General features: G+C 40.8%; 3 protein-coding genes and 2 long non-coding RNA genes across 15 annotated transcripts; 3 read left to right on the top strand and 2 right to left on the bottom strand.

Annotated features, from left to right (window-relative positions):
• Positions 1–62060: 62060 nt before the first annotated feature.
• On the top strand, positions 62061–115183 carry mvb12bb (multivesicular body subunit 12Bb). Of its 7 annotated transcripts, none has more exons than XM_086313682.1 (10): positions 62061–62175; positions 81062–81163; positions 89645–89740; positions 91539–91629; positions 92682–92811; positions 92941–93051; positions 99186–99235; positions 110277–110335; positions 110750–110809; positions 114367–115183. In XM_086313682.1, exons 2-10 carry the CDS (start codon positions 81071–81073, stop codon positions 114406–114408), a joined length of 732 nt encoding a protein of 243 aa, XP_086169808.1. In that variant the 5' UTR covers positions 62061–62175; positions 81062–81070; the 3' UTR covers positions 114409–115183. The 7 variants fall into 7 exon arrangements, with proteins under 7 accessions (XP_086169808.1, XP_086169807.1, XP_086169811.1 ...); XM_086313681.1 differs by lacking the exon at positions 62061–62175 and adding an exon at positions 79565–79627; XM_086313680.1 differs by lacking the exon at positions 62061–62175 and adding an exon at positions 79579–79890.
• Positions 115184–122084: 6901 nt separating this feature from the next.
• On the top strand, positions 122085–175709 carry lmx1bb (LIM homeobox transcription factor 1, beta b). 4 transcript variants are annotated; one of them, XM_086313679.1, is made up of 11 exons: positions 122085–122236; positions 125273–125336; positions 126072–126877; positions 127181–127303; positions 127790–127976; positions 166416–166648; positions 169188–169363; positions 169876–169953; positions 170332–170398; positions 171095–171256; positions 172416–175709. In XM_086313679.1, the coding sequence occupies exons 4-11, from the start codon at positions 127234–127236 to the stop codon at positions 172571–172573; spliced, it is 1131 nt and encodes a 376-aa protein (XP_086169805.1). In that variant the 5' UTR covers positions 122085–122236; positions 125273–125336; positions 126072–126877; positions 127181–127233; the 3' UTR covers positions 172574–175709. The 4 variants fall into 4 exon arrangements, with proteins under 4 accessions (XP_086169805.1, XP_086169803.1, XP_086169804.1 ...); XM_086313677.1 differs by having other exon boundaries at positions 125193–125336; XM_086313678.1 differs by lacking the exon at positions 122085–122236 and adding an exon at positions 124218–125032 and having other exon boundaries at positions 125193–125336.
• Positions 125997–152512, bottom strand: LOC147317065 (uncharacterized). The gene is made up of 3 exons (XR_015131804.1): positions 152456–152512; positions 150497–150626; positions 125997–126173 (listed from the first exon to the last, which is right to left on the bottom strand). It is a non-coding gene; the product is annotated as an uncharacterized LOC147317065 (long non-coding RNA).
• A 17639-nt stretch (positions 175710–193348) lies between the features above and the next one.
• On the bottom strand, positions 193349–203276 carry LOC147317063 (uncharacterized). The gene is made up of 2 exons (XR_015131803.1): positions 203141–203276; positions 193349–194023 (listed from the first exon to the last, which is right to left on the bottom strand). It is a non-coding gene; the product is annotated as an uncharacterized LOC147317063 (long non-coding RNA).
• zbtb34 (zinc finger and BTB domain containing 34) lies at positions 202346–216749 on the top strand. 2 transcript variants are annotated; one of them, XM_086313674.1, is made up of 3 exons: positions 202346–202646; positions 209003–209061; positions 210134–216749. In XM_086313674.1, exons 2-3 carry the CDS (start codon positions 209059–209061, stop codon positions 211694–211696), a joined length of 1566 nt encoding a protein of 521 aa, XP_086169800.1. In that variant the 5' UTR covers positions 202346–202646; positions 209003–209058; the 3' UTR covers positions 211697–216749. The 2 variants fall into 2 exon arrangements, with proteins under 2 accessions (XP_086169800.1, XP_086169799.1); XM_086313673.1 differs by lacking the exon at positions 209003–209061.
• Positions 216750–227624: the final 10875 nt, after the last annotated feature.

Raw genomic sequence — 227624 nt, 5'->3', positions numbered from 1 at the left:
ACAGCACTGACAGACATGTTTGTCATCCAGTCAGTTTTGAAGATACCAAGCAAGGGGTATTACTTCTTTGACAAGCCCCTCCACTCAATCTGTCTGTGAGTGTGTGTGTGTGTGTGGATGGGTGGGTGGGTGTGTGTGTCTGTGCCATACCTGTCTTTTTCTACTCTGTCTGCTCTTATTATCCTGCTTCTTTTCTTTCACGTGTTTTGTTGCTCAGAGTTGCTTTTTAGTCAAATTAGATCTAATCTCATGAAGTAATGAAGAAGCAACTCAATTGTTTTTAACTGTGCTGGCAGGTACAGTGCATCTTTTATTACAGTAGTAACCTAACTAGTGTACTCTAATGTCATTAGTAAGTGCTGAATGATGTTTAAGGTGTTGGAAAATATGAATTTGTGCCACTGTAACTAACTAAATATTAAATTAATTAATTCAAATGAATGTCCATAATACATTAATTGTTGTTACCTTAACCCCAATCTAACACAAGCAGCTTTTGCAAACCACTGATGTGCTTTCATCTGTCCATTTAGTGTGGAAGTATTGCATGAACAGTGACACCTTCTGGCTTTCTGAAAAGGCCAAGTATGGCTGGGTTCACATTTTCAGTCACTGCCTGCTTCACCTCAAAAGAGTTCAGCATTAGCGTAACGCTGGTATTGGCACTTCTAATATTTCTCATTTCTAATTAATTAATGATTGTCATTAAGTCACTGATATAGGTAGTTTGTATCTTGATGTAAATGTAGTTCTTCACTTTCATATAAGGAAATGCCATCGGCACTGAAAACATTACAAGGCAGTTAATTTAACAAATACATGTTAACTAAAAGTGACCTTTTTCTTAAAGTAAGAACATAAAAGTGAGTCTGGCAGTGCAGTCATCCTGCTGAATTGGAACTACACCTTTGTTTTGAAAGTCTGACATGCACGACAGTGGAACCACAGCTACTTATTTTTAGCAGTAAACTTTTCAATCTTTCAATCTGAGACATTAAACAAATGCACATCCGTGTCAGTAAAGAGTGAAACAGTAACTGTACGCACTCCTGAGAATTCAAAAGCTATTTGCCGGGCTTTAAAAAGTCATTAGTCATCTTTGTGTGAGTGTGTGTACGTGTGTGTGTGTGTCTATTTGTGCCACAATTATAAGATTAACACTGCACTGAGCCCAATTTAGTGCTGCACATACTTGTTTGGTGCTGGCTCAACAGGAATTAATTACAATTACGCAAATCAGGTTAGGGAAGTTAAGAATTACACACACTTTTAGGACATACATTAAATGGATAGCTGATGTAATTGGGAATTTGTGTTTTCACAGGAATATCAACACATGGATATAAAATTTAAAATTACAAAGAAGGCCACAACCAGCAGTGGAACCACAGAGCAGAGACTGCCAAGTGGGTAATAAAGGATTCAGCTATAATTGAATCGCGATCACATCTTAAATCAATCTTTTGTCCGTACAAAACGGATGAAAGATGCTGTAACAAAAGCCATCTCACAACAGTAAATCACTTGATCAACTCATTTACTAGATGCGCACCATTTATTAAAGACTAAAAAACTGAGCGCTTAATTAAATACTCTGGAAAATATCTTTGATAAGTACGCAAACTCACAATGGATTTCTTTTTTTGGGGGGGAAGTTTTAGCATTAAATCCCTGACCTACTTGTTTGATTTACGCAGAAGACACCAAATTCAGTTTCTTTTCCTCCATCACCAAGCAACCATCTACAGAGCCTTGCCTCACCCATCCACTCCAATGAATATTTTATAAAGATGCAAAGATTTCCTCCTTCTCGGTGTGTAATCAAATGCACACTGTGCTGCAGGGATTTAAAGAAGAGATATAAAGTCACATCTTAAGGAAAAAAAATCCATTTTTCTCTAGCCTTGCATTCATTTAGGAATCAATGTGCCTCTTAAGAGACTGGCTATTTGAATCACACACAGTTGCACACACTTGAAAACCTTTGTTATTTTTCTGATCTTTTGAGCTTTAAATGGTTTTAGACAGCAACCATTAATGGACTGCAGGTACTTAGTTTTTACTGTAGTAATGCTGCTTCACTGAACACATGAGACATGTTAATTAGGAGAACACGCAAGGTCAGAACTGTGAGTAAGACGCAGGATTTTAACCTAAAAATGTGTGTGCTTTATAAAGAAGGTCTTTCATAGTAACTGTAAACAAGTTTTTATATCCAACATTTGATACATTTTTCCCATAACTTCATGGCTTTAAGTGAATAATGTTAATAACTTTTCTCATTCTTGCTCAAAGCTGATCTTTGTGAGTGAATTTTATAATTAGTTTTCATTTTACACATGCGGTTAGTGAGGGCAACCCGAGATAAAGGGTAAATAGTTAGAAGTGATTCATTTAAAGCACATATATTTTGTGTAATTATATTTTTTCTCCTTAGCTCTGTTTCCATTAGAGTGAATTCAATGCCCTTTGAATTTCTGAGACAGTCCTTTTTTTTTTCCTTGGAACTACTGGCACAGTGTGCAATCCATTTGGGTCCTCTTGTTATTTTTATTGTCATGTTTTGAAATGCTGTAATGCTGAACTGTTTTAATTAGTACTCTGCACTTCATGGAGATCATTGTTCACGCTTGCCTAATTATGTTTAGATGGCCCAAATCTCCATCAAAGGAAACCATTATCTTACATTGATGGTGAAGCGACGGGATTCCATCTTCACCCCCTAGACAAGGCTATTACTGCTCTGCCTTGGCTTGGACACGCTAAATAAACACATCAATTTCATAGGTCTGGAAAGTTAGAGATTGAGGGTAGATTGTAGTTATCAGCTGCATATGGTTGATGATACACACACCGTAGTGAGGATCACAAGGAGTTTTGCACAAGCTGCGCTGACGTCTTAAACCTCTGTCTAACTTCAAACTGACCTTTGCTGGGAAAACTAGAAAAAAATGAAATGCTATACCATTACTTACATATTCCTTTATAGTGCCTTCCTAATGGTGGTATTTAAGATGTGTGGGGGAGGGGGGATGATTGGTGATGTATATTTTTGTTTTTTGTTTTTTTCTTGCATGCATCTCTGCCTGAGAGCATAGTGAATGTGATGGTTTCAGATTTGATTAGGCAGCCCAGGGGCCTCAGCAGTCCAGCCCTGCAATGGGCCGGCAGGGGCCTAGTACAGGCGTCTCATTGCTCACCATGCCTCAGTGGTGATGTACACATCGAGTGTGACCGCCCGCTTGATTTAAACAGCAGTCCAGCCTCGATGTGGGAGTGCGCTCACTCAGTGCAATATTGTGGGCCATTCATCCAGTAACCACTGGACATTGCTCTCTGCCAAATACATCGAGCTTGCCACCACATTTGTGTTTGGAGTGAGTGAACTGATGCTGTATGAGTGCCATGAGACTTTGTGATTGTGTGCCATGTTTCCTTAACACTGCCCAGAACAAGGTTCTGCACAAATCTTGACAAGAACAGATTCTGCTCACTGCTGTCACAGTGTTAACTCTAATGAAGGAAACTTTATTTTAATATAAGCCTTCACTCTAACAGTATGCTGAATTGTCTAAAGTCTTTCTATCAGAACTATATAGCGCTAATAAAAAGCCCTGGTGTGTGACAAAGGAGTAACTCAATCTCTGTCTGTGTTACGAGTATAAAGTTAAAGTCATTAACAATGTAGCACTTTTACCTAAGTACCTGTCTTTTTCTGGCTATTTCTTTTTCTGACAGCTCAACAATATCAGTCCTTCTGCAACATATATCTAAATTGAGCTAAGGCCTCAGTCACAATGCCCTAGAGATTGCTCAGCAGCCCACTGGCAACTTCTGGTTGCCAGTGGGCTGCTGTGCATTCCTGCAGTGTTTGGAGTGTGGTCATTGGAGGTTGCTGTCTGTTGCTGACAATAAAATGAATGCAACAGCCAGGAGTTGCTGACTGGTCTTTAGACTTGTGTGATGGAGGCATTAGCTAAGTTTACATATATGTTGCAGAAGGACTGACATAATTGAGCTCTCAGGAAATCCTACTGAAATTGGTTTGGTCAGGAAAATATTCTGCCAAACTGGTCATTTCCAAACTGTTTTGTTATGTGTTAGTTTATAATGAATATTAGAAACATTAAGTACATAATGATTTACAAAATGAATGCGCTGACCATTTAAACTAATAACTTTACGAAGTAATAGCTACTTGCCCGAGAATGTGTCGTCATTTCCCCTTTAGCTCTTCTAAAAGTGCAGTACTTTAGACGACAGAATGAGGGAAAAGCCAGTAGTAAAGTGTTTTGTTTGTCTCGTACCGGATGATGTAGACTATGAAACTTTCAGTTTCTAAAGATATGATTGATATCACCCATGTGGGGGTGATATCAATCATGCTTCCAGCACAGGTTCCAACACAGAAAATCTTTTACACATAACTCACGAGGAAATACACACTGAAGTTTTTTTTTTACATTTGATTTCAAACTCTGTGCAATTCTACAGAACACAGTGGTTCCATTAGCAATTTAGGGGCCTTGTAAACTAGCCTATCATGCCATTTCTTTATGTTAAATCACAGCGGCTTATAAGCACTTAAATTATATTTAGAGATTAAATTCTTTACTCAGACCTTCAGCCTGCAGGCCTTCGCTTTGCACGATATGTGCAGCTATTTTCATTTCCTAATGGTCACCACAGCCAAGCAGTAATGAGCAGAGCTAAGGAGAATTGTTTTTTCTTAAGGAACAAATTACAAAAAAAGAAGGAAGAAAATTCCTGAGTAGCTCCATCATTACAAAAGGAAGCCTAGAGGAGAGTTTGCAGTTCATTAGTCTACACGCTTGGTCCCTTTATTCCTACAGGGTGAGGGAATATAGGTGATAAATTGTGCATCCATTCACTTCCACGGTGCAAGTTGTCATTAAAGGCCCAACGTGGAATTGGAATATAGTGCCACCTTTGAGATCCACCTGCTGCTCTAGCTGTGTTTGTATTTATTTTGTAGGGCTAGAGACTTTTATAACTCCCAGAGAGAAAGACTGAGTTTCTGAAATAAAGACTACTGGGTATGTAATACCCTCTAAATGTATTTTGAAGCCAGACTGATTTAGCGTTATTAAGTTTTTAAACACAAGAACAAACTGACCTGGATTTTTGAGCAAAGCTGTTATTTATAGTAGGACCAGACAGACTCGTTCGCACATGGAGAAACGCCATGTTTTTATGTGCTGCAGAACATGTGGACCACGTGAATACACTATGCTGATGTTGATTCAGTGCATTATTACTCACTAAAACTGCGCACTAAGTGGAGCTAAAGCATCCAGGTACGTGATGTAGTTTTCACAGTTTTCGACTCTTCATTGTGCTGCTGTGATGAAGGTTGACATGTGAAGTATGACATCATGCCAATGGGCAGCTTTTTTTGAGCTCTGCACCAGTGAGGTCACTGGTCTCCTAATGACTTCCTCAGGGTTCATAGTCTGCCCCTTTCTCTGCAGCCCATAGAACCACCCCCACTCACAGACACAAACACACACACACACATTTACACACGCCCACCCCCTCCACCCAACACATGGCTCACCCAACATGGACAGCTCAACGCTTGGCTAGCCTCTCTCATTGTTCCTAATCAAGAAATGTGAGGCATAAAGATGCAGCAAGTCAGTTCATGCATGCCCAGTGGCGTCCTCTTTGTCAGACAGTCAGATGAAGCCGAGTGGAAAAAAGCGGTCTCTAATACTGTACGCACACACATTCATACGCAGAGAAATTCTGAAGGGAGCGGTGGCTACCTTTGGCTGGTTTGTGAGATATGAGATGATCACATATTCAGCTTCCATGAACATAAGCTCTTGGATGTGATCTAGCATTGGGCACAACTGTTGTACATTGTGGCATTAACTGCACATCCTCAGATCATCAAAGCAATGCATTTTTAGCACACTATATATTTATTCTGCATGCAATTAATGGACCACAGGCCTAGAGTGATTTTTCTCACTACTTTTGCATCTAAAGGCAGGATGAGAGGCATGTAAATCAGACAGCCCATGTACTTCTTTAATATTTAACATAGGTTATTAGACAGGGCAAAGATTTGACCCCCGAGCGCTTCTGCACATCACATGAATAACTAATGTTGGCTGATTATGTTAATCAGTAGTACTAGGCAGTGATGACCAGGAACGCAGCACCACTGCTGCAGGAGAGAGAGCTATAATCTAAGATGCATCACAAAAACACAGCCCGAGCCCATCATTAGCTCTGAAACACAGCCACTGCACACTGTGTGCAGCACTGGGCAATTTACACTTCATATGCTCAGCTTGAATTTTCCTTTAATATGTATTCTGGAGATAAACATGCTGCATTTGCGAAGCTACTAGCTGTGATCTCCCTTAACAGATAATCAAATATTTGCATAATGATAAGAACACTGTGGCTACACCAGTCAGCGCTGCATGTTGGCAGCTTCAAATGGCAGCGAGGGAAACTGAAACAAACTTCAATAGCTAGAAATCATCCAGTGTTACTGCTTACATTACCCCCTACGCTTGATGCCAAATTATACCAAAGACACAACAAAAAAATTCAAGCTCTGTCATTTGTGGAAAAAAGTATATATTTCATTCAGTTGTGTATTTACAGGTTTCAGTTTACATTTGCCAGTTTATGTGGGCATATATGTGCATATAGCGGCACATATGTGCTATAATGTTCCCAGCAGTTTAATTGAGCCAATTCTTTGTTACATCCAGTCAGTGTTTATTTGTACTATTGATAGCTGTTTTTTTATGGAAAAGTTTGTGTGCTTTCAACAGTCGTGCCAGTTTTGACATTTTTATCATATGAGTGAGTGAACTTTAGGCACACTCAAAGAAGACGTCTTTTTTTTCCCCAGAGTTGATAGCGCTGATTTTTAAAGCTTATTGCTGCATCATAAAGCAAGTGCCTGTCTTCTCTCCTGTTTGTTTTGAGCCAAAGATAAAAACATACTCTTGGAAAGCCATTTAGAAGTAGAAGCGGTTTGAGTGTGGCTATATTCCATCCCCATCACAGGAGTTCTTTGGCCTCCACCATAAAGAATTCCAACGAGACAATTTTGCGCAGTGTGGGGTGAGCTGACAGGGAGTGTTATTAAAGCGCAGGGTGCTGACCGCTCTCAAAGTTATTAAAGTGCTGTGAGATTGTGTCTGTGATAGCCCTGCCGGTCGGGATGTCCTTCACACACATACAGGTACATTACTGTGGGGATGCGGTCATTGCAGGGAGGGGGGTATGGCAGAGGTGTGTGTTTCAGGGATGGCAACTATAGATTGATCAGTGACTCCCTGTGAACTAACTAGCATCATAGATTGTAAAGATATGAAAATATTACCAAATCTAATTCTTGTGAGGAAAGAAATGAATGAAACCTGAAATATTTCCAAAGATATTTCTTTAGTTTGAGTTCTGGTTTGTTTTTTTCTGTGACCATTTCTTCAGTAGCCTACCTAGCATTGCTAGTAGTGCCGTTCAGCAGTCTTCATTGCATTATTGTAATTCGATTACTTTTTTGATTTTCAGTGATGGGAAGTGAAAACCGCTGCAGTTTTTGAAAACATGTGTGTTTCAGTTGCTGATTATAATTGCTGTGATCTGCGGGGTTACAGGAATACTTGCCCATTGTACTCAAGTCTCAAGCTAGAAGCTAGCTAGCTAATGGGATGCTAAGGCTAGAATTTTAGCTAATGTTAAACAAGATACAGCATCACAACCGTACACAAAAGCACAAAAATAGAATAACAGGCACGTACAGGATGACTTCAATGACTTCCACTTTGGCTAAACAACAGAAACTGAGTATCAGCAGAAAACACACCTTAGAGATGCTAAGTAGACAAAATGAGAGCAAGCCCATCACTGCCAGGTTAGATACACTTCAGTGTTTGTAGTTTGGCTGATTCTTGACTTTTCCTTATTGTTCCAGAAAATAGAATTAGTAGCTAGCTTAAGTAATCCTAAAGAAAGATAATGCAAAAGAAAAATAGAAAATAATGAATAACATATCTAATTTTGGCACAAGGTAATATAACCTTTGAGGGAGCTAAAAATGGGCCATTAAACTATGTTAGTAGAAATTCTGCAAATAATATTTTTTTCTCCTTTTTGATTTAAAAGCACAAAATAAATCTAACGATAGGCAGTGGATAACAGCTTTTCCTAATTGGACAGGTTGATCCACTGTCTGCTGTAGTCGAAGGCTGCTTGATAATACAGTACAACAGAAAATATATAAAAAAAGATTGTAAAATGCAATAAATAAAAAAATATACAAATGAAGAGTGATTTGTATTTCTTTGATTAAGTCCCTAGGTGAGTTTCACATTTAAATGTGGAGGTAGCTGCCTGTGTAAAATGATAGGCAAATGGGAGGAGGGCTAATGGGCTGATTCTGTGGATTTTAGAGGAGATGGAAGAAGCCTGGAACATCAATCTGCTGTCTGTTCCCTCTCAATCTGTTTCAGCTCCACTCTGACATGACAGCATGGGGGACTACAGCCCTCGATTCATCACCAGGTCTGGAAATAACAGGACACCTCCAGTTTGTCATACTAGATTAGTCTGTGGCCCGTAACCACTGTCCTTAATAGAGTCTCCAGCGTTTCATCTGAGGTGTCCACGAGACCACCACTGTAGACCTCAGGGGAAACACAGAGGGTGTGGAGACATCCCTGCTGACTTACATGTAGTATATTCCAGTTCTACTGTAAAACTGCAAAGAAGTCAAATGCAAATATAAATGCAAATTATATTATCGTGTCTAACATTTTTAACAAATGCTGTGGATTATCATGCAAAACCCACAAAGTAACTCTAGTGCTTCCTCTACAAGTCTCTACGGGCCATACATCTGATTTCTGCACATAAAACCAATTGAATGTAATCCATAATGTTTCTTATTTGGTGATTAGCAGAATCTTGGTGTATCACAGGTCCTGGCAGTAGAATTAGCCTCAGTCTTTAATAAGACAGCCGGGAAATGTAATGGACAGTGCAGGGTTAGGGCAGGACTCTGATAGCTCCTCTCTACTTCCCCTCCTGACCTTGACTGGCGGTATGGCTCTTTGAAAGTCTAAGTGCCCATCTTACCGTATGCCTGAAGCAATTTAGAAGTCCATACACATTCATATAAGTCCCACTTATTGATTCTTTTGCTGCTGTTCACACACAGTCTAGCAATGCAGAGTTTCAATCATCTCTATGTGACCTGCCATTGTCTGGGAAAAATGTGATCTATAGCCAAGGAACTTGTAAGTTTGCAGGAAAACATCTTCGATGGCATCCATATTTATGTAGAGATATTTTTGACCTCGCTGACATAATTTGAGGAAAAACGTGAAACTTCTATGAATACACATAAATAATGCCTAGGCTCCTTCGGAGTGTTAACCAAAGCAAAGCTACAAGTAAAAATAAACCTAAAACTGACAAAAGACCAATTCACAAATAAATGACAACATTGATTTTATTGACTACTGCCAGTTTTGTCTGTAAGCACATATAAGCAGCAGAGTCAGGGCTCCTGATGGAACTGCTGGGGTGGGGGCGGTTGCTTATTTAGTCTAGGATGATGTGCGCTGTCTCTGGCTCCAGAGGTTGCCCCTCTTCCTGTTTACCTGGGAGTCCTTTGGGGTGAGGTTGAGCTGAAAAGCCCAGTCCGAGCCAGTCAAAGGGAGCGTGGCACAGTCTTGACCCTGGCGCTCCACTCATTGTGTAGTGCAGCGGTGTAATGAGGCCCTGTGTGGATATTGATATGACAGAACAAAAGGCCAAGGTGCAGTAAGGACAGCAATCCACACGTTTCACACCATTTGTTTTTCACACCGTATCCATCACATTAATGGGTCACCTTTCTGTGACAGCTCATGATTACCTGCTTACCCATGGAGAGAAAAGGGGGTGAGAGAGAGAGAGAGAGAGAGAGAGAGAGAGAGAGAGAGAGAGAGAGAGAGAGAAAGCTAGGTAGACGCAGAGACAGCGAGATAGGCAGGAAGATAGGGAGCGAGGTTCTCCAGTAGTGAGGGTAAAGGGTGAGTTGGGGTTGGAAGGGGGCTCAGGGAGTGGGGGGAAGGGAACCTTGTGCCATTTTTTTATTCTTTCATGAAGATTGGCTCCGGCCCTGTCATCATCCCTACAGAGTGAATTTATGACAGGTCAGCTCTCCATGTAGTCACCTGATGGATGAAGAACATCCAAGTTTATTTGGGGCATAGTGGAAATGGCTGAACAATTCCCTAAAGCACTGATAGATTTTTTTTCCCCCCTTTTTTGTGTGTAATAATGGGGTGAATGTACCCCTTTATTGCAAAGGGGTACATTCGCCAGTAGTTACCATTAAAATTACTGTCGATTGAAAAAATAAACAGATTTTGTTTTCCACACGCCACCCCTTTTTCACTGATTTTACCTCCCTAAAGTACCTTTTTAATTGTCTTGTTTATGAGGAATTCCAAAAGCATAATATATCTGTTACCCTCTGTAAGTGAATAATTATTGGCAATAAAAAAAAACAGCAGATGTTTTTTCTCCCACTGACCGCATATCTTGATATGAAGTTGTATATTTGCCATGTTCTTTCTCCATCTCTTTGTTGATTATTGCCCATGCATGGCTCATTTGCTGTAATGTCCAGCAATTTCAATTGCTGAAACTCTTGACCTGGATATATTTTACTGCTGCAGCAATGAGTCTGCTGCTGATACTTTGAAAAGATGAGTTACAGAGAACATTATTTTTTTTTCCTATGAAGGCTGTTCTGACATTCACACCGGCCTCACTTGGACCTTACAGACGAGTGCAGAGGTATACTTCTAAGTTTTATTTCCAGAAGTTCAAGCAGTTGGCTTGAGCAGCATTAACTTCTCACAAAACAGCTTTTGTTCTCAACCATGCACAGCATTTTAAATGTTGTTTTGCCTTGATCTGGCAAATATTTAACCTTCTGCTTAGCTCAACGGCTATTCATGCCCATTCCCTGAGCACTACTGCACGTGATATCATATGTGAAACCTTAAGTTAGTTCCCGTCATTGTAAGCTAATGACAAGATCCTATTCGAGGACAGAACCAGACAAAATCTTAGCTCAGCATATCGCGGGAGAGGCAAGGGAGGATGAAAGTGGAAAGAGACAGAGCTCGCCGTGTCCCAAATAAAGATCAGAGTGTCATCTTTCAGTCTAATTGCTTGGAGCCACTACTTGGTACTGCAAAAAATACTGTCTGCATATGCATTTATTTTGCAGTCTATTGATGTTCTTTACTCAGGGGACAGTCTACTGGGACCAAACGGCGGCAATGCAAACTCTTTTTGTGTGAATGGATGAAAGATTGCAGCCTGTATTACATACAGACAGTTTGCCATACAGTATGTCATAGCAGCCAGCACATATTAGGTGATGGTGTCAATATATCTTGCGTCTGCCCAGTGGAGGCTTACTCTGCATTACGCTAAAACATGAATTATATGAGTGGAACAATGCTGTGTTGGGCTGTGATGTAAATCAGAAGGGAGAGAAATTGCTGACAAGTTTTGCTATTAAAAGATAATTGTAATCAAGGTGCAAGACGAGCAATGAAGTGGCGATAGCAGATAGATAGACAGCTGCAAAAGATGGATTGTTTTAATTTGCACCAATTAAATTGAAGTTCACTGGATCATCTTCCTCAATCTTCATGAATACTTGATTTTCTGGCCGCTACAAAGCTATTAAAAAGAGTGATTGGACTGTAACACTTGGTATACCATATTTTAAACTTTCATTAACCCTTTACAATAATACTTAGTTTTAGAAGAGGAACTAAAATTCATAGTAAGCACAAGATTATTATGCACAGATTCTGTTTATTGTCTTTAAACGTGTCAACCCATGATAACAACTGATGCCTGATTGGTTGGAAAATGGTCACTGTTGGACCCTTGAGATGTTTTATATATACTTTTCTAAAAAATGCACATATATTCCCATCGTGTCTTTAAAGACGTTGTAAGAAGTTATCACCACGTGTCCATTATTATGGTGAGATTGCTCAGAATTGATCTTGCTGTCAAGAATTTTCTTAAATCAAGTTAAACCAACAGTGCATGAATACGTCTATCATGCATTACCCAGTTTGGAATACTCTAAAAAACCAGAATATGTACGACACACAATATAACTTTTATTTAAATTTTCATGACTGTTGCAGCTTGTAGGTAACATCACTCAGACAGGTTAACATGGCACATTTGGAACTATAGGGACTGTTTTTTTATTTGTTTTGGGGGGTTTTTATGCACATTTGACACTTTACTGACTTTGGTGACTCAGAGCACACTGCATTTCCCCAAGTGATGTATTGATTGATATTATTTTAACAACAAAATTATATGGCACATTGGAATAAAAAACAAGATAAGATGCTGTATTTAAATAGGATAATGTATAATTACCATTGGGCATTTTAGGTATTTAAGCAAATACGTGACAATTTTACAATTGTTGGAAACTGTATGTTGGTGAACTTACATGTTTACTTTTACTCTGGATGTTGGAAAATGTCTCCTTTTTGATAATATTTAAAGTTGTGCAAACACGTGCACGCCTATGACAAAAGTTTGAACGTATGTTTTTCAGTAAAATTTTCTTACTAATCAGCTACATTTTTATTAAACCATTCTAACAAACAGTAAGCTGGGTAAGGTGTTTTTTTTCCTTCACAAATGACAGTCCTCCTACTCTGGATGAGCACATTTCCAGGGATTTCATGGTCAATTTAAGAGGAGTCTAAACAAAGACACAGCTGTGTGCATATATCCCAATCTGAAATGTTTCTGTGTTAATTGGTGCTGATTCTCTCTTGATGGCAGCGTTGCGATTTCCAAAGGTCAGTGATCTTCATGTTTGTTTTAGTGTGATATATAAGCTTATAGTGTTCTGAATAACCTCAGAGGGCGAACACAAACCCTTTGAAGCACAAACTTTATGTATTTAAGTAAAAGTTACTTGGTATTGGCAGATGTAAATTGATGTTGTAAATCACAGTTTCATACATAGGAAAAGCAGGGAGTGTGGCTGTGAGTGTAGTGAGGCATTTCAGGGGGCTGGGAGCAATGTTCCACAGTGTTTGCTTCTGAGCCAGACTCGCTCCAAGGCAGGGTGATTAGTGCTTGTCGGTAATTTGGCAACCTTGACCATGTAACCTTGCTAAAGCTGGATTAACATTTTACCCTGGAAAAGCCAGAGATGCCTTAAAACATGTTCCATTTTTCTGTTGCTTATTATGAAACAACAGCCTGCAGAGGCTATTGAAATAAGTGCCCATGGTGTGCTGCATGAGCACTCAAGGAGAAACTCTTATTAGATTTAAGCATGCTAAGTGTCAAAGAAATGTTGACATATCCATCTGATTGCTCCTGAAAACATCCCATGTTGTGCAAAAGTATCGAGACACCTCTCATTTCTTTGTATTTAATTAGGAAAATGGGAGATAGTCACAGTGACTTATTGAAACATGTACAGCATATAAGGCAAAAACTGAAAAAGTCAATATTTGGTATGACCACATTTGTTCTTCAACACAGCCTGAACTCTCTTAGGCAAACTTTCTTAAATAGTCTTCAGGGAAGACCCATTTTTGGGTCTTCTTTGGATGTTGGCTGCCTTTTGTTTCATTCTCTGTCAACATGATGCTGCACTGTTTCAATAATGTTCAGGTCTGGGCTCTGGGGACCATGACTGAGTGTTTGGGGTCATTGTCATACTGAAAAATGAAGACACTGCCAGTCAGACACTGAATATAATATAATCTAATTGCTTTTATTGTAGTGCAAGGTTGATCAAAATCTGCAAAGTGTGTTCTTAAGGAATTTTAGGAAACTGGATAAGTAGAGGACAAAATAAAAAGCGGTGAGCCTAAAGAAAAAAACTATCTAGAGGATGTGAACCGTATCTGAAAGTCATGTCCCTGAGAAATGGGAAAATAAATCTAGCAAAGACCTGGCACAGGACCTAAAAGATGTCCTGTGCCTGGTCTTTCAGCTGAGCCATATACTGCTCATCAAAGCCTCATCAGAAATGGTCTCATTAGAAGTGTGGCTGTCAAAAAGCCATTCTTAAGGAAACGGCTCGGCTGCTTTTTCACTAATGTACCCAACCGTCATCAGAGGAAGTTTGTTTGTGTGTTATGCACTTATCAAACTTTCATTACTCATAGCATTTAAAGGTAGCTCAGTCAAGGGATGAGTCATTGTTGTGTCCGCACATAGCAGACAACTCAGCAAAGAACTAATTTTAAATTGAAATAATGTGTTCCCTTTAATCGAGTTAAATATACAAACAGAGCCAAAGATAACAGAGTTTGACAGACATGAAATAATATTTTTGCACCAACAAGCCGATTTGCCAAAAAACTTGACATATATATATTTGAAGCGTGTCAGTTCCCGAGGGTTAACAACCAGGGTTAATGCTCAGCTGTAATATTATTCAATAAATAGAGTTAATATTTTCTTTCATAAACTCGTACTGTAGACCTTTTCACTTTACCTTACCCCTTTTTTAAATTTTGTTCTGTAGGACCGCGCATGGTTTTATTTAGCTGTAATTTCTTCTTGTTTGCTGGATCTTCGAGGAGTAAACTAAAAGTTCCCACATTTAAATTATGATATGCTAATGATATGAAATGTTCTAACAAAACTATTCAAACAGTTCATCTTGTCAAACTGACATATTTTCCTTTGTTGACAAATGCAACTTTACATCGGCACTGCTAATTGTTAAGATGTAGGATGAAGTGAAGATGGATGCTGCTGGTTAGTGACAAATAATGCCTTCTCTGGATAACATTCACTCATTAACGAGCCTCTCCCTCTGCCCCAAAACGTAGCCTACCTTCCCTTAATAATTTTTATACAGTCCCCAAAGAGGCCAGTTTCACATTGGCCTTTAGTATTAATTGTTCTCTGTTTTGCTTAAAGCCCTCTTTTTCATTCGAATACAAGCTTGTTTGGTAATATTTAAGTGCAGCCCCCGTGTTTTTGTGAGATTGGTGCATCTGAGGTAGGTGGTACATTGCCCTCCCACAAAAAGCTCAGGCTTATTATTGAGCCTCTTTATCTTTACTGTAGCTAAGTTGTTAATTAGCTAGACCTTGAATTAGATTATTTGCATGTCTGAACAAGGGCTAAGGTATTAATGCTCCCTTAGGACAAACTGTAATAACCTCTTCGGTGGCTCCAAGATCCCTGTGGAGGGGGCTGCGTGGACGCTAGCCCCTGGAAGGAGGGAAAGAGCCAGCCATTTCATCCAATTAGCTGTGGATTATACTGCTCCTCTCCCTTTGAATCCTATTTGCTGTGATAAGGTGTTCTCCTACAGGGACAGAGCTGAGTTTTGCTATCAGGAAAAATGATTAATTCACAACCCAATATTAAAATGCAGTGCCTTCCATTTCACACTGTCTGACATAGGAGGAAGAAACAGCTCAGAAATCAATACAGGCACTAAACAACCACACAGGAGAAGGAGAGGTTGGCCAAGTAAGAAAATACCCCGAAGAATCTCAGAAGCAAGCTGCATTTCATTCTACACATCACACTTATACAGCTCTCCATGGTATGGTATGTCCTTGAATTATTCAGAAACTGTTAAACCGTGGGAATGGCTTTAAGACTAATGTGGCACAATATCATGGTCGCTATTGTTATTGCATTGTACTGTGGAATTTTCACAAATATTTATCTCTTTCTTCCTATCTTCCCAAGGGCATGTATTTTAATTTTACAATTCCATGGTCTTTGTACCTCTTTGAATAACCAGGGTAGTCACACGTACGACGGAGCCAAAGGAACATTCCTTACAGGTGTTCATGTCTTTCCTGGCCTGCGACTGGAATAGGCGTGGAGAATCCAGAGTCCAGATTTTTATTTTCCAAGCCCTCTGACGCTGCACAAATGATGTTTAAACACCCAGCACCTAGGGTTTAATTAAGTCCCTCTAATCGTGTTCCAATCAGAAGCTTGGACTGATGGGCTGGAATTCCTGATGTGCATTTCTGTCAGTCTTAATTGGATAATTGATTGCCAATTTGAACCTGGCCACACACTGCATACACAATAAAGCGCCTGGCCATGTTCCTTGAGGATTCATTTTCCATCCGAATAAAGATGCTGCTTCGATAGGCAGAACTCCAACTATTGGTCTTGCTGAAAAATAAGCCCTGGCTGCTGGTGTAGACTGAAAGTCCACTTATGAATGCCTTTTGAATTTTTAGTGCATGCAAACAGGCTTTGATGCATTTATATTGTCTTTTGCTCTCTGCAGAGCAAATGAATGCAGCATTTCCTTTTGTTTGCGAACAGTGAGTTTTGGATAAAACATTTTATTTGTTCATATGATTATTCTATAGCTATATCTAAAAATCAAACAACCCTCAAAATTAAAATTGTTAGCTTCCTGTGTTAAATTTCAATAGCAGCCAATGGAAAACAACAGTATAAATCAACAGAGCATGCACACACTCACACACACATATATTTCATGAAATAAAATTTTAAAGTTAAGGGAGTTAAGATCACTCTTGACCTGTGCTGACCTCAGAAGGCACAGGTGCACCACATCCTGCTGTTCAAAGGAAGAAGAGATGTTCTCAGAAACAGCCTTCATTGTAAAGTGTAGCCGGAGACTGCACAATAGACGTGGCTAGCAATTAAAATATTGAGAAATTCATTGCAGAACTAGTACATTGCATGGCGTTGCATCATACAGGTGTTTCTGATTTCCTGCTCGGTGCACTTTGTTAACGCAGCCATAGCTTGAAAACAATCAAAAGGTGATATGAGGAGGCTTAAAGGGGTATAAAAGACAAGTAGGATATAAATATTTATTAGATAAATTATTTGTGATGACAATGAGGTGGTTCAAATTCAAGGAGGCTATTCCTGAGGCTCTACTTGATCTAAATTTGCTTGGGTCTATTAAACTGGAGGATATCTATATTAAATCTGTCACATTCACATTCACCTTATTTATATAATGGCCAGTCATGATTATATGTTAAAAAAAAGATAAGCGTGAATATGACATATTATTGTTACTATTGTTATCTATGCTGTCTGCAGCAAATATTTGTCCCAGTAAAAGGCTGGAAAACCTGTTTTATATTTTCCAAATCCAAACATCTATATTGCACTGATAGTTGGGCTAAACATTTAGCACTGCAGACTTTCATTTTGGCAGAGACATAGATCTGTGAGGATAAACAATGTGAAATAACATATGAATAGCGTCAGAGGATGATAACCGGCTATGATAATGGTGAACAGATTTCTAAATATCTTCATGCAGTTATACAAATTTGCCTTGTCAGGCAAAATTCCTCTGGAGAATGTGAACCACAATGGTTTGATGGGAAACAGATTCGGAGAGTCAACACAGCGCCGACTGATCTCCTCTGATCTTACTCATCAGTGACCAGTTTGCTCTCTTCTGGGACAACTGTGCATTTGGTTCCATTTAACCTCCTCTGCCGAAATGAGGTCTGATGGTGTTCTTAGCTATCAAAATGTCACCAAGCTCACCCCAATGTGCTCATTTATAAGAATAACATTTTCTCAGCTTATTGCCAAGGAGGAAAATTACACAAGTTGAAGGTGTTTTTTTATGCTATGGCAAAAAAAAAAAAAAAACCTGTAGATCATTGTGTAGACATCCATAACTGCTGTAAAGTCTGCACTAAATCCAACATCTTCTGCAGTTTTCTCACAAGAAGTTGCTTCTTCTTTTTTTACCCTCTAAATAAGAATTTTCTACTAGTGAAACGGTAAAGAGAGAATTCCCCTATTATAAATGGCCTTTCTCAGCACTGTAACCTCACTACAAGTTTTAGCTCTAAAGTGCAACCCTTGGTGGGATTAGATATTTTGGCCACCATTTGTACAGAGTGAAGTTTCTTTGGAGTCTCCTTGAGACAAGTGACCAGTGCAGGGCAAAGTGAAGGCCTTATCAGTCACCCCACAATGGTGCCACCCCATGAATTATATTAGGGACGGATGTGGCTCTCCAAGCCACTGCATTGTGGACCATCTGGGTGACAATAAACATGTCGCCACATGGTTTCTTCCATCATTCAAGTCTAGATAGCAGATCTGGACCTTAACTATAGCTCACTATCTCCTGGATCTCGGCGTGACCTGTTAGAGAGATGGAGGTGAGGCTCAAGGATATCTCTCAGAGAGTCTGCTCCAGCACCAGGAGGTTATTATAGCCATGCTGGGGGGAGGCAGTCAGTATATCTAGTGTGCTGCTCTCACCGTCTCTCTGTATGTGTCTCTGTGTTACACAGACAAGGAGGAGCGACTGAGAGAAAAATGTTCAAGTTAAGTAGACAAGGAACGTTTTTGATTAAATTCAAGGGTTTGCAGGGTCTTTGCTATGTTAGCCCTCTGTTAGATAAAATTTCATAAATATCAGTTATTAAATTGTTTCACACAATCAGATTTGGCACTATAACTAGGCATAACAACTAATTTTAAGGCGGGCATTAACATTTTTATTTGGTCAAAATATTATCACATAACTTCCAATATGGTGTGGTTAGCCCTTGGCTCCAGCAGCAATAGCATTAAATAGTGCCTGTGGCAATCAGGTGAATGTTAATGATGTCTTTGCTGTGATTTTGTCTTCTGCTTACTCAAAAGCAACATTTTAGCTGGAGAGGGTTTTTAAAATAGTTTTGCTGAAGCTGCTATAGGAAAAGTAGCATGCTATGAAAGACTATGAAAGAATAGTGCATATTAATGCACTGTTATTTATTAATTCAGCTGAATATTGTAAATACTGATGACTTTAAGGGTAAAAAAAAATGCCAGAAGCCTTCTGTACATTTGTACAATATAATATAGACTCGCAAGAATGGTTTCCAGTTTTTATTTAGCTAAGTTAATGTTTATTTAGTTTATTTAAGTTGTTAAAGCTTATCTAGAAATAGGCTATAATGACTACAATGTCCTGTAATGATCCTGGGTAGCTTTTTTTTCTAGCTGTTGAAATGCAGAATACAGGCGTATCACCCAGAGCTTATAGTTCATAGAGTACGGGAAATTTAAAGAAAGAAATGTTGTATCATGGTTTAAAAGAGACAAGAAATTGAATGAAGAGTTTGTGGTGAGGACCATAGACTGTATATGAAAGATGGACCTAGCTACAGTGGTGTTGCCCACTGGTTTTAAGATCTCTTGAGGCCTCAGTGTTAGCATTTTAACACCATGTTAGACCATATGTGGAAAAGCATGTTATCAGCCAAGGCTAGCAATCTTGGTTAGCAACATCTTTGAACTGTAGAGGTGCAAGTCACAAACACAGATACCACATGCCTGTAGTACGAAGCAAGATTTCATCATACCGCAAGGTTAACCCTGGGTTTTCTATACTGCAAAGTTGGTTCATGTCTTACCAGAGTTGACTGCCTTCGTAATTTATGGTGCAGCTAATCTGGTGCAGAGGAGGTTCTCTTGAAAATAGCATTACAATTCCTGTAAGATCCTGTGAACATTAGTGTGTTGATAGCAAGTTTTTTTTTTTTTAAACCGTCTGATCTTAATGATGTATTTGCATTAACTGTTTGTCAACTCACACAGCTGGCATGTTTTCTTTGATTCCTGGCTTCAAATAGGCCAGGGGTAACAAGCATAAGGCCCAGGGGCCAAAATCGGCCTGACTAACAATACAATCCGGTCCTTTGGACAGCTTTGGAAAACAGTGAGGGCAGAAATCTTTAAAAGTTTCACAGCGCCTCCTGGTCATAAAGAGCCCCCCTACACAAACAGGAAAATTCTTGTTACTTTACATGCAGGAATTACTATTGAAATTTCAGTTACAATGTTACAATACAGTAAAAAACAATTGAAAAGAACTGTAAATTAACAGACATAAGAAATACTGTTGGAAAGACGTCTTTTTCTTATTTTATTACCTTTCGGTCAAACTTCTTCACACTGATGGGAAGGTGAGTTTCACAGGTTTGACCCACTCAGATTAAAGTGGGCTGTGTGTAACCCACCATGAAAATTTATTCGACTTCCCTGAAATAGCCTAACTTTATTAATATAGTAGCTATTTTCTGGTGTTACTGACCAAAAACTTTAACGCACACATATTCATATAGGCTTTTAACACTAAAGTGCTTTCCTCACACACACACACACACACACACACTGCTTTGTCTGCAGCAGCTGGGTTGCTTTCAGTCTGTATTGTGTTTAACCTCTTCATATTTTTCTCATAGTATAGTTTTACATTGCTTTGTAAAAATCGGCCACTCTGCTGCCAGTACACTCTATGTTTGTGATCGTCACTCACTTTGTAGTACAGTATATTTTGCCTATAGTACAAACACCTGATACTAACATACCATAAAACTGCACAATCCCATAGTTATTTTTTTTTAAATACAGTAAGGAATTGTTGTAGACTACACTTAGTTACAGAAGATCGTTATTCCCTGTTGTTGTTACTGATAGAGAACCACACACACGGAAAACTACCCAAAGTCAAAAGGAAAACGATTCCATGGTTTAACAAAATGTGAGGTTCCACATATCTGACAAAAAAAGGTAATTTGACTTAGCATGCAACGCTTTAGTGATGAAACCTAAAGTGAGACTCAAATGAAGTGTGCTAAAGGCAGGCAACAAGAAAACAGAGGAAGACCAATGAGCAAGTGAAAAGTGAGGCATAAACAATGGCATTTAATACAATTTCATAAAACCACTTATACCACATGACAGGAGCTCACATGTAATCACTGTAAGTAGAGACGAGGATGGGGGCTGCAGTGTCGTCGCCTCGATGCCAGAACACTCCTCCATGACACATCCCCTGCTTCTTCTCATTAATCCCCTAAGCTACATTCATTAACGGTCACTCCCTCCATTCAGCAAGCCTGCACACCCGAGTGAAGTCACACTAGCCATCACAAAAATAACCTGCTGCTGAAATGCAATAAGATAATCTGTTATAGCTTTCCGGTCTTAATACTTGCAATGTTATTAATTATCGAACACGGCTATTTTATTCACCGTGTAAGATTTAAATGGAAAGGATATGTTGCATGGATCAGATTCAAGTCCAATCAGTAAAAAAAAAAAGTTTACGTTTAAAAGAGGCTGCCAAAGACAGCCGTGTTTCATCATCACGCAGTGAAATCCAGCTAATAGCAGACGCTGAAGGACAGTTGTGTAAGTATGGCAGTCAGCAATGAGAGGTACAAGAGGAGACGATAAATACGAGAGATTTACAGGTCCTGGTAGTGTCAGATGCACTGTGGAAATAGTGCTAGGTGTGCTGTTATCTAGATGGGCCAGTTAGTGGCTTTTGGAGGAACCCCTGTTCTGAATAGGGTTGTAGCTTCAGAGGGCAGCCTTTATGGCTCACCAGTGCACTGACCACAGCCCATTAACTCAAAGAGCCTCCACAGGAGCACTGGAGCAGGGAAAGGGGCCGTGACCTACCCACGACCATCTTATTACTTTAACACATTATGTCTCCCTCTGCGATCTTTTTATTTAAGTGACTTCAGCAGAACGCATCATCTCGGGCCAAGTCGGGGACAGACAGGGGTTTCTAGACAAGAGGCGAGAGGAGGGGTCCAATGATTTATTGGAAACGTCTGTGATCGGGTGTTACGGAAAGGGAGTACAAGGATGGACTTTGAGCAAAAGAGTCGGGGGGAAACAGTTAGTGATGAACCTCACTGCGACAGGAGCTGTTTATGATGTGGAGAGGCCGAGCTGACCCCAGAACAGCTCCTGGGAGGATTCTCAAGTTCTCACTGATGAGCTTTTGCTGCTCTCTGATGGCCACATGGCCCAGACAGTAAGGGAGGGGCGTAAGGAATAGCAGGGTCCGGGGGGCTGGGCGAATGATTTATTTTACTACTATGTCAGTCTTTATTGGCCACACTACGAGAGATGGCCTCAAATGTTACTGTCCTCAGGAGGAAGCTCAGCACACTTTGCCTAAGTGTTACAACAGCTTAGAGAGACTTATATGCCTTTTGCGCGCTTTCATGGCTTCTGTCTGCATGTTTACATTGGCCAGAGTCAAAGGTCAAACGTTACATTGCCACAGTGCATCTAAATCTATAGATCTTTAATTTTTGTCCTAATATTTATCCAAGATAAAATTTATTTAACCTGCGTGTTTTCTACCTTGTCACTAAGCTCTAGTGGTCGTCTAATCTCCAGAACTAAAGCAGTTATGTGCTGCTTTATTTGTTTACTGTACGAGTGATCTCAATGTGGAAGCCAAAGCTCCCATTCTTCTCAAGAGATGATTTTGGTTGCAGTAACTATTAACTTTTCCTGACCACGTTTTGTAGTTGTTACCATAAGCTAAATCTGTAGACTCAATCCCCAGTACTTTGTCGTATATTTCAGTGACACAACTGGAAGTGCTGGCCATTGAAAACAAGGGTAACTATTGGAAATTACTGCCAAATAATATTCCAGGGATCAGCTAATTCACTAATCATCCAAGCTCTACCACACTATACAGATATAAACCCAAAATACATGCAGTACACAGCCCACAAGTGCAGGAAATATTTCCCTTTTCTTGTTCAGAATCTTACAAGGACCCTTTGCTTCATGGCATGGGTTATGGACATTCCAGGATGGCTGATTTATTTCAACCCATTAGGATTACAGAGACAAATCTGAAATCGTCCCCATTTTCCGAGGCCGTCCCCTCTTTTTCACCCAGCCACAGCTGACAACCCACACATCAAAACTATCATTACGTTCTTGTTAGTTCACACTGTCGATTAGAGAAGGGCAACATAGATTCATGCCAAGGGCTAAATGTGTTTGTACTAATTCCTCCCCCCTCTCTACTTTGTCAGAGACAGACATCCACAAACACAGAACATCTGAACGACTCCAGCAGCTCACATCAGAAGGACTCAATCCTTCAGGAAGTGGAAGTAACCGATTAGATTATGTCATTGCCACAATCTGTTACGAAAAATAAACACTGGGCCTTTTCATTAACCTAATGAAGACGAAGCACGCTGATGAGCTCTTAAGTCAATTAACGATATTTAAAAACAGGCGGTGCAGCCCCAAGGTAAATTAGCATGCAGAGAGTGAGGAGGACCCAGGTTCAAACAAATTGTGCGTGGAACCCTCTGGTTCAAGCCGCTTGACTCTCTCTCCCCTAATGTACACCCTCCTCTTCTGCTCAAACAAGCTTTCATTAGCCATAATTAACTGCATGCTTTCCGTCTTTGCAGTGCCAAGAGAGTTCAAGTTAAAGATGTGGCTGAGGATGTGGAGAAGAAATGTAAATATGTGCGCTTAGCTACTTTTATATTGACCTATTGAAGCCTTTAGCTTTTGTACGGTTTGATGCGAGGATGATGTAATTTATCCGATTACGAAGAGAGCACAATATGGCTGAAATAATGCACTCGGAGCATCTGGAAGTCTGCTTGGTTTGTTTTCACGGTGTTCTCCTCTCCCCTGTCTCGTTTTTCTGTGTCTGTAAACTTATTTGAAATCCTCCTGGGTTTTAAAGCTCTCTCTCTCTTTCTTTCTTGCTTTCTTCCTCGCACACTCACTTGGTCTCTTGGCTGCAACAAGGTCTGAAAAGATTGCAGTTCATTTCGACCCGCAGTGGATGGAGGCCTCATTTAGTGGCTGCTGGCAACTCAATCAGCCTGCCTCACACTGATGAGTGAGTGACTACTTTCAGAGCACCAGTCAATATGTGTCTGCTGTGATAGAAAGTCAGCACCCATGCCCTGTGTTCTCCTGACCCAATGTTATGGCTTTTTTATTTTGTCTAATCAATGATATATGAAACAACACAGACACATTTCAACAATAGATCTCTTTTTTTTTACCCCCCTCCACACATACCCCACAATGCTTGGTATGATCTCTGTTCATGCAGCTGCTGTGATGTTTAGGATTAAATAAGTAGGCGATTATTTATTTTTTTATTTTTTCCCCGGCTGTCTGGAAGCAGGGAGAATTCAATATAGATGGAAAACAAGCAATAAACAGTGTACCTGGAGTGATCCAAACACATGAAACCTTTCCCTACTTTCAGTGGACTTCCTTCAGGATTATTGGCTCTGAAACCAGTGCCTTCCCCTGCACGTTCTTAGCTAAGTTTGAAAAAATGAACACCGCAGTAATATAATGATAAGTATTTTCTCGATGCTTCAGTGTCAGTGCTGTGTTGTCAGTGTGTAGGTACCTTTTCCCCCTCGTGTTTGTTTATTCTGTTCCTTCTGCTGCGAGTAAAGAACAGCCTATATTTTGAAGCTGCTCAGATGAGCCGATCTCACTGTCCCTTGTGTCCTTTATTTCACACAGCCCACTGCACATGCTCTGCAGTCTGCCGACCTCTTGACCCGCCTGTCACTGTGATGGCCTCTGTTATCTGGAAGTAGTTATTTCATATAGATGGTCTCCTGCACTGCTGGTCTTTTATTGAAAATAATCATTAGAAAAATTACCTTAGAAGGAGTTGGAGCAATAAACCTCAGAGCAATATTTTACCCAAGACCTGGTGTTTTATATTTACCATGCACCCTTATTTTATAGTCTACGAAGCAGATTGAAATCCCTAACCATTGCCAATGACTCATTAAAAAATTAGCTTTTATTTGCGTATTTATACCAGACTGAGCACTTTCCAGCTATTTCAAATTCAACTAATGTAATGAGCTCATGTGCAAATTCGCTATAGAAGGTTCTTACTAACTTAGTGTGCAGGGTTTTTATATTACTAATACTAATACTTGAGATTCAATTCAATTCAATTCAATTCAATTTTATTTATATAGCGCCAAATCACAACAAAAGTTGCCTCAAGGCGCTTCATAGATACAGAGAAAAACCCAACAATCATATGACCCCCTATGAGCAAGCACTTTGGCGACAGTGGGAAGGAAAAACTCCCTTTTAACAGGAAGAAACCTCCGGCAGAACCAGGCTCAGGGAGGGGCGGCCATCTGCTGCGACCGGTTGGGGTGAGAGAAGGAAGACAGGATAAAGACATGCTGTGGAAGAGAGACAGAGGTTAATAACAGATATGATTCAATGCAGAGAGGTCTATTAATACATAGTGAGTGAGAAAGGTGACTGGAAAGGAAAAACTCAATGCATCATGGGAATCCCCCGGCAGCCTACATCTATTGCAGCATAACAAAGGGAGGATTCAGGGTCACCTGGTCCAGCCCTAACTATATGCTTTAGAAAAAAGGAAAGTTTTAAGCCTAATCTTAAAAGTAGAGATAGTGTCTGTCTCCCGAATCCAAACTGGAAGCTGGTTCCACAGAAGAGGGGCCTGAAAACTGAAGGCTCTCCCTCCCATTCTACTTTTAAATACTCTAGGAACAACAAGTAGGCCTGCAGAGCGAGAGCGGAGCGCTCTAATAGGGTGATATGGTACTACAAGGTCATTAAGATAAGATGGGGCCTGATTATTTAAGACCTTGTATGTGAGGAGCAGGATTTTGAATTCAATTCTGGATTTAACAGGAAGCCAATGAAGGGAAGCCAAAACAGGAGAAATATGCTCTCTCTTTCTAGTCCCTGTCAGGACTCTTGCTGCAGCATTTTGGATTAGCTGAAGGCTTTTCAGTGAGTTTTTTGGACATCCTGATAATAATGAATTACAGTAATCCAGCCTGGAAGTAATAAATGCATGAACTAGTTTTTCAGCGTCACTCTGAGACAGGATATTTCTAATTTTAGAGATGTTGCACAAATGGAAGAAAGCAGTCTTACATATTTGTTTAATATGTGCGTTGAAGGACATGTCCTGGTCAAAAATGACTCCAGGGTTCCTCACCGCGTTACTGGAGGCCAAGGTAATGCCATCCAGAGTAAGAATCTGATTAGATACCATATTTCTAAGATTTTCAGGGCCGAGTACAATAACCTCAGTTTTATCTGAATTAAGAAGCAGAAAGTTAGCGGCCATCCAGGTCTTTATGTCTTTAAGAGATGTACCCTGTTTATTGACATGCATTTTTGCATCTACCAAAGTAATTAAAAAAGAACTAAAAATATTTGATTGTGCAACATTTTAGATTTCAGGCTTTTTGCCTGCCTCAATATCAGGATGCCAGTGCATTTGTTTAATCAAAGCTACTTTCAGCTACTCCCTTGCCAAAAGAGGTGCTCCAACAGGTTTGATATGGCAGAGGTTTATACTGAATGCCCTTCCTGGTGCAACTCCAAAGGGGATTTGTGTCTCTAGGGGCGGGGGCGGCTCATTTTGCCTTAAGAACCAACTTAATCCTTCACAGCAGGGATTCAACAAGTTGTTGGAAACATTTTGATCCATATTGACAAGACAGCCTCGCACAGTTGGTGCAGATTTATTGGCTGCACATCCATAATGCAAGTTTCACATTGGACTGAGATGCTCTGTTGGACTGAGATCTGGTGACTGTTTAAGTACAGCGAACTCATCTTGAAACTAAAATGTTTTAGAAACCAGTTTGACATGACTTCAGGTTTGTGACATTGTGTGTTGTGGCATGGTGCGGTCATAGTCTTAGTCAGAGGTCTTATGGTATGATCAGAGCCACAGCATCTTGTAATTGCACATCAAATCTTTTGTGAACTAAGATTTAAAGTTTGATTATCCTGTATAGCTTCAGTGTGGTGCAACATAAAATAGTCATAAAACCTGTATTGTAGTCATGTTTGCAACATTTTAGGAAATACAGACATTTCTTCTAGTCGTAGGTTTTAAATTGTAGCAAATATTACTGTGAAATGTAGTACAGACATGTAAGTTTACATTTAATCGTGGTTATTGCACATAAACTACCGCACATGTCTCCATGTAATCGTCACCCTTCTTGGATTTTGATTTAATAGGTTATTAATATGAAGGTACATAGCAAACAGTAGTTTTGCATTTTGTAACCATACACTCACCCGACAGAATATTTATACTGTTACCTTCAAACAAAGACCAATGGTGTGTCCAGCATTATAATAAGGCAGAAGTTAATTATAATATGTTAAAACATCAACTAGCATTACTTTATTATTATGAGGTCACTACCATAAGTCAACGTATAGAAATTCAAATGCCCAGATGTTAGCATTTTTATTTTGGGGCGACCGTGGCTCAGGGGGTTGGGAAGCGTATCTGTAACCGGAAGGTCGCCGGTTCAATCCCTGGGCTCTCTGTCCTGGTCGTTGTGTCCTTGGGCAAGACACTTTACCCTACCGCCTACTGGTGTTGGCCAGAGGGGCCGATGGCGCGATATGGAAGCCTCGCTTCTGTCTGGCTACAACCGTAGCTTGCCTCCACCAGTGTGTGAATGAATAGTGGCATTGTAAAGCTCTTTGGGTGCCTTGAAAAGCGCTATATAAATCCAATCCATTATTATTGCTAGCATGTTATCACATTTTTACAAAAATATGACTTTGTTGGTACTAATGTGTTTTGGCTCACAATTACTCACAATTTCTGACCCTTTACTACACAGTTACATAAACTCAAGTGTAGGGATGGGTACCGGTGTCCGGTGCCATGATGGCACCGGTTCTGACATAAACGGTAGTAACCAGACCGAAAAGCAGCGCACATTTCGGTGCTTTATTTCGGTGCTTTTTTTCCCTGAGCTGTGATACACTTCTAGCCAATCATTTTACGTTTCCGAGGATAGTAGGCGGGGCCAGGTACGTACGTTCTTTTAGAGCAGAGCTACAGATTAAAAATGTCCAAGGCAAAGCGGTCAAAAGCCTGGCTGTACTTCACAGCAAAATATGCAAACTCAGCAGCCTGCAACAAGTGCTTTAAGCTGATACTGTGATACTGTCAAAGGAGGTAACACCTCAAATCCGATGAAACACCTGGCGACGCATAGCGTTTGTTTTTTTTAAAGCTGAGAAATGCACGGTATTTGATAGCTTGCTGTGAGACCTCACACCGAGCGCATCTACTGCGGGTGGGTTGCCTGTTATCGGACCCGGAGTTAGCAACATCCCCCAAAAACACGAAGAGGAGAGTCCTGGCCCCTAGCCCTGCCAGTGTAGCAGAAATGATGACGGATGATGATGCAGCAGCAGCCGTTCTTCTCTGCGTGAGTAGCTTAATGTTGTTCGTGTGTAATTTACGTTGAGTAGGCTAACCACGTTATTACATTAATGCGTGTAATAGGTGAATGTAAGGTGAACTAGCAAACATCATCATAGCTACATGCGGCTGTCTTCTTGTTTGATGGCAGATACTCCCTTCACCCTGGCCAAAAAGGCTAAAATGACCAAAGAAAAAGTGGAAAACAGTTAAACATGAGAGGTTTTTGGACAAAGTTTATGTTTTTTTCCATTGTTTAAGCACTGCTTCCAGCCAAGAGTGATACCATATATGCCCCATAGCTGCAGAAAAGGCTAACATTGTTATCTTTTTACAAAAAACCAGCTGAACATGAGAGGTTTTTGGACAAAGTTTGTGTTCTCCATTCTTTAAGCACCGGTTTGAGCACCGGCACCGTTTCAAAAGTACCGATTTGGCACCGGTATCGGATAAAACCTAAACGATACCCATCCCTACTCAAGTGTAATATTAGCTATAACAATGGGTGATGCAAAAATATTTGTTTGGATTTAACTTTGGTAATTAAGTGAAAATAACTTGGTATTGCCATGTTATTATCTTCTCTATGCTACAAGAAGACAAAATGTTTCAGGGAGCTCCTGGTATAGCTATATTTCATTTTTACTTAGTTGCAAAAGGCTGTCAGTCAAATTAGACAATTCATATATTATATTGCTATTGCCATTTTTATCAGTAAAAAATTGCTGTGATATTTTTTCCCCAGTTTTAATAATGTCAGAACAAATACACCAGTATAATACACATTTTCATGGTAGTGTGTATTTTTAATGTAAGCTTGTTTTTTATTTATTGGCCAGTGCACTTTGATATCTCAGCTGTTAACGAAATCCAGATTTTGCTGTGGGATACTGTGGCCACCTAAGGCTGGTTCCAAAAGTCAAACATAACTAAATGAAAATTAAATGAAAGGTTTGGTCTTTAGCTAATTTACCCCTTTTTAACAATCAACACATCTGCTAAATGCCAACTCATCTTTTGAAGCATTTTTAATGTGGTAATAAAATAACTCACAGCACGGGTACTTGTACTAAGTTTTGGTGAGTGAAATACTAATATTTTAGTACGTTTTCTTACCACAAATTAGTAGATATCTGTATTTGTTTTGTATGGTGGGCCTGACTGTGAAACTACTAATCAATATTTTCATCATCAAAAATATATCCATCCAACCATCCGTCCATTCATTTTCTTCCACTTAGAAAATTAGGCACAAATTAAACTGCTACAGTCCTAAAATGAGAAATAAAGGAAACATATTGAAATCCCCAGAGGATAAGGGAAAATCTGATCTCTGTCAAAATGATCAGGTTACGACTACATGCATGGAAAATGTACTGTTGATACTTGACGTCTTTCCCGAATTGAATTTTTACGTTACTGTAAAATGGTAAAATGTCATGTAAAGCAAATATACAGTAATTGTGTGCATGTGTGTTTGCATGCTGGTTATTAAAATCTTCTGTGGGGAGGGGCAGGGCGGGGTGGGGGCACTAATACTAAGTAAATCAATCAACTTCCAAAGTCTTCCAAGGCTTTTTAATGGCTGTCCCTCTTTGCCTGTCTCCTTCAGTGTGTCTATCGCAGATGCATTCAGCAGAGATTTTCAATTTATTTCTAATCAAGCTTTATCTAATATTCTCCCGACAGGCAATTAAAAATTCAAACTACCCTGAAAAGCCATTGCTCACTTTTCATTCTCTCCCTCTGTTCATTTAAGGATGTTATTTCATTAAAAGCTCTTGTTGATGAGTTTGAGGTAATTTGCAAGCACATTTGATTACCATGCTCTGCATTGCCATAGCCTTGTTCTATATGTAATGGTGATTTTTGTGTATGTCTGGACGTGCATGGATGTAAGAAAATGTTTTGTATCATCTTACTAAACACTTGCAGCACATAGGAGCTTAAATAATCTGTGCAGCACTTCGAAATATGTACAGTGTGAAAACATTAAAGACTTCCTACATAAGACCTTTTATTTGTCAGCAGTATTGCTCTGAGAAGGTATCACTACCCTGCCTTGTGCACTACCTGACTAGGTTTATGGCCAACCATGCAAAAACCGAATCCTCTTCCCACAAGATAGAGCTTTGAAATGGCAGCAAATAATTGCAAAGGGTGAATTTGTCATTACGAATCATAATGAGATTCTCCTGGTGAGAGGCTTTGTTTGGTCGGCTGAAAAGCCGCTCTGTTTTAAAGCCTCATAAACAAAATGCCACATTGTGCTTTTCTCCTCCTAAAGGATCAGCTGCACACTCTTTTATTCTATACATCATTCCCAGTTGTTTATTTAGAAAAATAATTGTGTCCTTGTTTAGTGTCTAAAATTATGTGACTGCAATTAAATTAGCAGTCATTCCGGTTTGGTTGGTTTGGATTTGTCTGAAGTAATAATTTGATGCTAGACTCAGTTAAACCTTAATCTCTGCTTTGTTTTGTTGTCCCTTGATTTAAGATAGATAGATAGATAGATAGATAGATAGATAGATAGATAGATAGATAGATAGATAGATAGATAGATAGATAGATAGATAGATATCGGTTTCAATACGACTGAGAATAACTGAGAGATGACTCTTGGCACAAGTAGTGTGATGTCTGTGATAAATTCTCCGTGGGTGACAGTGAGGGGAGGAGGACATTGAATATTTGGGTGATGTTCCCATCAATTCAGGGTGTATCAGTTCATATAAGAATAATGTATTAATATTTGTTTATAAAAGATAGATGACTTTGATTTTCATGCACTGCTCCATTCAGCTGTGATGTTGATGGGTACCAGGGACATGAAGTGCCTACAGCTAATGTGAGATAAATGCCTAGAAGGGCCTTGATCAGTATGTGCTGGAGGTGCTTGAAAGAAGAAGGGGGGGAAAAAAGAACACATGGAAAACAAACCACCCTTGAGTGTTGCACGCTCTTCGCCTATTTAGGGCAGCCATGTCCAGCAGTAGATTTGAATATGCATGACTATCCCAGCTACCCTTGCAGCACAAGTCCGTGTCTAGGCACCAGCCTCTTTTCAGAGACAGAATACGCATGCATCTCATTTAAATATGTTACAGGCCCTGTCATACACAATAAATACAATATTTATTGGGTAAACAATGGAGAAATAACCCAAAAGTACAACACATGACAAGATGCTACTCTAAGCACAGTTGAGGATGACTGCCATTAATAATAATTAGCTAAATAACGATTAAATAAGTACTCTGACATTTCAGTGGAAAGTTTATATGTAAGAATAATAGTGGTCTTATGTTGCAATAGTATTTATGAAGCTACAAAACTCAACAGGTTATCTCATGTGAAGCTATAGCTTGCCATTCTTTCAACATACAATAAAAAACATCACAATAACTTTAATATAAAATGACTTTGCTCAAATGTGTCATACCAATAAAGGTTTTGCCAGCCGTGCCAGTTTTGTGCTGCGATCATTTCTGGTTTATTAAGGTCATGCCTTGATGAGTATGTCAGCATAGCAATTGACCCAACTCCCACTTGAGCGCTAAGCGATGATGCCTCTGCATGCAAGCGATGAGCTGATTTGAACGAAGCCAAGCCTGCACCTCGGAGCTGCAGTGCTTCTGCAGAGAGTCTGACTCCATTCCAAGCAACAAGTACTCGTGTAATATACTTCTTGTAAGCTGGGGAGCAGGAGACCTCCAGTTTACATCTTGGAGACTTGGTGCCACCATAGTGGATGTGAAGCTATCTCGCTTGCTCCCTGTGCTAGACTGGCTAATTAAATACTAAGGAAGGAATAAAATCTTAATGAGAAACACAAGCTTGCTGTGGTGTTTGGCACTGACCAGCTCCCTCTTATTAGGTGTACTTGCCCATATGTGCTTGGGTGAAGTGCCCATTAGAGCCTTCCCTAATGGATCTTCATCCGTGGCACTGAGATGCTAGTGGAATGTACATTTCGGCAATTTCCAAACTTGGCATACGAGCAGGTCTCGTTATGAAATTTCTTAGCCACAATAAATATTTTATGCAAATTAAAATTAAATTCTTTGCTTAGTTTAGGCAATTTCTCTTGTAAGTAGTGTATCTGTGAAGGAGATTACAACATTTGCTGGTTTGTTTATAATTTAATTTTTTATGTTGTGGCTGGCGGTGGGGAAAGACAGAACACCTGTGAGTGTTTATAATGTCCCATCTCCCTCACAGCTGCTCCTTTTCAAAACACCTCACTGGTGCAATAATTTCATAAAATTTCATGATTTACCATCTGGTAGACTGAGCTATAAGCACATGCAATAAGCATTTGTATGGCGCCAGTCCCAGAAAGGTACAATAACTGTATATTTTAACTTAATGGCTTTTCGGGGCATGCAAATTTCCACGGAGCAGATTGCAGAGATGCTACAATGTAAGTCTGGTCCCGTCTGTCTGCTTCTGTCTCTCCCTCCCGCTCTCTTCCACAATCCCTCCTATACAGTAGGCTACACGATCCCCCTATCAAGTGCTATAAAACATCCACACGCAGCAACCCTCTATTGCCTCTGCCTTTGACTGTGAAGCAGCCCATGTCAAAATCTAGATATCAAACTCGGGAGAATGAGAGACACAGTAGGAGGTACAAGCAGATTATTTTCCTTTTAGCATCTAATGTCTGTGCATTTGGGTAATTAAAATGATTACTACAACAATTACACCAAGTAATTAGAAACTAATTACACTGGCATTTTTTGTGATTACAGGAGCAGATGAAAATAGTGTTCAAAATTAAATTCATTGCATATTCATGGAAATGAAATTAAATAGTGTTGGGTGGATGAGATAATAGAAGCCCGGAGAATGGTTTTCTAAGGGCTTTGGAGAACTCTCTGTGCCTAATGCTCTGAACAGGCAGTTTAAATCAGTGATAATCTTTTAATGGCCTTAAAAGAAGTTCATATTTAGAGTACTGTCAAACGCACCGAGGGATGTGATGTTTTTACTTCTTTACTTTTTTCTCTCCCCTCTTTCTCTTTGGCTCTGGGAATGATTAAACCTTTCAGATGTACAGCACAATAGAAAACATTTAATCATGATCTTCTCAAATGAAGGAAGAAGCAAGACCCTTTATGGCTCCTTTATGTTGCTTCATGCACAATGATTAAATTAAATATCCACTCCTGAATTCATTTTTTCTCTCTCTTTGCACCATCTTCTTTCGCTGCGAGCCCTTCTTTTCTCTCTCTCTCACTCCCCCTCCTACCTCCCATCTATCGACAATAGTCAGGGCTTTAGCTGCTGCCATGATCATGTAATGAGATTCTTCAGATTAAATAGATTTCCTGTTAAACTTGGGGCTTGGTAGATAGGGTGTCAGGAATGAATGGTTATTAACATTTAAATATATCACAGAATAAGAGAGAGCAGGATAGGAGTGAGTGAGAGGAGGGTGGAGGGAGAGAAAGAGAGACAGAGAGGGATGTGGGGGGGATAAAAACAACAATATGAATTTTTCATTGTTATCGAGTATGGATTTTCCTCCGCACCAGATTTCTGTAGGACCTGATGAAACCAAAGTAATTAGAGAGACACAAGCAGGGCACCTAACAGCCATTACAGGAACGAGACCTCATTGTTTATGGAGTAAAGCCAATACAGCTTCACTGGTTAGAAAAGTGGAAAAAAAAGCCCATTCTTGTTTTTCCTGATCTCCTGTGTCAGTGCTGTAGAGTATTGCACAATATTACCAAGTGAAATGTCTCTGACTGGCCTTCCTGTGAAGGGACCTGTGATGAAATTGATGGTCTTGTGATTTATCTTGTCGTGCCACTTTTTTTTTTTTGTTTCCTATTTCAATATTCCTCAAAGACGGGATGAACCTGTAAAAGTTAACCATTGTGCTTGAGTTTCAAAGGGCGACAATGATGGACAATGACAGCATTTGTCTTTTTTAATACCTTAGCAGATCGCTAGTAGATGTTATTACAGCTATACGGAGCATGGGTAAAATTGAGCGGCGCCGCAGAGGTCGCAGGTCATTATGCGTTAATCACAAGTACTGTGGTGGCTGACTAAGTGAGAGAATGCTGAAGATTGAGTAGTGCTGGCAATATGTTTCTTGACAACAGTTAAAAAAAGGAAAAAAGAAAAGCATACTCCTTTATATTCACTTGACTTACCAAGAGATGAAAAATGATGAGAAGCGGATTGAGGATCAGAATGTATTTTTTTGTGTTTGGATGGTTGTTTATTATCCTTTTCCCAGTGTAGCTGTGTCTTTTTGATTAGTTGTAAGTATTTAGTGCTTAGATTAATTATCGCCACAGCGTTTTAAGACTCATGCCTCCCATTTCGGTGAAATTAAAGCACTTTTATTCAAAAATTAAATGGTAACACTTAATAGAAATTTTTAATTCTGCTCATTGATAAGGTTTAAAGGACCACACTGATGCTATCTACAGTGCTGTGTCTTTGTATTTTTGTTTTTCAAATGAAATATCGGCTTTAGCCCATTTCCCAATCTGTCATCTTCACACAGCCCCTTGTGAAATATTCTCACAGATGGTACAAAATGCTATGCTTATACAATATTTCTATCCTAAAGGACAGATTTTTCCATAAGCTGGGCACATCAACGACAGGACAGGTGTGCTATTTACATAACACTGTGACTTGTCACCAAGCAGCCTCTGTAAGTAAATGTCACATATCCACTTTCACTTGAAGTCGAGTCCCAACTGACATCCATCAAAATTTAGTTTGGTCCAGGGTGTGCCTGCTACCACTGACACTTCATGCTTAGTAATTAGCAGGTTCAGTCTTTGATCCAGGGTGGTCGAAATTAAATGTTTTCTCTCATCTGTCATCGCCTGGATCTCTTGAATCCATTTTAGCTATGCAGCGAGAGAGGGAGACAGAATACAGTGCAGAGCCAAAGCCCTGCTGAATGTGTGAAATTAACAATAACAGTTGGAAAATCAGGCCATTCGTCTGAACCAGTGTGTTGTAAAAATACAGAACTGGTAACCCTTCCCTGGTAACATCCAGATAAGACAATACATAATTGTTCTTCCTAGCAAACAAAGACATATGGTGAGGCTTATATAAAATAAGAAATAGATATGTTATGTCAGTGACAGCATGTAAATATTACCTGCTTTGTTTTGGGACTTAACTTACTGGTAGGTGAATACTAACTGGGGATGTGTGAGTTTCATCAACATCATTTCTTTGTTGCAAAGCATAGAAATCCTAGTTACAGTAGGATGTCTATTAAAGGTAATGCATTGTTTTCTGTAACAGATATTTGATTTTCTGGGTTGTATTTGCAGTTCCTGTGTATTTCCTCCTTTGTGTTCTTTAGTGTTAGGTTTTTGCCAGTGTCCACTTTGCTTCTTCACTGTTTCTCGATTGTTTTGCGTTTTATATCTGCGATTCCTCTTTTGGGTTACTTGCTGTTTTATTCTAAACTTACTAATCTTGTGTGTCTTTGTGTCCTCCCTTTTTGCTTGTCCCTCGCTGGTTTCCCACCAATGTCCTGTTTTCCAGCTAGTTTTCTGTGTATTTATAGTTTTGTCTCTCCTGCTTTAGTTATTAGTTTATCTTTGTTCCCAGCCTCTATTCACCCGACTGTAGTTTTTCCTCTTACCCTGCTTATCTCTTTTCATTTCTATGCAGTTCTCTAACTTTTGGTTATGCTCTTTTTTTTTAAATTCACTTATTGTATTTTCCTTAATGGGATTATTTACTGGTGGGTTTCATTGAAACTCACTTTTACTTCTTACCAGCATGTGGGTTTAAATCTTTTAATAAATACACATAACAGAGATCACTTTAAAATTAATGTTTTGTTATTGTTATTATTATTTTTAGATATTTTTATAGTATAATATTGTTAATGGATGGAGGATTACTCCCCTTTGAAATATTTGTACTGAATCCTGAGGTAAAAAAATCGGATATTTAGACAAAACTAACATGAGCAATGGCACTAAATTTAAACTACATATTAATTATTTTGTAGGCATCAATATTTCTTGTTTAAGTTTTCTGATGGGAGTCATAACGACAAAGCTGCAGAATTAAGCCGTTTTTGCTGTTCTAAGCTATGGACTGTTGTCAGAAACTCTCGAATTATCAAACAAACAAGACAAGAGGGCTGGCTTGCTTTCCCTGGAGTTCACCGGACTACAAGTCATCCTTCATGCTGGACCAGCCTGACTCTGTGAATGTGGAAGCAGGTGTGGTGGCAGGACAGTGGAAATCCCCTCTCTGGCTTTGCCTTCACCGTTGCCCACTTGTTAATGACTGGGCTGTGGGAAGCTAGTCCTTTGTGTATGCTGTTATAAAGCACTCAAAGCCTCCAGGATGGCAGCAAGCTCACTCCTTGGCCCCGAGGCACTCTGTGGAGAATAAGACACACCTCATGCTTTGTTTTCCTGCTCAATGGGATCCCACACCAGAGGAAAGCCAGACTATAAAAGGAGCAGTGTCTCAGTTCCTTTCCACAAATGTGTACCTCTGTTTACATCTTAAAGGTAAAGAAACTTATTTCTCTATGCACTCACATGAAATAAATATAGGACAAAAAAGTTACTTAAAACTTTAAAATTAATTCTTTCTTCCTTCTTTCTGTATCTTTAGAATGGTCCTAACAAGAAACAATATTACAATAGATCTGCAGGTGTTAAGGTTTTTCACAGAAATCCAAGAAAGGCAGGGGCTATGGACTGCAGTCTCATCATGCACACAATATACATTTATTTTAAGATCTGTCCATCAATCTGTATATCTGTTTGTGCTGCTTATCCAGGTCCAGGTCACAGGCTATGCATACCAGACCTCCCTCTCCCAGCAACCTCCTAGCTATTCTGGTGCGACAGGCAGTCCCAACCAGCCAAAAATTATAATCTCTCCAGCGTATTCTGGGTCTCTCCCAGGGTCTCCACCCAGCAGCAGTAACCCAAAACATCTTACTTACAAATGCCACGATACCAACACGTTAACAGTCAGTATCAATACCAACAGGATTACATGATTCTGGATACCCAATTTGATACCAACTTGATAAGAAAAAAAAGATGAACCCATGTACTTTAAACATAAATTATTTATTAAATAAATTACTGTCTTGTGAACATTTATTTAAAAATATTAGCATTATATTCTGTTGACAGGATGTTAGAAGGTTGCTGATTATCTTACAGATTTACTATGAGGTATAACATTAGTTATAGCACATTAGCTTAAGCATTTATTTATTATTAGCCATTGCAAATATTTTAGCCTATGAAACATGCCAACAGCAATGCCAGCTAACGTGACGTGTTTCAGGATAGCAATCCAAAGTAATCTCTTACTGCCTTTTTGGAAGTAATAAAAAATAAAATTAAAAAATAAATACGTTTTCTGAATTTTGGTTTTAAAAAAACATCGTAAGTATTGGTTTGGTTGGAATTCATACCTACAGTAGAATCAGTGGGAGGCATTTTTAAGCTGGTGGAACTCCTCATCCTACTCCAAGGTAAGATTTTTTTTTCTAGCTAAATGGCGTCAAGTTGCTTATCCAGCATCATTTAACTCTACTGTTATTGGTACAGACTACTAAATTCCTGGTATGTTGAGATTCCCGCTCCTAGGTAAGATGGGTACTCTTGGCATCCGTACTTAGGAGAGGCGGAGGAGGCATCTTAAATGCTCAAGCCACCTCAACCATTGAACTCCCCACCCATATCTCAGGGAGAACCCAGACGGCCTCTGGAGAAAGCACATTTATGCTACTTGATGGCTCATGGCCATAGGATGACAGATCGATCACTAAATCAGCAGCTAAGTTCTATTTTTATCTTTGGGAAATATCTGCATCAAATAATGATGTAAAAACTTAATATGAAGCTACTACCACCAATCATCTATGCTAGCGTAGCACAGAAACGAGAAACAGTTAGCTTGTCCCAAATCCAACTATCAGCACAGTTAAAGAAAATAAAGTTCTATTTTGTGCGATTACACACAAAAAAGTGGGCAAAACAATCTGTTTAAGGGGCACTATGCTGCTGTTTGCCTCTCTACATTAAACTGTAGTTTATACATTAAACTACATTATTGTAATTGTAGGTGACCACTGGACAGAAAGCAGATGCTGAAGACATAAAGCATCTTAGTTTTGCATACAAACTGAAAATAAGAAACGCCAGTTAAGTGTTACACTTTTTTCTGGTTTGTGCCTCATATACTCAAAAAGTTTTTGCCTGTCTAAAGGGAAGCTTATTACTTGCTTATTAGCACTGTTTGCTCACTGGGGGGGATGTGAGCAAGTTATTATATTTGGAAAACTTATCTTTAGATATCATCACTCGCCAATACAAAATAAGTCAAATTAGAGCTAGGCTTGGAACCCAATAACAAAAATGTACAATATAATGCTCACTGATGTTTACATTGTTTGGCACAGATTCATATAAAGTGTGATATCATAGGATTTTCAATCAGTGTGTCCCTTTCGAGCGTTCTCATTTTTTGCAGATCAATAGCAGCTTCTGTTCAACTTCAGCTCTGCCTTGCTTTGAAACCCTCCTGTTTTTCCATCATATGCAATCATTCCAGAGTTTATTCAATTTATATTTAGGTTCTCAGAATTACAGCCATACATTCATTTGACATTGTTATCAATATTTATCACATTTAGTGTGCAAACGTACAGGATTTCACTGGTCAGTTACAGAGACAATAAGACTGCAGACCTAGAACTCATAATATTTTGGTTCCAATTACTATTGATTTTACAATTGGTTTGCAGCAGGATGTTGTTTTATTACTAATATATTTAATGTGCAAATCAATATGAACACTTGCTCCGCTCATTCTTAGGAAGGATATACAATCAAAGATACGGACTTCAAACAGCTGCGGACACTTTCTGATCCTTCCAGTAAACGACTGCAGCAGACAGTTAGATGCTGTTGCATTGAGTAAAAATACAAGCGTTTAACCGTTGCCTTATATATTAAAGAAAAAAAAACACTTCAGCAAACCATTAACCTCACACTATACACAAAGAAGGTAAAAGGTCGGTAAGTTGTCACATTTTTAAAAGCATTGTGACTCTATTGGCTCGGAGCAGGGGCTAACAGAGAGCCAGCGGTGGGGTTTATCTCAACAAAAGACCGTCAAATGTAAGTGCAATTACTGCCAGAAGCAATAAAACAGGCTCTGCATTCCAGAACCACAGCGAGAGGGCACCTACGATCCTGAGAGCTCCCCCCAGCCTTCCCGTGTGGGCCTCAGATTGAGTGATGATAGCACAACATGATAGAGTAAGGCATAGAGAACCAGACCGTGTGGAGTACATTTATAATTTGTAATTGATAATGTAATAAAGGCTGCAAATAGGCTCAGAGTGTAGTTTCGCCGTTTGCAGCGACTGGCAACATGGGTTCATTCTGCCAAAATTACTAGCATTTCTCTCTCTATTTCACTGCTTTCTGTCAGTTCGCTCTTTATCACAGACCACGTCTACCTCTTTTTTCGCTCCGCGGACTGTGTGACATGGAATTGACATGTAGGTTCGCAGGCAACATGATGCTATTGAGCTGTGATGTAAAGGTAGCTACCAGGCTTCCTAAATACATCCATGCTAGAGTGGGCATGGAGCAGGGGGAGCAGGCAGGCAGGCCTCACCGCTGGGTTTAGCTCAGCTGTAGGCCTGTTAGATCAAATGAACCGCTCCATGCTTCTACACCAGCAAGGTCAGGCTGGGGATCTGTAGTGGATGAGGTCATGTGACCGTGTGGGATTTGAGGCTGCTGAGATGGAAGTCAACATTTATGAAAGCTGACAATGATTAACCACGTAGGGATGTTTTCACATAAAACTGAAAATATGGACTTTCAAAGGGTCCACGGGAGTGACACAACGCAGGGCGCTGTTATGTAATTGGAGGCGTTCGGATAAGATGCCTGGGACATATAAATGATCGTCAGAAAAAGAGCAGCTGGGTGAGTGAGTGGCATACATGCCTGTGGACTCTACAGAGGCTGCTTGCTACTTGACAGTGTGTCTCACTAAACTGTTGAGGGTGGGGGTGCTGTTTGCAGGGCTCTAAAGTGAGACGGAGGTGCACACTGGTCAAAATGAAGGTAAAGTGGTAGCTTTGGCTGCACTCCTTCCCTAATGCCCTACGGCACCTCCACCATTAGCATTCCCCTCTGCGACTTGAGTTCATAAGACTAATGGAGTTGCTACCTGGGGACATTAATTGTGCGTGACACCACTTGGGGGCTTTTGTGCACTCACACTAATATCACCGCGCCTGCCTGACAAAGCGCCCGAAAAGATTACAAACAAACCCCAAATAACTGCCAGTGTTTTGTTGCCGTTTGACAGGAGAGTATGTGTGATTTTGGTACGTGTGTGTACGTGCGGCGGGTCTGGGGGGTCGAGGAGGCTCGGGTTCACCTGCAGGATTGCCGTACGACCTGAAGAGTCAAGCGATACGTGTCTCACCCCGGTGTATGGATGACTTCATCACTGCAGGACGACTCCCAGCGACAGTGTTTCGCCTCACGTCAAATTTTTGACACATGCATGACATCATCCAATAAAAATGCAGTCCCGGTCCCCAAGAGTATCCTCAATCCACAGGGAACAACAGGCTGGGCTGTAATGGAGGAGATGTGAGAGGATGTACTTCTCTGCCTGTAAAAGTTAAAGCATATAAATGTACACTGAGCTATCACTTCATTAATGCGATCCATTATAGCAATGCTGTAATAAATCCTACTGCACCGCTCCAAAGCGACAAAGGTAAAGGTAATAGCCATGCTTAATTTTGGTTGACGCAGCATAAAGACATGTTTTGCTTTTGGCATTAGTTGGGTGTTTTTTCTGTAGTTTTAGACGGCATTGAAAGGTCACAACTTTGTCCATCTCTGTTTACACCGAGAACAAAGCATTTAAAAAACCCAGCTGCTGCAATGATCACATTAGATTACGGAGTTCTATTGTCATTGAGTGTCTACATGTAAAACTGAAATGTTGCAGATTTGCAGTATTCAGGACAGATTTTTTTTTATTTTCGTTAAAACACAGGGCACAACAGGCTGTGTGTTAGCCCTGCGACAGACTGGAGACCTGTCCAGGGTGTACCTGGCCTCTTGCCCTAAGACAGCTGGGATCGGCTGCGTGACCCTGAAAAATGAGAGGGAGAGAATGGATGGATGGATGGCTTTAAAAACACTGGATATGAACAAGGTGTAAATTCTATATATGCAGAAAGACTGACAGGCATTGCAAACACTCAAATAGATAAAAGTTGGCTACATTAGCTCTTTTTCCTCCAAGAATGCAATTCTTTATTTAACATTGCAATTTATGTGTTTTTAACATCTAAAACTATTGAACTCTCAGTGTTGTATACAGTTGTTGAGTTTATGACACTTTGTCGTACTGTAAATCTAACTTCTGATAAACTCAAGTGTTGCCACGTCGCAGTTTTGTGTTTTTCTGTAGTTGGTTTGGGACTAAAAGGCAAACTAAAGGCAGCTGAAACTGAACAAACTCACGGCGCATAAAAAGAGTAGCAGGATAATTCACAGTAGTATTTACATGTAAGGCATTATTGGAAATGACTGTAACGCTGTTTATTAATTCTTCTTTACATATAGAAAAGCGTGAATGCAGCTGTCTGTAATCATCTGTTATCAAAGCTAAAACATAGAAGAGTGAGTTTATTTTTTTATCTTTACCTGACTTACTTGCAGTTTTTTGAAACAAACATGAAGCAAGAGATCTGAAGACTCCAAGTTATTAAGATATTCTTTCTAAGAAGTGTGACACATTCGTCGAATTGATTGTGAAGAAAGGGGTAAAGGGTGGTGGCCTCTCTCCAGAGAGTCAAACCAATTTACACTTCTATAATTACATTTGTATTTACACTAAGACAGTGAAAGTTTGATTTGTCGTTTCAGATCTATTTTCCTCACTGTCCGTTGTCTTCATAGAAAGCTGGAAAATCATTATCCGCTTTTGTCATAGCATGTACTAGCCAGCTACGATAAAGGAAGAGTCGTGTAATGAATGTCAAAGCTATTTCCATCAGATATTGTGAAATATGGGTTCAGAAGAGCCATTCAAAGAGATAATATGATAATTTGATTTCTCAGATAGGCTGAACGGAAATGCCGTGTCTGGACATTTTGAAAAGCAGAATCCATTACTTGTTCTTAATTCACCCTGGCATAAATTAAAGGATTTCTGCAGGCCATTAACTCATCCATTAATACCCGGGGTCAAGATTATTGAAGCCCAGGTTAAGGCAATATGAAGGGCTATTTCTTGGAGATGTGTCACACAATGATTACAGTAGGGTTTTGAATTGTCTGCCATTAATTGTAAAATTATTCCCTCCTTTTGCTCCAGATAAACAGCAGGGAAAAAGATAATAGTCACACGGGTAGATAATCCTGTTGCAAAAAATTAATTTCCATTTCATTTGTTTTGTTATGTTTCAGGCAATTTCAGGGCAGCGGTTGATTGTTTCGGAGGATATGAAGTGTAAGAACAGGGGAAACTACTGAAAGGAGGTGTAAAATGAGGTTTGTGTCAGCACAAAATTGAAACCCGCTGAGCTATTTTTAATTTGGAGTGTTGGAGTGTATGATGAAGGTGGCCACAAACGCAGGGGAGTATGAACAGACAAAACCGGGGTGCGTGTGCGCAAATTGCCGTCCCGCATGTCACCACAGACATAATATATACCCGTCCTAATTTGTTTCACGTGTCCCTGCAGTGAAATGCAATAGTGACACAGTGTGCCTCTTACTCCAGTTTACCAAGAGTGTTTTTTTTTTCTTCTTCTGTTCATTCTAGTCCGTATAGCGAGCAGAGCTCTGTAGGAATAAGCTCTGTGCTCAGGTGTTCAGCAGCTCTCTACCAGTTTGGGACCTGTGTAAAAGAAGATGAAATTAAGGCAAATAAAAATCATATTAAAGAATATTACAGCCTAACAGCCATTAGTCTACAGCTTCCTGTCAGCTTTTGATGGATTCCTCACTTAGTTCAATGAGTGGTCTAATGACATTGATAAAATCACTTGCAAACAAAAAGAAAGCCAGAGCGTTCATCTAATGCACATATGACGCCGCAAACAAATTCACTAAGACGTTTGCAGTTGTTTATGCTTTTTGAGTTTTTTTAATGCATTATTTACATGTGGAGAGATTATATTGCAAACAACCCCCACAGAAGTAGAAATCTTGCGCATTAAAGCAGCTTATATTTCCCCACTAACTCCCAGGGTCCTGAGCCACACTCTGACATACTAAGGGGAATTAATTTTACAAGCAGGGAGTTCCTCCTTATTGCTTCCTGCTAGCGCTAAGGCGTCTGGCTTCAAAAGTGATCCTGACATACACATGCACAATAGATGAGCTGTACGGATGCTCACAGCCCAGGAATAGAAAGGCGGACCGGCAGCCAGTAGAGTCGAGTGGACTGGAAATACTTCAGTATTCACTGACCTCTTTGCTATTTCATCCTCTCTAAACTATTTTTCTAGTTTGGGGAAAACACTTTCTATCACTGTCAGGTTGGGCGAGGATAAAAACTCTCTACTAGCGGATTAGCTGTCTGCTTGCTCTTGCCGCCGTACCGCAGCAATAAAACACAGGCTTGCACAGCTCCCTTACCTTTAGTTTGAAAGCTGAAATGGGAATTGGATTTATTTTGTTTCATAATTTTAGCAGACAGTGACTCCCACTGTGATAGAATATCAAATTGTGACCATATGGATTTACAGTGGTAGTTTAACAAAAAAATGATTGTCCAAAAGTAGGGAAAAGATCGTAACCTCGCCTCCCTTTTCCAGTAGACACATTCATGTGACGTGAACCTTGTTTGTCTTAAATAGTTGAAACGCGCAAACACGATGGCATATTTCACCGCACCCTGCACTGTGACAGTGTAAAAAGATATGAAACCATTCAATCTATTTAATTAAGACAGCTTAGTAGTGGCACCCAGTTGCAGGGTGTTTAAGCTAATTACAGTATTAATTACAACATTAATTAAATGACATAATTGCCTTTCAAAACAATGACTCCTGTATCCCCGGTAAGGTAAAGGGTTAATTTACTGTGGAAGCAGGCATGCATTATTTACATGCTTGGTTGAATAATACATTTAAGAAGTGGGCTTATAAATTTACTAGCACAAAGAAAAGCAAAGCTTAGCAGCTAAGCAAGGCTGATTTAAATATCTGTCTTAAATGAATATTTCTTTGAGTTATGGTCACACCACAGAGGGGTAAATCTCTTCAGCTGGTATCTGTGGAGACTCACGGGAATAAACTTCACTGTGTAAAGAAATCAAATGTGTAATTTCATTATTCGCAGCACTGTATGCAGATGTTGGATGATAAATTTAAATATTTGCAAATGTAAACACAGATATAACTTCTGTCAGTTTTCTCAGTGCATTCAGATCCATATCTGGATTCTCTGTCAAGAATTTCCACCCAGCAAATCGCAGCAATGGTGTTTAATAGACTTTAACATGAAAGCTATTTATGCATTTTATATTTGGGATTTTACGTATAATGGAGAGTGGGTGTTTTTTTTTTACATATATGTCATTGAAAAAAGAAAGCAGGAGCAAGCTTTACAAAGAAGAAATAAACACATAGACAAAAAAACAGACTAAGGAGTAAAAGGTAGAGCTGTGAAGGTACCATGCTGAGCCAGACATATGAAGAAAAAAAATTACATCTCAGTCTGACGAGTGACTAATCAAGGCAAGCGAAATGGTGCTGCAATAAATTACTCCACTGTGAAATAAACCACACAAACAGACTGATGATAATAAATGTAAATTATTTCTGGGGAGAAATTTTCCTGGTACATGAGTAATATGAACCATCAGGAAGGAGTCTTCCTTAACATTAATTACAGAAAATGACAAGTGAGCTGACAAGTAGGAAGGCTCATTATCTGAAAACATATTCACAACTTCGCAATTTGCACAAGATGGACTCCAGCTAAATTAATCTCCTTTCTTTGCATGAGCCCCTTCTAATTTTCATGTTATTAACAGGTTTGCAGTATCACTCAGTGCTTGTCACCCTAATCAGGTTTTTCGGCGTGTTCGGGAAACCGTGGTGTCATTTGAAAAGGATCAGGCCTCATAATGTGCTCTCCATCACGCGTCTGAATCTACAAGGTTGCTTTTAATAAGGTTCCTTAATCATTTCTCCTTTTTTGCTCAACTTTTGGCCTGGTTGGCTTCTATTATCACTCTTTTCGTGGAGAGGCGCCATTAAAAGAAGAGCTGGCTTATCTGAGAACAAGAAGCACGGAAAAGAAATTCGTCGGGTCGTTACGTGATAGACATTTCACGTGACCTTTCAAAACCAACACGTAGGATTGCACAGTGGTTTCTTTTTTTTTTTTTTATTGTAATGACGCTAAGCTAATTTAAATAGTAAAGGTGCAACTTTAAAAGATGCAACAGAGACTGGGATAATTATTTGAAATGAGAAGCAGCAAACCAAAGACATGTTTTTAGATTTGCAAATATGGTTCTCACAATACAAAAAAAAAAAAAAAAAAAAAAATTAGACCAAAATCATGAGCAGTTTGTTTCTACTGAATATTCCTTTGCAGTACTTAGCTGTTTAAAAAAAGATCTATTGAAAGCAACAATATTATCAAGGAAAACAACACGTCCAGCTGCCATTGGGAAATCCTGATTAGAAATGATGTTTGTACATTACTGATTTCCTAAAACAACTGCATGTGTTTGTTTTTCTATCTCCTTACTTAACGTGTGTGACTATATGATGTGTAGCTTGATTACATACTGGCTTACTCTCGAGTGCCAAAACCTAACCATAAAATCACTGAAGTTTGTTCAAACTATCACTGCCAGTAACTACATTTTCCAGGAATCAGTGTTTCCATCACGCATGAGAGCTAAAAATGTCACTCAGTTTCTAGTCTGCTAGTCTTGTATACATACTGATGAGTGGTAGATAAAAAGGGAAAAAGACTTTGAATATCAAAAACAGGGAACAGTTGCTTAAACCTGTCCATACATACATACATACATGGATGTACTGTCAGTGATTATTTTTTAAAGATGAAACATAGCTAGAAAAACTAATTAATAGGCTATATGTTGTTAAAATTAACACTAACAAGCATAGGAAGTCAGTCTATAGATATTCTGCTAATTGGCACGTGACCTCATGTGACCCAGCGTTTAGTGTGTGCAGCCCTTCTTCGTCGATTGGTATTTTCTCTCTTCCTATATTGAAGTTGTCTGGATGTTGAAAAACTGTGTAGAGAGAAGTGATTTATGTATTTATGCAAAGCTGTTACAATAAGTGAAATCCACTAGTAATACAGCTGCTGTTCAGCACTAAGTAGAAACATGCAAATGGCATTAATGATGATGCTGCAGGTGAGCTTTACTAAATATATTGCATACTGATCGTGCTGCCTCCTCGAACAAGATGCAGTGTCAGTGAATTCGCTCTTAGGATTTGTATTATGAAGTGAAATCTACGTTAAAATTGTTTCTGCTATTGATATGTTCCAATCATCCATTGTTCCAAAATCAATCCTATTAATAAATCAATCAATCCAATTCTAACACTGCTTATCCATCTAATTTCATTACACACGACACACCAGCAACTGTAACGGTAAGGCATTTAAGTAATGGTGCGACTCTTGTCTTGTTTGAATGAATAAATCAAAGCAAATGTAAGGTGTTTGCGTGATCTGAAAAGTCGCTGTGTTACACACCCGGTTTAATTCACAGGTAACCTCATGATAGCTGAAGCAGAAATGCAACATGTCATGCAAAATTAGTTCAGAGAGAATAAGTTTCAGAGGGAAGCAAAATGTTATGAGGGAGTCCATAATGGCAGAGGCAGCTTTATCTGTGCTGCTCTCTCTCACACACACACACTCTAATTACATTTCACAGATTGTACAACAATAGCTGCTGGTAACCTTTAGTGGATGGGCTTTTCAATAATGCAAAGTACACATTTTCATATCTATTTTTCCCACTGTGCTTCCCATTTATTAATTTGCTGAACACAATAAAACAAAGGCTCAACGTAATGTGCTCCTTTGCTCGAAAGGCACCCAACAAGATAAAAACACAAAGCCATCTCTCCATAATGAAGAATGGGCTTGCATGCAAACCAGCAGGGTAATGTCTTATGTTTCCAATTTAGAAGGCCATTTGGCTAGTAACCACAAAATAGGACCTTTTGTTTCTCAAACTTTTTTTGGTGTGTGCGCGTTTAACCATTCAAAATAATTTATAGCCATGTCACGATTTAAATTGTAACCCCAAAATAAAACACTGTATTATTCGCAGATAACACTGGAGCAGAAATCTGAAAACAAATACCGGCTCTTGCAAATGTACAGTAACATGCATTGCTAATTATTTGCTGACATGTTCCTGGAGAGTTGAAGAGATAACTGTGTTTAACCAAACATTTACCGAAGGCAGAGTTCCCCTGGATACAACGTTTTACCTTATGAATGAATAGAAAATAAATTATTTCCATGAAGGTACAAGTGAAAATGTTACATGCTGGTAGACACAACTTTTATTGTTGTTCTAGGAAGCTAAGAGTCAGGTTGGAATAGGCAAATATATAAGGCAAAGCCCCTACAATATTTGGAGGAAGTCCCAACAATCAGACGATCCTATATGAGGAAGTACTGGGCAAGAGTGGGAAGGGAAAACTCCCTTTTAAAAGGAAAAAAAAAAACCTCTGGAAGAAAAAGGCTCATAGAAGGGTGGCCATGTTATAAAACAAACTACTCTAACTGAGCACTCAAAAGGCTTCATCCACCCCAAACACATTCACACAAGCCCTTTGTTGAACATGTACACACTCACACGTCACCAACGGCTGCATCAGGGGCCAAATCACTGAAGAAGCATCCTTCTCCCAGCCTTGGAAAACCAACCAGCTCTACCTCCAGAGCCACAGTCAGGTCATTTGCTACAAGCAACTATGGAAGGGGAAAAAAGAAAAAGGCAAGGATAAGGATAGAGGACAGAACACACACTATGGGAGAAAAGTGTGTGTGTTGACTCCCGTCAAAAAGCTAATACATTCAGATGAACGGTGTGGTAATAAAAACACAAAATCCAAAAAAAAGTTTTCTATAATTGAAAGATCTTCTGCCTCCAGACCCACTCTTCTTCTCCTCCACCAAGATATTTTATTTCAGAAACTGTCATTTACTTGCGTCAGATATAAGACGATCAGTTATCATAGTTCACGTAGGAAAAAAATAATAAATAGCTGTACCTAAGGATTAATGCAAACAGTCATTCAGCTGGCGTGCGGTTACATTTATAAATCTCGGTGAAGAAAAACTGTTTTGTGGCCCTTGTTCTACCAGTTTGCCTCATAACACAAATAACATGTTCTTTTGATCCAAATCAACTATGGCAGCTGCTACAAGGGATTTTTAATTGAATGATTATTGTATTAAATAGTTGCTTTTAATGGAGCGTGCACCTCTGCAATTATTTCCGCTTTAAGAAGCTGAACCCTGGGCAGGTCTTTACTGCCACGGGCGCTTGGTTTGCTTCCAAATGAGTGGTCACTGTTGGTGTGGAGTCAGCCTTTCACCTGCAAAAGAAACATACAGAAGACCAGACTAATAAGCCTGAGAAATGTAACCCTCTACGACAAACCATATTTTGGTGATTACACTGTACCTTAATTAGATTTTTTCATTTATTTACTTATTTTGTAACCCAAAACACCTCAGTGTTCAGTTAAATAATGAGCAGCAGAGGGTTTGACCTTTGACCTGGGGGTGGTGCAATCCTATCTGGTGCCAAATCTGCATAAGACGCAGTGCTAGCTACAGCTAATACTAATATTATATTTGTGCCCATTTAAATTGAAAAAAGAATATTTAAAAAAATATGTGCATGTTCAAGAAAATCTGAAGAATTATTTATTTAATTTGTTTGTTTAAAGAAAAATTCAGATTGAATTTGTTTACTAAAACAGCCCTTCTTGGTTTGTTGCCTCAGCGCAACATTGTGCAGTTAGATCGTGGTGCTACGTGTTAAGCAGTGGTTCTAAATTCTGGTCCTTGGGACTGCATGTTTTAAGATTTTAGATGCTTTCCCACTCCAAAACACCTGATTCAAATGATCGATCTGTTATCAGCCAGTTGCCGCACACAATACTGAGTTGGTCATTTGAGTCAGGTGTGCTGGAGCAGGGATTGGGATCACTTTTTGAGAGCACTGAGTGATGGAATTGTAAGCAATCAAATCATTCACTAAAATTAGCATTTTATGGGAGGAAAGGATTTGATTGGCCAGTTAGAGTCATAAGGTAGTAAAGGCAGTGAACTGGATGAGAGTGACAGGAAGTAAGAGAGGATCCCAGAATCTGCTCTGAGGAACAGTTAGAAGATCAGGGCTCAGTTAAGGGCTGTAGATATGTGATGTGTGTGGATAAGCAATAGTGTGCGCATTCAAATGATAATGATGATGATGATGATGATGATGTGTGTGCGTGTGTGTGTGCGTGTATGGGGGGTTGGGGGCAGGGAGCTTTATGGAGAGAAGACTTTATGAGGAGAGATGTAAGGTACCAGGATATAATTGTATTCAAAAAGTCATAAAGTTCCACACAGAGTAGTTAGACACATTCAGACACATACAAACATAACCCGTGCATCAGCACAGACACAGACACACAAAAAGCACTTAGTTATTTGTCACAAAGCAGGTAATTAATACATTTCATATAAATCATCTACTGATTGAAAGGTTGGTGGTTCGATCCCTAGCTGCTCCAGGCTGTATCCCAAAGTACCCTTGGGCAAGATACTGAACCCTAGTTGCTCCCAATGCATTCATCAGAGTGTGAATGCCTGTGTGAATGTCAGAAAGGAAGCACTTACATATAGAAAAGGTGCTTGTATGAATGTGTGTGTGTGGGGGTGAGGCATGGATGAGACATGTTGTGGAAAAACTTTGAGTGCTCAAGTAGAAAAGCGCTATAGAAAAGGCAGTGCATTTACCAGTTATGTAGCAGCATGAAACACGTACATGAAAATCACTTTGATGTTTGTTAAAATAAAAATGAAAATTTTGAATGAATTTGTTGTTTTTCTCATAAATTTACAAAATGAGTATATACAAAAAACTGTGACATTGTAGTACCCTTATTGTATATTGCTCCATTGAGGTAAGGAGGGGCACTAATTTATTGATTCATATATTAAGAAGAAGCCCCCACCCCCCATGAAGTAGGGTGAAACATTTCTTTCTCTGAAAAACTAAAATTCATGCCATAGAGGGTTAACTAAATATTTAAAAATACACGTACTGTGTAAACACAGCACAAATCCTTGGCTGTGACTTGAAACTGGCAGCAAGAGATTCACAGCACAGAAGGCCCTTTGAAGTTATGTGACTGCTTTGCAAGTATAAAAAAAGAAGTCTAATAACTACTAATAGAACAAATCTGAACAATTTCCTTAATCCTGTGATATTTTTCTCTGATAGGATCAATATTTGCCAGAACAATTCCCTTATCTACACAGTGTGATGAAATATTGAATGTATGAAAGAGGTGATAATGTTAGTCATAGTCTTCTTCTAAAGCCAAGCACGATCCCAGATTATGGGATCATTTATGAAAGATTCTGCTGTTGTCTGCGAAGATATTTTCCCTGACATCAGAAAGATGGAGAGCCCACATGATCAAACATAGGAAAAATACACTACTGCAAATGCATTAAAGGAGGATTCGGTGCTAAATTCTCTTCATTTTGACTGCTAGACTGAGAAATATAAAAACCCGTGCAAATGTTTCAATTCCTCAATATGAGAAAAACAACAATTGCGGCAACATCTCAATCAAAGAAAGGAGCCTTTGAATGAAATTATCAAGTAAGAAAGCTTTTGTATATTATATGCACAATAAATCAGACTGTATAAAAGCCATTCATGTTATGTTGTCACGTTTTTTGGGTTAAAGTTCTTTATCTTGTGCTCTAATCCAACAGCTGATACATTTCTCTGTCAAAATGTCCTGGCAATTTTCTTGGCATTTTGCTGCTGCCAAATCATGTGAGTGCTAAAGACATGTAAGCAGTGTTGGGAAGGTTACTTTTAAAATGTATTCCATTACAGATTGCAGAATACATGCCCCAAAATGCATTCCGTAACGCATTCCGTTACGTTACTCGATGAGAGTAACATATTCTCAATACTTGGATTACTTAATATATTATCATGCTGTTTACAACTACGTGAACTACATATATGTATATATATATATATATATATATATATATATACATACATACATACATACATACATATAATGTTTTTCCTCTACACCCCCCAATTTTTTTGCACATGTCGAGGAGCGTGTCAGGCTACATTTCACTGTGTGTTGTACTTGTATAACTATGCATGTGACAAATAAAGAACCTTGACCTTGACCTTGAATGTACTATTGCTGTGATTTATTACTGTTACTGACGGTCCGTGGCTCCGAACCGTAGTAAAGGGACCTCTGGCTAATACGGTGGGTTCCGTGTCGGCTCGTAGCCGAAAACTAGCTTTACTTTGTTGTCTGGGTCAACTTTGTTTGCCAGAGACAGAGAGAGGCGTTGAAAGACTGTTCCAACGGACCTTATTGTTTCGGAGGAAAACACGAACAGAGCGTACAGTCGAGTCTTAATAGCTTACTTACAACTGGGCTCGTCAGGCACTCTTCTTGGCTACAGTGGTTATTATCATATTTACATGCTTCCAGCTCCCGTTTTTGCTCGATGACAACTTGTACTTTTCCTTTTTCTCCCTCCCTCGCTCACAGACACATAACGGGTATGGCAGTCCATTCTCCCTGCAGCATGGACTACACTGCCTATGAGGCTACATTCTTTAGAGCAGCGGTCCCCAACCCCCGGGCCTCGGACCGGTACCGCTCCGTGAGTCGTTTGGTACCGGGCCGCGAGAGTTGAGGCTCAGGTGTGAAATGTATGGTTTTCAGGGTTTTTATCGGTTTTCAGCGTTATTTTGTTATCATTTTGATCGTTAACTCGGTTTTCCTGGGTCTTTTCACGTGTGTTATGAATAAATCTTCTTTTTTTCAGTACCGGTACTAGTTTTATTTTGTTGTATTTATCCGCGACACCTTAAAGGCTGGTCCGTGAAAATATTGTCGGACATAAACCGGTCCGTGGCGCAAAAAAGGTTGGGGACCACTGCTTTAGAGCTATACCTGTAGCATTCTGCCTATTAGCTTAGCACAACAACAAAAAGGCGCTCTCTCACCCAGGAAACACGCAGAGAGAGAGAGAGCGTCACCGTGTAACCATTGCAACCGTAACGCTGCCGCCTGGAACAACAGAACATAGCTGTCAAACAAAACCTAAACAGTCCTGACCCGCCACAATATGAAACAGGAAAATACCGCTGTGTAATCTATTTATTTCAACAAAGTAACTGTATTCTAAATACCACCTTTTTAAACGGTAACTGTAACAGAATACAGTTACTCATATTTTGTATTTTAAATACGTAACGGCGATACATGTATTCCGTTACTGCCCAACACTGCATGTAAGTAACACATTGCAGAGAAGTAACAACTACCGTGGACAATGCATTCACGACTAGATGTGCGTCTAGAGCTTGAAAAGATAATGTCTTAAGAACATAACGCATACCCCACTCATGATAGGTGGTTTTTGTATTTGTTTGCAGTTTGCATTCAATAACTAATGTGTTTCCACTTAGTTTTCACAACTGCTTAAAAAGGAAAATATCTGAGCATACACCAAATATTCCAACTTATAGTTTGAAAATTTTAATATACAGTTTTATTAAATTAATGAATGCAAAAATGTTGTTCTTTTGGAAATTCTCCTTTTTGTTGTTTTTACTTCCACCACACTGAAGTCGTTAAAACCACAGCCGCAAGTTAAACAAAAGGGACTTGTGCAAATCAAGGAGTTTTGGGTTGACTCCATTACCCATTCTTTATACTGAGTTAAGCTAGAATTAACTGTATGACAAGGATTTTTCTAAAAACAACCTACCCTGCTGTATTGGTATGTTATGGAAGCCCGTTTCCGCCACTGAAAAAAAAAAATCCATAACTAAAAATTTCGAGTTATTTTCTCAAAATTTAGACTTATTAACTAAAAATTTTGAGAAAAGTAACTGCAATCAGTAATCTAGGTGAATGACGTCATTTCCTTGTTACCCGGAAGCTGAAGCCCTCAGCTACAAATACTACAGCTAAGCTACGAGTATTCCAGCCCGTCATGAATGCACAAATTGCTGAGTATTTTCAGCGTGGCTTCACAAATGATGAAATCCTTGTGTTATTAGCTGAATCACATGACGTTACTATCAGCAAACATACTCTCGAAAGCCCCAATTTGTTGCGATCCTGTTTTGAGTCACAATCCTCTGCGCCATATCCTGTCATTCACATAGATTACTGATTGGCAGAGCTAACTCGAAATTTCAACTTATTAACTCAAAATTTCGAGTTAATAAGTTGAAATTTCGAGAAAGATAACTCGAATTTTCGAGTTATGGATACTTTTTTTTTAGTGGCGGAAATGGGCTTCCATAGTATGTAGCTCCATAACAGCCATCATACCCTCCAAATGCAGCTATGTAAACTCTTTCATAGTAGGAATTTTTTCAGTATGATTTGTTAGCTTAGCAGAGTCAGACTTGTATATGAACACATAAATGGAAATCTGACAGTGGTGGAGAAGAAATCATTTGGAAACTACATGGATTCATGTGAACACAAAAGTGTACAAACCACATAAATGCTAAAAAAATACTCTAATGTTTACATTTTCACAATTATGGTCCTAGTATTTAAATCTCGTGTTCAAAGTGGCTGCTGGCTGTGTCTGTGGCCAGTGAAGTAGGAGCAACATTAAGTACAGACAATATTATTTCCTACCAAGTATCTTTAGGTCACACAGGACCCATTTCACATTTCACTGTCTTTGATTTAATAATGCACCCATACTCTGGAAAATGAGGAACACGAGTGATCGCTTTCTTACTTTTCTCTGAAGTTAGCTTGTCATCGCTCTCTCCTCTCTTTAACAGCCATACCCAAACTTAAGTCCACCCTATTCCCACAGTCACTCTAAAATCCATCACCACACATCTCTGTCAACTCCGGAGAGACACGGAGTCGGGTGCACTGAGTTGTCCGTGCTCACCCAAGCACCAATGGACCTCCGATGGGGAAATGCTTGGCTGCAGAGGAACCTGCACGAAATTAAATTCTTCACTTGGCTGACTGGGGTGACTCGTCCTGGTCTGCCGGCCTGTTCCTTCATTATTCCTGGGCTGATAACTGACTGAACGGGATGTCTTGTCTGTTTAATGCCAGCTCAGCTGCTTCATGGGAGGAACGGGCTTGTCACTCTCCGCTATAACACACTGTATTACCATCTCCACTTCATTTATTTGGCTCAGATTTTGTACGGCCGTCAAGCCACCCAAGCACCCACCCCCGCCCCCCTCTACCCCAAAAGACACTTGCAATTCTCCACTGCTCAAGCTTCTGCATCTTTTAGGAAACTATTCAAAATAACCTGTCTAAAATTTTCATTAAAGTGTCATTTAGATGTCAGCCCGATGACTTGGATTTGAAACAATAAAGGTGACTTTAATTGTAGTTCGTCATACCCCCATCTACTTCTCAATGAGCAGCGCTGGTCGGCAGATTCTTCTTACTACGTGCCTTTTATTAGTGGTTAAAAACACTATCTTTTAAGGATTAAAGCACAAAAACAAAGTAATAAGATTTACCCACTGACCGCAGCAAATACTCTATAAGCACACAGTTTGCTGACGCAGGGCCAGACAGGAAGCTTTGCTCTCCTGCATTTATGAGCATTGAGTTAAAGGTTTCTGTATGAGGGTACCGCATGATTGAATGTTGCGATATGGAAACACGGGCAGGCAGCCGCTGTCAAAGACACGGCTCGCACTTGACCCACCAACACTCAGCGCCTGGCCCCCACCACTTTAGAGTCTCTAGAAATGGCTTTTCTCGGCTAGCTTTGTGGCATTTGCAGAATTAAAATGAATATATCCTTTCCTAATGCACTGGTATGCAGTATACTAATCATAATTCATCGCCTTAATGTAGGCTTTTAAGTGCACATGCTAGTGTTGAGCCTTTAGTGCTCATAAAGGCAAATCAATGGCAAATACTATTGTCTTATTGGCACACAGTTGCTCAACATAGAGAATCAAACATAAGCTTGCTTCTGAGCAAAAGCATCTCAGAGAGGAGAGTAATGAGAGTTGGAAAAAAAGGAGAAACCACTATTTGGAAGTCATTAAACATCCACCGCCCACTCTTTTTGTGTAACCTCAAAGCCAATAGCATTGTGGGACAAAATGCTTTCAAATGTGACAATTGATTGCTTTTTGGGTTAGTTGTTGGTTGATTTCATAATTGGTATAATTTTTCACAAGTACATGAGTGTCATGTCATGATAGGCTTTACAATCCTGGTAATGCAATGGCCTGTAGTTCAACCTTAAGATCAATAATGTATTAAAAACCAAGAGCTTATTGAAATAATAGAAGGGTTTTCGCCAGGGAAGAAAGGCAAGGAAAGAAAAATGCACCAAAGAGAAGTGTTTGATTGTGAGCCAGGCCTTCATTGTGAAGTGCATTGTTTTTATGCCAATGATTTTACTCCAAGAAATAAAGGGACAGAGAAAGTCTTAGTGATGTGAAAACTCTGGGCTCGGTGGTATTGATGCAGAGGACAATGTGCATAAAGAAGCACTTGATATTTCAGAGCCCAGAAGAACTGTAAAAGCAAAACTGTGAACACAAACTGTTCATTTTTTCTTATTTGGATAGCAGTCGGTGTGTTGATGAAGTAAACGATCCCAGACCGTTTTGCCTACACAGGTCATTATTTGCAGTACCTCATCAGTGTATAACATTTGGCAATCTGTGGTTCCCTGCTGCTATCTCTCTCTGTTGGATCTCCCTGTTTTGACAGTGTTTGAGAGAAGAACACTCTGTGAGGTGTCAGGTGAAGACTATATGTGACAGATTTGGAGGGGAAATCAAGAGAAGACAAACAGGCAGCTAAATGCCTGGGAAATATCTCAGCGCTCAGACAGAAGGCGATAAGTGCTGCTGACGTGGACATGACAAGCTAGCAACAGTAAACCTCAGGACACGCAGTCCCACCGGAGGCCTGGGAGTGGACACAGATCTCCATGACTGAATGCTGAATGCGCTTAACGGAAGAAAATTAACAAGAAGTGGGAAGCCCCCATAACCACACACACATATACAAACACATCCAACGTCAAGCGCCTCTACCTTTCTACTGTAAGCTCTTTGATATTTCCCTGTTTCTCACTGACAGTCAGCTTTGGTTTTGATCAAAGTTTGATTTCTTGGGACATATCTGATACATACTATGAAAGCAACACAAGCACACATAGAGGTACAATGTATCTAAACTTAACTGTTGCACAGCGGTATGCTGAACAGGGCAATGACAGGAATACATCGCTTTCCCACACTAGCAACAAATAAAAAGGTAAAACCATGCATTAGAAATCATACAGTGTGTAAAGTTTCTTCATACTGGTGTTGATTTCTTTTCAAACTGGTTGTGGCGGGTCGGTGTCAGTGTGTGAGACTGACAGAGGAAAGGGAATACTGCGCTTTCATTTCGACTGCATCAGAAAACCTTGCTTTTCTGTCCTAAACACTGAGCAGCTCAGTACAGAATCTGTATCATGTAAAGGAAATTAAAATAAATCTATTTAGCAGACCAAATAAATATAAAAGAGACAAAAAAAATTCTAATTTTGCAGTTTGTTGTTATTTGTTGTGGTGAAAAGCAACCAATTTACTTAAATTGTGTACAGGTGTTATTAGTATTTATACATATTTTGTCTTCTCATTGGATTTTATTTTGTACTTCTACTTATTATACAAATTTTTGCTACATGGAGCTGAAATACAAAATTCGAATGCTCTGCACATTTAAAAATGTAAGTGTGTTTCCTGTGAACATCGCTAAATTAGAATAGAATAGAATAGAATAGAATAGAATAGAATAGCTCTTTACTGTCATTGTTACAAAAACAATGAAGGGCAGTTTGGCATCTCTCCATGTGTGTGAAGTACACAATAGCATAAGTATTTACACAATAACACAGACAAATTTACATTTACATTACATGCAATTAATTGCATGTCTTTTTGTGTGTTTTGTTTTGTTTTTCAAATTACTTTAATCCTAAATTGAAGAAACCTCTGCATTGAGGTTTTACACCCCTGAAAGCAAAAATGGTTCAGCAGTACTCTGTGTCATCTTAAAGGACTGGTGTTGTTATAAAAGCTCTGAAAATAGTCTGAGAATTCAAAGTGAAGCAGCCATAATGCTTACATCATTTTATCCACAACCCAGAGCACTTATCTGGGCTTACTTATTATCAAAGTAAAAGAGCAGATTCCTTTCTGTGAGTTTAACCTATCACAAAGTATTGAAAAAATACTCCATGCATGTACTTATTGTATGGCAGGTGATGTCTTCTGCAATTGTTGAACTTCAAGGATGGATATTCTAAATTATTTTAGGATATATATTTGTGTAGCATTGAATTGCTTCATATTTAATACTTGTTTATGGCAATAACTGTGTATTATTTTTACACCAAATCAATAGAAATCTGTGAAGCTGAAAGTATGTTCACAAAGTTCATCACTAAAGTACAGGAAACATATGCAACAGTTTCAAAGTAGATGAAATGAAAAGCAAAAACAGTCTTTTCTCGATGACACTTTATGAACAGTTGGAGCAGAGGCCTGGTATCCAAATGAATTAAAAAATACCCACAAAAACCAACACTGATGTGACTACTTTAATTAGTGCTGTTATTTAAGTTGCAGTCAATTATTATGGTTTATTTTTAGCACAGCTTGATAGCAAGCGAGCTAGCTAGCCAGCGAGATAGATGGAATCAAAACACTTAGCTAAACATGCTAAGCCTCTGTGCTAAGAGAAGGCTGCTCCTTTAACAATAGTAAAAAGGAAACATTCCTTATAATGATTAAAGTCAGGGGTACCTGGGATACTTTTCTCCTTTTGCTCCATCTTCAGTCATCCCGCTGTCTAAGATAAAGGAACTGCTGTATGGGTAAGGTTAGACCTAGCCTGCTTATTTTGTCAGCATTCTAGTGCCTTTTCAATAACACCGACATCACACAGCATCCACCTGAGATGACACTAGTCCAACCAAATGTATAATGCCTAAAAACTGATGCATGTCCTGGTTTGAAACGTCTGGCCAGAATTGCATCGTGAATCAAAATTGGGGTAAAACACTTGAATTACAGAGCACAACTGTGATGTTTTCCCTCCTGGACTGCCAGATCATGAATATATATTGCATTATGAAGATGTGATGACATTTAGAGCAATCACATTTAACCCTCTTCTCTTGTGCCTCTGTTTCTCCTCTCTCCACTAATGCATTTTGCAGCAAGGAATGCATCTTAAAAGATTCAGGGAGAAATGTCAGCCAAAGCAGACACTGCTTGAGAGCTAGGGTAATTTCAGACTGGTTTTCTGAATTCTGGAGAGCACACACACACACGCGCACACACAGATACACACACAAGGGTGCTCTATCCTTCACTATCTCGCCATCCTCACCCACCCTTTCGGGGTTTTTTTCCTGTTTCACTCTGCCTCAGCCCCCTTCTCCTCTAAATATTTCTGTTGGTTTACCCTTGCCCGTGTGGCTGTGTTGGAGGTAGCAGAAACGCACTACCACGAGAGAGAGGCTTGACCAGTTGGGCGCTGTCTCCCACCTCATTACCAGATGCAAATGAAACGGGTACACATGTTTAATATTTAGTGGCAGCAGAAATGTCAGGCTGGCACAAGATGGAATTAAACAGCACTGTCAGCGCAAGTGAACTCAAGGCTTTCTCAGCTATTTCACTTCATATTGAGTTACTGTCACAATTTATTTCACAGCGGTGGGACGACTAGTGTGAAAATGTTCTGTGATGCCTTTAAGGATGGAAGGGGAATCAAGGAAGAAGTGTGAAGGGTATTGTTCTGATGAGGCTTTGTATTTATTTCTAAGCTCTGTGACAAAGCTTTTTTGTCTTAACAAAGCACTACTATTCTTCAAGATTTTATTTCTCCCCCTTCCTTTCTTTTAGATTATCATGGTTGCATTTCCGTTTCATTGGATAATATTTAGATTCAACGCAAAAGTAAGAGCCGGCAAACTCACAGTGTTGTTAAGAAAAGTATGCACACTGGACTGCTGAGCTGCAGACCTCCCAAGAGGGGAGAGTGCGGTTTAACAAATCCTGATGATCTATAATCATATCAAATATGTCATCCGGGCTACGCCATTAATTTGTGGAGGATTTAAAGCAATCTGGCTTTGACTTTTAACACGGAAGTCGCATATAGAGAAAAATATCATATGTTCAAGAACAGTGGTCGAATGTGCTGTCTACGACATGACGTCCGACTGGATTTTGCGCTCCTGTCACCACACGCAGTTGCATATTATCAGACTCGGGGCTAAAGCAAGTTAATGTTCATTCTAATCAGCATGGCAGATAACACAGGGACCCATAGGGACCTAATTAAAGATACTGTACATGAGACGTTTATCTTTGCAGCACTGGCAAAAGTGCACGCATCAATTTATTCTGCAAAAAAGAGGCACAAGCCAGATTGCAGTATATGTTTAGTTGTTACTGAATGTATAGCAAGAAATTTGGAATCTGAATTTTGTCTCATTAACAGGCCTTTGCGGGAGATGAGCAGGATGATGGCAAGTTTAGATTAAAGAGAAAGAGGGACCTTGGAAAAAGAGCAAAAAGTTGTATTTTTAATTAATTAAAGCATTACCGAGCTATATTGTATGACTGAATGGGAAATGAGAAAGTTTTGCTGTGGACAGGCAGTCAATGAACTCCCACTGCCTTCTAAAAAAAAGAAAAAAAGAAAAAATAGAAGCGTTTCATTATTCCAAGGTGAAGGCTTTAAAACAGCATTTTAAATGTTACCCCGCTGTTCAAGATCATGAAAACCTTTAATTTCATGCAAATGAACAGCAAGGAGCATGGAGCTTAATGTAAACGAATGCTTCTTTTGTACTGTTGTAGAAGTGAGCTGGAGAGAGAGAGAGGCCAGGAAGAAAATTCCCAAGGATTCTTTAATTGCTATCTGAAATTATGTAAATCCCTCTGCTAGGCTGAGTGCAATTATCCAGCGCCTCTCGCTGCCAGCTTTACTAATGTCTAACAAAATATCGGTGGCTGACATTTAGACGTGGTAATGCAAATGAGATTTAATTTTTCTTCCAAGACAAAGGGCAGTGGAAAGATCACACCATTTTATACAATAAAGGCTGGGAAAAAAAGTAGGGTTTGCAAGATGACAAAAAATGTTGATCAAGAAATGAGCCAAGCATTGAAGACCATTTTATATTTCGTAGCGCCAAATAAGATTATTCTTTATATTCTGGACTATTAATCTATTTCTGTTGCCACGGCGAGGTATGCTGCGAGCAGCAGACATTTATTTAGGCGCGGAATTAATTGCAGCGTGTGCCTCATTTTTAGTAATGATATGGGAAACCCTCCCAACTCCCAATTGTTAGAACACGTTCCTGCCATGGCTGTGATGTTGGACTGTTTGGGTCACGTTTTTCCATTTATCTCCCCAGGTACAAAGATGGATGTAGGCCAGGCACTGCAGCCTGGTGAGACTCCCCTGTGTGCAGCTCAGAACACCTGTCCCGCTGTGTCTTGGCACCTCCAGTCTTTACCAGGCCAAGGAGAAGCACCATGTCTTCCCCCAAGCCACCGTCTCCCGGGACCCAAAAGGAGCAAGTCGAGGTGGAACTTAGGGACCAGTGTTTACTGGGAGATCTGCCACCCAAAACTGCATTTCTTAACCAGAAATCAAATTACAAGCTGCTGACATGGAAGAAAACTGGCTATTAATATTTTAGTATGGATACTGTGTGCAAGATACCCCCAGCTGTGAGCACTCTCAGATGAAGGGGGGGAAAATACAACATTGTGATACACCAACAAGTACCTGTCTAGTGTGCTTCTACTGCACCAGCATATGACAACAAAGCTACTACTGAATGTTGTGGCAAAAAAATAAGCAGATTAATGATGCACACTTGTAGTTTGTGCAGGTAGTGTCTTGTGATGCTGCTATGGGAGAAGCCTCAGTTGTAATAAAACATGATAATATGAAGGTTTGTTCCTTTATGGGTTAAAAAACACTCATTCCTCAAGCCAAATAAGGAAGATAGAGTAAAGATTAGCTGCTTTTCTTAGCTTGCGAAAAGTTTTAGAGATACATGGATCTCACAGGATAGCAATTTAAGCTCCTAACTAACATGGTAAGAGCATTTTTTTTCTCAAAATCATTTCAATTCAATACAAAATTTTTGTTTTTGCATCTTTTAATGCCAAGAATCCGCTTCATAGAGTACTGAAAAATGTGTCAAACTTTGACATACAGATATTCTGATTTGCTAAATTGCTTTTAAATCGGCTGTTATCATCGGTCTGCGCCATATAGGGAACAAATCATCGCAGGTCACAAGAAATAGGCTTTGAAAATTCACCACACGGGACCTTTATTTTGTTTTGGAGATGGCCTGTCCCACAGAAAGCTTCATCGCGCATGCTAATGTCCTCTCTGGATCTGCAACTACTGCTAATGTGCTGCATTTGTAGGTATTTACTATTGTATCTAACCCCCACTGCACCTCTATCACCCTCCTTCTCCTGCTCATCTCTAGGTTTCTAACCTCCATCTTCCCTGCCCCTCCACCACCCGTACATCCATCAGAGCGCTGTCATGGTAGAGGGGCTTCGATGCTCCTTCCTGATGCGGCCATCAAGGCCCTCCATCTAACACAAGCCGACACATCATAATAACAGTAAGAGGCCTTTCCTGTCCAGTGTCATGCTTGGAGAGATTAGTTCCCCTCCACAAAACCCAGGTAATTTGCTTTTGCTGAAACACATTTGTAGATCGTATTCTTTCAGGTTAACTAGTTCATGAGAAGAGATGAGACACTTGCTGCACAGTATTTGCTCCTTTATGCCATTACTCCTCTCTCACAGTCGCTTTAAGTACAAACCAAACAGCTTTTTGCTTTATAGTTTGAGTAGTTGAGTGCATGGATTCAGTCCTTCAGCAGTTAAAGGATTTTTTCTCTTTATTTTGGATACACACATATTATACTCGTGTGTTTAACTACATAGAAATGCAATCAATTTTATTAGACAAGATTTCAATTTTACTGTAGAGAAGGAGACCACACAGGCACAAATTTACAAAGTTTTTTTGTGTTCTTTTTTACAAATGTCTTTATTTTCTTCTGACACAGACAAGTTAGAATATGTCACCGGCTTCATATAAATCCTTCTGAGGCTCTGATGTAAAGGCTGTCAAATAACAATTTTAGTCTGAGCTTTTAATATATATATATATATATATATATACTTTTAACAGAAGTTTACTTTGAATATATTCTGTGACTAGGTCTTTTGAGCAAGACTTAATTTCCTCGGTTCTAATGTCTCTTTCATTCTTTATTAATCACTTGCACTAAATCCTCGCTGTGTATGAATGGGCTGTGCTCTGTGTCTTCTCACATTTGCTGCATGATCATATTTCATAAACACTGCATTTGAATTTTTATGTACAGAGTATGCAATATCCATGATAAACTGAATATGTAAATAGGTAACCTTTATTTATGAGTCCCTGCCAGAGTCTTACTCTTAAGTATTACTTTGGATGATAAGATGGATAGGCAAAAATGTTAGTTAGGGGAATTCTTGTGTGGCCGTGGAATGATTGATAATTAACAGGTTAATCTATACAGGCTGGAGGTTATATTTCAACCTGCTTTCATATATATATATTTTTTTAATGTAGAATAAAATAGATGATGTGGGGTTTTAAAAAAAATTCAAATCACTGGCAAAAATACAACTTTTAATAATTCCTTTAAAAAGAGACAAAAAAGATGTGTTTTTATGCTGCTTACTTACTTCTATTAGGATGTATAACACTGCTGTACTGAGCCGAGAATATCTACTAATTTACTTGAATGAATTACCCGGGGAAGTACCTAAAACTAGTCTGGTCTGTATCTTTTAGTCACACATTTAATCCCAATGCTACATTCCATTACATTTCCAGGCTGTAAGTGCCTTGGAATTACCCATCACATCCTGAAGGATTCCTTTTTGTTATTGTTTAGAGAGTGGTTAGCATGCCGAGGATGCTCCAAATGCGATTTTACATCCACTTATGGAAATCCATTGTTCCTTGAACATTTCCACATACAAACCAATATATGCTTTTCTGAGAGGTCTAAGACCTCAATTACATCAAAGGCAGTTTGTCCTGCTGCTGGGCTGCCTGTTAAAGGGCTTAAACAACTGTGTCAATGCTACCCCCTTGTGACCGCACTGCAGCAGAAGAATTTCTTCGCAGCAGCCTTTCAGTGCAAGAAATATGGTTGAATTCAACAAAACAGGAATGCAATGAAAAAGCAATAGTTTTACTCTGTATCAAATATCTTGAAGGACTTTGGCTCTAAAATGCAAATAGTTTCTGCAACACTGCAACATTTTTGCCCATTGTCGTGCACAGATAATTCTATCTAACACACCTATGTTAAAATAGAGCCTGTGTGTATGCCTTGTTTTGAAGGGCAATTGTCTGACATCTTCATCGCTGTTTGAACTGTGAAGCAGTGAATAATAAAGATTAAAAGAAAGTGTGAGAGGTGTTATTTGCACAATAGGAATTGAAATGTGTCATCGCGTCACCCGTTGCATTTGTAGCTCCTAGATCTCTTTCATTAAAACCAAAGACGTCTAGAAAGTTGCTATGATGACGTGCAGACAGATGTGCATGTCAGAGCCATGAGAGGGAATATTTTGGAGGGCACTCCTCCCGCTATCCGAGCCCCGAGAAGAGAAAAGCACGCAGTCTTTTATTGTATGGACTTGAAAAGAAATAATTAGACACAGAGATATATAATTCTGCAAAGCTGCATGGCTCACTTGTCACATGTGGCAGAGAGAAAAAGGGGCTGAATTCTCTGAAGTGCAGTTTGCCATAGGCCGCCACTTTTATTTTCTCAAGTTTGCTCTACCTTCAAAGACACTGCGTGGGATGAGGAAGTTAGAGCGCCTGGGCTTTTTTATTCTTTGTTATCGTAAGAGAGTATTGAGAAATAGGAAAGAGGAAGGATTTTTACAAATATTAGTATTTCATCTAAAAAATGAAGCACATTACAAAGCAACATTTAATTAAAACATATTGTTCAACAAATATATTACAGAACTTTGTGCTATAACAGATGTATAGTGTTTAATAGTTTGAATAATTACTAAGCAATGCCACGCCAGCATGTTTTAAATTTATATTATTCTCTCTCTGTATAATTATGGCGGATGGTTTAAATTACAAAACAAGATTCTGATTGAAACACTGTAAAGGAAACAGAGATGACATTTTTCATCAACTTCACAGAAAAGTCAGAGGAAGTCGATCATCAGTCAGAGTGGATGTGCCAATACTAATAAGCATAGCGTACTGAGAGAGCGGTGATTTCAACACAGGCCAGGGAACAAGACAAATAAGACATACAATTGGATTTTTTTTGTTATATTTTCACACTTTCACATTATTATGTAAAGAACAATTCACATTTTATTTTTTAATCTACTCAATTTAAATGAAAGCTTATAATGTTGCTACAAAACTACAAAGCAAAAGAGATGCTTTGCCTATAATTCACTGTGAAACATGAGGCCATATTAGAGGGGGCTGCACTATGCTGACATCTCACACAGCCCTGAGGTTAGGCCGTGTCAATCACAGGACATGTGATTGCAGGAGTCCCCGCCTGCCCTCTCATCGACACCTCCCATCGACTTTCCTTCATGCAGATCAGTGAGCCTAAACCATTTCATTCAGGGTGACCCACCGTCTCCCTCCACACTGGACAGGTTGATTTGTGCCTTGCTGGCAGGCTTCAGCAGAGCTATGACTTTTATCCACTTAAGTATGTATATTTTACCTGACTGTATGGTTCCATCTCTCATTAATAGTCAGTGCACACCAGGAAGCATGGCTCCCAGCAACGTGTACAGTATGCATGCAACCAAACAATGTTCACTTTCAAAGAAGAGAAATAGTGTTTGATTTTTTTTCTCTCCCCCTGACCTTAGGTCTGTGTGTGTAAACATGTGACCTAATATCATGCTACCGCGCTGTTATTTATGTCATATAATCATTTCAACTCCCTCAGGATGCAGTCGGCACACAAACATGACCAAAATACATATTTAGATTTATTTGTCTGCAACTGTCCAATAAAACATATCCTTTGCATTTCCATCTCTGGGCTTTAGTCCCAGTGGGAGTTGCTGGCTGAGAAATGTTGTGCTTTCAAGCTTCAGGGAACAGCAATGTGAGCAATGTTCAGGGCGGGGGAATAAAAAAAAAGTGGTACGCTGCCTAAGTGTTGTACGAGAGAAGAAGTAGGTTTTCACATTCCAAAAGCCTCCAAGGGTTTTAGCTCTGCAGTGGAATGTGGGTGCAATCATCATACTCATCTCAGGAGAGACCAGACTATAGCAGGCTCCCAACCACTCACTCAGTCTCTTTGTCTCATTTTCCTTTTATTTCCAAGTCTCCGTCCTTTTACTTTGACCGTCTCTTAATGCTCACTAAAACCGTCCATGTTTTCTGTCAAGGCGAAGTATTTTGAAATACCCAAACGAGCCTCGGTTATGTCGCTGTCGTTCACGGAAATAAAATGTACAACTGCGTAATGAAACAAGTCGATTATAAAAGCGGAATGAAATATTTTATGATGTGCTTATGAAGAAGAAAGGAATGTCTTGATGAAAGCTGTGCCCTTCGGTGCGCTGCGGATTTCATCCTCATGCCATCCACACATGTTTTAGGGTGTTTGTGGGAGGAGAGGCATCCCCTCTGTGACCAGAGTCATAAATGAATTACTATAAAAAGGGTTACTCAAGGGCTAGATGGCTTTTACGTAATTGTGCTGTGGTGAAACGGGGTAAGGGTCTTTCCATAAAATTTCAATAAATTGTACATTTTCTCAATGACTTGTTGCCCCAGCGAGCGGCACATTGAGAACACTAGACTTGAAGAAGTGGACTGCAAATGCCAGCACAGGCAGTGTTATATTGAAATGTGAACTGTTAAAAGGGTAGCAATATGCTTCCCCCCCCCCCTGTAACGAACGTATTTAGGCTTATTTAAATTGTCATTGGAGGTCATGTGTGACATCTGTGTAAAAATTGACTGCTAAGTGCACCTCATATTCACAGAACATTATAGGGCTAAATGAAATTCATGATCAAGGCTGCCATTCTCCCTTGAGTAAATCTAAACCCCTTCTCATTGGATATGCCTTTAAATGCAACGCCAAGTTAACTATGTTACAATATAATACACTTGTAGCTTACATGTTCTCATTTACCTCAGGAAACTAAACCAAAGCAGTTGGCTTTAATCATTCTGGTGCTAACACGTGTAACACACTGTTCTTGTATATAACAGTACATGTTTTGGGACTAAAGCAACAACCAAAGATAAAATAGAAAAACAGTAAATTAACAGGCTGGACTTTGTGGGTGTGGCTTAATCAGATGTGCCTGACATCATCCTTATCAGTTCATGGGACCCCAGAAATATTAAGGATGCTGGGTAAGGAAATAGGTCTGCAGGCACTTTGAAGTTGTACGTGTGTCACGTTAAATAACAATTGCGGTCATTTTCAAACTAACTGTTATTAAAACGTTCAGTCCTACCTCTTGGCTGACAGCCGCTCTCTGAGTATCTGCAATATTGGTTTCTCACACTTTCCGTAATTAGCAATGATCAAGAGGAATTATAAACAGCAGTTAACATCATTGTACTCCTCAATGACCTTGATAGATGGTCAATTATAGTGATCAGGTCACGGCGTTTATTGGATTTAAAGTGGCAGTGATGGGCCCTTTTGGCCTAGCGTGGGTAATTATCACATTTACGCATGATTTAAGACGACAGTGTATAACAAGAAAGGCTTGACTTAAATTTAATCATTTTCGTATTTATGCATTTATGCAAAAGTTGACAATGGGCAGCCATGAGTGCGAAAATTAGTGGGAGACCCACACAAAATATAGACACCATATATATATATATATATATATATATATATACATACATACATACATACATACATATGAATGTGATGTAATTCACTTTAATACATCAAAACTTTATTTTCAAATTGCACCTAAACTTGCTTGCTTTGCATTTTATTGGTACTTCCACAGGCAGCTGTATTTCTGAAAAAACAAACCCAAAATAAAACAAACTGCTCAGAGTAAAACATCTCATGGTCAATAGTCTTTAGCTGTGCTGGCAGTGGGAATCTGCCAATAGAGGGAGGATGCTATATACCGATCACAGCTGTCAATAAATGTTTTCTTCTTCCCCATCATCCATTATTCTGTTCCTGTTGCACTCAAAAAAAGGCATCTCGCCACTCTTGCTTAGGCAGCGGCAGACAGCTTTTTGTATCTAGACACCTGAATATGATCAACGGAAAATCTGCTGCTCAGCTCCTCTGGTAACGCAGGGAATACATCAGTGCCTTGTTTATTTACTTTTCCACATGCCAGAAAAGGTCAGAGTCAGAGTATTATACTGCACGGCCAAAGCAGAACTCAACAAAAGCCCAGCAATGAAAACAATATCATCCATATTTTAAACAGCTGGCACCAAACAGAGGGAGTCTTACACTAGGGTGCCAATTATTCTAGTTCTCAGGGTTTTGCAGCAAAGCACAGTAGCCCAGGTGTACTTCTCAAATAAAACCATCATTCTTTTATACTTTTTGAAAAATTGCCGATATGTAACTGAACGTGAGCGCTCGGTATCATTTACATTTTAATCATATGGTGCTAACTAATACTTTACACTAAGGAGAGAATTTTCTGGAGTTTAAATGCAGATGCTTTTCAGACAGCAAGCGCGGTTGTTTTTTGTAGTCTGGGTTTGTTTTCTCTCTGTGGACTTATTAAAGTCAGTGCAGCACAGTCTGTGTTCTATAATCCTGATGTATTATTAATCATTTCTTCCTGTGCAACTCCAAAAACTTCCCTTTTTGATTTTTCCACGTGAAAGTGCACTGAATTTGAAACGGAGCCAAGTCCAGGGTGATAGAATGCTTTATTTTCTTTCTGTTACAGAATGTATAAGTAAGTAAATACAATGGCAGCATTGTTCTGGAAATAGTGTTTTGGCACAGGATGGCTTGTCCATGTCCATGCGCATGGAGCACGATGCTTTGAGCAGCTGCTTTTCAAAGTTCACCACTATTGTCATGCAAAAGAGCAGTGTGTGACGGCGGAGAAAGAATTTCAGAGCTTATCCCACTCATATCGGGATTTTCCAGCACTATATTAGACTGCCATGTAAACAGCAATTTGCATCCTGTTTTTACTTATCGTTGATTTAGTGCATGAATGAAATTCCTACAGTTCAAGAAAAAAATTTGGAAAGTGAGTTTATTCAGTTTCCTCAAAACAAATTAAAAACTGAAATTTTACTTGATATTAATGATGTTCTTGATCTTCTTCTACCATATGTGGTGATCAGTAGTCCCAACATACGTAAGTCTGCAACAACAAGACACATATACCCCCTCGCCATCATCGCAGGTGCTTGTGGCATTTTTTTCTACCTTTTTTGCCTCGCTTGGGTAAGATGATAATCCAAGCCTAGTCCACTGACAGACTGCAACATGATTCACTTGGACAGTGACTGACTGCACATCCAATTTGTTTCAACTCCAGAGCAGCAGCTTATTATCTGAAATGCATGAGATGTCTGTGCATGAGAGGCGTGATCAGCTGGGGCATGCGCCGGGGCTGCTGGGAAAGTAATCAATAAGGGATTGTCTCTTGTAGTTTAGGCCGACACATTATGACAGAGCTGAAAATTAAACAGGCAGATATTAATAATAATGGAAATCAGAAGCTCATGGGTGAGAATGGGGGGAGGGGTGAAACTCAAAATACTGTATGGATCGTGTTTGGTAGAGGGTGCTTGGGCTTAGAGCTCCGAGTTGCTTTTTTTTTCTGAAAATATGTGAAATGTAAGAGAGAAGGCAACAGTGATGGCATGGTGCATGCATCTCAAAAGTCATCTTACATAAGCAGTGCTACTGACACTTTTAATCTTAACGCTTCTTTTAACCTATTAGAAACATTTCAATTACCACAGTTATCTTAACAGTTAATATCTGTGCTTATTTTATGGTGTTTTAAGTGAACCTGACGTAATTGTTTAAAGCTTATGTAAGTTTGGCATATACAGTGCTGTGCAAAAGTCTTGAGCCACTTTTTATTTTACTCAGAAAATTGGAAACCGGTGCAACATGGACAAACATACATTTAAATACAGAATACAAGGCAAAAAATTCTTTTGTTGTTTTTTTTTTTCAGCAATTCTAATGTGTTTAAGATCATTGTCATGCTAAAAACAGAAGCCATTGCCAGTCAGATGACCTGGTATAAGCTAGTACTAGAGGCTGAGAGTACTAGCTACATTCATAATTCCATGAATTTTGATAAGATCCCCAACACCATTGCTTAAAGTGAGCCGCCCTACTGTTTAACAGGTGGCAGTGTTTAACACTCTTTCACATCTTTCCTGAACTCCATACTTATGATGATTTAGCAAAAGCTTACAATTTGATCTGTTGCCACTGATTTTGAGTCCAGTTCATGTGTAATTTGGGATACCACCCTCCCCTGTCACTCTTTCTTCAGAATGGCTTCTTGACAGCTACACATCAATCAACAGCATTTTTAATAAACAGTAGATGACTCAGCTAAAAGGCCTTTGCTGGATTTTTCTCAGGGACATGATCTTCTCATATTGTTCATCTGCAGTAGATATATTTTGTCCCGCCACTTCTTCTTTTGTCATCCACTTGTCCAGATTCCTCAAACTTTTTAAGGACGCACTGCATACCATTCTGAGACATGCCAAGTTTTCAACTAATGTATCTTTGGGAATCACCTTGTTGGTGCAAAAACACTATTTTACGCCTGTCAAACTGTGTTATCTTTGGCATTTTTCATAGATCCACTTAACGAAATGGGAGCAAATTATGTGTTTTGTGACAGGCTGCTACTAACAAAGTGCCTAAAGAGACAATTTAAACATTTCTTCTTTATTAAGTTGTATATTATCTGTAGACACAACACCGGCTCGTCTTGAGTTGAATTTTTTAAAGTGTTTTATGGCTGAACAAACAAAACAAAAACATTTCTCTGAAAATTGCACAGTACTATAATTGATCCATAGAACTAAGTTGAGATTGATGCTCACAGCAAGCAACAGCTAACATAACTCAAGAGAATACACTGAATGACAGAGTCTGAATCCCCTTCATGCACAAGGTCTTATTTCATATAAATCTTGCCTACTCCATGAACAGTTCTACTGAAGGAAAAATGGATATGACACAGATAATGACCATGCAGATGTGATTAAAAACTTTGATTATTGAAACGACAAAACAAAGAAGTACCTCACTGCATGATGTAAAAGGGGTCATGGGCAATAAACACAGAAATAAACTGAGGCGTATAAAGAGAGATTCCCCTGCCTTGTCAATTAGGCATAGCAATCTATTTCTATTGTTTAAGCAACAAACGTGCCATCCTGAATGGGGGAGGGGTTTTGGGGGGGGGGGGGGGGGTAACAAACAGCATTACTGGCCATTACAGATGCAGTGTCATTGATTATTTATACCCTTATAAAATGCCTGGCTCCCTAGTGGACCAGACTTGCTTGGCTAGCTTTGATAAAATGTTCCCTCTAAATCACCACACCAGGGCAAACAACACATTCAAATACATAAGAGAGTTGAGCGACAAAGTCCTGCGTGTGTAATAGATATGAAGATCACTGTATAGAGAACAGGAAATATTGTGAGAGCTAAAGCCTACTACATCTTATTAAACTAATAACTCTTTGTGGGTTTTGTTCTCCAGCTCTTGTCTGTTATATGTGTGATTTGTTTAATTTTAGGTCGCATAACCTCTCTCTTGTTGGAAAAAAAAAAACACACAAAGGACAGTAGATCACATTCCTTCTGGAGATTTGGTGACACTGGATGTTTTGCATTAATTAGCAGTGGAACAGATGGCTGCTGCTAGCTGAGCTCACGAGGAAGTCAGCACTTTTTTGAACTTTCATATTGTAGGTGTCTGCATTGGAGCAGGACCTTCTTCAACCAGTCACCTCGCCATGGGAATAGTCCCTCTAAGATATTAATGGTCGCCCTTGCAGAGACGACCACCTCAGCACAAAGCCCACCGGGATGCAGCATCGCAAATGGCACACCTTGCAAAGCCACGCTCCTTAATGACACCAGTCTGACATTGTGGAGCCTTCAGAAACTAACTGGATAACATATATCAACCTCTTACTCGACTAAATCACCTGTGTAGCAATTTGACACAATGTCCTCTAAGTAGTTGCTGTTAGTGGCCGTATTCAGACACTCATGAATATCCTTTATTCGTAAAGGTTAAAGGTCAAAATGCCAGATGTCCTACAGCACGGCGCATAGGAAAACATGCAAGAAATACACAACAGTCTCATAGTGACAAACATGTGCCAAATGAATTGCAAACAGGTGAAGTAAGTCCATATTGGACACACTTCCCAGAGCATGGAAAGTATGAAAGAGAGGACAACATCTTGTATCATCTATCTTCCTTAAATGCTGAAGCCGTGACAAAGTGGATAGAGAAATTATGATAAATGATAAGACACATTTAGTCAATATCTGTAATTCTCTTTCTTCACTCTGCTTTGTTTTTATCCTCACATAGTGTCGTTAGAAAGACACCTCTTCATTCAAATTGCACTTTGAAGGCCAGATTGTGATCAAATTGAAATGGACACACGTGTTAATATCAATATCGCCATCTAGGAGATAGATTGTTGAGGGCTCTGTTTTGTAAATTTATATCTTATTTACACTGCGAGGGAGATGCAAACTGTAATGTAGGGGTCTGTCGTCAAGAGCAAAGCAGAAAATCTCTGCTGTTCAATTCAAGTACAGGAAACTACGCCGCACCCATTAGCCATTTCTAACACAATCACTGGAGCTCTAATCAACCATGGAAAATCTTGGTCAAATAAAATCATACCTACTCTTTAACCAGTCATTAACTAAATCTACCATATAATATGTGGTGCACTGTACATGAGTGCAGCATATTCATGCAAACCTAAATGGACATAGACATTTAGACATATGACAAAAGGTTTGATGCATATTGCATGATTTTATGTGGTTATGTGATAAGGAAATGGTAACGACACAGCTGACCTGCATCAACCTGTTTATATTTGTATGATTTCTAAAAGTAGAACTACTTTATATCACATATAACACAAGGACTGATATAATGGCCTGTGAACCTCTGAGCATCCAACTTGGTCTCAGTGTAGCTGCTACTAGTTATGCAGTATGTATGGATTCTCCTCTTGCGTTGAGAGATGAGCATCAGCAGTTTCTGTGGCGTGTGGTGGCTGTGCTGTGTTTGCACTGGGTCAGTGCCTTGTCATGTGTGATGCTAGGCTCCACTTTGGCTTGCATGATGCAGATTGCACATAACTTACATATACGGTCATAACTTGACACAGGTTGTAAGGCACTGGCCTTTTGGCTTGCACATTTCTGCTGCACATCCTCAACCCTCCTCTTTTCAAATATCTAGTTTATTTTGCGACAACAAAGGTTTTTGTCACCAACTAGGTCAGTTTTGAGTCGGTGTGTGTCAGGCGGTGGTTTCTATCTTGCATTATTTTATCAGGGGTGGGCATCCAGAACACTTTGTAACACAGCTGAGTTGGCCTAAGATCAACGTGTTTGGTATCTGGGTGTCATCCGTTCTAACCACATGTCCATCTCAGCAAAAGTGGGCTTTCATAGTCATCCCCTCAGCGCCAGTGATCCCACATCTTGCAAGCACGTCAATGTTTGGAATCTTATCCTGCCATTTGATCTTACACAATCATCTCAGGGAGCACAGATGAAAGGCTTCTGGCTGTTTTATGTGTCTTTGATAAAGGGTCCAAGTCTCACAGACATAAAGGAGAGATGGCAGAACTATTGCTTCATATATATTGCAATATGCCAATTCTGATGTATTGACAATCAAAGCCTCAAGTGTTGAATCCAAAAACGGTTGTAGCCCCCAGTGCATATAGGAAAAATCAGTCATTGTGCAGTTATTTACAGAGGCTTACATATTCTTAAACAGTCATGTTGCTAAGATCAACATTTTTTTATGGTTATAAACAAAAAGGTTAGATGTGCTGATAAGTCCCTAGAAGAGTTTTCAGCTCTCTCATGGAGGGGACTGGTAGCCAGAGAAGTTTATGAAGGATGGGAGTATTATCGTGATGGTGCCACACTGTCATTATCCAAATGACAGTGTGGCACTGCTCTGAATATAACGGAATTTCTAAACTCTTGGCAGGAGGCGCAAAACCAAGTATTGCAGCAGTAAAGCCATGGCCATTTACCTCAGAAAAAACGTCAACCTGTGGTGGACCACTAGAGGGCTCCACTCACACCCAGTGTAGAGGAAGTGTGTTCCTGTGTTTTGTGGCGCGATATGCGCAGTTGATGTTGGAGACGAATAAAGAAGGAGTGAGAACTGAGAGCTGTGTCGTTGATGCTTACCTCCACAAACCGTTATATTTGCATTTTTTAAACAGTATTTGGATCAGAAGACTAAATACAGTATGTGGTTTTAAAGTTTGTACTGGAGATACAGATACAGCGAAAGCTTTAACATGTCATACTAGAAAAAAAACACAGATCTATCAATAACAACACTAGTAATGTTTTAATGAAATGTTACATTGCACTTATTAGCTTGCCAGTAAAAATGGTTTTGAGTACCTGTAATTTCACAGCTTAGTGACCACTCTGCTGGTTGTCCTGTGTAGCCTATGGCCAAGAGAGCTTAATGCTGGCAATAAACTGAGTGAGATATGCATCAGTGTGAACAGCTAAGAGCATGACAGGAAGATGAGTGAAAAGTACAACACAACGTGACATTCCCTCTGAGGTGAAAGACGTGACAGTAGCTCATAATGTATGATGTCTTGTTAAGCTACACACAAGCTACACACACATACACCTAACGCAACTAGTCAAAAATTCATAAATAATTTCAATTTCTACACAAGATACCTGAGGAACATCTAATTATGTAACTGAGAAATGAATGAAGGGTGTCGTAATGGGGTGGACTGCGATGCACTGAAACACCTTGTTGCAAACTTGATGGTTTCCTGCATTATATCCGTCAAACTGCTGCAGGGATGCACAAAAGCACCAGGTACCAGACTGTCTAAGGTGCCTAGCCTCGCTGCGTGCTTTCACAAAGTGAGAGAATCAGAAGGAAAAGGACAACGGCGGGGCTGAGAGCAAAGGACGACGGGATCGTACTGCCCAAAAAATATTTGCAGACTGGATACTGAACACCGTTGTTGAGGTTACTATTTATCTCATGCCAGCCAAGTTGGCACGCACATCTGGCGCTGGGTACTTAGTGCAATTATTTATGATTTCCTCCAAGATTTAAAAGCTCTTCGCCCGGCCTTGTAATGCAGTAACTGATTGCACTGCTAATGTAATTAAGGGGAGATTATGATGTCCACGTGGCACACCAGATGGTGGCATTCACAGCGATGGGGGAAGGCACAACTGGCACACCACTGCACAAGGGCAGTGAGGCGCAGTCAGTCGGAGCAGTCCAGACTCCCCACCAGACGGAGGAAAGTGTATGTGTGTGCGCGCGTGTGTGTGTGTGCGTTTGTGTGTACGTATGTGTGCATGCATTAGTGGTCTGCATGCACAGATGCATGTGCGTGTATGGGTGCATTTAATGATAAGTTGAGCAATAAAGTGTAAGCTGATAGAGATAAGCAAATGTAATATACTACAGAAGCAATTACTTACAGTAGGACGGTCACATAAGATCCATGCACAAGTATAAATACACAAATGAAACTTAGAGGCCATATATAAAAACCACCGGTTGATTTTGGAAGTTGTGTACAACGCCATCTCCAAAAAAGTTGGAAACTGTTTAAGATGTAAATTACAGAATCTAACGATGTGTGAATTATTTAAACTCTGAAGCACGTGTTATTGAAAAAAAAAAGTGTTTCCGTCTTGAAATATATATACTGCATGCTCATTTAAAACCTGATCCCAGTAGCACGATTTGAAAAAGGAAACGTGGTATGTTAAGCTATTCTACCTTTCTATGATCAGAGTTTGCCAAATGCTGCAGATTGGCCTGTTTGACTCTTTTATAGATGTATTTGGTTGTAACACCTGCAGAATGTAGGTGTTACAAGAAGACCTTATCTAAATCATAAAATATGTATATATTGTTCAGCATTAATGATGCCTACACATTTGTGTGCACTAATGCACAGCTATGCTGTCATAAATGCTGGATTTTAACGGTATAACAATCATTTCCTGAAATAATTTCTAGTTTTATTCAGCCAGACAAGACAGCGTGCTACTGTATTTTGCTTAATTCCAACTTAAATGAGTTCCTGATGCAGATTTAACTTGCATTTATAGCTTAAGCGACAAACTCTGCTCACTCTGGTCTGTCGAGCTGGTGCATTGATTTCCACAACAGAACTGTATCAGGTGGAGCTGGAGGTGGCAGAGTTGAAGATGTTGAAATTTTCATTGGATGTAACCAGGAAGGACAGGGTTAGAAATTATTACAGTGAGAGAGTTCAGCTTGGGCGGTTTGGAGACAAAGTTAGAGGGGCAAAGCTGGGATGGTTTGGACATTTAAGACAAGCAGTCCAACTCTTAGACAAAGGACATTAGAGATGGAGCTTTCAGGCAGGAGGAAAAGAGAAGGTCTATGGCTTTAGTGAGAGAAGACATGCAGAAGGTGTGTCTGACATGAGGAGGACACAAGGAGATAGGGTGAGATGAAGACAGCAGATCCCTAAAGAGGAAGATGAAGGAGACTGAATAAGAGCCTGAGGATCATTGCAATTTAACATTTGTTTTTAGCTTTGCCCCTGAAGTACAAGGATATCTCTGGATTCTCGGATTCTTATAATGATATTAGATTCTTAATATCATTAACATTATAATAATGTTAGCTGTAATCTTTTTCAATTTTCCTTGGACTAATGCTATTCCTAAATTGTTGGAATACTTGAAACAGTTGTTAAAAGAGTGGCGAACCCCTCCCTGTCTTTACTTGTGGAAGACTCAGCCTCTCTGTTTATACCCAGTCACGTTACAGACCTGCAGTTAACCTAATTTGCAGTGAAATGTTCACCAGATGTTTGTTTTTGGATTAGATCACTTTTATGTGCTGTTAAAAAACAAAACATGTGGCAGATATTGATTTCAAACTCAAACAGTTTTGATATTAAACTTATTAAATATGCTTTCTTTGTATTTTTCGAGTTAAGATTTGAAAGGATTTCCAAATGAATGCGTTCTGTTTTTACTGAGATACAGCAAGCTTTGTCGGAAATAGTGCCGCGTTATCTAGAAGCATTTTAAGAAGTCTCCTCTTTTTATGGATGATTTGTTTTAAACTGCAAACATGAAGAATTAGTGAGTGAATCTGACAGTTCATACATCTTCAACTTGTGCAATTCAGTGCTTTGGCCAAGAAAACAGATGGCATAAATGGAAAATTAAATCACATTTGGAGAAGCCATCATGTTTCGGGAGTTTTTTTCCAGCCAGGGCAGCAATGAGACTCGACCAAACTGACCTTTAATTAGAGAGAAGCATGATATCATGGAGCCATGCGAGGCTGTATTCTATGGGGACGCTCAGGGTAGGCTTCCTAAAGCTTGTTATTATAAGCTATTCAGGAGACACGTTTTTTTTTTTTTTTAATGTGTAGAAAAGCAAGGAGGAGGGGGTTGAGGGTTATATATAAAATGAGACCTGCAGATTTCTACATAGCCCATAATGGGCTCATGCGGGTGACGGGGACGTTGGGGCGCAGTAGATTTCCCAAGTTGAGATAGGATATTATTACTCTCGGGGTGGCAACACAGAAATCTCCATCTCTGTTCCCTAGTCTAGTGTCAGCAAATTACTGAACACAGTGAATGACCTTTACACGTGGAAAAGAAAACCTTTGCTGGTTTTTTTTTTCCTTTAATCATTCAGGTGCAAAGTTATTCACCAAGGTATAATTTTAGTCCAGGGGCTCTTCTTTCATCCACTGATTACCACTCACGACTACAAGATTGTTACTAGAATGTGTGTGTGTGTGCATGATATTTTGCTCATGATAAGATGATCCAGTATTTATGGGGTCAACTTTAAAGCGAGATGTGTCATAAAGTATACATGAAACAAAGCGTGAACAGAGAAATCACAGTTTTAATGAACCTTTTCAAAATGCCAGCTGTAATGCTATGTGTCCTACACTGGCTGCTCCCCCACAGAAATCTGCCACAGCCATCATTCATCTTACCCCACAACCCTCAGCATGCAATGTGCCACACATTAAAACACTGTAAAAGCTGATGGTTTTCACAGTTAGCATGTGTTGCTGCTATCTCCAGACTCTCAATGAGTGTTTCATCACCTATTCCATAATTAGAGCATTACTTTAGCAGGTGCACCTCTTCGCAGCTGGAGCATGTGTTGTTGTTTTGGGGTTTTTTCCCCCTCCGTCTACTCTTTTCTCCCTACCAACACCTGAGATTTTATTTTATCAACTTCAGCACCACTGCAAATCTCTGCCCAAAACGAGCGCGTTTCAGTAGGTTGTCAACACCTTGATGTGATAGCATGTGCTGGTGCGTGTGAGGTTGGTGGTGGTGATGATACGGGGTGTTACAGGGGCTTACTAAGTAGGAAAATCTTCTTCCACTGTGTAAACTTCCTCACCGGAATTAATTGCAGCTCCAACTGACATACAGTTAGCCACAGTTATCAGTGCTGTGTTGTATGACGTGAAGAACACTGTTTGCAACATGCCAGGATCTTTACACTTGTTTTATTCTGTCAGCCACAGGCTATGCAAGACAAACTATTCTCCCCATTACAAACTCAAATGATGACTTAAAGGAGTAAAATCTGATAATCAGATATATTTGGAGGATCATGAAAGATGTTATGCGAATTATTCGAATTGTCATCACACTGCATCGACAGTAAGATTTGAAACAAAATGTAAAAGGCAAACATTTTATTTTCTCTAGGTCTTTTATGTTCATTAAATGTTAATATACTGGATAGTGAGACAATCAACATCAGAAAAGATTTTTTAAAGGAAGGGTTATAAAGGCAAGCGGTAATATTTTTGTCTGCATCCTTGGTAAAATCAACCACATGAATGGAAGTGTTAAAATGTTTTTTTGTTACATGGGGTGTCACTTTCCTCTGAAAGTCACCCCCTCTTCATAAATTTCAGAAGGAAAACCGATCGCCAATAAATACATCTCACTGCGTGTGACATTCGGCCAGCATATGGCACCATGTCATAGAGCAGAGCAACAAGTCTTTGATTTGAATACAGTACATTAGGATAATAGTCGCAGAATGAAATAATTTATTTGATTGGTATGGTGGGGGCAGAAATAATAAACTCGATGATGGGAAAGCATCTGCCGCCTGCTGGTGTTTTGGACAGTCTACAAAGAGGCTTTCAAGTTTTGCACTCAGAGAGACATGAACATCCTAATGTTACAGCTAAGTCAATACACTGGGCTTGGTCTTACTTTCATCTGATTACAGAAACGACATGTGACTATTAGAGAGACAACCAACTGCCAGGAGGCGTGACCTGTAGATATAGCCATGTAATGATAGCCATTTAGTGAAGCACAACCTAATTTAGTTACAACAGCTAAATTGGATCACGTAGGTTATTGCTAAAAAATACACCCTGGCATTGCAGGCCTTGAAATTCTTTGCATGCTTTGTTCTTAATTTAAGTTTTTTTTTTTTGTTTTGTTTGTTTTAAGCAACTGATATCTAAGCCGTTTGCTGAATAAAATGTCCCATTTTGTTTTTTTTATCGTTTAATTTATTTATTTATTAATAAAACAATAAATCACAGGAAAAAAAATATTCTTGGAAGACCAAATATTGGACTGTAGTTAATAATTTCTTCCCTTGAACACCAGGAAGTATTTCCTTGCTACATGTTGGCATGTAAAGGCCAAAGTTCACAAAGTGGTAGTGATAACGGGGGGAGACGTTTTAGCAGGTAAAAACACAAAGGACTCTGGGTTTAGCTTCTGTGTCAGCTCACCGTTGAGTTTGTGGTGGGTTTCAAGTCTCCAGGTAATTTGTAAGACTGCTATATGACGGGCGTTAGCGTTTTATAACACAAGATGCATGTTGGACGTTAACTAGAGCTGTGTTTGCGTCACACCCCTCTCGGTAAAGCAGTTGTAACTGGGCACTTGTAAATAAGCACTTTCCAGATGGATACAGGATAAAGCTAAAACTATTTAAACCCTAAAACCAGTAAGTATGCTAGCTAAACAGAAAGTTGGTTTTTTTTAGCCAAAGAACTGCTCTTAGCTTGTAAATATGACTGTCAGATACAGCATAAACCGCATTAGCGTCTTAATTTTATGAGCATAGTTTCTAATAATGGTTCTTAACATAAGAATTATTGAAGTTTGTCACCTGTGACCTGACAGGTTAGCAATATGCAAAATGTTCGCAGGTACATGTTTAAATAATTTGTAAGATTATTATTATAATATTATAATATTATAATTCTCCATATAACTTACAACCACAAACTGGCTCTTCAGTACTATTTAAGACTGTATACTATCTTGGATTTCATGGTGATTTTTGTCTTTGGAAATGCAATATGCTTGCAATGGTTTCTCTTTTTTTAGTTAATCTGCCTGGATAAGTTCTCCAGGCCTTGTTTTTGTGCTGGAAAAACAAAGCTCATTTTAAACAAATGAATGTTGCAAAGAGATTCTTCAATCTATTAGCTAATTTGCTATCCTGTTTCATTTGAATAAGTACAGCTATCTAGCATTTGTTAAAGAGACAGCTGTTTTCTGGAGTAAAACCCCTAATTTGATCAGCTTAATTGCAATAGATTTTCTAAATATCAAGATTGAATGCAGCAACTTTGTCAGTTAGTACAAGAATGTTTTAAACCTAATCTAATAAAATTGCGCAAGGGAACCTTTTGTAAAGCCACTTACCCTGTAAGAGGCTTGCATACCCATTAGAAAAAAATTCCCTTAGACAGGAAGAGATAGCAATTGATTGGGACTTCCTTGAAAATATGTGATCACTCCCCCTAATTTGTGATTTGGTGAAGTCATTGGGTAGTCTCCAAATGCTGTTTTGTCACTGGTCTCACTTGTCATTTGATCCTGGATTAGGCGGACACTTTTTCTTCTAGATCCTAATAAGCCTCATCAAGAAGTCAATATTGTGGCCATTTTAGCCAAGAAAGTCTGTGTGCATCCTCTGTGTAATGACTGCCAGAGGTGAAACACACACGCGCGCGTGCACACACACACACACACACACACACACACGCATATATATATGTGTGTGTGTGTGTGTGTGTGTGTGTGTATGTGTGTGTTTCACCTCTGCAGAAAGAACCGTTGATACCAATTGTACCAATTGTAATGGTACTCTTCTGCTTTTCTAACAGAGCTTCGACATGTCTGAAGTCAGCAGCAAGTTTCCCATAGACCCCATCACTGCAGTTGGAGTAGTGTCTTCACCCAGCAAGGCCCCTGATGGCTACTATGTTGTGAGTACAAACATCCCGAGTATAGGTTTTATATATAAAAGACTGACGTACACCATGAAATCACCAATTGCATTCTGAAGGTTCAGTAAATGGCCTGCATTTGTATAGCGCTTTTCTAGTCCATAGGACCCCAAAGCGCTTTACACTACATTCAGTCATTCACCCATTCACACACACATTCACACACTGGCGATGGCAAGCTACATTGTAGCCACAGCTGCCCTGGGGCGCACAGTGTTAGCATTTTGCCTGCCACCATGATGTAAACCATACATGGATGAAAGGGTGGATTGTTATCACCTTATGCTGGCAAGCCTGGTTATTAAGCTGTATCCATAGTTTTCAGATGTCCAGATATTCACTAATTAGTTCCAAGTAAAGAAGTCATTCACCAAAAATGGACTATTTTTATGGCTGTTCATATAATATAACCACTAGCACTTTATATAGCCTCTGTAGAAACTATCTACACCCTCACTTATCTTAACTGCACTACTGTATAGCTCTGTGTAAATAATCATTCTGTACATTCGATAATCTTTAATCCTACAACTGTTTACAACTTGCATAGTTCCCATTTCTGTATAGCTGTATATCCCAGATTCTGTAAAGTTATTTATTTCATATTCTGTATAGTTTTTCATATTTATATCCTGTTCATATCCTGTACATAGCTTGTACTCACTACAGCCTGTACATACTTATAGTTATAGAATATTCACAACATACTTCATACCGTGTACATTATAACATACCATAATAGACCCATTTCTGTAATATACTCACATATCTATATTATTGCTAATATATATTGTAATATATCTATATCACTAAAGCACTTCTGGATGGATGCAAACTGCATTTCGTTGCCCTGTACCTGTGCATGTGCAATGACAATAAAGTTGAATTCTATTCTATTCTATTCTATTCTATAATTAACATACACAAAACCAGTTAATTAAAATTATCCAAAAGGCGCCAACGATGAAAATACAGTAGATAGATCCAGTTCTGAGTCAAATTAGCAGAGGTGACACCTAGCCACTTTTGTCAGTGGTAACCCCATATAGTTATTATGATGGGTATAATTACTTACAGTAACTGTAACTGTTTTTTGTACCACACCTGTTAAGGTTCTGATGATTTTTACCCCATGAAAGGCTGATGGGGTATCGTCATTATCATGCTGGGTAGGTGGGTGGGTGGCCAGGTGAAGTGGACACCTAAATTTGTGAACATAATAACTCGAGAGCAAGGTGACTCATATTTCATATTTCATTACATCGACTCCAAGGTCAAAATATCCCATTTGTAATTTTTTTGAACTATAGGCACCTGCATGTGTGTTTGCTAAAACAGGCTGAGAGCAAGTCTGCACTTTATTTCATTTCTTTTAAAAATCACAGGTTCAGTAAAAAAGCACTTTTTTGTCCTGATGATGCATTTAACATTTTAAAGTGTTTTTGTGATAGGACCAGAATCCAAATTGTTAATCAGTGATTGTTGTCATAATTGGAGATCTAATAAGATTTATTTTGCTTTCTGTACTGAGTTGCACATGTAACAGTTGAAAATGATTGTGTAGCATAATGCACACCCAGGCTGTTGGCACCCTTTCAAGGTGTTTTTGTAAGATCTGCTAGATGACTTATTCATAAAGTTTACTTTGATGATTAGACGGATTGCCATCGTTGGTTGCCACCAGTGTTGTAGACACACCAGAGGCAAAGGTTTAATGATGTTAGGTTTATCCCCATATAATTTAACTTTGTCCTCATGTTTTCTTTATGTTCAAGTCTCACAGCATCTTCACCATTAACAGAAATGTGAAGTAGTGCAGGGTAGGCTGCTTAATTAGATTTTTTTTTGTAACTTAGTTTAAAGGGTAAAAAAAGAGAAGACAGTGCGCAAGTTTATCAAAGCACGAAACAAGCTCAAGGGCAGATCTCTCTTCCTCTTCCCTTCTTCCTATTCAAGCTTCTTTTGTTTTCATTAGGCCCCCAAAGCCTCCCTCTTCCCCCTGTTTTTATCTCTTCCTGCTCCACCCAACACACTCAGCTTGTTCCTATCGAGCAGATGACGGTGGGTTGGCATCAGAAAGGAGCCATCGGCACGGAAACTGCGTACACGCAACACAGTAACAAACACAGGGAAATCAGATTTCATTCTCTACCAGTCCACTGCACCTTACGCTGTGTGTGCAAACACTGTGTATGTTCCAGAGGGTGGTAGACGAGAAGTGCAAAATTAAAAACGAATTTTTAAAATAAATATAAATCTGATTTCACTCTGTTTTTGCAGGAAATACTGTTACTGCATGAAAACATGCTAGTAGAACTAATTGACCAAACTTAGTAGGTTACTACTTTAGTTTCAAATGGTAATGTTAGCATCTGAGCTACTTTGGGCTGCTCCCTTGTCACAAAGGGTCACCATAGTGTGTAATTCTGCATGTTGGATTTGGCAGGCTTTTATACCAGATGCCTTTCGCTTACCAAGCAAATGTGTGAGTCGCTACACTTGGAGCCATAGCTTAATGCTATTGATCTGTTGCAAGGGTATCATAATAAATAAATCTTAATCACAATGTGTATGCTCCAATCAGCCTCAGCTGCACTTTGCGTTGAAATGGTCAGCTGCCAGAATGAACTAAGATGGTGTTTAGCAACATGGCAGTTGCTAAATATGAGAAATTTGATATTGTTAATCTTAAATGCACTGTTGTAAGCTTGTTAGCATGCTGTAATTAGGATGTAGTTTATGTAAAGTATTGTGCCTATGTACAGCCTTCCCAATGTGCCAGAGGTTGGCTGTCGACTCCTAGTTGTGTCAAGTTATCAGTGCTTAGCTGCAGGGATGTTGCTAGTAGATTATTTTAAACTACCTCATAGCTGCGCTTTGTGACCTGCGTTGGTCACTAAACTGGCTGTGGTTGGTTTTAAGCGTTAGTGTGTTGTTAGTGGATCACCCACAAACTTTGGCTGCCTAATAAATCTGATGACTTTCTCTATTTGAGATGGTAGCTTCTGATAGAGTAAGATACTCGTTTGTAGAAAAGAAGGACTGCAGTACAACCTTTAAGAGGGTTTTATTGTCAAATTTTTAAGTCAATTTTAAAAAGTTATGATTCAAGATTAGAGCATAAAGAATAAAAAGTTAAGTGCAAGTCATCCTCCAAGATAAGATTCAAGGTCTTTCAGGCTCATAGGATCTATTTCAAATGCGTTTGTCCCATCTTCAAGAATATCTTTTCGAACATCACTATGTGGTCTTTCATCTGCAGACTTGAAATACAAACAAAAATATCTGCAGTTGGTATCAGTGTACTAATGCACCACTGAGGAGGGAAAGTCTCAGGATATTAGCTGTATTGATTTTTTTTCTCCTTTCATATAAGAAATCTTTTCAAATACCTCCTTAATACGGACTGTTCACCATGCTTTCCATATACTTTATAAAGCAGATCAAAGAGCTGATTTACTCTTTTGCTCTCTGATACCGTACGCTCACATCTCTGAACTTGAGCAGGTTGTTCCAACACGAGAGAGCGCAGGCCCAGATCAAACACTGTTCCACTGGGATCAGGAGCTTTGCTAAAGCACCAGCAGCCACCTAACATCAAACGCACTGAGTAGACTCTTGCTCACTCATGCTCTGTTCATGGGTTGCAAAGGAGCTATGGCAGCTAGCTTCTTCCGCTCTGCTTTCAGCTAAACTAATTGCTCGCACGCTTTAGCACCCACTTTAACACACACGCTGAATCTCAACAAGAAAGTCAAGTAGATTTCAAAGTGACTTTAGTTCTTTAAAGTACACATATTATGCTTTTTGGGTTTACCTCTTTTTCTGTCATAAACTATTTTTGTGCTTGTCAAACACCTGCAAAGTTCAAAGGTCATCCAGAAAAGTTATTCTCTGTCCAAAATGTCTTGTTAGGAAAACAGGGTTTCTTGCATGGCTTGTCTACATCCCTGCACATTTGCATAATGGCCACCTAGTGGCTAGTTGAACACAGCCTCAAGCAAACAATATGCAGCTGCCCCACATCATTATTATGTACTTGTTAATGCTCCTCCTCTCTCTGTAAATTATTTCAACCATGAACAAAACATTTAGGCATTGTAAGAAAGAGTGAATACGTCTTATCCATCCTCTTATCCTTATCAAGGTGATGGGGGGCTGAAGCCTATCCCAGCTGTCACAGGGCGACTCTATTGCAGGGCTAACACTTAGAGACAGACAACCATTCACACTCACATTCACACCTATGGGCAATTTTAGAATAATCAATTAACCTAACCCCACTAACTGCATGTCTTTGGATTGTGGGAGGAAGCTGGAGTACCCAGAGAGTACTCCACACTCCACACTGAAAGGCCCCAGCCAGATAGTGGAGTCACACTCAGGACCTTGTTGCTGTGAGGCGCCAGTGTTAACTGTTTTCCTATTATTCCTTGAATAATAGGAAAATCCTTTGCATTAGCAAATTATTGGGTGTATGACATAGATAGTAATGATGGACATTGCTTCCAACTAGGGCTGCCACGATTAGTCGACTAATCACGATTACGTCGACTATTAAAATCGTCGACGACTAATTTAATAGTCGACGCGTCGTTTGAAGCTTTGTAAGATCCCAAAAGATGCAGGAATAAGAAGTTGGATTTAAGAGTGTAATAACGGACTGAAACAGAAGATGGCAGCACTGCATGTACAAGGATGCCAGCTGCCGTTAAACCCCAAAGAGGAAGAAGAAGCAGTGTCCGGTATCGTAGCTGTGTCCAAATTCAGGAACCGCGCGGCCCTGCTCAGTTTCCAGCAATGGCGGCAGCTAGTTAGTTTTAATATTACGCTTATTATTCTTTCTGGGTCACAAAATAAACATTTAACATATTTTCAGGCAAGAATGTAGCCGTGTAAACTTCAAATATCTGCTTGGTTTATCAAGACAACCACATATTTTCAAAAGCGCTCCGACGTTTTCGGAGACGTCTGTTACCCACCAGCTCGATCGTTAGCCGGGGTTCAAGGCTCATTAGAGCCGGTGAGAACACCGGACTCTCGGCAAATCGTTTTCAAACCCAACGCCGTCTTTCACTACTCAGGTTAAACATGATATATAAGTCACTTAGATAACTTAAAAATGTTATTGTTTGGCTTTTTTTTAGTATTTTATTTGTTCCTGAGTAAATCGGTTTGGCTGAGATTAAAGTTATAGTTTTTACACAGCTGAATAAACGTCAAGCAGACAACTGATTATCAGAAGTATGAGATACTCGAGAATATACTCCAGTGTCCTGTTATATTTTAGATAGCAAGGAGCAACGGCTGAGTTTATTAAACTCCACCGAAACAATCTGCAAATTTCATTAAAAATTTTATAAACTATCATCTTGTCTTTCTTTTTAGTTAGCACATACCTTAAACACTTAAAGCTGTAAGCTAATGATAGTTATATAAGAGCAGATGCTGCTGGTGCAATAAGCTGTACGTTTTATGTCCAAAGGATGCATGATCTGAAAATAATCGGTGACTTGTCGACTATCAAAATAATCGTTTGTGGCAGCCCTACTTCCAACTGAAATATTGGACTGTGTATTGGAGTATGTCTATACAAAATATGTCTGTTTTTTAAATCTTGGTCATACTGTTTCAGAGAGGATTATCTGGGGTTCATGCATTGAACCATCATTGGCTAACAACTTGTTACTGACAAGCCATTAGCCAATGGGTGGCTTCATAGTCGGACCCGCCCCCTTCACAACTTCCAGTTTGTTGCATTGCACCTGAAAGTTGTATCTCAAAGCTTCAAAATGGGACTTAAGAAACAAATGGATCATGTAACTGTAGTTTTACTTTGCTTTATGCTTTAGTGTCCCCAAAGACGAAATTTGTTGTTGTGTCCAAGCTCAAGCTGCCAGCAGGACAGCCACTATAACTACCATGTAGATACAACTAAATCTATCTGTCTGTGGCGTATGCTCACAGGGGCAATGTCAGAACTGGAATACTGAAGGACAATAAGGATAAGTGTTAAATTGTAAATGCAAACCAATAAACAAGGACTGGGTGTGGGTCATTATGTTTTCATGTCACTCAGCTGGATTTTCATTAGCCTACCCTGATATATATTATTATATTATACACACACACACACAAGGGGATTTAAGGGGCAAAAACTCTACCAAGGCAAATGCTGTATTCAGCCGTTTTGAAGAAAGTGATTTTTCTTTAAAATGGCCCAAATGTAAAGGGCACCCATGTGTACCCATGTGCTCCACTTCTCAGGTTTTCTTGGTAGTTTTTTCCATGGTCCTAATGACAGGCAGACAAACAGAACAGCAAACATAGCTTATAAAGGCTTTATCAGAGGAATAAATTGTAATGATGGAAGTCATTTCAGTGTTGTATGAGAGTACTGTGCATACTCACACACATATTTTAAGTACTTGATCTACTCCTCATTTAGTCTGTCCAGCTGTCACGGGTCTGTTAATAAGGTGGGCCTCAAAGCAACAGGAACTTAATGGTTATTTTTAATCATTAAAATGTGTGCGCTTTTACGCTATTTTACAGACCCCCCAAATAGAGTTAAAAACCTGTAAATAGCCACAGTGTGTGTGTTTTTTTAATATATTGTCAGAAGCTGATTTATTTTAAAATAAGATCTGAAATACTTCTCAGCTTCTGTGTTTTTCTTTGTTTCCCTGTGCCTCGTATATTTTCTCTTCACCTGGTTTTACTCTCCAGAGAGTTTTGATTTTATGCCTTTATATCTGTATTCACAGCTGTGTCTCTCAGTGCTTCATGGCATCTTGCTGCTTATGTCTGTCTCCAGAGATGCTTCATAGGAATATTCAATACCCCCTAAAGACTTGTTTCATCGGTGGGCTTTCAGATCACTGCGAGCATAAGCTTTTAAGAAGCAGTAGTTGAATCTGACATTGCATTTTAAATCAAATGACACGACCATATTTCAATATCAGAGGTGTGATATCTCTTATCAGACAGGTGACATTCTTCTCATTGAAGTCTGTGTAATGACGGCGCCATACAGTGGCACTCGTGTATGTATTAGACAAGATCCACTACAAGTTTACACATGCTTTTGCTGCCGTGGCTCAGCGGTTGGCGTTTCAAATTCAAGCTGCGTCGCGTTCTTGCTGCCGGCGGCTGTGGCAGGATGATGCCTGAGGTGCCTCCTCAGAGGACCGTGCCCTCGTTACTCCTCAACTTGACTTTGGGTTTCACAAAGCGAGCCCTTTGTTTACGCTGACAGGATGCGCTGGCTACTGACCTGGAAAAAGGTGGCCAAGACGGGTTGTCTTGTAAGGAAGTAAGAGAGGCTGGTGATGTATTGGCTCCTTCTGGGACCTTTCATGGAACTGCTGTGGAGAGGCCCTGCAATCCCTCTCTCTGCTCATCTTCTCCTCTTTCTCTCTTCTCATCCTACTATCTGTCTCTGTTCCCCACTCTAGCCTCTGCTCTCATCCCATCTAGTCAGTGGTGGTTTTGCATGAAACCCATACCATGTCCCCCCCCCCCCCCCCCCCCCCCTCAACCAGTCACCGGGGTCATTCATCATTATTGTCAAGGGGGTAATGTGTGTGGGTGGGTGCAGAGATCTATGACTTCTTCATTTGAATGAACCTCATTAGATTGACTCTTCTTTGTAAAGGATCCCTTTAGAAAGTAACTCTGGCAGTTATTTAGGTTATTCTCACATGATAGCCAATGGAACATGACGCTTCAGCCAAGCATGTTTGCTCGAACGATGGAAGAGTCTCTGCGATGCAGTCTGCAGGTTATATTTTGCTTTATCACTCTGCCCTGCATACCTAAATTTACATAGCAATGCAGTATAGGACCTTGAGGTTGACTTGTGGTACCCACATGCTGTCAATTTGATGCAATCTCTCTTTTTTTTTACTGACTCTACTGCTTGTTTACAACTATGAATGAGCCTGTTGTACAAGGGCAAGCGGCTCGGGTCTTTGAAATCAGACTTTAAATCCTTTGTAATTTATTCTTAGAAAAAGCTGTCTCCTTAAATAAAGTAAAACTACTCGTGCTGTGTGCGCAGTGTCTCAGTCTCAGTTTACCCACGTCTTCACTCTGGATACATTACAGAAGGTTTATTTTTTTTTAAAAGATACATTCCACATTTACCATAAATATATTCCCTGCTTTCCCACGTTGAAGTTTGCCTCCCTTATTAGAGCAGATCCTTGTCAGGGCATCTTTAATCAGCCAAGTCCCAAGAGATGATATTTTTAGCCACCTTTTTGGAGGCTAAGACTTCTTTACCCACGCAGAGCACTAATGAGATGGAGCAGTAGTGTAGGCAAGCGTTAATTAAGGCTAGTATGCAAAGGAAGAGGCAAAAGCAGCACGCTCATGGCATACATACATTAACTTTATCCCACCTCCTGCATGTTTTCTCTCTCCTTGTTTTTTTTTTCCCCTATTTTTTCCACGTAGGTTGCACAAACAACAGATGGCTCTGACGCCGACCTGAGGAAGGACAGCTTATTCAAATCCAAGGTCACACGCTACCTCTGTTTCACCAGGAAAACTGTAAGCGTGAATGTAAACTTCTCCCTTTTCCTATGTGCTCTGCACTAGCTCCTCATCTGCTGCACCTTCTTTTTTGATTGTTGTATGCCAATGGTCATTAGCTCACTTTTTGCTGCCAGAATATCTTAATAGGCCTTGTGTTTGTCCCGCTTTAAAAAAGCCAGGACTGGTAGGGCAGTTTTAAAGTTTTCGATAAAATGGATATGCATGCATATTCTGGATGGATAATACCTGGAAGAGGTATTTTTCATGTTGGTGGCCCTCGAAGATATTATTTATGTTTATTCATGAAATAGCAATGAGCTGCATTTTAACTATTCCAATTTATCTGATCAGCAGCAGCCATGGTTACCAAAGCTTATGTACATATAATATTTGAATCAGAAAATGCCTCCTATTTATGCAAGAGAAAATGCTGTAGGATATATATATATTTACAGAGAGAGAGCTCCTGATTTGAGTAGCCACGACTCCTCTGTGGCTGAAATGATCTTTGCATTGTATTTCTCATAATGCTGTTGGGGCATTTTTTTGACTCCTCTCCTGCCTGCAGCCTACAGCTGATGTGTTTCTGCTTGGCTGTCAGCTGCTCTGTGGCCATAAATACACCTGCTTACATTGCCAGGATAATCAACCTGTCTAACCTCAGCGCATACAGCTTACTATTGGTCGTCTATTAATTAAGTTTCCGTGGGTTGCAGGTGGACGGTGCAGGCAGTAAACAAAACCTGCATTTTTGTTATTACTTTGCATCAGCTCAATTTTAGGACTTAATCGAGTCCGATTCTTTTTCAGCATCCCCCTTAAAGTCAGGCAACCTGGCAGCGGCTGCCTCGTGCCGGAGCTCAATCTGGCCCTCGGTTTAGTATATAGCATACAAATGGCCTTCCCCTAGTTCCTGTATATTATCTTAAAATGCGTGTCCACATTGTTTTGAAGACTTTGACGCAAATAAAACATGACAGAGCCATCAACAAAGGCTATTTTGTCTGCCAGTCATTGGAGCTCCCACTGTAATTGTCTATGACAAAAACAGATTCTGTAGAATTAGCCCCTGTATTATGTGGGGAGAAGTAAATAGTTTGTGATTTATCATACTCTAGGTTGAAGGTAGATAGCCCCCTTTGTCAGTTTGCAAAGGAAAAATTCTCCCCGGAAAAAGAAAGGGGGGGAAACACTAAAAAAAAGGTTTCATGCATAGTAATAACATTCATCCATATTCCTCCTTACGTCAGTGTAAAAACTATGAATAAAAAATGTCTCTAATGGTAATGACTGTCGGGCAACAGTGGCAGTGGAATCCAGGCTTTTCGGACGCATCAAGTCACGCCTGGCTCGCCCCACTCTCTACTGCCGCTGTGTATTATTGCAATTTATTATGGCAAAAAATGAAAATGTAATGGGAGACAGGGAAGAGTCATGCTTGAAAATGTCAGCTACACAGTCCGTGATTATTTTTAACTAGTCCCATTCTGTTGATCAGACTGCCTGCTCTGTCTCCCATCACCCCATAGCTTCTCGCCAAAAGGTTGAGAATGATTACAAGTTCACACATGCATTCTCTCACTCCAGAAAAAGCTATTAGAGAGTAATTACGTGAGCTATTTTGTCAACCATTCTCTTTAGAGACTTCTTGAGCTTTTAGTAAATCATTGAGTCTATTATCTCTACATTTTCCTCCCTGAGTACCCAAAAAAATGACTAACCTTTTTCTCATTCTTGCTCTCTGTCCTTTCCAAAGTTGCATTTGCATATATTATTTTTAAAAGTTGCTGCCTCCGCGCTGTCGTTCGTGCAGGGGCCCGATGTTGTCGTGGACATGAAGCTGACTGATATTAAAGACGCCCTGCCAGAGTCGTTCACACCACTGCAAGAAACAATGGACACAAGTAGGTAAACAGTCAATACCGACCACAGGCTCGCTCCCTTCCTCTTGCTTGTTTTTTTCCCCCACCACTCTCCGACCAGCTTATGCCGAGGTCCTCAGGGGCAGCTTTGCTTGAGATAGTGAATGTTTTATGGGTGCAGGTTAGCTTAATTTATGGCAGGCTGTGGGAATAAAATAAACATTTTGCCCTGGAGGTACAAGAGAAGAGAATCATGAGTCATTGTTTATCTCAGCTGGAGCTGTGCTTTTCTTTATGAGGGCCTTATTTATGTATTTATTTGGGGAGAGGACGAGTGGATGGGGGTTATCTAATATTAATGAAATGCATTCCCCAATGCTTTAGTGCTTTTTGAGTGCTACGTATTTCCCCCTCACTATCCACGCCGTGGAAATGTAATAATATTTTGGTGTGGGGAGTGAGGACAGCTTGTTTATTATTTTTATTATCATTGCATTTACACTGCACTTTCTAGTGTTGCTGGGGAAATAAATGAGCAAGGCACAGATGCAATATAGGGAAAGCATGGCAATGTGTTTTTTTTTTTCTTTTTTCTTTTTGCCAGAATGAAGAAAAGAGATTATGTTTTGTTTGGCTATGTTGTAATTTAATGTTTTATTACTTTATGTGAATCCATGTTTAATGTATACATGTGACATTATGTATGAGTTTCTATCTAGAATATTGAGTTTAAATCCCCGTTGTGCTCTAAAGCTGATGGAGGATTCACTTAGTTCTGTCATTTTACCTACTAAAGCGATAAAAATGATAATAACACATGTGAATTTTGTGGCTTTCCAGTGTCCACTCATTTCCCCTTTGAGCACAGCAAGTCACCCACAAACTGATATTAGCTCATCTTTTATTCGGAGGATGGTAATGACTAAATAGCAAAGCATAAATGGGATTTGTGAATATATATTTTTTCCTAGAGGCTCAAACTGTCGACAGGTTTTTTTTTTCCTTTTCTTTAGCCCCAAACTGTGGAGAAAACAGAACTGAATAATCAACTAACAATTTCTCTCTGACATCCTCATATGTACTTGACTCATCAGAGGAAGCTGCCATGAGGAAGAGGAGGCTCTGTGTGAAAATGAGCCCTCGTGAGGATGCGAAGACAGCTGTATGTGACATCCAGATCACGGCAAAGTCCAAGACCCATCTTGTTAACTACACCTGTGTAGGGTGAGCTATTTGACAGCGGGAATGAATGAAATCGTGAAGTTTTGTAACTTTTCTTTTCGTCGCAATCATTTTGCCATTTGCAGGTAAAACTGCTAACCAAGCTGTTGTGTGGCTTTTTTTCGTACACAGCGAACTAAACAACATGGGAATATGGTATCGGTTGGGAGATGTTCACCAGCGTCAGCCGTCTAGAGTCACGTCCGGCAGGGTCGAAAGCGACGCCCGACCCAGCACAGCGAGGTAACGCCCCGCCACAATATTCAGCTGTGCGTCTCAGGTTTTAACTTTTCCTCCTTGCCTTACTTTTCATTTCCTGCGCTTGTGAGCTTTTGTTACGCTCCTGTGCCTCTTGTACGCCAACAAAGACACGAGCAATTGATCACTCCTGGGCAATCTGCTGTAAAGGTTGCTGCTGGACAACAAGGTAGCGAGGGTGAACTGGATAGACGGGGCTAACTAGACAGGAACCCCTGAACAAGAACAGAAGTTCAATGAGGGCTAAACTCCTGCTATTTGTGTAGTGTCCCAGGAGGCAGAGGGAGGTCGCTCCTCCGACTGCGGTGACAAGAGGGTTGTAGTTTGCAGACAAAAAAAAGAGGAGATGTAGCCCGGAGAGGGAGCGACAGCTGCAGAGGAAGGGAGAGCACCAAGATCTCCTCCACGCTGGTATTCGTGTGTCCCCGCCTCTGCTCATGCTGCTCCGGCTTCCTCTGCCTCGGGCCTCCGAGTGAACGGAGCAAACCTTTGTACTGTGTCCAGAGCAAACAGCTCAATTATTTATCGCAGTGAAGAGCTGGGGATTTCCACAGCAAATTGTAAATAAACAATCGAGACTCCTTTGGTGTGGCGGTGCTGTGGAGGGTGAAGCTTGGCACAGCGATCTGACGTCTTTGCCAGCTTGAAGTGCTACGTTCTGCCATCCTGTGCCGGGCTGAGTAAAAGCTGCAGCAGGCCAGAGCGGTGGAAGCCACCAGCAGGAGTATTCAAAACAGAGCTTCTGTTCGCCGTGGCTGTGCAGTGGGGTGAGAACCATTAAAACTGGAAGGCTGTGGATTCAAAACCCCAGGTTCAGACCACGTGGAGTTTTGTGAATGGTCCATATTTTGGAAGCCGATGGTCAATAATCTTTGATGTGATGAAGTTAGATCGAGTGCTCGGGCCCAGTGCGCCTTCACAGCTCTCTTGCCGGTAATCCTCAGTTCTTTTGAAGCCCACTTTCAAGTTGGTGAGGCACAGAGGTTGGAATAAATTGTACCTCGAAGCGACTCACACACCCACTGCCCCCCCTTACTCTTGATGCCTGCTGAGATCACAGGCCGCTGTTTTTGTGTTAACATTAAAATTCATTCCACAGTCAGACTCTTCTTTTGAGAGTATTTCCCTCCGTAATGCACCGACGCATAAGGACCAAACTGTGGGCAATTTACACAGTAGCAGTTCTTACATGTACTTCAGACAGCCATACATAGAGCCATAAATAGTTCTGTAATTTTTTTTAAGTCACAGATAAGATAGTTTGACACAGTGATTTATAAACAGCTCCTCAACAAGCACCGATTCCCTGAAGAAGTACAGTAACACAGTGTAACTGTCTGTGCAGTGTTACCCCACTATACTTTATTCATATTCAGCAAGAGAAAATTCTCTCCTTCACGCCTCCTTCGGGCTATCTATTACAAGTTTATGGCCGTTGGAGAATAGCACCTCTTAAATTTAAGTGCTCTTTACAGTCAGTGGAAAAGATGTTTTAAATACAGTCAATAATGTATAAATTTTTAATGACCCTTATAATTTTGAAAGCTGCAGTGATCCCTCTCAAATGTTACGTTGCCTCGGGCGGCGAGAGCTCGTTAGGGTTGTATACAAACGTAAACCGCAAATCAGGTTTTTTCGGCGGCAACAGAGCTGCAGTAACTGCAGAGCGTTGCATCATTACGGGACACGCGCAGTTACTGCATCGAGGCCAAGGTGTTATATTTAAATTGCTTTTGTATCGTTTTTGTCAGCTGTAAAACGCAGGGGCTGAGAAGTTTCGGTTTCGCTTTAAGAGTCCGAAATTGAATTTGCAAAAATCTTAAAGCACTTTAGCTTTTCTTTCGTGGGCACTAATACTCGTTATAAGTGGTTTCTGTGTGAAATAATGAGCCTGGTGAGGGCTTTTCTTTGGCGTGACTCAGAGGTTCAGTCAGCGCCATCAGACCTATTTTAACCACTCTTACTACTGCTAAGCACAGTATAGGGAAATTTATACTAGAATTATGGCTTCAAGTAATTATTTACCTTCATGATTATTGTAACGAGTCTCTTTTATAATTAGTTTATAAAATTATCAGTATAAAGGAAACAGCCATGGAAACTTGCCTCACCCTGTGTGACTGGGGTTGCAAAACCTAAAAAAAAGACTGAGACTGAAATTATTCATTGGACTTCTGGCTTGTTTGCTGTGTCCAGGAGGCATTAAATTCATACATGTAATAAAAATTGTTATTGACTACTGTGAAGTGCTACAGATAATAAACAAAGAAATGGTTTTTCATCATATTTCAGGTTTTATGTTAATCAGACAGGTGTTAAAATGTGATCTACTTTCTATTCAGCGTGAAGGAAAGTCCTAAACAAGTCCGATTTTTTAAATTCAACTTTCATTTAAGCATTAGGAACCTTGAGATTAAAATCTCTGTTTCTAGTGAGATCTGTCATAGAGAGGACACCATATAAATGACAACATAAGCAAACAAAGGAACTCAACAAGTAACGTAACACAAAACATAAAGTGAACAGCAGTTGCACAGTTTTTATATGGGCTCTGAATTCTCCCAGGGAGACAAAAAGTATTCTGATTTAGTGAGTTTGAACTTTATTTCGTGACCCAGGTGCAAAATCAGAGGACGCTGCTCTAACAAGTTCAGAAAAAGTCCTTGGTGCCTTAAAGAAGCTCTGCTTCTAGAGGAATGCAAGACTCTAGCAGGTGCTTGTAAAACTGCAAAAAGGAATGTTGGGGATTTGTAATGCAATAATTTATTTTCCTCATGCAGTTTAGTAGTTAAAATTATGGATAAACAGTAAAGCTGAAATGCTTGTTTCTCACTGGCTCAGGCTGTTGTGCCATATTGAGCAACTAAAAGTTATAGGGAGGAGGCCCGCTGAGCCGTCTGCTGCGCAAATACGTTTAAACACTGTGTGCTTAACGTCTCTTTATCAGGTTTGTCTGAAGCGTCTCAACCCGAGACGGTGTTCTGATTCCATTCATGGCAGCAGGTTGATGTCAACCACTTCAGCTTGTTCTCTGTCAAGACTGACCGTATCAGCAAGTCCCTGACTTTATAATGTTAGGGGGGAAAAAACAGCACCATCCGGCCAGCCTTTTAATGTGGCCAGTAAAGTATCTCCCTGCTTCCTCCTCCTGACCAACGCTGCCATTTGTTCTCCTGATAAAACTGTCATTGTTGAAGCTGGTATCTGACCTCTGCAGTGACTGCTAGCATAAATTAGCCTTATTCTAACATTGCAATTTCTTTTGCCTCACTCAGAATCAAGGTTTTTGACATTTCTCTTAAAATAATGGGCCACTGTACACACGGACACTTTTTAAATCAATCTGTGCAGTGATAAAAATGTCAAGGCAAAGTCTCTTTTTCTTCCATTTCAGAGGTTTTTTTGCCTTTAACACCTGAAGGCTCGATAGTCATCAGTATCAGAAATGGCACGCGTATCAATACATTTAGGATTGCACAGTCTTCTACCTGTGACACTCCACGCGTTGCTGCTGCTCCGCACGATTATTGTATCAGCTTTCATTGCACGCTGGTTAACCAAGACTTCCCACTGCACACAACTCTTGAGAGAAAGAGACACGGTGACTGTCAGCGTGTCGCATGACAGATCCCCTGTCTGAAGTGTTGAAGAACAATCCTTCCCGGCTCAATCTCACTCATTACTTTGCTACGTTTTGGAAAAAGTTGCAAAAACTAGCCGAGATCAAGCGAATGGATGCAGAGTGGTGCCAGAAATGATCGAATGATCAGCTAAGATCTGATGGGCAGAGACTACTCGGTGATTTGCCACCAAAGTCTAAGAGATTCTCTTTTCAACACCTGACACTGAACTTAAAGGAGGATAATGATGGGTGAGAAAGCAGCTCCCACAAAGCAGCACTGTTGGCACATAGAGGAAGGTGTGGAGATGTTGTCACGGCAAAGGCTGGATGTGTGTCAAAGCAAGAGCTTCCAGCTCTCTGTATCGCAGCTCTGGCTCTTCAGTCAGTGATATTACTCTCATTCTCATCTTACCTACCTGCCTGTCTGTCGCCACTGTCTCTTCCACTTTCTCTTCTCCTCCTTTTTTTTTTTTAAGTAGACAACTCTTTTCCGCATTTGCTATTTGTAACAACAAAAAACGAACACCACTGAATCGTAATTCATGTTGTCGAATAATCCTTTGTGCTTTGGTTTGCTTTCTTATTTTAACTGATTTTAACTCGGGCAGATTTCACGGGGAACTCTTGATCCACGTTGTAATTGTGTAAATCTATCAGGCCGCGTTCCCAGTTTTACTCTAATTTCATGAGGAACTACACCATAATTGAATATTCAAATTAGGAATATGTGTCAATATGGCTCTCCTTGCCTGAAATGAGGATTAATTGTTGTCAAAACTCCTGTGGCCAACATAACACTGCTGTTGATTAGCAAATGCACTTGCCATGTTTTTTTTTTCCTGTTTTGTTTTAAGAATTAGTTGTCTAATTGATTTGCCATATGTTACCCTCTCCAATCCACCTAAAATTGTATTTAGAAATCACCAATTTGGACTGAGACAGTTTTGAGCTTTTCAAACAGATGGGAAAAGAAACCCTGGAGGTTGCCTGTGGAACAGTATTCCACGAGCCTAGTAGGGATTTCCACGAGTACCACATTCACTTTTTAGGTTCACAGATAAATAGCCAGACTTAATGCGGAGCTCCCTGCTCTCTGCGTCTCCTCCGAGCGCTAATATAACACCACAAACTGCGATCCCTTAAAAGACATTTAAACCGTTTGCCTCCACTTTATCACTCCGAGGGACGTCTCTGTGCTTTGAGAGACGCGCACCTTTCTTCCTCAGCTCCTCAGCTGTGGAATCAACCTTTGCAGGGTAAAAGAAGTCTGCCTTGAATATGGCAATCGTTCCCACAAGATTGATGCCAACCTTTTAAAAATTCACCATTGGCCTGGATTTAACATGGCCAAATGCTGATGTAAATGAGGAGGAGAAAAAGTCGACCCTTTCATTGCAAATAAATCTGAGTTGCAGGCTTCAGCTCATAAATACCACAGCCTGTCACGAGTCTTGTTTTATTGCTCTTGATGGAAATTATTGCATTTATTTATGTCGTCCGTAGATACGAGTCTTTGCAAGTCACAACTTGCACACGTACTAATAGAATGTGCAGATCCGGCTTTAGTCTTAATTTTTTTAAAGTTTTACACTCTCCGTCAGTGAAAAATTGATTATGTTTTTTCCCATAAACACACCAAAAACAGTACATAATACGCAGAACGCACTTTGTTATTTGCAGCTTCACACCTGCTCACTCCCAGAATCTGTCCTGTCTGCGTTATAATTCAGATTCCTTTTATAACCGACTTGTCTTGTTCGTGGTCTCTAACAACAAACTCGCGTGTGCTCTAATGAAAGCAATTCCCCCTTTTTTTATTGATATCACCAACTGCTTTGCATTATCGTTATAAGAGCATTTGTTTTATAATGCCATCGTTGCTCCCTTTACCTACAAAGCATGTCATGTTATGCAGCTCTCTTGAAGCTGTGAATTCCCCCCACCAGCACCACCACTGCTTGCTGTGGATTTATCGATCCGTAGGGGTGAGTCACAGGGTGTAATTCATGATAGCTTGATTGATGAGGATTTCAATCTTATATGGTTTGTTAACTTCAACTCCCCGCAAAGTGCATTCTGTGCTGTTTTCTGTAATACAAGGCCTTGAAAGAGGGAGAGAAGAGGGAAAAAAACAGACTTGCCTTGAATAATGGAATCTCTCAGTTCCTCCAGAATTAACAAGATCCTGCTCCAAACCCCTGCTAAAGGTCTGCTCGAGCCCCTGGGCAGCTGAGGCACAGTTTAACTTCGATCATTTCTCCTCTTCAAGTTCACCCTGTTATTTCAGTGCTCTGTTTTGCCTTTGGACATTTTAGAAAGCCCTTTGTATTTTGGAGGAGTTCTAATGCTTTTAATCCGTAAATAAATTTCCTGCTTTATTATATTTGAATTCCCGAGGGATGTCTTTGGGAGCACAGGTGTTCCAAAACACAAAGTTAACAAGCATTTTTCTTGTGTGTAACGTGACTGAATATTGTTGCTTTTTTTCTCTCTCCAGCTCGAGGATTTACTCTGAGCGTCACGGCACTGGACTCTACACCATGACAGGTAAAAGGTGTCTCACTCACACACACACACACACACACACACACACACACACACACACACACACACACACACACACACACACACACACACACACAAATATGCTTGTCAGTGCTATTTATGATGCTGTCACTATAGACAATTACATGAAGTGAATATTTGAATATTTCCCAGAATGCACTATGCTGTTAAACTGCTGTCAAAGTTGATATAATGCTTAATGCTTTCTGTGTCGTTTTTGCCGTTTGTAAAAACAACACAAATTTCTGTCTGTACTTGGAAAAGCAGCTCCGATGGCACTTGATCTACAAATGCTCTGTCTCAGATGTTCTCACTGCTGGATGCTGGACAGAGCTTTGCTCGTCTCAGAGAACGTGGCTTCCCGGAGGAGCTCGGCATTATGCTCAAGAGAACATTTAACAGCTGTCAAAGACGGTCCGTCACATGCCATACTTACATATGCACCTTTGCATGCACTGGAGGTATTCCTTTGGCTTTGTCAAGGAGAAACTCAACAACAGTTGCAATGCTCCGTGACTAAAACACGCGCACACACACACATACACACGCACACACACAAAAAAGGCTAATTCATTAGGAAACAGAGCTTAGACTATGACAGCCTAAGCACCACCGAGTCAGAGCCGGCTGAGACGTTCAAGTCTAAAAGAGTGTGTGAGCCACACGAGGTGAATGAGGCAGGTTTTTATCCAGCTGGAGAGAGACACCATGTGGTGAGGAATCCTCCTGCTGCTCCAGCAGAGTCCCAGGCTATAGCCGTGCTACACCCATCTTATTAAATATATAAAAACATGATGTGACATGTGGATATGTGCAGTTCAGGATGCTGATTTTATTTCAGTTTTTAAAAAAAAATGTATTTATCTTTTAAGGACCCTGAATTTAAATCCAGTGATGTTCAAACAAACAAAAAAAAAAGGAAAAGAAATACAGAAGAGACAAAGAGCGTATCATTGACAAAATTACTGATTAATACATCATTGTGCGTGTATGACAGTCATTTTCTTAGATGGTCAGGACAAGTAAGGCCCTGAAGGAGCAGACGTTACCACACAGCTGAACAGTTTGTGGCATTTGGTGTGGGATTCCTCCGCTGGGACGGGGTTTTGAGTGACAGCGAAGGAACCTGCACATACTGTACACGGCGCTGGCAGCAGTCACCATTTATCTCCAGAAAACTGTCCTTTGCAGGTGCACGCTCCCCTTCCTTCTCCTCTTTATGAGCTGGCGAGATTTTTAAGAAAAATTGATAATGGAGTTAGCCTGACACGCTTCTCGCTTTATTACTTGAGACTGCGTACCCGTCAGCCTCGCAGCATCACACTGCGAGTGTGAGAGGACGCGCCTTCCCTTCATTAACAGTATGATGGCCCGCGGACCAAGTGTGAGGTCGTAGCCGACAGCCTATTTGTGTTAATTGTTAGCATGTCGGTAGCCCCGGTGTGTGTTTGTGCGCTGGTGCATGCGCGCCTGCGTGTGTGTGGGCTGACAGCTGGCCAGGTTCGAGTTGGTCTAAAACCATGTGCGCTCTGTCAGGGTTGTACAGGCGCCTTCTTTAGGATTGATGAATTGCCTGCTTTCTTGATTAAACCCTCCGTCACTTCCCAACAAAACAAAAACCCCAACACACACACACACGCGCGCACACACACAAAAAAAGGCGAGTTGAGGGGAGGAGAGGTAACATGTCTGGGAAATCTGTCATCTGCAGTCACATCATGTACAGATGTGATGTGCAGAAGCTTTGACATTTATTACCAGAATATTAAAAACGAATTCACATTTATTTTGCAGCCCTCTTTCGCTTGACAGTTGGAGCTCATTTGAAAAGTTATCAAGTTTTCATTGCAGCTCGAACCGTTTGCTTTTCTTCCACCGCCGTTGCTTTGATCCATGCCAAGTCCCTTTGCCAATTAGGTCTTTTATTCATACCTTGGCAGAAAATCAGGATATTTTTAAAAGTAATTATACATACATTTGAGCTATCTGTCTAAAAAGCATATGTCTGATAAAATAAATAAATAAATGTAAATGTTTTGAAAAAAACACAAAAAAGCAGCCCCAAACTCTAAAATAAAACCACGTTGCATCGCAGTCTGTCTTTATTACCTGCTGGACAATATATAGCATTCAGCAGGCATCCATCTGATAAAACGGTAAATGTAATAAAAAGTAATACATTTACATATCTATAGCATTAATCAAAAATAAATACTGACATTGGCCCTGATCTAACATAATATGGAGAGCAATTATTTCCCTATCCATTAGGGGAACTTCAATTAACATACACGAGAAGGTTCATCCTTCAGAGGAGGATGAGGGAGAGAAAAAAAATAGGGAGCTGAAAATTAACTTGGGTTTGCAAAATATCTTGGCAGGATGACAGTGATTTTTGATTTTCAGGAAACAATATTAGAATTCTTATTAAACTATGTGCATCTGCTTTTAATTTGCTGCAAATAATTGGAAAATGCAATGGAGCTTTCCAATTAAAGCTCCACTTTATGCTGTTTAATAATACCCTCATAATATTATAGCTTATGAAATGACAGGTGAGTTGGTGTATGAATAAAACATAAAGCCCTGTAATAAGAGACAGAAAAAAAAGAAGAGGAAAAAAAAAACGAGACAGTTGTTGGGGGGCTTTTAAATGCTCGACATAATTTGCATATATTAATCTCCTCTTTTCAGCCTTATCAAGTATTCCACTGTATTTGAAGTTAAAATAGTCGTGACAGGCAGGGGTACGCTTCGTTTTTCCATGGATTTATTACTTGTATAATTCTGGATCTTTAATAAGCCAATATGACTGATCCTCTGAGTTCTGTGGAATTTGGTTAATTGTTCCAGATGGTGCTCACTGATTATGCAAAATTACTTTCTTTCTCCTTTTTCCCCCCCTACCAACTACACTATTTCTTGATTGACTAACATGGAGAAAAAAGATTATTTTTGGCGCAGCACTTTCATTAAGAGGGTTCTCATCAGGTTTCAAACAAAAGTTCCATCTTATCTCCCTGTGTAGTTCTGGGCGAGGCTGTGCAGAGGGAGGAGATCAGCCGGCTCTTATCTCAAACCATGATGGATCTCAACTGCTTCTGCACCGCTGGGGTTATATTTTAGAATAACACAATTCTTTAGGCTGAGGGATTAAAAAACACGACCTCTGGATAGTGACACAAAAGTTATTATTAGTGTACAGCGTTCGCTTCTTTCTCCTTTCTCTCTCCAAAGATTGATGAAATTGCTAAGCAGCTGGGTTTGTCCTCCACTTGCAGCTCGGGCTCCATCCACAATTCACTAACATTCTGTTTTGCATCAGCTAAACTGAGCTGAATGAATCATTTATGGAAGTGTTATGGGGGAGGTATGGGCAGATTTACTGCCGAGCTTTTACTTTAGATGGAATGGGATTTCTATGAAACCGATCTTGATGTCTGAAGTAATGCCAAAGCTTGCATCAAGACATGAAAGGAACGCTCTTAAAACCCACGTTTTGCTTCTTAATTCCCCTGGTCAGCAAAAGGCGAAACATACAGAGAGAGAGAGGGAAAGTTCACAGGGAGAACTGTAGTATTTACATCTAATGCCTGTACAGACATTCTCAAACTACTGCTAGCAAGTCTTGATACAAAGAAGCACCTGATTACCTCATAATAAATGAATGGCATATAGTTTAGTGCTTCTGTGCTCATATTAACCTATATGTACGTTTTCCATATTGACATGGCAGCATGTCTTGGGTGGATACTGCACGAGTGAAGCGAAGCACTGGCACAAAATACTACGGTGCAAATCCTGTGCTAAAATATAAAAGCAAGAAATAATGTGTTTTGTGTTAAAAAAGAAAATTTAATCCAAGTCTCTTGAAATGCGAAAAAGGTTGCTTTCTCTTCACATCTCAAGCGTTGCTTCCTATTTAGAATAAAGTTTGGATGGTTTGTTATGTAGATCTTGTTGTTTTCACATTTTTTGCATTATTCCAGAAAGTGTCAGTTTCTATTTTTAAACAAATGACAGGCACAACAAGTATTTCCAGTTGTAGATATAGTCAGACGTTGTGGAGTACGAGTCAGTGTCAAAAAGCACATCTGGATTAAAGGCTTTCACGCCATTCAGTCACTTTTATTCAATTAGACGATCCAGGTTTAGTAGCAAAACATGATTGATCCTGGTGCGATGGTGCCATTAAGTATTTGAGGATCAATCCTGTATAAATCCTAATGGAATTTTTGACTCCAGCCTTGAGGCCCTCGGGCATTTTTTGGACCTTTATTACAGTCAAATAAGAGACTTTAAATGGCTTTGCATTTGCAGGCCAGACTGGACTCTGGAGTCTCATCCCTCATTGCTTTCTATCCATCCCTGAGATAGAAGCAGTGCTCCATTAGTTTCAGTGTCCAGACGTGGACAGGCTCAATGGATGGGCCTGTCACGGCTCCCTCATTTGCCCCATGTACAGCAGGGTTTGTTATCACACATCTAATTAGAACTTGATAAAAAATATTTCACAAAAATCCAGTCATTAAATATAGTTTAAGGAGATTTATGGTCAAATATGCCTTAAAGATCTTTTAATGGCTCTGCTGACTTGTTAAGTTTGTAATTAATGATCTTCTAATACATACTGTGGTGTGATTTAGAAAGCACAATGAGATTCTGGGAATGAAGTCGTTTTGGAAAAGGGCATCTGGGGTTCCCAGAAGCTATATTAAATGACTCTGCTCACACTGGTTTGCTTAAAACCATGAAAGTCTGCTGTGAAAAGGTTCAAACACATCCGTGTGCTTGCATAGATGGGGCCATTTTTTTGTTGAGGCGCAGGGAATATTGCATTATTATGAAATGGCTGGCTTATCGTTTTGCAATAGTCCATTAGCGTGTACAGAGAAGTTCCAGGCTCAAACGTAACAGCACTTTTATTTAGGTGCTGCAAAATATCTCTTTTCAAAGTCCACTCATCCTCACACTGTAAAAGTAATAAGCAAGTGAATATGTATCAGACTGTAAATGCATTATACTAATAACAGTCTCCTGTTTCATCAGGAGAGTAATGGTGTCCTTATTAGCATAATTAATGACAAATGGCAGTGCAGCATTGGTGGATTGGTTCTAGGGGATGATAAATTGGTGGATGCCCAGGTTAGTGGCTGCCAAGGAGGCCTCTTTGGCTGTCATCCCTCCTGCTTCCGCTCTGGCACAGTTCATTACTCACTGTGTGAGATGCCACTTTACATTGCTTGGTACTGTGAGCATGGAGAACTTAATAATACCACCCACAACCACATAGGGCCTGCTGCTTTACCCACAGTCCAGAGGGCAAGTAGCTCAGCAAGGGCTAGGGGTTGTGGAGGAGCAGGGCTACATGGGAATCATCTCCTGCAGCTGCACTGATCAAAACAGATCACGCGTCAGTCGATACTTCAGGGGAGCTGGGGCCATATGACCAAGTCTCCAGTGCTGGTGAGTGTTTCTTGTTAGGATTTCTGGGGCTCACCACATCCCTCGCATCATTACGGGTTAGTTTGCCCACAGAACCGCTAATTAAGAGGGGATTTGTGTAATTGTGCCTTCTGCTGTGTCCCATCCGGCACATGCAATTTACTGTCAGCCCTCTGCCAGCTTTTACACTTGTCCAGAGAGGCGTACCCCATTTATACACACATTCTGCTGCACATTTACCAGCAGCCACAGCTAGGGATCAATGCCAATGCCATGGCAGTGTCTTAAAACACACTGTGCTGCTGATTAAAATCTGATTGTCCATTTAATTTCATGAGAGTTCAGCCCAGCCAGCAAGGAGGGTTCTCTCTGTACTTCTCTAGCATTAAGTGCTTTAGAAGAATGACTAAAACAGGTTTTAAACCAAGTGACCGAACAGCCTCGGTGCTTCACGCTAAATAGCCTGTGCTACATATACAGGCTCGGTCTTGAGAAGTTATCACACATGTACGCACCCCCTCAGAGCGCGCTGCGTTATGCAGCGGTGTTCGTGGCCAAGGCACCGTAAGTGTTGCTGGCTCTGCCCACTTTCTGGAAGACTGATGGACCAGCGCCCGACTGAGGCTGTCGGCTGGCTCCCTACCCACAACCAGATTTCAAGGACTGCTTGTCACAGATGGAAAAATAAGTGGGTCATTCTACATAAGCATGTTGTTTTGCACCCCTCTGGTAACAAAGAGCAAAATTTTAACACTGGTGAATTCAACAATAAAGCAGTTTATTCAGACTCCATTTGAGTCTGTTGCTAGTTTTGCCAGTCTGTCTCATTACTTTTTGGTACTTGTCACGAAAATCTCAGCTGCAGCTCTGCTTACAGTTTGACTATAAAGCCAATTTCATATCTCATTCTATTTATACACTGCATTTATACATTTATTCTTCTCATACACTTATTATTATTATTCTTTTTTATACTAAGTTAATATACTGTGTTGTGTTGTTTGTTGCGTTGTGATGTGTCATATCGTGTCGTGTTGTGTTATATGTAGTGCCGACGTAGGACAGTTTTCCAATTTCATTGTACTACTGTACTATGTATGACTGTGCAATGACAATAAAGAGTTATCTTATCTTATCTTATATGTTAGGAAAGTAACTGTTTTACTTAATTTAATGGATTAAAGATCAAAATAAGCAGTCAAGTGGGCAAAGAGTGAGTTTTAAAAAATGGTGCAGTTTCTCTCCACTCACTCGACGCTTTCCTTCCACGATTCCTGAACTCTGTAGCAGCCCCAGCCTGTAGCATGCAACTATAAATGCATTCATCCACTGGATCTTATGCGACGAACTCTTAGTGCTTCAGAAACCTTTTAAGCTTGTTTACGTTTTTTAAGCGTTAGGACGAAATGAAATTAATATTTCAGTATAAACTAACTGACTGACTGTCGGGAGAATTGCGAGAGAAGCTCGCACACACTGCTGCCGTGAGACCGCTGCGGAAACAAACTGCACACAGCCGGCAGAAAGAAAATAAAAATAGATTATCAGAAACCCTCAACATCACTTCAGCGCGGGATCTATTTTAATATCAGCGTTTTACTCTCTTTTTTAGAATGTTAATCGACTCCCCGGTAAACATTTTAATAATTTAAAAAGTTACATTTCCGCTATTGCAAAGTTTTTTTTCACTCATCTGTCTAGAGGGGTTGAAAAAGTAGGAGGAGAAAAAAAGATAAAAGAAAAAGAATGGGTTTCATAGAGCCATAGTCATTAAAAGAATCTGAAAATAGCAACTCGCTATCATCTGTTCTCATAGCACGGGTCAGGAGCTCTGACACCTCCAAAATTCCTCCTGTCAGGGTAGGGGGCCATTTGTATTCTCTCTCATTAGGCAATTTGACTAATGACCTGCCGTGGCTGCAGAGCTACTGAGGGACCCAGAGCCTCGCGCCCTCTCTCTTGCAGCAGCCTGAACACACACCCTCTATTGGAATGGCACAGATGGCATGCCCGGGCGACAAAATAAACTACAATATGTCTCCGAGATGCTGTCAGGTCTGGGCACTATTTCTCATGTCAGACTCAGGCTAAGGGCTGTGAGTGGGCATAGGGGGTCCTCCTCCAGCTCTCTGTTCATCTACTCACCATTATCTGCAGAGGTGACAGAGAGCAGGGTCTGCAGCAGCTAGAATAGCATTTCCATGGTCTGCATAAAGAATCCAACTCAAATTGAGAGTCGCACCGACAGGGGAGGCAGTGCCATGTCTAGCTCTGGCTACACACAGAGAAAAAAGCAGCATCCAATTGTTTGGCATATGAAATGCAGCAGCCACCAGATAAAGCTTTAACTTTTTTTAAAAATTATTATTTCTATGTTCAGATTATTTTGTGACACAAAACAATAGATGGCAGCTCGATCACGAGTAAAAACTTGTAAAAGACGTTCATTTGCACTTTTCGCATAATCGCCCTGATTCCGCCTCCCCGCCCCCACCCCCACCCCCTCTCCAATTCAGCTGCGAGACAGATTCACCCAAGTAATCATACTAGACAGAGATCAATGCAATTCTGCTGAATTAGTGAAGTGTAAAATAAAAGTTCATCAACATTCCTAAAGTGCGACTCTCCAGTTGTGGTTCAGGTAATATGGGGCATGCTCGATCACCCACGCATATTTTTCCATCAGTCAGTGTCGGAGCACAACTCGGTGTGGTTTATGTGTTCGTGTGTGTGTGTCTGTGGGTATGCCGCCACTTGCGTTACACGCGGCCATGTTTGTTAGAGCCCTGGAAATGCAATGTATGGCACTGCTGAAATCCTGGGTGACAGTGCATCCAACAATGGAAGAGTGAGGGATTAGTGCTCAGCCCAGCGTACGAGGGAGCCCTTCCCGCCCTGAAACAGCCATTCATCTGTGCCCAGGGGCTGGAGATGACAATGCAGCCATTGCTCATCGCACCTGACGGAGCCATTAATAAGGCGATGATCCACACGGGGCCTGTGCTGACTTCGTTCTTTACACTACAATCACTCAATCCGCAGGGTCCTCCTTACTTAACACCACCTCTGTGTTCACTGCCACCATCATCATCATCATCATCATCACCATCATCATCTTAGACGCTATGCCAAAATTCCTTCCAGATGTTTTTGTGCTGAATATACTGACAGGCTCCAAATGCCAAATAACTGCCCAGTTCCCCGCACTGCAATGCACTCATGAGTTAATGGAGTGTAGCGGGGCCATTTAAGCAGCTAGAACATGCTTCATACTGGGATTCCTGCTCAGAAGATTGGATTTACATTATTTTTGCCCTTTGCACCTTCAGATTTCTCCTCAGTACAGCATCCATTCCTTACCACCAAGTCACCACCCGTGCTTTTCCATTTGTCTGGATGTAAGATAGCCTCTCTGGTATAGATGGGGGAGGAATACAAAGTGGGATCTGGTTTTAAATGTAATCCTTGAGCAATAAAGAAACTCTCTGGCCTTCAGCACTGTCCATTCATCTGTCTGTGCCACGCAGATCCATCAGCAGCTACAATCTCTGCTTCCCATTGCTGGCTATTGATTCAGATGTATTCTCCCTGCCTACTTGTGCCTGGCGTTGGTACTCCCAGCAACAGAGTGCATGTTTATTCACTTGTAGTCCCGAGCTTGAACAAGCCATCATGCCTACCTAGTTGCCCTCTGCTTCAAATAGCAACGCATTCAAAACCGCTGCAGGGAGATGAGATCGGGCTCAATGTGTTTTTACTCCTAGCACCTATAAAACCTACTTGTGACATCGCTTGCTTGATAGTAATGTCTCTTGATTTTGAACCAGTCTGAACTATTCTAAATATTGGATTTGTTACCAGAAAATTGAATGGTGGTGCACAGAGGAGTAATAACTTTGGTGATCCACCGACTTTCCTGAAATGCAATCATTTTGATAATGCATGAACTCTTCATCTAGTGTCAATCAGCTCAAATTTATATCATATATTGACTCACATGACTTTTTTCAACAAAGGCTTGTGACGCCTTAAGACTGTGTTTGTGTCTCCTTCGGGAATCCTGTGTTAACTGTACCACAGAAGTGCTAGCTTTGTTAATTTGTTAATTAAGTGCTAATTAGTGTAACAATTCCAAATTAGTCTGTTATTTTTGCAATTATGTACACAGAACTTTTTTACCTTTATTTACCCGAGAGAGAGAGTTTGAATCAGCAGGAGCGCTCTGGGCTGGGATAGGCAGGGGAAACAGGGGCTCATGGAGAACAGCAGCACAGGGGAAAACGCCGCTGTGTTTAAGTACAAAACGGCTATCACGGTCGCAGAGTCTTGCTACTGCTGCACTTTTTACTACGGGAGATGATTGGAATCCGAGGAAGTGAGCGAGCTTTCCTGCGGTCACACAGGGCGCGGGTCACGCTTTGATTACAAAGATCACATTGTGCTGCACTTGTGCGGAAAGTGCCAAACCGTGGATCTGTGTAATAACCTAGAAAAAAAAAGAAAGGGAAAGCAACTCGCATAAGTGTCAAAGTGAGGGATATTTTAGAATTTCATAATTTTCAGATATTGCTGTGTGAACAGGAAAAGGCCAAAAGGAGTTTCAGCCCCCCCATCCTTTCCACCCCCAAAACGATGACTCATGAACAGCTCTGGCTTACGTTTATGAGTTCCGTTTCCTGTGCCAGCGCCTGATGGACTGCGGGTGAAAGAACACCAGTTGGAAGCTCGGCCTCTTGATATTTGGGGCTCGCGTTGAAGTCGACTGCAGCAAGTTTTGTGTCTCCAGATTTGGGAGTTTTCTAATGAAGCCGAGCAGCTGCAGTTTTCCCTTCAGTCTGGAAACGAGAGGCTTTGTGTCTCTTGTCACCCTGTGTTAATTTGGGCCCTAATGTATTTTATAAACAAAGGGCTGCTCTCTAGCCTGACAGTCGTGACACCTTGATTCCAGTGCAGGATGCATGCAGGACGGGGTTACACCATTAATAATCAACTGGCAGCCATCACACCATTTTAACCACGATCATTATGATAAAGGGCATACACTTAATTACAGGCCTGCTTAATTATAGCTCTGTTGAAGCTCGTTTGTTTGGTCAAATGCTAATTATACCACCACGCTCTTGGCAAGTCCTCATTTCAATCCACTTTTTTTGCCAGCTGAACAGTGCGGCTTATTTTCATGCAAATTTGATATCTGGTGAATGTTTTGTCTCTCTTCTTTCCGCTTTTCTGTGCCTAGTGTGAGTGTGTCTTTGTTTCGGAGGTGAACATCTCTCAGACAAGACGGAATCGGGAATAATCAAGAGTAATTAAACTGGAAGAGGGCTAGGAAAGGGCTGGGTTGGAGGAGAGAGAGTGGAGGTGCTCAAATACAGCGGAGAATTAAAAAAAAAAAGCCTTTCATCTTCTCTCCGTAGACGGAAGGAAGGGAGGTGTCAGGGTGGCTGGGGATGTTGATAGCTTTGCTGTTTTTATAATCCCACGTTTAGTCTCGTGGAGATTCTTGGGATCAAGAGTGGGGAGTATTATGTTTATGTATAAAAGTCAGACTTCAACTTTGTTTTTTGTTTTTTTGCAGCTTTGGATGATGTGCCCTTTGTGATCTCGGAGAAGTTTTCGCAAAAAATCCCCAAAGAGGTAAAAAAATAAATAAATAAATCAAAAGGTTTCGTGGCTCTAGTGACAAACTGCAAAATGATTTCTTATGAAGGTGCCGATGATTTTTCCTACAAACTCTCTTCAGGTGAACACTAGTTCTGTCCTTTTCTTCCTTTCTTCGCCTTTTTTTCTCCCTATTCTTTCCTTTTCCTTTCCTCCAGACTGAGTGATGAATGCGTGCAGTCAGGCAGAGCTGGCTCAATGCAGTCCATTTGGCTGGCTGGCGGTGGTTGTCACTATAGCCCCGTTTGTATTGACACAGAGAGGGAGAGGATTAAAGATTTTAAGCATGCTTACTTAGCCATGAGCCTAACCGCCATGTTTCTTGTGTGTGTTTTTTTTTTCTTCCCCCTTCTCCTTCTCCCTCCTCCTCTCCCCTGCTTTTGATTTCAGATGCAGCAAGTCAATTTAATGGGCATTACGATCAAATCCCTGGCAGACATCGAGGAGGAAGTGAGTAGAGGCTGCAATGCTCGGCTGCCGCTGACGCCGCTGGCCCAGAATGCAAAGCAAACGGTCTTGGGGTTGTAATTAAGTGTCTGAGACAGCGAGGCCCTGTTGGCTCCACTAAGCCCCAATTGAATAAAAGCACGGCCAAGCTAGGCAGCCATTCTTTCTTAAAAGCTTCGTATCCTGTTCCAAAACACTTGACTTATATTCCCCCAATTCTACTCTCCCCCCCACCTCTCACACAGCTCAATCGAGAATCTTGCAAGCAGCGCCGTACATCTTAAGGAGCCTTTTTCCGGTCACATAAACTTTTTAAGTTTCCAATCAGCTTTGCAGTTAAAAATAAATAAATAAAAAGTTAAGAGATCACGCCGAGTGAGTAGAAAGCGCCACAAAGCCCTCCACATTTCTGATGAAACACTGTAGCCTACAGGCATTCGTATGAAGCAGATCAGCTGTGTGCAGCAGCTCCTTCTTTGGAGCTCATGTGTTTGTGATGGCAAAGAGAAAGAGAGCCGCTATGTCTTTGTGTGAGCGAGCGTGCGCGTGCGAATGTGTGTAGGTGTGTGTGCGTGTGCTTTAAAGAGAGTGACAACCCCCCTTCTCTCTCATTAGCACGGTATCTCGGTATCAGAACTGCCAGGAAGTGACAGACCACTGTAAAAGAACAGGTGCTGTTGGGTTTGAGATGTGTTACAGAGCAAACACTCCCTCATCAAACCGGGTGTCTGTTCTGCACTCTGCCTCTGTCTTCTGTCATATACTATCCAAATCACACAGAGTCGCCATCTTGTCATATGGTCATCTGAATGAAGCTCATTGTCAGCACAGGTATTAATGGCATGTACATATATGTGTATGTGAGTGAGTGTGTGTGTGTCCCGGTTGGAGACAGCCTGACTGCTCATCCTATATGTTCTTTTCCCCCCCCCCCTTCTTCCTCTCCCCTCTTCTCATCCTTCCTCCTCTCCTCCTCCTCCTTCCTTTCTTCTCCGAGAGTGTGATTAGCAGGAGGACACATGGTGAGCTGAGCTGGGGAAGAGAAGGGAAGGGCATGAGAAATCATTAATTACAGCCGCGCTGGAGCTGATGAAGTAAATGTGAGATAGTGTAACACACAAGATTTAGTGAAGTGGACGACAGCACAAGATTAATGGTGGGGCCAGGCTGATGAGGATGAAGTCACAGCTTAGCTTGATAATTAGTTTCCAAGTGGAAACATCCCTCACCATTGTGTTATTTTTACTTCTCTCCTCTTATTATTACCCCACAATGATATCTGCAGGACAAAGGAGGGGGTGGGGGGTGGAAACGTAGTCTGTGATATTCTCGCAAACACGCTGGAAAACATCCTGTCTGTAAATTTTCTCCTTTTTTTTTCCGGGTCTGTGCTACATTATTAATTTAATATCCACCGTGTTTTCTTTTCTTTTCTTGTCTTTCTTTTCTCCAGGCTGCTAAAGAAGCAGAACTTTATTCGTGGTTGTATAAAACAAAACAAGACAAAAAAAGGCAGCTGTTTTGGACCTAATTGTCCCTCAGCTGGAAGTAGATTTCTTCTTCTCTTGTCCAGAAGAGGTCACTGTCCGTGCCTCACTGTAGGGCTCCTTCTCTTTTTTTCCTCCCTTATTCAGAAACTGGAGGCGCTTTCTGCACAGAACCTAATTGCCTCCTTTTTAAATCCCTTTAAAATTATAGATTCATGGAAGAGATGCGCTTTCCAGAATTCTACATATGCACATGTAATTGAGGAAAACTGTTGTAATCACAGCCACAGTTGTAGATAAGACCATTTCCTAACAGGCATCACTTAAGCCATGTCTCAGATGATGTTGGTTCCAGCAATTAGGCATTCTTTTCATTTCCCAAATGACTCGCAAAACTTGCGGATATTATAATTGCTTTTAGCCACGCATATCTAATTTGTGTCTTTTTAAGTGTTAATTAGTAAGCGATTTAAAGTGACGTCTTTATGTAGTTTGCTCTGCTGAAAAATGTTGTTGGCGGCTGGCTAATGATTTTCAGAGGGAGTACGTTAGGGTGGAAAAGAAGTGTGTATCCACACATGACAAGATTTTCATTAGCACCTATGTATGATTAGTTTTCAGTGCTTGTGGGGAGTTGGGTGTGTGTGTGTGTGCGTGTGTGTGCTTCTCTTCCTGCTTATGTTTGCGTGACTGTGCGTTTCCATGTGAATGTATGGCAGGACAGTAGTGTACAGGGGGTATGTGAGAGGGAGAGCTCCAAATAGAGGTGGAATTAATGAAGACAACATGTCACATATTTTTGGCAGTGGAGCAGGGACAGGAAATGAAGCCCGGCTCGTCTGTGTGACTGCCGCCCATGTTCTAGTGTGTCACTGTCCTGTCAGCCTGTGTGTAAAACTGGCAGACATTGATACATGCTCTCCCTGATAACACCCCATTCCCCCATCCATCATCCACACTCACACACGTACACGCAGGAATATTTATTTACTGTGCCAGATGTTAGAGACTGAATTTTTGTGTGGTGTTGGTGGCGGTGAAGTGGGGGGAGGTAGAATTTCTTTTCGCAAATAACGGGCTTGTGATATGTGACAGCTTTTGGGTAAGTTGCAGATTCCCCCCTCAAGTAGATGAAAATGAGGAAAGGTGGTGCTTTGAATCCGGAGAAGCCGATTTCAGCCATTGTGGCTCTGTGGAGTCAGTTGGAGAAACTTATTTGAGTGATCATACAGCATCACCTAGTGCTGCGTTGCAGTAATAACAGCTGTCTAACTTGGTGGAGTGGGCACAGCTTTTGGTGCAAAAGTTTCCAGAAAGCGCTCACAAACAAAATCATGAAAACTTCAGTATTTCAGAGATGTCGTTTAATAATTTAGGGCCAACAGTGTTATTGTTTTTGGCTTTTTTTTTTTCAGATCACACACCACAGCCACCACAAATTTAACATATGCACATCACCCCCAGGAGCTCTGCAGTCATTTTTTTATGATGGTTAATCGAAGCCAGAGATTGAGTGGCTCCGAAAACTGACTGAATGAAAACGTTTAAATTTATAAACCACGCTTTCGCAGAGGTATTCATTAATGTCAGTCTGTAGTGTTTCCATATCAAGGCCAAAAACAGTCTTTGACGTTCAGTGTTGTTTTTTTAAACATGACATCACAGGTTTGTGGCACTAAAATTTTAATTCTACTCAGTTGGATTTTGATCTTTTTGGAAAAACGAATTTAAATAATAAACATGCATAAAATCTTTGAAACAAAACAAAAAAATGAAGCATTTCCTGTCGTTAACGCCACAGAAGTCAACAGTGTTTCAGGCTCTCACTTTATTTCTAGCCTTGTCCATGCCAAGCCACAAGGGGGCAGTGGTTCTGTTTAGTTTCTCAGTCTTTGGGGAAAGTAGCAAATTATTCTTTAATGTTTAATCAGTTTGTTTTTTAGTTTATAGTTATGAAAATGTTTGACTGTAACATTTGATTTTTGGTGGATTTGCTGCTTGATGTAATTGTTGGTGATGTTTTTATTCTGTTAACAGTGTGTGTACCTCTTTGTCTTCTTCTTCTCTTTGCAGTTTCAGTACAACTTCAGCACAGAGCGAAGCATTGTTCTGTAACTTGTCACCGAGCCTCGTCTCAGCTGACAGAGTCGCAGCGACTGAGAGAGTACAGACGGACAAAGGGGATTATTCAGAACAATCATGAACTATCAAATTACACCACAATTTTGAATTGTGTAATTTAAAAAAGGGGGAAAAAATAGTCCTTATGGAGATACTGGGATGATGGATTGTATTTAAATAATTCAATACTTTAAATATTTTAAATAGTTGCTACAAATGTGCACAATTAAATTTGACAAAATAATTTATTTTTCATGACGGTTACTTTTCTAAATTTGCATTTTGTCTTATTTCACCCATCACGTTCAAAGTTCATCTTTTCTAGTTAGTATTCCTGAATAGATTCATTCATGAAAGTATGTTAGCTGTGACTCACATATTGCTCATCAGGGTAACGGGTACATGCTGACAGTAAGTAGCAGTCGGAGTGGAACAGAGAGGCAGCTTCATCACACACGAAAAGGCCGGTCTAACGTTCATTTCCCAGCAGAAGCATCTTTCCGTCAAGAGGTTTATCATGAGCAGCACGCTGCAAGAATGAGCAGAGCCTTGGGACACGGGAGCGCTTACCCCAGGCGCCCACCCACGTCAGCAGTGACTCCTCCACTGAGTCACCGAGAACAGTTTCAGATGCCATATATATTCACCCAGCTGCAGTTTGCTACAGGAAACTGGTTAGGAAAATCAATTCGAGGGTTTTATAAAGCTGATTTTCAAATATTGTAATATTTATTTGCACATTTTTTTCTTAATATTCAAAACATTAAAAACAAACCTACATGAAATTATTTGTTTATCTTTTTTTAAAATAAACTAAACAACACCCTGCTGCCACATAGAGGTCAAATTTAGAAGCAGAATTTACACTTGAGTACTGAGACATAACTTGCCTCCTTTTTCTTCATGTGTAATTTGCAACTAATTAAATTGCAAAAGAATCCATTCTCACATTTGTGCAGGGGTAATTAGTATCAGAAAGTCGTGAATAGATAAATGTCGCTGTTGGTAATTAGAGTCTTATAGTGCTAATCATACTGCATTGTGAACTTTTGCATTCAGAATTACTGAAGACTTCTGATATTTGCAGGTGTCCAGCATAGCACACAACAGGTGATGTCTCCGTGTGAGCGTTTGCTTTGACTGCTCTTTTCAGAGGATTCCTCTGCACAGAGGACCGCTTTCTTCGTGAAGAGGTGACACTTATGTAAGCACGGTGACAGCCCCGTCCCCCGCTGCGTGTAAAGTGCACATATACAGTTCACCGTATGTTTTCAGATTCACACTTACACTGTACAAGCAAAGGTGATCATTAATGTATGTAAACAATGAAGTATTTGATTAATTTGATATTAATAGTGCTTATAATAATTAATCCCCTGCCATGTTTTTTTTTTTTTATATTTTTTTGTTTTAACTAAATTTGGTGATAATATTATTTTTTAATTAGTAATTTAAAAAATAACAGATAGCAAATATCTTATTTCTGTGCCATGGAGCATTATTATAGAAGACTTGTAAGCAAACTTATTGATTAGAATGACCGTGGGTACTGTAGTTTAAGAGTCAGTCTCATTCATACCCTTCTGCTATTCGACCAGGACATCTGTAGAGCTATTTTAACGGGTTTATAACAACCGGTCATTAAAACTGGAACCAGTTTCAAATATGTGCAAGTCTAAAAGCTTTAATCTAGAAAACATCATGCTGAGGAAAAAAATACTATGGCTAATTTAGAAATGCTGTCATCACATAGTTTGTCCAGCAGAGCGCCTCGGACTCCATTGTGGCCCAGAGCTGAATACATACATATATATATTCACCAAAGCGCCAAGTTTGACTGGAAAAAGTCCCCAGCAAATCTCCTTTTCATCATAGGATTTTCATTAGAAGTGCTGGGAATTACAGAACTTTTGAATACTGCCAGCTTTGAAACATGCAGCTCCTAATTTGCAGAAACTGCACTTTCTCTGTTTTTCTCAGTGTTACAAGGTTTTGTTTCTGGAGATGGACAGCAGGCAGAGTGAGATGTTACTCGTGGAGGCCAGATGTGCATGTTTAGATGAAGCCTATCACTAGTTCTGCTTTCATGGTAAAAGAAGTCTTGTAGCTGAAAGCTCCAGATGGGCAAAGGCAGTGCAAAGACCAGCCTCGAGAGTGCTGTCCATCAAAAAACAGCCTCACATGTTTTCACTCCTCCTTTTGCTCGGCTTCGTGATATGAGAAATGATGAAACAACCTGCCTTTGGACCGCACTGGTTTTTAGATGAAGGTGCAGTAGTTAGGAGCTGCTGTCTCTAAGCTTTTCACACGTGACAAATCTGTTTCAAGGCACCTGAACTCCTTAGTTATCTCTGACCTACCAGACCTACTTAAGGCTTCTCAGTCAATAGCTTTGCGCTGCCTGGAGGATTTGGCTCAGCTAAAGTTGAACTGAGCTGCAGAGCAGCACATCAAAGCCCCACCCTCTGTGAGTCGACCAGATGTCCCATGGTCATTTTTAAACTCACACCCCGGTGCATGACATGGAGCAGTGAGCAAGCATGTAGACAGAGCTGGATGGGCCGCTTGGAAATTGGAAAAGGAAGCCTGTATTTATGAGGTGGTTTGAGGTGCTGTGTTAAGACAGGCTTAGACTGCCACTCTGCCTCTGACAGCTCTGTTTCCCCCTGAGCTGTGGTGACCAGAGACTGAGTGAGGTGAAGCAGTAAAGGCAGGAGGCCTGTCAAAGCACACTCAGAACCAAGATGGACCCAAAGTGGACTATCTTAAGCAGGTGATGCATCGAATCACATTACCAGAAGATGCAGAGCTCCAGCATTATCTTTGCTGACCTCATACTTCCATGATTAAAAACAAACAGGGAGCGCAGAGTTTATTCAAAAGCCAAAACCTCTGCTTTTCCTTCATGGGCAGCAAAAGCATGTAGGAAAATTAATGAATAAGTGTAATCTAAGAAATAAAGATGCTCGGGTTGTACTTTTTTACTGCTTACCTCTGTCAGCCTCTTGTTTCTTTGTTCCATGGTGACATCATCAGGTTTTAGAGTGCCCCACTGAGACTGAAAGCAAGAGGTTAGACGTGTGGTCTTCTCTGTGCCGCCATCTTAACAAGCCCCCGAGCTGCACTCAGAGGGAAGCCGCACATCAAATCTGTCTTTCCGTACCTCAGCTAGAGGCAAGGTGAGTGATCTCCCAGAGCAGCTCTCCTCGCCGCTCCCTCTGCCGTGGTCGGCCAGCCCATGTGAGTCAAATTATTGTAATTGAGCAGGGGTGTAGTCGGGTGTGAGGTGATCTCTCTCTTCACCCCCTCCCAGCCTCTTTTCTCTCTCTTTTTTTTTCTCTCAGTTATTTCGGCACATGTTGTGAAATGACCAGAAAGCATCTTTTTTTCTCTCCCCCCTCCCTTTCCTCTAACGCTGCCTGTAACACAGAAATCAATTAGCTCTTTTCAAGTCAGATCAAAGGCTCAATACACCGTCCAGAGCTTTCCAAAACCTCCCCGGGACAATTAAGTCTCCCTTTGGACAAGGACCAGACTGGACAGATGAAGGGAGGCTGCTGCCACTGTTCGTGTCAAGTAGACATAAACGGGCGGTTCTCTGGCCCTATTTCAATGAGCTTTCCTCTAATTGACCAGTTCGTTGTGCATTATTGTGGCAGTATGATGGTTTTAATTCTTCGTGGCAGAAGAAACACTTCATTTTAACATACTTGTGCTGTTTTTTGCCACGTGGCCAACACGGTACAGCCTCTTCATCCTGCATGGAGGCGAGGCACCCTGACTGGCTTTGACTGGGTCTCATTTGTAGTCATTTTGAGACTGAAGACATTGCAAGGGATTATGATCATTATCTATCTTTTTGCATCTGTTTTGCACTTGGTTTTGTATCTGTTTGCTGCATTTTTTGGTCACTCTTTGCAGCACTTTTGAGTCGTCTTGCAGTTGCTTGCATCTCTTTGTGGTCGTCTGTTTGCCTTTCCGACAAGGAATGTTAAACCTCTGGGCCTGCGTCCCCCCCACCCCTCTACCCTGCGGGCCCAGTACTCTCACTCAGTAAACCACCGGTGCTGTGATGGCACAACATGCGACATCTAACTGATTGGACAAGGCAAAGTGGATGGAGTTTTCATCCACAGACAGGTGCACTGACCCTGTCCACCCTCGAAGGTGCCACTTGCATTTTATTGGACATTTATGGCCAGCCAGCATTTTTTAACAGCCACCTGGATGCAATAAAAGGCCAGCTCCTGAGCTCTGTGGCTGCCCAGAGGATTTCCCAGCAGCTCCCGCGGGACCTCTGGCTAGTTAAGATGTTTATTAAGCTGAAAGTGGTCCAGTGGGAAAACACAGCACTTCTGAGAGATTCGGGCCAGCAGTTTTCTTGTTAGTCGGAGCGCTCCCTGGAGGATTGGGTTTCTTTTCCTTTCAAACCTCGCAGGGAGGACAGGGTCAGTTCACAGGGCACGAGGTTGACCAACTGGTAACTAGGCACATGAACCCAGGAATGGAAATATCTAGAGAGCATCAAGGTCAGCTTGGAGTGATTCCCACAGTTCCAAACACCAAGTATGTCAGCTAAAAGCATCCGTGTTGTGTTTCTAGAAAGTTCAGCGAAAATACAAAGGGCTGCATCTATCTGTAACAGGTCTTAGCCTTATTGGCTGGATGAAGTTAAACTGCAAATGGCAAAGTGCACTGTACTTAAATATTAAAAAGAAAAAGCTTATATATGGCTTTTACAATGCACAACTGGGGTTATTGGACCAAATCCTCTTTCCAGAAGAGCACGGTGAAATTAGTTGTGCTTGCTGTTTGACAGATCTTGACCTCACTAAGCTCTGCTGGATCTCTAGTTCAAAGCCCCGGTCTTTAGCCTCAGGCACTCTGCCCTAATAACTTCATTTTGCCTCTGTTTTGCTTTTTGAAAATTTTTCAGCCAAATACACACACACACACACACACACAGGAGTTTATAATAACCCATACAGGAAAAGTAGTAGTTAAAATTTCTCCTTTACCACTCGCCTTGATAAATATATGTTTGGCTCTCATCTAGTTTCAACTTTCTCTTCAGAGTCTCGGGTGAACACGTTGTGAACTGAGCCGCACAAGCAGGCAGTGATGGGTTTTTAGTGCTCTCTGCCTAATGTTCAAGACAGATTAGAAATGTTCGCCCGTGACAGATGCTGTCTAGATCTTCACTACCAGATCCACCCAGCTGCAAAACATCTGGCGGATTTCTACCTTTTTCTCTGAAGTGCAGCCTATTAATGACACACCCGCAATCATACATGTGCACGTGCACACACGCGCGCACAGCGAACACATCCACCATGTTTGATTGTGACAGGGAAATAATCACACATATACAGATGTGTGATTGTAGGGAGTTTTTTATGGCTGCTGGCCTCGCCTGGAAGATTTTCTGCATATTTTGTTGCCATTGCTGTTTTTCACATTTTAGGTATCATTTCTTTGTATCTATTGTTGCTCATGCAGCAAAACATGGATGGAGTTCTCAAACTGTTGCCATTTAAAAAGGAGCCATTCATATGTAGGTCTATATCATGAGACAGTATCTTAGCCTAGTTTAGCCACAAAGTCTGCAGTTTATTTAACAGACACAGACTTTTTTAATATTCCACATGAAGTGCTATGGTTGCTGTTAATGGCACACATTCTAAAGTCATGCCCAAACATTTTTACGAAGACAATTCCACTGAATAACACGATGAAAGGAGCTGCAGTTCTTGCTTGGGCTGAGACGCTTCTGCAATAAAGATGAAAACAACCACGTGACAACAAATACCATGCATCCTGCTCCACCACGACAATATAACATCTGTTGCTTATGTTTTAAAGCCAAACTTTTAAAGTGTTTTTTTAAAGTGTTCTCATTGTTTTGTTCTGGTACTGCACACACTCTGCACCTCTGCATGGGAAATTTAATGGCCCTCGTTGGACGAAGGCTTAAGATTCTTTAGGAACTCATCAACAGAGAAAGTCACAAATACATGTGTGTGTGTGTGTGTGTGCGTCAGATGGAGACATTTGGAGACCATGGTTTAATTTAGTTTGAAATTGCCATGCAGTAAGTTGTTCCTCATGTGTCTCAACAGCTTAGGCTCACATGAAGACTTTTTGGCCATTGCCTGTGTGTGAAGTTAAACAGAAAGGGAAGAGGGAGATCCCCACATCACAGAATAGAAAGATGTTGTTATTGCTGGGCTTCATAATGTTCATCTGTTGCCATCTGTGGTCCAACTTTGACCAGCCTTTTAAAATGTTTTGGAGGTAATCCGTTCGAAAATGAAAAGTAATCATTAGGCTTTCATGAAACATTTTGATATTTGTTTTTTATTATTTTGCATAACCCAGTGCAGAAGAGGCCTTATTCAATTTGCATTTTTGTAAAAGAAAAGAAGAAAAACTATGAATCTATGATGTGCAAGTGATAGTAATTATATTGATGTTGAAAGGAAACGTTTATTTTCTTCTTTACTTTGGCATCAATGCAGCCAAATTACAATAAGTTTAAAAAAAAATATATTAATTATATTTAGAAAAGAAAAAGATGATCACAGAAATTTTAATGGAAATAATTCAATAACTTTATGTAAATTCATGAATTAATTACATATAGTTATATGCTCCTATTATACTCTTAATCTTTAGAGAAGATTGCCATTTTTGCTTTGGTAATTAAATGCTCGGTGCGACATTAACTCGCAAGTGAGAGGTCCTTGACTTCTGCAAAAGTACACAGAAGGTGTGCATGCTTTTTGTTGTGTCTCGTGAACTGTGATTGAATAATACAAACAAAAACTCTATCAAAACAATATGTAGGATGAGGCAAAATTTGAAAAGTAATGCATAAAACACAAATAATACAATAATATGGTAATAATACAATAAGAAACATGCTTTCAGTACTTATTTATAATATATAAGTAGTAAAATAGTTTAAAAAATTATATTTATTGTTAAAACAAACAAAAAAACAGCTGGCTTTCTTTGCTGTTATAGTTATATAGTTATAGTTATAAGTTACATGTTTTTTATTCAGACTGAACTGAATAATATATTTTAGATTTGTTTCTAAAATGATGATGTTATATAATATATATATATATATATATATAAATTGATAGAAACAAAAGAAATGCAGAAATAATAATATAAGACATTGTAATTTTATTATTAGAAGTACGGACATTGAACTATACATTTAAATTTCTTTGTAAGAATTAAAGCAAGGACTTTTTAAACATTTTGGACGCCCATAATAAGTAAATAAATACATAAATAGAATAGAGTATACGGGTGAGAGTTCTTGTAGGACAAACATAAAGTTAAATAAATAAATAAATAAATAAATAAAAACTATATGTATATACTTCACTGAAAGCCAGACACAGTAATAACAAAATTAGTTAAAGCAAAATTAAAACGCTGTGCTCACTTGGTTTTACAGAAAACATTACATCACATTATCTTTTATTACTGTAGTGTATTTACAGTACATAAATAAATAATGTGTATTAACCTGTTCTTTTGCGTTCTCGTGTTAATGTACCTTTAAGAGACGATAAAACGTTGCCGTGGATGAGCAGCCACTGTTGTACTTGTTAGTTTTGTCCAGCAGGGGGTGCTGTTGTCATTGGGATAGTGTGTATTGTGGCTCTCTCTCCAGCGTCGCCTTATAGCTGTGAATTAATATGTGTCCGGACTGAGTCAGGAGACCAGGTGCATAAATCTGACTCGATCGTGGATCACTGTCATCAGATGAGCCGGTCCGTCACGAAAACCGACAGCGCTGCGTGTAAGTGCGCCTTAAAAATGACGGTGACTTATTAAAACGTTCTTAAACGACGCTTTTTGGCTAGCAGCGTACTTTTCACAAGATTTGCTTCCTATTTTAGGAAATGTAGACAAATACAGATAGTAATAATCTCAACTTTGAATTACTGTTCATAAAAATTACATCCAGTACATCATTAGAAGTGCTACAGGTATACGCGTGTGGCTAGAAAGTGGGACTATATTTTTTACATATTAGCTTAATTCGATTACAGCTTTAATTTGCTCACTGCGTCATAGCAAATGTAGCCTAAACGCAGGTAAACAGATTTCTACCGTAGTTTTTTGTTTTTTTGGGGGGGTTTTTTTAAGAAAGAAAGAAAAAAAAGTTGTATGTCAGCTTGCTGCCACGCGGGCCTGTCAGGCCATTTGTCAGGAACTCAATAAATTTGTCAGTGGAGGAGGAAGAGAAAAAAAGCAGAATTCAATAAATCATAACATAAACAAATCTAGCCATGAGTTGACAGTGCTGTATTATACTTTGGCTTAATCCTCGGGGAGCTGGGATTATCCTGCACTGGGCTATCATTTTTTGGGGGTGGTGGTGATGGCGGGGCTGCCTCAATAAAATAAGAAAGGCCGTGTGGTTCAATGTGGAGTAAAAAGCGGGAAAATGTGACAGAGTGGGTAGAAAGACAGTTCAAATGACTCCTTTGTTATCCTGCATGGTAACATTTATGTAACTACACCAACGATTTGAAGAATAGTATTTAAAATAATGGCATGTAAAATACAAATAAATAACTAAATAAATATTTAAAAGCGAGGTAAATTTAGTAGTCCTATATCCCGGCTCTCACAGGCCGATGGGGCCCTGGGCTGTCTCACTGTTGTTGCAGTGGTTCACTGACTGTTCACTGTCTGAAATCACATTATAGCTGCATGAATTTTTTTAGCCCGTGAAACCAACGAAGAAGTGCAGAAAACATTCAGTATCCCAAATTAATTTACCGCTGATTGATCGGAAATTGACGCTCAAACCTTTATAATAATCCTCCCTGTTGATCCACGAGGCTCAGCCTGTCCGTTGACTTGATGGGGAGAAAAAACAACAATTTTTTTAAAGTGATCTCCCTCTGAAACTCTGTCACAGCCACAGTAATGGCCAAAAAGACAAAAGAAGAATATGACACATTTCTTCCCCAAGTTCGCTGAATCTCTCTAGGCTCAGAAACTGCCCGCTGCTGCTCAATGTGAAGGTTTTGTAGGTGTTGAAGTGCAGATCGGCAGCAACAACAAAAAAAATAAAGGAAGTGTGTGTGTGAGCGTTTTTTTTTTCATTCGAGTTTAAAAAAAAGGGGGCATCGTGGAGAGCTTAGACTCATTAAAAGATCAAAGTGAGTTAACTATCAAAGTCTTCAAGCCCTGCAATTTAGGGAGCCATTATGGCTTTGGTTTGCTACCTCTGAGGATGTGAAATGCTCGTCCCAATTTCGCTGAGGTGTTTTATTTATTTTTCTAAAGAAAAAAAAATCTTATCGGCGAGCTTTGTTTTAGGAATAATTAATAATATGAGCGTTTTAGTATAAATGAGCCTATAATGGTAAAGAAAAGGGGGGATTAGATGAGGTGCAGCGCAGTATTACCGGCCCACACATGCGGGGTGATATGGATTATAGTTTTACGTTTTAAAGGTGAGACTTTGCGTCGCTGCATTGATTGTAGCCTCCGGGTTTAAGCAGAGCAGGCCGGGCACTGCTGGAGTTATCCTCTGAGCTGGAAACTGAATGAATTGTGAGCGCCTCCCAAAAACACACCGCAGTGTAAATGTAATTAAAGCAGAACGATTGTCCGTATTTTTTGTGCCCATATTTCAGTTTTATTAAATTTAAAACGGTGTTTTAATTTAATGAAATTATCGTAATTATTTCGTTCCCTTTCCTGCAGTAGGCTTTCTCTTCTCTTTTTTTTAATCGGCCTACACTGATTAATTATGATACATTAATTTTACTCCTGCGAGTGGGCTGTATTTATTTCCTTTCTTCCTTATGCACTTTCCTTATATATTTTTTTTAAATTCTGCCTTAATGAAATTGAAAAGTTTGACTTTAAAGAAGGCAAAAGTTTGCGCAAAAACCGCAGTTTTATTTTGCTTCAAAGAAGAAAAAAAACTTTCCTTCCGCGATAATTCCAGTGTGGAATCACGTTTTTGCTACTTCCCCAATTGAAATGAAAATTATTATTAAAATTATTATTTATTTATTTTTAATGTTTTTACTTTCAGAATTATTAAGTGAAGCCTGAAACCAGAATTACAGCGAACTCCTGCAGGAACGTTAGCCTCTCTGAGGGCGCATTATAATGATCTCTTACCTTTCCGATGGACGTAACAGTTCTGCTTAGCTTAAAGTAAATTGCCTAACTTTAGGGACCATTGCTTTCTGTTCTGCACACCTGCTGCAACGTTTTTTTCCGCCCTGGAAGGCGAGGGAGGGCTTGTCATGTAGTGCCTCATTAAAACACCGCAGGCTGAAAGTCGGCGGATTGATTTATTGAATGAATGTTTGATGTCCTCATTCACGCGAGTGACCTGGCCGATAACTGCTAAATGAATGGAGGGAGGAGAGGTATCACATGCTTTTCTTCCTTTCCTTTTCTTTAAATGTATTGATTATATTGTATTGGTAGTCCTCCGCTCCTAATGCTGCTTAGTGGTAAGATAATCCAATATAGTGGGCGGAGGTAATTGACCCCATGTTGATAGAAGCGCTGGAAGGAAACCAAGCAAACCGGGGGTGGATGACTTCATGAGTGGCAGGTATGTCCTCATTTTAGCAAGAACACGAGTCCTCCGATGAGAAATGCAACGAATTTAAATATTTATATTAGATTTCGGTGTGCTGTAAACATTTCTGCGATGGTTAAATCCATCTAAAACTGCCACTGTTGGTGAAATCTCCTCTCTGCGCCTGTTTTAGTGATCGGCAGCTGTTCTCTTGTTGAACAGCAGAGGGCAACGCCAACAATCTCTTCTCTGTTTCACCAAACTGGGCTACAGGTCATCGCCTTGATGCTTCACAAAGGCTGTAAGAAACAACACACAGCAGGCCTTTGGACTGAAGGTAAACACTGGCTGTGGAGATGTGATATACTGACATATGATTTTTTTTTCCTGAGAGGAAATATTGCATTAAATTATGTAAAAACAAATACCTGTTTATTTGCACAGTTTACTTAAAAATATATTGTTATTATTATTATTACGTGGAACCGTTATGACACTTTAAATAAAGTCCACAAAAAGCTATAGCTCACCCCAGTATAATATAAATATAATATTTACTATAATATAATATTTACTGTTCCCCGGCCTTCTCCATGTGTCCACTCTTTTTTTTGCCTACCCGGGGTGTGTAGCTATAGAAGTATATTACATTGTGCCACGCAGCGTGTCACGGGACACAGTGGACGATCTCATTAGCAGCCCTGTAATTTCAGGCAGGCCTCAGTGCATTAGGGTACCCCTCCGCAGATTTTTAAACATCTTGATCGCACCTTGGATTTTTTTTCTGATAATGTCTGATTTTTTTTCTATTTGTGAAATCTGAATTCATGGGTTTTTATTAATGTACCTTAAAAAGCACGTGGATTTTTTTTTAACTGATAATTTCAAGTATTTGTAATATGGGGGTTTGTTTTGTTTTGCTGTGGGATCCTCACATTAAATAATAATATTAATAATAATAAAAGTAAAATAAAGATCAGTTCTTAAATAAGAAGGTTGTATTTATTGTCAGGAAGATCGTGTCAGTTATTATTTATTTATTTATTATTTTTCCTCTCTGACCTTCCTTAAGATGAATAGCTGTGGTTGGCAGAGGCGACCTCCGTGCCGGACAGCCCGCTGTTATCGCCACTGATCGCCAGGTGCATCAGCTGAAAGGCAACAGCAGCTTCCACTGGAGACAATACACAAAAGAGCGTGGAAACACAAGCACACACATACACACACTGCCTAAATTCATATGCATTTTTTTTCACAGTATATAACAAATGTCCACTGAGTCCACGGAGGGCATTTTATGGCATCAAAAAGGCGCATTATTTAATCCACCACACAATGTAATAATACTTCAATTGTGTTATTATCTGTATTATTATTGTTGTTGTTGTTGTTATTATTGCTATGATGGCAGGTCAGGCCTCAGTAAAATATCACTTTGGGCTGTCTGCTTTAGGTTGCCTGTCTGTGTGTTGTTATTGGACTGTGTGGAGCTCACTGTACTCTGCTCCAATAGCATCCCAATAGCAGTGAATGGAGGACTGGAAAAAAAAAGTGTAGCCATGCATGCAGGAGTGGGAGGATCTACTCGCTTCAATCTCGATCTCAGACTTTTGCAGCGACAGGGGCACAACCAACCAACCGTCTCTGTTACTTCCAAAGAGTTACTGCCGGGACATCCTACACACACACACTCATACACACACGCACACACACACACACACACACACATACTATACTATCTTTGGATTTGTTCTCAACTTTTACTTCTGCGCTTTTTTCCTTGGCGAGACTGTAATCCCGTGAAGACATTTTTCCAGACTTCTCCCGTCGGCTTAGGGGCGAGAAGATAAAGCTTCCTCGGTCCTCTTATCATAACAGGTGACTGTTCAGAGTTTCCACAGTTTCTTATTAGCTTTGTCTTCCTGCACGCTTCTCTGACACATCAGGGATTTACATAGCCAGCTTTTAACTGCCTTTACCTTTTAGCCATTGCGAGCACAAAGTCGAGTTTTTCCTCCTCACAGTTTAGTTTATTTTCCCCTTTCCTCCTCCGAGCTGCAGGCTGTATCCCACACGGATCTCAGACGGCTTCCTACACAGCATTTTTCCCCCTCCGATCAGCACTGTGTGCCCGGGATTTTCGTGTCACGTCTGACCGTATTCTTATGGATATTGCAACAGGTCTGGTGTCACTGGAGCGCCTCTCCGCGGGTGAACAGTCCGAGACGTGCATCATGCTAGACGGCATTAAAATAGAAGATCACCCCCTGCGATCGGGACAAGCCACACTCGGAGTTATGCTCGGTGAGTCTTCTTTTTCTGTTGTGTAAATTACTGTGATCTGCGCGATCAAACGCTCGCTTGTGTTTGGATGTCATTATAATATTTCATTTTCTTTTCTCTGCATGCGCCCACACTGCTGTTTATTTCCTGATATCAGTTCAAAAGTATGCAAAATCGACGAAAGGTCGCACTCATGTGTGCAAATGGATATAATAACAGATCCAGATAAAGAGAAATAGCCCCTTTAAAAAATGTCTCTCTATATATATTACTATTATTGTTGCAGTCTGGATGATGGCGTAATTCGGGCCTTATATGAAGAGTAAATAAAACCAATTACAACCCTGTTTCCTTTATAATAATATCTTAAACCTCAGCGGATTTCTTCAAACAGACTGGCAAAATCTGAAGTGATTTGGGGGCTTTTATCAGTTATCACTTATTGCAGTCCTTGATTCAGGCCTATTTCCTTTCTTTCTGACGGGAAACTCTTGTGCCTTTTCCCAGGGACTGAATGTCATCACAGATCCGTGTGTGAAGGATGCCAGCGTCCCATCTCCGACCGCTTCTTGATGAGAGTCAACGATTCCTCGTGGCATGAAGAGTGTTTGCAGTGCACCGTGTGTCAACAGCCCCTCACCAACAGCTGTTACTTCAGAGAAAGGAAACTTTACTGCAAACACGACTACCAACAGTAAGCACAGTTTCCGGGAAGGACTTTTCGCTTTCCCTCCCTCTCTGTCTCACTTTCTCTCTCTCCCTCTCTCTCTTTGTGTGCATTTATTCGCATTGTTTTGGTGATTCAGTGATTTTTTTAAAATCATTTTTTTCAAAAATGGGTACATTGGGTGGTTTCTGTTGACCTGACCCAGAGGCCTCCTGTGCGCAAAAGTGCACCTGAAACGTCATTCAGCTGTAGTATGAAATGCTATTTGAATTTTTAAAAAGATGTAACCGTGGAAATAAGGAGACTTAAACTAACCTGTTGCCATCGCTTCTTCCTCCGTTGGTTTATATTTACTTCATGTAAAATGCATATTTAAAAAAGAGAAAACGGAATTAAACCAAATGTCTTTTCGTTGTTAAGAAAAAATATATATATATATTTAATATTATAAGAGTGCTCAGACTCGCACTCGGGCTGCTCGCATTAGCGGTCATATATTATTGTCGTGTACTTGGCTTTATTATTGTCACACTGGCCCACGATATTTCCACGTTTGTCTCTTCGCAGCGGATGCATTTATAGCAAAAAGATGCGATCCCACTCAGGCCCGAGAATATGCAGGCGTGGTGCAGTCTTGATTTTTATTTTTTCCGCTTATTGTCATACATTTTCACTTTACCAGCAGCCGCATCAGAGTTTTTCAAATATGGAAAACGTAGTCTGAGACTACGGCGCTCTTACGATTTATTTTCCGATCAGCTCCTTCATTCTTTAAATCACTTTTTTTTCATTGATGTAATCAGATTTTACTAGTTAAAATAATAATATAATAATAATATCATTATTACCGTTTTAAGTTATTCCAACTCTTCTTATTCGTATTTGGTTTATTAGAAATGCGTGGCAGGTATTTAACAGTTTATTGAAAAGCAATATGCGCAAAATATTGCACAGAATTACACCAACCTGCAAAGCTGAGGTTATAATTAAAAGTTCGGCCATGTGCAAAATCGCGATTCGAAGTGCATAGATAAAATTATATATAAATGCATGTATAAATCTGGTGTAGTCATTAAATTTTCAGCTTTTCCAAATATCTAAACAATAATGATAATAATAATAATAATGATTACAATAAAAAAAAATGGCTGTAAGTTAAATTGCTATACTGCGGCATTACATCAGCAGACTGAGTGCAGATTGTTCATCTGGACATTTGCTTGAGAAAATAAAACACCATAATTATTATTACAGCTAATGCTCATATATATATATTTTAAAACAAAGGAGAATTGTATTTATTTTTTGTGCAATTAGACTAGTACAGTCTTAAAACTACAAGGAATTGTCCCATTGTTTTTTTTAATTAAAAGCTACAATAGCTTTATGTTTTAATTCAGGCATAAGACAGAAATCATTTTAAAAAATGTAAGTTAAATTGCAGGTGTTAAATTTTTCCCATGCAAACACTTAAAGCAGGACGAGCATTCACTGTGAAGCAGAATAAATTAGTGAATGGAATCAGTAAATTATAACAAACCAGCAGAGATGGCAGATATAGGGAAGCAAATAGTGAGCTTAAATAACACAAGTATTACAATAGTGAGGGTTGCTGTTTGGCCTATGAGGACCCTGGGGTGGCCTGTGTTTCTCATTGCATGAGCGCTTTTCATGCTTGTCACTAAATTTTCAGCTTTTTGTGTCCGGCCTTTTTAACAATTCTACTTCGATTACCGGGACATTATGGCTCTCTGTTAGATACCGTGCAAGCAACAAAGAGTTACATCTATTGCCATGCGTGCCATTCATCCAGCTCTGTGACAGGAGTGTAGTCGGCTGATAACAATGGAAAATTCATAGCAGTAACTAGGGGATACCAGAGTCACGGCGTCACGGCTCAGAGGTGCCTGGAAGTTGAGACAGTCCGGCAGGGAGCGAGAGGGAGAGAGAGAGGGAGAAGGGATCTCTTTCTCATGCCTGCTTCAGCGTTGTCCATTTGGAGAATTTCTGAAATGAATTCGGTGTGTGTAAAAAGAAGAGATAAAGACAGACGTGCCAAGACTGGCAGGCTCTGTCTGCCTGCCTGATAGTGTCTACTGCCTGGCGTTTAGTTTCTGATATGCTCTTGAGGAACCATATTTGGAATATAGCTGACCATTTCCCTCTTTTTCCCTCTCTGCCTGGTGAGCTTGTGTGGCAAAGCTGATCACTGCAGCCAAACGCAACAACCTGCTGGGTGCCGTCCTGCTCTCACACGCTATTATTCATCACGTCTTTTATTCTTCTCCCACCTCCTTTTTTGTTTGTTTGTTTGTTTGTTTTAACTCCTCCCAGGTTTGGTTTTGGTCTTTGACACCGACACAAGTATAGTCCCTGCCTTTTTTTTCTTTTTCTTTTTTTAACGTTGTTTATTGATGGGATACTTAAAGATGTAATTGGCACCTTTTTGACTTTTATGACATCCATTTAAGATGCATTTCTCAGCCCACAAACTGCTTTGGACTGCGAAGAGAGCTCCTAGCCATACAGAGGTCTACGTGCCTAATAACATTCCTACAGCAACTGATTCATGCCCCGTAATCAGCTCTCACTAGCTATAATAAATCAAGGAATTGGCAAGCAGTCTTTTTTCACACCTTTGGAACAGGTTTAAGTGCAGACAGGGGAAAACAATTGTGTACTGTATTATTAAAACTCCCACCAACCCAGTTCAACACAACCTGCTCCATATAGTGCAATTATATAGTAACAAGATTGGATTTTATTAGTCTTTTTCCCATATGTTGGCTTTGAGAGTGTATGCACGAGTGTGTGTAACTGACCTGTGCTCGCCATTATCTGTTTTGTTATTTCTTTTGAATGAGGAATATTTTTGATGGTATTAAGAGTCCTAAAGAGGCTGTCGCCATGTGAGGTAAAATGAAAAATTAAATGTAATGTATTTAGGACAGCAAGTAAGAATATTTTGAGGGCAAAGAGCTGTCAGTTGGACGAGAGGTGTAGTCGTGGAGGAGCAACAAGCTCAAACGAGACACGCGGTATGTGAAAGGTAGTGTGGAATCGGGCCAATCCGACCGAGTTTGTTGTGCCCTGGTGTTCGGAGGTCAATTATACATCATTAGAAAGAGAGAGATCTTTTCCCCAAGGGGGGGGGGGGGGGGGGGCTTTTCTTCTAGCCGAGCAGATGCTTTGAAAGCAGCCGTGTAATAAGGCTTATCATTTGAACCCAAGTGTTGGACAACACCCCTGTAATGGACTGTCTTGTTAGAAACTGCCATAGGCTCCATCTACAAAACATAACATTAACTAACTATATTATACACCACGCCGCCTACTTTTGGGTGCCGCTGATGCATAAAAAACCTCTCATTTCATAGTGGATTTTTTTTTCCTCATGCTCTATAAACTTTTATTGTCTAGCAACATGTTATTTTAAAATGTTCCATTTGTAAGCCATCCAAATACATCAGCCTGCATATTTCTTTTTTTTTAATCTTTTACCTCACGTGCTGGAGGCTAAATTTAATTCAGGTCACGGTAGTATGAGCAGTAGAAAAACACAGCGGTGATGAAGCCATAAAAGAAGAGCTCCCAAAACTGGTCTTACCTCCCATGTATTCCAGGACGATCCCCCGGTGTGCTGAGAGGTGCTTTTTAGAACAGTTTGGAGCGCCCTCCTGTGAAATTGTTGTTTTTTAATTAGCCGTGCTTGGGACGCAGCAGCGGCAGCAGTGTGTGTGTGTGTGTGTGTGTGCCGGATAGATGCTGACGGCTGGGTTTCTGTGTTAGCTCACCCATTTTGTGTGCGTGTGTGTGTTTTACACTCACAAGGACACTCCCGTGTGGCCTGGCACTTGTGAACACTCACTATATGGATAGCAAACATTTAAAAAATAAAGAAATAAAAATAATTTTTTGTGCTGCCAGCGCAGCTGGGTAGTTTTGCAGTTAAAGACTGTCCTTGTGTATTTTAAAGTGCTTCACAGGCAGCTCTGCAGGCAGATGCGAGTGTGTATTACTGTTTTTTGTGTGTGGAAGGCTTCCTTAACTTTCTATTCCTTAATTCTGCCTAAAAAGGATAAAAATGTGTCTTTAGCTGCTGCTCTTGGGTAAATAAGAGAGGACCTCTACGGAGAGACAATTCTAATGTTAGAAACACAAAACTGGATAATATTGCTTCAGCTTGCTGGGATTTTTTAGTGCTCGGCAAGGAGCTAGCTGAAGCTGGCCCGTTCCTCTGCAAGGAAGTATTGGGTTTTATGTCAACATGGCTCGGCCTGTCCCAGCAGCATACTAGGATGCATCATCTGTCATCTCATGGTTTACTAACTGTGCACCCCACCCCGCCCCCGAAACACATTTAGACCATTAAAAAGACCTGTTAAAGTGTGTTTATTTGCATCACTACCAGCATCTGTGGGTTTTTTCTTCTTCTTTTGTTGTCCTTTCTAGTTCCCATAAAGTGTGATATTTAATTTTTCCGTGAGCTCTACATGTTAAAAAACAAAGGTGTTGTACGTTTTTAAGTTACATCCATAAAGAGTTCACTGGCTTTGTCTGCCAGTGGCTTTCTGACATTATCAGTAAATATCAAGTTCAAGTATTTTGTTATCAAATCGAGTGATGTCATTGATCTTCCTGTTTCTAAAGGCATTTCCCCCCAGTGTTTTAGTTCTCCCTGGGTGCAGGGGATGAGTAGTGTGTGTGTATGTGTGTGTGTGTGTGTAGCAACAGTTGGAGCACAAAGCACTTTGCAGGACGCTATGGGAAGCCACAGAGGCTCAGCCACGGTAATGCCCATCACCACTTTAGAGGCCAGACTGGTGGCAAGGGATGTGGAAAGAGGTCTCTGTGGCTTTGTGTGGGGGGGCTGTTGTGCAGGGGAGGAGAAGGATCTGCAGAGGGATCTGCCTGGTGTGCTCACATTACACTGGATGATAGCAGAGGGGTGCAGAGGAACTCAGGCGTGCAATTTGTTGGTAGCCACAATTTAACCTCATCTCCTAAAGCCAGCAGTTAGGCAGCCAGTGGGACATGTCAGTCAGTCGGGAATGCTAATCAGCGACGGTCGAGAGAAAGCCCTCGACTCGGCGATGCAGGGATTTTCATTACCGGTTCCAAGTCCTCGGGCCTTCAGGTTTATTTTCACAGCGTGACAACTCTTCATAACAAAAAGTACGACAACCACAAACCATTAAATGCAATTTACAAATTAGATTTTGGCTAAATCAGTGAAATACTGTAATGGCCTCCTTAAAGTAGCCAGCCGAAAAAATACACACGCTCAGCAAATGTTTTCAATTTTGATTTCCCAGATTACATGTTTAAATCAGGACAGCAAGCATTTTCAGTAGCCGGATTTTTGCAGCTACTATAATGACTTATTTTTAAAGGACGCATCGTTTTCCACGTGCCACTGAGAGGGTGACAGTTCCTAATTATTAGCAACACTTCTGATTACATTTCAGATCTTTTCATCTTTTGTCTGGTTTTATAGCCTGGAAATAGGCCACACTTGTTCCTTCAGGCTGGCAGGTCGAACGGGCATGAGAAATTGAGACATGGCCTCTGCTGCTGGCTCGTGATATTGCCGCTGGCCCCAACTGTGTATATGTGATCCCACTCTGGAATGTTTTTCCAACACGTAGGCTTTTCACAGATACACTAGAGAGGACTGGCATCATAGTGGCAAGTGCTGCATTCAGACTGTTGTGTGCCCAAGGCTTACTCTCACACTCACGTCACACATTCTAGCTCTACATGGGAATGGGCAGAGCAGTGTGTTTGTCTACATACACCCCACGTTTTTTTGTTTTTTTTTGTGAGGGTGTGGGCGCATGTGCATGGGCACTTGCTTCCTCTCTCTCAGCCCCTTTCTGTCTTTTGTCTTTAATCTAAGCAAGATCCACTGCCTCTCATTCACACTGCGTTGTAAAAGACACATTTCAGCACCTCGTCATGTTATGTTGGTCCTTTGAATTACAGCAGTGTAGATTTATTTATTTATTTTTATTTATTTATTTGCACAGATGCATCATAACACATTTCATTGTCTTCTTTTTAACCCTTTTAATCTTCATCAAATGAGATTAGCCCCCAAATACCGGTATTCCTGCCCAAAGTGACTGACAGAGATTTGCACTTTTATCATTAAGTGTGACACTAAGCTGGTCGGAGCTTTGTTTTGAATGGAGGGCCTGACGGAAACGGGGGCTCCTAATCCTTTTATTTGTGTCAGGCCTAGAAAAAGGGAAGAATGGGGCCGGGGTGGGATTGGGCTACAGAATGCCGTGGCCCTTAGTCCCCTCAAGACCCGAGCTACACAGCCAAGTGAGCATGAGAGTCATCTTATGTGGTCTGTGCACTCGAGTAGACACACACTCACACACAGGGGCACGCATTTTTGCATCTGCAGGACAGCATGTTTCAAAGTTTGCACCAGCATCTGCGCACAGTACAAACCACACGCGGGATTTTCTCCTACCTATGCACACAATCAGAGATAGATACACACAGACACGTACCTGCGTGTGTACCTATCTCTGTGAATCTGAGCAGATACACACACGGAGCGTGTACCTGCTCAGATTCACAGCAAGCATGAGTCCTGCCTACAAGTGCATAAATTCCAGTAGCAGGAGGTTCAGTCTAGGATGAGATTAATAAAGTTTGCCAGTTCCCTGGTCGAGGTCCAGTGCAAGGCTTTTGTCTGCAGCTCACATCGGGTTGTGGGGCTTCGGCTCCTTTTGTGTGTGCACCCTTGTGGTAATCCATCTCCAGCAGGAGTCCCCTGGGGCACTTTATTTACTCATTCAACTGTTTGGAAGTCTGTTAGACTGCAGATCAGATGCAGTGAGACCAATGTGATTACTTTAACCAGCACTTGCAGATTCCTGCCCAGCATCTTCTCTCACCCTGAACTGGTTTTGCTCTGCAGGTGGGAGGGAAGGTCCACACTGGCTCATCCTCCCCTGTCTGTCCTGTTTACCGGCATGGTTTTAGGGCCTGTCCAATATCGTCTGTTATGAAAATCCTGCATTAGATATTGAACCTCCTGTGCCCACACACCGTACAGCTGATAAATCCTTTATTATCTTTGTGTATCTGACTTTGCTTTTCCTTTTTTTCTCTCCCTTGCATCTCAAAAATACAACCTTTAAAAACTGATGGCTTCCTGAATTTTTTTTGCTCTCTCAGTACGTCGTAATTCAGCACCCATAGCAAGTGTGGTGTCACAGTGTAAAAACTAACATCTATGTTTTATTGCAAACAGTGAAATGGATTTGGTTATCCATCCATCAACATAAACCCAGAGCTATGTATTTGGGGCTAACCCCCATGTTAAACCACTGCAGGCTGTCAGGGCTCTCTGAATTTACTCCTCGTGTCTTCCCCTTGGCGTGGCTGGGGAATATGGTTGCGATCAGCTGCCAGCACCGGCATCTAGAGCGAGAGCTCCCTAAACTTGCTGTTTAGAACCGGCCGCTGATTGGTGATGGCTGTCTTGGCAAGAAAAATAACTCCGTATGAAAACAGTGCAGATTGGATTTCTATGCGTCTGACTCACTCCCGTCCTCTCTGACTGGCCCCCCCACGGCAAGCCAGCATGATTTGTGCATGAGGTCCCGTGACCTATAGAAGCTTCAAAAAGCAGCGAGGGGAAATATTTGGATGATCCTGATGGGGGAGTGGAGACACGGGAGGGAGGCAGAGATGATGGGGGGGCTTGGTAAGAGCAGGGTTAAGCGATGTAAGGCAAGGCAGATGTGGAGAATCTGCAGTGCAGCCGTTATGAAAAGGGAGTGTGTGTGTGTGTGGGTGTGGGGGGGGGGGGGGGGGGGGGGGGGATGATTCTGGGCTCTTAGCACCCATTAAAATCTCCACTGTCCTTTAGGAGAGAGCCAGTGTGTTCTGCTTAAAAAACGTGTCAAACAGGGAGGTAAAAGTGCACAGTGGGTTGGAAAGGGCTGAATAGACGAGGCGTTTTATGATCAGGTACCGTGCCGTGATACTGATCGTTTGTAACCCCCCACCCCCCCGCTGTACACCCCCGATCCCTTCTTTTCTCCCTTTACCTTTCCTCTGCTGGTTGGATATTAATATTTCCCAGAAAGTTGCTACAATACATCTTCCTGGGAATTTCCATGTCTCCAAAGCGCTGAAAAATGATCCGGTGTCTATGAAAGAGATGGATAAGGGGATACAACATTTTTTTAAAAAAATAAGATAGTTGTCTTTGTCTTTTTTTTTGCACGTGTGATTTTCTAGTTGTGTCTGAATGGAAATTTCTATATTGCCACCTCGATAAGAAAAATGCGTTGCTGCAGGTGAAGGCAGAGTTGTTTGCTCGATTCATCTAAATTTTCCTCCTCTGGCGCGCGGTATTGTTTGATTCCACCTCTTGGCCTCATAGCACATTATTTATGCGCAGAATTTGCCTCTGGGGGCAGCTCGCTGGAAACCCCGTTGAACAGAAATAGCTGTAGTAGGCTGAGGCTCAAACCCAAACTCAGCAGTTAAAAAAGCAAATCTGTGCTCCAAGGCCGCCCCAATCAGTCTTTGGCCTCTGTGCTTGTCGCTGCCTCCTCCTGAGAGTAGGTGGGTTGACTGACCACCCCCCCCCCCCAGGGTTTCTGTCTGCCTTAACGCTGGCCCTGCAGGCCCAGCATCACAGGGGGAGCGCTGTCCCAGCCCCCAGGCCAGATTTGTGATCTGAAACCAGAGCTCCATCGTTGTGTTGTGATCCCAGCTGGAGAGACAGCGCCGGGTCTGAGTTGGAGCCCTCTCGCAGTGTGCAGCCGGGGTCACTGGTGGCCTCTCGGCCTTCAGCACTCATCAATCCACCGTGCTTCTGCAAAGCACCAAGCGAGACTGAAATATTTATTGACCCCTCGTCTTTCAGTTATTCTAAGTTTCTGTCTCACAACAAATACTGCAGAAAAGAATTATTGATGAGGTCATGTAACTAATTGCATCTAGCTTAAGACAGACTGTGAATAGTAGATGAATGCTGCAAATGACTTGTAGCATCAGTAGCATCACACTGTTAAAATTCCTTCCTTTATGTCCATGTAACCGTAGCTGCTTTCACTCAAAGTCTTTATTATGGGAAGAAACCAGAAAAATTACGACTTAAGAAAAATGCCACTTTGAGTGTTTGTGGTGTGAAATGTTTATCTCATTGTATCTGATGGGTTCCAGCTCTATAGTGCATTTAGTGATGTTTCTTTGTATTCCTGTTTGAAAGTGCTTGCATGTGTGTAGCTGTACGTGCGCATCCCATGCCTGAGTCTGTCTGTCAGCCAATCACCAGACATGCTGTTGGCAGGCGATCCACTCTTTGGATTCTCCTTTTTGGTCGTGCAGCTCTGGAGGTGCAAAAAGTGGTGCATGCCACCCAAACCACCAGCTACTTACGCCCCCCCCCCAATTCTCTATCATCAGCCGAGCAGCCCTCTCTCTGCTCTCCAAGCTCTCCTTTTCCTGGGCCCCAGAATCTGGGCTGTGGCCTGTGGATGAGTGCTACATCCTGGCTGTCAGCACAGGGGTTAGCTGGGGATTGGCCTGTGGTGGAAGTGCAGTATCAGGCCCTGTCTGTCAGCTCCTCGTTCGACTTCCTCCCGCCCCTCGGCACAGGCCGCCGTCAGTGGCACAAACATACGTTGAGCTGTGACTGACTCGGATCTCAGGCTTGAAAATGAAAGCATCACCCTCAGAATAGGCATATTCATAGCCCTGCCAATGAAAAAGGGGCTGTTTAAGTGCTCGGGTGTTGTGTTTTTAAACAGACCACGAAAAGCTTTGACAGATGGTTTACCATTTCACCCAGGATTTGATTTCAGGTACTTTCAACCGTTTCTCTCCGACTTCCGAAGAATGACCGCTCACCCACGGCATGCATGCGAATACAGATGCAACTTCAATGCAACCATTTTCTTCCCAGAAAGGTCCGTTCCCTTTTGTCAGACTAATTTAAGAAAAAAATAAGTTCGCGCTGGATTTTTGTGTAAGTCCTGCGAGTTTTGTGCGTGGACTCTTAACTTCACTCTGTCTTTGCATCCCATTATCTCATACGCACACAGGTACGTGCATGCTTCCACACACATGGACACACATCTGTAGCACACATGGTCGCAGATGGGCCTACACATGTCAGAGGATTTGCGACTATAATCAGATTAATTGGTCCATCTCTCCTTGGAAACATCACATATACACTTTGAGGCCTCTGGTAGCTTTCAGCTGGATGCTGCTTACACTAACCAGAAGCCAGGCAGCATGCACAAGGTTAGAGAGGTCACAGCACACTCTCTGGCATCAACATCGCTTTATGGCTTACATGTTAGAAAAATTATTATGGCACTTACAGCCTTGTTCTGTCTGACAGAGAAGGAATTTCTATCTAATACTCTTGAGGGTTCCAGACTTTCTTTACTCTCTTTTAGTTAAATTTGACTCGGAGAAACCTTTTTTTTTTTTAACAACATAAACATCAAGGTTTGTGTTGCTTGGCAGAACCTTCAACCTCCACAAAGACAGTGGCAAAACATGTTTGGCCATTGGAACGAATACTATAAGTGCATTAACCATAATCCTTATTAACATTCGCCAAGCTGCATGCAGTTTCACCTCCTCAGTACACTGTGTATGTTTTTCTTGTTTCCCACAAGTATGTCTATGTGAGGGTCTATCTACACACAGCCATTCATGATTTTATTATAGGTTTTAGCTTCACCACAATTTATACATTGGAATAAGTAGTTCTCACTGTGTCTCTTTCTCCATTTCAAATTTCGCCATCTCCTCGGAACTACATAGACTTGTGCTCACGTGTATTTTAGTCGTCATTATTGTGTCTGTGGGCAACTTGGGTCATCTTTCCTGGCAAAAAAATACTGTCATGTCATTGTGCTGTAGGGTGGTGATGTCCATCCAGTGATTAAAAAGATCCACATACTGAATCATCAATACTTAATAGAGGTTTGATGTTAACACAAACACAAAAAAACATATCTTAAGTACGGTGGCCTCAATGTGCAAAACTGACCACAGGATACCATTTTAGAATAAGAATTTGTTTTCCTAACAAAAGATATTTGCAAAACTACACAATGTTTGCATTGCAAGGCTGTTTCACTAAACAAAAACAAAAAAAACAATAAAATTTCGGCATGCCAAAAGGCTTCATCTTTTTTATTTTCTACTTCCTTGCGTTTTCCAAAATGCCAACATTTCTAGATTAACATGTGAGAAAGCTGATTTCATTTCTGTTGTTTTTTAGCTTAAAAATATCAAAATATGTCATTTGTTTGAATCATTGCAGTCTGATGATAATGCAAATGGATACAAATTCACTTGTAGCACTTTTGTAACTGATTAACTTTCACCTGTATCATTGGAAGAGGGCGGGGCAAATTTCCCTGCCTGGATTGGTCGAGTTGAACCACCTCCAGGCATGCATCCTTGTTAGACAGAGATGTGGGGCACAGTATATGCATCAGAAACAGTTTGTTAAACTACATATTATCAGGTATATAATTTTGTCAGATATTCCAGACAGCAAAGTTAAGACAACAAACACTGGGAATACTGGAAATTCCAGCTGTTCTAGATTGCGTCATTGGTGTTTTTGTGCTCAGCTGGGATTCTCAGTCTGTCTTTGGCAGATTTTTCCTGTGCCGAGTCACATATTTTTAAATAAAACAATGATTTTTAGTTTGATGATATTTATTTTTCTTTTTATTTATTTATTTTTATCTGTGTTTTTGTTGTGTTTTGCATCTAAGGGCTGCTGTAGGACAAATGACTAGAATCAGTGATGATGACTGGCACAAATTTCTCAAAGGTATGAATAAATCATTTTAAAGTTAGCTAAAGGTAACCATAAAATTGGTTGGAAAGCTAATGCTAATGGATGCAAAGTCGTAATAGGGAGCTAAAATGGAAAAACGGTTAAAATACTTGGTAAAAGCAGTAATTAAATTGCTGAAATGACCACATATCCAGTTTAAAGGTAATTCAAACGAACATATTTAGAATGGGGCAGGTTCATCTTGAAGTTCATCTAACAGGCTGTGTGAGTAGAACAGAAAACCAGTCATAACTGCTGCTTTTGTAGTAGAAACAGTGTTTATGCACATGCACGCTGACTTCCAGCCAAAAGTCAGAATCGTGCATGAATTTTCTTTCGTGTTATTTATATTATCCAGCCTTAAATATCAGCGGGATGAGGTTAACCAAATCACAAACACAAAGACGGTGTTAGGTAAGCCGTCAGTCACGAACAGAGTAAATTAACCTTCACATACTTCCCCGCAATTGTCCAAATTCTGCCCGTCTGCTCTGCTTTATGTGGTAAACCTAGCTCTGCTGGCACTTAAAATGAGCGAAGCAACCCATAAAAAAAGTATTTTGCAAATTCTGTTTCGCCCGGCTCTGTTTTTTTCACACATTCTGGCATTAATAAGTTCTGACACACCCTAAACAATCACCCTCTCAAAGAGTACATCTAGCGGGGAGCGGTGGTTTGGTGTCCAGGGGAAGCCTGTGGTTCTGGAGCCAGAGAAGGAGTCGTGCCCTGCCGTCCCACAGAGATGACAGGAAGATAAGAAAGAGAGGTGGCCTCTCCACACAAAAACATCCCACCAGGAACTAACCTAACCTGGGGCAGAGATGGAGGGCTTCAGGACTCATGTCAAAATCTATCCATACTGCAAGAAAAGTTGCAGGAAAAAAAAACAAAACATTGACTTCTTTGGCAAAATCAGGATTCCTTGAAGAATGTTGACTCAGACTGTTAGTCATCCAGAAGAATCTGAATTTCCTCTAAGAGCTTCTTGTGGTATCAAAATATCTATTCTACAACAGCATGCCTCTGTATGTCACAACTTTGGCTTTGCGGTATGACTTCCCTTAACCAACAGCCACAGAACTAAAGAGGGGAGAAAAAACTAAGCACAAGCGACAGACTCTTGGCAGACACGGGCCCTGCAGTTATAACTTAGAAAACTGCTTATAGTTTGCAATATTTGAGAAGGTGAAGTGAAGAGGTAGCCGTTTCTCCTAGACGATGCGTAATGAGGGAACCGTAGGGAAGGAGAAGCAGTGAGCGGTTTCTGGAAGCGGCACTAACACAGGGATCAGGAGCATTAAAAGAGATTTACACTCTCAGCTCTTAAACAGTTTTCTTTTGCTCAATGGTTTCTCTTTCACAGATATTTCAAGGAAGTAATAAACTGCACTGACAAGCATTCGAGTGTCTTTGAAACATCCCTCATGGGCAACAGAGCTCTATCACTTCCATCACAGTGACTTGGCTCTGCGTTGTTGTTTCTGTAGCAGTCAGCTTGTTTCTGTCTGTTAACAGCATTTGGCCTCTCTCGGATATTATGATCAGCTTGTTGTTGTTTATATCGAAGAAATGTTGCGACAACCAAGTATGATACCTCAAGCGCCGTGCTTTCCCCCCCGAGGGTAACCCGGTTCAACATTTATCTCATTGTGAGTGGTGCTTTTTTGCCGTGTGGTTTCAGCCTACAGACTGTTTGTCTTGACAGTTAAATTCTTTTGAAGCTGACTGCATGGTCCAGAATGAGGCCCTGCACAGTGTAAGATGTCATACTCCCACTGTGCTGACCAACATGCTCTGTGGGCCTTGATGTGCCCATAACATTTAATGGTACTTTGGCAAATGCTAATGGAAACTCTTACGTTGCAGAGTAATCACATTTCCCTTCACTCTGGTTGTGCTTTTTTTTTTACCATAATTATTTGTTTGCATCTTCGATATAGTTTGAACTCATGGTGGAGAGAGAAAAGTGGGGAAAAATATGAATTATCTGCTAATTATTAAGAATAAAGGTGGGGATGAATAAACTTGCAGCAGGTACGTAGAGCCGCTGTCTTAATGTCGCTCTGGCTTTGATGCTGGGAGCCAGCGAGGCACTGTGAGGGAGGAAGAGCGGGGAAGGTCATGCCGTGGCACGTACATGTCTCAGTGTGGGATGAGGAAACATCTCGACCTCGCACAGGTTCAAGAAGAAAGAGCCTGCTTTTGATTAGTTACTCTGATCTACAGCGATAAACAATTCCTGTGGTCTCCTGCGCACAGAGACATCACTGGCAACAATTGCGTATTCACGGGTGGTTTGCGTTTTTGCATGTATGCTCAGACATGCAGGGTTCAAATGTGTGTGCTTTTGTGTTTAAAATGACCCCCCACGCCCACCCTTGCTTCAACAACGAAAAAATCTGTATCTTACCAAAAATGGCATATAATTTGGTTTTCCTAGTCAGATATGGAAATGGAGTAATGGGATGTTCTGATGGTCTAGAACAGGGATGTCAAAGTCATTGTACAACCCACTGTGATCTTAAGTGGGCAGGGCGAGTGAAATTCCCTTCACTATCAGTGTAAAGTTTGATTACACATTTAATCCCTGGGCTAACACAAAAAGAAGAAGTGCAATTTCAACAACTGTCTTTCATTTATTTTAATGCATGATAAGAAATGCTGCTTTGGGTTTAAAATGTAACAAAAAAGTAAGAAATGTGTAAAATTACAGAAAAGTTTTGTCTGTCCCGTAATTATAAAATGGAATTTTTTTGACAGTATTTTTTTTTTACTGTGAACCCACAGTAAAAGTCATAAAGTTCTATAGTATATAGTAAAAAAACCTAGAAGCCTTCTGTTATTTAATTATATATTACTCACTGATATTGCTGTAGTATGAATGGGAGCTTTTTAACAATAGGAAAAGCTGTAAAATGTATAAAAACACAGTTAAAATTGAAAAGTCTTCAGATATTTCAAAGCCGTCCAGTGGGCCAGATTGGAGTATTTGATGGGCAAATTTTGGCCCCCAGGCCGTATGTTTGACACCCCTGATCTAGAAGGGCATGGGAGCTGTGATTTGCAATCCAGAGGTTTTGTGGTTATTTTGCTAAGTGTATAGATAGTCACATGTTTACATAGTGGGGTAGATTTAAAAAAACAAAACAGAACAAAAACATGCAAGATGTCGTTTAACGCCAGATCTACAGTCCACAAGAATCCAAAGCTATCAGCAGAAACCAGAAGGTTTCAAACATTTCACTAAGAGAGTCTGTTGTCCTCTTTGCCCTTGCTGGTAACTGTCAAGTTTATCTGTTGCTGTACTTCCGCGCAGAGGCCTGGCATCGAGCCTCAGCGTGATAAAAACGTCTTCAGGAGGTAAGTGTTTATGGTGAGGATCCATAAGGTTAGCAGGATCAAAGCTTCGCTGTAAGAACATTAAGCGAAGAAACAAGAATAATAAACAAAACAGTCGGTTAGTCATCCAATCAGATTTATGATATGCAGAAACCATGTCAGTGAGAGGCAGATTTCTATTAGTCTCTTCTTTATTGCTGAGAAAAAAAAACACACAACAAAAACAGGCCGCTCGAGTAAATTGTAGAACAATTGCACCGTGGAGGAGAGGAAAGCATTTGAGATTTCACACCACAAATATACATAAGATCCTTTTTTGGCCATTTATATTGCTCTTGGGTTATTTTCTTTCTCTTTGCCAGGGATTGAAATGAGACACTGATTGGATGAAAACTGTGTTTGACTTTTTCAATCTCTATGAATTTCTGAGTATGCTGGGAGGGAAATGCTCACCAGCCCTCTGCCTGTCTTACGAGGAAGAGTATTTTAGCGTCAGACAAGAACCTTGTGTGTGACTCAGCGCAGGCTCCGGCTCTTTCTTTCATCGACGGGGAATGGCTGATTGGGTTGACTGTTGTAGCTGGATTTCTTCCCCTTGAATCCCCCACCTCGGTGCACGCTTTAGTGCCAGATTATACTTAGGGTAAAGTAAAAGTAAATAAATATCACTTTTTTTTAGACCTATAGGGAGTTAAATGACAGGGTGTTTTTCTTTTTATGCTTTTTTTTTTTTTTTTTTACTTGCTCACATTCAAACTGGGTTTTGGAGTTTAGCTGTGTTGCGAGGACTTGCTGCAGTGGCCACGGACACGTCTTTATTTGTGTTCCCTTTGGTAGCTTCTGCCTCACTGAAACCTGTCAGACTCTCGAAGGAATGGGAGTGGTGTACCACTCGGGCCTGCCATTCTCGTCCTGCCGAGTCATTTGCTTGCGGCTAAAGCTTTAAGTGGGAATTATTACAGGGAAGATAAGTATGGAGATAAGCCGGTCCTTGCCTGCAAGATGTATGAGGTGTCTGGACATGGCGAGAGGTGCACCTGACCTGGAAATGAATGGTGCGAAGGTGCAAGTGCAGCACATGAACCTCTTTTTTCACTCAGTCCCTGTTTTGTATGTACATACCCCCAGATCATGACACAGGCACTAGGAGGTGCAGGCAGTTATATTTTGAGGGGATTATGAGACTTTATGTGGTGTTTAGGTTAAAATAATAAAGCTATAGGGAATGTATAATTATTATTAATGTGGAAAAGAAGGAGAAGGGGGTTTAAGCTTCAGAGTCATCATTTTTTTTATTGTTAATATTTTATTAGGATCCTCCCTTTGACTGAGAATAAAACTGCAGTCCTCTCCCTGCAATATCTCCTGTTAATATCAGTACAGCTTGATTCATAAGAGCAGGTTATGAATCAAGCTGAATCAAGAATCAAGAATATTAACTTCAGGAAACAAAGCATAGTAAGTTTGATATGATAGCATTTACCTGACTATAAATAGACTAATGTTTTGGTCAGTACTGAGTTTAATTTAGGGGACACTGGAATAAGATGTGCAGCAAGTAAAAAAAAAAACATTTACATTTCCAGTCCTGGGTGGAACTCACGTCTAAAAATGTATTTTCGCTAAACTCTGAACAAATCACACTCTCACAATTGTAGGTTTCACTCCTCTGCTCGCTCTCTTTTTTCAGAAAAAAAGTGATTAGGTTGCAGCTTCGCAGAGGTGTGTGTGTGTGGGAGAAACATTCCTCCTGCTTGGTATGGTAATTCACAGCTCCGGGGTCTCTACCAGCCTTTGTGTTTTCTTTTTTTTTTCTCCCCCCAAGTTTCTATCTAGCGTTGCCTTCCCTCCGTCAGGTGAACCCGCGGCCTCTCACGATTTTTATTTATTAGACGACCCCTCACATGTAAAAAATGACAACGCTGACATGTTACAGTCGGCCGGCGCTTTCACGCATCGAGGAGAGGGCTTTGTTAAACACCCCAGCAAATTTGAGCTTTAAATTTGATGACACTTTACATGCCAGAGGAGCTCGCTCATTGGACAGCTGCCAAGACACTAAAGAGAATCCAGGCCAGATGATTATGATCAAAGCAAAGTACTCAGAGGATGATTTTATATTTACCTATCTCTATCACTTTTTTTTCTTTACAAATCCCTTCAATCCGTGGTGAAACTTGTTGTGTGCAGCACTTCACTACTTGGATCATTTTCTCTTACTCATCTGCCAATATTGCCTTTTTTCTTCTTCTCCGTCTTCTTCTTCTCTAAATCTCTTTGCTAAGAATCATTGTCAGGTAGCCAGCTGATGTCCAGAAGTGATCACCTGCTGTTATGATTGAAGCGAGTAGTAATGGTTGGACTCGCCACACAAAGAGTTATAGGTGGTCGGTCAGCTTGTCAGTCAGGCTGGGTGGTTTTTTAATCATTTCATCTTTGCCGAGGGGCTCTCCCGAGACCCCTGCAACGTTTAGCACACTGCGGCTCAGGACCCGAGGGCTTGTCTAAGCCCTGCCTGTATCCGAGCTGCCATTATTAGCTCTGCTCTCCAGAGCACAGCGCTCATCTCTCCCCTGAGAGGGCGGCTGAGAAATGAAGCGCGCTGGCTAGGCGCGGCAGCGGAGGGCCAATAGCCCGACATGGAACAGTAATTACTCCATTGATATTCCGCACACAATAACACTGTCATCTCTCATTTGCATAACCCCGCTCAGCTCGCCACAGCAGATGAATGCATATGATCTTGTCAGGAGGCTGCAAGAGTTTAGACGCTGTGCGATTGGAGGGGTTTCTTCACATCCTTTTAGGTGCCCGTTTTGTTTCAAACACACAGGATAAACTGTTTGATTATGATTAAGTTTGCAGATTGAAAGAGGAAACCACCTTTCTATCGCTCTGTGTAAACAGAGCTTTGTGGCTCAGCTGTCTTTGTGTTACCAGAACATAAACAACAAAACGGGGAGAAGAGGCAGCGGCGTATCACGTTTGCAACAGTGTGTTCACGGATGCCAGTCTGCCGGGGGAGAATGAGAGCGTGTCGAGGGGGTGGGGTGTCAGTGGATGTCATAGGGCCCTGTCTCAGTTCTTGGTTAATGGCCATTGGTCATAGGCTGTCTCCCCTTTATTTCTTTTGCTCTCCTGCTCTATCCTCCCAGGTCTCCCACTGGAGCAGCGCCCTCAGGCACCGCATCATTTATTGCTGTCAGGAGTCACAGTGGCGAGGAGGTGGGGGAGAGAAGCGGGGCGAGTGGAAGGGGGGTGGCGGTGGGTTGCAGGAGGAAAGGGAGACAGGGAGAAGATGTGCTGCAGAGAGAATCCAGTGGAGGCAACGGGTAGAGGCAGGCACGCTAGACTGTCAAATCTCAGCCTTTGAATATTTAATGGAGCCTGGAGTGTTTATTTAGTTAGCCTGTCGATTTTTACCGCTCTGTCAATAGCGGCTCCCGTGTAGCCTGCTGATGATCTTTAGTGTCTCTTCCCCCAGGAGAGGCTAGGCACTAAATGCAATTATGGATTTTCCTGCACCGCAATGTGTTTGATATTTTTACTGATCTAATTTGCAATCTGGTAGTTTATTGTTTGGCATTTTAGTGGCGCTCAAGTGGCGAGGCAAATTTGATTTCCCCTCATAATTCTTTATAACTTCATTAATGCTGTTAGCACATTGGCACAGATCTTAAATAAAGCTAGAGAATCATCCCATGGATGAATGCATTCCTCATTTTATTGTCTCCGTGCCCCATTCTTTTTACAGATTCGGGTCCTAATTAAAAATCATCCTAGTGGTGTACTGTCTGTGTGAAATATGAAATCATAATCGGATTTGAATGGCTCCCTTCACAGAGCCCTGCGCGTTCAACCGTGTGCCTAGATCTGTTGTGGGCAGAAGGAAACAGAATCAAAACAACTTACTTTTGGTGGCGTTCAGCATCTTCTGAGACAAATGAGGGTATTAGCTACAGAGCAACAAAACTAACCGAGGCAAAATAATGTGGGTGATTGTCTCCGAGAGACAGTGCGGCTCCGCGGCTTTTCTGTAGAGCCGTAGGATTTCTAGGCCTATGACGGATGTGTTAGTTAGAGGGGGCAGCATTAGCTGTAATGCTGTTAGCATGTAGCCGTGTGAGTGATGTGCTAGTTAGATGCCCAGCAGTAGCGCTAATGGTGTTACCGTGTTGAGCCTTCAGAGGGATGCAATCGGTTAGGCTGTGATGGATGAGTGTCGTGCTGCAGAGGCCTGCAAGCCTCCTCATTCGCCAGCCTGTCAGCTTCTTAAGTGGACGTGCACAATTAGCGCTGAAATCAGAGACTACTTAATCTGATAGCAGGCTTAACGTTCAGTAGGAGAAATTGCTCATCTAGCTCGTGAGTGAATGGTGAGTGAATGATGGGCTCTAAAGGAAAGAAAAAAAAGAAGAAGACTCAAAGCAGTGTAAGCGAGAAGGGGGCTGATATGCATCTCTCTCATTCAGAATTCCTGCAAATGTACAGTAAGCTGTGCATTGCACTGAAACCCGGTCTCACCCAGGAAAACATTGATACCGGAGAGCTTAGAAGCGCTTCACTTTAGAATTTAGCAATCTGTTATCACTGTTCTTCGTCCCTGTTGATTGACTGACAAACAGACGCCGTTTGGTGTCGTCGGAAGCACAAGACACATTCCACTTCACAGGTAATGAACAGGGCACATATTGTAGTCAAATACACTTAAGCGTGGGACACGGTCATACATCAGTGAGTTTCCAAAACAAACATGGGGAATTATCAAAGGTAGCTCTCCCCCTATCAGTCATTTTATATCAACAGAACTTGTTCTCACTTGGCCCCGTGCTGTGCACAGAAACATATAGCTGTCATTACCGGCCAGATTATTAGCTAGACTCAGCTGTTCCTGTGATTAAAGCAACCGCATATTAGATTATTATATATTTGTTATACAGTATTCGATCTCATTTCAGACAATGACGTCTCAAAAAGAAATGTGTTTGAAAATTTCTTTATTGGATTAGAAAACTGTTGTTTTTGGCCAAGCGCGGCTCTTGCCCTCTTGTCAATCTGCCCGATTTTTTTTTCTCACTTATTTACAAATGTCACATTTATATATATTTACGTGATTTTTTTTCCAGATAACATGAATGTGCTCTACCTGCTAGCTATAGATTGCTGCCAGCGTTTCCTATGATTGACAAAATCATTTGGGTGAAACTCTTAACATGTGTAACCTTTATACACCAACTTAGACACAGTTCTTGTGGAATCACTCCAATTGCACAGACTTTTATTTTGAAAAAGAATTTACCACCCCCCCCCCCCCCCCCCCCAAGTCTCTAACTGAGAATTGTCATCAAATCTATTGTGACTTTTGCACTTCCCCGCTTGCATCACTTGTAGTTTCAGAGGAACACAGACCCCCTCGGCCAGATCTTAATGACACAAGCACACATGAGAGATGTTTGTACTCCAGCCGTGTATAGAATTCATTGTCCTTATCAGCTCAGATGAGACAGGGAGCGAGACTAAGGAGGATTTCTCTCGGAGCAGAAAATGTCATTTCTCTGTAATAGTTTATGATTCATCCTCCACCTTTGACTAAATAATGAGGGATGACAATTAGAGCAGGCCATGGGAGTAGAAATCAAAGGGCTTAGATTCCCCTTGGCAGAGTCAGGCCTGTCTGAGTGTGCTCCGAGCAAACAGGATCCAGATGTCGGCGTCTGTGCTGCCATAGGCTGCTGCTGCTGCTGCCATAGCCACACAACGGGGTCTTTCTGCCAGCTAGCTAGTCGGCCAATCTCTCAACCTCCATGCTTGCAAACATGACAGGAGACTCTCCCAGTGAGAGCCTGGGACAGAGGCCCCCACTCCAAATAAAAGAATTCCAGCTCACAGAGCCAAGGGCTGCAAAGTATCATTTCTTCACGCTGTGATTTATCTAACCTTCAGTTTGTGTCTCTATCCCCTCTTTGTCTTTCCTTGTTCTTTAGTTTGTGTCTCTCCCTGCCTACTGTGCATCAGGGTGGAGGCAAAATTTAAAAAAAGGTCATGGACATAAACAGGCGCATTTTAGTAGGTGCACTTTAGCTGTTGTGAATCTGCTGAAAGAGTGCCAATTTTGTGCTTTAATCCTCAGACTTTTATTTTCCCCCATTCCCTTAAAAAATAATCAAATAAAAGCAAAACAAACAGCCAAGAGATAGTAAGGTGATTTAATGTGTCTGTTTGTGGACAGGAGGGAGTGAAATCAAGGGGCAGCGTGTTGTCACTCAGCGCGGACGCTGAATCAATGGTTCGATGCGGCAGAGAAAAGGCCGGCCGAGCACTATTGATATGTTTAACAAATTAGTCCTGATGACGGCAGGTGTGATTGTGAGCGCGGTCCTGGGGTCAGCTCGTCATATGGTGGCTAACAGACACGATATTGCCGCGTGTCCTGATCTCTCCATTCCCTCACAATGGCATTAGGGGCACCCCAGGGAAATAAAGAGTCCCACTCCCCTATTCCCAGTGCTCTTCAAATTAACTCCCCAGAAGGTTAAGCTCCCTGATTCATAATTATTCAAGCCCACCACCGCCACCAACAGCCCTCTCCACAGCCACTTCACAACCCTTCTCTTTATTTCTCTCTCTCTTTCTCTCCCTGACACTTCTCCTGAGTGGCACTTGGGTTTTTTTTCTTTCTTTTTTTTTGTGGGAAAGCCCAGGAATTAGATTAACTAAGCCTGACCTGTGAAACGCACAGCCAGATGACGGGAGCAGGATTGGACTTGATCTCTGCCTGTCTAGCTGTCTCTCTATTCAATCTAGCTGTCTGTCTCTCATATAGTGTGTTATTGCTTGTGAGCGTCCCTATGGATGAGACATTTTCAGCCGCAGCTTTTCTGCAATTGCATATATGGCTCTCGGAGGAGCGGCCAGTGTCAAGAGTACATCTCACTTGCATGGGCTTGATTTGAATGATGTGAAGTGCGATTGGCTTTCAGCTCTCCCTTTGTGGGCTTGTGACAGTCTCGGCGCTGGTCTGCTCATTAAATAAGTGCCAGCGTAGAGAACAAAACACAGCACAGAAAGGAGGGTGTTTCCACCAACTGGAAATAGAACGGCGAAACCGCCCACTCTATTATTGCAGTTGAAGGTTCTCTGCTCTGAGAGTACTATTTTATTAATATCGGCGATCATGAGAGGAATGTTGGCAGTCAAAAGTGATACACTTCCCCACACACATGCTGATATATATCAATATACACGCAATGAAATTGCTCCATGGTTTTTGATGTATTTGCTTGTTCTGAGTTCACTTAGGCCCCAAAACCCTCAATGTTGTATAGCTAACAAATTTTGTTCCAATGATTCGCCTCACCTCTGCAATTTGATTGGCTCGACACAGCTTCTGAGGCCATGCAGATATCAACTGTTGATAGTTGCCACAGTTCTCAATCAGTGTAGATCCTCTGTGGAGGAGCTGCCTGCCTCTAAAGTCAATTGGGTTCCTGTGGAGGACGAGGTAACGTAATGAGGGACCTCTCTGACTGAGAGCTTTGCTTCTTTTTTCTACAATCACGTAATTAATCTCCTGATTCTACTACTCATCATGTCACGACAGATAGGTTTATGGCCGGTGTATAATGGTGAAGTGCTTCCTGCGTGCCTTTTGTTTTGGACAGCGGTTAGAAAAACCCATTCTTTTACAGCCTGCAGAGGGTTATGTGCAAAACAACACTCCCTTTGGGCTCTATTAGGAGACAAAAAGGAAACACACACACACACTTCTCAAGCAGGTACCCTAATAATATGTTGGCAATTTAGATAATGACTGGGAGTGAGATAAACTGAAGTGTGTGTTACAGGTAATTGGATCTGTGGTGGTGGCTACCTAAATATCTATGGTGTTCTATACTGTGAGCTGGTTCTTCAGCCTACAAGTGAGCACTAGGTGATAGATTGCCAGTGATAAGTACTATAAGGTTTTCCAGCATACTGTAGGCGCTAATAATGGCTGATTTAGGATATTTTAGTTGCCCACACCTATCGTCATCATGAGAGCCTCAAGAAAATCAGAGCTGACTCTGGAAATCCGGCTCTGAGTGAGGCAGGCTCTACATCATTTCTCCTCAGATCCCCGGCTCTTGTGAGCACTTCCAGTTAGTCGGAGGATGACAAATACAACAACCGGGACTGTCAGAATGATCAAGTTGAGAGAGTTTGTTTCTCCGAGGTGAAGCCTAGAAAAGTTGGAGCCATAATGAGAGTTGTCAAGCTTGTGAGGTGAAGCGTGAGAGTATAGAAGGCGGTGGGAGCGTCACAAGGGTGCCTTTGGGGGAATGGTGGGCTGGATCTCCTTGGCCTTTAAAGAGATTACCTTGGCAGTGTAAGGAGCAAGTCTACCCAAAGGGTTTAGGGAGCGATAGGCCAACCAGCCCATTACCAATACTGCAGAGGACCCTCACAAGCTTCATTAATAATCTGATGATGAATCACTACTTTAATTGGGCATTTATAGCTGTTGCCTGATCCCCAGTCCTATCTTCTCATCTCAGTTCTTAATGGGCTGGTAGTTTGTTTTTATTTCATGCGATTTTTTTTTTTTCAATTCATTCATTAAGTTTTCTTATTTCATGCAAAGCGGGATGGATAAATAGGAGTCATGACTAATGTGATGCCTCTTTATAGAAGCATTCTTTTAGCTCAAAATTGTTCAATTACAACCTTTGTTTGGATACGTCCATATGGTTCAAAGTAGTGTCTGTTTTTAAGACTACACGCAGGGTCAGATTTCTCCCACTCTTAATTAGATGAGGGGATGGTGTAATTAAATCAAATTCATTATCCTCAGCTCTAGAAATCAAGAGGCTCTATTGGAAATAAGGTTAGGCTCCCCCTCATCCATCATGCCCTAACTAACCAATTTACAGGCCAGCCTTTTGCATGAGGCATTATTACCTTGTCATAAACACTTACCTTTAAAATCCTCGAATCAAGCCGTGATATGCTAAGCTTTTATCGCATTAGTTTGTGCTACTGTGTCAGCCTCTTTCTGCCTAAGATAAAGTAGGCTCCCAATAATTGTATTAGCCACATAAGGCGAAGACAGTGCAAACGACTGCTATTTAAAGCTGGCTGATAATTCCGTATAATTAAGACATAGTACAGTTCCTCACTCAGAAGAGGGACTGAGGGCTTTTCTGTGGTGAAACAATGAAAAACAGAACAGGGCTCTTTGTGAGGTGTTTTTTTTTTTTTTTAGGTTTAAAGCAAAAGAGGCTCCACCACCAGAAAAAAAAATCAGTCCAGCCTCACATTTATCTGTGAAGAATTTTACCTTTAGTCGAGTCTGCTGCTTCAGTTGCATGCAGAGTCTAATATTGTTAACTTGGCCACAGCGCCTCACTCCTGCAGCTGCGAGTCGCTCCGCATCCATTGTCTAGAAAACACAAAAAGCCACCATCACGATTATTCCGATGAGCCATACATCATACGGGCCGTCTTTCATAACGCCGATGTGGAAAAATGATTAAAACGCTCTCTTTTAATAAACTGTCGCGGCGCTGTTTCCCGGCTGATGTCTTTGCATATTCACACCAGATTAGCTCAGGTTTAGCATGTGAATGGTATCTTAAGGATGTGAGAATGCTGTTACTTAAAATTTATAACAGTCCACCATAGGGCCACAAGTCCTTTTAAATGCCACTCAGTGGTGGAGCCATATTCTGAAACACATGAGGCCTGTCCTCTGATCTGTGTTGGAAAGTGAATTAGTAAGCTCCATTCTAAAGCTGGTGATAGCAACGGGCTGAGAGCAGTGATTTGTTGGCAGCGTATATTACAGCCCACGGTCAGGGAGGGAGGGATCAGAAAAAGTGTGTGTGTGTGTGTGTGTGAAGGATAGGACAGGGGGCCTTATCACTCAGTGTTTACTCACAGTAAATTGAGTTGAAATAATAGTCTTTCTCTGAGGCCAAACAATGGTGCAGGCTGCAGGCCGAGGACCCAGGCTGGTGCAGAGCTGGCCCGCGCCACTTCAAAATGAAAGGCTGAGCCTGGGGCCATGGGGAGAAGAAGGGGTAGGGTGGGTGGCGGGGGGGAAGCAGGGGTGGATCTCCTTTATGTGGACAGCTACACCAGTCGCAGAGCAGGCACCCTCTGACAGGCACCTGGGTAGGACAACAGGGAGAACTGAGAGAAGCGTGGAGCTGGGAGGAGATGTGGAGGGAATGGTAAATATGGTAAATGGCCTGTATTTATATAGCGCTTTACTAGTCCCTAAGGACCCCAAAGCGCTTTACATATCCAGTCATCCACCCATTCACACACACATTCACACACTGGTGATGGCAAGCTACATTGTAGCCACAGCCACCCTGGGGCGCACTGACAGAGGCGAGGCTGCCGGACACTGGCGCCACCGGGCCCTCTGACCACCACCAGTAGGCAACGGGTGAAGTGTCTTGCCCAAGGACACAACGACCGAGACTGTCCAAGCCGGGGCTCGAACCGGCAACCTTCCGATTACAAGGCGAACGCCCAACTCTTGAGCCACGATCGCCCCAGGGGATGCAGGAGGAAGGGGAGGGTGAAGGTGGAGTGATGAGGCCTCGGGGCTCTGTCATTAGGTCGGTGGCGGAAAGGAAGATGACTGCCCCGAGGACAGAGGAGCGACAGGTCCCGGTGGGACAGCGACCGCGACCTCCCACTCCCCTGGGTCTGTACGGAGACTGGTGGGACGTGTCAGTTCTGTTAGCCCACCCCCCAGCCTCCCCCCTTGCTTCAACACGCTCTCATAACCTCTGGCTATGGCTGAGCTCGAGAGTCTAACCTACAGAGAGAGAGAGTGAATGCGTGTGTGTGGGTAAGCAAGAGTGAAGTTGAGACTGAAAGAGAAAGGCGCACAGAGCATATCCATGTAGCGCACGGGTCTTCCTCCGCCATTGTTTCTGCATGCTTCAGCTGCACCTCAGCTCTGCCTCGTCCCCTTCATTTATCATTCTGCAACATAAAGTGCTGCCACAGCGTTATAGAAACAGCTGCTTTTTTCAGGCAGCCACGGAGAATGGGCTGCTCCCCAGCACACAAAGACACTCCTGGACCCAAAGAGAGTGTAAAATTGGTTGGTGAATGCAAACCTTTTTCCATGCTGAGAGGGCTGACCACGGGTGTCACTGTCGCGGGAGACATTGTCATCACTTCTGAAGACAAATAAGGATCCATATCAGCCGAATTGGGTGTACAATGAGTGGCTGGGGCACCGGTGAGATTGGCCTTGTTCGCAGTCAAATATGCATAACTACAGCTGCCGCGCATCATACTCTCTTGAGAATTCATATCAAGCTGTTTAAGCGGGCCTTATATGTATGAATCATCCGAGTCGAGGCATCTGTAGCTCTGTGCTCTACGGCACAATGCATTGTCAATTTGCCGAGTCCAGAGCCAAAGCAAAGGGAAAATAAACCATGTCAGTGCTCTATTAGGGGTCATAATGCAGTCACTAAGAGGCTGTGGTAAGGCCACTGAGTTGACTCGAGGTAAGCGCCGCGGGGCCATGCAGATACACTGCCGGTCGGTTCAGGGAGAGGACCAGATGTGCCGTGCCATGCTTTGCCATTCCGTTCCATGCCTTAGAGGCTCCACGTGAAGAAAAGGAAATTTTGTAGAACCGGTTCTCTTCCAGCTGGAGAGATGAGATTTTACACTCCACCAACCACATGACAGAGAAATGTTTGTTGTGCGTGTGTGGGTGGGTGGGTGTGTGGGAAAAAAACAGTGGAAAGTAGACAGAAAGAAGCAGTGAGGGCATCAGACAACTCCTCTGCCAGACCTCCCAGGGCAAAATGCATGCTTGAGTACTTTAAGTCATGAACAAAATAGTTTCGCAGTAACATTAGCTGCTACAATGGAGAGAGAATTTCCCTTTCAAGATTAAATACACAAACACCCACGTACACAACGCATGTTGCAGCCTGTACAGACAATTCCTATATTGTTCTTCTAGAGTTATTTGTATCTTGTGTGGAAGGTAGAGCTAAAAAAGAAAGAAAAGAAAATAGCGTAGGGACTAATACTGCAGGATTGCACGCAGGTATACATACTGATTCTCAAAGTAGCTGCTTCAATATGTTTGCTGTAAACTGGCTAATTATATGGCTGGTAGAGGAACTTAGACCCTTAAAATGACTAAAATTAACAAAATCTCTCATATCGGCATGGACAGTTACTTATGATAGTACACTGAAAAAGTTCTGTGACTGCGGTTACATATGCAGCTCGTTTGTTATTTTACTGTAGTCGGTAAAATAAAGGCTTTGTGATGTATTATACAGTGTCCTGATATGTTTTTGTATTCATAAAACATGTCTTTAAAGGTTTGTTTTTAACTGTAGCTCAAATGAATTTAGTTACATTTTGTCCTTTGACACTTTTCTGGATACATTATTTTAATTTTAAGTGCACATTTCGCATGTAATGTCATAAAACATCACACATTTGCATCTTGCATACAGTGAGGAATTTGGTTTCATTTATCTATTTTTTTTTTTTTTACATATTTTAACACACATCTCACCTACTTGACTGATGAACATGAGGTGAAATATGTCACGTGTGTTATGTGGATATGTGTAGCCTTATGCAGAGCAAATAAAGTCTTTTCGCGGGAGTCGTGCAGTGGGCATTTCAATCTACTTTCAGCCTATACAAATGTAAAGTCCACAGAGATTTAGAAAATATTATTAACTGCATTGCTGCTGATAGTGTAGCTCTTGAAATATAACATAAACTGTGGTAACATTACACTGCTTTATATACTGTGATATAAAGGGACATGTGTTAGGGAAAAAGGATAGCAGATTTTGTTTCAGTTCATCTTTCTGTGGAAACCAGACAAGCATGAATTCATCATTTTTCACATCTGACTCCCTTGGCTGGACCAGGCATCCTTAAATCAAACCAATTGGAAAAGAATATATTTTAAAAATATATCTAAATATATTTATATGATGATGCAAAATGACCTTTCTTTCGCTCTCGACCTGAATCTCCTGGGAATTTGTAGGTGGTCTCAATAATGTAGCCGATGGTCTTTAGTGAAACAGCAGGTTTTTGGTTTGCTCTGCGGTGTGTGCGCGCCCCTCTGTCTGTTTGACACATTCCAACACTGCAGCTTTCTCCAGGGCTCCTAACTACCAGTCAGTCGCCATGGTTACAACCATATCCATGCCAGCTCTTCACACTCAAAGACATATTTGTTTGGCTAGTGTAGCTACGTTCCCGACACAAAAAAAAAAGGAAAAAAAAAACACAGCTTTTTAGCATAACACCTGCTAATCTTGGGATTTAGCTCTTTGAAGAGGATTGCTGATCAGAAATTCAAATATATTATTTGAATGCTAATCTGAATGCTAATCCGCAGCCCCCGGGTCTTAGAGCATCCTGTCTTTCAATAACAATGTTTATTTTTCATTTGCTTTTTTTTCCTTTCTTTTCTTTTTTATCTCCTCTCACCCCTGCGCCACCTCAATCCCACCGCACGTTTAGCTCTGCAGTCCATTCCCTCAAGGAATACCGCGCTCATCTTTTAAAGTATGTGACAATTTGAGAGTATCAATGATTCGGAGTTCCCTGGAGAGGAGGATTATTATCATTCGTTCTGATGAGAATTTGAGTTGACCGGTAAAGTGCTTGCTATTGATCCTGCTCTGCTGATCTATCCTGCTGCGATCGTTCAGCCGCCACTGTCTTCTGATATCAGTGAACAATGTTATACAGTAATTAAAATCCCCAACTAGCTCTTTAAAAAACACTCTTATGAAATTATGTGAGCCATATTTTCATCCATCTTCCTTTCATTGTGTGTTTTTTGTCTGTGTCTCTCCCCCCCCCTTGCATTTCTTGGCTTTTTTCCTAGATCTTATCTGCATGTCTGTGTATCTGTGAGGCCACATGATAGCACGTAAAGCAGATGAGTGGGCGTTCTTTAAATTATCTTTAAGTTCAGATAAATAAATGCAAAGGAGGAGGAAAAAAACTGAAAAGATAATGAAAGATAGACAAGCCTAAAATGTATACATCCTTATAAAAACTCTCACTGCTTATTGACCCTTCTAAGTAGTTAACATCTTTGCTATCACTGTATACGCTTGTGCAGTCAGCAGACTCATTCATGTTTGGTGTTCTTTAGACATCTGTTTCTATGGTGCTGACTTTTGTCTCGGTTGAGACGCGGACACAGAGAATCAAGGGCAGAGGGATCACAAACACATGGATCCGGATCTTGTGAACGACGTCTAATTCCCGGTTGCCTCACATTCACTCGCTCCAAAGTAATTTTGGGCTTAGGCCGAATCTCTGATAAGTAAACAGAGACCCCCTTATGCAACCATCCTCAGTCACAATGATCTCCAGATCATCTCTGTCCATTAAAACCTGGGCAAACACTTTACTCCACACCAATATACTAAAGACTGGAGGAAGAAAAGGATGGGAAGCACATAAGGGCTTTTTTTTCTAGACTTTCCCAGATTGTCTCTCTTTCTCCTTTTTCTACCTTTTAATCTAGTATCTTTGAGCCCTAGTAAACTCCTCAAGATGGACATTGCTTGGTTTAGGGTGGAAAGGGGTCAAGCTCCACTGGCCTCCGCACAGAGCTGTGGAATTTTTCATTAGTGCACAGCTGGGTCACAAGTGGCTCCAAAGCCGTCTTAATATTGTGTAGGCCCACAGATTAGGAGCCGGAGAAAAGAAGCCGAAGCGCGATGCTCTCCACCAGACCCTGTCTTTGCATATTTGCAGACTTGTGCTTTTGAACACCTCATATTACTGTTTGTTTTATTTCTTAGACCCAGAACCTCTGGGTCAATAGTAATTATAAAGCCCTCCAATCCAAATGTTGTTTTTTAACCATTCCAGCGCTGAATCTGAAAGCCGAGTCCATTTATTTTCTTATAATGAAGAAAGTAAAGTGTCTTAGACCGTGTTTCAAACCTCTTGTAATTATGCACATCATGATTTAATCTAATCTGTGTTATTTTACTGGACGTGAGATGCAAATTGTTTTCGCTGCTGCAACTTTTTCAAATTGACTGTTGCTTACGAAGAAAAAAAAAGCTAAACTGTAGTCATATAACATCTGATAGCCATTACACTCACTAGCCATCGCTCTCGCCGTTCTGCTCGCTCCCTCAGAAGCAGCAGTCGATCGCAGTCCTGCATAAGCACTATAGTCCCCTTCACCTCACGCAGATCAGCCTGGAAGGAGGACGGACAAACAGCGCTATTAAAACATATACAAAAAGGGTGCGAGTGATTTTTACGGGTGTCTCAGCAGGAGCAGTCCAGACTTGCTTCTCGTGTCTGTGTCGTAAAGCTGTCAAATCTATCAGTGATGGCTTCTTACAGGAGGCGGAATAAACCGCCTTTTAAATTACTGTCTTTTAAAAAAAAAATGTTTTTAAAGAATAAGTAAAAGAATAAATCTCCAAATCTCCAGTGTCATAATTTCTTCACTGACACTGTCACTCGGGGGCGTGTGACCATATTGTTTGCTCTGAGCTCTAAAAACCGTACTTAAATGCGATGTTGCACTCATTTTACATACTCAGGAAGACCAGCTGTCCAAACAGCATCGTGTGTGCTCGCCTGCTTACTCTTGTATTTAGATGTGTACTTAGCCTCCTCTGCTGCCCAATACACTGTCCTTTTCACTCCATGAGCTTTGTTCTACCTGTGTGGCAGCGGAGGATTATTTCCACGCTGTTTTCCTAGTGACTCATTAGCAGATCGGTGTAAAGGAGAGAGGCACTGGGTAAACTGATGCTGCAAGACAGAGCTTGAACACGGCATGGCACTGACTCTGTCGTATGCCATATAGCTTGATACCACACAGCAGAAACGCTCGTTTTCAACGAGAGCATAGTCGAGGAAAACTGAGACGTGGTCTGCATGTTTAGAGGCAGTCTGTTCGAACAACACGTTCTCTCTTAACTGTATTTCGGGATTTGCGTAATCTGTGAAGAGCACGGCGCATGGAATGAGATCATTTGAATAATGACTTAAGGGTTAGGATTTCTTTTTGCAGCTGTGCAGTATAGCCTCACACACAGATATGCCTGGGATGTCCGTCTAGTCATGGGGGGGTGCGGGGAGACTCGTCTGAGGAGCCGTACATTCCAGCACATAGGAGCTCATGCTGCCATAGAAATAAAGTGGCCGTATTTATTTTCACAATAGTGGACATGTGGGATAGATGATCCTGGAAACATTTGACTCCACATTCACTGTAAGATCCGCCTTTTTTTTTTTACAGATTTAGTGTAGCTCTGTTCAGCAGCTATTATCGCGCACGCTCCCTCTGAGATGCAGGGCAGGTGCATATATGCATACTCGAACACATCGAACACCTCTTCCTGCTATTATCTTTGCTATGCCAAGTGCAATCAGCTTGTCTCATTCCTCCCCTGTGAGCTCGCATGCTCCGGTGCTGCGCTTCGGTGCAGGAAACAAGCAGAACCCTGTGGCCAGAGCTACGTGATGAAGAAGGCACCTTTGGGCCATTAGTGGTGTACACATTTCCCGTTAATGTGTTTTACTTTTACCTGCTGGGAGTTTAATTAAAAAACAAAGAGCCTCAATTTAAAGGCCATTATTATGCTAATGTAGTAAGCACGGGATGGTGATTAAGCAGCTTTTAGAGCTGACTGGAGCTGGCCTTTGGGAGCAGAAGCATGGCACTTTTTATTTGGCTTCATTACTCTCCATGAATCTATGCTCCAAAGAGAAATGCTGATACTATGAAACAAGGTCAGCCACAGAGGTTGTTTATGCAGACGGCATCATCGCTACTACTTTTTAACACTTTACTGCTCACGCAGGCCGAAAGTTTGTTTCAGGCTCCTTTCATGGTGAAAGAATCAATGACACTTTATCTGCTTTACACACAAAAATATGGTGCGTTAATGTACAGGCTCCCCCTTATTCGAATCTGCTTTTATCATTAGGCCCCTCTGCAAGCAATCAAACACTCGTATCAGCCAAATTCAGATTATTTTTAGGCTTGTGTGTCTGCCACGTGCAGAGGTCAGCGTAAATGTACATAGCAAAGTAATTTTCACAATGCTGAGACGAAGTTGAAAAGGTTTGCCGTCCTCCCTTTCACATGTAGCTAAACATCTGGGGATCAAATGTTTTCTTCTATGGCCAAAGCTCTTGATACAGTTGCTACAAAACCAATTATCCCTTATTAAGGCGTGTCTTGTGAAAAAAAAAACTAAAATAGTGGCTGTTCAACAGTTTGGAAAGTCTCTGCTGTGACGGATTAGTTTGGTGCTTTTCAGACAGCAAACAGGACAGAATATAATCTGAAAACGTGAAGGAGAAACAAGCTTTTCGTTTGATACACTAGCTGTTTGTCAAGATAATTCTTTGAGATCCGCGAGAAAATAAATATTAGATAAAACAGGGCTACAGCATGTTACTGTAGCATTAGCGCATCAAAAACAGATAAGCTCTGTCCTTTTGACTCATGTTTGGTGGATTTTAAATTTGGTTGAACCAAGCTAACCATTTCCACAGGTAACTGACTTCTCCTGCATTTAAACAGAAATCAGAGTCTGACCTACAAACCTTGGTCAGTGTAAAATGTTATTGCTAGTAACTTTTTCCATATCCATTTCATTCACTGTGATGGAAAAGCCAGTGGAGCGGCAACTTGCAACAAACTTGCATTCTTTCTTATTGCCAGCAGGGGGCAACTCCACTGTTTTTAAATAGAAGTCTGATTCTGTGGAAGTGAGTGAGAAAAGGACTCTACTTATCACTTGATTTATGACCTAAGGAAAGACTTCCTCAATGATTTTATCACCTCAATCGCTAGTTGCAGCTGTGTTTGAATACATCACGACGTTTGTTTTTTATATTATGAGCCCCATTAGATCAAAAGACAACAAATATCATGTTTCGCTGGGAGAGGTCACAAAGGCTACTGCTATCTTTTATATATTCTCTGGTTTTATCCTGGTTTGTGCTGTAGTATTTCTGCTAATGTAGTCTGCCTGGACACTGGTTCTACTCACATACTTCGCTTTAAAGTAAAAAAAAAAGAAGAAAAAAAAAGACTTATTAGCAAGAATGTGAATGAGCATAACCACCAAAAAATCTAAGTGAACTAGTCTGCCTTGAAAGTAAAAAGTCCTGGAAACATGCTCATCAGCTGTGTCAGGCAGTCTGTGAAATGACTGACTTGAGCTTTAGCCAGTAAGTCATTTTCTCCATCCCGTCCGGAGGGCCCTTTCCTGACCTGGCTCACAGGCCTCATCTCTCACCTCTGCATGATTGGCATGGCCACAGGTTTCCTGCCCAAACACGAGAGCCCATCTTCAAAGTAATAGCTTACAGCTGCTGCCGGGATAATCCTCATCCCCTCTGTCTTTGAAGGGCTGTGGTGACATAATAGCTCTGGCTGTTCTTTCCTAAATTCTTCTGCTGTCTCTCAGAGTGTTGTTCAATAGCAAAAGGGGAGTTAGGTGAGACTATTGCACGTGTTGCTAAATGTAGCGTGATTATCAAGCAGCATAAGCAGCTCCATACTCATCCCCTCTGCCCCCCTCCAACCTTCTCTCTTATTCTTCTGGTTTCCTTTTATCCCATCCAGTCCTCCTGATGCTTATCACTGCAGCAGAAGCATTAAATGTAATGTCTGTAGAAGGGCAATCACTGGCAACATGTGGTGAGAGCTTAAGATGTTGTCACACTTTAAGTTGCCCATAATCTGCTCAAAGGGAGCGTGGATAGTTCTCCAAAGCGCTTGCAAAAACAGAAAGGATAGAAGATGAACGACACAGAGGCCGACGTTTCTCAGCTGCACTTTACTCACTTTAAGTGTTCACTTGTTTCTGGCCTTTGCCCACTTTATAATTGTTCTTTTTGTGTGTGTGTGGAGGGGTTGGGGGGTTGGGTCCTATCTGCTGTTGTTGATGCTGCATTTTGTGCATTTTCTTGCAAGCCTTACAAGCCTCAGCAGTGTGATAATCTGTCACGGAGAGAGAGCGACATCCTTAGAAAAAAAAAAAGAACAGACAAGGGATTACAGGTATGTGGACACAGGATTAAAAAGAGGGATGTAATGATTCCTCCGGGAGTGAGGTATGTGCTGAGATGGCCTCTTCTTTTCATTTATGAGTCCCGTCCCGGGGAGGCCTGGGTAAATATTGACAGTTCTCTTGGCTTGAGATGCAGCCATTGATCCACACGGGAGGGTCTCATCACTTGATCTGTGCGCTCAGGTGTGGGAGGAGGAAAGGCGGGAGCCGGGACGCGACTGTCGCGCTGGTGGTCCCCTTTGTGGTGTCTTTTTATACTGATGCTGGTTCACCTCTGCAACACTGGGAGTCAAGTTACCGAAAGCAGCTCAACGTCCAGAAAGTGGATTTTAGGTGGATACAAGCTTTAATGTGATTGGTCACTGGGATCAGCTAGAGGGACAAAGTGGTAATTGATCACTTAAATCAGTTCAGGTCTGATTTTCAGTCGCAGCTACATCTTCTTTGATATCTTTAATATCCCTGTAGATCAGTGCAGGGAGCGGTGTCTCTTTCTTGGTGCAGTTTCCAGTTAAATACCGCCTGTTGATATGTTTTTCTCTCTATATATAAAATAATCATTTACATCTCCCTCTCTGTCTCCTGTTGGCAGCGGCCTGTTCCTCAAACCACTAATCAGGTAATGTTAGGGAGGTTGAATGGCGTGCCTCCCTCTGGTCAACCTTCACTGCTCACACAGTGGTGTTGTTTTAAAGAGCATTCTTTAGCAGCTGAACTTGGAAAGGTATTAAAGTGGGATTAGGCTCCTCCACAATCCACTGCTTGTGTCATTCAGGGAGTTTGTGTTCTCCGCTGCCACCTCCCCACTCCTCCTCTGTTTGATTGTGGCTAGCCGCAGGAGTGGGACTGACTGTGCCTTTCAAAGGAGAGGGGTAGGGTTAAATCCCTAGTCCACTGCTCCCTGCTAATTCTCCTTGTTCCTTAGAGAAGGATTTACTTCTGCTGCCAGCTTCTCAAAGGCCTTCTCTGCCCATCCGAAAAGTCGGCGTTGCCTTCCTGTGGAGGTGTGGTTGCCATAGAAGGGGCGTCATGCATGGCTTTTCCATCTGAACCCCACTGAGAAAGGGGACCGGGGACTGAAAACAGGCAGAAAGTCCGGATTAGACCCGAGGACAAAGCAGGACAGGAAGATTCCAGAAGGGACGAATGGGAATTACAGCAGCAAAAATAATGCAAAGTGACAGAGAGGGGAAATAGAAAAATAATGGCTTACAAGATTAGACTCGGCAAAGGAGAAAGAAGAAAGGAAAGAGGGCTGAATGAGAATGTTTTCATCTAGATGAGAAGATTTTAGAGAGCGGTCGTAGGTGAATACGGAGTGCTGGACATATCAAAACCGCGCTAATAAGTCATTTCCTCAACTTTTTGCGCTCTCTCTGAGCCTAAGCTGGCAACCTTTAGCCAAACAGACTTAGAGCTGGGAACTTTGTCTTGACAAACCCATCGCCTCCTTAAGATGAGCCCAGCCTATAACGATCCTTCTAAAACCTAGAAACTGGCCTATTAATGCGCCGTTTGCGGGAATAAGTCAGTGTTTAAAATGTTTTCTAATGTTCTAAATGTTTTTTCTAATTTATTTTTTATAAGCCAAACTGGGTAGTTTGTTTAGAAAACCGATCCAGGTTGGCAGGTCAGTTAAACAAGATCCATGTTTGTTTGAGAAACATGCCGAAATTTCTTTTTCAGGGGATTATCCTAGAGGTTTTTCCATAGTTCAATAATAATCTTCTTAACTTATTGTAATAAATGAAAGATTAAAGGATTTTATGAACCCAGAGAGTGCCTGGGCTGACATCTCTGTTGTTTTATAAAGAAAAGAAGATGCTCTGTCTAACCATCCTTAGTTTATGGATCCAGGTTGTAATGCTCATTATGATGAATAGATGGATGGATATCTCGAAACTAGTAAAATAGGCTATTAATTGTTGTGAAGTGATTACGATGTTATAAAATGTAGCTCTCCCGATTGCGATCTGATGAGCAGCAGTGAAGCAATTATTTTAGAAAGCTGCAGAGGCAACAACAAAAACCAAACTTGCTACCAGCGTGCACACAGCTGTTCATACAAATGCATTTACATGTGTGAACACACACACGCACGCACACACCATATCACTACTCAATCAGTACCTATAACACCATTACCATAACAAAACCACCCTTTGGTTTCCCCTCTTCTCATATTTACACATTATACTCATCACTATCGCTCAACCCCGTCCCGAACCAGCAGATGATGTCAATTGCTCCTCTCACTACCTCCCTGCCTTGCACAATGAAATAGATGTTCACCACAAATAGATAGGCGGTTGCCAGCTGTCTTCCAGACCAGGGCAAACAAAGAGGCCACTAATAAATCCAGCTTTACGGCTGGACAAGATCAACCACACTCCCTGCCTCCTTGCTCCATTTAATGTGGCTTCTTCTAAACAACGGAGGGCAAATTAAATGCCACTCAGTCACCAATAAAACAATGCAAACATCTTCCTGAAAGCACATAAAAGAAGATGGAAGTGTTGTCTAGGAAATGGTGATAGAGGCAGTGTTGCGCCACAGAGGCACGATATTAGACGGTAAGATGAGATACAGACAGACCAGGCCCACTAACCAGCAATGAATCATGATATGATATCTGATGCATATAGAGCATTGTGTGGATATGAAAGAAATGCATAAACTGCCAACAAAGGCTTGATTAAGATCATCAGGGTTTAGTAGTTGCTGCACTGGAGCATGATCTAGCCTGTTTTTTTTTTTTTTTTTTGGGGGGGGGGGGTTGGTCAGGCTTGTGAGGGGGTTGGGGTCAGTCCCCATGACTGAGCTCACTTGGAATGATGCAAGGCTGGGCTCAGCCTAAAATTTTAACAGATGACTAGCTGCCAAAGGAGGCACCTCTTTCGCTGCACGGCAAACACTGTAACCCTGGACAATTAGCAGATAGGCAGAGATGTAAGTTGGTAAGACCTGTTGAACATTCAGGTCCCCGAGGAAGAATAGCTTCAACTCTCATCGTGCACGTAATTACTGTCGGGTGAGAGAGGTCCCTGCAATATTTTCAGTTTCCGAATTTAAATTATGTTTGTTGAGATAACTTGAAGTGGCACATAAATACTTTCAAATAAATCTTAAGATATAAGGAACGGTGGAGGGAAACCAACGCTTAGAAATTACATTCAAATTAAAGATGATTACAATGCAGAAAAATCTAATTAACACCGAATGCAAAAGTTAAGAAGTAGAACTTTACAATTGGCAATTAAAGTAGGCAGATATATAAAGCAGTGTCTATTTCTTTTTTTATGTTGGTGTTGCCGAGGATGGATTACATTTTGTGTTTCATTGTCCTTTGCGCAGTGATTAGACAAACTATTCGTTTGATAAGATCCAATTGAAGAAGCCTGATTTGTTATGTTTGGTTTCGAGCCTTTGTTTTGGTGAGGTTTATAGAAGTTCCCTGGCAGTTGAAATAACTACATCCAAAACACCAAAACGGGCTAGATGGGACTATGCTTATGGAAGTGTGAATAATAATTTGTCGTAAAGCCTTCCAGGCTATTGTTAAATATTTTGTAAGGCCAAATGAGCTGGACACTACACAGGACCAAGATACTGAAACAGTCATAATCAAACCAGATATAAGTATACAGTGGTGTGAAATAGTGTTTGCCCCCTCACTGATTTCCTAGTGTTTTGCATATTTGTCACACTTTAGATGTTTCCGGTCATCCAACAAAATTTAATGATAGACAAAGGTAACCAAAACACACCAGCAAGTCCACCTCTGAATGGCTTAAAAAAAACTTTGGAGTGACCTAAGCCCTAACCTGAATCCGATTGAGGTGCTGTGGCACGACCTTAAAAAGCCGGTTAATGCTCAGAAACCCTTCAATGTGGCTGAATTACAACAATTCTGCAAAGAAGAGTGGGTCAAAATTCCTGCACAACGCTGTAAAAGATGCTTGACTGCATCCAGTTATTAGGCTTATGGGGCAATCACTTTTTAACACAGGGTCGCGTAGCTTTGGATTTTCTTTCCCCCTTAACAATAAATACCTCCATTTAGAAAATGCATGTTTTTTTACTTGTGTTATTTTTATCTTTTTCACAAGTGCTGCTTTGAACAGCAAAATTCGGTTTGGGTGTTCTGTTTAAATCACCACACTTCCTACCATATTCTCTTTTATTTCTTTATAGGTTGTTTGCAACCAAGTGCAGCGGCTGCATGGAGAAAATCGCCCCCACAGAGTTTGTGATGCGTGCTCTGGAGTGCGTCTACCACCTGAACTGCTTTTGCTGCTGCGTGTGCGACCGCCAGCTGAGGAAGGGCGATGAGTTTGTTCTGAAGGAGGGTCAGCTGCTTTGCAAGATTGACTACGAGAGGGAGAAAGACTTACTCAGCTCGGTCAGCCCGGATGACTCAGACTCAGGTGAGCCTTCTGCACCCTCTCACACAAGAGTGAGAACGACACTGTGGTGCGATCGTCAAATGGCACCAGGGTGTTGTATTCTGTATGCTCTGTCCCATCACAGCTGTGGCCACCTAAGACGTCCTCCATGAGGAACCTGGTTCTGAATCTTACTGGATTTAGTTTTAGTTTTGTTAATAGCAAAGGAATAAAGCAGTTCTAGATACTAGATGTATTGACATCTGAGGTCTTGCTTACAGCCCAGGCCGTAAAAGGTCTAGCGTAGCTCCATCTGCAGCTTTTCAGTGGCTGATTTTGTAGCATTCATTCGAGCAGGGAGCGTAAGTTTATGATACAGTAGGAAGTGGAAGCAGGACAAAGCCAAGCCACCCTGTATTAATGGTGCTCCATGCGTGGGCAGGATCTGGTGCTGGAAAGAATTAAATCACTGTATCACGGTGAGTGACAGAGGGATTTGAGGCCTTTCTGCAGAAAGCCTGCACCTCCACTCTTATCAGCTCTAGTGTTCCTCTCCTATAGCCTCCATACACATTGAGGCATCTTGCCAAGCCTCGCTGTTCACTACCATCTGGCTCGCATTTAAACATGCACAAAAGCAGGGAATTTGTCAAATACATCTGTGCCTGTGTCAACTTTTGTCAACTTGTGGGAATATTTGCTCCACGTCTTCCTCGTTTGCTTGTATCCCAGTGTATCGCACAGGCATGTCTTTTGTGCATGTCTCAGAATTTAAAGATGGAGAAAATGTTGACATGAATAGAGGTTAACCTCGGCATGTGGCAGATGAAATGTAGGTTTTCATTGGTTACATATCAGAACCAGATGACAGGAGACAATAAGCCATCAAGCATGCGCCTGCGCCCTGAAGTCATTGGGGTTTGTTAACAGCAATTGTAGTTTTGATTTGTAAACACTTTCTTTTAGCCTCATATGAAAAAAAAAATTAAATGTAATAACTGAATAATAAAAATTCTATCGTCATTTGTTTTTTGTTTTTTCAGCATCTACTAGCAATCAGCTAAAGGATGTGACCAGCCCAAACCAGTTTATGTATAAAGCATTATGTGGTGTTACATTATATAATATTGCATCATGTGCAGATATTTAGCCTATTACAACTTGCAATTCAGTAAATTAGCTTTCAAACTACTGTCTTATTTGAGTTGGTCTGATACTCTGTTCAAACCATGCTTGCTGGCTTCACAGTTTAGCTTAGCTTGATGGAAATGCTTCTTTACTCAGTGGGCCTGCCTCTTTTTAAATAGCATTTAGTATAATTAACTCATAGGTTGTGGAAGCAGATTAGCAGGTCAATTATTTTCAGTTATTAAACAAAATCAGGTCTCAGGAAACGGAAAACTCTATGAAACATTAATTATTTATCCATCCATCCATCCATTCGCTACCGCTTATCCTTTTCAGGGTCGCGGGGGGCGCTGGAGCCAATCCCAGCTGTCATAGGGCGAGAGGCGGGGTACACCCTGGACAGGTCGCCAGTCTGTCGCAGGGCTAACACATTAATTATTTATATTTTGCTCAATTTTAATTACTCTAAATCCAGATAGAGCTAATGGTGTAAATAAATTAGTGACGAAATTGTTGCTATTCTTTAAAGAATTAGACAGAAAAATACAAATTCAAGTTCTGTGAAATATAGTCCTTCTTTTTGTTCCATTATGTTTACAGTTGTTCATGTTGCATTTTATTTAAATAACTGTTATATTATTATATAGTCTGCGACACCATGAGTGCAGTGGGTTGCTGCATCAGAAAGATAGGTGACTTCACTGAAACAAGTAAAAACTGTGAAGCAAAATGGACATTATCTCGCCTAAGCAATATCAATATCAGTGGGTGCTTGTCATAATATTCCCTGATAACAGTGAAAAGTGAATATGGTGGGGCTTCCCAACAGACAGCTCTGTCCCAATTTAACGTCTGAACACACACACACACACACATATATATATATATATATATATATATATATATATATATATATATATATATAAATGATAGCAATTTTACTGACCCAGATTTTAATATCCTGCCCTTGACAGTTAAAGTTTAGCAAAGTGTATAAATTCCGTCATTATTTTAAGGTTAAGTTTGAATCGAGACTATCTTACATATTGTGTTGCAGGAGATGCATTTCCCATATGTACTCATTGCCTGTTTCATGTTGCACTTGATGTAGTACTCTTATCAGAGATTGATTCTGTGTAAATCAGAGAAAGCTGAGAGTAATAATTTACTAGTGACATTGTGTCCAGTTCAGTGACAAATGTGCATATTTCACTGTGCTTTCCATAGATGTCTGTAGGTCTAATCATACATGAGGCCTTTTCCTTTTGTAATAAATTGATAATGTATCAAAAACACATGTGTCTCCTTTGATTAGGCACTTGTGGTGTGTGAATCTCTTGAAATAGGGAAGAATGAAAATATATTTATCAGCAGACTGTCATAGACAAAAAAAATAAGGGTGTAGGCAGTTCAAGCTTGTGCTCATGATACAGAGAACTGATTCTCTTTACAGAGAAAAGTGACGATGAGGAGTTGGACATCAAGCCAGAGAAAGGCATAGGGAGCCAGGGGAAGGGGGATGACAGCAAGGATCCAAGGAGGCCCAAAAGACCACGAACCATTCTGACCACTCAACAGAGACGGGCCTTTAAGGCTTCTTTTGAGGTCTCTTCAAAGCCCTGCAGAAAGGTAAGACAAAGCTTTAATAACCAGCTGCAACTGAGTAAAGAAAATCTGAGATTTATGTTTTTTTAATTCCCTGGTAAGGGTTTAGATAGAAGTTGAGATGCGAACCACGAGCCCTACAGTAGTTTGACAAATAAAATTCTCAAATTAAAAAATCTCCCCCACCTCAAAGCTGAGCTTTGAAGTGGCAAGCAGCATTCTGTTCTGTGTTAACCGAGGCAGTCTGGTGTAACGCACTCCGTCTGCACCAAATGTCACACTGAGATAGGAGAACTCCCTCCATAGCCCGGGCCCTAAAACAGGCGCTGCACTTGGTCCGAACTTTGAAGCGGCAATAACCAGTAGGTCCAAAAAGACCACTGCATTCAGTCAGCATTGACTTAAAAGTAAATCAAAGAAGCAGTGCGGCTGTTAGGAACTGTGGCAGTTATGTTAAGGCGGAACGGGATTTCAGAGGGCTGTGAAGCGTTTCGGTTTTTTGTGTGATGCTCACAGTATTTTGTTTGGATTTTCAGGTGAGGGAGACTCTGGCTGCAGAGACAGGACTCAGTGTTCGGGTGGTCCAGGTGTGGTTTCAGAACCAGAGAGCTAAGGTGAGAGCAAATACCACAAAACAAATTGCATTTTGTGTCCTTACCCTACCCACTCCCAAAAAAAGCAGCTTCGGTCCATTTTAGAGTTCAGCTAGTAAATCACCACAACTATGTGTGTTAAACTTATCACTGCATTCCTTTTGCAAATGCAAAAGAGCAAGGAGCTGCAAATCTAGCTCACTCTTGCATTAAATGTCTACGCCCTCCTCTTTTCTGATGATTATCTTGTGAAAACCTTTGATATTTGACAATGAAGTGCGCTCAGATACAGATTTTACGCAGTTCATTCAAGGGTGAAGAGCGAGGAGCATCCTTTTTAAATTAAAGAGAGCATGTTAGTTTTGGGAGTTCCTCACAACTTTGACTCCTTCGTTTCAGATGAAGAAGTTGGCAAGAAGACAGCAGCAACAACAAGAACAACAGAATTCTCAAAGACTTGGCCAAGGTACGATGCTCCACATACCCTGCAAACACAATGGAGGCCCATTGTCTCTGGCAGCCCCAAGCTTAAAGTGATATTTGTACATATCTCCAAGTAGGTCAAGAGTGTTTGTATCGCGGCAATAGTTTGTTGTTGATGTTGACATCGGAATAGGGAGAAGGTGTACCAATTGCTTAATCTCAAAACAGGAACTTTTCTTCTCTCGCTTACGCTGCGCTCTAATCAAAGCTGTATTTGCTACTGATGCTGAATTACAAATTACAAATATGTCACTGTGTAAACAAGGGCACTTCACATGAAGGGTAAAATGGAAATTCAGTTTGGAAGCCAAATGAAATGAATCATCATCATTTCACCTAACCACTATAAAGGAAAGCGAATGGGGATGGGCTCCAGTGATGAAGCCACAAGAACTTTGTGTCCCACATTCAGTTAGCCAAGAGCATTGTTTGTAGAGGGAAATGGGAGAGAAGCCACAGCAAGGACTACCGTATGTTTCCATAAAAACAACAAGGGCGAGCAATCCACATATTTGGGGTACAAATAGGAATCTATCAGGAAGTACCTACTCTGTAGTTTTCTCTTGGTCAGCGTCACCGGCTCTCTGTTTGCGTAGTGGCATTTAATATTTTGCAGACTCATCTGAAGTCTTCTTGTTGGCTGTATTAACTTTGCCCCTTTGCTTTCATTGCCTTGCAGAGGTGATGTCTAATCGAATGGAAGGGATGATGAACTCCTTCACACCGCTGGCTCCGCCGCAGCAGCAGCTGGTCGCCATGGATCAGAATGGTTACAGCACAGACCCGTTCCAACAGGGGCTCACCCCCCCACAGATGCCCGGGGACCATATGAACCCATATGGTGAGCATCTACCCCACCCCCCCACCCCTCCCTTACACACACACACACACACACACACACACACTACTACACCCCCCAAAAACCCCACTGCTGCTTACAAAGCGCACACATGCCTGTCCCTTGATCAACCTCAAAGCTCCCCAGTGTGGGACATGTGCTCAGGCCACAGCCCCCTGATTTAAGTTGCTCACAGAGAAGAACGAGCAGCTTCTCCTCCCACATGAGATAACACAAGTGTTCTCATAAGCCGTTGGGTTTTGAAGTGTAATTTCAAATCTGTTTAATATGGTTTTAACTCCTTGCCCCCAGCCCTGTTACTGATGATGTTTCCGAATGTTGGTAAAAACATGTGGTCTATGTGGGCAGCTTAAGATAAAATGCACTGCAAATAATGATTGAAGACCGTGTGAGCTAATGAATCAGAATTGGAAAACAACAAGCCTCAGATTTCTGTTTGATAAAGGAAGGAATTAGAGCGCAAACAAAGGCGGGAGGGGGGAAAAGAAAAAAGAAAAAATCAGTCAATCAAGTGTTAGTCCACAGGATGTAACTGGAATAACACATTTTCGAGCGATGTCCTCAACATGTCCCAGAGGGACCATTTCCTGAAGTTCATAACTTCCTTATAATTTGCCTCCATTTAGTTCTCTTCGGTAGTAAGAACCAAATCCCCAGTCTCATCACTCTCCTTTGGTTTGGGGAAAAGAACAATATTGGCAAGGCATTAAAAGATATGTCTCAAAACACTGTCCCCATTTTGTGCAACACTATCATTAAGATCCAGAGTGCAATAAAGTTAACTATTCCCTCCAGAGAAATAACATGTTGAGGTTTTATGAAAGGCGTAAACAGTTGCTATTAACCAGATCTTTTAGGAGGATGCCCCTTGTTTACATGCTCCCTCACAGACCGCAATTGTCCCAGTGAGCGCAGCAAAAAGTGAGCTTTGATGATATCTAACAAAACAGTTCTCACATTTGTGATGACACATAACAGCAGTTTCTCAAAGGGACTATTAGTAATTATAATTTCCCAACGCTGCTATAAATCTCAAATACAAGATTACACCGATTTCACAGCCAGAGTAGGGTGTTGTGCTCTTTGAATGACGCCTTTGCCTCTGAATCCTGACGGCTTTTTCCGTATCCGCTCTCTGCAGGTAATGATTCTGCATTCCATGACATAGACAGTGACACGTCCTTAACCAGCCTCAGTGACTGCTTCATGGCATCGTCAGAAGTCAACTCCTTGCAGGCCCGCGTGGGGAACCCCATCGACCGCCTCTACTCCATGCAGAACTCTTATTTTGCGTCATGAAAACAGAAGAGGAAGCTAACATTAGCGCAGAATAAACTGCCCATCTCAACCTGAAGAGCGATGGATGGCCAGGACCTACGCTAACATGGACATGACAGAAGAAACACCTCCTTGCAGTAGCTCCTGGTTATGTGTGGAAGCTTACTGAAAAGATAGTAAAACCACTTATTGTAGGACAGTGACGATTCCTGGGGGAAAGACTTAAATATTGTTAGAGATTATTTGGTAGGATTGCTTATTTGTCACAGGAAATATTACTCTTTTCTTTGTTCACTTAAAGGAAATAAGTAGATATTGAAGCCACTGATTACACACTCTCAAGCCAAATAACACAAAGAATTTATACAGTGCATGATCAATTGTAAACAAAAAGTTTTTGTAAGCTCCCCCCTCCCTCCCTTCCTCCCCCAGTTAAGATGTGGTGTTTGGACTGTTTCTTCTTTCACACTACATGGGATTCCATGTTCACCGTTAGCATTTTGATCACTTTCCATAGGTTTAGATATTGTGTTAATAGTAAATAGGTGCAGCATGTCTGCAAGAGTGACTGTACATTTGTGTATGTATGAGAGAAAGAACTGTTTAGCTGAGACAAAAGTGGAGAATTTGGTGGACAAGTAGGATCAGTGAAGTGTAAATACTTTCCCCAGGCAAATTGGATGTGCATGTTAAAAATGGAAAGCATTCTATTTATTTAACTATAACAGGCTCTTGAAGGTACATATTAAAACTGAAAAGCTTTATTTAAAAAGGAGAGCATTTTTGTTGAGGAATTAGTGAGTTCATGAGTATCACAGCTCATCTGTATACCTTTTTAATATGAAGATTAACCCTCTTGTTTTTGTTTTATTCAGCCAAGCTGTAAATGGGCAAAGTTGCTATTTATTTCATACAGACCATAAACCTTTTGTTGTCATTGTCCTATGTGCATTATCAAAATGTTAAAGTTGCTAATTGACCAAAGTCGACTGGTTTGATGAATAAACAATGTCTTTCTCCTGATAATGTTAAATAAATACCATCAGTGACAAGTCATCAAGTATTACCAACTTTTGGGGCTCAAAAATTAAGCCAGTGTGGGAGTGCCAAAAACTGCAGTTGCTCAAATGACAACTTGAGGTTAATTCCAAAAGAAAGTCAGTCCTTTTGATGTTTTGCAGACATGTGATTAACCCTCTGATGTTAACTTGTCTATCATTTTGGACATGTGACAGTCATGGTATGAATAAGGCCCCAATCACACCGGCCTAGAGAACTGTCTGTGACCATCCAGTAATCTTTCGTCGTGAGGGGAAAATTAGTATTGCCTGACTGGTTATTGGTAGTTGCTGGAGGTTGATGGCAGTCGCTGGCAAAATGATTGTTAAAGCCCCAGTCACGCAGGCCAACAGACCTGCCAGTGACCCCCTTTCAAACAATGGTTGCTAGCAAAAAATGTGTATTCCCCAACTGGTTGGCAAGCATACTAGCATACTGCTGCAATCGTGGTTTGAATGGAAGTGGCAGAATTGTCTACACACACCGGCCAGCTAGTCCCTGAGCTGCAGTTAAACTGTGAAAAGTTTTTCATGTTTGTCTACAAACACTTGTAAACTACTAGCTGAGCTGTAGTAAAACCTGAAAAAGTGCAACACAAACCAGAAATGGAGACCATCTGTCTTCAAAGTAAAAATTGAAACATGTTGGCTGCAGCACTGAGGCTCAACTTTTACTTTGAAGATGAACCTTCTTTCATTTCTGGTTTGTGTTACAGTTTTTCAAGTTTTTATATTGCTCAGCTAGTAGTTAACAAGTGTTTGTAGACACAGGAAAAAACTATAGGCAACTGTGGAAATAACAACCGAAGCTATCCCCAGGACCCAGAACTAATCTCTCTCAGCAACAGCCACTGTTGCTGCTGCCATCTAGTCAGGGTAAAACACATTTCCCTAGCAACCATGGTTGTAACATGTGTAATACAACTGACAACTCTTGATCAATGTGTGTAGGATGTCACTCGAGAAACTTTAATAGACTTTGAATCATGGTATTAACTTGGTTAGGCATCAAACACCTAGATCTAGAGACCAGTAAGTGAACCTCTAGAAATCTCCAATCACTAGGGAAAAATTTGGTATATTGCCCAATTCGTTGGCTGCTGCTAGTTGAAATTGGTCCCAACAAAGGTGCTGCACCAAAGCCCTTTTTGTGATTGTTTTGGTCACTAGCATTTTGCTGGGGTCACCTGTAGTTTCCATGGAGGACGTCAGCTTGTCTACAAATATCCACCATTTATTCTCCAACCTGTTCAGAAAATTGAAGAAGTGCAATGCAAACTGGAAACAGAGACTGTTCACCTTCAGAGTAAAGGTTGGGCCTCACTGCTACAACTAACACATTTCAAAGGCCCAATTTTGACTTTGAAGATGAACAGTCTCCATTTATGGTTTCCATCATACTTTACCCAGTTATACTAGAATTTGGTGAATACTTTGCCAGTGTTTGCAGACAAGTTGCTGTCTTCCTTACAAAGTGCTAGTGACCAAAGCAAGAAGGTTTTCAGTGCAGCCCCGTATACCTCTCACAAATTGCACAGACTTTTCCCTAGCAACTAGTGGGGGTTACTGACTGGTCCATAGTCCTGCATGAATAAGGCCTTAGCAAGGTGAATCCATGACTGTATGGGTGCATCATGCAGACACAGATATCTCCAAGTTGGTGCAAACATAACATAGAACCCCCCCCCCAAAAAAAAAAATAATAATAATAATAATACCACAGTGGAGCAAGTATGGAGAGTTAGTGCAGTATCTGTATATCATATGTTTGTTACTTTCACTAATGTGCAGGTATCTGTGTATCCCAAGGAAAACATCTAGCTGACCAAGCTAGCTAGCCTTAGCTTATAACTCTGTGCTACATATCCTTAGTTTTTCAGTTCTGTGAGAACAGTACTCTATATTCACACTATTCTCAGCACGTGTGAGCTACTTCAGTTAATGGCCTTTATGCACAATTCATTAAATTCATCTTTAATTTTTAGCAGCATTATCAATGGTTCTCGAAAAATAATAGACATTATTGGTCCCAAAAAGTTCAATCCTAATAAAACTGGTGGTCACTTGACTTTTCTTTTAGCACCAATACTTAATTTAAATGCTTCTGTATTTAGTAAACATTATAATGTACTAAAATTGTGAAAACAGTAAAGATAACTACTTTACATTAGCGTGTTAGAGTTTTTTTGTGAACATTTTATAACACTGGCATTAGTTAGAACTTATGTAAGTCCTTTACAACTCATTGACTACATTTACAACTCAACTGTAACCTAGCTAATTTGTCCAACATCAGTAGCAGACCTGAGTAAGCATGAAAACATTCCAGTTTATGACTTGTCTGTAAGAGAATGCGGACGTTAAGGCATAAACACCTATGTGGGCTGAGGGTGAGGTCGGAGAAAAGTTCAGGTGACATACCAGTACAGCTGCACGACTACAGCGCAAACCCCACCTATAACCTCAGGGCTGTCGGGCGGTTTCTTGGAAGTACCATCTGGGTGCTCCTTCATCTCACTGACAGTTCTCAGTGCTGCCAGGCAGTCTTCCACCCACAGTCTGTTTAGTCATGTGACCAAACAGATTAATCAACACACGCATGATCTTGTGTCTTATTGTGTCTCGGTATGCTTCGCAAAATGTAACTAGCTAGAACATAACAGAAGATGACTGCACTATCTTCTCTCCATCTACCTATATATAACATTTACTGTCGATGGCTATCTTGTCTTCAATCTGACAGCCAGGTGTTGGAATTGTTACACTGCCATTTATCTTCGCTTGTCATTCCACAAGGAGGAAACGCCCTACAGTGACATCATCTTAGTCTTAGACTGGGTACTCATTGGACGGGTGAGATTTTGGTTTTAAAACACCCCAAATATTCGTCAAACCCAGCTGTGAATAAAAGGCACGGTCAGCTTAAGTTGCCATGCAGCAGATAAACTAAAGCATAGCAAACATGATAAACTGTCAGGCTGAACAGTGTGTGCGTCTGTTTGCGACTGTCTGCTTGACTTAGTGTGTGTCTGTTTTCAGGTTTAATGAGAACAACGAACATGTTAGCGTCAGGTTTCTAATATATATGTGGATTCAAGTGTGAAAGATGTGAAAGACTGAGTAAACAGACATGACAAAGACTTCCACTTACAGTAAACATGAATGAGGCTGTTACGCACACACTGTGTTTGCACGGGGGCCACGGTACAGTTGGTTCAAGCGCTCTCCTTTCAGGCCAGGCCAGGTGAGCTTACAGAAAGGTGTTTAGGTGTGGAGGAGGACAGAAGGTCCTACTGCTGACATTGTAGTGGAAAAGATGAGAGTAAACCTCAAAAACCATAAATCCTACGACATATTTTGAACATTGGCTGCTTTTTCACTCATTTTCAGACCTGTGAAACATTCAAAAGAGACTTAACTTAAGGGATGAACCAGTGTTCTGTCTAATTCTCCTTTTTGGAAAAAAAAAAACAAAATCAACCATTCAACATGTTTGTCCAGAATGTCCTGAATTTTGGTTTAGAACTAGATTGGTCTTGTTGAATAACTTCTGAAAATAATCATTTAGCTAAATTGTGGTGATGTGCTTTCATCACAGCACTCTCTCCTGTCAAGATTTAGAAGGCAATATGCCTGGATGGTAAACATGTAGCTGTCGCCACTACCCTGTTAGCTTATCTTGACTGAATTTAAATTCTAATCTAGCTCAAACAAAGGAAAGGGATAGCTTCCATTTTTTATTATTTCCTATGATAAAACTCTTTCCTGCCATAAACTGTCATAATCTTTATAATATAAATATCTACTCTATCCAATCTCCTCCAGGTGTGGAGTAGACTAGACTTAAAAACAAAAACACAAGCAAATACATGTGTTTCATCAACTATCTCCCTACAGTTTTACTTTTCGTTTGCCAAAAAAGTCACGGTAATGAGCAAACATAATCCATGTCACTGCTTGTTCACTGGCACTTGGTTGTGAATTGGCCAAAAGAGACCGTCAGAGGTTGAGGTAAGCGTGGCCCCGATATAAAAACAGTCACCCTGAAACCTGAGCTGGAGACACAAACTCACCAAGAGTTAAAGAGTCAACCCTCAGTATACTGTTAACACATTTTCTCTTCTACCTTTCTGGCACCACGTAGGAAATGAGTCTAGTGACAATATTTTCATTAGATAACCAAAATCCTGAAATTTTCTACCTGAGACGTAATTGGACGTTTGTGGTTCATTTAGTCTCCTTAACTGTTAGCTTTTCTTTCCCGGCCCATCAAAAACACATGGAGCTCGATTTGTTATTCGGGGTAATTTAAAGCAAGTTTCTGACCAGCTGCCCCATAAAAGCACAACGTGACCCGAGACAGTAGCTGAAGAGTGAACAACAGGGCCGCACATCCAACCCTTACTTCATCGCACTCACTCAGTCAGGGAGGGGCTCATCCAAACCATTTTTTTTTTCAATTTTATTTTGAAATGCCCATTGTTTAAAATTTACTGTTCTTCTAATTGGCATTCCCAGTTGTCATTTCTGAGCGTCACAGTTACATTTTCTTTCCAACCAAATCCAATTAATTGTTGCTTTGCCAGGCCAAAGACACTCAGACGTTTGTGGGTTTTAGCACTGTCTAGATTTCTTCTCATGATTTCCCAGGGTTCGCAGGAGTTCACAGCGAGTCCCCAGTTGAGACGGTTGGGGGAGGTTTTGGGGGTGTTTTTGTTGGGCATTTTCCATGGCGTGTGGTTAATTGTTCAGGGAGACTTTTAAGCAGCGTCTGACACATATTCTTTGAGCCTTGAGGGCTTGTGCATAATCAAATAAAAGGCTATAGTGTGGTTTTTTTTACCAGAGTGAGAGGTCATAGCCAAACCTCCGAGCATGCCCTCACAGCAGTGTGTTGCCCTGTTGTGTCAGTCAGCGGCGCAAGACATTGGTGCCTCTGTATGACACATTATATGCAAGTTACATGTCCAACATACAGTACTTCTTGGTTTCACTGTAACCAACTAGTGTACTGTAGCACCATAAACTGCGTGCCATAGATATGTGAACAGTGTTCATAGAGGTCAGCATATTTGTAGTATATAAGACTTTAAAATAAAATACAAAAGCCACAATTCGAAGGAGGGTTCAGTGAAAATCCAGTCCTATCCTCTCACATCTAAAAAGAAATTATTGGAACCTTGCCATAAACATTTCTGGCACACGTAAACATATTGCTGCAACTGTTTTATTCACCTCCTGCCTTTGTTTTATGCTGAGAAAAAAACAGCTCGGGATTCACATCTCAGCGCCCAGGGGTGTAGATAGAGCCCTGGATAGGGCTGAGTAATCCCCACCTCTATTGGAGCCCATCTGTTTTGGTTTTCATTTTTCTGCATTATTAGTGCTTATTGGTACATGGTCTAGGAGCGTAGCCAGGGTGTTTGAAGTCAAGGAGGAAGGTGATGCCAGGGGCATTAGCCGAAGGAATGGTGACCTTAAGGTCCGACACAAGGCAGCACTCTCACCCTCCGGGAGCCTCTCCCTTGATGTTGGAATCTAAGTCCTGCACTCTCTCCAACCCCAGGCTCCAGGGACATTACAAATTTGCCACATCATCTGACAATTGGGTAATATCTTAAGCATAACATTTTATTATTTGTGCCTTAGTCATAGTGTGCAGAGTCATGCATATTGCAGTTATAATTCTATTAAAAAGGGAAAAGTGGAGCTACATAACTCCCATATGATATGCACTACATAATTAAGGCACAACAAAGTTTTGAATTAGATGTGAATGCCAGTATAGCAGTAGACATGCACACTGATGAAGTTAAAATGTCAGTTTTAGTCTATGTGATAATCTCACAGGGGTACCATGTGGGTTGGCTCTAAAAGTCAACTCTTATGTTAAAAAGGATAGTTTAAAAAAAAAAAGGCTTTTGATAGTTCCCAACAGTTATGGGCGTGGCCACCTTGACAGCCAATCACTGTCTGTCCGTCTGCCTCGTTCCAGTAACTGCATTGGATCTCTTCACCATGTGTGTGCTTTAGAGCATTTCTATTGGATTACCTGGTTAGCATTATAGCTCGCCCTGTGGTACAGACCATCCAAGAAGTTTGTACTTCCGTTCTGGTGAGGAACGTTCTAGTATTTTATCAGCCTGTTATTGCAGCACTAATTAGCAAACATGTGTGCCTGTACATTTCACCCACACAGTTTATTGATGCAGCTGCTAACCAAGCTGGCTAGCGTTAGCTCTCCACCCTCTCATCCGGCTTGTGGTGACTTCTGGCTCTGAAAGTCAGTATAAAAATTTTCAAGGTTGAAGCTTCAAAATGTGGGTTGTAAAACCAAGGGGTGACATCACGGTGCTTACATTCGTCTTTTACCATGGACTGTCTATTGTCTTCACCTGCCCACACATAAATACATGAACCTCTCAGCTTTGTTTGCGGAGCAATTTTAATGCAATTACTTAACAAATAATATGGCGGGCTGTGCGGCAGATGTGCTAACTGTGGGGAGTAAAACTCCACTAGGTTATTTGTGCGTGTGGTTATTTAGTGTAGCCAAGCAAGTTAACTTTAATCGACTTAAACTTCAACCTTCATGTCCAAATATAGTCACTTTTGGCTCCAAAGATGGCAGCCGTCACAATGATTGACTCATATGAGGCCTCGTTTCTCCCTTCAGATGTTTTAAGAAGTAATACTAAGCACTAATAAGGCCTTCAAAGAAATTAAAGTTCAGGCAAATATTCTAATTGTCCACAAAGTGAATTTTGCTTTTATGATCAGTGTACCAGCTCCAGGCTGTGCGGCGGTGTAATAATGCAGATTACAATCCCCATGCTGTCTTTCAACTCTAGCTCTAGCAGAGGATAGTTTATGCTCCCACATTACACTTGTAATTTTGGCATTCTCTTGAGGACTAAATGACAAGCTAGGTCAATCAAATTTCACTCACATGAAGAGCGATTGGTAATTAGTACTGATATGTTTTCCAAATCATCACGTGCGCGGCCAGCTGATACCTGTGTTTATGATTACTCCTTGTGTTAAGTTACCTTCCGGAAAATAGACACCGGCACAGTTCAAGCAAACCTTTGTCCAACAGGGTGTGTCGTGGATGCGCTGTGCATTTGTCAAACTGGGAGCAGAGAATTAAGTTCGTCACTCTGGCAGATAAATGCAGCAATCATATTAAACACATTAGGAGGAAGAGTGTGTGTGCAGTGCAATACAGTTCAGGTTTCTCGGGCAATTTATTAAGAGAGCCTTAAAAAAAAGAAAGAAAGACTTTTACTTGAGTTACTCCTATTCCCAAAGTACGTGTGCATATAAAAGTAATCTGAAAGCTTGTTAAAGTCTGAATTCAGAGTAACTCCTTCACTCTTGTGTGGATGAAGTCAAACAGGAGAGGAGGAAGTCTCCCCTGGCTGTTCACAGCAGCTCACACAAACATTACCTCTGGGTGTAGGATACGATGCAGGAAAAGGTGAGCCCAGAGCTGTATATTTAAGCCCTGGATGTTTTGACAGAACTCACCTGTGAGGCTGATAAATCACTCGCAGTGTACACTCAGAGTTGAGCGTGGACAGTAAATCTGAAAGTCAACAGCCAGTGCGGGCTAAACCAAACTGTTAGGAATTCTGTATTTGGCACACCTCCTGTCATGTATACCCTATTTATTATATACCCTTAATGACTTTCTGGAGACCGTCAGTGAGTTAAAAGACATACGCTTGCTCTCAAAATAGAGCTTGACCCACGTCCTCCACCTAACTGGTTATAAAAGATGCTTTTCTGTTTGTTTAGATAAATTAAATCCGGCTAATTAGTAAGATGTTTTTAAAACTGTAAATCAGTATCTACTGAGTGCCATGCTAGCTATTGCACTGAGATCATCTAATGACCACTGGGCCACATTTGACTCCCACCGTTTGAACATTTGACCCACTGTAATTTAATAATTTGTGTTTTCAGAGGACAGAGGTCAGTGTGACTCTGCCCCAAACTGACCTTTTACATTGTAGCAAGAACCAGCACGATTATCACTACATCATGACAATTATAATCCATAGTGTTACATATGAATATCATTTGTCCGTCCTGTCTTTCTGTCCAATCCCCCTCCCGAGAGACAGCGCTCCTCTAATAGAGTTTTGATGTGGAGAGCATTGATTAGCCTCCTGCTCTCTTCCAGTTAACAGCATACAATCATCCTTTGTGCGCCACCCGACCTTTCGGTGTGTTTTTATTATATGGACTAAAACGGCCCCAAATAAACTGCGGATGAACTGCCTCCTCTTGCTAGCTTTTCAAAAGGTTAGTAAATTTCACCATATGGATTTTTTGGTGTCTCCCCCAAATGTCATGGCTTAATTATTAACTGTGGGGCCATTTTGGAGAGAGATTTGCACTTTTACAATATTGTTGTGCCTGGCGAGGTTAAGTGTTGGGAGTTCAAGGAAGGCCATTGTCCTCCCACTGTTTTAATGAAGATGGATTTAGAGATGAAATGTTGTGTGTAATAAAGACAGCGTGACCTTTAAGTCCTTGCCATAGGAAGCATGCCGATAGCTTGAACGGACAAATAATTAGCTTTAAGACTGTTATAACAGGTTTCCGCTGATGAATGAGTAAAGATATTTTATCACCAGCTCTTGTAATATGCATCATGACTGATAGCTGTAATGAAATTGTTCACTGAGCGTTCCAATAGATCAGGATCTACGAGCCCTAACTCAAGATTATAACCAGCCACCAACACCAAAGGTCGCGACCTCCCTGTGTGGCCGTTATGAGTAAATATTGATTACACTAGAGTCCGTCGGCTAACTAGAGCCACCCGAGCACAACACAGCTGTGTACTATGGTGTTTTTTTTTTCTCAAAGTAACATGTGATCTAATCCGAGCCTCAGCCCTGCTTTTGCCCCAGCCGGTTCTTTCTGCTGTGCGTATCAGCATGCGTGCCTTTGCTCCAGGCTCGAGTTTCTCAGAGCTCCTGCTTAGTGCAGTCAGACCTTCGCATGGCGCTGCATCGGAACGGGCTGCCCCGAATCTTGAAGTCAGGGCTTCCTCGGGGGTAGAGGCGTCCCTGCTGCTAAGGAGGCACGTCAGTTTCTGAGTTCACATGTTCCTCATCCCCACCTTTATGCATGTCATCAGACTCGCTGTGCCCGCCTCGGTGAAAGCGCTCTGCTGACTTCCTGTGCTGACAAGCGGGACGTGACGAACTCCTTGGCGCTGAGCGCTAAGAACCTTGCAGGGCATTGAAATAAAATTAGTAAAACTTTGTTATTTAATGCGTAATGTTGCCAGGTTCGTGATACAGAATATGCAGCAGCTTTCTGTGTTAAACAGGCTCTTTTTGAGAACAGGAAGTGATGTTTGACTAATATGTGGCAGAGATCCCTATGTATTTCAGTGAGCTAGTTTTACCACTGAAAAAGGCAACAACAGGGGTTTTCCTTAGCTACACAGCTCTCTACTTCTGTCTATCTACATATCTACATATATATATATCTCGTTTGTTTCAAAACGTTGAGAACAAAAAGTTATGATTTTTCTGGTGTTAACGTTTTGAATGATTTCAGCACCATGAGGGTGCCAGGCATCGTGGACGTTGTTACCTTCAGGCTTGGCTTGTCTAACCGTTTCTCCCATTTTCCTGTCTTTCTTCCAAGCTTAACTAACCAACTGCTGGCAGTAGCTTTACAGCATGTCAGCACAGGAGGCATTTTTCGTCGCTTTTCTAAGACCTCCATTCAATGCACATCGGAAGAAACAGATAAGTTTCTATTTTAACCAGTCCAACTGCCTAGAAAACATAGCTGCTCGTGTTTAGCACTGCCTTTAACACAGCTGCTCTGGGTCTATTTTCTATGTTTTGCATGTGTACCTGCATCTGTATTATAGGGCATTGTTAACCTTGTCAGAGTATTGATGCAATTTGTTCTTTTGAGTCTTTCTTGATACATAATTAAAAAGAGCTCACAAATCCAAACACAAAGGGAGGATTTTGAGCCACTCAGCAGCAGCAGCAGTGGTGTCAACTTTGACAGATTGACAGAATGGCCTCATTTTCTTCTTCGGGTGTTTGGGAACCGGAGGCTCGGGAGAAGGCAGCAAGCCCTGACAAAGAGCTGCCATTGCACAGAAACCTACCCACAAACCCTTGCCTGTGGCTTTCCCTTTGAAGGTGCATGTCTCTTCTTGACATTTCTTGTTGACTCGCCTTGGGAACGTTGAATTCCATCTTCTCGGTCCAAAGTTTGTGTTTAAACTACGTGAAACGATGCAGAAGATAAAAACCACTTTGTTGCCATTCAACTGAGGGACAAAGTCATTAATCGTCTTGAGTACCCAAAACAACACGCTGGCCGCAGTTTCTAACGTGCTGCCGTGACGCCTTGAAGTGAGGAACATCTTTGCACTTCGTAGTGGAAAACACAGATGAGGTCATGCAAAGCTGAGGCTGGTTTTGAAAGATACCCCTGCCTCCTGAATAGCACATCGCTCTGCTTCCTCTGCCGCATGCACACCAGAGCTGACGGGGAACATGGCATATTTGTGTCACTCCAGCAATTGGAACAGAGCAACATTAATAGACCGTGCGGGTTGCAATGCAATTAAAACATAAATATGCAAAGCAGATGAGTTTGCCAATGCTGTGCTGTATGTGAGGAGACAGGTGCCAGCCATCTTTAGTGTTTACAACAAAGATACTCCAGCAAATGGGATCACTGTGATCAGACTGGATTAATTTGCCATGTCTGGGAGCTTGAATTTCAGTATGACTTCAGCCTAGGACAATCTAAAACAGTAAATGATCTCAGCAGGAGGAACCCAGGTCTGAAACAATAAAGTAATGTGAGGCAGATATGAAGAAACTACCCATGTTAATATATCAAAAGATCTTGTAAACTGTCAATGCACCGTAATGAGCAGAGTTACTATTCTTTTACACTCAATGACAAACTAAGACATACATGACTTCAATATCTCTCTTCTCAGTCATCATATAATTCAAATTAGCTAATGATCATTGCCTGTCTATTAAATCCCTTTGATGTAAGAGGAGGTGCCCAAAACATTCGGCGTGTCAGAACAGACGACTTTGTTCGCTCCGGGGCAGCTGCAGCAGAAAGCCGGCGTGTTTCAGATAGTGAAAGCTGACAGAGTCCTGGCTGTTGAGCTGATTCTGGTTTACTGACATGCCCTGTCCTCTCGCAGGGTGCTCACATTCTCTTTCTCACTCTCGGTGGTCTCGCGTTCATTTCGCCTGATTGAGCAGTCGGTTACAGTTGCGGCGCGGAAAATTCTACACATTTACACAAAATGTCCGTCAAGTAGTGACCGTTCAATAATATAGCCTTTACAGCCAATACCCAAGGACCCGTAGGCCATTAAAGGGGCCATTACCAGTGAAATCCTTGTCTGGTCAAGTGGAGGCAAACTAATGTGTTGCTGTGAGGAAAGGTCCTCATTGTGAGAGTTGCAGAAAGAGCTGCAGGGGGAGATGGGATCAATTGCAAATTAAACTAGTAGCCATACTGTAGCTAGTGTTATTAAACAACAAAGTGTTGGTTCACCATGGTAGCTCCTTCAAAATTACATCTGAAGCCATTACAAAAAAAAGAAGAAGTTCTAATTAACTTCACGAGTCACTGGTTTGTTTGGAACGCTTCCGACATTTTCATATGTATGATGAATATGCTCGAAAAGTAAGATTTACCCAGTAGCTCTTATGCACTCTAAAGTTTGGGGAACAAACACCGAGGCTTGGGTTGACAGCTGCTGACAGCCAAACTGAATTAGATCAATGTAATTGATTAAAAAAACAAACCTTGCTGAAAATTCTTGCAGATGTGTGAAAATGTGCGATCATCTAAACTGCTCCCATTCTACCCGTTTGATAAACTGGACAAGCTCCTGATTTGAATTGCTGTGTTACATGAATATGTAGCAAGTGATTCCTTGTACAATCAGCCATTCAGACAAGTCTGTAGCTGCCGATAGTTTGTGACGAGTTTAATTCTAGACTTCCACATCTGTTTTTGTTTTCCTTCGGGTTTAAACTGTCTATCACGGCGCAGTTTTCCAAAATTTGCTGGGTGTTTCTCGACGAACCCACACAAAATTTCTCCAGCTCCGGTAATAAATTTGCTTTCATATTTCATCTGTGGTTACCCATATATGCATTAGCTTTTCTTCTACTTATGTTTTCAATAAATATCTAAATGCCACTTTTGGTTTGTTTTTTTTGTTATTCGTCTACTGTATGAGCTTCTGCTCAGCTAATAATAGAGGCTTACCCTGTTTCCAAAGTGACATAATCAAAATGCACTAGAAAAAAACTCTACAAACTAAACAGCATGTAGGTGTGTTAACACTCATACTTTTGTAGAGCGAAGCAAAATTTTTTACTTGGAGGGGGAGGACCTTGTGTCTTGGATTAATTAAGATGAGGAACTCCCACTTTGCGGAGCTTAGCGTGTGCGGGGCGATGTTTTCTTCAGTCTTTTCCACAGGGATAGGTTTGCACTCATCTTTGATAGTTAACCCTATGTGACCCCTCCCTAGAGCCAGTCCCACTCCCACTTCACTGCTCCTGCTTCTCATTAGAGCCTGTCCACTAGTCTGACTCGGCCTAAGTAGGCCGACACCCAGGCCACTGACCCACTGGTTCCTCCCAAAGACATAAAAAGGTATGTATGTGTGTGTGTGTGAGTGAGTGTGTGAGTATGCTGAGCTATGACTGCGTGGGCTCTCAAGAAGGCTTATCAGTTATTAAGTTGTCAGTTTAATTCAGACATGAAATAAAACTCAATTTACTGTCAGATTAGTATGTATGCATGAATATTTTACTGTGAAATTCCACTAACTTAACAGTTTATTTTGGCAACATTGGAGGTAATATGTTACTGCTCTGTCTGAAAAATACAGATTTGTCAAAATCAGTGAACCAAACGGAGCGGCAATGAATTGATTTAAATTCCTCCAATGCCACATTTTTGTCTGTCGCGAACGCAGCAACGGATAAAAATGTTGTTTGTGTGTGCGTTCATTTCAGGTACTTTCCCCATGACGGAATCAGGCAAGATCCGAGTGTTTTGATGAACATATTTTACAGCAGAGGCGACAGAGCTGAAACTGCAGCTGAGTCATTATCCTGTATCGTTGGCTATCTCAGAGGATGATGAGACATGAATTTGTCTGACCTACACAGGGCAGCACAAAGGACTGAATTCAAAGCAGGGCACCCGGGGGCCAAGCTGGCGGCAGGCCCAGCTGAGGAGCACCAGCCAGTCACCACCTGCATACTGCTGCTCACCCAGTCCCCCCCCCCCTCCCCGAACATCACCACCACCCTCTGTCCATCCCCTCCTCCAGCGACCAACCCCTCCTCCTCCTCCAACCCGCTCTGACAAGCCTCATCTGCATCCTGGTCATATCCTTCTCCCACTCTTAATATCTCCCCGGTCCATCTCAGCTGTCCATCAAATTCTATGTGAAGGCAACAGTGTGGCCTCAGCTGTGAACACCCTTTTCATTCTGTCGCCGTGCTGCAGTCCAGCCGATTTTTTGAGATAAAGCAGCGATCGAACGAACTTAAATGCCAAACGTGTTTGATGTCTGAAGATGAGAATTTGGTTTTGAAGGCCAATGCTGCCCTTTTGTTTCATTCTACAGTACTGTATAATTGCTGTTTGGACAAAAGGGAAGGGGGAAAAAAGAATCGACCCTGGTGCTTTTACATGGTAAAACTTGGTATAGAAAGATCACAGTACTTAGAGGTGATATAATTACTGTGTCTTATCTCATCAGCGCTCCCAGAAACATACAATCTCAAACAATTATGTCACTCAAAAAGATGTAAGATGTTGTAGGACAGAAAGTCAGGTTTCCAATTTCACAGGTCAGCGAAATGATGATCATGTTCCAAATTGAGTTTTAGACTTCATTCAGCTGCTCAATCCATATAAATGTTTTTTTTTTATCCATGTCACAGAGTTATCAATAAGAGTTTGATTATTTGCCTTAAACCTTGTGTTCACCCTCAGAAGTAGTGTCTCTGCTGCCTCAACAGTCACCAGTGTGGTTCTCTCTTAGTTCAATACTGCCCCCTGGAAAATAGTCTGTGTACTGCATGCAGCAAAACTGGATGAGGACGTAAAAAGATGCCAGCCCCCTGGACTTATCATTTAGTCCTCTTATCAGCCTCCAGTGAAGTTGTGGGCTTCCAAAGCTTGGCATTGGACCACTGTGACACTGTAGGACACAGTGATGATGATAATGATGTCAGGATGTCTGTTGGACCACCTACACACACACACACCCACACACACACACACAAACATATTAATTGCCAGGATTATTATTAATAACTGCAGTGGCGATATCATTATCATTAGCGTATCTGCTAGTAACAACAGCTCTCTTCTTCTCCTCTGTTTTTTCTGTCACAGTCGATCCCAGTTTAAATTTTCACCTTTATCGTGATCACTGTTTGCAATTCATTTCCCGTCAAACTCGGATGTCACAGCCTGGCTGACCCTTGCCCTTGAGCAAAACTAATATCAAAACAGCGAGCTGTGAGAACAACTGAGCCAGACAGGGAACACTGGGATGCCACTGCCAGACAATAGGAGGGTGAGAAGGAGGATGGTAGAAATTCTCCTCCCAGCTGTAGACCTCGTCGAACCCCAAATCTGAATTCCTGAGCTGTTCTGGAGGAGCCCCGAGGGCTGGCAGAACGGCGTCGCGCGTTATGGGAGTCTGTCCTTTCTCTGTGAGCCCAGGCAGGGGATTCGGTGAGGAAGGTGGGGGTGTTTGATAACACTGCATTTTTGACCCCCTCTCGTTCTTGCTGTCTCTTCAGCAGCGTCGGATTCACGCAGAGACACCGGCAATCCTTTAGACCTGTCTCTTAGATTCATGCCAAGACTAATTCACTGGCTCATCGTGGGCGACAGTGTTTGAAACCACGCATCGGCTTCCAAGGTAGACTAATGGGAGAGTTCACAGAAGGTTAAAGGGTTAGTGTGCTTTACTACTGCTCTGACCTTGATCACCAAAGTAATTACGAGGGAGGGAGGGACCGAGAACATGCCTGAGGCTGTGGACGTGGCAGAGCAAGCCAGCACAATGTGTAAGTGTAAATGCTCAGGTGTGCGTGGCGTGGGTGTGTGCACATATTTGCCTATTTCTCCAAATACAAGCGATCCCCAAACAAACCAAATCAATTGAAGGAAATGTCACGTTTGATTGTGTAATTCACCTGACTGCAATATTTTTATTTTAAGCAAGGAAGGAAACCAAGTCATGTGAAGTCCTGCTTCAGTAAAAACACCAAACAACTGGAAGGAACTTGCCAAACCCAGCAACTGTTCTTTTTCCGAAATGCTCAAACATACTCTTGTAATAATCCCATGAAAAAATAGAGTAATTAGAACAGCTGGTGAAGTTTTCTGGTGTAGTCAGATTCTTGAAGGAATTCGTCGATGCCGAAGAAAAGCCTCACGTCGCTCCTAGCCTCTTTGATGCTGTCTTACTGCATGAAAGTTGACATGTCATATCGTGTGTGTTCATCAGCGTGCCGCAGCTCCCCTCAGAGCACGAACTGCAGCTCCACGCAGGACCGGTTCGGCCTCCGAGGGGGCGGTTCTGGAAGCAATTCTTTATCAGTAATGGGTCGGGGGGGTGGGTGGGGGGGGTGTCACACAATGGGGACACTTTGTCAGATCTGTTGGGGATGCACTGCGGTAGGCAAAGGGGTAGCTTTGATCTTGGCGCGTATGCTCACCGGAGTGTGCCATGTCTGAAAACTGATCTGCTCTTTGACTTTGTCCTCCCAAAACCATCGGAGGATCTATATCTTTTCTCTGGGAAAAAAAATCTGATAAATAAAAGCTAATACTTCATTTATGTCGTACATTTTGTGACGGAAAGGGCCAAAATTCCTGTCCGGTGGAACTAACAGCCGAGGCAGATAATATCTTTGTCTTTGTTATTGTCTCTCCATTGTATTGAAGATAAATGGGCTGTTAACAGTTGGTGTGTGTGTGCATGTATGCATGCAAGTGTGCATCTGTGTGTCTCAGTGAGCTTGGACAGCCGAGTGTTTGTAGTTTTTGTAGTCTTTAGGGCCCCTGGTGGGTGTGCTCACTTTAAAGGGCCCAGTGAACTGTGAGGACTTGAGACATGAGCCTGTGCTGCCCAACTGGCCCCAGGACACGGGTTCACCCAGAGAATGTGAGCTGAGCGGGGGAACTGGGCCGAGACGAGCTCCCACAAGCCTCCGCTCCATCCCACAGCCGCCCCAGCAGAGAGAGACTCTACCGTCGCCCGTCAGAGGGGAGAATCTACCTTACTGCGGTGACTCACTGGAATCTCTAACTCTACCATCTTAGTCAAAGCTTTATTCTCTTCTTTTTAAAAATTCTACATTTGTGGTACACACTTGAATTAGTTATGATCTTGTAGTTATGTTTCATCTGTGTGTAAATCACACTGAAATTAAGAAAAGAGATCACAGCAAATGTTTTTCTACACTGTTTCAGCGATCTTTTAGCAACTTGCAATAATCCATGTCATTGATTTTCCTGTTCTTACCCAGTCAAAGGTAAGACCCATCGCTAGTGACACATCCTGACACGCATGTTCACATCCTCAACAGACCAAAACCAGCAAGTAGTTGATCCTACTAAGTATTTTGTATATAGCGGCCTGACATGGCCATTGTATAATTTGAGCCAGTGACATTATCGCTATGGTATAAAACTAACCAGCTCAATAAATTCATGTTCTTTTTACATTAATAAACAACTACATGATTAAAAATGGTAATATTTAGTTTATAAGTTTAAATTTTCAGATGGTTAAACATGACAGTGTAATCCATCTATAAACATTTATGTGGATATTAAAAAAAAAACTTGAAACTTGTGTTTTAAAGAGCTTCTAATTGGCAGGTGGAGTTGCCATAAATAATCAGTGATGAATGAGTTTGTCACATGACTTTTGGTTTCACTTCTTATTTACATTCATTTTCGCCTGCTTGTTGGTTGGCTTCAGGCACCAAAACTACTTTCTTAGGTATGTGTATCACAGGACTGGACTGAACAAGGAAACTTTGTACATATCTGTAGGTTCCAACAGCTTTGGTATCCACTAATTATTAATAAGACCAAACACCAAAGCCATATTTGGTGCTCATTAACAACTTCGTGCAACAGTAGTTATCATGTTTACAGATGGTGTATTATGATACCATACATAATATAGGCTATAATTCATAAAACAAATATTTATTAAACAAACTAATATTTAAAAAAATAACTTTTTGGTTTGTTTGTTTTTGTTTTGAGGTGATAGCTATGGACCAGCGATGGCTTTAACACAGAGATAATACAGAGTTCAGAGGAAAACAAGACAAACAAGGAAGTCCAAGTTGAAATTACGTGAAGTATGGGTGTGTAAAATTCTGATTAGCTGCTGGAGGTGGGTGGATGGAGGAATGGGGAAATGCATGGAAAAATAAATGATAACCAAAAATAAATAATAACCTTCATTGTGAGTGGAAACGGTTACACACAACTGTGCTATATAGGTCAAAGAAAAAAATTCCAACATAATTAACGATAAGTCCATGTAATTTCGTTCTTTGCTAACAGTAACTATTTACTAAAGAGTTACTTAACTATTAATTTTCTAATGACGAGCAATTATTATTACAATGTGTGACACAGTCTATATTTGGAACTGGCTTTTACAAACTGAAAACAAAAAGTACAAACTTGGAGCTGGGCGTGACATACGTGGTGGGAAACTTAAGGAAAGAAAGAACAGTTCAAAATTTGCCTTGAGATTTGATGACAATGACGAAAATGAGAACATTATTTGAATTCTAGTATACTTAGGATAAGATTAAAATTAGATGCACTCATATGATTGGAATTGACTAATTGTATCGATTCTGTAACTGGAAAAAACATAAATAAGACATCGTCTCCTTCTACTGACCAAAATGTATTATTTCAACAGAAGACAAAATAAAGTTGTTTTTTATTCTTGTCTTCAGTTATAGTCTCAAATGTATTGCACTGGTATAAAATGTATTTTCTAAGCTACATATCCATTGCAGCGGTTGATTCAGGGTCAGCTGACTGGCTTGCATGAGGCTGCATTCATTCAGCGAAGGCAATTGCAGTTTTGAAGATAATGTTTTTAAGTAAAACGCCTATTATCCTCTTCTCAAAAACACCTTGTACATAAACCCACCCTATCGTCTGACGTCCTAATCTGAATATGTAATCTGATACAGAAAAATGTGCACATTTTCCCCAGAAAACTTGTTAAACTCCTGACACCAGCGTACCGTATATGAGGGTTTATTTTTAGCCATGAAGATAGTTTGAGGAAGCCCTTATAGACTGCACCCTCCTAAGAGAGAAAAACTGAGACTGCAGAAGCAAAGCGAACCCCAGCTGAGTGTTGATATCAGGTTATGATGTTTGCTGTTTTAACATGAGCCTCTCTCTCTCTCTTTTTTCTTCCTTTCCTCTTGTTGTTTCTTCTCCTCTTCAAGGGTAGGCAGGCAGACAGAGCCTGGAGCTGGATCTCCCCAGCTGGGATCTTAGGTTAAGCTCCAAAGAGAAAAATACCAGTGTTATTTTTTTGGTGCATTTCCTTCTGCGTTGTTCATTTTTACATTATCCAGTGGACAAATCCCTTCACATGGCTTTGTTGTTTGAAGAATGGACTCCAAGACCCTTTAATGTAACCGTTTTTCTGACTGCGGTTCATGCTAAGGTCAGAGGTTATAAAAATACTGTCAATATACACTGCTGAGCCGTGCCCCCTTAGTGTCATTTAAAGGCATAAATCTACACCACTGAACATAAAGGGGGGTAGCTTTCTGTTGTATTCTAACATTTAAAGACAAAAATGGGGAGAAGACAAAAAAGCAACACCAGGATTTTCTTGGAGTTTGATCCGAGGTTTGACAGATGCCAATTAAAGGGGCATTTAAATATTTAAGGAACAAAGTTTGCAAGTTGTCTCTTGGGTGCAGTTATAGGGTGGAGGGTGGGGGGAATTGTGTGTGTGGGGGGATCGGTTGATGCAGCCTCAGCTCTCCACGGAATAGCTAAATGCCAGGCAGGCAGTGTGGATAGTTGGGAGTCATCACGGCTAGGGTTACAGTGTGAATTAAAGCTGACACTAAGAAGCGCTCCTCACAATGACCTGCAGAAAAAGGCAGACAAAAGAGTCTTTTTTAAAGTGGGACAAAGGGGAGGTTAGTGGAGATACCTGAGCCCGAGCTGGCCTAGTCTGCGTGTCTGTGGAAGGACGAATGGCTGGTGCCGCGGGACCACCACAGCTAAAAGCTGGCAGGGAAGGAAAACACACTGGAAAGTGCATTCCTGCATAGCCGTAACACCAGCAGAAAGGAGTATGACACACACACACACACACACAGCTGCATGCGAGAATATGCCAAATACAAGGTGTAATTTGTAAGGCATCATTTTCTGGGTATTAATATCAGTGTTGTCAGAGTCCTGGATGGTGTTGTGCTGGGTTCCTCCACTCTGACACACACTGCACATGTTTTATAACGGATCAAAACAGAGAGATTGTCATCAATTTGTTATGCTCCCAGGGGGTACTTTGAAAAGTATATATCAGAAATATCAGTTTCTTTGTGGTAGGATTCATTCAATCATTGCAAAAGACATTTTGAGATTTAATTTGTGGGATTTTTTTGTTTTTATCTGGCAAAAATACTTCAGAGAAAGATCCAGCGCTCTGGTGGCAACACCAAAAGTTTTGCTGTGAATTCCACAGGAGTTTTGGAGTTTTTCATTCGCTGTCACCGTGGTCCTCAGCATGCTTTCACCTCCACCCTAATCCCCCACTTCATCCTGAAAGGCAGGATGACAGCTCTGGCTCTGGTCCTCTCCGTGTGTGTCTGTGTTCACTCCTTTTGACTATAGCAATTTGCACCTGTTCTTTGTGCAGGCAGGTTTCCCCTAGACAGGTAGAACTAATTGTTGGCGTAATTGGGATCATCACAATCAGAACACTCCAGTTAATTATTTTCCTAATATCAAACTATCCATACCCATCTCCACTCACACTGGCTTATCTAAATAATTGATACGCTGGTTGACCTTTTTTTCAGACATTAGATCATTTGCTTCTGGCCAAGCTGACAGCAGCCTGGTTGAAGTTATTGCTTTCTGCAGACATCTCCCAGGGTGCAAAGTGTCCAGACGACAGCCACATTCTTACTCTGGCACTCCGAGGATCACAGCTCACTCTGCGGATGCAACTCACTGGACTGTTCAGAAATCCATTTGAAATACAATCTTCATATTCACCCTTGCTTTCTCTCTGAGTGTATTCATAAAACATGTCCTGAAACACAAAGGAAAAGCTGCAGTTCTTAAGATGTTTTTTTAAAAACACTGAATAGCAAATGTTATCATCCTCAAAACTTGGGTTTAGTCAGAAAATCAGCTTTCAGTCTGTGAAAATAACAAAAATGCTGAGACTGAAACAGGTAATAGAAAGGGTCCAACCAAGTTGTGTTCAGGGTTGTGACACATGGCAAAAAATAAAAATAAAAAATACACACAAACAACAAATTTAGGTGTACTGGAGAGCTGGATGAGAGATTACCAACATAAACACAAAATAGATCTGAAACCTTGTGAAAATGGTTCACAAAGGAAGAGCTGCAGTCTTCATGATTTGTGTTATCATAAAATCCTTTTTATCTATTAATCTATCAAAACACCACATAGGTAATAAAAGACCTTTATGTATAATTTTTTGCTTTCCTTTTGGTATGTTGCTAAATGTAATATACCAAAAAAAAAAAAAACTAAAAATAATCATATATAACAGCAAATTAATGGCATCTACATTTTTAATGGTCAGTTTGTATTAACACAAGTTTCTATATTAAATGCAAAGTCTGGTACGAGCACACATTCAGACAGAGAAGCCCCAGCAGGAAACCAGCAGCTTATATGTCTCCGGTCTCTGCTGATTAACATGGATAACTTTGACCCACGGAACGAGTGAGGATTCCTGTCTAATTAAATTACTGTCAGTCTTCTAGCCTCCAAATATTGTCTTGAACTTATACCCTGCTCTGTTGCCAGAAACTGTTTACATTATATATGCTTAGTGTTTTCCCCTTTTTCTCCTTAACTATAGATTAGTTTCAGACTTCGGAATGGAGCTTAATTGCTTCACTTTATCTACAAGTGCAAATGGTGGTTGTGTCAAATGTTTTAACCACAAAAAGGCCCAGTAATTAAATGGATGGCTAATTGCACGAAGCCAAAATGATGGCACTGTATTTTTTATTTTTTTGGTGCTGTTTTGGGGAACCGATGGAACAGCAATCAAAGGAGATTTGTTTAAGATCATTCATGGTAAACCTGCTGTGTTGGCTACAAAATAACACCTCTAAAAGATTGCACGGAGTCATTTTTTTTTATGTGTCAAGACTTAATAAAAATAATCAAATGATCAACAAGTCTTAAAATTAAATACTGTAAAAGCAACCTGAGGTGGACAAGAACACATGACCTATCACACTCTGTGTTTAAGTTCAGAAACGGTGTCTGGAAAAACTTCCATAGGATATAAGAGAGTAAGTAACAGCCAAGTGCTGATAATCAAATGCATGTGATTAACTAATGATTGGGAAATGTGACCATCTGTATTGCAATGCTAAGGAGGAATGATCTTAGAGAAGCAATTTCCAAGAATTTGAGGTCCACATGTGAAAAACATTCAAAACAGTTGCCAGTCTTCCCCTCAGGGGACAGTACCTGACATGCCTCAGTTAGCATGTTAAATGTTAAAGTTCAGGAAAGTACTAGATAACAGTATTAGATAAAGACTGAACAAGTAGGGCTTGTTTGGAAGGGTTGTCGGGAGAAATCCCTTTCTTTTCAAAAAAGCAAAACAAACAAAAATAAACCCCGCTGTGGCAAATCGGACATGTTTGGGCACAGAACAACATTTAGTGAGAACTTCACACAGCATAACAGCACAACCCAACACCTCAGACCAACTAAACTAAACTAAAGCACAGTGGTGGTGGGCTGATGATTTGGATTTGTTTTGCAGGACCTGGGCACCTTGCAGCCATTGGATCAACCGTAAACTTCCCTGTATACCAAAGTATTCTAGAGGCAAATGCAAGTTTGTGATACAGCTGTTATATAACGTGTTTCCAATTGCCTGGAAACCTCAATGTCGTCCTTCCACAATGCTGAGACTGATCAAATCTACATAAAACAACTATTTCAAGGTACTTTAAGATATTGCTGGAAGATGCTTCTACAAGCTACTGATTAGATTTTTCACATGTTTAAGCGTTTCAGTTTTTGTCTTGATATATAAAACATTAGTATTGCCAGAGTTTGCATTAATTCAGTAAAGTGAAGTCATGATGGACAGACAGATTTCTGAGAGAGCTGGTTATATTGTGAGTCTCACAGGTTACATCACTTATTGCATTGCAGTGGAATGAGGTGCAAAAACATGGCTGTTAGCTCTTTTTCCCCCCTCGAGCCCTTCAAAAGACCTACAGGTGGGACGTATGTGCCATTTTATCTATTTTGCATTACAGGAAGACACAGAATAAAGACCGTTTGACGATATGTCTCTCCAGCTTATAGAGAAGTTTGTGTTCACTTGTTAACATCTAGCAACAGTTCTCTTTATATGAAAAGCATTTGACTTGGCCATTCAAGACACGTCGACTTGAACGCTCTATTAAATATGCATATCTCAAGTGTCCATGTCAGATTCCAAAGTGGACAGTCTAAGATATATGGCACCATTGACCCTCATTGCTTTCCTGCTTCCTCAAGAGAACCTGCCACAGGCTGCATGCCAAATGCTTTAAAATTTAAAGAGGTGATGAAGAAACTATCCAGAGAAGACAAAAACACATCAGTTCTGCCACAATAAGACTTTCCTCTAGCTTCCTTCTAGCCTCTTCCCTCCACTTGATCTGTCTACAGCTCAACTCATTATAGCAGCCTTGTTTTTATATTACGACAGCTCCACATTCAGAGTTACGGTTGTGGTCATGGCTTTGGAAAGCATGGGAAAATCAGATGAGCCTTTCACAGCAAAAGCCCTGTGGGAATGATGAAATTACTGGCTTAGCTTCTAATAGCTTTTTTTGTAATTGCAATCATGTGTAAGTGACCAACATTATCTACATGCCAAGTTTACAAACCAAAGATCCTAAAATACTTCATCACTGTGATTGCCATGTGAACAGTGTCACAAACTGTAAGGATGAAGGAGGCTCAAGAGTGAAGGGAGAGGTTTTTCTTGTCCTTCAGGCCGTTTGCTGCCAGCAGAACACCTGCACTGCACTCAGGCTCCAAGTACTCTGAATCTGACCTCAGCTCTGTGGTATAAGGGTATGTAACTCCTTTGAAATGTCAGAATGCCACATAACTCTATTGTGCCTGACATTTCTCTTGATAGAGGCCCAGATAAAGAAATGTCTTTCTCAAAGCGGTGACTTTGACATACCTTTTTAAGTGCAATGAAGAAAACAAGAACTCCCATATTCTCACTGCAGCTCTTTGATTTTCCACACTTATTGCTAAGCAGCACGTGATATCTCCAGAGGATCTCATAAATGCTTTTGTACTGACCTTAAAACATTTGCTGACCACAAACAGAACCATGAACACCGGGGGTATTTCTCCTGAGAGTGATATTCTCTGACAGGCACACAGGTTCACTGTCTGGTCCTGTGCACTGACCTCTCAGCAGACAGTAGCACCTTCCATTGCTCCAGGCCTTCAGCCTGAAAATCTCTCCTCTGTTGGACAGATTGAGTTCCAGGACCGTCTTCTCTCCTGGGACTGAACCAAGCCGGGGAACCCAACGAGCTTTCGTGGGAGATCACAGGTGCTTATATACAAAATGGCAATTTTCTTCTTCCATAATTCCATGTTACTGCATTACCAGATCTTATCACGAGGCCAGTATCTCATTCCTGAGGTTTTAGACGTTAATGAAAGATGCTTTGCCTCCGGCCACTGGGGGCTAAATCAACAAGCCTAGGATTCCTGTTGGCCTTTGTAGAGGAATACCAAAGACAGAGAGCAGACTGAGCTGAGGTCGGAGACAAAGCACGCAGCTGAAGACAGAAACGCTATGCCCAAAACAAGCTTGTATGCAGCGTAGTAACCCCCCCTCCCAAAAAACTTTTGTCCAGACCAGAGGACTATGATATTAAGTCAGATACCATTGCACTGACACCACCTGTCACGTTCCAAACATTTAAACTGGCTGTGTAAACTGTTATATAAGTTATTATTGTTATACAGTAATGCTTTGACTGCATTTTGATCGGGAGAAGCTAAACAAGCATTGAAGATCAACTGCTTACCTCTACTTTTAGCTATTCTAAACTATTTATTTATCTCTCCTGAAGCTATATTAAGCTACTTGCCCTTTAAAAATCTTACTTAACTGTTTTTTACCATCTTTAGCTGATCAATTTATCCTCAATAATGTATTCACCGCCTTTATCTCTGCACGTTATGCTATATATACCAACTTTCAGTTGTTTAAGTAGCTCTCTCGCCTTACTTTGCCATACTTTTGTCTGATTTTTGTGTTTTTTACGTGTGTTTAATGCTTTGTCTTTTTTTTAAGTACTAGTTGAACTTCTTCTTCTTCATTTTCCATGTCCTCCCTGTCTCACCTTTAAAACCTCTGGAGTACAAGTACCCCTGGCTTGGAATCACCAATCTAGTGCACTCTGGCAAGCCAAGTTAAAAAAATATTGCCTTTCTTATTATTCCCAGGCCACACATGATAATTATCACCGACACAGTCGCGATGTACCATCACATAAACAGAAATATTAAAAAGGACGTACTTGATCTTCGTACACTATGGTATAATAACACAAAATAAATGGCGTATTTCTCTTTTCACCGGAGAATTAAGCCATTTTGATAATTACTTTTTATGCCCTTAGTGTGCGCTGGTATGAGAACAACCTCAACAATATGTGTTGAGGATATGTAATTTCAGCCACTTAGGATCATTAAAAAGAGATCATATTGAATATCACTTCTAGAAAGGGAAAGAGAAAGCGAGAAAGAAATAAAGAAGAGATTTGTTTGTCAGTCAATTCCGACCCACTCAATCTCCTTAGCCTTGTGAAAGACGTGGCGGGGGGGGGAGAAAGGGTCGGGGTCAGCTTTCTGTAAATCTTCTGATGAAATGTTGACAAAACAGCCAATTTTCTGTAATTTCGCTGCAGCCCTCTTTCAGCAGCTTACTCACTCAGAACCCCTTCATTTCAAACAGCAGCGCACCGCGACCTCTGACATGTATCTCGTCCCCGACTTCTTTGGCCTGGCAGAAAGACGTAACAGTTGTGCCTTTTAGGTCAGGTGGACGCCGTTTAAGAAGCCAGCTTCATAAAGGAGGCCTTTGTCTCTCGAGCGGGCTCTCTTGGGCCCCAGTAAAAGGATAAGAAATGTAGTTAATAGCTCAGGAGTGGCCTAATCATCAGCTGCCATTACTGCTCCAATATCAGCGGAGATGACAGACTTATCAATAACAAAGGCCCAGCTGAAGCCTCCACCGCTCTGTCATTTTGATCTTTGCTCCACTAATCAGAGCTTTCATTTGAGCTAAGCACCGGGCAGCACACCTCTCATTCTCTTCATGCTGTGCCAGATATCACTCATCTTTACAAGCCACTCTGTATTCCCCCAACCCCAGGCCACCATTTCCACAAATTGGCTTAATTTCTCAGGCAAATACATGACACATCTGAGAGCTCATTATCCTCGCAGTGGACTAACTGCTAAAACTCTTCTAGCGTTTGAAGGTTTGCCTTGAATGGCTTTGGTTGGAGTCCAGCTGATCCTTAAAATGAAATAAAGATATGTCAAACTGACTATCAATGTGCTATATGAATATTTCATAAGATTATACTGTGTTTGGCTTAATAGTGACCGCTAAGCACAAGACAATTTTAATTTAGGTTGCTTCAACAGTTTGTCCAAAATAGACTAAAGTGTAGTCATTGCACACACTATCTTTTGTAAGAAGACTCGCGATTATTAAAAAGAAATGAACTATGCACAGTATAACAATTAGTGTCATTACCCTAATTTAGTAAATTACCCTTATGCACACAACTGCATATTCTAAAGTGGATAATAAATGCATTTTAATAGCAATGCACATAGTATAATGTCAATATTTACCTTGCCCAGTCTTCCACAAACAGCTCCTCCATCAAGGAGAAACCTGAGAGGGACTGAGGGGTGCTCCCGCACCTGGACGGGCTGGCCCTTTCATTTACAGTCATGGTGAGGATCAAGCACTGAATGGCTAAGACACCTGCTATTGGGAAATATGTTCTCCATCAGTGAGCTATAGACTATTTCTGGACAGGAGGACTGGGAGACCATTGTTCTCACCAGCACCGACAGCCAAGGTATTCTGGGACTCTTGGCACACATAAAGGACAATGTGTTATTCATGTTAAGCTTGAAAATTGGGCTACTTATTCAACATTACCTAACAACCTGTTTGGTGCGAAATGATCATAATTGCGAAAAATAAATAAATAAATACAATTTTCCAATTAAAAGCTCAAATTTTGATCAAATATAATCGATGAAGCAAAACCATGGATTATGATGCTTTATGAGCGAAATCGCACAAATGTCCCTCTTTCGAAAAAAGAACAGAAATACCTATCTTTAATATAAAGTAATAACCTGGTCTCAGGCTTAACATAAAACAGTGGAGCTCCTTATTTCCACAGTTTGATACATGATATGTGCTTCTTAAACAAATCATCTGCTCTGTGCTCCTATACAGTCTTACACAGGGGGCAGGCTTCGGGGATTTTGCAATGTCATCTGGGATTAAAAAGGAGCAGCACATCAGAGCCCCGGGCCACACCACCTGGAGCCCCCTATACGATCCCCTGGCGCTGCACCACTCAAAACCAGCCCCATTAGCTTACCACCAAATAATTCCCGGTCAACCAAATGACACCGAGCTAACAAAGGCCCCATTTCAGAAAAGATTACAACTCCAACAGGAAACCCTTTGATTATGAGTTTGTTTGAAATGTTATCAATACCACGATCATTCCTGCGGATCAACAAAACCATCTCTAATCACCATACCTTGGCTGCACCTTCAGTTGTGCATCAAGCTCCTGGAAAAAAAGAGATGGGGGAAAAAAAGCAAATCATGGTCGAGGATAGAGGAGTGACTTGTTTAACAAGAAGCACGTGCAATGACAAAGCGATTCCTTTCTCTACGCCGATCACCCACCTGCACACAGATTAGGTCAGATATTCACCTGAGCTGCCAACCTGTCACTCACACTTTAAAAGAAAGAGAGAAAGAAACACACACAGCGCACATTCATTCCTCTCCACCACAAGGAGCATAGAAAGTCTTTCTAAGAGTAGACCAAAGACAGGTGTGTTTGTCCCTTTTACCAACAGAAAAACAGACACCATATCAAGTTTGATACAAAGAGCAATAATATTAACATCTGGGGAGGTTACATTTGATATTTACACATGAATGGGTTATGAAAGATAAAATGAAATGAGCAAAGCTTTTATGCAAAAATTAAATATATATATACTTGCGGGGCTTCTTTGAATACCGTTAAGTGCACATAAAACAGATTACAGCAGGGAAGAAATCAGTATTTCAGTGAGAGCCAAATTAAAATAGTGTTTACCTAAACTCCTCCTACACTGATATTCTTTTATACTATGTCATTATTGGTCGATTTATTAAATTAATTGTAGAATTACGACCAACAATGTTTATTTCTACTATGTGAGCCAACACTGGGCTTTATGAAACAGAACATTTCCTCATTCTGCTGAGTTCCAGTGTTTTCCTCACTCGTCCATGGGCATTCACCACATGGTTCAAAGCCAGAGAAACACATTTACATTTTTGCACATCACTTACATTCAGTTTAGCAATTTACTATTATTATTATTATTAACAATAATGTCATTGTTTAAATTGGATGATTCCCTTGCTATCCCGATGTACGTTTTGAAAGCTGCGCGTCACTGTGAGAGGTCGAGATTGTGTTTCATCAATTTAGTCTCTGGCGCCCCTTTGTGGTAGAAGGGAATTAATGGTTTTTAATGTATAATGCCAGATTATCGTAGATTTACCAGAAGTATTAACAAAGCACGTTGGAAAAATATAATAAAGTAAGAATATATATACATATATTATCAACTCTTATGAACGCAGAGTTGACTAAAGCTGTCGAAGCAGTTTGATCAAACGAGTCAGAGTTTAAGACACTTGGTAATAATGCAGATGTTTTGGTAATAATCTTATGCTTCTAAACTAAACAATAAAATGTGTGTGTGTGTGTGTGTGTGTGTGTGTGTGTGTGTGTGTGTGTGTGTGTGTGTGTGTGCGTGCATCTTGGGGGCGGAGGGGGGAGGTGGGGGTCTCTACACAGCTGGAAAGTGCCGGTATAACTTGATTCCAATAAAGCAAACGATAGTTTTACCAAATTTACAAGATTATAGAGATAAAAAATACAGATTTATAGAGCTTAGCAAAAGTGAAAGCACGCGAATCTGACGTACACTGCCGCGTTATGGGCGTAGACGTATAAGAGAATGTATAGCCACGTTATCTGTAGAAAACAATCAGAGCGCGACTGTGGGTTACTTTATATTTATTTTTCCGCCTGTGCGCGTCCTCCATCACGTTCTATACTGGGAACACGATGTTACAGTATGCAACGCTGACATGAAGCAAGGGAGGGGCTGCTGCAAACCACGCTGATAGAATGAATGTAAAGAGCCTAAAGAACACTTCCTGTTGATGCAAAAATTGCAGCAGCAACTGTCTGACACATCTGGACTAGAGAGGGGGGGAGGCCTGGCTGTAGCGTTAGCGAACCACTGAAGGGAATGGACAACGTTTAATGCTAATCTGCAAGACGGTGAGTTTGGTGGACTTAAGATCTAGCATGGACTGGTGACCATAAATACGCTTGTAAAGTCGGCTCTTCTGTGCTCTCGCAGTGTGAATAATGAGGAGTTATTACCCGCGACCGCTAGCAACTAATTGCTAGTTAACGTTAGCTCCTAGCTAGCACTGGTCGCTACTGAGCGGTTGCTCCTAAAGCTAGTTCTGTTAGCATAAGCTAACTAGCATGATACCGCTTTCATATGACAGCCTACATAGTTTGTGCCCGTGTTCGACGTTGTTGCCTAGTTAAATCGTGTGAGGGTGTCAAGCTTTTTTAAAGCCACAGAAAACGTGTTCAGCTCGTTAGCTTACACAGGAATAAAGTCTCTTTGAAAGTTATGTATTTTTTTCTGGAATAAAGCTCGATTCTAGGGTAGCTAATGTGGCTAGTTAGCCGCTGCTTGAGCGGTGCTTGATACTTTTGGATGTCTCGGCCCGGTGAACTGAAGCAAATTTGTAACCCACCTTAATCTAACTAGAAGATACCGCAGAAGTGAGAAGCAGGGGAGATGTAAACAGAAAGCCGGTGGCTGTAAATTGTCAAGCTAGCGCTAACATTAGCTGCTCCGCAGAGTAGACCCCCCTCCCCAAATCAGTAACTATCAACGAAGCGTTTGCATTAAAGTTTGAGACACCCTGCATTGGCTCCGCAATGGAAAGACATGCATGTGCGGTTAGATAGGCGCTGCATGCTAATATTCTCCCATGCACAAACCAGGGTGACACAGGTAAAGGGAGCTCATAATAAGTTAACGCACCAAATTAGCTGTAACGGTACGATTTATTTTTAACCCTATTGTTCGTTCCCAGGGTGGCATCGGTCCCCCATTTATTTTACATATCAGATAGTAGCCTGCATCTAATTTCGTTTTCATAAGACAGGTTTTAAACATAAAGACTAAAGAACATATCAATGTAGCAGGGCTCTTTGGAAAAGTCGGTGCCTACTAACTCATAGTGATGTTACAACTGTGAAGGGCAAAGTGCAGAGACATCATGGCGAGCTGTCAGACACATTATAAGGAATACCTGGGTTCATTGTCACCAAGCACTTGTGCTTATTGCTGTTGTCTTATATTTTCCATTTAAATGTGTTGATAATTTACAAAGAAACCACCAACTTGTGTTATTCGTTAATAACTATATCGGAAAACAGTAGTAATATCATATATATTACGAGTCATGTTAGATCAGAGTGGGACTAATACAGTTAAGAGTTGGCAATATGGTTTAAACCCGCCCAACTGTCCGCTTTTGTTTTTTGTTTTTTTTGCTTTGCTTTCTGTTTTGGAGAAGCAGCAATATTGCGTTATGAAACACAAGACAGTTAGCAGGAGAGTTAGCTGTGTACATTGTTATATGCTAAAACAGCTCTGTGTTGTAACCTGGTCATTTAGAAGATTATTGGGGCAATATAGTGACTGCCTGTAGTAATTTTGTCTGTTTCAGTTACATTACAGTGCCATGCAAATTTCAAAATAATAATAATTTCTCCACTGTGTTTTTGTCATGATTTGTGATGTTTATCTCTCAATTCTTTATATAAATGTTACTGTGTTGATGTTCTTTTATATTATAACCTAAACTCTAATATTTTCTCATGCATTTCCTTAAATTGTCTTATTAAATTGTACAGTATTTATAACAAAGTAAAATGTAGACATTCGATAACTGCTTTGCTACCATCAGTAGTTGTAACAGTGTAAGATTTGCTCCAGGTATAAATACAGTGTAGTGAAGTGATGGCTCAGCTAATTGCTGCTGGTCATTAAAAGTGCTGTTCATATGATGTAGAAAATTTGTCAGGGAATGCGTGACAACTGATCCAGAAAAGGAAAAGTCATAAAGTATTGTTGTTTGTGTGAACTGGGTTGCCCTTTAACTAAACCTGGCACAAACAGTTTGTGCAAATTTTACTGGACAAGGTTGTGTGTGGATCAATAATTGTTGTAACACTGCAATAGCGATAAAGATTATACTGCTTGAAACCCTGTTTATTCCCCCCTAAATGATGACGCCTTTGTAAGGAAAATGCATTTGTGGGTTGAGCTGCTGAGTCAAGGATGTTGGTTGCACCCATGAAAAACTTGACAGAGTGGTTTTTATCATAGACTACCTCCAGAATTTGGGAATGGAGAGGGTTGAATGGGCTTCCTGCAGTCCTGACCCGAATCCCGTTAAACAATTGTGTGATAAACCTGGGTGTGCAGTTTGCGCTAGAGTGATCAACACAGCCCCTCTAGCTCACCAATGCTGGTTTAAGCATGGGATGCCATCCGACAGCAATGTGTAATCAAGTTGGTCACCAGCATTAGGAGTGGGTGGCAGGCTGTTCTGGCTATGTATGGTTCTTCCAGGTGCTACTGAGACCCCAGTTTGTTGAATTAAGCCCCTTTTCCATTAGGATCGACTTGGCACAGTTTGCCATGGTTTCCAGGGTTTTCCATTAGGTCCAAGTACCTGGTACCAGGTAATTTTTTAGTACCTGCTTGGCCAGGTTTCCAGGGAATCCAAGCAGGTTCTAAAATGTCACGTCGTCAGACTGCACCAATTAGCTGGTCAGTAGTGTCACTAGGATGAGTCATGAGAGCGTCTAGTTGACGAAAATCAAAACCGCCATTTTTGTTTTCCGTGAGTCTGATGAAAAGCCACAGACCAAACACCAGGTATGTTCTTGCCTTGACATCCACCTTTTTTGTAACATTCCTGTCGCATATTAACTATGTCGCGGCACGCTCCTACACGTTGCCATGATAATGACCGCACGAATCAGGAGGCACTAAATTATAATGGAAAACCAGTTGATCTGAGAGGAGTCGAGTCCATCCAAGTAGGTACTAATTTAAAATGGGCTTTAATGAATTGTAGAACTGCCAATAACTCTCATTTCTTCATATTTTAATAATCCAATCTAATAAACAACACCAAACAAGAGTCAATTACAGAATAAGCTGTTTGGCACTGGCAGAGAAGATTTGCCAAGTTTTTCATGGATGCAACGCCTATACTTATCTCTGCTGCTCAACCCAAAAATTCATTTTCTATAGGAACATGGCACCATTTAAGAGGAAATAAGCAAACTTTCCAAAATTACAAGATGTATTACTGTATTGTTACAGTAAAGAATTAATCGACTAAACACAAATATCCTTACCTTTTGTGCTAAGGTTAGTTACTCCTAACTAAATTCTTCAGCTGCTGCTTGTAGTGAATGCATATGATGAAAAAGGAACGATAACATTAACCTCCTCGTATGTTATCTAGAATCTTATCTTTGGGGAGCACACTGTCACCAACAAGTCATGTGAATGCTTACATTGCTGTATGACTGTGTTAGTCAATTGTTCCTCATTAGTGGTTTATGAATGTAAGTACTTTGTGTGTGTGTGGGGGGGAGTGCAGTAAGATTATAGATATGGATGGTTTCTACTATAAAGTTTTCCACTGTGTTCATCTCATAAGCATGTGAGTAGGCAGAAACGAAGGATGAGCATTTTCTTGAATTCCACTTATGTACTGCAAACAAATTTAATAAGCGAAGACACCCAAAGGCTAAGCATCCAATATTTAGCTCTGCTTTCTGATATTTTACTAAGCCTTAACATTTTTCAGAATGTGCCTTATTTTCACTCCTAAGAGTCTCACATCGTACCCTCCCCTAGGTGTATCACAATCTAGTTTACTTTTGTGTGTGTGTGTGTGTGTGTGTGTGTGTGTGTGTGTGTGTGTGTGTGTGTGTGTATATATATATATATATAATTATTATTATTATTTTTTTAAATCTCATTAAAAATGCTCCCCGAGCCTTTTGCTTGTGAGGCACTTCTGTCCTGATGTTGAAGAAAGCATACAGTGTTTGCCTGCTGACTTAGACTTTCAGTGAAATGGCAGCATTTTAGAATCCAAACTTTGTGTGACATCTTTCCATCACTGTTATGCTGATGTTTTGGTTATGTAAAATATCCCTTTCTTTTTTACCTGCCTACATGAAGCAGCTGTATCAGATTGGTCTATTACCAGACAAGGAACTTGAGCCACAGATGTAATTTTTGAGCTGAGTTTAAACATTTTCAGCTTTCCCATGTGAGCCAAGCATGTGACCCTCACTCAGCATGTGCATCTCAACTACTGAGCATGCATTCTTTGGCTGCCCTTCCACTTGGCTCCTTCTCACATGCATGCTGTTGGCAGCCATTGCTAGAATCTTTTTTTTTTTTTTTTGCGCATGTGTATGAAGATGTTGTATTTGAATGCTGCCTATGGAGGAAGTGAAACTAATGCATGTCTGCTTTAGGGTTCTTTATGTTTTGTTACCACTTCTCCTTTCCTAAACCAGGATCACGACATATGGTTTGTTGGACAGGTGTCTTGGCACGCTTTGGCAACTAGATAAAGTGTTCCCAAAGTGCTGACAGGGACTAAATGCACAGAAGATCATGCTGAATTGCCAGCAAGGGGGCAGGAGGGATGGAGGAGGTGCAGAGGGATAGATTATTTAAGGGCAGATGGAGTTGAGAGGGAGGAAGTCTATTCTGGAGAACTGACACACCAGTTAAGGTTTGCAAGATAAATGTATTCGCTTTTACAAACAGAAGTGTTCCCAGTGTTGTTTAACTAGTTTGTCTAGGAAGGCAGGATTTCCATTTGTTGATACTTTTTAATCCACCTTAAATCAATATATTATTGTTGAAGCTTAGTGTGCCAGTTGTCAACATTGGCCCCTCCACTTTGATGGGGGCATGAAAGTGAAACCCTGAAAGTTGCAACTTTTAGGTTGTAAACCTTTTAATTTAGCTATTGGAGGTATGCTCATCAAGAAAGAACAGCTCAAACAGCAAATTTAAAAGACGGTGTACTTCCTCATGCTCATGTTAGGTATGAAAAAAGGTTTTTCTTTTTAAGAACGGTTATCTTGCGCTCATCTTCCAGGCAGAACCAGATTTTCTTCTTTCTCTGCCAAACAAGGTATACACATATCTTTATGGCACGACTAACTGCCTGATATAGCAGTTAGTCGTGCCTCACAGGGAGCACATGCCGTGCACAATGCAGTCAGTGTATGCGGGACACAGGAACATAATCTCTCTATCACTTTCATTTCTTAGAGTTACTTTACTTTCAACTCCCTCTTTACTAGCAGCAGCGAGTAAGTAGTAAATGTAAGGAAGTTTAAAGACATTAAACTATAGGATAAAGCATGGGAAACTGAAATTCTCTATTCAATAATAATTACACTTTATTAACTTTACATGTTGCCTTCCAAGAAAATTACCAAGATATCCAGCACTCCTACTTTACACTACTATGGACTATACAGTACTTGAGCAGCTCCCTAGAAGTAAATGTAGACATTATTGCCTAATTGTCCACCAGACTCTGGTAGGCAACTTTGGTCAAAAATGGAAGCAGTTTTGAACAAAATGTTTTTAAATTAACGTCAACCAGTTTTCGAGATTCAAAATTCATAGCTGATTCAGCAAGTTGCCCATTTCCTAAGGTATTTCCACTATTGTGTTTGAGTGTTGTTATGATGTTGTTTTCTTGAAAAACTGTCTCTGGTCTGTGTTTGACTTTACTTTCGATATATACCTCTCCTTGTTTCACCAGAGCACATTTTTCCAGAAAGTGTGATGTTGTATTTACTGTCAGGCCTTAGTTTGCAAGGGCTGTTACCTAGCTTGCTTCCCATGCAGGTCAAGTGCATTGTGTCGCTTTATAACTGTAAATGCATGTCAGCAGAGCAGCAAGTCTGGACAAACTGGCAGCCGTTTGAGCTCACTTGTAGCCGTTTGTACTTACAGTGAAATGACTTTTTTTCAAATGACTTGAAGCTCTTCTCTGAGGTTTTTACGTAATTATTTTCTGAAGATTTTAGAGAGCTTTTGAGATCTTCCCATGATAATGCTACATTCTTCAGAGCTGAAAGAATGAAATCAGATTCCACATTGTTCATTTTCAAAGCACCTACCATCCAGACATTACTTCAAAAACATGGTTTCATCTCATTGTCTTCTTTTGACCATATCTGTTGAAATGAATTGTTTGTTTGGTGGTTTATCTGCAACTGAGCAGTACAGTTGCAAGTGCTCTGGCCAGGACTAACTTCCCTTCATCATAATTACTGACATTTGGGATCTTTTTGGTGTCTGTCCATCTGGGTTTTAGATATACATTTACAGTAGGCTCAGGTGTTGTCAACAACTGTAGTCTCTTATCTTCTCTCTGCTTCACATGTCCTACTGCACTAATGTCCAAGAAATTGATAGAACGTTCTTAGAGGAGACGTTCCCAAATTGAAACTAAAGCGAGTTGATGTGTCATCCACAGCACAGACTGGGAAAACCTGACAGAGGATTATCTAACAGTCACATCAGAAGAAATAAATGGTAAATGGACTGGTTCTTATATAGCACTTTTCTACTCAAACACTCAAAACACTCCATAAAACATGCCTCATTCATCCAGAGTTTCTTTCTACACCTAAGTGTGTTCAATCTAAAATTCACAACCATTCACACTACACTGAACAACTTGGAGAGCAACTTGGGGTTCGTATCTTGCCCAAGGATACTTTAGCCAGCAGATTGGATTATTCAGGTTTTGAACCACCGACTTTCCGATTAGTAGGTAACCTGCTTTACCTCGTGATCCACAGCCAACCCAAAGCCATGGCTGAGAATCTAATAATTGCCTCGTTGCTGTAATTTATTGCAGGGGCACTGTTTTGGCAAAAATTTAAGTGAGCTACGTGGTTCAACCAAGCATCTTTTTTCACATTGTATTAAGCACTCAGTTTGTGCTGCTTTTAAACAGCATGTGTGTGCACATACAGGTTGAGAAATGGCTATTAAGAAATGGCTTTGGTAAGGTACCGAAGTTAAAATTTGACATGTCACAATCAGTCCAGCAACTGGCAGTGACAGTTGCATTCCTAGACAACCGTGTGTGTGTACATGCAGTGCAACCAAAAACCAACTGGTAGTCAATTCATCCAGTTGCCTGTAGCAGATATATTAGTCTATATATTAGTATTATATTATATTATATATTAATCACCCTAATGCATATGTAATTAACACAATTATTATTCACATATTCATGTTGGTGGTTAATGCCAATGAGAAAAGCATAAAATCTTGAATGTTTGAAGGTTGTTAGGGTAAAGAGTGAACTTGAAAGAAATTGGAATCTATCCATCCATTTTCTCCTGCTTGTCTGATAGTGGAGTTCATTTTTTGTCAAATTTTAAAAATGCTTTGAGGAGCAGTTTAAACCTACTTAACATTATAGTGTTAATGAAGGTATGATTTAGTGCAGGGCTTGAATGACATGGCATTAGTTTCTGCACAAAGCTGAGTGTATACATGGCCCAGTGCTTTTTTGTACCTTGAAGCTATTAAAATGTTGCAGTTTAATATGACAACATCTGATATTTTGTCTTTTTTCTTCTCCCATCAGGCTGTCAACAAACTGGAGAAACGTATACAAGAAATGGACGACGGCAGCTACATCGAGTTTGATGTGCCGGAGTTCAGCAACACTGTTCTGACCCAACTCAATGAGTTGCGGCTGCAAGGGAAGCTGTGCGACATCATTGTTCACGTTCAGGGCCAGCCCTTTCGAGCCCACAAGGCCGTGCTGGCAGCTAGTTCACCCTACTTCCGTGACCACTCAGCTTTGAGCACCATGAGTGGCCTTTCCATTTCAGTCATCAAAAGCCCTGAGGTGTTTGAACAGCTTCTTGCTTTCTGCTACACAGGTCACATGTCCCTGCAGCTCAAAGATATTATCAGTTTTCTCACCGCTGCCAGCTTTCTGCAAATGCAGGCAATCATTGACAAGTGCACCCAAATCCTGGAGAGCCTCCATTCCAAGATCAGCCTCCCAGTTAGTGTCAGCAGCCCAGAGAAAGACAGCTTGCAGACTAGCCGCAACGGGGTCAATGACAGCAACCTCTTCATAAATCCCACCCAGATCTCCCCCCCTTACTACTCCCGACAGACTCAGGCAGGGAATGAAGTGCGCTTGGAGCTGGGAGGAAAAAGCCTGGGCCGGGTGAGACAGCAGCAAGAGGAAGGCCACTCGGATCGTGGCAGTAGTGATAGTGTGTCAGAGCACGATGCGCCCGTGGAGGGAGAAACAGAGCAAGTGGAACTGATTGGCAAAGATGGGCAAGTAACAGATGTGCATGTGAAGATAGAAAAGACCGATAGGCCCACTTATTCAGACAGTTCCTCAGCTGGTGATGATGGCTATCACACAGAGTTGGTGGATGGAGACCAGGTAGTGGCTGTCACTGTGGGCTCTTATGGTCCTGTAATCCAGCCTGCTTCCTATTCTTACTCAGGGCTGTCCTCCCCGTGCTTTGTCAACCTCAGCAACACCAGTCCTTCCCGCTCCATTCTCAGTGGCTTCAGAGGTGGCCGAGCCAGGGCAAAGCGCCCGTTGGCTATCCCCACAGGGGTGCTGAGTCATATTAAACCAGGCTCAGACGATGGCGAATCAACTGTGGGACCCACAGGGTTGGAGAACGATGTGCGAGAACGTAGCCTACGGAGCCAGTGGTACCCTTACAATGAGAGACTCATTTGCATCTACTGTGGAAAGACCTTCAATCAGAAAGGGAGCCTGGACCGCCACATGCGCCTGCACATGGGAATCACCCCATTTGTTTGTAAATTCTGTGGCAAGAAGTACACAAGGAAAGACCAGCTGGAGTACCACATCCGTGGCCACACGGACAACAAGCCCTTTCACTGTCAGATCTGTGGGAAATGCTTCCCATTTCAGGGCACCCTTAACCAGCACCTGAGGAAGAAGCACCTGGGAGCATCAGAGGGCAGCAATCACATGGACTCTCCAGAGAGGATGGAGGGAAGCTCAGGTCAGAAGGACCAAGAAGATACGTCTGAGGGGATGGCCTTTGAGGCACAATATGCAGAAGAGGCACCAGCCAATGAAATGGAGGAGAGTTCAAAGTGCAGTCCAGAGGAGGCTCAAGCATCAAGATGTGATTTTTAGGTCCTGCTTCAGGTTAAGGAAGCTTTAAGAAATGTTTATTTCAGCGCAATTTAAAGGACTCTCCTCTTTTTGAATCAGCTCCCGCTACTATGGACCTTTCTTTCATCGAGGGTTTCTGTCAGTTTTGTGAAAGTTAGATGCTAAATACAGAGAGAAAATGGGTGCTTTATAGAAATCGGATTCTTTCAAGTAAAGGGAGTAACGACTTACTATTTTTAAGGTGGTCCCAATAATCAAGACCCCCGGATTGATTTCTCTTTTTATCTTTCCATGTTTTTTAAAACATATTTACAGAGTTATATAGGCATGTTGCAATAATTGATAATGTGAAAGCTCTGGTAAGATGCTTGTCATATCACCTTTTTACCTAACCTGTTTTTGCACATGTGGCCACAGGAGGCCACTTACACACAAGGAATGATTTTTCTGCCAGTGCAAAGCTTCGTGTGACATATCCGTTCAATACCTCATGATGCAACTACATACTCATAATAGACAGTATTTTAACTTAAATGAAACTCACCAGGTTCTACCTCATAGCCAAGAACCTACCAGGCACAGATGTGTTCAACGTTTAAAATCCGTTCTAGGTTTTTTGTACAGTATCTTATTGCCAAACCCTGTAAAGAATATTCTTTCAACACAAAGCCTTGATACTTAGGGGAAATATTCCTTGCTGATTGTATGGATTAGGGACAAAGTCCTTGTCAAATGTTTCATGGTTAGCCAGGATAACATGATTAAGAAGGTGCTATGTTATGAGTAGAAAGCTTGCTGGCCTACTTGTGTGCTATTGGGCAAATATGGAGAGCAGAGTAAGAGACATTTCTCTGTTATTTTTCAAGATAAAATTTTTTTTCTTCAAAACACTTCAGGATTTTATCTCTCATCACTACTGGAGATCTCACTCTGTCAGCCTAGGCGTGGTTTTAGATGCTGCCATCCATGTAATGGATGAATCTCATCCATACAGTGAAGTAATTTGTATTCCTCTATATCCCCTGTATGAGGTTTATTCAGAACTATTGTATATGTTTTTGTTTTTTCCTGGGGTTCCAGTTTGATACTCAGTGTCTAACAGAGGCAGGGAGTACTCATTGTAAACTCAGCACACCAGGAACAGCTCTGGATGTGTTCACCTAAATCACTATAATATACTAGTCTGAACAATATGCAAGCAGAAAGAACAAAGGAATCTCAGCCATTGTGACATGGTTTTTCTTCCATTATTTGAAAGAGCTATGGGTTTGTTTTCCATTGTGTCCTCTACAATTGGACAGTTAATCTGTGATATTCATTTTCTGCATTGTTCAGGGTCAGGTGCAGACTTGTAACACGTTTTCCTCATTTTGTCAAGCCCACTTTATGGTATTGTCAAGGTTAAGAGGTAAATGTTTTAAGAGGTAGCTGATGATCCAAAGTATCGATGCACTTTGCAGAGTTAGCAGTTTGGGTGAGTGCTGTCCCAGTAATAAAATGTGCTAATCTGTCTTAATTGTGATGATTTTTACTCTGAGTAAAAATGTCTTGAGCTTTGATGAGACTCTGCAATCACATAAATACTTTTGGCTACAAGTCACATATATGGTAACATTGCATTTTATCTATACTATTTGAATTACGGGGATGGGGTGTTGTGGGAATATAGAGATTTATTTCCATTGTGATTTAAAAATTCATATTCACATTTAAAAGGCACTTAAAAGGCCTGGTTGATGATTAGAATTTGCTAATTTAAAGCTCAGCTGGGTGGTTCCTTTTGTGCTATTTTTGCTTTCTTACTCGCCATCCAGCTGGTTAATGCCTTTATTTTTGAAGAGCACCTGCTTTATGCTTTTATTTTGTCCCAACTGGTCCATGCTGAATTTGTGTCAATGAATTGAGAATTGATTGACAATTTTATAGTTTTCATATTATTTCCTACGTTGTGTGCATTTGGTGGGAGAATCTTGTGTTTTGTTGCTTATGTCAGATTTTATATTAAGAGTGCAGTCCTTTTTATTCCTTTGAATGTGCATTCGTCGTCTTTACTCATCGACAAACCAAAATTTGGATAATTTTGCAAAATCGGTATAGCTAGCTTTTCATTGTCTTTAGTGTACGAATTTATCACAAACACTCTTAATCATCATCACCAATGTCTGTCTGTCAGCATATACAGTACTTTTTTAGATTAATGTTTTCCAAGTCAAGTATATTTTTGTCAGCGGGCGATGTGCGCAGGGTTGCCAGCTGATCTGACCTCAACAAAATCAGTTTCTGATTCATGTTAACCTCACTACGATAATTCTTGCCCTTTATTTGAAGACAAAAAAAACAACAAGCATTTCTTCTTGGAATATTATCAGCAAGGTTTTGTGAATAGGGTACAAACTGCTAAAATATTTTTGTGCCAAAAGACAACACCAAAGACTAATAGGGGATGATTTTTTTTTTCTGGTAAATTTTGGCTGGATTGTGTAATTGAATGCTCGTTAGGAAGAATAGGTTCTTAATTTAATGTAAGACTAATTCATTGCAATTTGCAAAAGAATGTATGTTTCCCAGTTTATAACAATCACTTGTGTAGAAAATAAATAAATGAACAAGCAGAAATTAAGTAGCAGAGTCATAAATAACATAACAATACTAAGCCATAAAAACAAGGTATAAAAGTTGTGCAGTAGGTAATGTAATTGTTTAAAGCCAGTGTAAAAAAGAGAGACTGCTTCACAACAAGTGGCATCTTAAACTTAGTGCCTTGCCACAAGCTTTATGTTTTAGATTCTGGCACTTGGATTTTTGTGCCTCTTTACTTTTGGAATGGAATAAATGGAGAGATTATGATGAAATATGGCTGCATCTTTTATTGTGAAGTGGAGCCAAGAATGAATAGAAATTAAGTCATGTCATTCTTGTCCATTTTGTACTAGTCTACTTAAGCTCTGCCCCTAATTTTCACTTGCTATCACTGGATTTTTATTTTATTTTATTAATCTGTGACATGATGGGCAACTGATTTTAAAGTGTAACTGATTTTGTAGCATTTGATTACAATCAGATGAGGCAAACTTGTTCCCTGCAAGCCGCTGCCCCATAGTCAGAGGCTATACTAAATCCCCTCCTCTTTAACGACCGAGGACAATCTAATCAATGTACTGTAGTTTATGCATTTAAGTAGAGACAGGAGATGCATGAGAACAGACAGGATATTTAGCTGATAGTAAACTGAGTATTTGTGCAGAAAAATATCTTACCTACATATACTGTAGCTGAATTGCACGCTGCTCAGCCAAAAAATTGTGTACAATTGCCAATTTTTTAAAAACTTTTTTTTCCTGTCATTGATTGTGCACTTACTTTTTGTTGTTGTTTTTTGGTTAAAAGTACATACCAGTTCTATCCGATGAGTCTCCTTTATCTCTGTAGTTACCTGTTAGGGACTCAGTTATCTTAAAGGCCTCAATCACTTCTGTAAGGACCTCTCCCCTCGAATGGTGCTTTGAAATTCAGTTTTCTGTCCTCAGCAAGCAAGTCCATGTTTTTGTTGTAGGTGAACAGGGGCGTAATTGTTTAAATGTTATTCATGTATCATAGTTATGTACGTGGCAGTACACACCTACAAAAACCAACTAAACTTGATAGACACTCGAATGGACCCTCTTCGTCAGCTTGTAGTTCCACCTCGCTGAGAGCGACAGGATATGCATTTTGGGCCACAAGTATTCAAAAAGAAGTGTTTACAAGGCTGTCAGACTACTTTGTGTTTTTTTTTTTCTTTGTTTTTTTGATAATTTTTTTTTTTGCAAACTTGCAACTCGTCCTGTTCCTTTTGTAAGAAACTCACTTCAGGTAGTTTACAAACACTGATACAGGCTTAGAAAAGAAATCGTAAGTCTTCCATAGCTTTTCTGTCAGTTTCTGTCCACTGTGTATTTTTTTTTTTTTTTGAAAAAAGAGAAGCAATAACCTTTTTGAAAGTGAAAGTGGTGTATTGGGATCATCAAACCTTTTGAAATATTGGCCTGTCATGTATCAAACAAACTAAAAGTCAGGGAGCTGTTGAATTGAAGTAGGACCAGGACAATTTGATATCGATTTATTTTTTATATATTTTCTGAAACTCTGGACAGGTTGACTTCTTGTTTTTAGAAAAAAAAATATGAAAGTGAAAACGCAGTTGAAATGCTCAATTGAAAATCCAGTGGTAGTTGGTAAACTGCAACACGAGAACTGAGCGCGTGATTCAGTCATCAAACTCAGTGGCACTGTTCAGAGTTGCACCTCCAGCTGAGTGAAATAATGAAAGGGATTTTGGGCTATATAGCCACTGTTTGGGACCGGGCTCTCTGTTGCTATGTTGAAGTTCAGTGGTCTCCTTTTGCTCCTCAGGCTCCGAGACAGTAGGTGCAGTTGTTCAGGATCAGAGGGGACGTTTTCAGTCTACCTGTTGTTCCTTTTCGTTTTTGAATCCCCCCTAACTCTGCACTAGTATGTCTCTGGTTCGTGTGCATTTGGTGACAAGGCAAAAAACAACATTAAAAAAAAAAAGTAGAACTCAGGGTATATAGCATTAAAAGTGGTCTCACTGGACATACGTTCTACCATATGTCCGTAGTATAATTGTGCACTTCTCTTCAGGTGGGGAAACAAGTCCTCAGTCAGTTGTTCCCAAACATTCTGCCTCAAGGTCTCAATGAGCCCATATTTTCCACAGAGCTGAAGCATGAGGTGCATTTGAGCCCACGAACTGAACCATGATAGCAGAAATGCCTCCGCTCCTGTTTTGTCCACTCTACACACAACCTCACAACCCAACTGTGAACCTCAGAACTCTACTGTTTTGTACAACTATGAAGTAAATGAAGCTAGCTAGAGCTGATGTTGTATCTATTGCCATTTATGAATTTATTTTATAGCATGAAATAAAATATATTTATTCAAATTATATATTTTACTCATAATCATTCAGTGCTGCTTCATTTTGGTTCTTAAGCTTGTAAATTGCTTTTTTATTATATAAAAAATGTCAATAGAATAATGCGTTTGTAAAATAAAGACGCTGATTTGGCTCTGCTTTGTCTTTTTTTGTTTTGTTTTGTTTCTCTTAACTGAACTGATCTATCAGTTATTTAATATTAACGCTTTTCTTAGAAAACGGGGAAAAGGAGAACTCTACTCACCCACCCTTTCTTTATTTATTATGTTGAACAATGTTAAAATGCACTGCAGTGATTCTTTGTTACGCATGTGCAACTTTTACCCTCAAGAGGGAGCTAGAGAATAATATAATATCAGTTATGTCAGTATCAAAAGGTTACTGATTAGTTTGGAGAGTCGTAGAAAGGAGAGTGTGTCAGATTCTTTGTCACTGAAAACAGGGAAATTTAATTTCACTTTTAAAATGTTAGAAAACTTTAAAGCAAACAATGGGAAATATGAAAATTAAGCTACTTTGAGTTAGGTAAGCATGATTTTTTGTGATGCTTGTAGAAGTTGAAAAACATAAAACAATAAACCTGATTAGTCTCAAATATTTTGATACATTTATCACCAGTCAAAGTCTTTACCCAACTGAACTGTTTGTTCTTCCTGTCCGTACTGTGTTAAGGTCATGGGAGTAATATATACATTAAATGATAGCGCACATGTGCGAAACCTTCACAAATGTGAGTGTCTGACATGTGTGTTGCTTTTGTGATAAAACATTGTCAGCTTCCTCTGTTGCACCTCGGTGAGCTCTGAGTGCATGTTAAACCTGTGTGGGCTCTTTCACAGAAAGGAAAAGGCCTAGAACATGTATCACAAGTTGATCTGGCAGTTACATAGGCACACGTTACACTCGTTTCCATTCAGGCGTTGCTATGCATTACACGGCGTGCTTCAACCTGTAGCCTGGATGGTTGACGTCACATTAGAAATATTAAGGATGTGTGAGACAAATGCTGACGACTAGAATGCTTTGACTTTTGCAGTGTTTCTGAACGGGTAACACATTTAACTTCCATTGCCATTTCAACAGCTGCCTCACACATGGAAAAATTGAGCCCCTTGGCTTTAAATACACTGGCAGATACCCTGAACAGTAAATAGTGAAAACCACAGATCAAAGTGATGTCTTAAAATTCCTTGTTTTGTCTTTTCCAAAATCCAGAGATATTCTCCTTATTGGCACGTGTGACAAAGACAAGGATCAAATACTATGTTGTAGGGATTATTACACTAGCTGCATACGCACCATGTAGTTATGGGTTTTATATGTGTGTACGTACAAGCAAGAATAGGAGACCTTAATCATTCATTAATTCTGTGTGAGCTTGTGCAAGAATGCTGATTAAGCTTTCTTTTGAATTTGTTTACCACGCTGTCAGGCAGTTTGTATCAGCTTGACATAAACTTCAATTATCTTTGGTAAGTAAATAACACAATACTTGGCAGTAGGTGATGCATCACTCGTTGCTGGAGGTTTTAATAAATTGGACGAATTATTTAAATGACAGCGTTATAGGACTGCAAAGACATGTGATCCTAAAATAACACCCTAAAGTGCTCTGTTCAGTGGAATAAGAGAATAAAAAGAACCACAAAATACAAGGCCAGGAACCCAGAGGTAGTCCCGTTTCCACAAGGCGTCTTTTGCTGCATTCTGTGAGTATGATGTATTGCGGCTTCGTAACACAAACTGAGCTGGATCCGAGTAAATAGTGGGTAGCTGTTTCATTAGTGTCAATATGACAGTTTTGGAGTTAGAATCTGATTGCTGGGTGTTTGTTGGACAAGTTGTTGGCTCAGTCATGAATAGTTGCCTTGTATCATCTCCACAAAGGCCACGAAGACTCAGCTACGGCCTAGAGTTCACAGATACTCCTGACTTACCTCCTCACTTAATCCCAAAGTGTTATATATGAAAGATAAGTGATGGAGTCTTTTTAAAGAAAAAAAGGACTTTATTCTGTAATACAGGTCTTGTTTGAATGAATTTCTTGTTTAAAAGAACCTAACTAACAACTCAGCAAAGTTGACATCTGTCCTCCTGACTCGAAACAGTACCATAACTCTTTAGGCCCAGTAGTATGTGACTGAATAGATGTTACGAAAAGTAAGCAGTCAACCACAAGGCAAGGTTACAATCTTTCTTAATATCTTCATATTACAGAAGCTATGTGAAAGTTAATTACTGTTCCTTAGAATTGTTAGTCTGCCTGCTTATCGATTCTTCTTATCATTCTACTTGCACTTGCTACAATCGTCTGATTTCAGTTTGTGTGTTGGAGGAGGAAAATAGACAGTCTACAGCATGCATGTGTGCATGACTATTTTTATTGCACAAAAGGATGAGAGTGCGATGGTAAAATGCAAACTGTATCCAGGACAGAAACAACTGCATTATGCTGCTAACACAACTCTGGCTCTTTGCAAACATCTGCATGCTAACGGTAAGCTAGCCAAGAACCCAGAGTAACATTTCCTGAGTGAACGCTAAACCCAGCCCTGGAGACAGACCCTGAGCTTCAACAGGTAACAAACAGATGAGCAGTCAGGCTGCAGCCTTCAGTTCTACCTGTTCATGTTTCTAAAGCAGAATCACTGTGGCGATTGCTTAAATGTCTCTTTGTGCTGGTTTTCATCTTTGCTTTGTGTTCATACCTAAATACTAAGACAAGGATCATACAGTATGTGTCTCCTCCTTCGGATAAGGATTTGTGTTGGTGTGTGCGACTGTAGCCTCTAGTTTAATATTGATAAATGGCAATTATGTGTTTCAGGTCATTTTTTACAAAGAAACGTGAAACTAATGTAGGGAGTAAGTAATATAACAAATTACCTTCTCCTGGGAGTAATTATGTAACATACTGCTTTGTCCTTAAAAAAAGTTTTCGATGTAATACATGACTTTTTTTTTTTACTAATGTCCCCAACACTGATCACAACAAGAGGAGAAATACCTCCAACATGCAGAAACATTTACCACACAGCATGTAATTCACTTGCATGAATGTAATGTACTTGATATGCTGCTTAGAGATGGTGGTGACTCTCAAAGAGGAGCCAGGGAGAACTCAATGAGAATCGCTAAGAGAACTGACAAGAAATCTAATGGATAAGTGATATCGGTAATGGAATCAGAATCGCTAAATTCTTATCAATTCCCATCTTTACTTGTTATCCCCAAGCATTAGGAGGTCTTTTCACTAAAAGCCCAACTACTGAAAAACAACCCCACACCACAATCCCTGATTCACCAAACTTTACGATGCAGTTCACATTTAGACAAGTACCATTGTCCATCAGATTGTCAGATGGAGGAACTCTAGAGTCCAGTGGCAGCGTTCAATGCACCACTGCATCCAGTGCTTTGCGTTGCACTTTGTTAGGTAAGGCTTGGATGCAGGGTACCCTCCGCCCCCTGACCCTACCAATGATTTGAATGGCTGAGTGAATAGTTTTGGAAATATAGTACACTTTATCTTCTTCTAGCTGTTGCTCTGCTCTCACCCTTTCACATGAAATCTTTGGCCATTTTTGTTAGTTGGGGAATCTCTAAACTTCTGCTTTCTTATATGTATGCCTTTGGAATATTGACATATAAAAAATGCACACTTTTAATATCAAAAATGACCTAATAAGCTTATTTTTTGACGTGTGGAGCCACAGAAAGCACAGGTGATGAGAATACTGCGTCATCCTTAAATCCATGTGTGTTTTTCCTAAAGGTGGCAAGTCAAAGGCTCTGCTGGGAACAAGAACATTTACTGTGGCACTATAGTAATGCCATTGTCATTGCTATGAATAACACCTGCAGTCCTGCTGCTGTGGAAAAACAATCTTAAAAAAGGCCCAGAGCTAGTGAACATAACTGCAAACTGGGGACTTCTCTTCAGGAAGCAGAGAAGACTGGAAGTGATTAGAGGACAAATATAAGCTTAAAGCCTCAAAACTCTGTCAAACTTTTCAAAAAGTGTCTTTTATCTTTACCTGATACAACAGAAAGTTGGAACTGGTTGAACTAATGAAGAAGTAACTGAATACATGCAGAATACATCTGTTTATGTGGATAGTGCATTTTTATGCCAACTAAAGCAAGACAGAAATGCAGTGAGATCGGCTAAAGTGAGTTTTAATGAGAAACCACTCTGATGGTTAATCATGTGTGAAATCTTGTGGTGGTGGGGGGCGGGGTGTTTTGTTTAAATGTACCATTTGCTCGGAATGATATCATTTAAATAGATTTGTTGAGGCTCGGCTGAAAAGGTTCCAAAGCAACCTTTGTAGCATCTGTAACAGCTTTTTAAATAAACCTTTTGTAACTTGTGAGTTAGCGTCTTCGTGAGCTGGCATGAGATTAACAAAAAAATAAAATAAAATGAGAGTGAGAGGAACCTCTGTCAGATTCCCAGAAACCACTCCTTTTCCCACAGAAACCCTTTTATGTTGTTCATATTTTCCTTTATTAAAACTAAGTCAAGCTGTTTCAATGACGTTGATTCATGATCAGGTCATTTTGACTCACAGGAAACTTACGGTTTAGAGGCTGTCTTTGTGATAAGCGATTTGGCCACAACTTACAGTCATCTGCCCCTTTGTTTGGTAAATCTTGGTAGCACCAGGCCAGAGCCCGTTTTTCCTCCAGAACTGCCTTAATTGTTTGTGGCATAGATTCAAGGTATTGCAAAGATTCCTGAGGGATTTTGGTCCATATTAACACAACAGTATCACACAGTTGCTACTGATTTGTCAGTTGCACATCCATGATGTGGTTCATCTCAAACGGGCTCTGGTGACTGTCATTATAGGTCCATTTTCAAGCCGAAGAAACTATTTTCAGACGATTTGAGCTTTGTGACACGGCTCAGGATAATCATCAGCCATCAGAAAATACACACACTGGGATAGACATAGTTACACATATCATCCTAAACTGGTAGTAATAGGAGCAAAATGCATCCCCACGCTATTACACCACTAATATCAACATAAACTGTTAATACAAGGCAGGATGCATCCATGTTTTCATGTTGTTTATCTCTAATTCTGACCCTGCAATCCAAATGTCGTATCAGAAATCAAGACCCATCAGATCATGCAGCTCTGCTGAGCTTCCTGTTAGCTGACAGTAGGGCTGGGCCATATTATACCGTTCACGGTAATACCGGTATAATGTTAGGCAACGATAGGAAAATGAAATATCGCGATAGAATATGAGTAAAACGCGCATGCCTTTGTTTTCTTACGCACATGGCCGATTATTGAGTGAAACAGATGAACCAGAATTGGTTTGTAAAAATGGTGCAACTTCAGTGATGTGGAACTGGTTTGGTGTTTGTCCGTCAGATACAGGACAAAGCACATTTTTTTGCAGAACATGCAAGCGGCCGTCGTTATTTGTCGGACTAAGATGCTCTTAAATCTGGGAGCAGTGTTGCCAACTTAGCGACTTTGTCGCTATATTTAGCGAGTTTTCAGACCCCTTAGCGACTTTTTTTCTAAAAAAAAGTCGCTAAAAAAAGACGTGAAAGCGTGTATCGCTTTTACTCTCAACAAGCAGCGGGTGCTGTAACGCAGTCAGTTCTTCTTTTACTCTTTTACTCTTATGCTGTTTTGTGGATCACAAGGTTTAAAACTACTTATAAACACACACACAAAGTAACTCCACCAGAGTGCTTATTTCGGGTCACTTTTGCTGGTCGAAGCCCGGGTAAAGGAGCAGGGTTGGAATTGTGACATTAAAAAAAACAATAATTGCTAAAAGAAATTTAATTTGTAGTTCTAAATAAACTCTAAATGAATTTAGGACGTTTTTTACTCACTTTATGTCTCTTCCACAATGTTATTTCTCTCTCCAACAACATAGGTTACAATTAGATTAGCATGACCGATTATGCAAATTAGGCGATGACGTCATGTAGCGACTTCTAGCGACTTTTAGGATTTTCCTTACTGAGTAGTTGGCAACACTGTCTGGGAGTAATCTGGGTCCTAAACTCCATATGATTCAGGTCAAACGAACACTGCAGCATCACTGAGAGTTAAAAACTGTCTAAATTCTTTCATCTTTAATAAAACGATCAGCATTGCTGCTTTACCAGGTGTAACTATGAAGTTTAACTTCCAGGCATCCATGAAAACAAAATTTATTACATTTAACGGAGTTAGAAGTTAGCAGGAAGCTAGCGGAAGTTAGCTCGCTAGTTTCGCTAGTTACCTAAGCATGATATTGCATGTTCTGACTGAGAGATTTCTGAAAAAATTCAAACGTACAGCTCTGCTATCACTTCCAACATAAATGAAGACAGGAAACTAAACAGCAGTGACGTTTGTAGGGTTACTGAAGTTGGGCTAGCTGGTATATAATGATGTGCTACGTGATCGCTAGCGACACAGCTACGTTAGCATAACATAAACAGTGAAGCTGGAGGACGAACACTAACACTTTTCCACTTATAAAAGTTAACGTTAAGGTTCCTGATAGTTAGAGACAAATGCAATCGCATGGCAGGATGCTGTAAACGGACCAAACTTCAGTCAGGAGAACAACTGAGATAATCCATCCACAATACAAGGTTAGTCATTAATATACTGCAACAACATGGGAATAGAGCAGCAGCCAGAGAATTCAACATTAATGAATCAATGGTACAGACGTGGAGGAAGCAAGAAGAATGAGTTTAATAAAGTTTGATTTATCTGACTGCTTTGTTTCGCTTAATGTGCCTTATAATCCCGTGCACCTTATGGTCCGAAAAATACGTACTGCACACTGCAGTTTAATGTTGCAAAGCACCTCTTTTTAACTTCAGTGGATATTATACATGGTTATGCTCAGGATATGTCAGCCCATTTCTACTGGAAATGCCTTTTGGTTAAACTTTCAGCAAGGAATTTGCATTTGCACTGTTACATTTTTCTAAAGCTTTAATGTACATAAAAGCTTCTTGTTTAAGTGAAAATAAATGGAAGGTTGTCTTTTTGTGCTAGTAATGTTGTGGAGTTGTATTTTGTCTCGCATCAATTATATCGTCAGTTATATCGTTATCGCAAATTTTCAAATATATATCGCGATAAATATTTTTGGCCATATCGCCCTGCTCTAGCTGACAGGAGTGGAAGCTTCAAGGTTTGACCTGTTGTGTGCTCAGAGATGCTCTTTAGTTACTGTTGGCTTTCTACTAGAGATGGACCGATCCGATATTACGTATCGGTATCGGTCCGATACTGACCTAAATTACTGGATCGGATATCGGAGAAAAATAAAAAATGTAATCCGATCCATTAAATATCACGAAAGCACCTCACAAAACTTGCAACACGCCGTAACTCACCTCAGAACGTTAGCACGTCGGAGCACTATGCATCACGTGATAGAGCGGCTGTGGCATGCGGGACCTGTCGGTGGTCTGGATAGCATTTGGAGCTTCGCTAGCAACCCGGCATTTCATCTCCGACAAAGTTATCCTGGGAGAAGTAAAGCAAGTGTGTAAGTCCATCTCTGAATGTTTGTAAAGCATTCCTGCGTTAAGCTTAACAAGCGACTGCCTCTCCTGCTGCTACTTCAATCATGAAACTGCTTAATGATCAGCTGATCGGCTTTTCTGTCGCGAGTCCGTGTCTCTTGTTTGCTTTTGGCCCACTTTGCACCAGACAGAGGAAACCAGCGGCTGAACAACAGCAGCACGTTTAAGCTTGATCAGCTGTTGTTAGAATTTATTTATTATTACTTTCTACACCAGGATCTTTTTCTACGTGGCTGACGGCTGGTAACTGTGCAGGGGCGGATCTAGCAAAGTTTAGCCAGGGGGGCCGATAGGGCATTAACGGGGAAAAGGGGGCACAAAGACATACTTTTCTTTCTTATTCTCATTTAAAATGTCGAGCTTTTAATTATTTAATATTTATCTGAATCTTACACCCAAAGTTTTAATCTGATGTAAAATGTATAGAAGTCCATTATTGTATATAGTAACTGTTAAGTCTAATATACCCTAGTAAGCTATAGTACTTTTTCCTTTGGGAAGGTACCATCTGTGCAGTCTGCAATTTTGTTGAAGAAAGATGTTGAATCTATTTAATATTTCTTGAAAAATAATTGATTTCTGTGTATTTTTTTTCACACTGCATCAAATTAAGGTTGATTACGTCGATTAAGCATCATGAGGTGGAGCGTGAGGGGTGGTTCCCTATTTTTTATTTATTTATTTTTGTTGTTGCTGGGAGTTGGAACCCTATTAGTTAGGTTGCTTAATATTTATGCTAAGTACTCTTTAAAATACCAGAATAGGGAGGATGGTGTAGGTTTACGTTTATTAGATTGATCAGTATTGCTGAACTATGAAATATTTTTTTTTGCATACAGGTATAACAGAATAGCTTTAGTGTAGTTGTTGTTTTAAACTTGAGTATGAACTTATACAAAATGCAGCAAGATATTTAAAAAACAGTTTTGTTGATTAAAAAACACTATATCGGATTCATATCGGTATCGGCAGATATCCAAATTTATGATATCGGTATCGGACATAAAAAAGTGGTATCGCGCCATCTCTACTTTCTACATTCTCCTCTGACCTCTGGCATCAACAAGGCATTTTTTGCCCACAAAAATGCCAGGGAACTGGATATCTTTTTCTTTTTCAGACTATTCCCTGTAAACCCTTGAGATAGTTGTGCAGAAAATCCCAGTAAATCAGCAGTTTCTGAAATGCTCAGACCAGTTCATCTGGCAACAACAGCCATTCCACATTCAAAGCCATTTGAATCTTCTTTCTTTCCGACTCTGATGCTCATTTTGAACTTCAGCACGTCACCTTGACCATGTCTACGTGCCAAAATTCACTGAGTTGCTGCCATGTGATTGGCTGATTAGCTTTCTTATAGAGTAGACAAACCAAAGAAAAGTAGTAGTAAACCAAAGAAATAAGCACTTTGTTTTGTTTTTTTGAGGGTTTGGTTAAGTATTTGGCAGCAATAATCCATCAGCTTTTTACAATATTAAATTAAATTTTAATAGTTTCCAACAGACATGCGGTGGCACATGTTTTGCTTTTATATACCAATACACAAACATTTAGGATTTTGGATTCAGCTAAAAATTAATTGCTCTCCAAATTTCTTGTAAATGAGTTTATCAAACTAATGCCAGATAATAAAGAAGTTCGTATGTGGGTCTTTGTGTCCGGCATCTGTGAGCTATTATTGATTGAGGGAGCAGTGGAATAAAAATGCAGGGAGAACAGAGTTTGGCTTCTAGAGGTCACAGGTTCCACATGGGAAAAAAATTTACCGTGCACGAAACTGAAGCATCAATATCTTCAAAGATGCAATAAATTACACTGATAGAGATTTTTTGGTTTTCCATCAATAAAGATGCCATGCCTGCAGTATTTTGGGGAGGGGAGGAGGGGGGGGGGGGGTCTCCGCATTGTGTTGCGTAACAATTTCCATTGTGCTAAGGAAAATTCTTCTTATTGACCCTTAAGAAATTTCCTCTGAAGGCCCTGCACAGAACTTGTAGACATTGTGGAAGAATATGAAACAATAGTCACGACATGTGCTCTAAAGCTAAAAGTAAATCTGCACATCTCCAAAGTTCAAACGCTGAGCCTTTGGAAAATGGGGACAATGGGAAAAATGGTGGGAGGGGGGGGCATGCTATTAAATCCACCATAGTTAGACTGAATACGTATGATAAACAATGACGTGGCTATTCTTCCAAAGGAAAGCCTTGCTGCGTTATTATGTGTTTTTATTTTTAAGCTTCTTTAATAACTCCCATATGCATCACAATCATTTTACTTCAGCAATTAGGAAGGGGTCAAATAAACGACTCGGAAAAATCTTTACTCCTTTTCCTTTTGGTACTGGGTGGCGCACAGAGTTGGCTTTTGCTCTTTGACAGAGAGATGGTGACAGTGACGGACTCGAGTCGAGTCACAGTCGGGTCACTTCAGAGGAATGCTCCATTAAACAGATGTCAGCACTGATTTCAGAGACAGACTCTGAAACGATAGCATAGCATTCATACCTCAGGATACCTGACAGTCAGTAACATTAAACAAAAGATGGCAGACCCCAAAAAAAAGGATTAATTGATTCCACTTTCTTACCGTTAGTTTAAAATGTGTTGCAATTATGCTTTCTTTACACACACACACACACACACCAGAAAGATGCAATGATCTGGGAAACATTAAAAGCCTATATTCAAGGTTATAAAAGTACAAATACTATCTATCAAATGATGAAATTGCATTTTTATCATGGAAGCAGTATAAACAAACAATAAACTCAGTGGGAAACTTGGGATGGGAAACAACAGGTCAGTGAGTTGACTGAGTATCACAATAGCATCCAAAGAATTTTTTTTTTTTTTTGGTCCAGGAATTGTAGAATAACAAGAGAGTAATAGTAGAAATGTCTTCAAGGGGCAAAACTACAACACCATTGAAAAGCCATGATCTTCCAGCCATTGGACAGCCCTGCAATAAAACCAGGCATGGTCCTGTAGTGGAAATCACCACAAAGGCTCACATAGGAACACTTCTTACTATGAGTGAATACAGTTGTACTGCGCTTCACTGATGGATATTAAAATGCTGCCATGCAAAGAAAAAAAGACCCAGCCTTCTCTGGGCCAAAGCTCACATGAAATGGACTGAGGCAAAGCGGAAAACTTTCCTGTGGTCTATGCAATCAAAATTTGAACTTCTCTTTGGAAATCATGGAAATTGTGTCCTCTGGGTTTAAGAGGAGAGAGAGCATCAGCATAGAGTTCAGCAAAAATGCTTCAGTGCACATCTGTGAAGGCCCCATTAATACTGACCGATGATATACAGGTTTTAGAGCAACAAATGCTGCTGCTGAGATTTATTTTTTTTAAATTGGGTTTTCGGGAAGGGATCTGATATGATTGCTAAATTTATCAATTTTATTCATCATTCTGAGGAAAGAACAG

This window comes from Aulonocara sp. 'chitande type north' Nkhata Bay, linkage group LG12, assembly GCF_057382095.1.
Source record: "Aulonocara sp. 'chitande type north' Nkhata Bay isolate Kocher_YH1m ecotype deep benthic linkage group LG12, A_spYH_male_GT1.1, whole genome shotgun sequence".
Taxonomy (NCBI): Eukaryota; Metazoa; Chordata; class Actinopteri; order Cichliformes; family Cichlidae; genus Aulonocara; species Aulonocara sp. 'chitande type north' Nkhata Bay.
This window is presented reverse-complemented; position numbering and strand designations above follow the sequence as displayed.

What these genes read in the sequence shown, in the direction of transcription:
- mvb12bb (XM_086313682.1), top strand. Translation starts at nt 81,071, where the DNA reads ATGTCTGAAGTCAGCAGCAAGTTTCCCATAGACCCCATCACTGCAGTT. An exon ending in TCTGTTTCACCAGGAAAACT is followed by an intron (nt 89,741 to 91,538) that starts GTAAGCGTGAAT and finishes TCGTTCGTGCAG; the next exon opens with GGGCCCGATGTTGTCGTGGA. An exon ending in GCAAGAAACAATGGACACAA is followed by an intron (nt 91,630 to 92,681) that starts GTAGGTAAACAG and finishes TTGACTCATCAG; the next exon opens with AGGAAGCTGCCATGAGGAAG.
- lmx1bb (XM_086313676.1), top strand. Translation starts at nt 127,165, where the DNA reads ATGGATATTGCAACAGGTCTGGTGTCACTGGAGCGCCTCTCCGCGGGT. An exon ending in CACACTCGGAGTTATGCTCG is followed by an intron (nt 127,304 to 127,789) that starts GTGAGTCTTCTT and finishes GCCTTTTCCCAG; the next exon opens with GGACTGAATGTCATCACAGA. An exon ending in TGCAAACACGACTACCAACA is followed by an intron (nt 127,977 to 166,415) that starts GTAAGCACAGTT and finishes ATTTCTTTATAG; the next exon opens with GTTGTTTGCAACCAAGTGCA.